Raw genomic sequence first — 288,358 nt, 5'->3', positions numbered from 1 at the left:
GCAACAGAAGGAATAGAAATGTTAACCTCTGTAGTATCTTCTTTTAGTGCCATGATAAGGTAGAAAGACACTAAAAGAAGAGACACCTAACTTTGACCCCTTGCAAGACAATTAGAAAGGTCCTACCTGCAGAGGTTCAGGTTGGCTGTGAGATACTTCATCTCCAGTGGCTAGAAGAGATGGTGCATTCTGTGGAAAGATGTCACGAACTCTACTACTTCTCTTGTTCTAAAATCAGTATCAGTAACATCAGTGATACTGATACTTGTGATCCTATTGAATAACATTACTGTTAGTGCTATGAAGCTCTTGGATACAATGTCCTGCATATACTGGTGGTATATGACTCTGCATATAAAATGTATGTCCATTTTGAGCTATTGAGTTATAATAATTTAAGGTATAATGAATTCATTCTGTGCTTGTTTTTAGCTTTCCTGGTTTTATAGGTCTGCTTTCACAAATGAAGTAGTTAACGGCTTAAAAATATTTTTCTCTATTGTGGTGTGGATAGAGGAGTAGTAATTGTTTTTGTCATATTAACTACAAAGGATGTTATACCTGAATTGGCTCAATATAAATGAAGGCTATGGAATTCAGCAAAAGGGACCCCAATGATTTCATAGCACTGGCTGTTACTGAAAAGCAGCTTTCAGTGTTTTTCAGAAATGAAACATTTCAATCAATGCTGTGACATTATGTATTTGCAAAAACTGCTGTTAATCATGACTTCCACACATAAGTGTTTGTAACATGGTCCTCTTGGATTGCAGCATGTGTGCCCCTATAACTTTCACTGTTTTCCAAGGGCAGGTTATTTTATTTTTTTTATATCTGGCCAGAAGGAGATGCCCATGATGCCATACCTCTTTCTGACACATGTTTCATACAGCAAATCTATAATTCCAGTTAAGTGAGAGCTCACTAGTAAGGCATAAATATGTACAGTCTGGAACTGTATTTTGCATTTCTCCCTGAGAAACATGCCACTCAATAAACCCTGGTTCTTTTGAACAGTGCTGGTATGTTTGGAGGCTCATGGACTCTCTACATGTCTGTATCTCTGAATGGCTGTCTCCCCTTAATCTGAATCTAAGAGTCTGCAATCAGGAGCCTCTGACTCAGGAATGGGGAAGCTTTTTCAGCCAAGGGCCACATCCCCCCTTGGGTAATCTTCCAGGGGGCATCCAAAGAGGGCACAGAGCAGGGCCAGTGGGGTGTGTGGCCTGGGCAGAGTCCTGAAGGCCAAACAGAGAGGCTAGAGGACCTCATTCAACCCTTGGGCTTGAAATTCCCCACCCCTGTTCTGTCCCAAACAAAAGTCAGCCACCAACATACCTATACATTCTTATTAACAGGCATAACTGATACGATGAAGCATAGGAAGGCTGCCTTATACTGAATCAGACCCATGGGTTAGGGTTGCCAGATCTCCGGTTTTCAGCCGGAGTCTCCAGCAAAAGGGGGCCGTCTCCGGTCTCCGGCCATACTTTAGTTAAACAGGTGGATCTCCGGCTTTTCAGCGGCCCCCTGAGGCACGCATGCGTGATTGACACATGCATACATTGGGCTGTGGCTGGCCGCCTTCCCGCCCTTTCTCAGTGAAGCAGGGACTGCAGAGACAGGAGGACTTGAGCCGCCGTAGTCATTCCTGTGCTTGAGCGAGGCCCAGCACGTCTAGCCGCCGCCCCTGCAGGGACCCCCTGAGCAGCAGCCCCTGCCCGCTGGCGAATGGCACACAGCCACAGCTGCAGCAGCAGCCCTGCCGCCCACACAACCACAGGTGAGGGTGCTGGAGTGGAGCCTGCAGCCACCTGGCCGAGCAAGGGCAGCCTCCTGGCCCACGTCTGCCACGATGTGGGTGTCTTCAGCCGCCGCCCCTGCATGGACCCCCCCCAGCAGCAGCCCCTGTGGGAGCTGTTGCTAGAAGACAGCATCTGAGCAGCCTGGCAGCCTCAGCAGGAGCCGTGAAGAGGCGGTGTCAGTGGAGGCCAGGCTGGGCCGGCTTCTTCTTAGCCCCGGCGTGGAGCCAGTTCCCCTGCTCCAGAAAGGATGGCCGGCCGCTTCACCCCTGATGCTGTGGGCGCTGCTGGGTGGAGCAGCCGCGGTGGGGCTCAGCAGTCTCTGTCTGGGGGGCCCCATCGTGGCTGCTGCTGGCCAGCAGCGCCCACAGCATGAGGGGTGAAGCGGCCAGCCGTCCTTTCCGAAGCAGGGGAACCGGCTCTGGGGCTAAGAAGGGCCCAGCCCGGCCTCCACTGCCACCGCCTCTTCACGGCTCCTGCTGAGGCTGCCAGGCTACTTGGGCGCCGTCTCGGGAGCGGTTGCTAGGAGCAGTAATGGGTTGTGTACATAGTCACAAACCAGCCTCCTTTTTAATGCTGAGAGTGTAAACAGTTGTGCTTTAGAATCGTCAGTATCAGTAATTGCCATAAGGACAGGAAGTGCAAAATGAGGAAAGCCCGACCCTGGAGATGGATGTTTGCAACTTTCTGAGTATCGCAGAAATCTTTCTCAGACTGGATGGAAGGTAAACCCTTAGCGATGCAGCTCAGCCCCCAGCCTAGTCTAGTGCTCAGAGGTAGACTGCCTTTGATGAGTGTTGCTGGATTGGACCAAGGGCCCACATCTTGCTCCTGAGAGCAGTCAGTCAGATGTCTCCAGAAAGCCCACAAATCAGGGATGAAAGCAAAATCCTCCTTACTTATAACTCCTTATTGCAAATCTCTATTATTAATTATTACATTTATATCCCACCCTTCCTCCAAAGAGCTCTTCTTCCCCATTTTCTCCTTACATCAACCTTGTGAGGTAGGTTAGGTCTCATCCCTTCCATTATATGTGTGAGTGTGAGACACGCATGTGCATGTGTGTTTGTGGGTAATATGAATAATTGTTTTTGTATATAACCTAGAGAATTCTAATGAATATCTGAGATTATATCCTTTTTCTGTGTGTGGGGTCCTCTGCAATTACTTGCTTGTGAAAGACAGGAGCACGTGCGTGTATCTATTTTTTAAAAATTATTTTCTTAACCTCCTCAGGACCAGGGTTGAGCCCTAGCTCAAATTAAACCCTGCACCTCTCTCCTGTAACACGACGCCTTTAAAAAATTAATGTTGAACTATGTATGTGCATTCTCGTGGCGGGCGATATTCAAGCAGACGTTTCCACAGCGGGAGATAACCTGAGCCCTTTGTGCTGCTTGAGAGTTGTCCAAAACTCTGAATAATTCCACTGTTAGGCTGCAACTTGGGTGATGGGTCTGGTAGTTCTGGTTAAGGGTGGTGTGGGTGTCATACTTTCAGGGTGGTGCCTTGTTAAAGGTTAGCCTCCTACCTCTTCTGAGCTTGAGGAGGAGTGGAAAGGCAATGGCATTGAGGTTGTCTGTTGGCCTTGTGTTAGCTCTGCCACAGATACTTCCTCTATGGAATGTTTATTCTTGTTGGAGCAGTCATTTCCCACGAAAACCCCTGAGAAATATACACATTTCATAGATTGGAAGACAGTGGAACCGAGGGCATTGTGTGCACTCTGCTGTCCTGATTTTAAACAACAAACACTGTCCTTAATTTGCCTGTGAGGAACATGTTGAGGAATACTGCCTTTTTTTTTTTTTGTTAGTGTGCAGACAGGTGCTAAAATGTTCTATTTTGCAGCCTATTTTGCATTCTTAGCTATTAAACCTCCCGAGAGGGTTGTGTGGCTGCATCGTGATGTAAATTTGCACACAGAGACAAAAAAATAACACCACACCTCCAGACACGGCTTTCATCACTGTATCTCCTTTGCCAGGTTGTAAATGTGCTTGGCTGTGCATCAGTTCTGTAATAACTACAGTCAGCTCACAACTCTCATCAGGCCTACAGATAATTGAGGGCAATGGGAGTTTGGGGTCCAGCAACATCTGGAGGAACACAGGTTCCCCCATCCTCACCGTAGAGCCAATCTGAGCCCAAGGGCTGCATTCCTTTCTGGGCAGTCTTCTGAGGGCCATGTCCCAGTAGTGAACGTGGCCACTGGCCAGAGGCAATGAATTTTACCTTCTGTGTTGTTGTTATGTGCCTTCGAGTCGATTACGACTTATGGCGACCCTATGAATCAGCGACCTCCAAGAGCATCTGTCATGAACCACCCTGTCCAGATCTTGTAAGTTCAGGTCTGTGGCTTCCTTTATGGAATCAATCCATCTCTTGTATGACCTTCCTTTTTTTCTATGCCCTTCTGTTTTTCCCAGCATTACTGTCTTTTCTAGTGAATCATGTCTTCTCATTACATGCCCAAAGTATGATAACCTCAGTTTCATCATTTTAGCTTCTAGTGATAGTTCTGGTTTAATTTGTTTAACATGGCTGCAACCATATCTGCTCAGAAGTAAGTCCTATTGAGTTCTATGGGGCTTAGTTCCTTAATAAGCATGTTTACAGTTGCTGCCTTCAGGGGCATCCATCTGTGCTCCCATCTAACATCTCTGCAACACTAAGCTCCTTTCTTCCAATAATGGCCTGGCCTGAGGGCACGTAAACCCTTCTTGCCAGAAGCAAGTAAGCTAGATTAAATGTTCCCTAAAGGTGTTGAACTGTGACCTGGCAGACCAGGGTTTGAATCTCCACACAGCCATGAAGCTCACTGGGTGACCTTGGGCCAGTCACTGCCTCTCAGACTCAGAGGAAGGCAATAGTAAACCACCTCTGTCTGAATACTGCTTACCATGGAGACCCTATCTGGGATCAACTTGAAGGCAGTCCATTTCCATTTTGCATCACCCTAAGCTTGTGAGAAAGAATGACCTTGTCACTTCAGATGGACCTAGGAACACCCTATTTTAGGTAAGATTTCTATTTTAATCTCCAGAGAATTTTTTTTTTAATGGTATGCTCCAAGCAACTGTGGTTGATTCAATGTATCATGTTTAATGATGTCACTAGGGCCCGCCCCGTGATGTCACTAGGGCCCACCCCGTGATGTCACTAGGGCCCGCCCCGTGACGTCACTAGGGCCCGCCCCCATTTTCTCAGGTTTTTGGATGGTTCTGACCTGGCAACCCTACCATGGGTGCATCTAGCTCAGTATTGTCTACACTGACTGGCATCAGCTCTCCAGGGTTTCAGTCTGAAGTGTTTCCCAACCCTACTTGGAGATGCAACCTTCTGGATGTAAGACAGATGTTCCACCACTGAGATATGGCCCTTTCCCTAATGAAAAATCTCTACCCAGAATATTTGCTGCAAAGTACTAAAAATGTGTTACTCTTAGCTGTTAGGCTCATTATATGTAAAATACAGCTGAACTGACTGTTTTACTTTAAAAACATAATAGTGATCATATAAAAAGCTGAATTTGATAGGCACTCTTCCACTGAAATAAATAGGTCAGGATCCATGTGTGCACAGAATAACCCTGTATGAATTTGAACACATATGGATCTCTGGCATGGGGTGACATTTTCTGGCTTACTCTCAAGAAGTATAAATAAACATTTTTCTATGTAATTAGTAGTTTTCCTAGTAATATGCACCGGATCACCTTTTTGATAATTTCTATGTACATAATTTGATTGGCCCAAGCGTACTAAGACATAGTTTGCTTCTTTGGTTTTCCATTGTGTAGGACGCATATAGGCATATTTTAGGAAACTAGCCCTTGTATCATGACTACAGTAAATTCACCCTCCTCACCATAAATCTTTCTTCACAGGGTAGATAATAGTTGAAGATGGATGGTGTGTAGCAGCAAAGAGACTGAGCTACAGATTAAGAAATCCCTGGTTTGGATCTGAATTGGTTTCTTACCTCAGTCATGAACTCATTAGGCAGCACAGCAGCCACACTTAAATTCCCCTCCCTTTTTATGTAGCCCTAATCTTTGCAACATGGGGATAAGAATGCTAAATTGCCTTGCAGGGTTGTTGTAAAGATTATGAGAAGATAATGTACATGAAGTACTTGGAAAACTCCTGAAAGCACTGTGCCATGGATTTCTAGCTAAATAATTTGATCCTATTCTTTATTTCTGATTTCCTAGATAGTATCTGATCACTTTCTATTCCCTGCTGCGTAAGCAAGAGAATCCACTTCAGAATAATGATATGTTTTTATAAAAGGCAGAAACAAATAGTACTCCTATGCATAGTTTTGGAGATGTGGGATTTCTCTATTTAGAAAAAGGAAGAAAGCCAACTAGCTTTAGAAAGATGTTTAAAAAGCTTAACAATGCCTAAGTAATTCTTACAATTCTATCTAGATTTTTCCACCAGAGTATATTGACTGAAAGAAAATTTGGAAGAGAGAACAAGAGGGAGAGAAAGAAATGTACCTGTATACTTTTACATACTGGGTAAAGCTAAAGAAGAAGAACAAAGCAATCATAATGCCAAAATACAATTTAAATAACATCCCAGAAGCATATAAAGTTCAAATAAGGAACAGGTTTGAGGCTTTAAACTTAGTTGACAGAGAACCAGAAGAACTATGGAATGAAGTCAGAGACGTTATCAGGGAAGAATGCAAAAAGACAATACCTCTAGTTAATAAGAGAGAAAGACCTCAATGGGTGACTGACGAAACTCTTCAAATGGTTAAAGAGAGAAGGAAAGCAGCAAGAGGAGACAGAAACACAGTCAGAACCTTAAATGCAACAATACAGCGACTAATACGTAGGGACAAAGAGAACTATTACAATAGTTACCGTATAGAAATAGAAGAGGACAACAAAAAGGGTAGAACAAGAGCCCTGTTCTAAAAGATTAGAGAAATGAAAGGGAAATTTAAACCAAGAGTAGGGATGTTGAATAATCAACAGGGGAACACACTGACTGACCAAGATGAAATGAAAGGAAGATGGAAGCAATACACTGAAGAACTCTATAAAAGAGATGCCAGAATGACAGATTCATTCATGGAGGAACCATATGATGAAGAACCAGAAATGTTAGAATGTGAGGTAAAAGCTGTTCTTAAAATACTTGGAAGAAACAAATCACCAGGAATAGATGGCACACCAATAGGGTTGCTACAAGCTACTGAGACTGAATCCGTCCACATTTTGACAAAAATCTGTCAAAAAATATGGAAAACTAAACAATGGCCCACAGACTGGAAGCGTTCCATATACATCCCAGTTCCAAAGAAAGGGGATCCCAGGGAATGCAGGAATTATCGAACTATTGCCTTAATATCCCATGCAAGTAAAGTAATGCTCAAGATTCTACAACAAAGGCTCTTACCATATATGGAGCGAGAAACGCCAGACGTCTAAGCTGGATTTAGAAAGGGAAGAGGCACCAGAGGTCATATTGCAAACATACGTTGGATAATGGAACGGAGCAAGGAATCTCAGAAGAAAAACACCTTGTGCTTTATAGATTACAGCAAAGCCTTTGACTGTGTAGATCATGAAAAACTATGGAATGCTTTAAAAGAAATGGGGGTGCCACAGCATCTGATTGTCTTGATGAGCAGCCTATACTCTGCACAAGAGGCTACTGTAAGGACAGAAGATGGAGAAACCGATTGGTTCCCCATCGGAAAGGGTGTGAGAAAAGGGTGTATTTTATCACCCTACTTGTTTATTCTGTATACAGATCATACGGAAAGCAAGATTGGACCAAGAATGAAGGAGGTGTGAAAACTGGAGGGAGAAACATCAATAATTTAAGATATGCAGACGATACCATACTACTAGCAGAAACCGGTAATGATTTGAAACGAATGCTGATGAAAGTTAAAGAGGAAAGCCCAAAAAGAGGACTACAACTGAACGTCAAAAAGACTAAAGTAATGACAACAGAAGATTTATGTAACTTTACAGTTGACAATGAGGACATTGAACTTGTCAAAGATTATCAGTACCTTGGCACAGTCATTAACCAAAATGGAGACAATAGTCAAGAAATCAGATGAAGGCTAGAACTGGGGAGCGCAGCTGTGAGAGAACTAGAAAAGGTCCTCAAATGTAAAGATGTATCACTGAACACTAAAGTCAGGATCATTCAGACCATGGTATTTCCGATCTCTATGTATGGATGTGAAAGTTGGACAGTAAAAAAAGTGGATAAGAGAAAAATCAACTCATTTGAAATGTGGTGTTGGAGGAGAGCTTTGCGGACACCATGGACTGTGAAAAAGACAAATAATTGGGTGTTAGAACAAATTAAAGCAGAACTATCACTAGAAGCGAAAATGATGAAACTGAGGTTATCATACTTTGGACACATCATGAGAAGACATGATTCATTAGAAAAGATAATAATGCTGGGAAAAACAGAAGGGAGTAGAAAAAGAGGAAGGCCAAACAAGAGATGCATTGATTCCATAAAGGAAGCCACAGACCTGAACTTACAAGATCTGAACAGGGTGGTTCATGACAGATGCTCTTGGAGGTCACTGATTCATAGGGCCGCCATAAGTCATAGTCGACTTGGAGGCACATAACAACAACAACAACATGAAGTGTAACCAGTAGGATTTAAATTACATGTGGCTGAAAATAGACATTTTAAACAAACAACAAATTGCTTTCTTTTGGATAACATTTATGAGCATTTATCTGCCACCTGACTTGTAGGAGACTTTTGGTCAGAAGATGCTGATAAAATCATTACCTCACTACAGAAGTTTATATGCATAATAATCCTCAATTTGTGACACATGATGTAAAACAAAATCCCTATAGTTTCTGCAAACTGCTTAAAGTTATTCACAGCTCTTAGAATCTCTTTGTACACATTTTCATTTTACTAATATGATACTTACACTTTAAAAAAAATGGAATGGTAAGTTTCCTTTGAAATTCCACGGTGGAGAAAAACCACCACCTCCACAGGCTGTTCCAACTGGAGCTGGAATCTACTGGATGCTCTAACATAGTTGCCAAACACTTTGTTGAAAGTAGCCTCATTGAGGCATTATGCTAAACCACAATTGGACGAGAATCAGCCACAGCTCACAGCCTCCCCCCCCCCTGCTGCTGCAAGGTTTCACTTCCGTTTTTTTCTTAGCTGTAGCTTATCATGTTATCCAAAGCAATAAGTTGTGGTTGATGTTAAGTATGCTTTCTTTGAAACAAGTTAACTTCCAATCATGGTTTAGCATGATTTCTAAATAAGGCCAATGTCAGTCATAAAAACATAAGAAGAGTCTGTTTGATCAGGCCAATGGCCTGTCTAGTCCAGCATCTTGTTCTCACCAGATGCCTACAGGAAATCTGCAAGCAGGACCTAAGCACAAGAGCACTCTCCCCTTTTGTGGTTTCTAGCAACTGGGATTTGGAAGCATACTGCCCCCAACCATGGAGACAAAACATAGTCAGATGTTTTGTTTGGAGTAGTGACCACTTAGAACATTTACTGGATTTTGTGGACTGTGTAGCCAAACTTTGACACTTACCTGTTCTGGCTCATGAAAGTGAGCCATGGCAAGCTGGTTCAAATTTGGAGGGAAACTGGGTTGTCACCTGTTCTCAGTGAGACACTAATTAGACCTCTGCAGAAACAAAAAAATATTTGCCAACCTGGGCTGCGTATAGACTAGTTGTTGGAGAATTAAGTATTTCTCCATTGGGATCTTTTGCTGGAGGTCCTTGAATAAAAATTCTGAAGACACAGGCTTGCAGCAAAAAGGTAAGCCTTTATTGGACGACAAGTGTACACTTGGTCAGTCTCCCTCCTAGTGAGTGGAGAACTGCACTATGGCACTGGTTGCCTGGGGTTTTTATACATTTCAGGACAAAGACTTTAGCATCTACCAATCAGGATTTAACACATCAGAATGACATAGGCATTACAGTATTACACCAGCATTTTGCATAGGCATTGCATAGGTACTGTACTTCTCTGCATCGTGTTCCAGTGAATTTGGTGTTCTAATGAATTTGGCAATGTTCAGTACTTCACATGAAAGTACATTTTCACAGTGAGCTAAGCATTTTAGTTAATGCAATCCTTTCTACGTCTTGGAGAATACAGAGATGTTCAGTGTTTGTTCAGTGTTATCAATTGTTCAGAGTACAAGTAGTTCCAAACAAAACCAGCATGGTCAGGGGAGATAGCTCCAAAAAGAAAAAGATCTGGCTTCCTACTAAACTATTAAAATGTTATGAATCTTTATAGCTTTATAAAAGAATATATTTTGCTTATTGTTTATATATATTGAATTCCCCATTAGCTATACATGTGTGTATATATAAAATTCCCCATCATAGTCTTCAGTCTCTTCATTCTGGCTGCAGTCTTTCTTGATCAATTTCAGTCTGCAAGATTATCTGTATCTAAGACTGATGGGGGAAACCGCTTGTTATTTCTCCTAGACCTTTTCATGGCCTTTGAAATGTGAACACTGCGATGTTAATACATCATCTGGAAAAATCTAGATGGCATCTTTGGACAATCTTTTGATTTAATTCTTCTCAGGACTTAATCTCAAGATTTAGCCAGAGGTTTGGTCCAATGAATGCCTGTTTCATATCATAAGAATTACAGTGAAGTATTGGAAATATTAAAGATTGCATTTCAGAGAAGTAGTAAATTTTGAAAGCATTTGTTGTAGTGATGGAAAAACTCTCAGTTTGGATTGGGACCAGCAATTTTGAGTGAAAATGGAGAATATGCAGGAGGAAAGTGCCAGTCCCATTCTAAGACACATATCCCTTTCTCCCCTGCCTCCTGTAGTAGTATTGCTGTCATGAGCCTAGCGGAACGGGGGTGGAATGGCGAGACTGCAGAGGAGGAGGACTTTGAATGGGATGAAAGTTCCAATGTTGGGCTGACTGACCAACAGGACTCTGAGAACTCTCTCACCATGGACAGTGACAGCTCCACCCCTATAGCTCCTGTTACCCATGAGGAGGCCCAACCTAGTCAGGTAGCTGCCACTCTGTCCGATGAATCTCCTCTGCCCGTGCCTGCTTTGCTGCTGCTCCAGTGCAGCCTCCCTCCCTCTGACGGAGAGGGACCTGCGGATGCAGAGCAGCTGCCCTCACCACACACATGGAGGCGGTTGCGGCAGCAAGTTCAACGTGCCCCAATGACCCCTCTGAGGAGGAGCGCCCAGGTGCGCACACGTTCTCTACAGTGACAGTTCATGCAAGTAGGGTGCCTGCTCAACCTTTCTTAAGCTGGGTGAGAGGGCATGTCTAGTTGCTGCGACGTCTTAGTGCAGTAAAGTCATGTCTAGTCTCCTAGTAGTGATGCTGAATTCTGTGTAACCTGTAAGGTGATTCATCAAGTGCTCTGAACGGAAACCTTCTATTAAAACTACTAAAGAAAAGCACAGTTCCTTGTTTGTGTCTGTCTTCAGGGTATTCGGGCAGAACAATTACAGGTGGCAAGAAGGAAGAGATACTTTCCTCGTTCCATCTCTGCTGCAACTATGTAACAGCAGCAGCAGCCAGGAAGATAAGTGCGTGGGTGGGAGAAGTGGAAGATTTTTTCTGTAGCTTGTATTAAAATGCATGCCAGAGAAGAACCCAAAAGACATAACACAAGCTAGGCCAAATGTCCCCTCCCCGCTTTTGCGAGATCATTCATCCTCTATGAAAGGAGGGATAGTTAGATATTTTAATATTTTTTGGAGGTCTGTCTTTAATATATGCTATTTTCATAAACGTTTATATCTTATGAGAATAATTGTACATTTTAATCCTTGTCTGTCTTACGTGATGAGTTTTATATAACCAAAAATGCTCATCTTGCTTTCATTCTATACAAATTGAAGTATTCGCATAAAGCTTTAAACCAGGGATTGTGATTAGCTAGATTCCTTTCAGTGATGCTAATATTCTTATCCATCATCTCAGATTATGTCCCAGGAATATTGGACATCAGCTTGTGGGGAAGCCCATACTTTCTGTTGATAGGGGTTTTTGTTGTTGTTCATATCGTCATAGTGTTTGATGATTACGCCACTACCATTGGTTTTTAAACTGCAGTGAAATTAATATTGGCTACAAATTCATAATGTGCTGGTTATCTCACCCTTCAATTTATTCTGGAGGCCAGACTGAGTTGCTACTAATATAATCAGTTCCTCCGTTGCTTCATCCTTTTCTACTGCTTTCTTCCTTTATAGTTTTTATATACTTTTTTTTGGCCATGATTATGATGATTCTGAATACAATGAAATCCCTTTCATTTAAATCTTTAGATGGCAGGGAATCACACTATGATGAAAAAGGTAGCACTGCCTCCAGACAATTTGAGATAATTTGTGGAAGTGAATCTGCAACTTTGATTTATAGCTGTTTTCTGTTCCATGGATCAAATGAATTATAGCCCAAACTATTTAAAACCTCATTCCTCAGAGTATGGCAATAGGCAACTGAATAGATTTTGTACCAATTTGGCAAGTTTCTAATCCTGTACAACATATTTTGGCTGGAAAGACTATGATTTAATTACTAACAATTTTGCTGTCCTATGTAGTCAGCCCCTAATTTGCTCATGTATCTAGCCTAAATTAAAGCCAGCAAAATAGCTATTTTCTTAAGATTGTTTCCCTATCCCTGAGGCACACAAACTAAAAGCACAACAACAGTGAAAGTATTAACCACACTTGATGGTAGGTCAGTCTTTAACCATTCCAATGAAAAAAATTGCTATGTCAGTACTAAAGATGCTGATCTGTAGATCTCAATGAATGGGCTAGCTGGTATGGGAGAAAGTGATTTCTCGGGTAATCAGGTCTCAAGTTGTTTAGGGCCTTGTTTGTCAACCACATCACCTTGAAACTGGCCTAGTAATAACAGCCGCAAGATATCTTTGTGGTGGCACAGGAAAGAGACTTACAAAACTTGCAAGACACTGTGAAGCTTGGGTGGGCTACGAACTTGCATGAACAATCTCTGTTCAAGATCTTTGGAAGAAAGTTCAATGGTGACTGTATATACCAGATTCCCACCAGTTACTGGAGTACAGCACAGTTATTTGCCTTAAATGAATAGGTGAAACCATGGGCTAAACTGATTGCCTTTAGTGGCCTGGAAAGGAATTTTAAATTTCAGCTTGAACTAGCTAGAATCTGATGGTTTTCTTAATGTTTGTTTGTTTTGCCTTCCTCATTTTGGAATTTACGCTTGGGAACATTTTTATTTATTTATTTATTTGTTGTTTGCTTATTATTTGATTTATATCCCACCTTTCCTCCCAGCAGGAGCCCAGGGTGGCAAACAAAAGCACCAAAAACACTTTAAAACATCATAAAAACAAAACATCTTTAAAAACATGTTTTTAAAAGCTTTCAAGACATCTTTTTTTTAAAAAAAGGTTAAAAACATACTGTTTTTTTAAAAAAATATTTAAAAACATATTAAAAAGCAATTCCAACACAGATGCAAACTGGGATAAGGTTTCAACTTAAAAGGCTTGTTGAAAGAGGAAGGTCTTCAACAGATGCCGAAAAGATAACAGAGATGGCGCCTGTCTAATATTTAAGGGGAGGGAATTCCACAGGGTAGGTGCCGCCACACTAAAGGTCCATTTCCTATATTGTGCGTAACAGACCTCCTGATAAGACGGTATCTGCAGGAGGCCCTCACCTGCAGAGCACAGTGTTTGACTGGGTATATAAGGGGTAAGACAGTCTTTCAGGTATCCTGGTCCCGAGCTGTATAGGGCTTTGTTCACCAAGACTAGAATCTTGAACTTGGCCAGGTAGCAAATGGGCAGCCAGTGTAATTATTTCAGCAGCAGGGTGACATGTTGGTGATACCCTGCCCGTGAGTAGTCTCGCTGCCGCATTTTGCACCAGCTGCAGCTTCCGGACCAACCTCAAGGGGAGCCCCACATAGAGCGCATTATAGTAATCCAGCCTGGAGGTTATCAGTGTGTGGATAACAATGGTCAGACTATCCCGGTTGAGAAACGGCCGCAGCTGTCTTACCAGCCAAAGCTGGTAAAAGGCACTCCTAGCCATGGAGGTCACCTGGGCCCCTAGCGACAAAGATGGATCCAGGAGCACCCCCAGACTACAAACCTGCTCTTTCAGAGGGAGTACGACCCCATCCAAAGCAGGCAACTGACCAATTATCTGAACTCGGGAACCACCAACCCACAGCACCTCTATCTTGCTAGGATTCAGACTCAGTTTATTGGCCCTCATCTAGCCCACCACCACATTTTGTTGTTTTTGAATGTAGTTACTTTGGATCAGGTTGATTTTGTCATTGTAGTTACTTTTAATGTCACAACTCTAAAGCAGGGGTGTGGCATCCCATGTGTTGCTAGACTACAACTTCCATCATCCCTAACCAGTGTTGTTTTTGGTAAACTCATGCCTTGATAAAAGTGCTGTGGGTGCCAGTACAAAATGGTTGCCAGTGGCAGCCAAAAAAGAGGTCTTTGTACTCAGTACAAGTGAGTTTTATTAAAAAAAAAAAAACAGCCCTGTCCCTAGCCATTGGGCATGTTGGCTGAAGCTTATGGGAGTTGGAATTGAACAGCGGCTGGAAGGTCACAGATTTCCTAACCCTGTTCTAAAATGACAGTAAAGGAACACCAAGGATGAGGATATGCAAAAGGAGAATGCTGGACTTCTGGAAGGGAGATCTGTGCAAAGGGTGTTTTTTGTCTATAACTCCTGAACCACTCAGTATTTTGTTTGTAAAAGGATAACTTCATTGAATACCAGGATTATTATTTTTTTGAAGGATGTTTGTTCTCCCACTCTTCACCTTCAGGTGCTAGATCACTCAATTTCCATTTGTTTGTTTGTTTGCTTAAAAAGAAGAACAGACTTGTTCTCAGGGCCAAGCACCAAGACTCCTTCCCCTCTATTATTTATGAACAAATTGTCATGTTACAGCTGCAGGATTGGGACTAATGCAACCAGTAGTGTAGTGACAAATTCAGAAGTGCAGGGTCTCTTCATAATAGTCAAAGCCATGCCCTTTCCAATCTTTTTTTTTTGCTGCTGGGTTGAGAATGAGATCCTTGTTAATGCCTTCTCCCACAACAAGACATCCCTAGGAGCCAATAAGCATGAAAGAGGAGAGTGTTAGCTACTGAGAAGAGTCTTCTCAATGGCTAACTCACCTCCTTTCACTCTGATTGGCTCCAATCAGTAGAAAAGGACAAGCTGGCATGTTAGAAAACTCAGTGGCTGACACCCCCCTTTTCCATGCTGATTGGCTCACAGGATGCTGGAGACATAAGGACCCTGCTCCCAAAAAAGTAACAGGTCTAAGACCCGCTGAATCCCTGGGCGACTACAGGCCTGTGCAAGGGAAGCCATTGCCATTTGGTCCAAAATGTACATCTATTTGTATGTTTTTGATAGTCACCTAGATCCAAATCTGATACACTATTCACTGCACCACTTTGTGATAACCTTTAGAATGTAGTGAAATTATTAGAAAATTAATACATGCAAATTTTTATTTCCAGAGAGGTTTTCATTTATTTAATGTGTTTCTTAACATTCCTTTTTATGCTTGTGTATGAGAAGCAAGGGCAGTCATTCTTAAAAGAGTGTTGAAATATTTCTTGATTGATTCACATCATTATAAATCTTAAATTGGAAGTATGCATTTCTTCCAGCAGAAGGGATACCTGATTTTTGCCAGTCTCCTCTGCCTACTGCAGTTCCCCATGCCATATCTCATACTGTTCTGGGGAGTCCTCTAAATCTTAGGAACAGTTTTTGAGAGAGCTGTAGTGATTTTTTTTGCCCTATTTTACATGAGTGGAAGTTTTTCCATTAGTACAAATCTACCATTGAATAGAACCCAAAATTCCTAACATATTTTTATTTCATTTTTATTCATCTGTTACATTTTTATCCTGCCCTTCCTCCCAAAGGAACTCAGTGTGGCATCCCAAAGGAGCCTAGTTTTGAAACTATGTTTTTGTTAATGTCAATGGATTTATGCAGAAATGATGCCTTTGTTGATGTCAGGTGGCTATGTGCAGGCTAATCAACCTGGTTTCATGGACCTGGCTGCATGATCAGAGTCAGAGGAGGATGACCTAGCGGAGTCCAGCACTACTATACCAGGCTCCCTAGACTGAATCCAAGACGAGTGGTCAGGAGTCTGCAGAACTTGAGCTCAAATCCTTTCCCCGAGCTCAATTTGCTTGAGAAGTCAAGTATCTTCTGCTCTACCATGCTAGCCCAATGGGTCAGGTAATATGCCAGGCTGAACACCACAGAAAAGAGAAACACTCACCTTCAGATCAGCAAATTGGCCCTTGTAAGGATTCACATTCCTCAGGTAATGTGTGTGTGGGGTGGTGGTGCTTAAGACTGGATTCTGGAACTCAGAAGGCCTCAATCTTCCTCTAGCCTTTGTTGGAGCAAGTTGCTCACCTGCAGCTTTCCATGGTGCTGCAGTCACGGCTCTGCCTTTCCTCATGAGTTCCTGCTGTGGGCAGGTCAGAACAACAGAATTTAATAGGGTTTCTAAAATGGTAATCCTATGCACATTTATCTGGCAATATGCTCTGTTGAATGCAGCAAGAAGAAGTACCTACATGCACAGTAAATATGCACAGGATTTGACTGCACAACTCTATTTGTAATTCTATCCAAAGCACCAACAACCTGATAAATTATATTCTTCTAGGTGCCTGTCTCTCTTCATTTCAGCTTCATGAATAAGCTAGCTGGGGAAAAGAAAGTGGTACATCATAAAGCAAGTACCACCCACGCTTTCTAAAAAACAAAAAGAAAAGAAAGAGTGGTTAATGCCATTTGGGATAAAAACAACAGACCTCAGATTTATGGCATAGCTATTTCCGGATCTTTACAATTGCTTCTAGATGCTATAATTCTAGTTACATGTTATGCACACAATTCAGCATGGTGTAGACCAGAGGTAGGGAACCTTTGTCAGCCTGATGGCTGCATTTCTGTGTGGGCAAACTCTGAGGGCAGCTTTCCAGAGGTGGACATGGCCAGAGGCAAAATTGGGTGAAGCAAGAATTGATATTCGTACTTTTGTTCAGTAGCACACAGACATTGCATCCAAATTGCACCCATTTGTCATTTAAAACATAGAACAGGGGGGTTTTTTGCTGAATGTTCTCCTGCAATCACCACCACCACCATAGAAATTGCCACTTAAATCTAAAAAAATCCATCTAATTACCACTATCCAGGGTTCAATAGAGAAAAAAGCATCATCCAGCCACAACTCCTCCATTCCCGCCACCACAAATCAGAAGGGTTTGTTTTCTACTCACTCACCCACCTGCACAAGAAATCCATCAAAATCTTAATGCTTTCGGTTGCTTCAGTTTGCTATTTATTGTTGTTGTTAGAATTTATTTTAGTGAAGTTCTCTGCTGTTTTGCTTGCTTTGGAAGGAGCATTTGGGGGGAGCATCGCCTCTGATGATTGCTGAACTCTTCTGATCTCCTTGAAAACTCTTGAGCACAGGCAATAATTGGTGAGTGCTCTGGAAGTGACGGGGAAAGTTCAGGAAAGGAGGAAGATTGGCAAGAAATGCTGTAGTAGTAGTATATGCCTACTCGTTCATAGCCACACAAAGGCTGGCCAATTGTAGCTGAAGACGCCCAATTTCACAGAAAGGGCAGGGCTCCTCATAAAGTGTTGTTTAAAGTAGTGCAATGCTTCTCTGTTTTATTGGACTTGCTCATACACAGGAGCAAGATGGGGGAACTAGAACAGTACAGGCAGAGTGCGGGACAGTGGAACAGATATACGGCCATGATAGACTGTGATTTCTCCCTTCCTCCATGTCTACATAGAGTCCTTGAATGTCGAATGTTAGTTCACCTAAACTTATAGGTTATCAACAGCAGTCATCTAGTGTAGGGAGAGAACAGAGGAGACCCCACGTAAGAATCCTTGAGTCTTGGGAGGTACCAGAAATTTTCTGTTTGGGAGTCAGACTTCAGACAGCAGAACGGTCTTTATAATTTATGCTATTTATTCATATCTTGCACACTACAACTAATAAAATGCATTCTAGATGGCCTTAGCTGTCATTGCAGAAACAGAAATATATATATGTCAGCATGAAAGAAGTTGCTGGATATCCATTTAACATCAAAGTGTAAGACTCTGAAGGCACATCTTAATTAAAACAAGTTACAATAGATGAAAGACTGAGTTAAATTCTTAGAGAGCTCTAGTGGCAAGACTGGTTTAACAGTCAGCTGCTGTGACAGAAGCTCTGTGAGGGAAACAGGCATTTTAATTCCTGTTAATTCTAAATTATTATATTTTGATTTTAGACTGTACAATTTTGTGTACAGTTTTGTGTTATTTTTATTGTATTTTTAATGTTCACCGCCCAGAGAGCTGTTGCTAGTCGGGCGGTATATAAGCTTAATTAAATAAATAAATAAATAAATGTATTGTTTTTCCTTTTAATTGTACTAAATATGAATTGTATATTATATATATTGATTTTTATGTTGTGAACCACCCAGAGAGCTTCGGCTATGGGGCGGTATAGAAATTTAATAACTAATAATAATCTTCTAGCAACTCTCAGCACCCTTCACTAACTACACTTCCCAGGATTCTTTGAGAGAAGCCACGACTGTCCAAAGTGAAATAAAGACCTGGTGTGGATGTGACCAGGGACAGCTTTGGTTTAAATTTGGATGGGAGGCTACATGTGCTGCTGTAGAATAAAAAGGTGGGGGAAACACTGAAAAGCAATGATACTGTTCACAATGTTTTCCTTTTGGAAAGGAAAGAGGCTTCCCCTCTACTCAGTGCCCACCCACCCAATCCCCTCCCCCCCTCCTCCCCTTCCTGTCCCTGCCCAGAGTCAGTGTTGGACTACGACCTGGGAGACCAGGGTTCGAATCCCCACACAGCTATGAAGCTCACTGGGTGACCTTGGGCCAGTCACTGCCTCTCAGCCTCAGAGGAAGGAAATGGTAAAACCACCTCTGAATACCATTTACCATGAAAACCCTATTCATAGGGTCACCATAAGTCGGGATCGATTTGAAGGCAGCCCATTTCCATTTTCAAACATGATTGCACAGAAATAAATCCCATTGAACTCAAAAAGTATGCAGTTGATCAAACCCACCCTCCCTTCTCCTCCCTCCGTCTTGCCCCTTCCCTCCACCACTTACCATATGCTCAGAGGCACATGTTACCAAATTCTTCCAAGCTACACAGCAAGTGGATTGGACTGTGAAAGACCAACCCAAATTGTGTTTGCATTTTGACAAATTTGTAGGGCAGTACAATATCTCAGAGAGGAGGTCAGGTCTCCTGCTCCCCTGGTGCATTCACAATAGCTGCCCAATTTCCCTGCTTTTTAAACTTTGATAGAAATATCTGTGGGCTGTAGGTACATTCTTAACCCGCAAGGTTTTTTTTTGCCTATTAGTGAATTTCTCTGCTTTTTAACCCGGGAGGTAAGAAATGGGATCCTGTGCAAGTTTGCTGAGAATAGATTGATCATTTGCATGCTTATTGAGTTCAGTGGGATATACTCCCCTGCAATCATGCTTAGGGTAGGTGAAACTGACCACAGGGGATGGGGAGGGGAGGAGGAGGAGGGAGCAGAGGAAGAGCAGAGGGGAGGAGGGGGATGGGAGCAGGAAGGAGGGGGAGGAGAGAAGGACAGTCTTGATCATTTGCATGTTTATTGAGTTCAGTGGGATTTACTCCCATGCAATCATGGTTAGGATAGGTAAAACTGACCAGGGGGGAGGTAGGTTTTTTGCCCATTAGTGAATTGAATTGCATTTGCCATTTCGCTGTCCATTCACCCAGTTAGGAGAAATCCTTTTGGAGCTCCTCGCAATACCTTTTTGTTTTAACCACCAATTTGGTATAATTAGCAAGCTTGGCTTCCTCACTGCTCAACTCCAGATCATTTATGAACAAGTTTAAAAGCACAGGTCCCAATACAGATCATCCAGTGTCTACATTCCTTCACTGGGAGAATTGTCCATTTATTCCTCCTCTCTGCTTCCTATTTCTAAATTAATGATCTCTAAGAGAGCCTCTCCTCTTATTCCAGGACTGCTAAGCTTACTCAGGAGTCTTCAGTAAGGTACTTTGTAGAAAGCTTTTTGAAAGTCCAAGTACACTGTCTCAGCCAGATCACCTGTATCTTTGAGAGTGTCAGCAAGAACATAGAATTCCGATAGGCTGGTGAGACAAGACTTACCCTTGCGGAAGGCACATTGGTTCTGCTTCAGCAAGACTTGTTCTTTTATATGCTTGCTTATTTTATCTTTAACAATACTTGCTATCAGTTTTCTGGTACAGACGTTAAGGTACTTGGTCTCCAGGTATGTATATTTGTATTGTCCAACAAAGTGCTGCACAATAACTTGTCTGGCAGCAACCAGAAGCAAAGTGATCAGTTTTTTATGTAGACAATCCTTTTGGTTTCCATGGAATCTAAATTAGATTACTGCAATGCACTCTACGTGGGGCTGCCTTTGAAGACGGTGCGGAAAGTGTATTTTTACAGTATTTTATTACTATGTTGTATTCTGGATGTTGTTTGGTTCTCGTATTGTTTGTGTGTTTTTGTTTTTTTGAGTTATTATATTTATTGTATTTATATATTGTGCCTGCTTTTACCTTTTATGTACACCGCCCAGAGAGCCTTCGGGCTTAGGGCGGTATATAAATAAAATAAAATAAATAAATAAAATAAATAAATTCTGGTTCACTTGCACTGGCTGCCTTTATGTTTCCGAGCTCGATTCAAGGTGCTGGTTTTGACCTATAAAGCCTTACACAGCGTGGGACCACAATACCTGATGGAACGCCTCTCCCAGTACGAACCCACCCGTACACTACGTTCAAGATCAAAGGCCCTCCTCTGGGTGCCTACTCCAAGGGAAGCTCGGAGAATGGCAACAAGGGAGAGGGCTTTCTCAGTGGTGGCCCCCAAATTATGGAATGATGTTGCTGATGAGGTGTGCCTGGCGCCAACACTGTTATCTTTTCGGCACCAGATCAAGACTTTCCTCTTCTCCCAGTCATTTTAGCATGTGTTTTATATTGTTTTAAATTTTTAAATTGTGTTTTAAATTGTTTTTTAAAAGATGTATTTTAAATTGTATTTGTTTTTAGTTACTGTAAACCGCCCAGAGAGCTTCGGCTATGGGGCGGTATACAAATATAATTAATTAATTAATTAATTAATAACAGAGTAAAGCTAACTGAAGAGAACCAACAGCAATTTGTTGTGTTATACTACTTATTTCATTAAAAACACTATTCTAAAACTGAGTCACCACATCACATGCCCATCACATGTGAAATACATACCAACAGAATTACAACCCTTCCAGCAGAGTGGGGATACCTGTGGATTTATCTTATTAAGTTTCTGTGGGGTCAAATGACACCTGTATAGCATTTTTATGGTATTTTCACAAATTTTTGCGGAGACTGACATCATAAGCTTTTTAGTCCACATATTGCACCAATCACCATGATCAATCCCAATCTCAAATCCCCGTAGGTATTTCAGTGAAACAAGATTAGATGCGTAAGTCACACTAAGTATTTTATACAGTATAGTTTTTTTCTTGTGTATCAGTTTTTTCTTGTGATCAGTTGTTCAAATGGATTTAAAGCATATGCAGCTTGAGTGAGAATGGGAGTTGTGGAAATAAAGTGTGTCACTTGATGCAGCTGAAGCTATTGAGGCTTTTCCACAACAAATTTGGCTGTCAGTTGTTCCCGTCAGAGGAGCTTAACTTCACACAGGTCCTGCATCCTGAATAGCGCAGCCACTTTCCACCTATTAAATGCTAAATGTCTGTCTTGGTAATGTTTGTATTTCTTTTGCCAAAGTTTGTGTTCCATCTTGTTCTCATTTGGACATGACTTCCATTTTCTGAAGGAAGCTTTCTTACCTCTAATAGCTTCTTTATTTATTTATTCATTATTATTTATTTATTAGATTTATATCCCATCCTTCCTCCCAGTAGGAGCTCAGGGAGACAAACAAAATAACTAAAAACACTCTAAAACATCATAAAAACAGACTTTAAAATATATTATAACAAAATATCTTAAAACAAAACATCTTTAAAAACATTTTTAAAAAGCTTTAAAAACATCTTAAAAAACAAATTCCAACACAGATGCAGACTGGGATAGGTCTCTATTTAAAAGGCTTGTTGAAAGAAGAAGGTCTTCAGTAGGCGCTGAAAAGATAAGAGAGATGGTGCCTGTCTAATATTTAAAGGGAGGGAATTCCAAAGTGTAGGTGCCACAACACTAAAGGTCTGCTTCCTTATTTGACTCTGCTTGTTAGCTATGCTGGCATCCTCTTGGCCCTGGTGGTACCTTTCCTGATCTGCAGTTTACATTCCACCTGAGCTTCTGTTATTGTGGTTTTGAACAACCCTGATTCTCTTCACTTTCCCTTTCAACTTCCTTTTTACCAGTCCCCCCCCCCATTCTGGGGAAGTTTCCCTCTTCTGAAGTCAGATGTGACTGTATTGGATTTTGGCAATTGTTGATAGCACTATAGCCAGTGTGCCCAGTCAGTTCAAGATCACTTACGTCTTGCACCAGGTCCTGGATGCCACTTAAGATAAAGTCCACAACTGCCACCTCTCTGGTTGATTTCATTACCAACTGTTCTAGGGCACAGTCATTATGTTGTAACTGAAGCACACTTGTACACAGTCTATATGAGAATAATTGACCACCCATTACTACAGTACTTCCTCCTTTGGATTGCTCATTAATTTTATTCTCCATCTCAATATCACCCTGGATATTTTGTTCAAGAGGACAAACATATGATCCCAGTACTAAATGACTCTTAGGGCTTGGTATCACCACCAACACTGATTCTGTGGAGGAGACTGCGCCTTTTGGGATTTCCAGTTTAAGACTTAAAGAAGCTCAGAAAATTACATTAAAATTGCTTTAAAATTCAGGAAGATTGTGATAGCTTTTCATCATACAATTTGCACATGGGATCCATTACATGAGCAGAAAACACACATGTACCATATCAGTTATGAAGGGTACATGCAGAATTCCAGTAGGGACGCAATTCTTTCCCAGTCACTGCTTAGGACTATACTGAACAGAGGAAAGATGTGAATGATGTATAATGAATGCAGTATACATGTACTTGATCTCTAGTGCTTTAGTGCAAAATACAAACTCTATGGAAGAAGGCTTGTTTCTGTTTGTTTTCAAAATATTCTTAAAAGAACATATTCAAGTGTAGTTACACATGTGTAGCAAAGAAAGGAGAAAACATGAATGGTTAGCATAGCCATCTTGTGATTTGTTTGTTTGCTAGAACTTTTCTCTACTTCTATTTTTCTTTGTCAGGAGAAGAGTCACCTGTTTAATTTCTGTATGTTGTGCAGTTGCTAATAAAGCATAGGAGTTCTGTCAGACAAAGATGGTAACACTAGGCATATGTCTAACATTTGCAAGGCCCCCCCCCCAAAAAAACAGGTTTGAAATAAATGGTTATTTTAAGGTTACATGGTTGATATCAACAGCTTCTAGCTTCAATGGATTATGACTAATGCTATATGGGCCATTGATCCTTTTATTCCAAGACCCCTGAAGTGAGGCAGAACGACATGAAACCAAGAGAGAAGGATACACATTGACCAATGCAATGTTTCATGCTGTGAGGGCATCTGGTGGTAGTGATGAGGCTCAAACCACATCTGGCTGTGCTACTCTTTGACAAAGACATGGCAGAGTTTAGAACAGGGTTACAGGACTGAAATCAACGAGAAGACTGCTTTTTTTAAAAACAACAACACAATTTTTAGTAACTCAAGAAGACTGTATCACTACATTAATCATGGGAATGCATTATTATTGTTGTTGTCGCACAGTGTTTTCTAAGATAATTCTTTCTCAACCTTCTCCCTGCACCACAACAGATCCCACTTCTCTACAGTAAACCTCCTTCATTTTCGCCACCCTGTAACACTCTCCTGTCTTCGTTCTATACATGAGCATAGGTCTGTAGCCCCATCTCAGTTGCCTCCCTCTTTTCCATTTCCACAGTACTCTCTGATGGTGGGAAAGGATTTTGAACTCTTGTGGGGAGCACAGGAATGTAGGAAACTGCCTTATACCATGTGGGGATGGGCAAATCCATCCATTTTGTTTTCTCTCCGTTTCTCAGTTTTCCACTCTTAAGTTCACTTCCCTACTTTTCCACATCAGTTTGTGATATTTTAAAAAGTCCTCAAGAACATTCATCATCAGAACATATTACTGCAAATTTCTCCTAATGTACACATTTTTGTATGCAGTTTTGTCTAATATAAACATTTTTGCAAAGCAATTTTCCAAAATATAATGTATTTTGTATACTATTTTCTCTAATATGTACATTTTAATGCACATTTTACCCTGCTATATTCATTTTTATACCTATTACTTGGCTGGAGAATTGCACTGCAACATTCATATATGCAAATTTTGATGGATGGCTGTGTTTTGGTGCATGTATTGTTTTGAAAAGTGTGAATTAGGTAAGTTCATCTTTCAATTGAATTGAAATTCTCCCCATCCCTAATACCAAGTCAGAATATTGGCCTATAGATAGCTTAGTATTGTCTACTGTGACTGGCAGTAGCGTCCAAGGGTTTCAGACAAAGGTCTCTCTTGAGAAGTTGTACTTGGGACCTTCTGTATGCAAATATGCATAAACAGTTAGGGAGAAAGGGGCTTTAGGTTGTCCAGGCATGTTTTAAAAGAAGCTATGAAGTGTTTATTTACTAATTTATTTTCAATGTAGGGACTGATCTGTGGAGGAATTGCAGTCTCACCAAAGCAAAAGAGAGAACCCTTAAATCTGCTAGGATTAATCACATCACATATTTATTAAAAGCTCCAAATATCAGTAGGGACAATCTTAATCTATTCACATCAGCCCTGTAGCTAGCCTTCCTCATTAGGTGGGACAGCCACATTTCTAGGTGGGGCATGGGGGGGAGAGGCGCATAGGGACAGCCAACCCCCCCACTTGTGATGGCCAGGCCAGGAGAAGGGAAAGGCAAATGACCTTCCTTGTTACTCCTTCTCCATCCAGAGAGTGTGTTGACTTACATGAATGAAGTTCAATCTGTTCACTCTTTTTTGAGAGATTCCCAGGAATATCAGACTCAAAAGCTTGACTTTGCTCATAGCTACAGTCCCCTTTCACCTGTGATATGTCCTTGTGTTCTGATTCTTAATGAACAGAACTACTTTGGTAAAGACAGTGAACTCCTGAATTTGGCTTTGATGCTGCATTAGGTATCTCAGTTTTAGATTCCACCTGAAAAACAAACTTGCCCATACTACAGGTTTAAAGAAGGACAAGAGAAAATAAATACTATAGGGTGCGTTTATTAATACCTCCTTGAGTGTCCCTCCTTCTAGTCTTGTTCCTGGTCTTTAGATTTTTCTTCCTGTTGAACAGTCAAGGGAAAACTTTTTAATTGGCTGCTATATAACGGACGAACTAAGCAATTGTAAACTAGTTGTGGAAAGCAATTGGAATCTTTTTTACTGGTTGCTGGTTTGATTTTTCTGTCCAGAAATCCTGAAAAGGCCTCATGCTGAGCTGCACATATTGGGAAAATCAGAAATTAGGCCTGAGTTACAGCTTAGGTGTCCAGCCAGCCAGCTAGCTAACAGTAGTTTACACAGCAGTGTTTCTATTCCTCTATGACTGTTTTCATTCTTTGCCATCAAATAATCAATAAAAAGAAGAAATAGCCACTATGTTTGTGAGTATAGTGAGTGTTTTAAAAGAGTAAAGGGTAGCCATCTTTCCAGATCACTTTAACGTATCTCTTTATTTCACCCTTTAGCAATAAGCATCCAGTCATGCTCTACTCATTATAATAACTGCAGAATAAACAAACTCTTCTTACTGCAGGCAAGCAAACATGTTTCTTTTTGGCTGGCTCGGTAGACAGCAGAAATGAAAATGAAAATCAGAGCAAAGGAATATCAAAGGGATAGAGTTTGACTCTAGCCTATAATACAAAGTTCTAATATTTAACTCTTCAAGGGTCATGTTACTATGCTAGCTGTTTTTTTCAGGATCACTTAAGTAATTATAGGGTGATTGTGATCATGAAAAATCCACCCTCAGTCAGGGAAAGTCTTGAGTGAGCAGACTTTGGGGAAGGGGCTCTTCCTGATGAGACTTTTGTTGCACACTCATCCTGCCTTATTTACTGAATTTTTCTGAGGGTCCTATTCTTAAATTGCTCCTGTTCTTAAAACAAGCTATCATTCTTTGAATGGACGTTGTCATTGTCTGCCATGTCACAAATTAAAAAGAAGAAAATTTCCCCAAAAAATCCAGGGGGGAGGCAAAGTACAGCTCTAGGGGGGGCATTCCCCCCCGCTACAGGCCTGATTCACATTCACAACAAGCAAGAAGGACAATACATACAAATGTCCTGACCATATCTGCACATTTGAAGTATATACCATTATAATATTTTTCACATACCACACAAGGCTTCATTGTTTAGGAACATATTTTCAGTGCAAGCATTCAGCACAAGCCTTCAGTATGTGAAGAAATAATAGAAGGAGAAAGTAGCTGTTTTCATATTGTTTCCAACCTTGTAGGCTGAGTGCATGAAAGAGGAGCAGGGTTATGCCCGCTGCTCTCACTTCTGACACCAGGCATTCATCAGTCACATGATGGCTTTGATGCTTTCAGATGGGTTGTGTTTTCATGTTGATTACGGATTCCAAGAGCGAGGCTATATGTGCCTTTTCATACATTCTATATTGCAGGAGATCTGCAGCTTTTTAAAAATCAGCCTATGTGGAAGAGGTGGCATAGATGTATTTATCAACCACCTTTATTATTTTGGGCAGTGTGTAGTGTTTTTACTATGCAACTAGTTTTCATTTTAAATTTCTCATAAAGAACAGTGGCAATTCACGGTGGGAATCATGCTGTTAGTACTGAATATTAGTCTTAATATGCTCCTTCCTTCTCTTTGTTGATTTTAGTGAATATACTGGAGATTTATGGATGCTGCTGGAAAATCAAAGTGTTCCCCCTTTACTTCTTAATATACTTTGATTTTTATATTAGGGTTGTGTTGTTGTTTTTTTAAAAAAAACAATTTGATGGACATGGCCCAAGTATGACAGCTGTGGGACTATACAGGTACCATTAGTATTTCCAGATCTGACTGGGGGGGGGGGGCAGAGACACCATGCATTTTAATGAATATAGATCCTACACAGATGTTAATTGCAAATCTACTTTTCAGTGATTAAACTGAAATTAGAAAACGTGACCTCTCTCTTAGCAGGAGGCAGATCTGGATGCAAACTCTCTCATTATTTGCTTAGCTAGGAGGACATCTGTTTGCTTTATGTATATAATTAATGTTGCCAGAGAGTGTGTGGCTGCACAATCTCTGTGCATACCAGTGGGCAGATATGCTTGATAAATAGAGGTTCTTTAATGTCACTAGATTCTGAGAAAAGCTGGTGTCTGGCACAGAATAAGAGGGAGCCAACTAATGAAAAATGACCCAAAATAAGACTTCTCATCTTAAACATTTCAGCTGGATTCTTTCCATTTGTATCGATGTGATGGGATATCGTATTCTGTTATCCCAAGGAAATGAATAGGAGATTGCTATCTGTTGTTTGTGGTAGCTGCTTTTCTAGTCCATTTTCAGCTTAAAGACAGATGTTTTCTATCCAAGATAGTCCCTGTATTTTTTTTCTAAAACTTGCCCATCACCTATTGCAATAGGATATTGCTGAGGACTGCTACTACACCAACACTTGCAAGCTATTCTGCATCTGATGGTCTGTGATAGGTTGCCATTTTCTGTGCAGGTCCTTTGTTCAGTGTGCTTCCCACACACTATAGTGTCTCTATTCCCTTCCATTTGTATGGACAGTAGTGTGTAGCTATACCTTACCATGTCACTGTGTTGCATAGCATGATAGTAAAACAACCAACATCCGGGAAGTGCTTTAGAAAATGAGTTAATGGTGTCAGCCTGTTAAAATACGTAACACACTTGAAATAATTGTGTAGGATGGTTAAAACACTTCTGCATTCTTTTTTGTCATATAATTGATCTGGCATGGGTACCTGCTTTTGACATGTAGACACCAATAAAAGTAAAAAAGTGATATTATGGCTCACCTACTACAGTCATATTTGTGCCCACTTGTGCTACAAAGTTCTTCACACAGCATGTAGTTAAACTATGACATTTGTTCCCCTAGGAGGCAGTGATGGCTATCAACTTAGATAGCTTTAAAAGAGGATTTGACAAATTCATGAAGGACAAGGCTGTCAGTGGTTAGTAGACATGATGGTTGTGCTTTGCCTCCATGGATCCTTTGCAGATCCATATTACTCCAGCGCTGTGCTCTATAGAGCAGCTGTTCCATAATTTTTGAGTGAAAAACTTTTACGTGCAGGTGAATTAATTGTTCCTTTGTCAAATTAAAATTTGACCACACCCTTAATTGTTCAGTAAATATTTCTCTAGCTGACTCCCCATGTACTCCGAAGGGTCCAAGTGATCCCTAGATATTTAAACTGCTTAGCTTGAGCACCTATATTGTATCTGATCTTTCCCAACAACCATAATGTGTGTTTTACCATAATTGATAGTTAATAATTTGGATTTACAGTAAACTTAAAAAAACCTTATTATCCACCTTAAACCCACTGGAGCATAGGACAGAAATAACCAAAGAAACAATACAGACGTATAAGGGAGGAAGTCCTCTCGTCCCTAGAGTTTGTAAGTTTTGAACAAAATACCAGCCTTTGCTATACAGTGTAGAAAAGGGAAAGTAATAATAATACTGCCGTGATTTTTTCAAAATTCCTCTAGGCTAATGAAGATGAAGGCAGAAGGCAAACTAATGCTTGAAGTTGAGGAAAATAGCAAAGATCAAAAGTGACCTGTAATTAGCTTGAAGAGTCACAAGAATCAGGAACATAACTGCAAATAATGCATGTTGCAACCAGTTTTGTTATATGCTGTCTGGAAGAACATAAAGAAATACATGCACTGTATATACTATATATAACATTTCCTTTTTAAAAGTCATTAGTGAAGTGCTAATACTATCAATTGTGTTGAGTAATCTGAGGAATTGAGGCCTTTTGGAAGTAAAGATTTAGGCTATTTGTGCTCTACCCTTATATCCATGCACTTATTTGCCTCCACAATGCTGTTCTTTTTTTGTTTCTTATGCAGTGAGTTACTATAAGCTCTGTAAGCAGGTTCATGGATATTATTTTATAGCTATCAAATAGTGTACTTCCTACTGGTCTTATATTTGACAATGGCTCAGAAGGGTCCATGGTCTCAGGGGGTCTTAGACCCCTTCTGTTTTTGGAAACAGGGTCTCAGCAGAGTCCCAATGTCTCCAGCATCCTGTGAGCCAATCAGCATGAAATAGGAGAGTGTTAGCCACTGAGAAGAGTCTTCTAGCATGCTTCCTTGCGCTTTCCTGTTGATTAGAGCCAATCAGAGTGAAAGGAAGTGAGTCACCCACTGAGAAGACTCTTCACAGTAGCTAACACTCTCCCCTTTCATGCTTATTGGCTCCTAGGGATGTCTGTTGTTATGGGAGAAGCTCATTCTCAATCCAGCAGCAAAAAAGGGGGAGTGGGCATGGCTGTGACTAACATGAAGGGACCCTGCACTTCTGATTTTGCCACTACACTATTGCTCAGAAGTGATTGCCTAATGAATGGCAATAGATATGGGACAAGATGATATTTTTGTTTTAGGACTCATAACAAAACATTTTGTGATTGAAAGCTATATTTAAACTTTTCCACCCATAGATCATAATCAGTATCTCAGCGACTGGAGGACATTTCCAAATTTCACAAATGAAAATAGGGACTCTCCTGTATATAAGTGGTCGGGGCTAGTGGTCAAATCTAGCTGTTCAGAAATGTAATCCGGTGATCACTGGCAGGGCCAGCACAATTCATACTCAAAATCTGTCACAAGTAGAAGGCATGCAAGTAGCTGGCTCCAGTTCACAAAATCACAAGCAAGCAACACACTAAATAGCAAGGCAAATATATGTTGTCCACATGCTTGCACTATACTATGACCTGGTTCACACGAGTAACTTTGCTCCTCCCTAGACCTTTTTGCTCCCATACTGCACTAAGCTACGCCAGGGTTTGGTTTAGTGTATTATCTGAATGCAGACTCATGGCTAAACTCTCTTACTAACCCCAGGCTGTACGTGCAAACCAAAATTTCCAATGGGCTTTTGAATTCCTGATGAAATAGTGACTGTCTGGAGGCATGCTTGGTTCACCCTTTTCAGTTTGTGAGGATAATAATCTATTTTCTTAGTTGCTCACTTGTGTGAGTGACTGTCTGGAGGCACGCTTGGCTCACCCTTTTCAGTTTGTGAGGATAATAATCTATTTTCTTAGTTACTCACAACTGCAGGGGAGGGGGTGAACACCTTCCACAGAGATGCAGGGAGCACCTTTTCCTAACAGCCAATTGACATATTTAAGGAACAGAGAGTTTGCTATTGCAAAATGCCACTCAGGTTTCAAAGCAATCATGTCCTGCCTTCCATTCCCCAGCCTTGCATAATTTAAGCCACATTCACACCATATATTTATTCCACTATTATTCCACTTTAAACAGCCATGGCTTCTCCCAAAGTAATCTGGGAAGTGTAGTTCATGAAGGGTGCTGAGAGTTGTTAGGAGATTCCTGTTCTTAGAGAGCTACAATCCTCAGAGTAGTGTAACAGTGAGTCCCTCTTCCCAGAGAAGTAGAATTGTAGCTCTATGAGGGAAATAGGGGTCTCCTAACTACATTCAGCACCTTTCACAAACAACCCTTCCCAGGATTCTTTGGGGGAAGCCATAACTGATTAATAGTGGAACAATAGTGGAATAAATGTATGCTGTGAATGTGGCCTTAGCTAACAGCTGTGTAACTTCCTTTCCTTTTGCAGTTAGCCATTTCCTATACCATTCTCTTCTGTGGAAAAGCAAGCAAAAGCAAAACTTTCCAGTGGTAAAAGCAACTGATTTGCACTTAGCACTGAGGCTTTTAGGAGCAAAGTTCAGAGGAGAACATAAGAACATAAGAAGAGCCTGCTGGATCAGGCCAGTGGCCCATCTAGTCCAGCATCCTGTTCTCACAGTGGCCAACCAGGTGCCTGGGGGAAGCCTGCAAGCAGGACCCGAGTGCAAGAACACTCTCCCCTCCTGAGGCTTCCGGCAACTGGTTTTCAGAAGCATGCTGCCTCTGACTAGGGTGGCAGAGCACAGCCATCATGGCTAGTAGCCATTGATAGCCCTGTCCTCCATGAATTTGTCTAATCTTCTTTTAAAGCCGTCCAAGCTGGTGGCCATTACTGCATCTTGTGGGAGCAAATTCCATAGTTTAACTATGCGCTGAGTAAAGAAGTACTTCCTTTTGTCTGTCCTGAATCTTCCAACATTCAGCTTCTTTGAATGTCCACGAGTTCTAGTATTATGAGAGAGGGAGAAGAACTTTTCTCTATCCACTTTCTCAATGCCATGCATAATTTTATACACTTCTATCATGTCTCCTCTGACCCGCCTTTTCTCTAAACTAAAAAGCCCCAAATGCTGCAACCTTTCCTCGTAAGGGAGTCGCTCCATCCCCTTGATCATTCTGGTTGCCCTCTTCTGAACCTTTTCCAACTCTATAATATCCTTTTTGAGATGAGGCGACCAGAACTGTACACAGTATTCCAAATGCAGCCGCACCATAGATTTATACAATGGCATTATGATATCGGCTGTTTTATTTTCAATACCTTTCCTAATTATGGCTAGCATGGAATTTGCCTTTTTCACAGCTGCCGCACACTGGGTCGACATTTTCATCGTGCTGTCCACTACAACCCTGAGGTCTCTCTCCTGGTCAGTCACCGCCAGTTCAGACCCCATGAGCGTATATGTGAAATTCAGATTTTTTGCTCCAATATGCATAATTTTACACTTGTTTATATTGAATTGCATTTGCCATTTTTCTGCCCATTCACTCAGTTTGGAGAGGTCTTTTTGGAGCTCTTCGCAATCCCTTTTTGTTTTAACAACCCTGAACAATTTAGTGTAATCAGCAAACTTGGCCACTTCACTGCTCACTCCTAATTCTAGGTCATTAATGAACAAGTTGAAAAGTACAGGTCCCAATACCGATCCTTGAGGGACTCCACTTTCTACAGCCCTCCATTGGGAGAACTGTCCGTTTATTCCTACTCTCTGCTTTCTGCTTCTTAACCAATTTCTTATCCACAAGAGGACCTCTCCTCTTATTCCATGACTGCTAAGCTTCCTCAGAAGCCTTTGGTGAGGTACCTTGTCAAACGCTTTTTGAAAGTCTAAGTACACTATGTCCACTGGATCACCTCTATCTATATGCTTGTTGACACTCTCAAAGAATTCTAATAGGTTACTGAGACAGGACTTTCCCTTGCAGAAGCCATGCTGGCTCTGCTTCAGCAAGGCTTGTTCTTCTATGTACTTAGTTAATCTAGCTTTAATAATACTTTCTACCAGTTTTCCAGGGACAGAAGTTAAGCTAACTGGCCTGTAATTTCCGGGATCCCCTCTGGATCCCTTTTTGAAGATTGGCGTTACATTGGCCACTTTCCAGTCCTCAGGCACGGAGGAGGACCCAAGGGACAAGTTACATATTTTAGTTAGCAGATCAGCAATTTCACCTTTGAGTTCTTTGAGAACTCTCGGGTGGATGCCATCCGGGCCCGGTGATTTGTCAGTTTTTATATTGTCCATTAAGCTTAGAACTTCCTCTCTCGTTACCACTATTTGTCTCAGTTCCTCAGAATCCCTTCCTGCAAATGTTAGTTCAGGTTCAGGGATCTGCCCTATATCTTCCACTGTGAAGACAGATGCAAAGAATTCATTTAGCTTCTCTGCAATCTCCTTATCGTTCTTTAGTACACCTTTGACTCCCTTATCATCCAAGGGTCCAATTGTCTCCCTAGATGGTCTCCTGCTTTGAATGTATTTATAGAATTTTTTGTTGTTGGTTTTTATGTTCTTAGCAATGTGCTCCTCAAATTCTTTTTTAGCATCCCTTATTGTCTTCTTGCATTTCTTTTGCCAGAGTTTGTGTTCTTTTTTATTTTCTTCATTTGGACAAGACTTCCATTTTTTGAAGGAAGACTTTTTGCCTCTAAGAGCTTCCTTGACTTTGCCCGTTAACCATGCTGGCATCTTCTTGGCCCTGGCGGTACCTTTTCTGGTCTGCGGTATGCACTCCAGTTGAGCTTCTAATATAGTGTTTTTAAACAACTTCCAAGCATTTTCGAGTGATGTGACCCTCTGGACTTTGTTTTTCAGCTTTCTTTTTACCAATCCCCTCATTTTTGTGAAGTTTCCTCTTTTGAAGTCAAATGTGACCGTGTTGGATTTTCTTGGCAATTGGCCAGTTACATGTATGTTTAATTTAATAGCACTGTGGTCACTGCTCCCAATCGGTTCAACAACACTTACATCTCGCACCAGGTCCTGGTCCCCACTGAGGATTAAGTCCAGGGTTGCCGTCCCTCTGGTCGGTTCCATGACCAACTGGTCTAGGGAATAGTCATTTAGAATATCTAGAAACTTTGCTTCTTTGTCATGACTGGAACACATATGCAGCCAGTCTATGTCCGGGTAGTTGAAGTCACCCATTACTACCGCATTTCCTAGTTTGGATGCTTCCTCAATTTCATATCTCATCTCCAGGTCTCCCTGAGCATTTTGATCAGGGGGACGATAGATCGTTCCCAGTATTAAGTCCCTCCTGGGGCATGGTATCACCACCCACAACGATTCTGTGGAGGAGTCTGCCTCTTTTGGGGTTTCGAGCTTGCTGGATTCAATGCCTTCTTTCACGTATAGAGCGACTCCGCCACCAATACGTCCTTCCCTGTCCTTCCGATATAGTTTATATCCAGGGATAACCGTATCCCACTGGTTTTCTCCATTCCACCAGGTCTCCGTTATGCTCAGTATATCGATGCTCTCCTCTAAGACCAAGCACTCCAGTTCTCCCATCTTGGTTCGCAGGCTCCTAGCATTAGCGTACAGGCACTTGTAAGCAGTGTCTCTCTTCAAGTGTCTTTGGCACTTGTGGTTAGGCCTGTGGTAATTTTGCTCTTCTGAATTTATATCCTGTGCCCCTGCTCTCACAATGCCTACTTCTAGGCCTACCCCTTTTAAAATTTCATCATTTCTTTGGTTTTTATCCCAGGGGGGAGGTTTATTCCGAACCAGACCTTTCTCAGCTCCTGTCGGGTTTCCCCCCTCAGTCAGTTTAAAAGCTGCTCTGCCACCTTTTTAATTTTAAGTGCCAGCAGTCTGGTTCCATTCTGGTTCAAGTGGGGCCCGTCCCTTTTGTACAGGCCCGGCTTGTCCCAAAAAGTTCCCCAGTGCCTAACAAATCCAAACCCTTCCACCCGACACCATCGTCTCATCCATGCATTGAGACTGCGAAGCTGGGCCTGTCTGGCTGGTCCTGCGCGTGGAACCGGTAGCATTTCAGAGAAAGCCACCTTGGAGGCTAGCATCTGCATTTATGAGAATATGTTTTCGTCAGTTTCTTTATTTTAACATGCGTGGGAACTTACAGCTGATAATGATCACATACATTGGTAGTTTGATGGTTTCCTTCACTATAAAGTGAAAGAAACCAAGATTGTAAAGGCTTATATAAAAACCAGATTTCAGCAAGTGAGGATGTAATGGGGCAGCCTGGATAACAGCTTAAAATATGCATAAAATATGCTGAAATCATTTACATCTGCCTACATTTGCGTAAGATTTGCTTAGAATATGCTTAAGATTTGCTGAAATAGCCTATAAAGGCTGCTTTTTGCATAAGAGCCAAAAAGTAAGAAAAGTAATTTAAAACTCCCTCCCTTTCCCCCCCCTCTGTTTTCTGACTGAAGCTGTAATCTTCCTATGAAAACAAGTGGAACAGACATAGAGATAGGATGTCTGGGCAGACAGCCAATGTGTTATGTTAACTGTCAACATGAAGTAAGAGGAAGCTCATTATATAGTGTGGCTGATACTTGCAGATGGGGTGTAGTTGTCCAGGGTCTCAGAGGGTCTTCTTACTTTTTTTGGAAGCAGGATCCTAGCAAGGTCCCTATGTCTCCAGCATTCTATAAGCCAATTAGCATGAAAGGGGAGTATATTAGCCACTGAGAAGAGTCTTCTAACATGCTTCCTTGTTCATTCCTGCTGATTGGAGCCAATCAGAGTGAAAGTAGGTGAATCAGCTCTCCTTTTTCATGCTTATTGGCTCCTAGGGATGTCTGTTGTTGAAGAAGGCATTAACAAGGATCTCATTCTCAATCTCGCAGCAAAAAAGGGGGGGGAGGGAGTGTGGCTGTAGCTAACACGAAGGGACCCAGCACTTCTGAATTTGCCACTACACTACTGCTTGCAGACAGGGCAAAGCAGACTTTCCAGGGAGTTGGGAATAGAAGACTCATTAGGAGCATCTGGTTAACAACCTGATGGAGAGCCTGAAAAGGTTGCATAGAGAGAAGGCAGAAAGAGACAGCAAGGAAGCAGCTAGTGGTACTTATAACAGGCTGTAGCAAGATAAGACCATGGGAACATGCCTTCCCTTAGATAAGAAAGTGTATAAAAAGTCAGGTTGTATAGTACTCAGAACCCCTCAGCTCTGCTGGAGTGGGGCAGGGGTCGAAGATGTCCATCCATGACATCTGATGGGTGATGTATCATGTCATGTGTTTCCATGTATTTGTAACTTTGGCTCTGTGATATGACTTAGAGTTTAACTCAGTCCTTCACCTATTGTACCTTTTAAAACTAAGAGGTGCCTTCAGAGTCTTTTACTTTGATATTAAATGGATATCCAGCAACTTGTTTCAAGCTGATATACTGTATATTTCTATTTTTCTGTTTCTGCAATGATGGCTAAGGCCACCTAGAATGCATTTTATTAGTTGTGGCATGCAAGATATGAATAAATAGCATATATTATAAAGACTGTTCTGCTGTCTGAAGTCTGACTCCCAAATAGAAAATTTCTGGTATGTCCCAAGACTCAAGGATTCTTGAGTGGGGCCTCCTCGATCTGCCTACATTAGATGACTGCTGTTGATAACCTGTGAGCTTAGGTGAACTACCATTCGACATACAAGGATTCTATGTAGACATGAGGGAAGGGAGAAAGCAAGAACCCTCTCCCTATGCATTCACTGCCAAGGGGGCTGTCCTTGCTGATATCAAGCCTATCCTGGAGCTTTTGCTTATATAGACATATACAGTGAAACATACATCCCAACTGTTACTTGAAGGATGGCACTTTCCCTGGGACTACACTCAGGGCTGGATTAAGCTGAGGAGTGCCCTTAGGTTGATTGGTGTTTGGGGGACCCTTCTCCTCTTAGGCAATATTTTTCTCAAACCCCTTAGGGAAACCTTGGCCACCATCTTGATTGATGGGAAACTGCAAAAAACAGTGGAGAAAAAGGTAAGTGAAGCGGGGGGATGGCGGGCAGTTCGGAAGCTCTTGTCCCGTGATCTGCGGCTCCTGTCCTGCTTCCGCGGATCACGGAAGGAGAGTGGAGGGCCCTCTGTAGCTCCAGGGGCCCTCGGGGCAGTGCCCCACCTGGCCGCCCTTTAGAACCGGCCCTGCCTATACATACAGTATGCACGCCACAAACCGTGAAGATTAAAAACAGCGATCAATACTAAACATTGGCGCAGCGCTCAGGCACAGTAAAATTACGGAAAGTAAAATGTTTGATGGACCGTTTTTATTTGGCTGGTGTGCATTATGTCTTTTAAGCCATCCTTTTAGAATGTTATGAATGCGATTGCAAAGTGCAAACATTTTCTTTTTGTACATAATGAAAAATCTATATTACTTTTTTTTTTAAGCTTATGTACAGGTCCCCAAGAGCTCCAGGCCCCTAGGCTTCAGCCTACTAAGCCTAATGGATAATCTGGCCCTGACTACACTCAGAAAGTGGTGGGTGCCTCTGCTAATCTGAGACAGCTGGAGTTAAATGAAATATGTGAAATGGGTGTTTTACATTTGGCATTATCTACAAACGAATTTAATTTAAATCCATTTGGTGGCATTGTTTCCTTTTCCATTAAGACAAGCTCCATGACTATAACTCTTCTTGATCAAATGTTTGCAACTCAGGGAAAATTAAGATCAAGGTGTAAATAAGTTCTTTTTGAGATTTTATTTCAAGATAGTAAAATTAAGGATTTACTTGCTATTTTCTCGGCAGCCCAAATACAAGGTATGCACTTCCTGGGAGCAAGTCACATAAATGTCAACGGGAATTGTGTCTAAATAAGTGTGCTCAGAACAGCAGGTTTAAATCCTTATCCCACTCTACACAGAAGTGAGACGTTTCAATAGGCTTTGCATATTGTGTCTTGCACCCTTAATCTTAAATTGATCATTCTAGGTGGAACTTTTCTCCCTTATAAAATATTGGGCAGGTGTAATTCAAAGGTTTTTTTTTTTTAAAAAGACCATGATCCATCTGACAGTTGCAGCACAAGCCTAAGCATCTTTACTCACAAATAAGTTCCATTGATTTAAAAAGGAGTTAATTTCTAGGCAATTCTTGTGTCTAGAAAGTTAATAAATTTCAGAAGAAAAAAATTATGATATAGTCTGTTAGTCAATCTTGCAAAGGAGAACCTTGCTAATTACAGTTTATCCACAGATGGCTTGGAAGAGATTCTGGTGTGAATCTCAAAAAGAATGGCTAGAGTATTTTCATACCAAGTCCTTACCTGCTTATGTGTAATGAAACTCTCCCTTTAATTAAAAAAAGCTAACTTTTCTACAGCCTTTAGAGCTGTGCAGTAAATATTGCAGTACAGAAATGTAGCTCATCCTTATATGTATTATGGATTGTAAAGCCCTGTATCTTTGTAGTTCCGTGATGTTTTTGAACAAGAAATGCCTTCTATTAGAAATTAAAACACTTTTAATTATAAGAACTTCACGAGAGGAAAACTTGCCATTTTGTAGATAAAGAGAAACATTCTAACTCTTTAATTTGTTTTTTTCCTCTTGGTATATTCTAATGTATACCATGAATTGTGCTATTGAGCAGTCTTTCCCAACGGTGGATGTCCAACCTGTCCTGGATGGGGTTGCACTCCCCCTGAAGGAGCAGGTTTGTAGCTTAGGAGTTCTCCTAGAACCATCTCTGTCACTCCTCGGTGGCACGGAGTGCCTTCTACCAACTTCAGTTGGTGGCCCAGCTACGCCCCTATCTGGACAGGGATAACCTGGCTTCAGTTGTTCATGCTCTGGTAACCTCCAAGTTAGATTACTGCAATGCACTCTACGTGGGGCTGCCTTTGAAGACGGTTCGGAAGCTGCAGCTTGTGCAAAATGCAGCGGCCAGATTGGTAACAGGGGCCAGATGGTTTGAACATATAAAACTGATTCTGGCCTGCTTGCATTGGTTGCCTGTATGTTTCCAAGCTCGATTCAAAGTGCTGGTTTTAACGAACCCACCCGTACACTACGCTCAACATCAAAGTCCCTCCTCCAGATGCCTACTCCAAGGGAAGCTGGGAGTCTGGCAACAAGGGAGAGGGCTTTCTCAGTGGTGGCCCCCAAATTATGGAATGATCTGCCTGATGAGGTGCACCGGTGCCAACACTGTTATCTTTTTGGCACCAGGTCAAGACTTTCCTCTTCTCCCAGGCATTTTAGCATGTGTTTTTAAATTGTTTTTTTTAATGTGTTTTTAAATTTGTATATTTGTATATTTGTTTTTAATGTTTTTAATTGTTGTAAACCGCCCAGACAGCTGCGGCTATGGGGCAGTATACAAATGTAATTAAATTAATTAATTAATTAATCAATCAATTAATAATAATAATAATAATAATAAACAATAACCTGGTGCCCTGAAGATGTTTTACCTGCAACTCCTATCAGCTTTAGCCAGCACAGCATCAGAGTGTAACGTGGCAATATACTACTTTGCAGCAAAATTGGCATTGCATCTCTGTTGCTGGAAGAATCAATACAAAAAATCAAGAACTGCACATACAGAATTTTTAAAAAGATTGCTGTCTAATGGTTGCAAAAAAAATGAGATTTTTGTTCCACTGGTAATATTTGCGAATTTATCCTTAATTCATCTGAAAAAATGTCAAAGACTGTCAAAAACTCAATATGGTGTCTTGCCAGGTATTTGCACACTAGTACAATGCTAGGCAGCGTAATCACACATCTGATTTTTGTATATTCTGCTCTATATTCTTTGCAAGCTATTTCTTCAGCTATTTGGATGAAGAAGCACACGTCACATATACTGAAATCTCCTCTGTGTATTTATTGAAGAAAAAAAGCATTCCTTTTTTAAGCTTACAGGAATAGGTCTGTGATAAATTGGAGGATGTGTGGTTATCATGGTTACTTGAGATGGGTATAGATAAGGGCTGCTGGCTGATTGGATTTCAGCTAGCATGATCCTTTCTAAAATCTCCTACCCATTTGGAAACCCAGATTGTTAGAACATATTTTTTTCTACTGTGATTCTATCTGACAGATGGATGAAGGTGGTTTTTCTGGTGACCAAATGTGTGGTCTTAATTATAAAATATTACTAATATATCTCCCAAAAGAAGATAATTCTCTTAATGATTCACTTTAGAAGGGTGATTCTACGTAGACGTTTCCCCAAGTCTCAGTTGTGTCCATAAGATGCATTCAAAGCCTGCGATTCACACAGCACCCCCCTCTGACATGCCTTTTGAAAGTAACAGCTTCACATGCACAAGGAAAGTGAATGGCAAACAATTGAATCCAGAATTTATTTCACAGTCTGCATGGGGAAAGTGGGGTGACTGCATAATTATTGTGTGTGTGTGTGACTTCCCATAGTAAAACACTAAAACCATCTAAAATAAACAATCAAAACCAATACATTACACCAAAAATGTAGGAGAGCAGCAACAATAAATACCTGTACGGGGTGGGTGTGTGTATGCATGCATGCACCTCTAACATAAAACAAATAATGGACCAAGTGCCTGAATAAACAAGGACATTTTCAGCTCACATTTAAATGTGTCAACCAAGGGAGGCAGACTGAATATCCCCTGGAAGGGGGTTCTATAAACTTTGGGCTCTGGCCATACCCATTACCGGAATGCAGAATCCAACAGGTAATGCAGACTTCACCAGGAAGAAAACACATTATATCTTCTTTCCTTAGGATTACTTCTCACATTCCCAGTGATTCCCTGAGCAACAAACCAGGATCGCAGAAAATGTCCTATGCCAGCACATCCTAAAATTTGGACCCCCAACTTGAAATTTCTTGGGCCTCTCTTAAAGATATGTCTTAAGACCCAGAGACATCAAAAAATGTGCAGCATAACCCCATGCATCCTCAAAAGTGCAACACTGCTCACAGTGGGGCTAAAGCATTGAGACACTTATGAAGATGTTTAGAAGTTCACATTTTCCAATCTGGTTTAGAATTGCAGCCTGAATTTAGTTCTGCTGATGTTCATCTGAATTTCAATAATTCCAAAAAAATTGGTTCATCCACTTCAGAGGAATGGTAGTAACTGACCTTTTCACAAAGTTTGCTGGTGGCTTCTTCCCAAACATATACACACCAATTCTCATTTCCCACAGTGTTGTTTAGGCAGCACGGATGCAATATTTCCTTTTAGATCAATAACCAATTCCAAGTCCAAAACAACTGAATTTATTACATGGAAGTACAACAAAATGGTGTAACATTAACAAGAGGCTTCAGCCACGTTCAGTTTGTTGTGAGTTCCCCTCCCATTTTCTAATCAGCATAATTAAAAATGTGTACACCACCTATGTTGCTTGTGATTATGAGAGCTTGGAAGAGATCTTCTCAGAACAAGAAGGTGGGAGTCTGGAGGATTTGAGTATGAGTGTGCCCTAGACACCAAACTAAAAGCTGGATCTCCTATTCTCACTGGAATTTGGCTATCTATATTTTTAGTAATTATTATTTACTATATTTTTATCCCACCCTTCCTCTAATGTGCTTAGTGTAGCATATATAGTTTTGTCCTCTCTCTCTCCTCTCTGTTCCTCTGTCCCATTTAGTTCTTTCAACAACCCTGTGAGGGAGGTTAGGCTTAGAGATACAGTTAATTACTGGCCCAAAGTTTCCTGGTGAACTTCATGTCCGATTGGGAATCTGAACTGAGATCTTCCTATTCCTTCCAACGTTTTAGCCACTACACCACACTGGCTGTTCACTAATGGGAGTAGGAAACAACTCCATAACTTGTGAAACCATTCATTAAGAGTTCATCTGTTATATTCCTGTGGTCTGCTTTATTATGATGATTATTTATTTACCAGATTTATTAGTTGCCTATCACGCAAAGGTCTCCAAGCAACTTACAACATTGTTAAAAATCAAAATAAATATATCACATCATGAAACAAAATAATAAAATAACAACCCCCCACATAGCCACAGAAAGCTTTGGCAGCACATTAACGCAAACAACATCAATCTTAGTCTATCAAATGCCTGGGGGGAAAAGACAAGTTTTTACCTGGTGCCAAAAAGATGTCAATGAAGGTGCCAGGTGGACCTTTAGTTTCATGTTAGGAAGACACAGAAATCCTGTTTCAATTATGTTGCACATTCTTACAGCATTGTAGTTGTAATGATGGCCATTTTTGGTTCTGTGTTGAAGTAGAGCTCAATAGCAAAACCTGTTCAGCTTCTCAAAAAGGCATATGCAAACTTTTGTTTTTGCCTCTGGATCCTAAGAGAAGGTAACTTAAAGAAGTATGTGAAAAGAAAGTTTTCTGCCCCATCCTCATCCCTTGCAGCTACCTGCATTCCCAGGAAAGCCTTTGCAGAAAGGCAGGGAGGCCTTCCTAGACAAAGTTAGATGGAGTGTGGGGAAGCTGCTGGGAGGAGGAGAGAGGAAACATTTATTCTATGAACTTCCATTAAAAATCCAAGCCTATTTTTGTGGGGGAGGGGGAGGATTCCACAAGGTGGAAGACCAAGAGGTCTTTTGTATCTTTAAAAGTTGTGCAGGGGGAAGGGAGAATTCCACCTTTTGGTTTTTTCCTATTACAGTGTCGCAAGAACACCTGCACTTGGCTGACTTTCTCTTCTAAAGATACAGGATCAGTCTCAGGCCCTGAACCTGGCAACCCTAGCCCAGAGAGGTTTAGCTAAGGACACCAAATCAGAGATGAGATCTGCTGCCACAATCCCACTGCAGCATATCTGTTTATTATCTGAACAGGGCTAGATGTACTTTTCTGATGCAAAAAAATTACCACTTTCAGCAGCTGTTACTAATAACGGTAGCAATGAATGGAATTGGGACATTCTTCAAAAATGAGACCATCCCTGAAAGGATGCATCCTATTCTAGGAACAAACAAATCAGTCAAAAGGCCTGTATTGTTTGGGCAGCATTGTCATTGATTTTGCCCCACTCATGCCCAGGGCCACTAAGAGCTGGCACTGGGCCTGGGGCAAGAGACATGATTGGGGCCCCCTCCCTAAATCTTCTTACAAACCAAATGTTACTATTTTCTTTTTAAATCTTTTTAAGAGGTTCAGTGGTTCCACAGTAATGTCCCCAAAGTTAGCCAAATTATTGCTTTCAGATATTTCACTTCTTCACACAAGTCTTTTGTGATATCAGCATGGTATTCTTCAGTGAATGACCTGCATGTTTCTTCAGTCTGGTTTTCAGAGAAATCAAAATTTCTCATCTAAAACTCCACAGCTTCATAATGAATTTTAAGGCTGGAAATTAGATTGTTGACAATCACATTAAAAATCTATCTTGAATGGATCTTCTGGATTTCTCTTCCAGGGTTTCATCATGAAATATGCCAATTTCCTCTGGTATACTAAGTGTACAGGCAAATTAATTCACAGTCTTCAATAATGAGATATGAAACCAATCTATCCTTACCCTGATTAGTGCTAGGGCTAGTGCATCTCTGTTCTTCTACTTCAGCAGAATCCTCATTAGCTTTTTCTTCTTCCAATAATGAGCAACTAATGACTGGCTTTTACTACATGATGATTTTGAAACAAAGCCCAGGCTGAATAAACTTGCCTGAATTTTTTATTTGCTTTTAAATATTTCTTAATTTTCTGTTCAGGCTTGTATTTGTGCTCCATAATGTTAGTTTCACCCTAAAACAATGTCAAAACGAACGTAAATTTGTTCCAACGTATTCTAGTCACAGACCAAATAATAAGTGTTGACATGCACTCCCATGTATTAGCTTTCTCTTTATCTGACATTGTGGTATACTGTTCCTTGAAGAGAACTGTAGGAAATGATTGTTGAGCAAATGTGAATTGGGGCCTAGTAGTTCTGTAAACTGGGGCCTACTACCGGGGTGTAGTAGTTCTGATCTCAATTTGTATTGAGACTCTCAGAGTGTATGTTGTGCTTTGCCATGGCTGAATCACATTAATAAATGTTGATGCTTAGAGAAGGCTTGGATATGCTGAGATTTAGCAACAGACATTATAGCCATTCACTGGTCTGTTGAAATAACATTTATTTTGTAGTGAGGAGACAAACCATGAGACCAGATTTGGATGTAATGCTAAGTCAAACTGGTTTAGCTCTGGGTATCATGGTGGCAGCAGGATTGGGAGAGGAATGAAGCAGCCACAATGTTTTCTGTATTGGAATTGCTTTTTAATATATATTTTTTAAAATATGTTTTTAAATGTTTTGGTTTAATATGTTTTGAAAGATTTTATTTAAAAGATATGTTTTAAAGATGATGTTTAAAGATAATTTGTTTGAAAGATGTTTTGGAGTGTTTTTAGTATTTTTGTTTGCCGCTCTGGGCTCCTTCTGGGAGGAACAGCAGGATATAAATTTAATAAATAAAACACACACACACTTGTTTAGACTTAGCCATGGTTTGGCTTAGAGTATTGTCTGAACCAGAAGAAATCTCTGTCTCTTCAGTATAGGTATTCATTCCATATTGAGGCGAGGGGTTGCTGTCCTACACTGTTGTGACAGATACCTGAAGACAGAAAAGATCTGCACCTTTAAGAAATTTTATCACTAGCGAGACACCCTGCCACATTATGGAGAAGGCAAAGTGCCTATTTACTGGACTGTTCCAGAGCCAGTGTGGTGAGAGCCAGGGCCTGATGAACTGCATCCCAGAGTATTGAAGGAACTTGCGGATGTACTCTCGGAACCTCTTGCCATCATCTTTGAGAAATCCTGGAGAACGGGAGAGGTGCTGGAGGATTGGAGACGGGCAAACGTCGTCCCACTCTTTAAAAAGGGTAAAAAAGAAGATCCGGGGAATTACAGGCCGGTCAGTCTGACTTCAATACCGGGAAAGATATTAGAACGGATAATAAAAGAGTCCATTGGCAACTATCTAGATGACAATGCTGTGATTAGTAGGAGCCAGCATGGGTTTGTCAAGAAAAAATCCTGTCAAATTAATCTCATCTCTTTTTTTGATCGGGTCACTAGCTTAGTAGATGGTGGAAATGCTGTAGACGTCATCTATCTAGATTTCAGCAAAGCGTTTGACAAAGTCCCCCACGACCTTTTGGTTAGCAAACTGGTCAAATGCGGACTACATGGAAATACTGTCAGGTGAATTCACAACTGGTTGGAAAACCGTACTCAAAGAGTGGTCGTCGGTGGCTCTGCTTCGGACTGGAAGGAGGTTTCGAGTGGAGTGCCACAGGGTTCTGTCCTGGGGCCGATACTCTTCAACATTTTTATCAATGACTTAGATGATGGGGTGGAGGGAAGCCTTATGAAGTTTGCGGATGATACGAAACTGGGAGGGATAGCTAACACAATGGAAAACAGGAATAAAATCCAAAGGGACCTGGATAGACTAGAAAATTGGGCTGAAATTAATAAAATGACATTCAGTAAAGACAAATGCAGGATTCTGCATTTAGGCCACAGAAACAAAATGCACGGGTACAGGATGGGAAATACCCGGCTTAGCAGTAGTGCGTGTGAGAAGGACCTTGGAATTGTAGTGGATCGCAAGTTGAACATGACCCAGCAGTGTGATGCTGCGGCAAAAAAGGCAAACGTAGTTTTGGGCTGCATAAACAGAGCTATAGTTTCCAGGTCGAGGGAAGTAATAGTCCCACTATATTCTGCATTAGTCAGGCCTCATCTGGAATACTGCGTTCAGTTCTGGGCACCTCATTTTAAGAAAGATATAGACAAGTTGGAGCGGGTTCAGAAGAGGGCGACGAGGATGATAGCCGGTATGGAGAACAAGTCTTATGAGGAAAGGTTGAAGGAACTTGGCATGTTCAGTCTGGTGAAGAGAAGGCTGAGGGGTGACATGATTGCACTCTTTAAGTACCTGAAGGGCTGTCACATAGAGGAGGGTACAGATTTGTTCTCTGCTGCCCCAGAGGGTAGGACTAGGTCTAATGGTTTTAAGTTGCAGGAGCGTAGATTCAGATTGGACATTAGAAGGAACTTCTTGACAGTAAGGGCAGTTCGGCAATGGAACCGACTGCCTAGGGAGGTGGTGGGATCCCCTTCGCTGGATGTCTTCAAGCAGAGGCTGGACAGCTATCTGCAGGAGATGCTCTAGCTGTGGATTTCCTGCTGTGAGCAGGGGGTTGGACTCGATGGCCTGCAAGGCCCCTTCCCACTCTATGATTCTATGATTCTACTGGTTAAGGTGTTGGACTATGACCTGGGAGACCAGGGTTTGAATCCCCACACAGCCGTGAAGCTCACTGGGTGACCTTGGGCCAGTCACTCCCTCTCAGCCTCAGAGGAAGGCAATGGTAAAACCATCTCTGAATTCCACTTACCGTGAAAACCCTGTTCATAGGGTCGCCCATAAGTCGGAATCGACTTGAAGGCAGTCTATTTCATTTTTTTCCCCAGAAGCCAAAAGTCTGGATGCTAAAATCCATCTCGGTTAGCAGTAGAGAAATGGCCCCCAAGTGTATGTGATACTCAAGACATGCTATCTCGTGCCACCTCCCCTTTTGTTGGTCTTCCTCAAGCCATCAATAATCCATTCCCCTGAAAAATAAGGATTTTTAAAACTAGTTTTGGCTTTGTGTGAACATGGAGACCCATGCAAACTGGGATTTTAGCTTGTTCAGTTTCAGCTAATTAGATGGCATTTTTGTGTTTATTGTTGCACGCCTCCCCACTCTCCAAGTGGTGAGATTTCCGGGGTCCTTGCACTCATCCAGGGTTTGGTTTCCTTTGGGAAGAAGGTCAGTGGAGACTGCGGTGTCTTTATAAAATATGGTTTATTTATTTACACACATTCCAACCTGAGCTTAGGATGGAGGGGTTCAAGGCATCAGCAGTCCAATATCCAGCTTTTCCATCTGGGTTGCACGAGGTATCCTAAAGCCATGGTGCAGAGGGATAGCCTCTCTGCCTGCCTGCAGCCCCAGCCATTCTCTAGACAATCCCCTACACACACTCCAAGCACAAACTTCTGCTAGCTGCGGGGGGGGGGGGGGAGGCTCTCCTGAAGAGTTTCAATGACAAAAGGATCTTCCTGGCCCATTTCACCAGTTGCTGGGCAACTGATAGACCCATTATCCTACCTGGCCACTCTATTTTTTTAACAAAAGAAATTCATCTGGCCAGCAGAGCCAGCCCTAAGGCACAGAATTCACAGGAACCATCCATTCCAACCCCCATGCTCATAACATTATTTTAATATGTACTCTGCTTATTTCTCTGCTATCACTTTCTTTTTCATTTTTAAATAAAATATTTCTAATTTGGATGCTGGAGATTGGCTGCTTTCTTTGAAACACCCTAAAGAGTATATCTCATAAGCCCAGCCATTTTACTCTACAGTGTTTAGGCTAAAAGAACTTTTGAGAGAATGAGCTGAATCTATCTGCCAGTGGTGTTTGGGGAGTCAGTTGGTAGTACATTTGGCTACAACAAAGTTTGAAGCAAAAGCAAACAGAGGGAGAACTCGTCCCTGTACTATTCCTCACTATGCCTAAAGCAAATGACATCTGCATCTTTTGACTCATTTCTATAGCCAGAGGTTAAAATACAGAGTACCTGTTCAATTCAGTGTTCACCATATTCATGAATGATATTAAGTGCATGATGAGAATATTGCATTATTATCTGTGTAAGGAGCAGATAGCTGAGCTTAGCTGATGCCCATATTGCAACACAGACATAACCCGTAGATTCGGAATCTGGAATTTTGATCCAAAAGAGTGGCTCAAAGCTGATATAACCACTGTGGCCCTCTCTTGGAGAATGCCCCAAAACATATTTTCTATTGAAAACAGGACATTGATGTAATGAAGGAACTGTGAGATGTAAAGAAGTAAGCACTCCAGGGCATATTGTGCCAGGCTCAGCTAAATTTCCATACACCAGAGTTTGTACTGGATACTGCCCATTGGTCTGCAGCATTCAGCACTGTTCTTCGACTACTAAGCAATTGCCTTCTGCTGCATAATCTTGGGAAAGGCATTATTCATTTTTCTGTACTGTAAGTTGTTTACTGCTATATACAAGTGTCCTAGATTCTGCTGCACAGGTGTTCACAGTTGTTGATTTCTAATAATCTTGATTGTTTGTAATCAAGAATCTTTATAGGGACATAAGAAACTGCTTATATTGAAACAGACCATTGGTCCATCTAGCGCAGTATTTTCAACACAGACTGGCAGCAGCTGTCTTGGGTTTCAGATAGATTTTCCCAGCCCTATTTGGAGATCCCAGGGATTGAAACTGAAACCTTCTGCATGCAAAGCATGTGCTCTAACACTGAGCCTTGGCCCTTCCCCAGCATACTATCTATCTCTGGTTTTTGTTCACTATATCTCACCTTGTGCATAGCCATTTTACTGACTTCTCTCCCCTCTGCTTCTGTGGTTGAGAAGTTCCTCCAAGGGGAGGCAATTAATTATTTACTACCATGAATCCTTAATCTCAGTTTTTTCACACTGTAAATTGATCTGACAGTTGGGTGTTTATAAATACAGTGAGGCAGTTTCCAATTTAATTTATTTCTTGGCTTGTACCTGCTTATTAGAACCGCTGAAGAAAATGGGTGCTGTCTAGCCTGGCTGTAATATTGGTTCAGACCAATTGGTTCAGGCTTTATGAGAAATAATTTTGGCTGCTGTCCTGCTGCATTTGGGTCCAGTTCAGGTCAGTTAAACTTACACACATCCAACTGCATCCAGAATCACAACTCTTCCACTTTTGTTCTAATAAAACAGTACTTAGCATACGTAGAGTACTGCAGAGTGTTCAAAGCACTTCACATTCACTATTTCATTTATCAGTGCCACCACCCTGTTAGTTAGGTCGGTGGGTTGTATTAAGTCCCACTCAAAAAAGACCCATTGAACACAGTGAACCTAATAAAGTTAGCCATGTCTAGTAACCTCAATATGTCTACTCTGAGTAGGACTAGCAATGAATATCACCCTGTATAACTATCCCAGTATTGCAGGTGGAGATGGGGATCTAAGAGAGAGTGACTTCCTAAAAGCCACTTAATATGAGTGGCTGCAAAGAAGAGATTTGAATTAGGGACTTCTAGATCCTTGGCTCAGTCTCATACAGCACAGTTCTAAGCATGTTTACTTGGAAGTAACTCTCAATGGGATTTATTTTCAATTAAGTGTGTACAGGATTGCATACTAGTCAGAGTACATTTTGAATTTTGAGAGAATATTGAGGGTACCAGTCACAAAATGGGTGCCATGGGGGCATGGCATAACACAAAATGGCTGCCACATGGGTATAGTCATTGCTAATTTTCCACCCCCACCCCCGCAAAACATCATTCTTCCCATGGGAAGTCAGCTATGTCCTGCTGGTCCTGACTGGAGATGCAACTGTTAAAGGCACAAGAACCCTGTTTTTCCTAACACCAACCCTAAAACAAAGTGTAGGCTGCCATCCTGTACCCACTTACCTGGGAGTAAGCCCCAGTAAACACAAATATTTTCTTCTGAGTAGACATGTATGCTATTGGACTATAACTATACAGTGAATTCTTAATGAGCTCATGGACATCAGCTCCTGCACAACAGGAGACATGCCTAAGCCTCTTTACAAACTTTTCACAATTTGCATTTGTCATTTGGGGAGGGAATTCTTTAACATCCACCCATACTTATTGTATAGTAGTGTTTGCAGAAAATACCTTCTAAGGAATACCTAATCTCAGACAAACCCACCACAGGAAAGATGCATCTTGATTACTAAGGAAAATGGAGGGGCAAACCTCAGAGATTCCAAGGGCTACTTGAAAATAAAGCTGTGAAAACACTAGTAAATTACAGCAAAGCATTTCCATTGGCCACACCTGGAGAGGGAACAGGTTAATCTGCTGATTAGCTGCAAAATCTCAAGTGAATATAAAAAAACACACTCAGTCTGATCCCACTAGGTTTTACAGTAACAAGGAGCTGGGTTTGACTAGTGTCCTGTGCCCCCATTTTCAGAAAAGAGAGGTGGAGACGCAGAACAGTGAGTGTGTATTTACCCTAAGACAGAAGCAGAAAAAGTGCACTAAAGGATAGGGGAAAACAGCAGCTCTTTTAAGACCCCAGGGCTTCCTGTTGCCTTGTGTCCAAACAACTCACTTATCAGTCACAGCTCTGACTTCACTCATTGGCTAAACACACTAACAGGAGAGAGCAGCCAGGCTGGCTCACTTCACAGAAATCACTTAGAAAGGTGCCTACATTTTGCTTCATAACTTTCTAGGAGGGCTAGAGATTTACTTTTTATTTATTTATTTAAAGAAAGCTCAGGATCTGGGGCATCTGCCTGGGGTATCAATGAAAGCAATCAAGGATGCTGTGGTGTCTGTGGGTGCCAGGTTGGCAACCCCACTATAGCTTATAGGTCACCAACATGGGACCCACAGGTGCACATTCACCTGGAGAAGCTTTGCCCACCTGCAGGGTCACTCCTTCTACCCCTCCCCCTGTTAGACTTGAAAGAAGCCTTCTAGTGAACACAATAGAAGGCTTTTTTCAAGCCTCATTGTTTTGTTTGGGTGAGTGATCTTGCTGGAGATTACACCTGGAGAGGGAGCATTAACTCTTGCCTCCCCAGCTGCCCTCCAGGAAAAGCACACCCGCCCACCCCAGTTAGATCTGCAAGAAAGCAAAAATACTTTTTTCAAGCATAGTTGCCAATGGGAGGGGGAAAGTGAGTATATGTGCGTGCCAGTTTTTCTGTCTTGCAAATGTGCCCAATGGGCCCCCAAAAGTTGACAGCCCTTGTTGTTGCTCAAAAAGCACAAATGCAGTAATGAGCTGTGCAGACATTTTTCTGTCAGTCATAGAATCATTGAGCTGGAAGGGATCTCGGAAGTCATCAGTGCAGGATCTGCAATGCAGAATGCAAATACAGCATCCCTGATAGATGACCGTCCAACCTTTGCTTAAATAACTCTAGGGAAGGAGAGCTCACTGTACCCCCTGAGGCAGTTTGTTCCACTGGCAAACAGCTCATACTGTTAGGAAGTTTCTCCTAATGTTTACCTGAAATCTGCTTCTCTGCAACTTACTTACTTATTGATTAGATTGATAACCCACCCTTCCTCCCAGTAGGACCCCCTTGTTCTAGTCCCCACCTCTGAAGTATTTTCCATTTTCTGCATGACAGACCTTCAAATTTTTGAAGCCAGCTGTCATGTATCAGTGTAACCTGCTCTTCTTTAAGCTAAAGATGCCCAGCTCTTCCAACCAATCCTCACAGGACTTCATTTTCACACCTGACGGATTGGTGGCTGTGATATAGTGGCCTCTGAGAACTATCTTCAGACTGGCGTTGTCATTTTTGTGTCTTTGGCTATTCCAGCTGAGTGATTAATAAGTCACTGGAGAAATTCACTATCAGTGTGTGAGGAAGGCGCCTTCATATTTTCATAGTTTATAATGGAAAGGAAATAGTAGCAAAAAAGGAAATGCTATAAGTCTCATGGAACAAACATGGAAAAAACTTTGTTAATTAGGCAGAAATTTAAAAAAAGTTAAAGAGAACCCCCCTCACCCAGTTAAGATGAAGAGAAACGTTGATACATCTCAGGGATCTTATCTGCCCCTCCTCGTTCCGCCCTTTCCTCTCTTCTTTTCTTCGACTGTCCCACAGAGAGGAGACACCTTTATCTCTGCTCTTGCCTTCCTGAGCCATGCGGGCGACTCCCAAACCTGGGTGTTCCGCCTTCAACTTAGTTACAGCTAGGTATGCCTTTCCTATCTACTATGTATTTCTATAAATAAAGTAGCTTTTCTTATTTTACTAAGTCTTAAGTTTCAGTGATCTCAATGCAGGGTAAAAGCCTGCTTCTTAGGTAAACGCGCGCACACTGGCACACACACAGCTCAGACTGTTGACAATCTCTGCCTAACATTTATACAAAATTACACAAGAAGCTGCCAGCATAGGCTTCCAGTATTAAAACGATTAAGGTTAAGCCAAAAGAAGAAGAAGAAAAGGCAAGCTCCCCATTCAGTAGGAGTGGCCCATTTTGGCAGCTGTTACTGAAGGCGTGGGGACTCCAGATGTTGGCACTCCAGATGTTGGACCAACTCCCATCAGCCGCAACCTGCCTCAGCCAGCATGGCCAATGGCCTGGGATGATGTGAGGGAGAATCCAACAACTTCTGGAGGGCCAAAGGTTCCTCAACTCTGCTATGGCAATAGCTCTTTGATTAAATGTCTAAATGAGTACCTGCATAACATTGCAGGAACATAACAGTAATATTCTGTAATTTATATACACTTCTCATTCCAGAGCTGTATCATTCAGATGCAAACATCAGCTCTCCCCAAATGCCACCCTTCTGTAGGAATCTTTTATTTACAGACACATTTTGGACCCCACCCTCCAGGCACCCTGTTGGATCTGTTGCAAGATTACAATTTTCATGTCACCCAGGCCAGCCATACATGCTATCAGGATGATTAAGGAGTGAGAGGAGGATGGATTTTAATTGCGTGCTTATAGGTGAAAAGGAGAGCCAGTGTGGTGTAGTGGTTAAGGTGTTGAACTATGACCTGGGAAACTAGGGTTTGAATCCCCACACAGCCAGGAAGCTCACTGGGTGACCTTGGATGAGTCACTGCCTCTCAGCCTCAGAGGAAGGCAATGGTAAACCCCCTCTGAATACCACTTACCATGAGAGCCCTATTCATAGGGTCGCCCATAAGTCAGAATCAGCTTGAAGGCAGTCCATCTCATTTTCCATAGGTGAAAAGGGTTTCTAAAAAGTCAAGGTGGCAGTAGGCAGTTGAAGAGTATTGGATATGATCATGTAGCAGAGGGATTCTCTTATTTTAAGTTCTTATTTTGAGTTCTGCTCCGTGTCAACATGAGTGAAGTAGTTTGAGGTTGCAGGGTCTTGAGTGTTCTGTCTAAAATTGAACTAAAATGTATTGTGGTGGGGGGTAGTACTCCAGAAAAGTACTAAAGGAGGAAAGACATAACAGCAGTAAGAAATAAAGACAGGAAGCTACATATCTTTGCAGTGGCGCGATCTGAGTGACTGACTGACTGACAGGAGAATCTCCCAGGGGAGCCTCCTTTGTGAGAGCTCGTCGCTTTCCAAAGCGGACCAGGATAATTATAGCTCGCTCTCTGCTGCAGTTTCCAAGCCGCTTAAAGCAGGAGTGCAGCAGAGCGCCCATTTCCCTCGTGCGATCCAGGAGCCAGGAAATCGACCAAAGACCGGCTACCAAGAGGTGGGGAGGACAAGTAATAGCCACATCGAGTATTTATCCCCAATCGGCAGGGCTGGGATTTGAAGCTCCCATGTACTAAGCTTGTTATGCAGGCGGGAAAAGGCGACTCCGATTGGACGCAGTTGCAGGACCTAAGGCGAGGGAGAGAGGGAGGGCAGGACAGAAAGAGGGTGGAGAGGAAGAGGAGTTGGGCTCGCAGCGGCAGCAATGAAATGTAAACACTGGCGGGGGAGACCCAGTGAAAAAGGCGCCTCATCTTTTCTGGGCAGGGAGCCGCGTGCGGGGGCTCTCGAGATGTGCCGTGCGGGTGCTTAGCTCTCTCCGGAGAGCCTGGATGAATCCGACAAGGGCCTGCCGAGGAAGCGAGACTCGCCCGCCCTTTCTTCCTCGGATGGGTTTTAACCCTGGGGACTAGCGGGATGCCCTAGCCGGCTCGGCCACTGCGGCTCCTCCGTTGGCTTTGGCGCTTGCCCTTCCAAACGGGGCGATGGAAACGAATATGAAGAAGTTCACGGTGCGCAGGTTCTTCTCCGTGTATCTCCGCAAGAAGTCTCGCTCGAAGAGCTCGAGTCTCAGTAGATTTGAGGTAAAAACGGGCATGATAATAACTTCACGGGCGTCATCTGACAGATATTGGAGGTGGCTCCTCAAGTTCCAAAAGATAGCTTTTCTTTCTTTCTTTCTTTCTTTCTTTCTTTCTTTCTTTCTTTCTTTCTTTCTTTCTTAGTAATGTTTATTGCTGGAAAATTTGCTAATTACGTTGCTGATGCAAGAGTTTTGGAACATGAGGAAAAATCCAATTTAGCTTTTGAAAAATTATTATTATTAGCTTCACTTTCCAGAAAATGGGGGTAGGGGGGTTAGAATAAAAAAAACAATTTTCCTCAATTTTACAACTATTTCCCTAAAAGTCTATTGTTCGTTGAGTTTATTTTATTCCACCCTTCCTCCAAGGAACTTAGGGGCACACATGGTTCTCCCACCCTGTTATCCCCACAACAACCTTGCAAGGTAGGGTAGGCTGTGAGGTGGCAAATGGCCCAAGCTCACCCAGTTAACTTCATGGGTGAGTGGAGAGTTGAACCTAGGACTCCCCAATCCTAGTTCCAGACTTTAACCACTACATCATATTATTTCCATGCTGCAGCAGTTTTAACCTACCTGCAGATCTCTATTCTTGAAGACTTGTTATTTGTGCAGGGTAAGGCGAAGACAGAACTATTATTCAGGCTGAAATAAAGGCAACTTCTGTACAATTTGGGAGTTCTCTGAATTGATGTTACTGACTCAGTCCAATGTCAGGCATCATCTGGACCATTCTGGATTATGTCATTTTTTGAGGCCAATGATGCAGTTGTTCTTGTTGCAACTATTATGATAAGCTGATACAAAACACTGTGAAGGTTTCTAAGAATCATCCTCACATAAATTAGCATAAAGAGCATGAAAATTTGCACTACAAACACTTGCACATATATACGCCTTACTGAGTAAATATTCAAAGTATTCATGGGATTGCAGCTGGACATGTCGATGCATACATACTCAGAAGTAAGCCCCACTGAGTTGAATGCAACTCCCAGGTAAGTGTATATTAAATAGGATTGCAGCCTCGGACAGGTTTCCTGTTCTGCTGTTTTGGTTCCCCCCTCCTGATCTCAACTACTGCAGATGAGTCAGTCTAAGGGACTGTGTAAGATTCTAAGAAGATGGTCCTTGCTTGTGACGGTATTGTGTAAAAATGATTTTTCCTTGCTTGGTCTATACATGCTGGCTGCCTTGGTAAGCATCTGCATTCAGCCCATGCACCACTGACATTTTTCTCTGAGAAGAAAGTATGTTTCCAAAAGGTGTCAAATGTCAAGAGAAGTGGGAAAAATGTTTTAAGGACAACTAAGAGATGAACACAGAGTTTCTGTATGTAGGTACTGTACAGTTCAGATTTCTCCATATCTTCTTCCTTGGTGCTGCTTTCCGGTCCTCACAAAACGCTATGATATTTCTGCATTGTAATTGTTGCAGATTATATGCAGCAGTCACAGAGTTGCTTGATTTCCCCTCCCTACTCTTACACATTGGGGTGACACATAGTGCCCTCAGTGTCATTAACTCTTCATGAGGATGAGAGGAAAAGCAGACACATTCAAAACTATTGCAAGCAGCTGAATTAAATCTATACAGAACGTTGTTAAGGTTAAGGCAGAAAAAGTCCCTTCCCCCGTTAGTGGCCAATGCTGAACAGCACGATCCTGAACTATCATTTAAATAATTGAAAACTATTTTCTGAACAAGCAGAATGTGCATCTTTTAATATTTGCTGATCTTGACAATACTGACATACTTCATACTTGAAAATGTAAAAGCTGCCTTAGTGAAACCCAGGGCCATTCACAACTTTCTTATCTGTCAAGGGGTACACAAACCTCTTTGTCCAGACCGAGATGCTGAATGCAATTGCTGCTAAGTGAAGGCCAACACAGTTTTCAGAAGTTGATGTCTTCTGAGAAGGCCTATTGTGTGGATTCAGAACAAGCTTAATGGCAATTGATCATATATTTTAGCACCAAGTAGAATTCAATAGATGATTTATTGATTAAAAATTGCAAGAGTTTCTTCTACTCAGCTATGTTCCTTAAGAATGCATTGTTACAACACTCATTGTTTGATCACATAAATACTTGATTCCTTACCCTCCTCTTCCACGCTGGGGTGGCTCCAGTGCCCTTAAATATTATTTATAGAAATGTGGGGTATAAACATTGGAAATATAATAAATGTGTTTAACAGTGCAATCCTTTGCAAGTTTCCTTAGAAAAAAGTTCCACCATGTTAGCTCTGCTCCCTCCCTGTTAGTTTTCCGGAGACTTCTGAAAATGATCTTGTTCCTGAGAGCCTTTGGGAGGGACTGAAGGTAGAGCCTGACACTGATTTTATGCCTTCTACATTAAATTTTACCTTTGTAGCCCCTTTAGTACCAAGCTGTCTCTCTCTCTCTCTCTCTCTCTCTCTCTCTCTTTCTCTCTCTGTGTGTATATATAATTTTATGTATTTTAATTTATTTTAATGTGTTTGTGATTTTACTGTTTACAATTTTATTATGTACATGTTTGATTTTATTTTTGTAAGCCGATCTGAGTGCCCTGTTATAGGGTAGAAGGGCAGGATAGAAATATTTTAAATAAAATAAATAAATAAATAAAATGTTCAAGTTATAAATAAATGTTCAGGAAGATACGTTGTGGTTGTGGATAAGTGTGATTACATGGTTTAGTCAATAGGTGGCACTGCACTTAACTGCATTTGCCCATAAGATCATTCGCCATGCATGCGGACTGGAAAGTGGTCAATGTAATACCAATTTTTAATTACAGACCAGTTAGTTTAGTGTCTGTTCTGGGAAAACTGGTGGAAAACATTGTTAAAGATAGAATTACCAAAGCATATAGAACAAAAAGGATTTGTGAAGATGTCCAAAAGAATATCTCCAAATTGGGTGAATGGGCAGTAAACTGGAAAATGCAATTCAGTGTAAGCAAGTGTAAATGATGCACACTGGGGCAAAAAATAAAATTTCACATATATGTTCATGGGATCTGCATTGGCAGTGACTGACCAGGAAAGAGACCTTGGAATCATAGCGGATACCTAAGTGAAGATGTTGAATCAGTTTGCAGCTGCTGTGAAAAAGATGAATACCATCCATGCTAGGGGTCATTAGGAAAGGGAGTTACAATAAAACTACCACAATCATAATGCTGTTAGACAAATATATAGTGTTACCACACTTGGAATACTGTGTATAGTTTTGGTTGCCTCATCTCAAGGATGTTGTAAAGATGGAAAGGGTTCAGAAAAGAGCAACCAAAATGATAAAGGGGTGGAGCAACTCCTCTATGAGGAAAAGTTGAAGCATTTGGGGCCTTGTAGTTTAGAAAAAAGGTGAGTAAGAAGGGACATGATAGAAATGTAAAATTATGCATGGTGTGGAGAAAGATTGACAAACATTTTTCTCCCTCTTACATAATATTTATAGAGAGATATATTTGCAGCAGAATGCAGAAATAACGGTCTGTTAAGAATAAAGAAAATAAGGTTTATTACTACAAACGGGTAAAGTCATATATGCTGAAGCAGCCATGTGGCCTGCACTCAGGAAAACATTACTAACTAACTGAGTACAAAGCTGGAATAGAAGGGAAGAAGGGGAGGTACAAAGCCTGAAGAATAACAAACAGTTTAGAGGAGGAATCAGCAGAGGAAAGAATCAGTTGCCTTTCTGTCTATCACCCCCTACTGGTTCAGGTCACTTGTAACATGCGTTGGTGCTTTACTCCCTCCCAACAACTAGCAATTTCGCCTTTGAATACCAGTTGCAGGGAATCATAGGTGGGAAGAGTGCTGCAAGCACTCAGGTTCTGCTTGCAGGCTTCCCAAAGGCATCTGGTGAGAACAGAGAGCTATAGTGGAAGAGCCTTTGGCCTGATCGAGCAGGAGTCTTCATATCTTATTTGGGCAGAGTTGGGAGTTCCCCCTTGCTGTTCTGTTCTTGTTTAGGAGAGACAATGAAGTTCTTGTCTAGCTTCCTGAATGGCGTGTTCTGTAAGCCTTCTGTGGCATGACATCAGAAGTCAAGTTTTAAACCTACAGATTCCAAACAGGGCAAAGATAATGGCACAGTTCCATGCACTAGCAGCCTTCAACTTGAATGATCCTGCAGCATGGGCTAAATTGAAAGAAAGATGTGCTTGCTTTTGCCTAGCCACAAAGCTCCACAAGGAGAAAAGAATAATGCAAGTAAGTTCACTCCTTTATGCTGTAGGGAAAGAAGCAATTTTTATAAATACCTTTGATGAAGAGGGCCACAAGCACAACAATGAGAGTGCTCTGTCCAAGTTTGATGCCCATTTCATCCATGAGAGGAATGTGGTTTATGAAAGTCCTGCTTCTATCAAAGTGCTCAGAAGCCTGGAGAAACTATTGGGTCAGTTGAATGAACTTGCATGAACTGGCTTCATGTTGTGAGTTTGCTGATATAAAAGAGGGACACCTTACAGAATGATTGGTGCTTGGGATTCTAGATAAAGGGCTTTCCAAAAGAATGCAGTTCATAAGATAACTTAATCCTTCACAAAGGCATAGAGATGCCAAGGCAGTCTGAGTTGATCAAAACCCAGAACAGGAAGCAAAGACAACCTGGGAATGACTTGGAAGATGACCTCTTCTCCACAAAACAATAGAAGCAGTGGCAGCAGCCATTTTGAAACAGTCAAATTATTCCTCTTGTCTCCACAAAAGCATCACAAAAGGGAGCCTGAAAACAACAGTCCATCCATTAAATATTCGCTCTGCCAGGTGGAGAATTGTACCCTTTCCGACAGCATGCACAAGATGAGGAAAATTCCGAATATTAGAAAAGTTTACCTGACTAATGAAGCACAGTGCATGAAATGTCCAAAAATAGGTCATTTTGCTACCATATGTCATACTGGAATGATGCAAGGAGTGACTACAGCATTGGACATCCAATTTTTCTTAGTATAGTAGGGCCCCGCTCATACAGCGGGTTATGTTCCAGACCCCTGCCTAAAAGCAAAACCCACCGAAAAGCAGAACTCCGTCAATAAAATGGCGCCTGACGCCTGAAAAATGCCATAAAAGTGGAACAAGCGCCGTATGAGTGGGTTCTTACTCTAATTTTAGCCACCGTATTAGCAGAACATCAAAAAGCAGGCCGCCAAAAAGTGGGGCCCCATTGTATCTATATTTTGTATTTTGTAAAGACACTTATCCTCCATGGAGAATAAACTTTATAATTTGTGATGGACACGGACACAGACACAGACACACACAGAGCTAAGCAGTGTGTGTTCACCATGTATGTGATATGAGCTAATAACCTGGATAATTTTCTCAGCTGTGGAATAGCTGTCCGGATGGGGCTACTGAAAACAGTCGGAGAAATGGGAGTGTTTGGAGACACTGGTCTATTAAAAGATGATCCTATGGACTTTAAGTCCTGATACCAAATCATACAGCATACAATCCCCTACAGATTCCATATTCCCTTGCTCCACAATGTGGAAATGAGGTGGAAAGGATGATGGAAGATGACACAGGGAAATCATTGAACCTACTTCATCATGTGCACCAGTGGTCCCATTCATCAAGAAACAGGGGTAAATGTGCATCTCTGTAGATCTTAAAAAGCTTAACTAAGTTGTGGTCAGAGAAAAATATGTGCTCACGTTAGAGAACCTTCTTCTGAAAGTGACGGGAGTCAAAGTATTGTCCAGACTGGATGTTTCAAGCAGTTTCCGACAAATATCTTTGACAACCCAGAGCATTATATTGGCTACATTTAACACACCAGTGGGAGATTTGGTTTTAATGCTTGCCCCATGGAATCACATGTGCCCCGTGTGAATTTTTTCAGAGGAAGTTAACAGAGACATAAAAGGAGTATTTGGCTATTGCAAAGCTGTTCTGCTGGCAGAAGTTCTGTGCATGCCACAGAACTTCCTCTTCCTCACCTGGTTCCTCCATCCCCCAATGCACCCTCAAAATCAGCTCCAGAGAGTTGGGGGACCTCCAAGCAGAGTTGGGGTGCATGAGGGAAGGAGAGGAAATGGAATGAAACCCAACTGGTGCAGCATTGGATGCAACCCATTGTCTTCATGGACTACATCCCAATAATTGGCAGTAGAAGACCTTGGTCAAGCTCAAGCCTTCATAGCAGGGTGAGGAATTGAAAAACAGCCCTGAACTCTGAAAAACATAGGTGTTATTCTTCCACTTCAGTTACTCAGGAGGAATAAAAGAAACAGCACTTTCAAAATTCATGTTGGGACAGCTCAGAGTGCTTAGAAGCAGCCTTTGGCTTTAGTATCTGCTGTTTTCCCTGGACTCTACCTCATATCCTGGTTCACTTGTGAAAGTGTGGAGAAGGGGTGAAACTGACAAACTGGTGCCAAGCCTTTACAAGCCAAGACAGCAATTCTACCAGGGCAAAATTTGGAGAGGGGTGGGCTTGCCTTCTAATGGCTTAGAGATTTCAGGACTGGAGATGGGCTTTTGCAGGGGGGGGAGTGGATCCAAAGTTCTTTTCTGTCCCAAGTTTCAGCCACTCAGCATAAGGCTGGTATAATGCATAGGCTTTACACAGATTAAATCTGGCATTTACAATTCATTGTTTGTAATGTGAACAGAAACTATCATTCCGATTCTCTGTTACACCATAATTTTACAGTAAAACTTACTGATTATTATTTGGATCCCACCCTGTTTGATTTCTGCAGAGTCTTAATGGTTATGTCAATGCAACATTTAACAAGGCTCTAAAATAAAACTGAACTAAAATAAAGTTCAGTTAAACTAGCAATGAACACAGAGTTACTTCATGGCTATTACAATGAAGACAGAGCTATCCCACACTTGGTTTCAGAACAAAAACTTGCTTTCTACTCATCTGCACTCTGTTGCATTAACCACATGGCTGTTGCTGCAGACGTTTCAATGGTCTGGTGACCAGATCTACATAAATATTCATTTATTTCAGCATGAGAGAACTGGTCCCTACCTAAGGTGGCCGCTATAAGAGCAAAGCAAAAGCAAAATAGGACAGTTAGAAAATGAAAAGAAAGCCAAATATTTATGACTAGAGAGACGCCCATGCAGCATTGTGGTCTAATCCAAACATCGCATCCAGTGTATCCTCAAGAAACCGTCCAGTGGAGCTTTTCCGTATTGTCAGGGGTCTGTTGACATCAACTCCAGGAAATGGAATTTTAGACCCTTCAGAGGCCCACTGTGAATTGTTTGCAAGGCACTGTAAGGGTAGACAAGGTGCTTGCAATGATGCGGCCAGCAATGTGTCCTCTCGACCCTTGCCCTTCTTGGCTTATTAAAGCTTGCCAAGGGAGTTTGACCGAATGGATCCAGGGTATGGTCAATGCATCATTGCAGGAGGGAGTGGTTCCAGCCGCCTTGAAAGAGACGGTGATCCGACCACTCCTGAAAAAGCCCACCCTGGACCCATTGGTTTCTGACAAATACCGATCGGTCGCAAATACCCCCTTTTTAGGGAAGGTGATTGAGAGGGTTGTGGCGCAGCAGTTGCAAGTATTCTTGGATGAAACAGATTATCTTGACCCATTCCAATCTGGGTTCAGGCCTGGTTATGGGACTGAATCAGCCTTGGTTGCCCTGATGATGACCTTTATCAGGAGAAGGACAGGGGGAGTGCGACCCTGTTATTCTTACTTGATCTCTCAGTGACTTTTGATACCATTGACCATGGTATCCTTCTGGGCTGACTTGGTGAGCTGGGTATTGAAGGCACTGTTTTACAGTGGTTCCGATCCTATCTCCAGGGTCACTCTCAGAGAATAGCATTCGGTGACTGTCTTTCGCCCTCTGGCAGTTGTGCTGTGGGGTGCCACAGGGTACCATCTTGTCCCCCATGCTGTTTAACATCAATATGAAGCCCTTGGGAGCAGTCATCAGGAGCTTTGGGGCAAGGTGTCAGCAGTATGCTGATGATACCCAGCTCTGTTTCTCCATAACACCTGAATCGGGAGAGGCCGTGCAAGCCCTTGACCGCTGCCTGGACTCGGTGGTGGACTGGATGAGGGCCAATAAACTGAGTCTGAATCCTAGCATGACAGAGGCGCTATGGGTTAATGATACTGAGTTTGGATTATTGGTCAGTTCCCTGCTTTGGATGGGGTTGTACTCCCTCTGAAAGAGGAGGTCTGTAGTCTGGGGGTGCTCCTGGATCCATCTTTGTTGCTAGAGGCCCAGGTAACCTCAGTGGCTAGGAGTGCCTTTTATCAGCTTCGGCTGGTAAGACAGCTGCAGCCATTTCTGGACTGGGATAGCCTGACCATTTTGTCCACGCACTGGTAAGCTCCAGGCTGGATTACTGTAATGCGCACTATGTGGGGCCTGCCCTTGAGGTTGGTCCAGAAGCTGCAGCTGGTGCAAAATGTGGTGGAGAGACTGCTCACTGAGGCAGGGTATCGCCAACATGTCACAGCTGCTAAAAGAATTGCACTAGCTACCTATTAGGTACCAGGCTAAGTTCAAGGTTCTAGTTTTGGTGTACAAAGCCCTATACAGCTCGGGACCAGGATACCTGAAAGACTGTCTTATTCCTTATATACCCAGTCGATCACTGCGCTCTGCAGGTGAGAGCCTCCTGCAGATACCATCTTCTCAGGAGGTCCGTTCTGCACAACATAGGAAACGGACCTTTAGTGTGGTGGCACTTACCCTGTGGAATTCCCTCCCCTTAAATATTAGACAAGTGCCATCTCTGTTATCTTTTCGGTGCCTATTGAAGTCCTTCCTCTTTCAACAAGCCTTTTAAGTTGAGACCTTATCCCAGTCTGCATCTGTGTTGGAATGGCTTTTTAATATGTTTTAAAATCCTTTTAAAAAACATACGTTTTTAACCTTTTTTGAGATGTCTTGAAAGCTTTTAAAAATGTTTTTAAAGATGTTTTCTTTTAATGTTTTTTAAAGTCTGTTTTTATGATGTTTTGATGTGTTTTTAGCTCTTTTGTTTCCCACCCTGGTTCCTGCTGCGAGGAAGGGTGTGATATAAGTCAAATAATAAATAAATAAATAAATAAACAAACAAACACTAAGCCTCAAAATGCATCTAACAGCAAATCCATGAAAAATTTGCAAGCCAGGAAATTAAAATTCCCTTTAATTTTAATAAGAACACTGCCCATGTACTTTGATACTCAAATCGTTCATTAGGGTGTCTAAAAAATCATTTGGACGCATCTTTTCATAATGTACATCTTGCTATTGCAAATTTACTGCTTTTGTTTTAATTTCCCCATTTCTTCCATGGCCAATGAGTTGATCACATAAATTACACTACCATAGATTTATAATCTGTTTATATAAGTGGAATGCAGAATTGACTTAACCTGATTGTGTACATCCAATTCTGTTTGCATTTCTATAAAGGTTCTAGCCAGATCAGTATTCATAGAATTTGTTCATTGGTTTTTCCTCAATATGTATGTACGAATTACCCTGTTTAGAATAAAATTTCTCTCCAGACTGATATAAACATCATCTGAACAAATCTTATGTACTAAAAGTGCAAAGTCATCACACACAAAAATCCCCTCCAAACCATAGGTCAAGCACCTATCACACCTGCTCAAGCTTCCAATTAAAATAACTCTCAGTCTGCAGTAAATGGCAATCCAGCCATTTCAAATATAAGTGAGGATCTATCTAAATGCAGAGCTTGGAAGTAATTAGTTACAAAAAACGAATTACTTGTAATTCATTACTTTTTTGAGGAGCGAGTGGGTAATTCCTTTACATTTTGATTGTAACAGAATGAGGAGTAATAATAATAATAATAATAATAATAAAATTTAATTTATGTGTCGCCTATCTGGCCAGTGGCCACTCTAGGCGACGTACATACAATAAATACAACAAAATAGAATACAAAAATACAGTGTAACATTATAAATTATGCTAACAAACAATATATGGTAGGCAGTATTTAAATCATAAGGACATTAAACCTCCCCAGAAGTCCCAAAAGCCTGTTGGAAAAGCCAGGTCTTTAAGGCCTTGCGGAACATATTCAGGGAAGAGATGTGCCGAAGATCTTGTGGGAGGGAGTTCCAGAGGGTGGGGGCCGCCACTGAGAAGGCCCTCTCTCTAATTCCCGCCAATCTAGCTGCTTTGGTTGGTGGGATTGAGAGAAGGCCTTGAGTGGCCGATCTTGTCAGGCGGCATAATTGGTGGCGTTGTAGGCGCTCCTTTTGATAAACTGGGCCGAGACCAGTAATTGTAATGTTTCCAGTATTACTTTTGGGTATTACTTGGGGATGAGCGGGGGAAGTCTTCTGCTCCTCTGATTTGTGGATGAAAATCATGTGCCTCAAACTGGGCTTCTGTACAGCATCGGTCTTCCCTCGTGCTCTGTGGGTGGGTACAGTGGTGTCACTAGCAGGAGTGCCGGGGGGTGTGGACCTCCGGCGCGCGCCCTCCCAGGGGCATGGATGAGGTGGCTAGGCGCACGCACTCGAGGCCAGCCACCCTGTCTATGCCCCTGGGAGGGCGCGCACTGGAGGGGCACCCAGCCGCAGAAGGCCTGGGAACGCCGGCGTGCCTCTCTCGGCCCGCTGACGCTGCTCCCGCTCCCGCTCTCATCGGTCCGCCCGCCTCAGAGGAGGAATCGGCGCAGCCTTGCCGGGCAACGGCGTGGGGTGGGGTGGCTCTGGGTGTCACCCCCCTCATGGTGACACCTGGGTGCGAGCCGCACCCTGGTAGCGACGCCCCTGGGTGGGTAGGAGGCGACAAGGGGGAAGGTGGCGAGCAAGATGGGGTGGAGTGGAGAAAACAATTGTTTAAAAAAATGGATGGTAATGTAGAAGAATGGAGTGGAGGGAGAAAGGAGCTTGGGTAAAGGAGGAGAAGGAGGCAGCAGCAGAATGGAGATAAAGAACTGTGGAGGTGAAAGATGACAACATGTTTGTGTGTGTGTTTCTAAGAGTGGGGGGCGGGTTGCACTTGTTTTGACATGCAAAGATCTGAGTAGTGGCCTCTGCCTTCCTTCCTGACTCCCTTATCAGCAAAGAGACCACCACTGCTATCTTATGAATAAAAAGAATTATTGTACTACTTCTGTGTGTGTGTGTTTATTTTTAATGTTGTTTTAGGAGACTTAGGTGTGCAGCAGCCAAGGCCAGCACCTTGTAGGCACTCTAGTTTTTTTTAAAAGTAACTTAAGTGTAATTGTAGTGATTACTTTTGAGTAAAGGTGAAGTAATCATTCCTTTCAGAACAATTGTAATTGTAATGGTAATTTATTCCTTTTGGGGGCCATGTAACAGTAATTGTAATTTATTCCTTTTTAAAAGTAATCTTCCAAGCTCAGTCTAAGTGTTAGATGATTTTGGAACACAGAAGCTAAGGATAGCTAAGGATAGCTAATATTTTCCCAGCCACCACTTCAGTGCTTCAAACTCCCTTAGGATTCCAAATGCATTCCATGTGGGGTGTAAACAGGCTGGGGAGCAATTTGGAGAAGAAAACCAGCAGGCAGAGTCAGGGTTAAGAGTCCCCAGCACATTCTGTGCTCCAAACCACTGCCTTCCAAAGTGGCTTTTCCCTTTAAAAATATGGGTCATACGGATTTTGTTACACACAGTTGTGCAAAAAGTTTAGTAAGGCAAGGAGAGAGAGAAAAAAAAATAAGACACTGTGAAGGGTAACTTCACTCAGAATATATCTTGGAGCCCTTGGAGCCCTATTTGGGCATTCGCTGGCTACATGTGATACAAATCGTATGCAGGACAGCAGGGGCATTCTGCCAAGCCCCACCTCTTCTGGTGTGTCATATTAGTCTTCTTTACAGATCTCCATGAGTTGGGAAGTGAATTTTTGTACTCATGGAAGCTGCCTGAGCAACTCAGCATTCCCTAAGCTTCAAATGTTCTTTGCCATGAGTCACTGAGGGGGAGGAGTACTACTATCCAAAGAACCATTAGATGAGTGATGCATATTATTATACACTGAACCTTTTAGATGGGCTTATGATAATGGACTGCCTTCAAGTCGATCCTCACCTATGGTGACCCTTTGAATAGGGTTTTCATGGTAAACAGTATTTAGAGGTGGTTTCACCTTTGCCTTCTTCTGAGGCTGGGAGGCAGTGACTGGCCCAAGGTCACCCAATGAGCTTCGTGTCTGTGTGGGGATTCAAACCCTGGTCTCCCAGGTCATAGTCCAACACTCTAATCACTACACCACATTAGCTCTCATTGGAAGGGCTTAGGTGAGCTATAAACTGAATGCTGCTAGATGGGCAAGAGGAATACAAGAGGTTATTTTGGCTCCTCCAACCCCAACAGATACATTCATATGAGGTGAATCTGACAGAAGATGTGTTAATTCTGCATCCACTGTCATTCTTCACCTGGTTCTTCCAAATCTTACACTTCTAGGAACCTTGGCTGGCCCTGCCATTAGAGAGAGTGAGGCAGCTGCCTTAGTCAGCAGATGCTGGGAGGTAAGGAGTGGCAGCAAGGTGTTGGAGGACAGAGCTGTGTGTGCCACATGGTCTGCCCTGCATCTCCTAAGCTAGCCTGCTGCTCTCAGGTGGAGTGGAGGAGGGTGACCCACTGCCATGGTTGAAGACAGTTTCAACTGCCTGCCTGGTTATCTTTTGTAAGGGAAATGGGAGTAGCAAGTGGGGGAAGGCACCATCTTGCCCTTCCCCGCAGCCAGCAAAGCGTGTTTGGCTGCCCTGCCAGGAGCTTAGGCATACCAGATATGAGATGATACAGACTCTGATAACTGTATAGAAGGGACAGTTTTAGCAGATGCAATGTTTCTTTTTGGGGGAAAGCTGAACTGGCCAAAATATTCTATCCTATTCTTAAATGTACATGTGTTCTACCCTCACTTTAACTATAAGCAATGTTATACTTATTATTGATTAAGATGATGTGCAGTTTTTTCAAATAGCATGTACATGTTAATTGTAATCTCCTAGCTTTTCATATATTTTTGATGTGACCTTCAGCACTAAACAAACTAACTGTCTGAATTTTAAATGTGGCTGTGGGAATGGACATAGGAGCCTGCCTTATCCTGAGTCAGATCATTGGTCTGTCTAGCTCAGTATTGCACATCTAGCCCAGAATTTTCTGACTGACAGTGGCTCTCCATGGGTTCAGAAAGGGTTCCCCCCAGCCCTACATGGAGATGCTGGGGGTTGATCCTGGGGCCTTCTGTTTGCAAAGCATTTGCTGTACCACTGAGCGATAGCTCTTTCCAGGGAGGAGGATAAGGACAGCATCTGGCGCTCTCCAGTGCAAATATGTTTACTCACATTGCCTAAACTAGTTTAAGCTCTGGTGCTCTCCGCAACACTTCCACCCAAATTTTCTCCTTATGTTGACAATGCCTTACTGGCATAAGTGTTTTGTCTGTAGCATGTACCACCGGAAAAATAGTGGTGGAACACCAACATACATTCACTATGCTGGCATATCTTCTCCCTTTGCCACCACAGAGGTATTTAAGTGGCTAGGTGATAAAGAGGACAGAGCTGTTTTATCTTAGTCATGTAGAACTTTCAGCAAATGTAGCTTGTATTCACGAATTGGTAAAAAGACCTTGCAGTTTAAGAATGTACCTATAGCCAACAGATATTTCTATCAAACTTTAAAAAGCAGGGAAATTAGGCAGCTATAGTGAATGCACCAGGGGAGCAGGAGACCTGACCTCCTCTCAGATATTGTATTGCCCTACAAATTTGTAAAAATGCAAACAATTTGGGTTGGTCTTTCACAGTCCAATCCACTTGCTGTGTAGCTTGGCAGAATTTGGAAACGTACCTCTGAGCATATGGTGAGTGGTGGCAATGCCTGCAATCAATTCAAATAACAGAAACAAGATGTGCTGTGCTGATCTTGTTTTAGGAGGGAGGAAGCAATAATATTAAGACAATTGAAATAGTTCAGATAGTCAATTTACATATGTTTGATTTACTTTGCAATTTTATTGATGTTTCCTATAGTAAATTATTTTCTTTTGCTTCTGTTTCTGTGAATATGTGTAGTACAACAACACTTTGCATAATTTACCTTAAAAAAATCTCCAAAAACAATTGTAGAATAGCAGCACTGAACTGACATGGGGAAGTGGAGGGAGGGCAGAAGGGAGGGCATGGAGAAGGGGGAGGAGGGAGAGCGGGGGGGGAGGGGGAGAAGGGACCAGGACAGATGGAGAGGGGAGGAGGAGGGCAGGTTTGATCATTTGCATGCTTATTAAGTTCAATGGGATTTACTCCCATGCAATCTTGCTTAGGATAGGTGAAACTGACCTAGAGGAGGGGCAGGGAGGGTGTCAGGGCGTCAGACGACCAGGTGCCAGGTTAGGGGTATGAGGATTCAGAAACGGAGGAGGAGGGGCCCAGTTCGTTAGAGCAGACTGGAGAAGGAGAGGAAATTCCAGAGATAGCGTTGCATAGCAACGGAGACCTTGACGGTCTCACAGAACTGGAGTCTTCCCTCGAAGTTCCCACGCTGCCTCCTGAGCCAGAGAAAAGCGGCGAGAGATTGCAAGACAGTTTGAGGCTTGACCCCCCCTCTCTCCCATACCAGAGTCGGAGACTTCAGAAGAGGAGGGGCCCGTGCTTCCCCCGTCGCCACGTACGCAAAGACAGTTGAAAAGACAGGAGAGGAAGGGGGGCAGGAGGGTGGTGACCGAGGGTCCGGTAAGGAGGAGTGAAAGGCTTCGCACCCGTTTGCCCCCCTCTTAAGAGACAGGCGGGAAAGCGGTCCCTTGCTCTGTCAACTTTCTTCCACGTCTCAGGATCTATAACTCTGTGTTGCTTCATGAGAAGGCGCAGTCTCTGTTTGGATATTACCTTAATAAAAACTGAATTGCTTTCAACCACAAGCCTGGTTCCTGAGTCCCATCCTGGGCCTGACAGAGGGTGAGGAGGAGGGGAGGAAGAGTAGGGGGAGGGAGGGAGGGAGGGAGGGAGGGGGAGGGGAGAGGGGAAAGGACAGGTTCGGGAAAGGCAGATTTGATCATTTCCATACTTATTGAGGTCAATGGAATTTACTGTTCAGTCATGGTTAGGATAGGTGAATGAGCATGGGGGAGTAGGAGTAAAGGGAGGGACAGAGGGCTGGAGTGGGGAGAGGAGCAGAAAGGGAGGAGGAGGGAAGAGGAGAGAGGGAGGGGAGAGGGAGAAGATGAGGGGGAAAGGGGATGGGAAGGGGTGAAGGGTAGGAAGGGGGAAGGAAGGGGGAGGGCAAATTTGATCATTTGCTTGCTTATTGAGTTCAGTGGGATGCAACCATGCAATCATGCTCAGGATAGGTGAAACTGACCTGGAGGAGGGGCAGGGAGGAAGGGGAGGGGGAGGAAGGGGAAGGGTTGGGAGGGGAGGAATCTGGGTGGGTGGGCTGAGGGAAAGCCCGTTCCTTTCCAAAAGGAAAACATTGTGAACAGTATCATTCCCCACCTTTTTTTTTCTACAGCAGGCGCATGTAGTCTCCCACCCAAATTTAAATCAAAGTTGTCCCTGTCATGAACAATTAACTGCACAATTATATAAAAAGAGGTAGAATTCATAAATGAAATGGTATCTGAATGTAGCTCTTTAAAACACTCAGACAATTTTCATATTTCAAGTCCGATGCCTTTTTAAATTAATCACTTTTTCCTTTTGCAATGGAACAGTCCATATTCCCTGTTGCATTATAATACTGAGTCACTTTGCATAAACTTTGCTGTTGCTGCCAACTAAGAGAGGGAAGGGGAAAGTTGTTGGTATGGTTACAACACAGATAAGGTGTAACAGACCTAATGGATTGCTTCTTGAATAAAAATAAATGAAGAGTTTACTGGACAAATTGGCCCAAATAAATGGGAAAAAAATGGGGCATATAACCCATGAGCATCTAAAATAAAATGTAAATTTGATTTAAAATTTGACACACCCCCATGTATATAAAAATGCATAGTTCAGCAGAATTGAAATATCTCATCTTCTGTGGGTTGCTGTGGCTGCAGAGGCTTTGTTGATGTTGAAGGCCAGATCATGCATGCAGAGAAATCTCTTGTGCTGACATAACATTCACACACCACATTGGCACAGCATACTTCTTATATTTACAGCACAGCTACAAGTCTGATGAAGCCTCTCAAGTTTTCCCAGAAGCTTATTGGACTCTGGTAAGCCCCACATTTATGTCTTGGAGCTGCAGACAGAACAGCATATCAGTAGTGCATGCAGGTTATTCTCAGAATCCAGTGTCATATACATTGATCTTATGTCCTGATCAGAGGTGACTTTTAACAAACTCTACCTGCTAGTCTTAAATGATGGGAGAGCTCATCATACATAGGATTGCCATATTGCCCGGTTTGCCGGGTTTTACTGGGATTATACCCAGCTACCTGCCGCTTAACCCGAATTAGGTGGCCCGGATTTTCTGGGCGGGTGCCGAGGCAAGAGAGGAGCTACTGTGCCTTTAAATCTGTATCAGCCCAATTTGCTGATAATGTGAAAAGCACATTAGAGTTCTGTTTGCCTCTAATCAGTTTGTGTTTGGGCTGAAGCTGGGAGAGGTGTGCAATTGACAAGAAACAATGAAACTAACAAAAAAAAACCATCCCCTTCTCCCTTAGATTTAGCAATACTCTGGAGGGTGTGAACATCCTTTCCTGTGTGTGCGTGCATGTGTGTGCACTGAGCTCTGTGCCGTGGTAGACCGCAGCCCCCAACCGAGCAACCAGGGATGTGTGACTCACCTCCAGAGCAAAGCAGCAGCAGTAGCAGCAGCCTTTGCTTTAAAGTGTCTGCAGCTTCCACCCACTTTCCTCCTCCTCTGGCCTGCCCAGCAAGTTGGAGGTATGGTTTCCCTTCTTCTCTTCTCCCCCCCCCCGCCTGATTCGAGCTCCTCGCTCTTTGCAGGAGGCTGCTGGTGGTTATAAAGTCTCTCTTTGTGGCTTGGGTGAAGGCAGCCTTTGGAACCATGGGGGGGGGGGAACTGGCCAGCTCAGACCTGTAAATGGATCACCTGTTGTCTCCAGGTCTTGCTTTCTTTGAAATTGGGTGTATGTGTGTGTGTTTTCAAAGTTGAGAGCCAGTGTGGCATAGTGGTTAGAGCAGCCTTTCCCAACCAGTGTGCCTCCAGATGTTGTTGGACCACAACTCCCATCAGCCTCAGCCAGGATTGCCAATGTTGACAATGACCTGGGAAACTAGGGTTTGAAACCCTACTCAGCCATGAAGCTTGCTGGGTAATTCTGGGCCAGTCGCTGCCCTTGTGCCTAACCTGTCGCATGGTTGTTGTGGCGATTAATTGAGAAGGGCTAGAACTGTGTACTCCACCTTGACCTCCTTGGAGAAAATGTGGTGTATTTTAATGTTAATGCTAATGCTAATAATAATATAAGACTTTCCCAAGGAAGAGCTTCCTCATCAGAAAACAAAAACACACTTTGTTTGTTTTTGTTTTGAGTGCCCTGTTGTCTGTATCTTGGTTAAGCTGTGTATCCAACCTTGATGTGCTTATGGAAGGGGTGTGCAAGTAGTGCCCCCCCCAAGTGTGAAGGTTTGGACAAACACTGTGTTATAGAAAACCAAAGTCTGTGTGAAAGTACATATTTGGAAATGGCATTGGTGCGATCCTAAGCACATTTACTAAATGATGTCATATAGAACTTGGACTTCACAAAATATTGTATGGTCATGCCCATAAACACCTATGCAACCTTGTGTCTGGGGACCTAGAGCAGATAACACATGATTAAGAATCACTTTCCATAACTGTAAAGAGGTATGTCCACATTTGTGCATCCCAGGCACCTAAATGAGGGGCGAGAGCAGCATAGGAACATACGCAGATTGCACCAAGGGTTCCCAAACTTTTCTTGAAAACGTACACTTTTATTGTTTTTATTACATTTGTAAGCTGTCCTGAGCTCTGTTTTTAACAGGGGAAGGGCTGGATATAAATCTTCTTAATACATAAATAAATATTCCCATAGTGTTGGAAACTGGAGCCTAGGCATTTAAGGTTGAAAATGTACATTTAAAAAAAAAAGATTTCTCACATATTCCTTCAGTTTTTGTTGGCAATTACTAGGCAAAAAAACACACACCTGGATAATGCAACTATTAAATGCTTCATTTGCATAATTGGCAAATCATTTGCATAATATGCAAATTAGCATACCCAGATTTGTGGGACTGGAATATGGCAACCCTAATCATACAGGAGGCCCTAAGGAGCCACCCTTTCAAAAGTGCCTGACAAACTGTTGGTGCTCAGAAAATGTTACAATGGTAGCAATTGTGGATTTAAAATTTCTGATTTTCACTGCTAAAAACAGATTACAATCTAGGTTACACTGGCTCTGCAATCCAGCAGACTCTGCATCTATTATCTTGTGAGCACTAGAAGGAAAATGAAGCAAGTAGTTGAAGCCAGTTTAAATTTAAGAACAATAGCTAAAGCAGTGTCATTTCCTCCTTTTGCAAGATAAATGGTTAAGGGCAACACAGGGGTCACAATATACCTTGAGTTCAGGAAGGATTTTGAGATAGGTTCATATTGCACAATTCCTTTTAGTTATTTAGACTATGTGTTAGAGACCCAAGCATTCGTAAAGGAGTACAAGTCAGTGGAAAGCAGCTTGTAAAAGAGTGGAGCAGTACCATATTGCAATCTGGTATAATGCCATACTGGGATCTGATGTCACGTGAGGTCTGAGTTTGGTTCAGCCAACATTTTTATTGGGTCAGTTTTTTTTAATTTTGCATGAGGGAGGACATGCCCCAGCTTGTTTTACGAGAAGGAGACACATTTGGGATGACTCACAGGTGTCTTGGGATGTCAGGAAACAGCAACTGGGAACAAAAAGTAACTCTATGCCAGCTGGCTCTACAATAATGGAAGCAGTCAGGCACATGCCAGCACGTGAAGCAAACTTAACTGAAGACTTAAGGACTATTTAACATGCCAACATTCTGTCATACTCTAGTGTGACCAAGAAACAACTGAAGATGTTGTTTGCAAACAGGAGCAGGTTTAATTCTCTTTTTTTTTTTTTTTTTTCCCAATAATTTTTATTCAGATTTTCATAAAACATACAAGACAAAATCATAAAACATTCAAAGACAAAAAACAAAATCAAAAATAGTTAAACAAAAAAAAAAAGAAAAAAAAAAACAAAAATAAAAAATAAAGAGTAAAATATTGACTTCCCATTTGTCAAAGATCAAATCAGTTATAAGTCTATAATATATAACAATCCTGTCTCTTAAGTCATATTATAAAATCACTTTCCTCCAGTAGTTATCTTACTTAATCATCAAATCTCATAAACATTACTTTATTCTTTCCACAAAAAGTCAAAGAGAGGTTTCAATTCTTTAAGAAATATATCTATCAATTTTTTTTCCAGATAAGCATATCGATTAATCCATCTCATTACTAATTATGATAATCTTATTGTCATAACCATAGTCAAAATAAACATTTCAATTAATCCATCACATCAGAATCTGTTAGGTTCAATAATTTCAGTAGCCATTGTTCTATTATCTCTATTAGTTCCATTTTCCATCTTCCATCTTCAGTAGTCTTGTTAAGTCCAGTAATTTCAATATCCAATCTTCCATTATCAGTATTCCATAATAATCTTGCTGTCAAAGCCATAGTCATATAGTAAGAGTCTGATGGGGATTACCTCTATCCCAAATATTTTCTTGCCATCCATTCTGAATAGGTTGCTGAAATACTGCTGTAAAATCATATCTCTGTTCTTTTTTTCAAAATACACTGGGTCATCTCTTAAAAGTTTTTCCATTGTCACATGGCTGCAGATAATTCCATAGATTTTCTCTATATTGGGCTCCATCACATCATTCCAGTCCAGAAGATTATCCATGCCATTGATAACTTTATCTCTAGAATCTTCATTCATTTCTTCAGAGATAACATTGAGTTCCAAACAATAGATTTTATTTCTAAAGTCCATAGACTCCAAATCTTGTTCCTGTTCCACGTTGGTTCCAATCTCCGGGATCTCCTCTCTCACAGGGACCCCTATTCCAGTCTCCAGGGTCGCCTCTCTCACAGGGACCCCTGTTCCAATCTCCGGGGTCTCCTCTCTCACAGGGACCCCTTCCAGGGTCACCTCTCTCACAGGGACCCTTATATCTTTAATCTCCTGCTTCATTTTACTCAATTCAATTTTCATTATCTCAATCTCATCCATTATTTTCTGAAACATAGTTATTTCCAGATTTTCAGCCACTTTCTTAATTGCCATTTTAAAAGAAAAATATAGGAAAACCACTTCTTATTTCAGCAACAATTGGGTTAATACTCCAAACTTGGTGACATCACAGTATAAACAGAGCAGACAGCCTTATCTCTCCAATAGTTAAGTAAACAAAATGCAGTTCCCAGGATCGAAACAATTAATGGCAATCGTCAAGAAACAGATTCGTCAAAATAAAATAGACCAAAAAGAGAGTAGTCTCAAAACAGTATAATATTTTTCAAAATAAAAATCTGGAATAGAAATCCCTCTTCTGTGTATATCTTTAGAATGCAAATCCAGGACAGCTTTTTGCAACAAAAACAGAGATAAGCTATTAATTAGTGCGTAGCAGAGAGAAGTTATGGCTCCCCAGTGAGATGTCAAAAACTGATCAATCTGGCAAATCTCTTTTAAACAGCAACAATTTAAGTCAAGTAAAAGAAAAATATAGAAAGAAGGGTGCTTGCCTGTTAATGCGTTCTCTCTTAGAAGATAAGGTGAACGTTCGCTTTATCAGATAGAGCTTGCTGTTAAAAATCCGTCCCACCTCCGTCGGCTGGACCTCGTCCCATAAATTAATGAGATCTGGTCGTCCCAACAAAAATAGGCTTTGAGGTTAATCTCTTCGTTTCTCCCTACCCGGGAGAAGTTTAATCAGTCAAAAAAAAAAGAAAAAACTGACTGATATATCTGAATAAGCTTCTTTTGAGGCAGGAGCCCGTCTCAAAAGCAGGCACAGGCTAAGTCACCCTTCCCGGAAGTCCGAGCAGGTTTAATTCTCAATTACGAGAGTCAGTGGAGTGTCTAGGAGCAGGCAGCAGATTAAAGCCACACTGTACTGATGTGCACCCCTTTACTTTCTTCCATACAACTGCATGGTTGGCATTAATTTGTAAGGGAAAAAGTAAAGTGCTACACTGGAGGATTCTGTTATGATGCGACTTAGCTAATCAAAAGTGGATATCTCGGTTGGTTGGAAACACAGTTTACATCAAGATTTCCTACTCAAAAAGCAGATGCAATAGTTGCCTCCTTAGGGTTTTGCTGCAGATGGAGGGGAAGAAGACAGCTATAGACGTTGGGCTAGCAAAGAAGAGTGGGTGGGTAGGCAGTGTGGTAGTGGTGGGGTGCTTTCGTCTTCTTTTTTCCTGTTTCAGTTGCAAATCTAAAACCCTCTCAAAATAATAGACAGAACCTAAAGGAAGTTTGTATTTTGTATTTAGAGAGGCAGCCTAAGCATCTCTGTCATTGCCAAATGTAGGGCAGGCGAGGCTAAGCTTTGGCCCCCTCAGATGTTGCTGGACTACAACTTTCATCATCCAAGACCATTTACTATGCTGGCTGGGGCTGATGAGAGCTGGAATCCGACATAACTGGACGACCACAAGTTCCCCACCCTGATGTAGACCATTTTCAGTGGCTCTAAATATATTTTTTCAATTATCAGTATAACACAGGTTTCTAAGAGACAGAAAAATGATGCCTGATTCAATTTGCTAATAGCTATAAAACAAGCTTTGAAAATGTTTCATGTAGCCACTCTGAATTCATCATAAGTAAAGATGAAAACAGGAAATCATATAGGCCTTTCCTCCTATCAGCACCAGCAATTCTCACCTACTCTGGTACAATACTGTATACAAGGACATTTTGATAGCTACTGGTGAGCTTGCTTAGGGATCTGAAAGAAGGATCCATCCATTTTACTCTCTGTGCCTCCAGGGAAGCTTGCAAGACGAAATAGATAGCCTGGTCTTTGCTGCTCCATAGTGCCACCCCAATAATGGTAGGATGAGATATTGCAGTTTGCCAGCCCAGCTGGATCAGTCGATCCTGCTGGCCGTACATAATTATTACCTCAAGCTTAGCTCCCCAGTCTGAGCAACTTGTCATATAGAGTAGCTATTGTATAGAAACCAGTTGTTTCACTTCTCCTTAGAAGCATGACTGCCTGCCTCTCCTGGGCCATATAACCAGCCTCTGGCCCTTTGGACCTAAAGGGCTTGACTTATGCCTGTCCTAGGCCATACTGTTTGCTCTGACTAGGGATGGATGGATCAGTCTATTTCCAACATGTGTCAATTTTTCATGAACTCATAAGTCTGCAGTCAAGTGCATATACTGGGGTACAAGAAGCATAAAAATGCATGTAACATACAAAATGCATTATACTAGGAAAAATGCTCTGGAAATATATGTATTTTAGGCAAAATTGTACACAAACGTGTATATTAGGAGAGAAATGCTGGCAAATTTTAAAGGGAACTTTTTCAAAAGAAAATTTGAAAACTGATATGGAAACATGGAGAATCATACTTTGGACACATAATGAAAAGACATGATTTGCTAAGAAAGACAATAATGCTGGGGAAAATAGGGAGGTTAGCATGGTCCAAATGTAGTGGCAGGAGTGCCAGATTGGCTCTGCCTGTGAGATTGCACTGACCTCATAGCCACCTCCCCCTCTACCTCCCGGTAAACAGCAGCAATGCAACCAGAGGTCTGATGAGTGGCAGCACTCCACCATGCCATCTGCCACTAGTAGCTGTAGAGAGAATGAGTACACTGTTAATTCTCCAATTTCTGCTGCTAAGGATTCTGATAAGTTACCATTACTATGCCACTATAAATTGAACTTATGTTTGTATATGTAGATTAAGCAATTCTCCTTACCAGAGTAATTTAGTGATAGAACTGTGCCATTATTAGCTGTGTTCATCATATTATTGTGCAATGGTATGAATTCTTTCTCCTTTAAAAAAAATAGAAATAAATACATGGAGATTGGATTAGGTGATATCCTGAATACTAATGTGGCAGTACTGAGCTGGCAAAGCTGAATAAAGCGATACTCCCAGTTTATATTATTTTGACCTCCCCCCCGCTTGGTGTCTTCTTGCTGTGGGTTGGATATACAAACATAAGAGCCCTGCTGGATCAGACCAAAGGCCTATCTAGTTCAGTATCCTGTTTCCCACAGTGACCAGCTAGATGTCGATGGGAAGGTGACAAATAAGACATGAAGGCAATTGCACTCATAGTTGGGAGTGAGGGTAAGCATTTGTTTTGTAGGAGTAAGTGAAAAAAGACTGCTCAGATGGCATAATTTGTATTATTTGTGTATAATTTTCAGAGTCCAATCCGTTGAGTGAAATTTATATCCCAAACTTCTGTATCAGTATTTTTCAGCACAAAAGGTCCATCCTACAGCATCTTAATAGTGCTGGGCCAAACTGTGTTTGTAAACACTATTAGACCACATCCATGCTAGTTTTGCTGAAACCACCTTAGATTTGGTAAATAGAAACTGTGCCTTAGAGCTGTGAACATAGTTCACTACAGAACTGCTAAATAGCTGACTATGTACAGTTTTGTACAAAATCTACATTTTTCCAGCATTTTGGAGAACTGTGACGTGAAACATGTTTGCCCCAGAATAGATGTTCACTGACAGTAATTTGCTGTCAGCATTGCTACTCTTGTCATTGGGAGTATTGGATTTTGTATCTGCAGTAGGTTCCAGATCTGTGCTAGCAAGTTATCAAAAGCAAACTGAAGCCACAGTAGCCATGCTATGCCCCTTGAAATTATTTATGATGACTTATTGCGTGTTCTTCAGGCAAACAGTAAAGGGGGAGTGATTGTGGGTGTTTCCTAGGGATGAGTAGAACTTTTATTTTGAGCAGCAAGGAATCAAATTTTAAAACATTGAGAAAATGGCACAGGTCTCTGGCTATTGATAATCAGCCTGAGAATTTAGCATTTAGTGTAATTGCATCAGAGGGGATAGTGTGCTCTTTGACATTACCTTTCCGTTGTGTTTTAAGAATTCTTTAACTGCTCTGAAATGAATTCCTTTTTTAAAAAAATAGCTGAACTCTATTCTGGTCAATATATTTGTTCTCTTAAAGATAAGGATAGAATTTAGCTGTTTATTAATGTTTAACTGCTGGTATATCTATTTTATTGAAGCATTTTGTTTAGCAGGAGCAGATACAAAACTACAATAAATGCAGAGGTCCAAATAAGCCACATTTCCCATCTCTGTCACTAAAAAGGCAGATGTTGACAGTCATGGAAGGATACATGCAACAAAGAATACACATTTCCAGCTGTTGTAGTTGTATGGGGTAAATCCATAGAAGAACATGGAAGAAACATATCATTAATCAAGTGAAGTAGAAAAATCAGGTTAAAGAGAACAGGACTTTAAAAAAATAAGGTCACTGCAGCATATCTTATTCCAGATCAAGACTCATTTTTCCCCAATAAAGGAAGGGATTATTTAAGACAGGGGGGGGGGCTCTCTATAGGACACACCTCCCCAGGCTCCACATTTCCCAGCCCTGCTATGTCTCCTCCTTGAGTGCTTTGCCTGGCTGGAATGTGTCCTTGAACTGTGGTAATACCTCTTGCTTGCTCCATCCACTTTTTGCCTCTGGCCCTGCTCACAACTGCCATGTGACCCTCAGAAAGTTGCCCACAAGGGAACCTGAAAAAGGTTCTCCATCCCTGATTTAACATGAAATCCTTATTGCCTTGAAGTCAGTGGCACATTCATTTTGATAGTTGCTGATTTATTTGTTACAGTCTGTAATGTATTGTCAGTTATTTGCACATTTCTGTCTTTTGATTTCCAATTGATTGCTTTTTTTCAATACCAGTGGGGTTGGTGAAAATCTAGATATAGATGATGCTTCAAAAATAACAATTTTTCTCTTTCTCATTGTAACTAGCGTGTCTGTTTTAGTTGGCCCTTTTTAAAACGATGCAGTGGGGAAAGGCTCACATGAATGGAGGCTCAATTACTAGCAATGTCAAAATAATTTCAGCTTGAAACCCAAATTTCACATAATATCAATGGATTCTTCAGGATACTTTTCAGATGCTTCCTCTCAGTACATTCTTCACCACAGTTAAGGACTGTGGTAGCAACCTGCTCTCCAAATAACATTTTTAATGGGAGGTTTTTGGCTGTTTTATATTAGAGGAATATTCTAAATACTGTTTTTTTATGCAGAGTGCAAGGAAATTCCATATTCATCAACATGTCGATCAGGGTGATAATAGGCAGGATTTTGCATAAATGTCACAATACAAATGTCTGTGGGGAGGCTACATTATAAAATTCAAGAATTCTGTATCAGTGCAACCAAGATTCTGATTCTCACACCCTTATTGAAATCCCTACTCTGGCTTCTTGTCCATTCCCATATTCAGCACAAAGCCCTCATCCTTGTTCAAAACCCTACATGGACCCCCCTCATTTGTCTCACTCTTATATCCCAATATATCCCTGCCTGTGATGTTCATTCCTTCAGTTCCACCAACCCCTCATCTGAAGCCCTTTGCTCTCTTATGCCTGGAATTTTGTCTCAGAACAGCTACATGATACCGCCTCTCTCCCCCCCCTTCACCCATCCTCAAAAACTACCTCTTTCATGAAGCCTTTTATCTCTTAGTCCTCCTCTCCAATGGAAACAAACGCCTAAGGAACTGTAAGTGGAACTTCTTATTTACTTCACCCTTTACTGCTTGAACAAGAAACAAAGAAATACTGGCAACATATCAACCATCTGGCATATATAACATAAAACATACCAAATAAGAAATCTGACTAGGCAAACTAATGTATTCATTCATGCTTTAAGCATTAACGTTTTTAGTTGCTGTATTATATTATTTGGAATTGGTTCTTAATTGATTTTTTAAAAGTCATTTTAATGCGATATTTTTGTTTTGATAAAGAGTTCTTATTTTCTTACCTGCCAGGGTTATGTAGAATTGGATGGAAATATGGGACAGAGATGTATTAATAAAATAAAATGAATTAATGAATGAAAGAAAGAAATTCATTTCTGGAGAGCAGGGAAAGGAGTTGTTCTCTTACCTTAATGCCATTTATCTCTGCCTGACAGTTAAGTGGTAATGGATGTCACAGGGCCTGAGATGCATGAAATAAAGCACAATGTCCACAACCCCACTTTAGAGGTCACATTACAATTGATTTTGTATTCCCTTGCTTTTTCAAAACAATTGTGGGAATTCATTTTGTTGAGGGGAGATATCACATTGCATTATGGTCTACATCTTTCCTTTCCACTTGAACACAGAGCTGTGAGCCAGCCAGAGCCCATACTTGGAACCCATCATGTTGTCCTGATAATAATATACAAACTTTGATTCTGATATCTCAGTTTTCAAGGAAGTCAGAAGATCCCACTGAGTTGTATTTTGCATTCTGGTGTATCCATTGAAAATGGGTTCAGGGGTTAGGTGGCACTTTTCAGTGAGGCAAAAGCATTTGAGGGCATGGAGCAGAACCAGTGAGGGGGCATGACTTGGGTAAAAAAAAGAGGCATGGAGGGCCACAATCAACCCTAGGATTCAGGATCCCCAGTATTGGTGTGTTGGAGTGGAGCCTGAGGGTACTTGTAGTTGTGCTGGCTTCAGTGTGCCTCCACCTCCGTTTTCTGAATGTGGAGACACATGATGCTAGTCAAACTCCACCCCCTTTTACTCCAACACCTCGGAAGCTCCAATGCACTATACTTTGAAATCAGTTTCACACTGACTTCAAAGATTATTGGCTATCAACCCTGTTGCCACTCTAGGTGTGTCCAATGAAAACACTTTGCTGGAGTCTCAGGCAGACACAGTGATTGGCCCAACACTTTGCTGTGGGCGGTCCCGCTCAGCAGCGGCGAAGGTAGATGCGTCCAGCTGTGGACAGAGTTGTTTCAAAATGCAGCCAGAGAAAATGTTTTTGCTGCTTTTGAAGCAACTAATGTGTCTGCAGCCTTTGTTACCTATTACTGCTTTGAATAGTATTACTGACCCTGCTTTAAGATCCTCCGTGGCGCAGTGGTAAGCGGCGGTAACGCAGCTGAAGCTCTGCTCATGGCCAGAGTTCGATTCCAATGAAAGGAGGAAGTCGAATCGCTGGTAAAAGGGGTCGAGGTCCACTCAGCCTTCCATCCATCCGTGGTCGGTAAAATGAGTACCTGGCATATGCTGAGGGGTAAAGAAAGGCCAAGGATGGAACTGGCAATCCCACCCCATATATACAGTCTGCCTAGTAAAGGTCGCAAGACGTCACCCTAAGAGTCGGAAACGACTCGCACTATAAGTGCAGGGACACCTTTACCTTTACTGACCCTGCTTTGAAAAACTACCTGTGCCACTCACTGATTTTTGAATACCTTCAGATATAGAGATTAAAGTACAAATCCTAAAATCATGATTTCTTTTCTTTTCTGAGAAAGGCTCCACTTAAAGTTCAAATACACAGCTATATTTACAGCAGGCATTAACAGTTTTTTGTATCTCTCTCAGCCACATGATTTCTATCTCATTGAAGTCTGTATAAGCCTTTAACATCACAGAATTCTATAGGAGGCCTCAGTATTATTTACTTTATTTTATCAGGGGTTACATGCAGCCGTAGGCAAGCTGCATAGTCCAAAGGAGCCCAGTTGCCCCCAGCTGGCAGTTGCGGACAAGGCAGGGGCTGGCTTGTGCAGCTGTGGCAAGCTGAGCAGGCCCTAGCCAGCTGGGAGGACTAACCTCAGAGGGAGGCAGTGGTAAATCCCCTCTGAATACCGCTTACCATGAAAACCCTATTCATAGGGTAGCCATAAATCAGGATCGACTTGAAGGCAGTCCATTTCCATTTTTCATTATTATCATAATTTCATTCTTCAGAATCATGGTTCCAGAAATGACACTTACAGGCAAATGCATCATAATCTCCTTTGCTTTTCAGCTGCAGGTGTCCCTCTCCAACCTAGTTTGCAGTACAATGGTTAATTTAAACACACATGATGCTCACCAGCATATAATCTGGTCAAATAAGGTTAAACTGCAAAAGGCCATGAAAAGGGAACACAAGGCTTAAATTGTGTCCTTAATCCCACTTGCTGCTGTGCCTACCAAAGCCATTTTTAGTATGTTGCACAAATGTATTTCAGTCTATGTCAAAGCATTTTGACAGTAGTTTATGCCTGGCTGCAATGTTTAATCAATTAACTAAAAAAGGTGTCCCTAATTAATCAGCATGATTTAAACGATTTTAAACTTGCCTTCATGAGACAGCTTATGTGACTCTAAAACACATGAAAATACAGTTGAAACGAAACAAAAACTCCAAACAAACCAGCAGTAGTTAAAGATTTTTTCAGTCAAATGCAGACTCAAATAATAATAATAAAAGACCGGCAGTGGCGCATTCATATATATTTCCCTGAGATGATGTTCCAAAGATGTGGGGCTACCACTGAAAGAGTCCTATCCCTAGTACCCCCTCTCTGCCCCCAGCCTAATAGCTCTTGCTGGCAGGCTAAAGTTCAGGACCTCCGATGCTGATCTTAATGCTTGGTCAGGCTCATTCAGGTGTGTAAGTGGCCCTTCAGATAATGTGGTCCCAAACCATTTGCAGCTTTAAATGCCAATGCCAGCACCTTAAATTGGGCCCAGAAAAATAGGTAGCCAAGGCAACAGAAACAGGATAGGTATAATGTGCTCTGAGCACCTAATTCCCTAAAGCATTCTAGCTGCTGCACCCTATACCAATTGCAGTTGTGCAATATAAGCATTGTGCTGTCCTCTTAAAGGCGAGGTTAAGGAATTAACAGACCCCAGGCTGATGTGGGTTGAAACAGGCCACAAACTTTATTGATTACAATAAAGCAATTGGGGTTTATTTTATTTATTTATTATCATTATTTTTACCCCGCCCTTTTTCCAAAACTGGAACTCATGGCAGTTTCCAGATAAAAGCACACATATAATTAAAAACATACAAAAGTCTAGATTAAAATCAAATTAAACAATTTACAGTATTAAAACCATTCATACATACAGTTAAAATAATTCAAACTCAGTTTAAAATAATACAGTTAGGCAACAGCAATGCAGCACCCTTCAAGACCTGTCCTTAACAGCTTTCAGTTCCAAAGGCTTGCCAACGGAAGGACTGCAAGGAGGGGGCCATTCTTGCTTCCCTAGGAAGGGAGTTCCAAAGCCTTGGGGCAGCCACCGAAAAGGCCCTATCTCGCGTCCCCACTAGTCGTGCTTGTGAGGATGTAGGTATTGCAAGAAGGGCCTCTCCTGAGGATCTCAGGGCCCAGGCAGGCTCATATAGGGAGATACGGTCTGAGAGATAGCCTGGACCTAAGCCATATAGGGCTTTATAGGTCATCACCAGCACTTTGAATTGTGTCCGGAAACAGAGTGGCAACCAGTGGAACTTTTGTAACAGGGGAGTCGTATGGTCCCTGTAACCAGCCCCAGTTAACATTCTGTCTGCAGCATGTTGCACCAACTGAAGTTTCCGAACAGTCTTTAGAGGTAGCCCCACATAGAGCGTGTTACAGTAATCTAAACGGGATGTAACTAAGGCATGTGTCACCGTGGCCAAATCAGATGGCTCAAGGAACGGGCGCAGTTGGCGCACTAATCTTAATTGTGCAAAAGCACTCCTGGCCACCGCAGAAACCTGGGCCTCCAAATTTAAAGCTGAGTCCAGGAGCACACCCAAACTGTGAACCTGTGTCTTCAGGGGGAGTGTAACCCCATCCAGCACAGGCTGAATCCCTATTCCCTGATTTGCCTTTCGACTGACCAGGAGCACCTCTGTCTTGTCTGGATTAAGCTTCAATTTGTTCGCCCTCATCCAGTCCACCACTGATGACAGACACTGGTTTAAAACCAAGACAGCTTCCTTGGAGTTAGGTGGAAAGGAGAAGTAGAGTTGGGTGTCATCAGCATACTGATGGCACCGAACCCCAAACCCCCGGATAACCTCTCCCAGTGGTTTCATGTAGATGTTAAATAGCATGGGGGACAAAACTGAACCCTGAGGGAACCCACAGGCCAACGGCCAAGGAGTCAAACAGGAATCCCCCAGCACCACTTTCTGGGTTCGTCCCTCCAGGAAGGAACGGAGCCACTGTAAAACAGTGCCCCCAAGTCCCATCCCAGCAAGGTGACCCAGAAGGATACCATGGTCAATGGTATCGAAAGCCGCTGAGAGGTCCAGCAGAACCAACAGGGACACACTCCCCCTGTCCAGTTCTCTGCGTAGGTCGTCCACCAAGGTGACCAAAGCCATCTCTGTCCCATTGGAAAAAGGGCGGGTAAAAATAAAGAGTAATAGTAATAATAATAATAACCAGGCCTGAAACCAGACTGAAATGGATCTAGATACTCTGTTTCATCCAGGAATCCCTGGAGCTGGGAGGCCACCACACGCTCTATTACCTTGCCCAAGGGTTGGTATGGTATTGGATCCAGAATTGACATCCCCCTCAAAGAACACACCTGCGGTTTGACAACTGCTTCAGAATGCCTACTGAGGAAACCAGGGCTATCATAAAATGGATCCAGTGTGGTGCTATCCAGGCATCTGGCTTCTGCCTGCTGGCAACTGCAGTTATGCAGCTTTAGATCCAGCCTGCCAAGTTAAGGCCATACTGTTGTGAGAAACAACGGTTCTGAAGAGACCCACAACAAGATTTTTAGTGAAGCAGCATTAAAAGGTTTATTATACGTTCTTGCAAGAGCGGGTGTCCACCACAAGGTAGGCACACTCAAGTGACATCGGTACAGTTCTTTTATCCTATAGCCCGACGCTTCATTCCCTCCCCTGTTTCCTCATTGTTCGAGTACTCAAGGGTTTACAACCTATCCATGCCGCCTATACATGTCACAGGAAGTCCCGCCTCTGTTTACATCTCCCATTACTCATATTCTAGATCCCCTATACTCATATTTACTTTTATCCATATTTGGTATATTTCCTCCTCCCTTGGTATCCCCCTCCTTACATTATTCAAAGAAAAAACCCCTTCTATGTTTGTCAAGCAAAAATCCCCTTCTATGTTAGTCAAGCGAAGCAGAATCTAACCACAAACTGTCTAAGTTGCACCTGTTTCCTGCTACTTGTGTCTATTTTTGCTTGCCTTTTAGTTTTGTTACCCACTGTCTTACTTCTCTATGCCTGTCCTACTTAACTGAGTTCTTATGAAATTCTTTTTCTAGCAACTTTTAACTACAATCTACACACAGCCATACCATGTAAAAGCGTTCTGTAAAAGCAACACATTTTGTATATATCACAATCCCTCCTCTTTTTATTTTATACATTTCTGTTGCTTTTTCATGAAGTTTTCATACTCCTGGCGATTTCTCCAGTCTGGATAGCATGGTTTCACACTGCATTTCTTGGAAAGATAAATGGTCTTCCTCGTTTTCTCCTAAGAGCAACATATTTTCGTTATAAGGAGGTGGTTTTAAAGGCATTTGTTTAGACACAGCTGTCTCTATTAGCCTTTGTGCTAATCCCCGTACACATGGTATGATGCAACATCCTACAGCAGTTAATGCTCCTGCTACTACTATCTGTGATGTGAATATTGATAGTACCATTCCTGTCTATTTTCCAAACCAGGAGTCCAACCACCCTGTGAGTGAGTCATCTATGCCTGCATTCTCAGCCAATTCTTCTGCCAGAGTGGTGAGACCTTTTAGTGCCTTGGTAATGGTTCCATCAGGAGCTGTATTGTTAGGGATAAATGTACAGCAACTTCCCCCCAACATTACGCATACTCCTCCTTTTTCTGCCAGGATCATATCTAATATCATTCTGTTTTCCCAAGCCATTCTGCTTGTCGCATCCAATTGTTCTGCAATTCCCTTTACAGCATCTCTTGTATAATTAATGAAACGCTGTTGGTTGTAATATATGTAATTGATCCAATCCACATTTTTATTAATGGTTGCCCACCAGAATAAGGCTGACTCAAATCCTGCTGCAATTTGATTTCTAGCTTTAAATTCATTAGGTACTCCTCTTGGTACCCCGGTAGAATCTATATAAATTCTGTCATCGAAAGAAGAGCTTATTGTATCTCTTTTTACTCTTCCATTCTTAATCTCTTTTTGTTCAAATGCAAGGGTGAATGGTATTGCCAATTGTGCGATAGCGCATATCCCCCTCCAATCTTTAGGAAGAGTAGTTCTTAGTATTTTTCCTCCACAATACCACCATAAGTCTGCTCTGGCTACCGTTAGGCGAGAGTAATTGCCTGCAGTGTCTCCTGTTACATTGAGAGTTTGGACACAAGTATCCAACATCCCCATGGATTGATTAGATCCCCCATCCTGCCTTGAGAGGCAAGAAGAGTAGTTCCTAGCGACCATGCAGAATGTGGGTGGTGTTTTTATGTCCTTGGCCTTTAAGGCTGGAAACAGGAGGGATATTTTTCGACTTGTCTCATTTTTCCAGGCATCCTCACTCTGGTATAATGCCATTAAGCAACTCATTTCAATGGGGTGGGTATCCCATCCCATTGGAAGAGGAGCTATTTGTGCTATCGGTCTTCCTGCTGCACACGCATAACAGTTGCTTTTGTTTAAGCTTTTTACTGTATATTTAATCCATTCCACCCAAGCGTTTATTTCTCCATATCCAGTTTCTATCTCAAAAGTTTGTGTTAAGTCTTTTACTTCTATGACTCTCACCTTTTTTGGATCAACCTGTGGTGGGTTAAATGGTTTTACCTGAGGCATTTTCGACCCCTTCCCTTGTTTCTCTGGGTGGGGTGATGGGAGTGTTATTACCTGGAAACAACATTCTAGACGATCTATTCCAGACAATGAGATTCCCATTCCATATTTAGCTCCATTAATACCAATTTTACGATTGTTCCCGGTAAAGTCTTCCGTCCAAGAAGTTTGTTTAATAACCATAGTTATTGGGTTACATTTCTTTAATGTACATGAACTGCTTGATACTCCTTTAGATATAGAGATCATATTTTTGATTCTGGAAGGAGAGGTTGCAGTCCATCCACCTGATTTGGTTGTCCACAGAACATTTCTCCAATACGGACAAGATGTGCCTATGCACATATATTTGTCATTATTTCTAATTTGTCTTTGATAATTTAGATTCCCACAATCAAAAAGGGTGCATACATCAAATTGTACTGTTTGTGGGTTGTTTTGTTCCCAAACTTGGATTTTAAATTTCACCGTTCCTGACCAATCAGGTTCCTTTCCACCTGTTTGTGGCCAAAGTGGAGTTCCTATGCTGTGAACTCTAAGACATAGGATTTGGTATATGCTTAACCACATCCATTTCTTCATTTCTGCGCCTGTGTTTTCTTATCAAGTGTTTGTTCCTCTGAGGGCGGTTCCTTTTAGGAGAGACGCTTACAGCAAAAGAGATATAGGAAAACGATTAACAGTCAAATGATTACTATTATCACAATTCCGGTCCAAATTGCTTCAAAGCCCGTTGGGACTATGGTAACATTATGCATGGTAACATTATGCATGCTTTTCAATCTGTATTTTACTAGTAGGGTGCCATTCGATAACCTCTGGGAATATGGGGAACTCGCCTGGAGGTATTCTGTCAGGTGTGGGTTCAATTTGGAGAGATATTTTTGCTATAACTCCTGGTTTTATTTGCCCAGAATTTTTTGTATGTTACTTTTATTAATTGACTCCCCACTTCCCTGTTAGTTAAGGGTTTGGCTTCTAATACAATGGGAGTCCCTCCTCCCATTTGCTATCCAATCTTATTTCCTAAAGGGGGTCCAAGAACTTTTTTTGCAAATCTTCTGTAAAATCCCACTCTTTTTCACACTGATTGCACCTCAAATTGTTTCGATGTTCCCTTATTCCCAGTTCTCCAGTACTTTGCCAACCCCAACCTTTTTGGTTCCACTTGAAGTTGTATATAGGGAAAACTAGGTTTTGTTCTATATGACGTGTGATCCAATATCCTTGATCCTTTTCCCCCCACAAAACTATTAGCTGTTTCTTTGAACAGTATTCTGCTTGATATGTTTTGAACCATATGTGTTAACATAGAATCCTAAGCCAAATCTCTTCCCATTCCCAGCCTGAAGCCCATGAATCTAACTATGGTATTAGTAAATTCTCAAATCTTTCCTTATCTGTTTATCTCATTCTTCCTTCCTACCACTTGTTCCACTGTGGCTACCATTATTTTTGTCTCTTGTTTCTGCTTTTCCTCCTCTCTTTTTACAAAGACTTTCTGGGCCTCCCTTAATAATTCTTCGGTTGGTTTTTCACTCCACCCTTCTATCTTCTGAATTTTCTTTTGTATATCTGGCCAAGCCTTAGTTACAAACTGTACTTTCAGAAGACCCTGTGCAACCGGGTCTTCTGGATTCATACCTGAATATTTTCTCATCTGATCTTTTAGTCTCTGTAAGAATGCTGAAGGAGTTTCTTCTTTCTCCTGTTGTATTTCAAATGCTTTATTAAAGTTTTGTGACCTAGGGGCAGCTTCTTTAATTCCCCTTTGTATCAGGTCTCTCAGGTCTCTCATGTTCGCTCTGTGGGCTTCCTGATTATTGTTCCACCTAGGGTCTAAATTGGGGAATTTTTGTTCAGGTGTCTCCACTCCTACCCCAGGAGGGTGTTCTCTTTCCCATACTCTCATAGCGGCTCTTCTAATCATAGCCCTTTCTTCTCCTGAGAATAAGATGTTCATGATAGACATCATTTCTCCCCAGGTGTAGAAGTTTGGCCCCAAAAATTGGTCCAGTTGTTCTGCTAATCCCATGGGATCTTCTATAAGGGATTTCATCTCTTTCTTGAAGGTTCTGACTTCGGTGCTGGTGAGTGGGGCATTTATATATCCAATCTCATTATTTCCCATGGGAACCTCCCTGAGGGGAAATAATTTAGCTTTTGGTTCTCTTAATAGTGTGGCAAAAGGAAAATTAACAATGTCTTTCAAACATTGTTCACCCTCCTTTCTTAATCTAGGAAGGGGTATGGGGGATATTGATCCTGAAGGGGTTTGGGAAGGAGGGGAAGTTTCAAGGGGACTTGAGGGGGAAGGGAGAAGTACTGGGTCTGAAGGGGATTGGGAAAGGGGGGAAGTTTCAGAGGGTACATGAGGGTATAGACTGGGAGTTGGTGAGGGGGCAGAGGGAACCATAGGAGAACTGGGGGAGGTTCTAGGTTCATCCAGTTCATTCAGATCAATTAGATCTATTCTAGGTACTTCCCTTGGTTGTCTCGGTTGTCTATTTGTTGTATAGGGAGGAGGTGGGAGATATTCCATAGGATCCCAGGGGGGATTTTCAGTTTTCTATGTTTCCCTTGTTTTTCTCACCTGAGGTTCAGCCTGTTCCCTGGTCTTATTGTGGTCCTTTGTGATTCTTAAGGGATAACAGTTCCCATCAAGATTTCCAATCCAACATGATGCATAGTCTGACTCCTCTTGTGAAAATGGTTCTTTATTATTCACAAAGACATTCAAATGTTGACAAAGCCAATGCTCAAAGGCCCCGAATTTAGGCCAGAATATTGCCGGGGGCTGTAAGGGCTGGCTTGGCCATTCAAAACAACAATACCTAATCATCTTTTTCTTATCCTTATCTTTTGTGCAAGGTAAGTCGTCCCATACCCTCAACATTATTCCTAATGGGCTTTCGGGAGGTATATTGATAGCCTCCTTACTTGGGACTGGGCTCTCAGGAGGGACTTTCTTAGAATCCTTATTTCCCATTTTATTTGTTAATCAGACCTTTTTTTTCCCCCCACTCTTTCTCTTTCGCTTCGTCCTTCTCCAGCCGTATTCCTCGCGGAATAAACGGAACCGTGAATCCGGACTCCACACTCGCTTCGTGTTGAAAACATGTCTCAATCACTCTCATACAGATCTGATATTCAGACACACGTGTTACATTTAGTAAAAAGACTTGAACCTTCCTCTTCCCGTCTCACACACAAGAAGACAAGGTCCAATTCGGGACTTTTAACCCTCACTCCTCCTGTCTCACAAGACAGTAAGGGCCAGTCCTCTGTCACTTACAGACTCTCACTCTGAAGGACAGTTTCCTATATAGACTCTTACTCTATATAGGAGTTTCAAGGGGGGATTCCAACCCTCCTTACCCAAGGTCAGGGAGACTCTAACTCCTCACACCTTGTTTTCCAAGGTCAGGGATACTCTAACTCCTCACACCTTGTTTTCCAAGGTCAGGGAGACTCTAACTCCTCACACCTTGTTTTTCCGACCACCAAGATAATACTCACACCCTTCCCAGTGGTTTTCTTACCTTGGTCCGTGCACAGAGTTGCCTGGTCAATTTTACGCGTATCTAGGCGGCGTGCCTACCGTTCCAAGAGAGTCTTTACTTCCAAGGGACTCATACCCAAGGAATTCTCTTCTGGTTCACAAAATCTTGTTTATTAAATTGGGTCCTGGGACTTTTTGTCAGTTGAAGGACCGGACCGTCCCCTTTACTACCTGGGGCCGTTGGAAAGGTCAACGAGACATGTCTTCCCACAGTAGAACTGGGACTAGTGGTCCTTTCAAAGACTGGATCCCGGACGAGCCCCCATCTGTAAAAAACAACGGTTCTGAAGAGACCCACAACAAGATTTTTAGTGAAGCAGCATTAAAAGGTTTATTATACGTTCTTGCAAGAGCGGGTGTCCACCACAAGGTAGGCACACTCAAGTGACATTGGTACAGTTCTTTTATCCTATAGCCCGACACTTCATTCCCTCCCCTGTTTCCTCATTGGTCGAGTACTCGAGGGTTTACAACCTATCCGTGCCGCCTATTCATGTCACAGGAAGTCCCGCCTCTGTTTACATCTCCCATTACTCATATTCTAGATCCCCTATACTCATATTTACTTTTATCCATATTTGGTATATTTCCTCCTCCCTTGGTATCCCCCTCCTTACGTTATTCAAAGAAAAAACCCCTTCTATGTTTGTCAAGCAAAAATCCCCTTCTATGTTAGTCAAGCGAAGCAGAATCTAACCACAAACTGTCTAAGTTGCACCTGTTTCCTGCTACTTATGTCTATTTTTGCTTGCCTTTTAGTTTCATTACCCACTGTCTTACTTCTCTATGCCTGTCCTACTTAACTGAGTTCTTATGAAATTCTTTTTCTAGCAACTTTTAACTACAATCTACACACAGCCATACCATGTAAAAGCGTTCTGTAAAAGCAACACATTTTGTATATATCACACTCTGAAAGCCATTCCTGGACTCCTCAAGGGGGTCACCCTTGTTAATTATTCTGCCCAATGCCATTTCCGCCCAGACAACAGCTGTGACAAAATATAAGTGATGCCTAACAATTCAGGCTATTCACTGAGAGAAAGGCAAATCCATGGAGGGGGATTCCTTTCTGGCCCTGTCAACTAGCAACCTCATACAGCTTCAGTGACAGCTGTAACTTGAGGGTGGGTGTGTTGGGTGAAGTCTGTGAGGGAGGGATAAACTGGTGCCACTCATCCATGAGATCCCATGAGATCCCATCGTGAAATCCCATGAGATCTCATGAGATTCAGCAGGATTCACCCCTCCCTTACTTGGGCCAGCCATGCAAATCCCACAACTGGGTCCATGCATGCAACCACACCTGGAACTTCTTCAAGGGCAGCCACACAGAAAGCACATTACAGTGATCTAACCTGTACATGTATTTTTAACCTCTGTAAAAACTGTAGATGTCAAGCACTATCTTAAAAGAGGCATTCTCTCTTCTCGCACAGTAAGGAATGCCTCTTCTAAAATGATTGCTACTATGACATAAGTGGAGTTTACTTCCATGTAAGCATGTTTTAGGATTAGGTTGTTGGAGGTCCTTTTTAAATCTGAAAAGAAATATACACAGTTGGCTTTGAATTCGGCAGATTGCACAGGCTTCCATGTTATAATGTTTTATATATTCAAGGGTTTTTTTTGGGGGGGGGAGGATTTCAGAGGGAAAAAAATCAACCTTGATTCATAAACACCACTTTTCAAATAACATATAAGTAAGAATATGGTCCACTGTCAATGAATTGTCATCTTGTTCCGTCATACACATGAGCACTATTTTTATAAAAGAGCTTCATATAATAGGAAAAGTCAGATGAAAGCATGAATGATTAACTATGCAAGCTATGTCTGTTCAGAAGTAAATCCCATTGAGTTCAATGGGGCTTACACCCAAGTAAGTGATTATAGGCTTGCTGTCTTAAATTGGCTAGGAACAGATTTCACTAGGACTCCCTTCAGCGTGATAACAAAGAGCAAGATCTTTACTGGATTCTTTCCTGGGACAAATTTCAGTTTGATTTTGGTGAAAACTGCATATAAGTAATTGTAGGCATGATGTGGCCTTGACTGCCCACTGGAGGGGATTTGCATTCATTTTTTATGAGCCTTCTTAAGGCCACTGTTCTCCAATTTCTGATTTTGCCATTATGTAATGACAACATTTAATACATACTTGTCAGAGTGGCTGAGGAAGGTCAGTTCAATTGTGGCTACAACTGTTTAGTAGGCCCTAGAAAGGGTGCCCTGCAGACTAGATTGTTTCATACAAAGAAGCCAGCAGCTTTTAAATTTATTTACTGGTACTTGGGGAGCTGGTTGCCCTTTCTTTCTCCTTTTGAAGTCTTCACAGACTATACTGTGATTCTGATGTCATGCTGCTCCTGTTGATTGATACCGATAGGACATAATTCGTGTTAACAGGAAAACATTAAAAGGCATTTTAGGGGCGTCAGACTCATGCAGTACAAAGATCTGGTTTTGGTGGCATTATCAGTGAGCATCCAAAAACTAGGCAGGATTACAAATCTTCACAATGAACACTGGGCAACCATCAAATAAAAGCAGGCCTGGGTTAATATCCTCCTACATATGTGTAGCTCAGCTTACCCATTATCCTGACATCATTACCATCATAAGTGTTTCCCCACCCTTGTTAGTGGCAGCCAGTGGTAGGAGGTAGAGAAATGCACATCATAATGACATCAGGATATATTGTACGTTTGTGTTATGAAGGGGGCAACTTCACAAGTGGCAGTAATTTTCTGCAGAAAATTGTGTCTTTTGTAATGAGCAGTTCTATATTTAATTTTTTTTAAATTATATACTCTGTTCATTTATGTCCCACATAATAAAGAAGCGGAGCAGTGCATGGATTACATTTGTAAGGAAAATATTGGTAAATTGCATTATAAGATTTCAGTTTTTATTACACTCCAATTATATACCTGATAGAATGACTTCATAGTTTATACAGCAATTCTCCTTACGCTTTTGATGCCTCAGGCAGTGTCAATTTGTTATACTAGAAGAGATCCAGCTGCTGATTAAGACTGTTGAATTACTTCACTTCCATAGAGTTGAATAGACAGGTTCCATTGCTATTTTGATCAAAGCAAACATCGCAACAATTCTAGGAGTGGCTTCATAGCATAATTGCCATTATGCTAATAATGTTCATTGATACAACTTACACAATGGACTTGGAAGTGCAATCACTCTGTATTATTTACAATAAGCAGGCATAGTTGGTTCTATTGAAATTAGGCCTTCTAGCCTTGGTGCTAGCAATATTGCATTCGTTTCTACCAGAGCTTGGAAGTAACTCGTTAAAAATAACGAGTTACTTGTAATTCGTTTCTTTTTTACCTAACGAGTGGGTAATTCCATTACCTTTTGCAAGTAATAGAACGACTAGTAATTTCACTACTTTTCAGCTGCTACTTTAACGTTTTAGCGTTAGGTTTTGACGTTACTTGGGGGTGAGAGCAATTGGAAGAGTTCAGCTCCTGTGACTGGTGGACATAAGACATGTGCCTCACACACTTCTGCGCAGCCTCAATCTTCCCTCGTGCTCTGTGTTAGGAGACACGAGGCAGGGGGCCGTGGAGCGCCAGAGAGAAAAAATGGATGGTGGAGAAGAAGGCAGCAGCAGCAGCAGAAAGCAGGTGAAGAGCTGTGGAGGGAAGTGATGATGGTGTGTGTGTGTACCCCCTCACACCTCCTGCCGTCCCCCTGTGCGTCCTGTTTTCCCCACCGCGTGTCCTGCCTGCTGCCATCGATCACCGCCATCGCCTATTCCCCCTGCTGCTGATCGCTTCCACCGCCCCCCCACGCCCCCCCTCAGAGGGTCTTCCCCCTCTGAGTTTTACCTGAAAAGTTCTCTCTCTCTCTCTCTCTCTCTCTCTCTCTCTCTCTCTCTCTCTCTCTCTCTCTCTCTCTCTCTCTCTCTCACACACACACACACACACACACACACACACACACACACACACACACACACACACACACACGTGGAAGTCTTCTGCTCCTGAAGAGCTGTGGAGGTAAGCAAAGATTGTGTGTGTGTGTCCCCTGCGTCTCCTGCCGGCCCCGCTCGTCACCTCCCTCGTGCTTCCCACACCTCCTGCCATCCCCCTGCGCGTCCTGCTTTCCCCACCGTGTGTCCTACTGCCCATCGCCTATCCCTCCCTGCTGCCGATTGCTGCCCCCCCCACGGTCTTTCCCCCGACTTTTACCTGAAAAGCTCTCTCTCTCTCACTCACACACACACACACTCACTCACACATGCACGCACACACAAGCACAAGTCTTCTGCTCCTGAAGAGTTGTGAAGGTGACAGTGGTGTTTGTGTGTGTGTGTGTGCGTGTGCGTGCGCCCCATGTGTGTCCTGCCACCCCCCCGCTTGTCACCCCCTCATGCTTCCTGCACCTCCTGCCGTCCCCCTCGTGTGTCCTGCTGTCCCCTGCACAGCTTGCTGGTCCCTATTGCCGATCACCGCCGCTGCCCATCCCCCAATGGTAGTGACGGCCAGGGAATGGATTACAGTACTTTGTTTTTAGTATATTTAACAGAGCTTGGAAAAGTTACTTTTTCAAACTACAGCTCCCAGCAGCCCCAGCCAGCATGGCCACTGGATTGGGCTGATGGGAGTTGTAGTTCAAAAAAGTAACTTTTCCAAGCTCTGATATTTAAGAGCAGGAACCATGTAAAGGCTGTGTAAATAAGGGTGAAGAAATCTCGCTAGAGAGAGGCACGTTGTGGGACAATCTGATTGGCTGTTTGGTTCAGAGTGCAGCCAAGTTTTTTGGCTACTGGCAGTCATAAACTCAGTGGGCTGGTGCACGGCTTTATAGCTGCCCTTTTGATCTTCCTTCCTTGATTTACCTTTCTCTTGTCTTCCCTGAGAGCATAAGAGACAGGCGCTTGGGAGACAGGGTAATATGTTCCTGTTACTCTGCAGGTGCTTGCCACTCTCCCTCCCCCGCTTATTGTTGGCTGCACATAAACTCCTGTCATTCCTAGTATTTATCATATGTACAACCTTCCAGACGACAGCTTTCCTGTATTAGGCACACATACACCTGCATTTTATTCCTAGTTTAGCAAAGCCCTGAGCTCCAGTTATTGGGGCTCATGAAGCTTATGCCAGTGCAGTGAAGTGTTAGTTGGAACTGAAAGGCCTAAGTTAGACCAACATCTCACCAATGGCATTTGGCGTATTTGTTGCCAGACCTGAGCCTCGACTATTTCCACTCCTTTTTCAAAACAACATTCACAGAAATAGACCTTACATACACACACACACACACACACACACATCTCACCAGGAGAAAAAAGACTGTATACAATTGCATAATTCTCAGATAGGTCTGTTAAAGCACTTGCCTGCACCAATAAATATTACCTTTTTGATGGAATTAGGGGGAAAGATTAGAAGAATAACTCATATCTCAATAGAGAAGCATGAGAGACACAACCCCCCTCCCCTGCATCCCCCACAAAGGTATTATCTCCTTTATTATTTGGGACTGGCTCCATTTCATCCATGTTTTCCTGCTCTATATTTTCTTCAAGACCATCTCTTCCTTGGACTTTGTGTGTGCATCTGGCCTACCACCAAAGGGACAAGTGGACCTTTGATCTATTGTGGATGATTAAACTATCCAGACTGACAGCTTAACATGCCTCAGTGGGGCCTTACTAAATTAGTTGTGTCTGTCTTGCCAAAGCTGCTTCAACAAATGCCTTCTGACAGTTATTGGCACTTGGTACCCTTCCCCTTCTTTTAATATACAGCTAGGACTGCCATTCTCCTAGATTCCAGAGTATCTGTGCTCATGTTTCATATAGACTGATCTAGTACTGCTGGAGTTACTCTCTCTCTCTCTCTCTCTCTCTCTCTCTCTCTCTCTCTCTCTCACTCACTCACTCACACACACACACACACACGAGACTTGTGCTTAAGTGCTTTTTCTCTCATGCTGGCCCTTTAAAACCAAATTCCTAAGCATTCATTTGCATTAGATCTCTTTGGTTCCTTCTCATCTGAAGACAAATCTCAAAGGCTGCTTAATTAGACCAGATTAGATTTCAAAACGTCTTTAAAGTCTCTAACATCAATTTCTACCTTCACCTATCCCTCTTCATGGTGGCATCTGTATTAGATTGATTTTCCTGCTTCACCTTTCCCTAGACACCATCTACCCAGTTACTAAGCCATATCTGGTGAGATATAGAGAGAGCCCCCCCCCCCATGGTGAACCTACACAATCTTTTATTTTAATTTCAAGTACTTAAAAAAAATTCTGCTCTTCAGCCAAACAGGCTCTCAGGGGGGCCTTAAATAAAAAATCTCTCTCTCTCTCTCTCTCTCACACACACACACAGAGAGAGAGAGAGAGAGAGAGTGAGTGAGAGAGCCACTTAGCATTCCATAACAGCATGCTCAGTACTCATTTGGGCTGTTGTGGAAGTCATCCCCTTTCTGTTTTTTCTCTCACTTTTTTTTTAATATTCTGCAACACTTGGGATTCCCTCTTGCCCACTAATACTCATTATGTGTGGGGTGATACCATGGCTACATAAGCAACACTTCTAGCCTTAGCTTCAGAAATAGAGGGAATGACACTCTGACCAGTTTAAGTGGCTAAAGTGTTTAAATCTGATTGGAAACTGTATTCTGTTCAATTTAACACAAGGTGGCTATTAAGCATGACATAAAAGCTGCAATCCCAAGCATACTTACTTGGGAGTAGTTCCCATAGGAGTCAATAGGATTTACTTCTGGGAGTATAGGATCAGTCCGTAAGACTCTCCCTGTAGACACCATACATGTAAGCACATGGCTTTTCCCCAAGAATCTTGGGAACTGTAGTTTACCCCTCACAGAGCTACAATTCCCAGCACCCTTAACAGGATTTGATATTAGTTCTGATTGTCTATGGGGCTATCATAGGGTATGTGTTTTTTGCCTTTCTATGACAAAAACTCCAGCTTCAGTGGAGTTTATGTGATCTAATCATTTGAATTTGGCTAATGAACGCTTTATTCTTTCATCAGAACTTTAGCAATAGTACTAAAATAATAAGAAAAAAGAAAAAGAGAAAAAATGCTTTACATACATCATTCAGCTGTATTGCTAATTATAGATAGAGATATAAAGGATAAATAGCATTTTGTCAAAGTATTTTTGTCTATATTTTATACCTCCTCCTTGGTTTTCCAAGCTTGGCATGGAATGTTTCTCATACAGAATTAATTTGAAATGCTACATATTTATTATCATAATCATCATCTTCAAAATAAAAAATAAATGTACTACCTTCAAGTCGATTCTGACTTATGGCGGCCCTATTAACAGGGTTTTCATGAGGCTGAGAGGCAGTGACTGGCCCAAGGTCACCCAGTGAGCTTCATGGCTATGTGGGGATTCGAACCCTTCTACTACCCCCTATGTGTGTGTGTTTAGTTTTAATATTATTTTAGGCTACTTTGATGTGCAGCAGCCAAGACCAGCACCTTGTAGGAGTTTTTTTAAAAAAGTAACTGAAATGTAATTGTAGTGATTACTTTTGAGAAAAAGTAAAGTAATCAGTTACTTTCAGAGCAATTGTAATTGTAACAGTAATTACTACTTTTTGGGGCCAAGTAATTGTAACTGTAATTTATTACTTTTTAAAAGTAATCTTCCAAGCTTTGGTTTCTACTCTTTGTTGTTGTTATGTGCATTCAAGTCGATCACGATTTATGGCGACCCTATGAATTGGCGATCTCCAACAGCATCTGTTGTGAACCACCCTGTTCAGATCTTGTAAGTTCAGGTCTGTGGCTTCCTTTATGGAATCAATCCATCTCTTGTTTGGCCTTCCTCTTTTTCTACCTCCTTCTGTTTTTCCCAGCATTATTGTCTTTTGTAGTGAATCACGTCTTCTCATTAAGTGTTCAAAGTATGATAATCACAGTTTCATCATTTTAGCTTCTAATGGTAGTTCTGATTTAATTTGTTCTAACATCCAATTATTTGTCTTTTTCGCAGTCCATGGTATCCACAAAGCTGTCCTCCAACAAATGCGTTGATTTTTCTCTTATCCGCTTTTTTCACTGTCCAACTTTCACATCCATACATAGAGATTGGGAATACCATGGTCTGAATGATCCTGAATTTAGTGTTCAGTGATATATCTTTGCATCTGAGGACCTTTTCTAGTTCTCTCACAGCTGCCCTCCCCAGTCTTAGCCTTCTTCTGATTTCTTGACTATTGTCTCCATTTTGGTTAATGACTATGCCAAGGTATTGATAATCCTTGACAAGTTCAATGTTCTCATTGTCAACTTTAAAGTTGCATAAATCTTCTGCTGTCATTACTTTAGGCTTTTTGACCTTCAGCTGCAGTCCTGCTTTTGTGCTTTCCTCTTTAACTTTCATCAGCATTCATTTCAAATCATTACTGGTTTCTGCTAGTAGTATGATATCTTATTTATTTATTTATTTATTTATTGTATTTATATACTGCCCCATAGCCGAAGCTCTCTGGGTGGTTTACAGTAACTAAAAACATTAAAACAAATATACAAATTTAAAAACACATCTTTTAAAAACAATTTAAAACAATTTAAAAATTTAAAACAATGTATCGTCTGCATATATTAAATTATTGATATTTCTCCCTCCAATTTTCACACCTCCTTCATCTTGGTCCAATCCTGCTTTCCATTTTGTTGTTGTTATACAATAAGTATTGTAATAGTTCTCTTTGTCCCTACGTACTAGTCGCTGTATTGTTGCATTTAGGGTTCTGACGTGTTTCTATCTCCTTTTGCTTTTGCTTTCCTTCTCTCTGTCAACTAAGTTTAAAGCCTCAAACCTGTTCCTTATTTGATCTTTATATTCTTCTGGGATGTTATTTAAATTGTGTTTTGGCATTATGATTGCTTTGTGGTTCCTCTTGAGTTTTACTGTGATTTTTGATGCGACCAGTTCATGATCTGTACCGCAGTCTGCTCCTGGTCTTGTTTTCGCAGAAAGTATGAAACTTCTCCATCTTCTGCTACCAATTATATAATCAATTTGATTCTTACATTGACCATTTGGTGATGTCCACATGTACAGTTGTTTTTTCAGTTGCTCAAAACATGTATTCGCAAGAAACAAATTATTGGCTTCACAGAATTCAATAAGTCTTTCTCCTGCTTCGTTTCTGTCTCCTAAACCCCATTTCCCCACAATTCCTAGTTCTCTGTTCCCTACTTTCTCATTCCAGTCCCCCATGATTATCAGCACATCCTGTTTTGGTGTGTGATCAATTTCTTCCTGTACTTCTGTGTAAAATCTCTCCAATTCCTCTTCTTCTGCATTTGCTGTTGGAGCATAGACTTGGATGATGGTTATTTTAATAGGTTTCCCATTAAATCTCATTGATATCACTCACTCAGACCTTGCGTTGTAGCTCCTAATTGCTTTTGCTACATGACTTTTCACTATCAAAGGAACCCCATTTCTTCTTAATTTCTCATTTCCTGCATAAAATATTTTGTAGTTGCCTGATTGAAAATGTCCCATTCCCATCCATTTTAATTCACTCATGCCAAGTATTGTAATGTTGATACGTTCCATTTCTTGATTGACAATTTCTAACTTTCCCTGGTTCATGCATCTCACATTCCATGTTCCTGTTGTGTGCGTCGTACAACTCTGGACTCTCCTTTCGCATCCGTGCACATCAGCCCTTGGGCTTCGTTTTGGCTTTGACCCAGCTGCATCATTAGTCACAGTGCTGCTCGTACTTGTCCTTTGTTCTTCCCTAGTAGCTCGGTGAGTGCCTTCTGACCTGGGGGTCTCATCTTCCAGCACTATCTCGTGTTGCATTATGGATACTCTTCATAGGGTTTTCGTGGTAAGAGATATTCAGAGGTGGTTTACCATTGCCTTCCTCTGAGTCTGGATGCATCTTAGTCTGGTGTCTCAGCTTTGACCAATCTGCCTTGGGTGCCCCTGCTAGGAGTCTAGCCTCTTGGTCTAGACTCCTGATGGCATTGCTCTTAGCTTCTTCAACACTGTCAAACCCCCTCACCATGTTAAGGTGTGCATTCTAGAGAGGGTTCTACCCTTAAATGTATGCAAAATGTGTTCATATTAAGTAGTATGCATTTAAAACAAGAAACAAGAAGGATGACAATTATTTGTAGTGCTAAACTCCCATAAAATGGATGCAGCCCATACCTTTTTTGGGGGGGGTAGGTAGATTTTGCGCTTTATATGTGCTGGTAATTCCCTCACAAATGAGAATCTATTATTGTTGTTGAAAATTATTATTATTGAAAACATGATTCTGATTCACAAAATGGGGTATAGTTCCTGAGACAAGAAGAATTTACAGAGTTTTCACATGTGCTGAATACCCCTAGGAAAATGACAAATTCCAGATGGGTAGCTGTGTTAATCTTTTGTTACAGAAAAACAACAACAAGGACTCTTGTGGCACCTTAAAAGCTAAAGAGATTAACTGTGGCATAAACTGTGGGATTCAAGCATAACCTTTCTTGTGGGAAACGCCTTTGTAATAAATCACTTAGTCCTTAAAATGCCATGAAACTCTACTAGGAAGATGGGGTAGAAAGGGAATTTCTGATTGAAAAAGTGCTGTGAATCAGTATGATTAACTCATCATCAATATGTATATACTCCTAAAATTTTAACTAGACAATGAATTAAACTTTCATATTGTTTTGATAACATAATGTAGAGCTACCTAATGTTCTTTGAGTGCAATCCTAACTCCTAGTTGGCAGCAGTAGGTCTTAATGGAGTGGCAGAGCTGCTACCTCATACAGGACCCTGTCATTTGCACTGGCCTGGTGGAGGGGGGCCAGCAAAAGACTGCATGTTTGTTGCACCACCTCCAGGCTCCTCGCCACATCTTGCCTGTAGATGGACCAGTTTAGGTATATCCTTGACCCTTTCTGCCATGAAAGTCCCTTGTTTTGCAGGTTTACGCTGTCTACTGCCTGCAGGGAAACCACCAACAGTAGCTTCTGTCCACCCATGCTTTCAGGAATTAGAGGAGGGGCCACCACGGTGACTGAGCCTCCCTGCTGGCAGTCTGATATTGCTGGGCAAAACTGAGGGAAGGAATGCCTCTGCTTCATTCTACTCCCCCCCCCAGTGTGGTGGATTGGGGGTTTGGATTGCTCTGCCCGTCTGTCAAACTTTTATACTGCATTTTCCACTAATATATTGTGCCCAAATATATTCACAGAAAATAGACAATTTAAATACAATAATAATACAATAACTATAACATCCAATTAAAATTATAATACCACTACAATATATGACTGACAAACAAACAGTTCATTTAAAGTTTGAGTAGAAACATAACAATAGGTGGGGATGGACGGATCAATGTGTTTTTGATCTATGTCAGTTTTTCATGTGCTCATTCAAAGTCTGTTCTGTGCTGTTTGTGTGAAATTTGAAAAATCTGCATGAAAAGTAGTATTTTAAATATGTATTTTTAAGAAAACTTTTTTCACAAAAAACAATTCTAAGCATGTTTTCCCTCAAAGTACGTATTTTAAAAATATTTTATCTTAAAATACACATTTTGGCACTGTTTTGAGCTAAGAAGTGGTGTTTCTTTGTGAGAGTTCATTGTCACAGTAGACAACCAGCTGTTCTAAATTCGTTTCAGTTGTTAGTAAAGGACATTCTATCTCCTGCTATTTTCTCCTATTGTTCAGTTCCTTGCACGCTCTGCTGTACTAGTTATAGCTTGTTCCCAGGAAACTTCCTACCGCTGTATAAGTTGATGACTTGAAAGGAATTTGAGTTTTTTTAATGCAGATTTGCACAGTGTGGTTATAAAATACTAAGTGAAGCAACTCAGGGTCAAGTCCCAGGTATGGAAGAAGCAGGAGTCTGATCCACATTTACATGGTGATGCACAGAGAGGCAGATGGATTATCACCTTCCACAAATGTGGAAATGTTGCAATATGGAGTACTGTTATTGAGGATTCCAGCCACTCCATTCCCACTCCCATTTTTCAAACCGCCACACTTAGTATCCCATGGCCCACTGGGCTGTTGTGGTGTTTCCCTCCTCCTTAAAGTCCCCCCCTCCATTCTTGGAAGCAGTTGACTTGGCCACAGTGAAACATGCATTGGGGACATTGAGGCTTGATTACTGTAATACACTTTACATGGGACTGCCTTTCAAAATGGTTAGAAATTGCACTTGCTTCAACACGAGGCAGCCAGAATGTTAACTAGATCATGTTGTGAGGATCATATCACCCCTGTGCTTTATCGACTCCACTGGCTCCCAATTTGTTTCTGGGTCCAATTCAAAGTGCTGGTTTTGACCTTTAAAGCCCTAAATGGCCTTGGATCGATTTACCTGAGGGACCGGCGCTGCTTATGCCCATATGTACCTGCCTGTGTTTTAAGATCAGCTGCCTCTGGTCTCCACTGTCTGGAATTAAAGATGTCAGACAGGCAGGCACGGGGGAGAGAGCTTTTTCAGCTGTGGCTCCCAAGCTCTAGATTAGAACAGCCTACCCCAAGAAGCCTGCTCTACTCCTTCCTGCATGGCATTCTGGAGACTTTTGAAAACCATCCTGTTCCAAAGAGCCTTTGGGAGGGACTGAAGGCTGAGTTTGAAACTGATTTTATTCCCCCCCCCCTTTTTTTTAGTATTATATCTTTAAATGTACATGTACTGCCTTCAAGTCGATTCTGACTTACGGACCCTATGACTAGGGTTTTCATGAGGCTGAGAGGCAGTGACTGGCCCAAGGTCACCCAGTGAGCTTCATGGCTATGTAGGGATTTGAACCCTGGTCTCCCAGGTCATAGTCCAACAACTTAACCACTACACCACACTGGCTCTCCTATTACATCTTTAGTCCCCTTTTAATATCACTCCCTTAGATTTCTTAACTGTATTTTATGTATCTTTATCTATTTTAATGTTTTTTGTGTTTTTATTGTGTATGACTTTATTGTAAGGTCCCCTGAGTGCCCTGTTTTAGGTTAAAAGGGTGGGATAGAAATATTTTAAATAAATAAATAATAAAACTTTACAGAACAGCAGTGGACATAGGCTTCCATTGTGGGATAAACTTATGTAGTAGTATTTCCTGATAAATTTTAGTTATGGGCTTTTAGAAACCAGGATTGTTTTTATTCAAATATGTCACAATTTAATTTGTTTAATTCCACTGAATTTGCTGGTACAGATAGCACCAAATGGTCTGCAAAAAATGGTTGAACACCTACTTATACTTGAACATTTGGTTATAGTTGGTATAGGAGCAGAAATAAATCAACACAAAATCCAGCTATAATAGATCAGGCAAATAATAGCCCTGGTCAGGCTACAAGCTGGAAACAAATGCTTAATAAAATATGACATTCAATATTAAGCATTCTATAAGATGATTAATTTTTCATGTGTTTCCTAACTCACTTGTTTTTCTTCCCTGTCTGAGGGAATTGGCTTACTTCTTTAACACAGTTCAAAACCTTTAAGCATGCTTTTGTTTCCTTTTCCTTTTGTGGGTTTCAAAGAAGCAGAATTGTCTTCACGTTTCTGGCAGAAATATGCAAGCAACTTGCTTTTATTGTTATTTTTCCTTAAAACACTTGGTTTATTTAAATGAGAGTTTTATGACTCCATTGTATGATTTAAAAGGTCACATCCACACCATTGATGTAAAGCACATGGCTTCCCTCAAAGAATCCGGAAACTAGTCTACCCTTCACAGTTTCCAGCACCTTTAACAAACTACATTGCTGGAACAGGTAGGATTGGGGTTTAAGGGTTCCAACAGAGTGAGATTAAACATCCAATGAGCCATTCAGGCCTATCAGAGCCATTGCAACTAGCACAACCCTTTGTCAGTCTTAAGTGGAAGTAAGGAGGGTTTGCCAGGCACAAAGGCTAGGGGAGCTCAGCTCTGTCTTTCTTTTCAAATATAGGATGCTGAGGCAGCTTAAACTATGCAAGCTATTGCTTGTGTTGTTGCAACTACCATAACAAGCAGGATCAGGATTTCCATCTCTGTAAAAGACAGAAGGTGAGTGAGTACGCCAGTCTTTCTTCTTTGCTAGGAATTTCATACAATTGAAGGTATTTCAGAATTTCAACAACAACATTTTATTGCAGTCAACTAACCATTAAGAATACACAACTGGATAAATACATAATAATAAAATCAGAAGAGCAAAGGTGAGGATTTAAGAGCTAGCAATCATTGAATGTCAAAGAGATATTACATTCAGAGATATTGTTACTTGTTCAGTAATAAATTGTTTGGAACCCTTAAGGAAAATGCTCAAAAGAATCTCTAAGGATCAACTGGGAAACTGCCTCATAAGGGGGTAGATTATATGTTCTCTGACCTCTTGATAAAAATTTACAGAAACAAAACCACATGGGAAACTGTTTCAAGTTCCAGGTGATCACTGTTTCAAGTTCCTTAATAGGAACTTAGCAAATCTGCCCTCTAACATTTTTGAAGGTAAAATGTTAAAATGTGCCAGCAAAACAGCTCTTCTATACTTAAAGGTAAAGGTATCCCTGCACTTAGGGTTGCCAGGTCTCCGGTTTTCTGCCGGAGTTTCAGGGAAAAGGGGGCCGCCTCCGGCCATAGTTGCCTTGAAGACCTTGATCTCCGGCTTTGGAGTGTCTGCCTGAGCCACAGATGCGTGATTGACGGCGGCCATTCCTCCTACCCTCTGCCTGAGCGATGTATGTGTGATTGACGGCGGCCGCTCCTCCCACCCACAGGCAGTCTGTGCCTGCAGTGTTCAGCGCGGCCGCTAGAGCACATCATAGTTTTGAATGAGGCGGCCGTTGGGAGGCAGGAGCTTGTCATTTTGAAGGAGACGGCAGTTGGGGCTAGAGGCAGGTAGGCTGCTGGCTTGGGCAGAGAGAGAGAGAGAGAGAGAGAGAGAGAGAGAGAGAGAGAGTGTCAGTGGAGTTTGTGGTGCAGCAGAGACACCCACCTTACTTGCAGGGCAGCTGTGTGGGTGCACTGGCAGGAGTTTCTGAGTGGCTCTGATGGTGTGGCCATGCAACCCTGACCTCACTGCACCCTGTCACATTCCAGTCCCATCAAGGTATGGTGCAGCATAACACCAGCTGCTGCAGTGTGTATTCCTATTTAAGTTTCCTCCCTGTAATGCATCCAGGAGAATGTGTAGAGTATGAATAAATACCCGTATTTATTGGAACAATAACATATCAAGAGAAGAGGTGACCACACAAATGCTATAGACCTAGGCTCTGTCTGCACATAATGCTAAGTCAGCTTATGGCTTACAATGAATCAGCAAGAGTGCTGATGCACATTTAGACAATTTGGCTGCTTCATTCCTTTTTGCAGCCCTGCTGCCACCATGCTACCAGGAGGAGCTAAAAGGAATTTGAAAGGAATACCATGAAAAAAACAGACTAGGCTAGACTGCAACTAGATTCTGTTAACTGATGTCTTTCAGTCTAATTTTAATTTGTGAGATGGTCTCTTTCATACTTATAATTATGTGTGAAGCAGCTTCATTTCTGCAGGAGATGCTTATTTGAACCAGGCAAACTCAAGAGGGTGAGCATGATACTGCTCAGCTATGTTTGAGTTTCAGCTTTTTTCTTTAAGTAGTTAATCTCTTCCAGATGGTCAGAAAATGTTGAAAAGCTATTTGATTAAAGTCAAGGTTCTCAGTCCTCTTGATTGATGAGTAGCTGCTTTTTGATTCCTTAGATTCCCTAGTGGATACCTGCCTGATGTTAGCCCTCTTCAGACATTTACCTTTTATGTTAAATCAACACGTGATGTATCTCTGGAAAACCTGGGTTCTACACCATATACCATGTATATAGATGGTGGTAGTGCTGCTGCTGTGACTCACCTGAGCCCAGGCTGTAATCCATGCCCTAGTATAAATCTCCACTGAGCCTTAAATTCACTGGGTATCCATAGAAAAGCCCTCATCTCTCTGCCTCAGCATGCATCTTTTAATGGGGGAGTGAGTATAAACAATGCAAAGTGTGGAATTCCCGCTTCAAATGCTATGGGTCTTACAAACTTTAAAATCGCCAGGACTGCCATCTCAACCAGATGAAGTGCAGGTAGAGGAGAAACATGTACAACCAAAGGTATGTTGGATGATTACTTCCAACTGATTGATTACCTAGTAGGACATGCCACTTTTCTATTTAAAATTACTTTGCTTGTTATGCTGGGTGATCAGCTACAGTAAAACTAAGGGGGGAACTCCTCTAGCTGCACACATGCTCCCTCTACACACACAGGGGCACACACTGTGGGAAGATTGCTGGTCAAAAGTAGAAGAATCTTGGCTTTTTTTGAGTTTCGGGTACTCATAGTTAAAAGTGAAAAAGATGAGCTTACACTGCACTGCATTGCTTAAAAAGTAATATTAAGTAGTGATTAAACCAGACAATTGAGAATGGAATTTAAACCTAGGCCTCTAAAATTTGAAACAAGTCAGAATATACTGTGTAGTTTATTCCCAACTGCAGTATGTAAATACTCATTTACATAAGTATGGTACAAGGAAGGACTCCTAGCAACCGCAAATAGTGGCAAATTCAAAAGTGCAGGGTCTCTTCATAATAGTGATTCCATGCCCTCTCACAGCTATGCCCACTTTCCACCTTCTCTCATCTTCCTTGTTCTCCTTGTCATCTCCAAGTCCGCACTTCACTACAATAGATGTCACTTGGAGCTAATAATGTTAGCCATTGAGAAGAGTCTTCTCAGGGCCTGGCTCACTTTCTTTCACTCTGTTGGCTCCAATCATCATAAAAGGACAATGACTCGACTCAGTGGGTAATGTGCCCCCCTTTCATGCTGATTGACACATATATAGGAATCTGGCTGGGACCCTGGTCCCAAAAAAGTAAGGGGTCTATGACCCCCCCCAACCCTGGATGACTACATCTCTGGTTAGAAGTAGAAAGAAAATAAAGTGTCTTTTTGTACAACATACAATCAAGTTAAGGAATTCAGGGCTGGATGGCCACTAATTTGGATGGTTTTAAAAAAAAAGATGCATCTATGAAGGATTATGTATATCAAGCACATGATAGCTAAATGGAATCTACATTCAGAGGCTGTATACTTCTGGTTGGCTCATCCTGATTTGCTTATGGGCATTTGAAGTAATTTGTTTGGCTGCTGTTGAAGACAGAGTAGTTATGTTCTGATGTAATGCTAAACCATGGTGGCATATTGTGTGAATGAACAGCTATAGGTCACATACTCTCTTGTCCCATGCAATCAGAAGCGACATATTTGGGAGATATTTGGGAGATATTTGTTGTTGTTAGGTGCCTCCAAGTCGACTGCGACTTATGGCGACCCTACGAATCAGTGACCTCCAGTAGCATCTGTCATGAACCACCCTGTTCAGATCTTGTAAGTCCAGGTCTGTGGCTTCCTTTATGGAATCAATCCATCTCTTCTTTGGCCTTCCTCTTTTTCTACTTCCTTCTGTTTTTTCCCAGCATTATTATATTTTCTAGTGAATCCTGTCTTCTCATTATGTGTCCAAAGTATGATAACCTCAGTTTCATCATTTTAGCTTCTAGTGATAGTTCTGGTTTAATTTGTTCTGACACCCAATTATTTGTCTGTTTTGCAGACCATGGTATCCGCAAAGCTCTCCTCCAACACCACATTTCAAATAAGTTGATTTTTCTCAGGGGGGGGAGGGCAGAGAGGTGCCGGGGCTGAAGCGGCCCAGAGATCACCAAGGTTGCCTGGCCCAGAAGGCCCTGGCATCGAGGCTGGGTGGGGCGGCTTCGGGGGGAAACGGAGGCAGGCGCTGTGCACAGTGCACATGCTTATTGCTTAGGAGGAGGCGCTGTGATGTTCCTATATTAATGTATATATGGTAAGTGTTGTTGTTTTAGAAGATACATGGTAAGTGGAGTGAAAGAGGAGGGCGAGTGAAGGGGCAGTAGAATGCGAGATGATTGGCTGAGTGTTTAAAATGGCTGAATGTATAAAAGGAAGAGTGAGAGTGGAATCGGGGGGGAGAAGAGAAAGAGTGGATTGCTTGGTGGGGTTTGAGAGAGTTGTTTGCCAGGAGAGTGGAGAAGGAGGGAGGTGGAGTTTGGATTAGTATTGAGTAAAACCATATGCTTATGTGTCATAAGAAGAAATCTTGTTAATCTTGTTAGCTTTGTTATCTGTAATAAATACTTAATTTGGTTTACCAAAGGCCTGATCCTTGGCTGGGGTTTCACAGACCAGAAGGGAGGGTAAGGTAATGACCAAGGCTGAAGGGGAACTGTAACAAATGGTGGCAGCGGTGAAGAGAATAACAATACCAGTATTCAGAGTCTCTGGGAATACTAGTATTGGGATGTTACTGGTGGTTGCCTAGCAGGGGGATCTGTTGAGATCTGTGCTAGAGCGGATAGGTAAACCATAAGAGAGTGCGGTCCGGACTGGTGGAGTCCCTGGTGGTGCCTAGAGACAGGCAGTAACCACGAGCAGGTAGGAACCTGACAGGGAGAGCCAGGGAAGGACGCCTCACATGTGGTGGCAGTAGCGGTGGGATACGAACAAAGGAGACTACGTCACACGTGGTGTCAGTAGCGGTGGGATACGAACAACAGAGAATCCAGATACAGTGGTGTGGCAAACAGAAATAACAAAACAAGATTTCTTGTGAGAGTGACTGGCAAAGAGTGTGTGGCAAAGAGTGAGTGAATTCAAACACCATGGCTGAATATATAAAAATGAAAAGAGAGGAGCTGGTGGAGAAGTGCATAACATTCAATTTACCTCACGAGGGTAAAGGGGTAGATGAATTGAGGGTAGCACTTATAGGATTTGCTACTGCCCAGCAAAAACAACCTGTCAGAGAGGAAACCCCAGAAGGGTGCTCAAGTAATCCTGACTATATAGAGTATTTAAGAGAGAAGTTAAGATGGGAACGTGAGGAAAAAGATAAGGACAGAGAGATTGCAATGGTGAAAGTGAGAATGGAGGTGGAGGAGAAGGAAAAGCAACGTGTGTTGGAAACTGAGAAGTTGAAGATGGAAGCTGAGAGAATGAGATTGGGGTTTGAGGAGAGGGAGAAGCAACGAGCAGTGGATGCCGAATTACAAGTAGAAAAGTTAAAATTTGAAAGAGAAGTTTCATTCTGATGAAACAAGAAAGGACAGATGGAGCAAAAATAAAAATTACTCCAAAGGACTTTGCTGTCTATGAGCCTGGTCAAGATCCTCAAATTTACCTCAGCACCTCTGAAAAAGCAGCTCAGTTGTGGGGGCTACCTGAAGATAAATACATGCAGTATTTATCAAATCTGATTAAAGGGGAATTGGCTGAGGTATACCAATATTTCCCCTCAGACAGGCCCGTCACCTATGCTGAATTCAAAGAAGCAGTGTTTAAAAGATTCAGACTGGGGCCTGATTATTTTAGAAAGCTTTTCAGAAATTGCCAGATACAGACAGGGAGGTCTTTTGTGGAACTGGGAGCAAAGTTGATGGATATATTTGGAAAGTGGATGAGTAGTGCCAAAGCTCAGTCAGTGGAAGAGGTGAAAAGCCTCATGATACTGGATCAATTATACCATCAGTTACCACCAGAAATAAGGCTCCTGGTCAAAGACCGGTTCCCTACATCTGTGCAGGAGGCCGCAGAGATGGCGGATCACTTCGCCTCCAATAGAACTGGCTGGGTGGGGAAAACATCAAGAGAGTTTAAACCTAGACCATATAGTGCTGGCAGAAGGGATATGGTACCACAGCGAGTGAGTCCTCCATTAAAATCTGAAGGGCACAGGACACCCCAGAGTGGATCTGTGTACCCTAAAAGTGAGGAGAAATTATGCTATAAATGTGGTAGACCAGGGCACCTACGTTTTCAATGTGAGGTTGCCAACCCCAGTAGTAATCCTGCTCAGACAAGGGCAGTGAAAACAGAGCCCAAGGCTTTAGAAACAGCGAAAAAGGTTCAGTTCTGCCAGATAAACTGGACAGAAGTAACAGACCTTGATTCAAGTCTGAGAGAGGAAGTGAATGTACAAGGGGCAAATTATTGGGCATTGCTTGATACTGGTGCCGCTCAGACATTACTGAGGCCAGATTTAATAAAATCTGAGGTAATATTACCTCAGGAAACTGTGACTATCCAAGGAGTGAGGGGTCAACCAGAAAGTTTGCCTGTGGCCCTGGTGGATATGACTTGGAGAGGCCGAGAGGGCCGATATAAAGTAGGCATTAATGCCCAGCAACAAGAACCAGTAATACTGGGAAGGGATGTAATGGGCGCCCAAGGAAAGATCTATGTAGTGACCAGACAGCAAATTGGCAGAGAAAAAGAAGCCATATTAAGGGGGGCTGAAACAAACAGTGTGGAATCTGTTAACCAGCCTCAGGTCACCAAAGCAACCACTAGCAGGCCTGGTGAAGGAGACAGACTGTATCAAGTGGTCTCTGGGGAAGAAGCAGATCAATTCAGGGAAGAGCTGCATAAAGATATAAGTTTGAAGCAGATAAAGGAACAAGCCCTGACCCAACAGATTCCTTTCACTGACAAACTGAGGAATCAAGTTGTGTGTGAGAATGGGATTTTATATAGACTGTGGATGCCTGCTGAGAGAAAGGATGAATGTGAACCAGAGAAGCAACTGATAGTACCTAGCAAATACAGAACCAGATTTAATGAAGTTTTGAAGGGCATGATGGGATGCTTCTTGTTTGCATACAGAGAAGTCCCTCAAGAGTCAACAGGCTTCTCACCCTTTGAACTCATGTTCACTAGAAAAGTGAGGGGACCTTTGGAACTATTAAAAAATTCATGGGAAGGAACTCTGGGAGAGTACAAAACTTCTGTAGTAGATTTTGTATTGGAATTCCGCAATAAATTAACATCAATGATGGAAGTAGTGAAAGAGAATTTGAGTCATGCACAGGAGAAGCAAAGTTACTGGTATGACAGAACAGCCAGAGAACGTGTGTATGATGTGGGAGATATGGTTATGGCGTTCATACCCAGGAAACATGACAAATTACAGGCTAACTGGGAAGGACCATATACCATCAGAGAAAGGCTTGACACAGTGACATATGTAATCACCACAGACCAATTAAACAAAAGCAAAGTGGTTCATGTAAATATGTTAAAGCCTTACCATACCAGGGGTGCAAAGGTGTTGCAAGTTACCTTATTCCCTGAGGGAAGTGGGCCTGAACTTCCAGATTTGGTACAGGAAAGCAAAGACAAAGGAGGGGTAGATCAAGTGGAATGGTCAGAGGAGGTGAAGGAGGAAGTAAAAGAGGAGATTCTGAGAGTTTTGAAAACCTATAGGAATCTCTTTAGCAACAAACCTGGCCGAACCAGTATAGTTATACATTCCATTGATACTGGAGATCATGCCCCAATCAGATCTGTTCCGTACCGTGTGAATGGGAAAGTTTTGAATGAGATCAAAAAGGAGGTGGAAGATATGCTGGAATTAGGAGTGATCAGGGAATCCATCAGTCCCTGGGCCTCAAGTATTGTCCTGGTTCCGAAAAAAGATGGAACGACCAGGTTTTGCATTGATTATCGGCTAATCAATAAAATTACTGTCCCAGATGCGTATCCTATGCCTAGGGTAGACGCAATGTTAGAGTTATTGGGGGCAGCAACCATTATCTCTACACTAGATCTCTGTAAAGGATTTTGGCAAATGGAACTAGACGAGCAATCCAGAGCCAAAACTGCCTTCAGTACACCAGATGGGTTATATGAGTTTGTGACCTTACCCATGGGACTAAGGAACTCACCAAGTTCATTTCAGAGGCTAATCAATACTGTGTTGCGAGGCATGTCAGATTTTGCAGTGGCCTATATCGATGACGTGGCCATTTTTAGTAAGTCGGTGCCTGAGCATGTCCAACACCTGACAACAGTATTGGAGGCCTTAAGAAAAGCAGGCCTCACAATAAAAGCTAAGAAATGCCAGTTTGGACTAAAGGAAGTAATCTATTTAGGACATAAGGTGGGGAGTGGGAAAATCCCCCCCTTATGGAGCAAGGTGGAGGCAATACAAGCGTGGCCGATCCCCTTAACCAAAAAACAGGTAAGGGCATTTCTGGGTGTGGCTGGATTTTATAGGAAGTTTGTGAGAAATTTTGGGGAAATAGCAACCCCCTTGCATGAATTAACAAAGAAGAAGTGTTCTGAGCGTGTGGTATGGACGGATGAATGTCAGAAGGCTTTTGATCTACTGAAGCAAGCCTTGTGCCAAGGACCCATATTAATAGCACCAGACTATGAGAAACCATTCATCGTGGCTACAGATGCGTTGGACCTGGCGCTGGGAGTCGTCTTGCTACAGGAGAGAGAAGGCACCAGACATCCAGTGGTGTATCTGAGTCGCAAGCTGACGCCGAGGGAGAAAAACTATTCGTCGGTCCAGAAGGAGTGCCTAGCGGTCATGTGGGGACTGAACAAGTTGCGCCCATATGTGTGGGGATGAAGATTCACAGTGACTACGGATCATCGGGCCTTGTTATGGTTGCAGACTATGAAAAACCATAACACTATGCTGCAGAGGTGGTCCTGGGCCCTACAGGACTATCAAGTGGACTTCCAGTTCATAAAAGGCAAGGACAATGTACTGGCCGATGGACTTTCCAGGCAAGTGGCTGGGAGTGCAGTGACGTGACCAGACAGAGGAACAAAGAAAGACATTTTCCCCATAGAGACTTTTATTTGTTAATGCGATGTATAAATCCTGGAACAGGAATAATACTCTGTTGTTTAAGGGGGGGGAAATGTGATGTTCCTATATTAATGTATATATGGTAAGTGTTGTTGTTTTAGAAGATACATGGTAAGTGGAGTGAAAGAGGAGGGGGAGTGAATGGGCAGTAGAATGCGAGATGATTGGCTGAATGTATAAAAGGAAGAGTGAGAGTGGAATCAGGGGGGGAGAAGAGAAAGAGTGGATTGCTTGGTGGGGTTTGAGAGAGTTGTTTGCCAGGAGAGAGTGGAGAAGGAGGGAGGTGGAGTTCGGATTAGTATTGAGTAAAACCATATGCTTATGTGCCTTAAGAAGAAATCTTGTTAATCTTGTTAGCTTTGTTATCTGTAATAAATACTTAATTTGGTTTACCAAAGGCCTGATCCTTGGCTGGGGTTTCACAGACCAGAAGGGAGGGTAAGGTAATGACCAAGGCTGAAGGGGAACTGTAACAAATGGTGGCAGCGGTGAAGAGAATAACAATACCAGTATTCAGAGTCTCTGGGAATACTAGTATTGGGACGTTACTGGTGGTTGCCTAGCAGGGGGATCTGTTGAGATCTGTGCTAGAGCGGATAGGTAAACCATAAGAGGGTGCGGTCCGGACTGGTGGAGTCCCTGGTGGTGCCTAGAGACAGGCAGTAACCACGAGCAGGTAGGAACCTGACAGGGAGAACCAGGGAAGGACGCCTCACAGGCACTCTCTTCCTTTATTTTTATTTTTATTTTTGTTCTTTTTCTTTTTCTAGTCCTCCCCTCTCTCCTGCTGCCTGTCGGTCCTATATAAGGCCTCATAAAGTAGAAAGGCAATTGCTGCCTACACTCACCCTGCTTGTATGGCCATAATATTAGGGGACACCCACTGCAGTAGCCAGCCGACACATAAAGTTGCAGTGCCTTATGGATAACTTTGTGGATGATCCCCAGTCAAGTCTTAGCAACAGCACAATGCTGACAGGCAGTTGCCAACTGCTTGCCTAGAATGCCCTCCCTTGTCCTTAACATGGCTGCAACCATATCTACTCAGAAGTAAGTCCTATTGAGTTCTATGGGGCTTAGTTCCTTAATAAGCATGTTTACAGTTGCTGCCTTCAGGGTCATCCATCTGTGCTCCCATCTAACATCTCTGCAACACTAAGCTCCTTTCTTCCAATAATGGCCTGGCCTGAGAGCACGTAAACCCTTCTTGCCAGAAGCAAGTAAGCTAGATTAAATGTTCCCTAAAGGTGTTGAACTGTGACCTGGCAGACCAGGGTTTGAATCCCCACACAGCCATGAAGCTCACTGGGTGACCTTGGGCCAGAGTCACTGCCTCTCAGACTCAGAGGAAGGCAATAGTAAACCACCTCTGTCTGAATACTGCTTACCATGAAGACCTTATCTGGGATCAACTTGAAGGCAGTCAATTTCCATTTTGCACCACCCTAAGCTTGTGAGAAAGAATGACCTTGTCACTTCAGATGGACCTAGGAACACCCTATTTTAGGTAAGATTTCTATTTTAATCTCCAATCAGAGAATTATTTTTTGAATGGTATGCTCCAAGCAACTGTGGTTGATACAATGTATCATGTTTAATGATGTCACTAGGGCCCGCCCCGTGATGTCACTAGGGCCCGCCCCGTGACGTCACTAGGGCCCGCCCCGTGACGTCACTAGGGCCCGCCCCGTGACGTCACTAGGGCCCGCCCCCATTTTCTCAGGTTTTTGGATGGCTCCGACCTGGCAACCCTAGTTTGGCCGGCTTGGGTTGCGTAGCAACCTATGTGCGCCTGACAAATAGTCTTAAATAGGACGAATAGAGATAGAAAAAGAACACTACCGCAGTCCTCATCCTTACTTCCGGTCACAAATTGAACGGGGTCACCAGTCCGCCTTCAACTGTGAAGTATATAGGGTTTTAACGAAGAGATGCCAAGAGCGACTTCACTCTGAATCGAAACAGAATCATACTAAAAACGACTGTAAATTTTTACCTGAAGTTTAGGATGTACGGCACTCTTTTTCAGGAGCCAGGGTGCCGGGCGGAGGTGTCCTCATTCTTATATAATTTGTATTCCAGCTTCCTATTTCGGTGCGACCACTGAGATGTGAGACGAAGTCCGTCTTCGTCATTGTTTTGCCACTCAAATGGCAGCTTTCAAATGAGAGCAGAACTTGAAGCCTTGTGAACACCTTGAGGGGGAGGCTTGCTGGTTGCTGGTGGATGAAGCTTATTTATTTATTTATTATGTTTATACCCCGCCTTTCTTTTTCATGATAGAAACCAAAGGCGGCTTACATATGGTTCCCAGGAGGTCTCCCATCCAGGCACTGACCAGACCTGAGCTGGCCTGATGTGCCTTCAGATCATAGCCTGGGACCATAATATAATTCAACATTATTTTTACATTACAAGATGGTCCCAGATTTGTTGTTTAACCTGTTGCTTTATTGCAAGTTGGGAAGGACTTTGCCATCATCACTTTGGCTAAGCCCTGCCCTATGGCATGTGGCACGGCCTCTGAAATACTTTACTATTCCTACTGGTTGCTTGTGTGCAAGCCCGACGGGAAGTGTCTTGTTCATTGTTGGAGCATATCAGCAACAAACCAACTTTAATCAGGGCTTCCCTGCCACAGTTTGATGCGCAGAAACACTAACACTAAAAGCTCAGATTCTTTGAGAATATGCAGAGTGCCCCTGCAGGTTAATACATTCACCACCCCACCCAAATTATCTAAAAGCAATGTATCTGAACACCTGCAACCCTACTCTTTCTTTGTAAATTGACCCAGCTTCCTATTTTAACCATGGACACAGTTCCTCTGGGCATGTGTAGAATGCCTCTCTGCCATCTTGTTTTTCTTTTCTTAAATAAACACATCCAATAGAAAATAATTTCCCTCCTCCTCTGATTTATATATTTCTGTTCTGAAATGTGATGTTCCTGTATTGGTGTATATATGGTAAGTGCTGTTTGAATAGAAGATACATGGAGTGAAAGAGGAGGGGGGAGTGAATGGGCAGTAGAATGCTGGATGATTGGCTGAGGGTAGAGAAGGGCGGAGAGTATAAATGGAAGGATAACACCACAAGTATTCAGAGCAAACCAGAATACGCCCTTCCCTGGCTTCACAAGGTACAATTCAGTAATTGAACAATGCAGGGCAACCAGCTGTGGAGAGAGAGTCGCTGTCTCTAACAGTATTTTTATTTTCTACGCCTAACAGCCGTCTTTGTCTTCCGACCAGTCTATGAAGATCCAGGTGTGGAGAATATATTTTCCCCGTTATTCCTGCCCAGGTTAAATGATGATGGCTGGGTGAATGGTGCACCAGGCTGTGCTGGTGCACCAGGAGCTGCACGAAAGGTAAATACTCCTGGGCTGTTGCCTGTAATGTTGAAATTAGCGGTAAAACCGAACTGGAATATAGATCCAGAATTAGGAACGGTTGCAGAAGCTGAAGACCCAGAGCCAAACACAGGCACTGAACTTCCTGGTTTGTCTGACTGTCTTGCTGCTGTAGCTGCACGGCCATACATGGTTTTTCCAGGATAAAATGGAGAATTCCCCAGTTGGCTTGTCTTGAAAACGGATGTGTTACCAAGTGAAGGGGACAGCGCTCCAAAGGCAGACAGATTGTTGTCATCATCGTGCTGAGAGGAAGAATCTTTCATTTCCTTTCCAAGTGAAAGTCCAGAATTACTAATTGAAAATGCAGATGTGGAGGGTTGACAAAATGGTGGTGGGGAATCCAAGATGTTGTAATTAAGATGAGTCTGATGCAGAGAGGGTCTTGTTAAAATATCTGTGAAATTTAAACCAGATCTACTTGGTGAAGGCTCATCTAAAGGAATTTGTGCAGGTTCTGGAGTAATTCGTCCATCAGTCTCAAGGGTATCGTCAGCAGCAGCATCTGCAAAGGCAGGATGATAGTTTACGCTCTCTAAGCTTTGTTCACTTGGGGTTGCTTCATTTTGTGTGAAATACCTCTGAAGCCAAGTTGGAATCATACTCTTAACAGATTCCTTCATGATATTTATAATCCCCTGCTGCTTGTTCCTTGGGTAAAGCTTAGCCACGTAGTATCGCCGTGTCCGGGTCTTCCCGCCGCCGCCGTTTCCATAGCTGTCGCTGCTGCCTCCTCCCGCAGCTCCGCGGCGTTCCCCCGAAACCATATTGGGACCTTTCCAAACCTCCCTCCCGCCTAGGGTTGCCAGGTCTCCAGCATTCTGCCGGAGACTCAGGGAAAAGAGGGCCGTCTCCGGCCTCCGGCTATAGTTCATTTAAAAAGGTGGCTCTCCGGCTTTTTATTGGCCCCCTCAGCCACGCATGCATGATTGACCACGCATACGTTGGGCTGTGGCTGGCCGACTTCCGCTCTTTATCATTCAGGCAGGCAGGCAGGACTTGAGCAGCCGCCACAGTGAGGGATCCCTCCAGCAGCAGCCCCTGCCCGCTCCCGCCACACCGGCACCCACAGAACATACAGGTGAGGCGCGTGAGGGTGATCTGATGGCCCATGGGTGGGTGGAGGCGAGCGGTGGCAGCAGAGGCTAGGCTGGGCCAGCCTGGCTCAGCCTGGCTCCCTCAGTCCCTCTTAGCCCCGGAGCCAGTTCCCCTGGGGCTCAGGCTGCGTGCTGCAGTCTCTGGTTGGGGGGGGCCATTGCGGCCGCTGCCGTGGGTGGAGGCGAGTGGTGGCAGTGAAGCCCAGGCTGGGCCAGCTCCCTCTTAGCCCCGGCCCGGTCCGGAACCAGAGCCAGTTCCCCTGGGGCTCAGGCTGCAGTCTCTGGTTGGGGGGGCATCACGGCCGCTGCCGTGCCCAGCATCTCAAGACGGGGCCCACGCAGCCTGCCTGGCAGCCTCAGCAGGAGCCGTGGAGGGCAGGCCGGGCCGGCTCCTTCTTAGTCCAGCCGGTTCTCCTGCTCCGGAAAGGATGGCCGGCCGCTTCACCCCTCCTGCTGTTGGCGCCGCTGGGGGGGGCATCGCGGCCGCTGCTGCCCAGCAGCACCCACAGCAGGAGGGGCGAAGCCGGCGGCCGCCCTTTCCGGAGCAGGGGAACCGGCTCTGGGGCTAAAAAGGAGCCGGCCCGGCCTGCCCTCCATGGCTCCTGCTGAGGCTGACAAGCCGCGTCGGACCCGTCTCCTAGCAACCGCTGCCAAGACGGGGCCGATGTGGCCTGCAGGCTCAGCAGGAGGCTCTGGAAAGGACGGCCGCCGGCTTCACCCCTCCTGCTGTGGGCGCCGCTGGGGGGGCCCATCACGGCCGCTGCCGCCCAGCAGCGCCCACAGCAAGAGGGGTGAAGCCGGCGGCCGTCCTTTCCGGAGCAGGGGAACCGGCTCTGGGGCTAAAAAGGAGCCAGCCCGGCCTGCCCTCCACGGCTCCTGCTGAGGCTGACAAGCCGCGTCGGACCCGTCTCCTAGCAACCGCTGCCGAGACGGGGCCGATGCAGCCTGCAGGCTCAGCAGGAGGCTCCGGAACGGACGGCCGCCGGCTTCACCCCTCCTGCTGTTGGCGCCGCTGGGGGGGCATCGCGGCCGCTGCCGCCCAGCAGCACCCACAGCAGGAGGGGCGAAGCCGGCGGCCGTCCTTTCCAGAGCAGGGGAACCGGCTCTGGGGCTAAAAAGGAGCCGGCCCGGCCTGCCCTCCACGGCTCCTGCTGAGGCTGACAAGCCGCGTCGGACCCGTCTCCTAGCAACCGCTGCCGAGACGGGGCCGATGCGGCCTGCAGGCTCAGCAGGAGGCTCCGGAACGGACGGCCGCCGGCTTCACCCCTCCTGCTGTTGGCGCCGCAGGGGGGGCCCATCACGGCCACTGCCGCCCAGCAGCACCCACAGCAGGAGGGGTGAAGCCGGCGGCCGTCCTTTCCGGAGCAGGGGAACCAGCTCTGGGGCTAAAAAGGAGCCTGCCCGGCCTGCCCTCCATGGCTCCTGCTGAGGCTGACAAGCCGCATCGGACCCGTCTCCTAGCAACCGCTGCCAAGACGGTGCCAACGCGGCCTGCAGGCTCAGCAGAAGGCTCCAGAAAGGACGGCCGCCGGCTTCACCCCTCCTGCTGTGGGTGCCGCTGGGCGACAGCGGCCGCGATGGGGCTCTGGGGGAGTTTTGTGATGCTTTAATTATGAAAGCTAATTCTAGTTAATTTTTGACAATCCATCCTTCTCTCTCAGGCCACAGTCCATCCCATTCAGGGTGGTCCCTGGACCCCTGACCATCAGTAAAGGCTTTTCAGGAGTTCTAAGCCAATCAGAGAGGAGGAGTTGGAAAAAATTGTCCACACTTTCCCTCAGAGTATCTATGGAACCAAGCCACAATTGCTAAGGAGGAAACATATAGGAATATACACCTTAGAGGAAGGCAGACTCCACTTAGTGGTTGCACCTGTCTGTCTGTCTTCCTATCTATCTGTATTGCTATCAACATACTTGTGGAACTTTGAACACATTTAGAATATTTGCCATCTGGATGGAATGTTGGCCACACTAAATGCTGAACTACTAGAAAATTGGATAGTCCTGTACAATTTCCATTTTCAAAACGTTCATGTGGTTTATGTAATGTAGAAACATCTATAATCAGTCAAGGAAAATTATCTTCTTTGGTGGCACTGATGTAAATAAAAATAAGAGGTGGTTGAGAAAAGTGAGTATCTATTTTCTTTACTTGCCTTTACTTGCCTGGTTAAAAAGTTTGTGCCTGAGTTCAGAACATCTGATCTTCCTCTGGATGAGAAATGGGTGCAGTTGCTAAAGAGCATCAGATCAAGAATTCTGGTGAAGGTTGTCAGTGCAGTGTTTGCCATCCCAGTAAGCAATGCTTTCGTGGAGAGAGTGTTTTCACTAATGGGCAACGTATGGACTGACAACAGGAACCGTATGTTACCTTCCCTTGTTAAAGCAGAGCTTTGTGTCAAATTAAACTTTGGCATGAACTGTGCTGATTTTTTTAAATATGTGAAGGAAGAACAAAGGTTGCTTAAAGCTTGTGTTTCAAATGAGAAGTACAAATTCTAAACTCAGCCTGTTTAGTTATTTAACACCAGTTCCTACAGTGAAAGCACCTTGTTCATTCTTTCTGTTTTTCTTTTATAAAGAGTAATACTGTTTATAATGTTTATAATGGTTGAAAACATCCCTTGGATGTCATCCACTTCTCTTTTGTAAGAGAGATAAATGTCTAAAACCAGCTGCAATTTCATTGCTTCAGTGGGTCTCTACTCTAGTTGGGACTAGCAATTGGATTATGATTAGCAGATTGATTGGTGATGTAACCTGCCTTTGTTCTCTTAAAGATAGTGTTTGTTAATAAAAAAATTGTTTGTAACCTGGTGCTATTGGTTTTATTTCTGTCACATTTTTACCTTTACCTTAATACTAGAGGTAATTGTATAATTGTATAATTGTGATTGCCAACTGCTTGCCTAGAATGCCCTCCCTTGTCCTTAACATGGCTGCAACCATATCTACTCAGAAGTAAGTCCTATTTAGTTCAGATCTTGTAAGTTCAGGTCTGTGGCTTCCTTTATGGAATCAATCCATCTCTTGTTTGGCCTTCCTCTTTTTCTACTCCCTTCTGTTTTTCCCAGCATTCTTGTCTTTTCTAGTGAATCATGTCTTCTCATGATGTGTCCAAAGTATGATAACCTCAGTTTCATCATTTTAGCTTCTAGTGATAGTTCTGGTTTAATTTGTTCGGACACCCAATTATTTGTCTGTTTTGCCTAGAATGTCCTCCCTTGTCCTTAACATGGCTGCAACCGTATCTACTCAGAAGTAAGTCCTATTGAGTTCTATGGGGCTTAGTTCCTTAATAAGCATGTTTACAGTTGCTGCCTTCAGGGGCATCTATCTGTGCTCCCATCTAACATCTCTGCAACACTAAACTCCTTTCTTCCAATAATGGCCAAGTCTGAGGGCACGTAAACCCTTCTTGCCAGAAGCAAGTAAACTAGAAGGCATCAGAACTGCACCTCCCAAGAAATGTCCCTAATGTCCTAGTAAGAGTTCTACCCAGAAGTTGAAGGGTTACGCTGACCCTTTGGTATGTGTTGCTGTGATTGGTATGGTATTGCATTTAGGGAAGCATCACTGTCTTTTTTCATTTTCTGTTTGCATTTCATGTACCTTTGACCCTCCTCCCTTACATCCATAGAAGCAACAACAGTGGTTCCATGTGGTCAACTAAACCCCTAAAACCCATTGATGATGTGCCTTGTTGGTTGCATGATGGTTTGTTTTTTGCCCACTAATGGTAAAAGAGAATTCACATATTTGAAAGTGTGGCTGCAGTTGTTGTTCCCAAGCTGCTGCCTGTGAAGGTAGACCAAACCATGGGTGTTTTCTCTCTGTCAATTATTACTCGCTGGAATTGGATTGGCTGTCCAAGTGAGTTTATAGCACCCCACAGAGTAGACAGAAAGGGTAGAGAATCTTCTTTCTCTTACACATATCTCAGACCTCCGTGCCTGAGGACTGGAAAGTGGCAAATGTAACGCCAATCTTCAAAAAGGGATCCAGAGGGGATCCCGGAAATTACAGGCCAGTTAGCTTAACTTCTGTCCCTGGAAAACTGGTAGAAAGTATTATTAAAGCTAGATTAACTAAGCACATAGAAGAACAAGCCTTGCTGAAGCAGAGCCAGCATGGCTTCTGCAAGGGAAAGTCCTGTCTCAGTAACCTATTAGAATTCTTTGAGAGTGTCAACAAGCATATAGATAGAGGTGATCCAGTGGACATAGTGCACTTAGACTTTCAAAAAGCGTTTGACAAGGTACCTCACCAAAGGCTTCTGAGGAAGCTTAGCAGTCATGGAATAAGAGGAGAGGTCCTCTTGTGGATAAGGAATTGGTTGAGAAGCAGAAAGCAGAGAGTAGGAATAAACGGACAGTTCTCCCAATGGAGGGCAGTAGAAAGTGGAGTCCCTCAAGGATCGGTATTGGGACCTGTACTTTTCAACTTGTTCATTAATGACCTAGAATTAGGAGTGAGCAGTGAAGTGGCCAAGTTTGCTGATTACACTAAATTGTTCAGGGTTGTTAAAACAAAAAGGGATTGCGAAGAGCTCCAAAAAGACCTCTCCAACCTGAGTGAATGGGCAGAAAAATGGCAAATGCAATTCAATATAAACAAGTGTAAAATTATGCATATTGGAGCAAAAAATCTTAATTTCACATATACGCTCATGGGGTCTGAACTGGCGGTGACCGACCAGGAGAGAGACCTCAGGGTTGTAGTGGACAGCACGATGAAAATGTCGACCCAGTGTGCGGCAGCTGTGAAAAAGGCAAATTCCATGCTAGCGATAATTAGGAAAGGTATTGAAAATAAAACAGCCGATATCATAATGCCGTTGTATAAATCTATGGTGCGGCCGCATTTGGAATACTGTGTACAGTTCTGGTCGCCTCATCTCAAAAAGGATATTATAGAGTTGGAAAAGGTTCAGAAGAGGGCAACCAGAATGATCAAGGGGATGGAGCGACTCCCTTACGAGGAAAGGTTGCAGCATTTGGGGCTTTTTAGTTTAGAGAAAAGGCGGGTCAGAGGAGACATGATAGAAGTGTATAAAATTATGCATGGCATTGAGAAAGTGGATAGAGAAAAGTTCTTCTCCCTCTCTCATAATACTAGAACTCGTGGACATTCAAAGAAGCTGAATGTTGGAAGATTCAGGACAGACAAAAGGAAGTACTTCTTTACTCAGTGCATAGTTAAACTATGGAATTTGCTCCCACAAGATGCAGTAATGGCCACCAGCTTGGATGGCTTTAAAAGAAGATTAGACAAATTCATGGAGGACAGGGCTATCAATGGCTACTAGCTGTGATGGCTGTGCTCTGCCACTCTAGTCAGAGGCAGCATGCTTCTGAAAACCAGTTGCTGGAAGCCTCAGGAGGGGAGAGTGTTCTTGCACTCGGGTCCTGCTTGCGGGCTTCCCCCAGGCACCTGGTTGGCCACTGTGAGAACAGGATGCTGGACTAGATGGGCCACTGGCCTGATCCAGCAGGCTCTTCTTATGTTCTTATGACCTCTTTCTGAAGTGAAGGGTCAAATCTGTAAAGAAGTTTGGAGCAGCCACATTAAAAGATAAGGCCAGGGCATTCCATGCAGGGGGTTGTCAACCCTGCTTGGATATGGATGTCTTTGCAGAGGATCCCTAGTCAAGCATTACTAACAGCACAATCCAAACTATATCTACTCAGAAGTAAGTCCTGTTGAGTTCTATGGGGCTTAGTTCCTTAATAAGCATGTTTATAGTTGCTGCCTTCAGCAGCATCCATCTGTGCTCCCATCTAACATCTCTGCAACACTAAGCTCCTTTCTTTCTATAATGGCTTGGCCTGAGGGCACGTAAACCCTTCTTGCCAGAAGCAAGGAAGCTAGATTAAATGTTCCCTAAAGGTGTTGAACTGTGACCTGGGAGACCAGGGTTCGAATCCCCACACAGCCATGAAGCTCACTGGGTGACCTTGGGCCAGTCACTGCCTCTCAGACTCAGAGGAAGGCAATAGTAAACCACCTCTGTCTGAATACTGCTTACCATGAAGATCCTATCTGGGATCAACTTGAAGGCAGTCCATTTCCATTTTGCATCACCCTAAGCTTGTGAGAAAGAATGACCTTGTCACTTCAGATGGACCTAGGAACACCCTATTTTAGGTAAGATTTCTATTTTAATCTCCAGAGAATTTTTTTTGAATGGCATGCTCCAAGCAACTATGGTTGATACAATGTATCATGCTTAATGATGTCACTAGGGCCCGCCCCGTGATGTCACTAGGGCCCGCCCCGTGATGTCACTAGGGCCCGCCCTGTGATGTCACTAGGGCCCGCCCCGTGATGTCACTAGGGCCCGCCCCGTGATGTCACTAGGGCCCGCCCCGTGATGTCACTAGGGCCCGCCCCGTGATGTCACTAGGGCCCGCCCTGTGATGTCACTAGGGCCCGCCCCATTTTCTCAGGTTTTTGGATGGCTCTGACCTGGCAACCCTACCCGCACTTATAGTGCGAGTCATTTCCGACTCTTAGGGTGATGTCTTGCGACGTTTACTAGGCAGACCGTATATATGGGTGGGATTGCCAGTTCCTTCCCCGGCCTTTCTTTACCCCCCAGCATATGCCAGGTACTCATTTTACTGACCACGGATGGATGGAAGGCTAAGTGGACGTCGACCCCTTTTACCGGAGATTCAACTTCTTCCTTCCGTTGGAATCGAACTCCGGCCGTGAGCAGAGCTTTGGCTGCATTACCGCCGCTTACCACTCTGTGCCACTGAGGATCTTCTATACTTAGGTATTGTTAAAAAGTGTAAGTATGTGGCATACATTGATTAGAGGCAGACCAAGTTGGGCCCAATGAGCATGGTGAACAGGGCCGGTTCTAAAGGGTGGCCAGGTTGGGCACTGGCCCGAGGGCCCTGGTAGCTACAGGAGCTCCTGAGGGGCCCTCCGCTCCCCTTCCGCCATCCGCGCCCCACACCACACCACACACCCCACTTACCTGTCAGCCGGCTTTTTAGCATTGCCCTTAATGAAGATGGCGGCCGCAGCTTCCCTAAGGTACTGAAGCCGCTGCCGACATCTTAGTTGATGGCAGAGATTTCCATGCGTAGCACACACGTGTGCCATCAACAAAGATGGCGGCGGAGGCTTCATTCCCCTTAGGGAAACAGCGGCTGCCATCTTCATTAAGGGCAATGGTAAAGACTAGACAGGTAGGGGGCTCGTGGGGGAGCTGCGCATGCGCACGTATGCACACATACACACGCACACCCACCCACCCACCGGGGGGCCAGGGCAAGCTGATGCCGAAGAGCCCCCGCATGTCTGGAGCCAGCCCTGATGGTGAACAAGGCCCATTTGCTAAGGCATGTAGCTGTTGGTCATCCATATCTTGTATTGTCTGTTTAACAATGGTTTTAGCCTGTGCTGGGTCCAAGAACAAGAGATAAGAAGGGGACAAGCCAACAGTACTCATTTTACCAATTAAGGCAACATTCACACTCACACTGTACATTTATTCCACTTTAAACAGTCATGGTTTTCCCCAAAGAATTCTGGGAAGTGTAGTTTGTTAAGGGTGCTGGAAGTTATTAGGAAAGCCATATTCCCCTCACAGAGCTACAATTCCCAGATTTCTGTGGGAAGAGGAGCTGACGCTTAAACCACTCAGGGAACTGTAGCTCTGTGAGGAGAATAGGGGTCTCCTAGCAACTCTCAGCACCCTTCACAAACTAAACTTCCCAGGATAATAAATGTAGAGGGTAAATGTGGGCTAGCTCTCTTTTCCAAGTAGACATAAAAGAATGAAATAGCACCTGATACACCAGAGACATTGGAGAAGCAGAAGAACAAATTCTAAGCCAATAATTAATAGAATATGTCCATGTGGAGCTGCTTAATAAATTGAGTCTAGCTTCCAAACTGAGGGCAGCATTAGGAACACATTTGGGTGTACCCAGTGTAGCCCTAAGATAGAAGAATTGAGTTCCTTCTAGAGAAAATTTAAGCCCAGGGAACCAGATTGAAGCCTCATATAGAATCTGGCTGACAACTTTTGCTTTGCACATTTGTAAGGCCACTGGAACAAATTTGCCTCTTTTTGTATAGAAAAACCTGTGGATTGGTTTAACCATGTGCTCAGCCTTTCTTTTGCTAATTTTGCCTGCACAGTCCACTTGGAAGAGTAAAAAAAACCAAATCCCAAGATGCTTGCAAGAGTCCACTTGTTTTAACCTGTATTCATTCATGGACCAGGAATATTTTTGGAAAACACAATTACCTTTGTTTTTGCATAATTTATCGTTAGATATTCTTGCCTACAGTAATCTGTGAATCCTGTGAGCAGTCATCTTAGACCTAACTAGGTTTGCAAAATTAAAACTACATTGTCTGCATATTGTTGTTGTTGTAATATGCCTCCAAGTCTATTATGACTTATGGTGACCCTATGAATCAGTGACCTCCAACAGCATCTATCGTGAACCACCCTGTTCAGATCTTCTAAGTTCAGGTCTGTGACTTCCTTTATGGAATCAATTCATCTCTTGTTTGGTCTTCCTCTTTTTCTACTCCCTTCTGTTTTTCCCAGCATTATTGTCTTTTCTAGTGAATTATGTCTTCTTATTATGTGTCCAAAGTATGATAACCTCAGTTTCATCATTTTAGCTTCTAGTGTCTGCATATAATAGGATATATACTTTGGAGGAATTTAATTTAGGAAGATGAGCCACTATGGAGCTCAAATTAATGGGCAGGTCAGAACTGTATAAATTAAATAAGGTGGGGGCTAAGATGTAACTTTGCGTAACTCCAACTGTGGAAGACACTACCTCAGATAAATAACCACTGGTACTGAATTGTACCTGAGCCAGTGTATTTTGATATAAACGTTGGATCAGGAACAGCAATCTGCTGGCCAAGGTTGACTGCTTCAGTTTACTCCATAATCTGACTTGTGAGATCAGATCAAAAGCTGATTTTAAATCTATAAAGGCTGCAAACGGCTTGCCTTTTTTGGTTCAGTGTATTTCTCTACTAAATGCGACAATACTCAACAGTGATCTAGACTAGAGTGATCTTTCCCCAATGATCTACAGTGATCTTCCCCCAGAATATTATGGCTACTAATCCAAGTTTTAAGTTTAGCATAATTTTTTCCTGTAAAGGATAATAAACTTATAGGATGACAATTATTGGTGTCCTCTGTGGGGCCTTTCTTGTAAATCGGTATTATAATGGCTTTCAGCCAGTTTGAAGGGATTTTATGCGATATGGTAATAAGCAAAAAGAGGGAGGCCAACAAAAGGGCCCACCAATTACTAGTTTATTTTAACAGTTCTGGAGGGATACCATCTGGGCCTGGACTTTTCCCAAGTTTGAACTGCTGTATTAATTCTTTGACCTCTTGTATTGTGACTGGAGGCCAATTGGGAGTATCAGGAGGAGAATGGATTGAGGAAATTTTTTGACTGTTATTAAAGATAGCTGTAAAATGACTCTCCAAACGCTAGCTGGTATGTGGCACTCAACCCCTCCTGAGTTTTATTTATTTATTTATTATTTTATTTACATCCTGCCCTTCCTCCCAGCAGGAGCCCAGGGCGGCAAACAAAGTATGATAAAGCACTAAAAACACATTAAAACATAATAAAAACAGACTTTAAAATACATTAAGCCAAAACAACTTTAAAGCTTTTTAAAAAAATGTTTTTAAAGACATCTTTAAAAAAAGGGTTAAAAAACATTGTTTTTAAAAAAATTTTTTTTAAGAAAACATATTAAAAAGCAATTCCAACACAGATGCAGACTGGGATAGGTCTCAACTTAAAAGGCTTGTTGAAAGAGGAAAGTCTTCAAAAGGTGCCAAAAAGATAATAGAGATGGTGCCTGTCTAATATTTAAGGGGAGGGAATTCCACAGGGTAGGTGCCGCCACACTAAAGGTCCGTTTCCTATGTTGTGCAGAATGGACCTCCTGATAAGGAGGCCCTCACCTGCAGAGTGCAGTGATCGACTGGGCATATAAGGGGAAGACTGTCTTTCAGGTATCCTGGTCCCGAGCTGTATAGGGCTTTGTACACCAAAACTAGAACCTTGAACTTGGCCCGGTAGCAAATGGGCAGCCAGTGCAATTCTTTCAGCAGTGGGGTGACATGTTGGCGATACAGTGACCCAGTGAGCAGTCTCGCCGCCACATTTTGAACCAGCTGCAACTTGTGGACCAACCTCAAGGGCAGCCCCACATAGAGTGCATTACAATAATCCAGCCTGGAGGTTACCAGTGTGTGGACAACAGTGGCCAGGCTATCCTGGCCCAGAAACAGCTGCAGCTGTCTTACCAGCCAAAGCGGGAGTTATGGACTAAAACATCTATATGCCAAAACATTGTGGAATTCTGGAAATAGGAGGCCGATATCAACTGCTGCCATGAATTTCAAGTAGCTTCCAGCTTGTTGCGTCTTAAAAGGATCTTATACTTTTTTCAAGCTTGTAATAGGAGGGAGACAGACAGCGTTCATTATTTTTATGATAATTTAGATAAAGATGGTGTAATTCACCCCTCACATTTGCACACTCTCTATCAAACCAACCCTTAGCATGGCCCAGTGGCTGTTTCAAAATACATATTTTAGGTTGTAGTTTTAAACATATTTTAGACACCAAGCTTTCAAACCATGGTATACCACATTCTGCAGCAGAGTCAGCAATGATTTGTCTATACAATTTTGGGGTGAATCAATAAACTCAAGAAAAGCATCCTCTGTTGCATTGTACCACTTGATTCTTTTATTATCATCTCTAACAGTATAAGCATATTGAGATGACAAATATTGTGAATTTAATCTAAATTCCTTTGGTAAAGTCAAAGTCAGCTGGGATTTCAGAATTAAGAGGAGCTGGGAACCTTTGGCCCTCCAGATGTTGCTGAATGACATTTTCCATCAACTCCAGCCAGCATGGGCAACAGTCAGGACTGATAGGAGTTGTAGTCCAACAACATATTCTGGGCCAAAGGTTCCCCACTCCTGGCTTAGGGTGTATACAGCTCATGGTCAACCATAGTGGATAATTAATATGAGCTTTTGACATTTGAGTATATCTTCTGCCACATCATTAGCTAGTTCAGGGGTTCTCAGACTTTCTATCCGTGGGGCCCACTTGAGATGGCTGAAAATTACTGAAGCCTGCCAGGCACAAAATCGTGGCAGATACAAGCAGAGTTTGGCATAATCAGCTGGCCATTGCTAACATCACGTTCTACTGATATCTAATCCATCTTTGGAAATTGCAAAATTCTTTGCCACATCACTTTCCTTGTGGTGAGGGGTTCCATAACACAGTTCCTCAAACCAAGTACAGGAATTTGTTCTGGAGGTATTGGTATTCAGACATGCCATTTTAGGCAGAATTTGCTGATCCAGAAGCTCTAGTAGGCCTATGCTGTATTAGGCTGCATTAATAGAAATATAGTTTCCAAATCGCGTAAAGTACTAGTTCTCCTCTATTTGGCACCTCATCTTGGGTACTGTGTCCAGTTGTGGACACTGCACTTTAAGAAGGATACAGACAAACTGGAACAGATTCAGAGGAGGACAACAAGGATGATTAGGGGACTGGAACCAAAGCCCTATGAGGAAAGACTGAAAGAACTGGGCATGTTTAGCCCTGAGAAGACTGAGGGGAGATATGATAGCACTGTTGAAAGGTTGTCACATAGAGGAGGGCCAGGATCTCTTCTTGATCATCCCAGAGTGCAGGACACTTAATAATGGGCTCAAGATACAGGAAGCTAGATTTCAGCTGAACATCAGGAAAAACTTCCTAACTGTTAGAGCAGTATGAAAATGGAACCTAGGGAGGTGGTGTGATCTCCAACACTGTAGGCATTCAGAAGGCAGCTGGACAGCCACCTGTCAGGTATGCTTTAAGTTGGATTCCTGCATTGAGTAGAGTTGGACTCAAAGGACTTATAGGCCCCTTCCAACTCTCCTGTGATTCTATGATTTTTTTTATTTCCCCCTTCCCATCCCCACATGTCTTTCAAAGTATTTTTAGCTATCTCCTGTAATTTCTTATCCCATTCTCCATTCACACTCAGCTTGTACCTTATTCCTTCTTCTCCCCCAAATCCCTGCCAGTTTATTTCATCTCTCCTTCCTGGTCCTTTTACATTCAGTTCTTCCTCTGGTAACAACTTTCCTCATTTATCCCCTTCCTGTCTATATCGAGTTTGTTAACTAATAATGATAATGAATATTAATCTTTTATCTCTCTTTTTAATTTCCTTCAATACCTCCTGTGTTGATCCAACCAAAAGGCTATGGCATGGTTAAGGGGTACAGCAGGCAAGTGAGGAGGCACTGGGCAGGCTGTGGCATTGAGGCCCATATGAGAGTGGCCCAAGGCCCACTAGTGGGTCCCACTACAGTTTGAGAAACACTTGTAAAACAAATGTAAAAATAAATGATTCCATTGAGTGATACACAGAATCTATTTGACCCCATTATCATCTACTTCAATGGTTTTCAACTTGGGGGCTTGAAGTAATCCAGAGGGGGCCACAAACAGTAAAGAAATCAATTACTTATTATTATTTTTAAAAAAGTCTGCACTCCCTGAATGCTGTCTGCTCCCCACTGCTGCTGCAGATGACACCTTCCCCTTCCTCCAAACGAGAGGGGAGGACTTTTGCTGAAGTGCCAGAGCATCTTTCAGGCATGCTGAGGGCAGGCATCTGCCTATAAAACACGTGGCAGATGCCAAAGGAGGCTGAAGGCAGAGCTACCAGGAAGAAGGGGGGATTACTATCACCGATTCCCATCTCCTCGCACTGCCACTGCTGACAATGCCCTTACTCAGAACAAGAGGAGAGGGCTTTTCTTGAAGCAACAAGAAGCAAGCCTGCAAGGAAAGGCTGCTTTCCCCCTTCCTTCCTGGCAGCCAGCCTGCCTGCCTTTCTTGGCTCCTGATTCACTGCCATCTCCTTTTAAAAATTATTCTTACTCGCAAGGCCGCCCAGATCTTGCCTTCAGCCCAGACTGAGCCAAGGAGCAGTGAGGAAGCTCAGGACTTGCTTGCCCCCCATCTCTGAGGCTAGGTGTGTATGTGCCAGCTTCCCCCCTTTCTTCCACCTACAATGTGTCCCCCCAATCTCTCTCTCCAAGATGCTGTGGCAGTGGAAGACTTTCCCCTTCCCACGTGCCCAAATGCATGCATGCCTGCAGATGCTTGCAGGAGGGGCAGGTGTGTTTCTGTGTGTGTGTGTGTGCGCGCACGCATGCGCTGATCTATCTTCTGCTCCACTTTCATTCCCCAAGTGCACGCTAACCAAGTCATCAGTTCTGATGATCATCCCAAGGCCTAAAAGCACCAACCCCCTTCCTCAATCTATCCACCCTTTTGTCTTCACCCTTTAGCATCCCCAGCACTACCACATTGCTGCTTCTTTATTTATTATTATTATTATTATTATTTTTAAAAAGCTCAGCAGATTGGCTGAGGCTACTGCAGCTAAAATGCATTTATTTATTTAATTATTATTGCATTTATATCTAACCTTTTCTCCAAGTTGCTGAAGGTGGTGCACATAGTACCCCCCTTTCCATTTTATCCTTACACCAACCCTGTGAGATAGGTCACGCTGAGAGACTGTGTCTGTCCTGCCTAGAGTCTGAGACCCGAGACGGAGGTGAGGTTTGGTCTAATTTTTATTAGTGAGATGGTTACATCCAAAGCAGTGAGCTTCATAAACCTGCCTACTCTGACTCACTACTTTCCCTAACTAGCCTACCTAAACAGTCTCTGCAGCATGTGGGGAGAGTTGGCTGAGCACTAGAGCCTGGGTGGGGCTGCTTAAGTAGGGAAGGTCTTCTCACGTAAACGACTGCTCCTCCGAAGTTCTACCCTCTGAAAGTCTCTCTTCTTGTTCCTTCTCGCGCGGGGTGAGGGGGAGGGAGACTCCGACGGCCCATCTGACAGCGGGGCTGTGCCAGGTGCTGGTGTGACCTGGTGCAGGAAGCTGGTTGGTGGGGAAGCATTTGAACTATCAGGTGGGGATTCCTGTGTAGGTGGAGTTTGTGCATGCAAAGGGTTGCTTCCCAATGGTTCAGGCAGGGAACTCGCAGACGGGGCTGGACCTGCCTTGATAGGGGTGCTGGCTGAGGAAGTCTGCGGCCTGGCAGACTCCTCCCCCCTTCAACACCCCCAGGGACCTCATCCTCATCTGACTCCTCTCCCTGATCTAACTCCCCTTGCATCTGGTGTGCAACAGTGTCTGGTCCAAAGTCACCCAGTGGGTTTCATGGCTGGATGGGGATTTGAACCTGCATCTTAGTCCAACACTGTAACCTACAGGTGTTGGGAGACAGGACTGTACATCTTCAGACTGTCGGGGAGGGGGGGGAGGATCCCAATTTGATTGGACCTTTGCTTTATGAAAAGAAAGCAACACCTCCCTGTCTGCAGGGAGCTTTTTATGGAAAGGGATATTTGGAGATGTGATTTTGCCATGCACCATTTTTTCACTTAACAGAGGCTAAAATTAGGAAGAGTGGGATAGAAATTAAATAATAAATAAATAAATAAATAAATAAAATTACAGTTAGCTTGGGGATGGGGTCAAGAAATGTTTTGAGCTTATAAAGGGGGTCCCATATTCATAAACGTTGGGAGCTACTGATCTATTTAAATGGTCCCTGGGCATGTTATTAAACCGCTATTTACTATTCATCTTCAGGTACAATGCTTTAATTTCTTATTATAATAATGTAGTTTTTTCCCTATTCGCAAAATTCTGGACGTACATAGAAAAATGTTTTCTCTTTTGAAATTCTAGTTAATACACATTTAAGTTTAGTCTTTGTTGGTCGCAACATATCATTGTGTTACATCAACCGCTACTGAGCCTAGGGCACCTTCGTTTAATCAAGGCAACAGTCTTTAAGCTTCATCAGCACTTCTAAAATGCATTATATCACATTCTATGTTGGGTCAGAGCAGTGGAACAGAGGCATTACTCAGCAAATGTTTGCTGAAACTGTGAGACATAACTGCAGATTTAGCACAAATGTGGCCATTTAATAAGACAGTTTCATCAAAGATGGTTGTACTATCTGGTAGATAGTAGACAAATACACACTGTGGGAAGTTTAAATTGATTTGTTAACCAGTGTCCAGCCCCGTTGAAGCAGAGCCCATGGGTGAATCAGGAGAACACAGATCTGGTGAGCTGTCCGGGGAAGAGGAGAGGAGAGGCAACAAATATGCAGGCAGGATTCAGTATGGAACAGGAATCCCAAAGACAAAGGCAGTCAGAGATGCAGGTCTCCTAGAATCCTTGACAGTGCCAAGGAAGCAAATCACTTGTTCAAGCAAGGGCAGTCTCAGGTGGGTCTTTTGTGCTCTGTGGCCTTGACTACCCTTCTCAGACACGACCTTGCTGAGGAGTGTAGAGCCTTAAAAGGAGAGCCCTCTGGCTTGGAACCTAGTACTCTGTCCCCTGTCTGGGGGTGTATCACCAGTTCTGTCTGTGTTGGTGAACCAGATTGGCAGAGTGTGAGGCCCTTTGGGATAAAGATGGCAGCCCCTTGATGGAACCTTGATGGCTTTGGGGCTGCAGGCTCAAGGTTTTCAGGCAGTAGAGCCCTGGGCTCAGATGGTCCCTGGTTGTAGCAACCATGGGCACCTCACCCTTTCTATCTGTGATTAGGTTGCTACTGTATGTTGTGATCACGACACTTATTGGGTCATTAAACAGATTTAAATACTTTGCTTAGGAAAACAATGTTTGTTAAGCCTTGTTCTGAAAGTTAACTATTGTCTTTATGACTGGATGCAGACATATTTTTTTCAGTATATCATAATTCCTAGCAAGTCTCACAACATTGCTTAACAATAATGCTTCCTCACCCTGGACTCTTCACTCTGAAAAGTTGTTTTCTTTCCAAACATTTGTTGTGCTGAAATTCATAATGTCTCTGTTCGAGCAAAAAGTGGAATAGGTTCCATGAAACAATGTATGTTAGTAATATATGTGCCTTCCAAAACTAGGGCTGTCACATGTAGTTGATTGAGTAGATTAATTAATTTATTCTGATCAATGAAAGAAGTGCCCTTGCAAAGAGGTGCAACATATTCTCTTTAAAAACAAACAGAAGAAGCATTCCTCCTTCACTCTCACAAAGGAGAGACTGCCTCTTCTCAGATGATATATACTGAGATGGAACCTACTGCACATGCATCCATCTTCTATAACAACAGCAGGGAATCTGTGGTTGTCCAGATGTTTCTGAACTACAAACTTCTATCATCCCAGCCCCCTGACCATGCTGGTTTGGGCTGTTGAGAGCTGAAGTCCAACAATATCTGGAGGGCCACAGGCTCCCCAATCCTGGTCTCAAAACAAGAATGTATTTTCTTCATAACTGTTGTTTTATTCACATGTAAATGTATGCAGACTTAATTAATTAATTAATTAAAATTCACATGATTAATTAGCTTGTTTAATGTGCTACCTGAAAGATATTGATTTCAGAAAACTTGCATAGGTTTCTCCTCCACCTGATGGTACCACTATCAGGTACCCATTTCCTTTCTAAATGAACTGGGATGTTGGGAGATAGACAAAGGAGTGTGTTTCTGATCATTCTCCTGGACCTCTCAGTGACTTTCAGTACCATTGGCCACGGTATCCCAATCCTTCTTGATCACCTGGCAAGGTTAGGTGTTGTCTGATTTTGGAACGTCAGAAAGTTTCTTTAGGCATAATCACAAGGAGTTTCATTTCGAGGAATCCCACAAAGATATCGGCATTGTTAAAGGTGCATTAAATAGTCATTTGTTTCTGATTAAATCTCCAGAAATAGTGGAATGTGTGCCTACTGTACAGGGCTGGTGCCAAAGGGCAGCCAGGTCGAGCCCTGGCCGAGGGCCCCTGTGGCCCAGAGGGCCCCCCTTAGGGTGTGGGGGTAGCACTCCCATTCCATGATCCTCAGCAGGGTCCACTCCTGACCCTGCCACAGATCGCAGAGATGGAGCTCCCAGCTCCCCCTACAGACCGTGTGGGCCCGCAGCACCCACCTGCTCCACCTACCTCTCCTCCCTTTCTGTGAATGCCCTGCCCACTGCGTGTGCAGCTGCCATCAACCAAGATGACAGTAGAGGCTTCTCTAAGGGGCTGATGCCCCTACCACCATCTTGATTGATGGCAGGCATGTGTACACACGCAGCATAGTGTGCATGCGTGCCATCAACAAAGATGGCGGCAGGGGTATCAGCCCCTTAAAGAAGCCTCTGCTGCCATCTTGACTGATGGCAGCAACCTGTGCAGAAAGAGAGAAGAGGTAGGTGGAGCGGTCCTGAACGGTCTGTGGGGGGGGGCTGGGAGCAGGGGGCATGGGCAGGCTGGCGCCCCAGGGCCCAGTCACGCCTGGCACCAGCCCTATGTGGAACATATGCTTCCTCACTCCAAAAGTACACAACGAATCAGACTGGAACTGGCTGTCATAAATTACAATAGGACCTAACCTCACCTAAATAAAACATTTGGCCTATTAACATAAACATTTTAAAAGTTCCTTTCCACTGAGTTTCCCATATAGAGTTTATTGTACCTATATACTCATTATAATTCACTACCTACATATATTTAAGGGTTTTGATTTAGTTTTTACTCACAGGGCCCCTTCAGTGCCCCTTCTGCAAAAGTAGATGTTCATCTGCCTCATCAAGAATAAAGAAGAGATTGCAACTTTGTCTCATTTGCTCTCTGAGTCACTTCACAGCTGTGAACTGGTCCTTCAGAGTTCTTTGTCATTGTGCAAACATCAAGCCTTGGTCCATGTGCCAGATCAAAAGAGGGAAATAATTCTCATGGAATATGAAGAACAATTGCTTGAGAAGTCTGATTTATTTCAGAGGCCAATATATGTCATCATTGAGCAGCAGGTGTTTTTATAAATGTAATCTGTTAAATGGCATTTTCTTTCTGTAAATGGATCTCTGGGCTGCTTGATTCACTGATTTGATCTGTCAAGAAAGGTGAGACAGTCTTTTTAATTTGTGGCTTCTTCCTCATTTCTTGCTGCAAACTGACTTATATTTTTAATTCCCCAGAAATGCAAGCAAGATTTCTGGCAGAACACTTATTTTTTGCAACATGAGCATGTTCAAGTTGTGAACTGAAAATTATTTTTCCTAGCAAAATCATTTTCTAGTAATTCAAACAGTCTGTAGAATTTTGTACTAGAAATTACAATGCCTTTAAATTCATACAGACATGCAAAATATCTAGGGGCAGCATCTTTGGTATTAAGCATGTTTTGTGAAAATACTAACCAGCTGATCCTATCTGCTGCTGCTGCTCTGGTACAGGACAGAAGCTGGCAATACCTAAAGTAGCATCCATCCTGTGTGAGGCAGATTTTGTCCACCTGCTTCTAGAAACCTTGTGGGGGGTCATTTTCAGGTCCTTTCAGATGCAACACAAGGTGCTATTGGCTGCTCTGTCCCCACACTGTTCCCACCTCATGAAAATCTCATATATTAGCTGTGTTTAGATTATCATATCTCATCTTGTTAATCTGAGATGTTCATAACCCTTTTGTTTGTGCATGTAGTAGCCCCTTCACTTTACCTTCACATCAGCCGCAATTAAATCACGAAGCCTCTAATAAAGCATAGCTGAACAGGGGACCTATGGTGACCAGCTCTGAAACAAGCCAAGATAGTAGATTTGAAGTTAGCTTAATATCTTGGTTTTTCAGAAGCTACTTAACCATAGTTTTCTGGTCCAGAATCTATGGTTAACAAGAGACTTCCTGGTTTAATTACAGCTCATGTGAAGGAAGGAGTGATAGAGTTCCATTCACAAGCAAAAGGCTCATGCATATCTCAGTTTCATAAGCTGATGTGATAATCCAAACTGGCTCAATGTTTAGTTATTCTCCAAGAAACAGAGAAGTGGGAGGTAAAATGAATGTATTGAAGAACAAAAAATGCTTTAACATTTGAAAATGTGCCTGTAATTTAATACAAACTTTGTAATGCAGTCTTGTGATTGGAAATAAAATAACTGACAAGAAACCTTAAAATGTCCAGCATATATTTAAGGATATATTTAATAGGTTAACTTAGAAAGGTATTTCATTTTTGCATCTCTCAGATGTTCCTGTATGTATTACATTGGAGTGTTTGATTAGTTTGGAGCCTGGATTGTGAGGCATTAAAGTTATTTCTATTTCTGTTATCGGGGTGAGGGAAAGAAAGAGGGCATTTCTTTTTTCCACAGGGTACCATTGCAAAAGGACTAGTCACTTAGGTTAATTATAACCTCCAAATGCAAAAGGTACTTTTCAAAAGGTATTTATTTGTAAATTGTAGAGCAATGCATTTAGTAATAAATGCAGTTAGCAAATGGGAAATGTGTGTGATAGATGCCACACGCACATTACTATTTATTTTGGTATCATAACAAAGCCCTGTCTTCTCTTTTTTCTGATCTAGGTCAGCAAAGGAAGCAGAACTGTAGCCACAGACACCAGGGGAAGTGTGTGTGGGGGAGAGAAAATACTATACAAGAGCTGATTCTGTTATTTTCAAAGGAGCATAAGGAAGGCATCAAATCTTTGAAACTATAGACACCATTGACTGTACTCCTGGCAACCATAGAAAAAGGATCTTCTTTAGTATTGTATTTCAGAAGGAAATTAGATGTTATGGGGACACAATGTGCCATAACTGAGGTGATACCGATTTCCTGTAAAGTGAGGTTGAGGAAGGAGGGCAGATTAAGTGCAGCATTGAGGAGAGGTGATAAACCACTGTTTATATATTTTACCTCGAAAACTGATTCTCCTGAACTGTTTGAAAACATTATTATTATTATTATTATTATTATTATTATTATTATTATTATTATTATTATTATTATTATTATTATTATTATTATTATTACCCCGCCCTTTTCCCAAAGCTGGAACTCAGGGCGACTTACAAATAAAAACTAATACATATAGTAAAAACATATGAAAACCTGCATTTAAAATTGAATTAAACTATGTACGACATTAAAACATTTAAACATACACTTAAAATGGTTAATAATAAGATACCTGCTGGATCAGGTCAAGGCCCATCTAGCCCAGCATCCTGTTCTCACAGTGGCCAAGTAGATGCCTTATGGGAAGCCCACAAACAGGATCTGGTATTCAGAAACATACAGTACTGCCTCTGACAGTGGTTAGTAGAAATTGATAGCCTTATCTTCAGTGAAATTGTCTAATCCTCTTTTAAAGCCAGCCAAGATGATGGCCATCGCTACCTCTTGTGGAAGCAAATTCCATAGTTTAACTATGCACTGTTTGAAGATTTTTTTCTACTCCAGTTTTTATTCCAGTGGTGATAGAGCCCCATTGTGGGGGGAATGCATGGGCAATAGAAGAGGTTGGCAATCCCATCCTGCTCACCCATGATAGACTCTAAATGTCCCCCTCCCCTTGTGTTAAAGGACAGTGGTATCAGCCCAAGTCTGGCATGAGAGCTGAACAGTTTGTAATTTTAGATAGATTAGTTGAGTGTTATCAGTGGCACTATATGAACTGCAGAGCCTTCAGATTGGGAACGTGTACAAATATGTTGAGTTTTACTGTCATTTGTCAAAGCTTCATGTTCTGAGAAATCTCAAGCAGCTACGTACTGTGCTGTTCGCACAAGGGACTTTTAGGGCAAGATGATATATCAAAATACCTCAGTACAAGGAATACTGTAAAAAAATTGGTTTATCCTGTTTAAAGACTTGATTTTATTCTCTATAATTTGTTTCTTTTCTGGTAGTTCTGAAATTTTGTGTGGGTCAAGGTAGCTACTTAAGAGTTATTTTTGTTGTTGTTAATCAGTTGCCTTAAGATTGATAGACATTGTTCCTGAAAAGAAGGAGTGAGCAGGGACTATCTTAAGGGTGTCCTGGGGAATAAACTGGGGGGGAAAGGCAAGTGGAGGGTTGCTCTAGTTGAATGCATCAGCATCTAGAGGCCCTTGGACAAAATGTGGCCCCTTAAAGGGGGCCGTTTCCTTTCTTCTCCCAACTGTTGGCCTAGATGTTGTTGAACTACAACTGACCACTGGCTATGCTGCCTGGGGTGGATGGAATTTGGAGTCTAACAACATTTGGAGGGCCACAAGTAATCCACCCTTGGCTTAGAAGCTAAAGAGATAAAGAAAGTGGCAACAAGGGAGAAAAGGGAAAAAGAGGACTGCACAACATAGAAAAAGAGTTAAGCCTCAAAATGATACTAGAAAATAGAGAGAACTTTAATAAAATAGTAAATTGCTCACCGTAAACCTTCCTCAGGATACAAGCTGGACTGGTGCCAAAGGACAGCCAGGTTGGGCCCTGGCAGAGGGCCCCTGTGGCCCAGAGGGCCTCCTGAAGGGCCCCTCCTTAGGGTGTGGGGGTAGCGCACCCCTTCCAGGATCCTCTGCATGGTTGACTCCTGACCCTGCTGCAGATTGCAGAGATGGAGCTCCCAGCCCCCCTTACAGACCGTGCAGGCCCACAACCCCTGCGCGCTCCACCTACCTCTTCTCCCTTTCTGTGAGTGTGCTGTGCGTGCAGCTGCCATCAACCAAGATGGCAGCAGAGGCTTCTCTAAGAGGCTAATACCTCTACCGCCATCTTGATTGATGGCAGGCATGTGTGCGCACGCAGTGTAGGGTGCATGCGTGCCATCAACAAAGATGGCAGCAGGAGTATCAGTCCCTTAGAGAAGCCTCCACCACCATCTTGGTTGATGGCAGCGACCTGCACACACAGCGCGCATGGCATTCACAGAAAGAGAGAAGAGGTAGGTGGAGCAGTCCCACATGGTCTGTAGGGGAGGGCTGGGAGCAGGGGTCCCGGGGCAGGCTGGCGCCCAAGGGCCCAGTCATGCCTGGCACCGGGTTTAGGTACACAAATTCACTTTTGGGGTTTATTCCAGCAGTAGGGCAACATCTCTCAAGCAACAGGGACACCATAGCTTGGAGACAGGCACAGACTCACCACACCTCAGTCTCTTCTCACAGTGGCCCTCCAGGAAAACTAGATGCTACTCTGTACTCTAGTCAGATGGGCCAGAGAAGGAAGTTATATCTGTCTCCCTGGAAATCCTATTTTGTTTTGTTTTTACCTTAAATACAGATTAATCTAAAGACCACTAATGTTAAGCAGATTTTTCCCACCCTGCAGTCCTGACAGACCTGTAGCTTGCCAATTGAATGTTGCATTTCTTCTTTGCTTAAATACTCAGGAAACACAAGTCTAGCAACTTCATATTTACCAAAGAGGTGATAGACAGCTCTGGATGATTAAAAGGGGATAATTATTGCCCTACTTGTACTTCATCTTGTTGATTAGCTGCAGCAGACAGTGACACCCAGTTCTTTAAGTCTGTCAGTGTGGCATACATTTGACATTTCCCCCTCTTCTTGTGCTGTCATCAACAAACCTTAAATAATAAACACCTGCCTTTGCTATAATTAAAAGTATGAGTTATTTTCTTCATTCGCTCATAATGGTATTCCATGTAAGATTTTCTCTTATAAAGTAGTAAGAATGTAGAGGAGTGGTCAGCAGCTAGATTGGTCAGATGATCGGTTCTGAGGAGCAAGCAAGGGTAAATGGCCAAGGCCTTTCCTTCTGCCTCCTTCCTAACTTGCTGGTCCACAGAATGCACATGGACAAGTGATCAACCACGGGCCAGTGTGAAGGATTGGTGGTAGCTGGCACAAATCTCCACACTGCACTGAGGTGCCCGACCAGATGTAAACATGGGCAGGCCAGAAGTGGCAGTGTGTAGTGACAATGAGTTGCCGGGGATGTTCTCACCTCCCCCATCGACAGATACAAGGGGAAGGCGGCTGGGGAAGGAAGAGCAGCACTGCAGTATATAAAGGGGTTGGAACAATACTTGCCTTTGTCACACAGTGTGGTGAGCAGGAGAGACGTATTTTCAGGACAGGAAGACTACAAGGAACAAAGCATTGCTGTTACAGAGAGTCAGGAGACAAAACTGGAACACGGAGAGGAGAAACTGGGGGGAAGTCTGGGGATAAGGAGGGTGCTGAGTCCCAGCCTTCCCACTTAAAGGAGCAAGGGATTCGATAAGGATCTTTCAAAGACCTGAAAGAGATTTGGGGCCCTAAGGATATTTTAGGACTGCCCCTCTCTCCTGCTCTCCTCAGTTACACTGAGGAAGACTCTATAGCCAGATATAGCCACAGGCTGTCAGTTGCCTATCATAAAAAAAAATGTACTGCCTTCAAGTCGATTTCGATTTATGGTGACCCTTGAATAGGGTTTTCATGAGGCTAAGAGGCAGTGACTGGCCCAAGGTCACCCAATGAGTTTCATGGCTGTGTGGGGATTCGAACCGTGGTCTCCCAGGTCATAGTCCAACACCTTAACCACTATGCCTATACGTCGCTATTCCAGAAAATGTAATTTGCTTGTCACTGGACTAGGAATAAGATGATGCTGGAAAGAAAAAGCAAAGGGCTGCTGACATTGTGCATTTGACAGAATACACTTATAACAGTTTTTTCTGTCTCTCCTACTTTTCTGATAAGTTCTCCTTCCCCTCCTTCTCCTCCATCTTCAGAACCAACTATTTATTCTCTCTTGGCATGTTCTTCTGTTGTTGAGCTTGACAGATCCTCATTTACCCACCACAGAGAGTGCTTTATTTAGATGATGCTTTACTGTAATATATTTCTTACTGTAACAAAAGAGCTAAAGATACTAAATGCATTCCTTCACTGAAATCAAATCCCCACAATGAGACTTAGCACAAAGAGCTTCAAGTTGAGGCACAGTAGCTGATTATTGGCTGATTTAATTGGCAAAGACAGTAGTGCTCTTTGTGTGTAAATGGACATGAACAACATTGATCACAAGAGGTCTTATGTTTGGGAGAAAATTTGTTCATTTAAATCAGTTTCCTGATTCACTGGCCTTTGTGCTGTGGTAGTTTGGACTTGAAGCAGTTTGGCTAAGGCTCTTACCACCAAAGATTTCGTTGTGGTGTGAGTCAGTTATTTCTGAGTTACATTCTCACACAGCAAAAAAGACTGTATCTTACATACAGCTGAGAAAGTGCTCCACTTTCCAGCTTGGCATCCGACTGCTAAGCATGATTGCTCACGCAGCTAAAGACCAATGTGGCTGTTCTTCTCCTCATGTAATTAGATTCACATAAGAGAGACTAGGGATGTGCTTGCTAGCTCCCCCCTCCATTATGTTCCCATTACCTGGCTCTGCTGCCCTCCCCACATTGGAGAGCAAATGTTTGCAGCAAGAAGGATCTTGGAATTGTCGTTGATCAAAAGCTGAATATGAACCAGCAGTGTGATGTGGCTGCAAAAAAGGCAAATGCTGTTTTAGGCTGCATTAACAGAAGTACAGTTTCCAAATCACGTGAAATACTAGTTCCTCTCTATTTGGCACTGGTTAGGCCTCATCTTTGTCACACACAAAGGAGGGCCAAGATCTCTTTGTTCGGTATTATAAAAATACCAGAGAGAAATAGGAACTCAAGAGTCACCTCTTGAGGCGCACCAGTGTGCCGCGGCGCACCATTTGACAATCATTGCCTTAGAGCCTCAAATATTATAGCCTTAGCAAGATTATCTTTGTCTTCCCAAATGCTTGATTCTTGATCATTCCCTTCTGGTTTAGGATTTTCAATACAGCACAGAATTTTATCCGCTGCTAGGATTATTCTGATTCTACTTTTCCACTGGTCAAAGTTAACAGCAGATAGTTCAGGCATTCTTCTTGAAAAACCTCTGTTGCTTTGCTGATACATTCTTCCTGGTCTGAGAAGAGCCTTTGTTATGCTAACAACTCAAGGAAGTAACAGCAGCAAAAAAATAGTCTCTTTTAAAACTAGTGCCTGATATAGAGCAGGGGGAAACATACGCAAAAAATACTTAAAATAAAACCGGGGGAAAAACTGGTTTAATTCTCAACTATTTTTGGGCAACATAACCTGTTCGGTATTATAAAAATACCAGAGAGAAATAGGAACTAATTTGGTTGGTCCTATTTCTTAGCAGAGATACAAGCAGCAGAGTGAGAATGTAACCAGCCCCACCTTTCTCTATATAAATAACAACAGACACAGTCTTCTTAGGTAAAAGATAAAAACATTTACTCACGACCTCCTCATATGTTAGAAACATAGGCTGTAGCTTAGATGAAAGAAAAGAGAAGGTATTCAGTCCATTTTAGTGTTTGGTATATTGATGCTCTCAGCAAAGAGCATCATTTGCCATGCGGCCTCTCTTAATGGTGGATAGATCAGCAATGGACAATATGCAAGAAATCCCCCAGGACAAAGAAGGAGGAAACCAGGTAACTAACCCCACCCACTAGGAGTTACATCATGGTAAAACAGGTACATGGGATATTCCCCAAATATCCCTTAAAGTGAACATGCAGCATTTGCCTATTCCAGCACTCTTCTCAGTCATCCCAGAGTGCAGGACACGGAATATTGGGCTCAAGTTACAGGAAGCCAGATTTCAACTGAACATCAGGCAAAAAATCCTAACTCTTAGAGCGGTACGACAATGGAACCAATAACTTAGGGAGGTGGTGGGCCTTCCAACACTGGAGGCATTTAAGAGGCAGCTGGACAGCCACCTGTGGGGTATGCTTTAAGTTGGAGTCCTGCATTGAACAGAGGGTTGGACTCGATGGCCTTATAGACCCCTTCCAACTCTACTATGCTGTGATTCTAAGCCTGTTGTACTGATAGAAGTTCTCACACAATTTAGAACATTGATCATGCAAGATTATAAATAAGCAGGGGACCCCACCCCTCAGTTTGCCTTCCAGTGTGTGGAGGACAGTCGGGCCAAGTGTGCCCCCTCTCTCCCCCTCATCATGTGAGGAGAAGAATGCTTGAATAGGGCCAAGTCTCAGTGACTTCAGATAAGCATGCTTAGGACAATAGCTATGGTGTTACCTTAAAGAAAAAGTTTCAATGCCATTAATCCAGCTTTATCTGTGATGGATTGAATTTACTTTTACTGGGTGATTCAGTAACTCGTTTACTCTGAACTCTGAAAAAATAAATTCAGAACACCAGGCTTACTTATCAGCCATTTCATTCCACTGACTCTGAAGAAGGAATTAAGTCCTTCAAGAAGTCCAAAATACCTCCTGTACTATCAGGCAGCTGGAAAAGGTCCATGGAGCTGTCCAACATAGCTGTGGTGCAGTAGCATTTTTATGACGGAAAGGAGCGGGTTGCAAAGCAGCATATTTATACAAGCAGTGAAGCAAAACGTCTTAAAGAGATAAAACTAATTTTGGGTCCCAGGGGAAAAAGCTCAAATGTTTCCTAACTTGAAGCAGCAGCACAAGGAATGGTGTGGAGAATCACCTCTGAATACTGTTGACCTGCATATTTGTAAGAATTTATAAATCTGGGTGTGAAATGGAGAGAAATGGGTTAGAGCTGATTCAGCGTGGTGGTTGAGAGAATGACCTTAAGCCTCCAACTCCTTGGTTCAAATCAAAAACTGTGGAGGGCCTGTCCTACCATTAAGCAGAGTGAGGCTCTTGCGCTTGGGTGCACTGGTTGGCTTACTGTATGTGCCATGTGGCAGGGGTGTATGTGCTAACTTCTTTGCCTCAGGGAGCAAAATGTCTTGGGCTAGCCCAGTTACTGCCATCTTCTTCCTAAATATGTATTTACAAAACGCTTACCTTGCCTACCTTACAGAAACTCAGGCCATCTTGCAATATATAATTTAGCAATATATAATTTAAAATCATGCACATAAAGCATTTCTATTTTTGTGACCAAGCAGAAGCTGTAAAATTGGCAGCCACTATATCATATCTCCCACAATGCTGTGGGAGGTAAAATATGGTGGCCACCAAGTGGTAATTGGAGTAAAGCAGCTGCTTGGCTCCTGGCACATTACAGCACTGCTGGTGACACTGCTGGTGAGCCCACTCACTCATAGTAATGGATGTCCTCTATGATTTATGCTGAGTACATGGAATGCATGTCTTCATTTAATTTCTTTGCTAAAGTCATCATTATTATTGTTGCAAGGTTTCAATTCACATCTCCCTTTAAAAGACATTTGAGTGGCTAACATTTAAGAAATGGGTACTCTGATACAATATAAATATACTGTTTATTTCATGAATAATGATAGCCAAATGGTAAATTAGGCACAAGATGTAATTAATTTGAGAATGTAATTAATTGATATAATTCATTTGGAGAATGTATCACATTCATCTATCTTTTACTGATACAAACTTCACAGAACCGTCAAGAAGAGGAGTGGGTGGAATCTTTCACACTATGACACTCAAAAAATTCTATGTCTGATTTTTGAAATTCAGTTTCACAATTCTTCTGCATTTTGTTTACTTTGATCAATAAAGTAAAAAGAAAATCTGCTAATTGAGGGTTCATTTTGCACGATATGTTGCAGCAGCTTGTAATGCAGTATTATAAATTCAAATTTCTGTAGTGGCCCCCGAACTGTGGAACAGCCTCCCCGAAGAAGTACGCCTGGCGCCGACGCTTCTATCTTTTCGGCGCCAGGTTAAGACCTGGCTATGCTCCCAGGCATTTTAATGCGTTTAATGTTACAATTTTAAATCTCTTTGTTTACTGTTTATTTATTGTGATATTTTGTATTTCTGTATTTTAATCTTTTGTACACCGCCCAGAGAGCTACTCGCTATGGGCGGTTTAAAAATGAAACAAATAAAAAATAAAATAATAAAATATCTTTGCCTTGACAGAACTACGAGGTTAAGGCAATTGAGCTAAATGGTTCTACAAAGAACAGCTACGTAAATCAACTGAGTTACATAAACATGCTGAAAATATATGTAGTCTTCTGGAATATTCACTCCTATAAACACTCACACTGCCTGAGCAATAGGGTTTATCTGTTTGTTGCAAGTGTGGTTCTAGGCTTTTGCAAAATCGCCTTCTCTCTAAGCCTGTGTATAACTTGAGAGTGGAAGCTTCTTGTCTTGTGATCTCCAATGCCTGATGATTATTCCACTCCACTAGAATTCAGGTCACAGCCCCCCTGCCTAGATAGGAGTTGAAAGAGACAGTTTTTCAGCTTCTGCTTTGTCACAAAAAGAAAACAGTTGAGCTTTTTCAGTGGCTTGCCGAGAAGCTTTCTTGAGGGGCTGTTGTTGTTTGGAAGGACTGGTGCTATTTTAGGAACTTGCACTGCTTATGTGCATGTCTGCTCCTCCTTCAGTCAACCTTTACATTTGTAAGTAAAGGGATATTACCAGAACAAAACTCACAAACCTCCAGGACTCCATCTTCATGAGGAACCTGGCATTTTAAAATTTCAACTTGCTTGTGCCACAATGATGTATAGACGGGGGGGGGGAACCACCCTGGTAGGAACTGTAACATCCTCTTGAGGTTTACCAGGTGGTGCTAAATGGGTATACCTTCCCCCCATTTTGCACTCTGTAAAAACTAGGGCAAGGGGCTGATGCTGCTCAGAAGCAAAGCAGCCTCCAGCCATCTTCAGTTCCCCAGATTGCCTCTGGGCAGGCCCTTCGGCTCCACCACTTGTCCCACTGTGCTGGATGCTGTTACTGGGGCTGCTTGGACTGATGCAGTCTCATTTCCCCTCTCCTCCTTTCCATCTCTAGGCAGGAAAACAGAAGCTCTTGCTTCTGATTCTAAAATTTTCCCATGACATTGGAATTCTGGGACCTGTATTTTGTTTAAACTACAGCTAATGAGAACAATTTCGGCCCAGTCTATCTGAAAGAGCACCTCCAGCATCATCAATGTTGCCGCCCAAAAAGATCAGCCTCAAAAGACCTCTCCGTCCCACCAGTTAAAACAGCTAGACTGATGAGAACTAGGGAGAGGGCTTTTTCAATCGTGGCACTCACTCTATGGAACTCCCTCCCAAATGACATCCGCCATGCCCCCTCCATGATGAGATTCCGCTGGACCCTGAAAACCTGGCTCTTCAGGCAGGCCTTTGGGGTGGGTTAGATTTTAGTGTTATTGTTGGAATTTTAAGGTTCTAATGTGAACTATATGTTTTTATGTTGTGTGTCGCCCAGAGTGGCTGGACAACCAGCCAGATGGGCGACTAATAAATTTAATAAATAAATGAATAAATAAATAAACAAGTGACAATCAAACCATCACGAAAAAAGAGGAAATGCATCACTTTTTAAAAGTCTAAAGACTTTTGGCATAAAAATTGCATATGCTAATTTATATGTGCAGGTGTACATTTAGAAATAATTACTATAATTTAAATAGACATACAGTACATCCCGCCACTGAGGGAAAGACTTCATCAGGTGGCCTGTGTGTCTGCTAGTCTGCTGTCCAGGTGCTAATTCTGGATGGGTAACTTCAAGGCCCTGCACTCCCTTATCTTTGAATTGAACTTAAACCAGACAGCTTTTCAAACTGAGCATGCCTTGAAATAGAAGACTGTCCTCTATAAAACAGGACACATAGTCACACTAGCTCCCAACACCTTTCTGCTGTGCCTAGTCCTGGAATGGCTGCCTCTCTCTACCTAATGGTAGCACTGGCCCTGGTTGAGGGAGGAATGTTTCAGCAAGAACTTGCTAGTATAAGTGAGTAAACTGGCCCAACTCAACAATGCACTAGCTTACAATAATTTTAGCATATAACTGCATTGCTGGGACTTGGCAGAGAAATGAGTGAAGGCAACACATGGTTGGTGTTACCCTGCTCACTTTCCATTAGGCCTTGCTCACTGAAAGTGACACAATTATGTCATCAGATTAGCCAGGCTGAAAAGATTCCCAGCTTTACCCCCTGCTGCCTTTTACTACTCACAGTACTAAAATACTTTTTAAAAAACTTACATTCCTCATGAGCACCAATGTATTTTTGTTTTGTTTTCAATTGTGGCAAGATGACAGATAAGTAATGGACACATTACATACTTATGGTCCATCTTGATTGCTGGTGCTTCTCTGTTGATTAATTCAGGAATTTGTGAAGTGTGAATGTATCACAATGGTCTTACTACAATATAATTTGAGAATTCAGAGAATTTCAGTATGGGGTTATACATTATGATGAGATGCAGCCCTTGGGTGGTCCAGTGGAGCTTTTCCGTATTGTCAGAGGTCCGTTGACATCAGCTCAAGGAAATGGAGTTTTACTTTATTTAATTTACAGTCATAGACCCAATCAAGCATATAGTATAGAAACATTACTATACATACTGTGCATACAAATACATGGTTAAGGTGAAAGTTAAAATTAGATAAAATCATCAGCGTTGGAGATGTTGAACTTGTCTTTTTTGCAAAGATTGGGCTATATAAAAAAATTTAGCAACTAGTTCAGTTGTGGTTTTATCTTTATCAGACAAGAGGTAAAGAACTATCCAGGAAATTGAGTTTTAGACCCTTCGGAGGCCCACTGTGAATTGTTTGCAAGGCACTTTGAGGGCAAAGTTGCTCGCCTCCGTAGCAGTCTTGATGCCCCCTCCACATCTACTGTAGTCCCCAGTGAGGTGTCCAGTGCAACGTCTGCTGCAACTTCTTGGGATTGGTTTCAGTTGATGCAGCCTGATGACGTAGACAAGGTGCTTGCGATGATGCGGCCAGCAATGTGTCGTCTTGACCCTTGCCCTTCTTGGCTTATTAAAGCTTGCCGAGGGGGTTTGACTGAATGGATCCAGAGTGTGGTCAAGGCATCATTGCGGGAGGGAGTGATTCCAGCCACCCTGAAGGAGGCAGTGATCCAACCGCTCCTGAAAAAGGTAGCTCCCTGTTTGTACTCCCTCTGAAAGAGCAGGTCTGTAGTTTGGGGTGCTCCTGGTGACGGGGAATTTTATATATACATACATGTATAGTTAATGGGGAATTCAATATACATAAATAATAAGCAAAATATCTTATTTTATAAAGCTATAAAGGTTCATAACATTTTAATAGCTTAGTAGGAAGCCAGATCTTTTTCTCTTTGGAGCTGTCTCCCTGCCTATGCTGGTCATTTGGAACTACTTGTACTCAAAACAATTGATCACACTGTGCTGAATATCTCGGTACCTCTAAGACATAGAAAGAATTGCAGAATAGTTAAGATGCTTAGCTCACTGTGAAAATGTACTTTCATGTGAAGTACTGAACACTGCCAAATTCATTAGAACACCAAATTCACTAGAACATGATGCAGAGAAGTACAGTGCAATACCTATGCAAAATGCCTGTGTAATACTATCATGTCTATGTCATCCTGATGTGTTAAAGTACAAAGTACCTATGCAAAATGCCTGTGTAATACTGTCATGTCTATGTCATTCTGATGTGTTAAATCCTGATTGGTAGATGCTAAAGCCTTTGTCCTGAAATGTATAAAAACCCCAGGCAAACAGTGCCAAGTTGCACTTCTCCACTCACTAGGAGGGAGACTGACCAAGTGTACACTTGTCAACCAATAAAGGCTTACCTTTTTGCTGCAAGCCTGTGTCTTCAAAATTTTATTTAAGGACCCCCAACAAAGAAACCACAGGAGAAATACAAAATTCTCCAACACTGGATCCATCTTTGTCGCTAGAGACCCAGGTGACCTCAGTAGCTAGGAGTGCCCGGTTTCTGGACCGGGATAGCCTGACCACTGTTGTCCACGCACTGGTAACCTCTAGGTTGGATTACTGTAATGCGCTCTATGTGGGGCTGCCCTTGAGGTTGGTCCGGAAGCTGCAGCTGGTGCAAAATGCGGCAGCGAGTCTGCTCACTGGGACAGGGTATCGCCAACATGTCACTCTGCTGCTGAAAGAATTACACTGGCTGCCTATTTGCTACCGGGCCAAGTTCAAGGTTCTAGTTTTGGTGTACAAAGCCCTATACAGCTTGAGACCAGGATACCTGAAAGACTGTCTTATCCTTTATATACCCAGTCGATCACTGAGCTCAGCAGGTGAGGGCCACCTGCAGATACCATCTTCTCAGGAGGTCCGTTCTGCACAGCATAGGAAATGGACCTTTAGTGTGGTGGCACTTACCCTGTGGAATTCCCTCCCCTTAAATATTAGACAGGCACCATCTCTGTTATCTTTTTGGTGTCTGTTGAAGACCTTCCTCTTTGAACAAGCCTTTTAAGTTGAGACCTTATCCCAGTCTGCATCTGTGTTGGAATTGCTTTTTAATATGTTTTTAAATCTTTTTTTAAACAATATGTTTTTAACCTTTTTTTAAGATGTCTTGCAAAGCTTTTTAAAAAATGTTTTTAAAGATGTTTTGTTTTAATGTATTTTGAAGTCTGTTTTTATGATGTCTTAATGTGTTTTTAGTGCTTTTGTTTGCCACCCTGGGCTCCTGCTGGGAGGAAAGGCGGGATTCCTGCATTGAGCAGGGGCTTGGACTCGATTTATTTATTTTATTTATTTAATTTAATTTATATACCGCCCTAAGCCCGAAGGCTCTCTGGGCAGTGTACATAAAAGGTAAAAGCAGGCACAATATATAAATACAATAAATATAATAACTCAAAAAAACAAAAACACACAAACAATACGAGAACCAAACAACATCCAGAATACAACATAGTAATAAAATACTGTAAAAATACACTTTAAAATGCCTGGGAGTATAAAAAGGTTTTCACCTGGCGCCGAAAAGATAGCAGCGTCGGCGCCAGGCTCACCTCATCGGGGACACCATTCCACAGTTCGGGAGCTACAACCGAAAAGGCCCTATTTCTAGTCACCATCCTCCGAGCTTCTTGATGGGATGGTACTCGGAGGAGGGCCTTAGATGTTGAGCGCAGTGTACGGGTAGTTTCATATTGGGAGAGGCGCTCCACCAGGTACTGCGGTCCCATGCCGTGTAAGGCTTTATAGGTCAAAACCAGCACTTTGAATTTAGCCCGGAAACAAATAGGAAGCCAGTGCAGACGGGCCAAAACAGGTGTTATATGAGCAGACCTTCTGGTCCGCGTCAACAATCTGGCCGCTGCATTCTGGACTAACTGTAGTTTCCGAACTATCTTCAAGGGCAGCCCAACGTACAGCGCATTGCAGTAGTCCAATCTAGAAGTTACCAGAGCATGAACGACTGAGGCGAGGTCGTCACTGTCCAGATAGGGACGTAGCTGGGGTACCAATCGGAGATGGTAGAAAGCATTCCGTGCCACTGAGGCTACCTGAGCCTCAAGAGACAGGGAAGGGTCGAAAAGAACTCCCAAGCTACGAACCTGTTCTTTCAAGGGGAGTGTAACCCCATCCAGAACAGGGTGAACATCCACCATCTGGGCAGAGAAGGCACTCACTAACAGCGTCTCGGTCTTGTCTGGATTAAGTTTCAGTCTGTTAGCTCCCATCCAATCCATTATCGCGGCCAGGCAATGGTTTAGTACGTTAACAGCCTCACCTGAGGAAGATGCAAAGGAGAAATAGAGTTGCATGTCATCAGTGTACTGGTGACAACGCACTCCAAAACTCCTGATGACCGCACCCAGCGGCTTCATATAGATGTTGAAAAGCATGGGGGACAGTACCGATCCCTGTGGGACTCCACAATGGAGAGTCCAGGGTGTCGAGCAGTGTTCCTCAAGCACTACCTTCTGTTGACGACCCACCAAGTAGGAGCGGAGCCACTGCCAAGCAATACCTCCAACTCCCAACTCCGTGAGCCTTCCCAGAAGGATACCATGGTCGATGGTATCAAAAGCAGCTGAGAGATCAAGGAGAATCAACAGGGTCACACTCCCCCTGTCCCTCTCCCGACAAAGGTCATCATACAGGGCGACCAAGGCTGTTTCGGTACCAAACCCAGGCCTAAAACCGGATTGAAACGGATCAAGATAATCAGTGTCATCCAAGAGTCCCTGGAGCTGGCCGGCCACCACCCGTTCCAGAACCTTGCCAGAAGGCCTTGTAGGCCCCTTCCAACCCTACTATTATATGATTCTATGATAGAAATCAAATAATAAACAAACAAACAAACAAACAAACAAATAAATAGGCTCCAAGATGAAGGGCTTGATTAACCCATAGCTTTATGCCAGGTGCAGGAAAATCCTAATATGCACACACACACAAAATGCCAGTAAGTTACATTATACAAATTGATATTCCAACAGGAACACTGGAGATCTTGAAAAGGACTTCAAAGGTCATTTAGTCCAACACACTGCTAATGCATTTCTGCATCCTTGATAGATGACCATTCAGGCTCTACTTTAAAACCTTTAACAAAGGAAAGTCTGCTACCTTCCAAGCAGTCTGTTCCACTATTAAACAGTTCATAATGCCAAGAAGTTCTTCCAAATATTTAGTCTAAATATCTTTTTGTTGTTGTAATTTAAACCCATATAATCAGGTCCTATCCTCTGGAGCAACAGAAAATAAATATCGCTATCCCAAATGCATCACTATACTATGAGGCATTTCAAATCAGGCAGATTGTACCCATGATCTGGGGATGACACTAAAAATCACTGGATAGTGATGGAGGAGGTAGATCTAAAAGTAATCCCACTAAGAAGCAATTCCTTTTTTAACAGCAAATGTACAATGGGAAAGCTGGGCAGACAACCCACATTTACAGTGCAGTCTACATGTTTGAAGGAAGTGGAAACCCTGCCTTACTCCTGGCACATCCCCTCTAACACTGATAGCTTACCACTCACCATGGGGGGTGCGGAGAAGGACACCGAGCACACTTGTTGGGGTGGAAACAGAAAGAGCTGTATAGGCTGAGAGGCTTTTTCCTGAGGTGAGCACCCTTTACTGCAAAACAATAACAATCTAAACTCCAGGAAATAAAACTAATGTGGCTACACCTGCATCAAGTAATCAATTTCATTACAAACCTAGAGATTAAAAAGCAGGCAGCTAGACAAATGACACGCTTTGAGATGCTACTGCTGGAAGCTGAATACAGGTATAAGGGCCTGGTCACCAGAATCTACAACATCTTATTGGATCACCAGACAGGTACTTTAGATGCCCTTAAGGAAATATGGGGAAAGGACCTTGGGGAGACAAATGACTGTTATGATCGGGTGTCTATTTGGAACAGAAGGTTCCTCAGAGGGGTATCAGCAAATGATGCTGTGGATGTAAAAGGGAGGACGCCAGCTTCTCTACATTTTATGTATATGTAGTCCTGCTGCATCTGCAAATGCCAGCAGAAAATGGTGTGTCCTTGTTTTCCTGATGACCTGTGTAATTTGTAAATCTCTTTGTATAAAGAGACAGCTGTAGACATCTCATTTTTCTTTCTGGAGCGCGTGTAATATTTTCTCTCTGTTGCATACTTATGGGCTGGGTTTCCTCCCTGTCCCCTTTTCAAACTGAATGCATTAGATATGAACATGTATTATGTCTATGGACAGACACTGTGAGGACCATGTGCTCGAAGAATACTATAGCATAAAATTTACCTATTCTTTCCCTCCTGTTTCCTTTACTAGATTAGGAAATATGTGTTGGACTGGCTGGTTGAGCCCGACAGCTTTGTTTTAGTTTACAAGTTCTCTAGGCAGATAGGTAGAAGCAAGTTAGGCTCTGGTGTCTCAGGCTTAATATGTTCAGCAGAAGAAATGAAAAGATTGTGCAGAAAAGGAAAGGATACTAATAGTTTTCCAAATACAATTCTTGATCTCCCGTGGAAAAAAAAATCAAGGTGATAGTAGTTAGAATAAGTGATATAGTTTGTTTTATCCATGCTAATAAACCTGCTTTGGTTTGTTTCTCTCTTATTCACAGGAAGAAGGTATTGTGAAGGAGATAGACATCAGTCATCATGTAAAAGAAGGTTTTGAAAAAGCAGACCCATCACAGTTTGAGCTGCTGAAAGTGTTAGGGCAAGGCTCCTATGGAAAGGTAAGATTTTGCAATGTGTAATCTGCTATAATGGAATCTGGAATCAGCACAATTAAAAAAAACAACTTGATCATTAGCTCATACTCTCTAAGAGCTGCTTGGGATATTGCAAAGGAGAAACAAGAAAGGAAAGTTGCAGAATGTGCTTCCTCTCACTAACACTTCTAGGCCTCTTCCAAAGCGGGAAGATGCATATTCTGATCCTGCACTGGAAGGAGAGGTATGGGCATATGCTCATCTCCCTCCTTTCTTAATGATACAGTTTATACATTTACCTTAAATCTGAAAGTACTATGAGTGTTCAATGCTTTTGTCATTAGGCCACTTTGGCCAAAACAAATGCTACCACTGATGCATGCTGCCATTAGAGCAGTAGCATCCTCACATCACCTCTTTCACTCTTCCTTGGCAGTATATTGTAAGGGAAAATGTATAATGTTATCTAGCAACCCAAACTTTATCTTCGGCTAGATTAGCTATTCATACCCGGCTCAATGATATTGACTTCCAAATGGCAAACATGAAGGCTACAACAGTTTGTTCGCCCATATATTTCAAATTTCAATTTAAGCCTTTAATTCAGGCCCCTTATTTAGATTATCTTGTTAACCCTAATTTACGTTTGACTTTTACTAGGGCAAGATTTAACTCATTACAATCTGCCTTATTGTTGGGTAGGTATAAGGCAATCCCCTACGAACAACGTTTTTGCCCTTGTGGAAGTGGAAAAATTGAAACTCTTGCGCATACTATCCTCGACTGTTCTCTCTATGACTTTCTACGATCTAAATTCATAGCCAATATAATAGAAAATTGCTCTCTGATGCCGACTGATAAATTGATTTACCATCTTATCTCGGGTTCTAACAGAGAAATAACTATGAATGTGGCCAAATTCTTATACGCTGCTCAACGTTTATGCTCAAATGCCTTTGATATGTAATTTCCTGATCTTTTCCTGATCAAATGTATATGTTGTTCTTATTTGATAATTTCTGTACATATTTATTTTACTATACTCTCAGTATACGGGTCTCCGACCGCAAGTAAATAAATACTAAAAAATAAATACTAAGTATAATGTATTGTTGTTGCATTGCCAGTTTCCTTGGCTTGTACAAGGGACAGGGAAATTCACAACATGGTGACATGTCATGGATTTTGCATAACTAAAATGCCATAAGGGGAGAGACTGGAGATGCATCAACATTTACATGTAGTTCTGGCCTTAGTTGAATGCCTATATAAGTTTTTATAGAATGCATTGAAGAAAGTTGTGAGAGAATTAACAATTTGTGAGAGAATTAACAATTTAACCAGAAACTCATAATTGCTGTTAGAAAGATGAAAACCTCACAACATCTCCATCCATTATGGTTGTGAGTAAAATTTTGATTTGTTCTATTTTGACTAAAATTTTGACTGTTCTATTTAGACAGGCTTTTAACTAATGTAGTTAGTTTTAACTTATGTTTATTTAATTTATTTTTAAATTGTTTAAAATGAATATTATATTTATTAATCATTTCTGGTTTTTAATGTAAGCCACCCTGAGTTCCTCGGAAAAAGGGCGGGGTATAAACTTTTTAAATAAAATAAATTAAATAAATAAATGAGGAAGGGTGGCCGAAGATAATGCTGAAGCTGCAACCCAGGTCCCAATTTATAGCCTAGGAAAGGACCAGAGAAAGTTCCCTTTCTGGTCTGCTCCCAGGCCATACACTGAAAGCTGACCAAAGCCACTGATTGAGTCTGCCAGGTCAAGGCTGGCCTGTGCCATGATACAGCAGCACTGCCCAACCATGGAGTCTGATTGGCTCCCTCCCCACATGACATGTGACCAGCGCCGTGTGGTCTTGCTATGAAAATAGAGCCAAGTCTTGGCTGGGATCCTGAGAACTGCATGTGCATAATCTACATAGGTACATCTAATTTTCTCCGTAGTCTACCTTTCAAATCCTATCTTTCTTTAAAAATAAGTAATATTTGCTCTTCAGCCACACCAGTTTTCTATATGATCTCAAATAAGTTCCTACCATTTTCAAAGCCAGTGCATCGTATATATTTTTTAAAGTGCCTCCACAAAAGAGATCCTTTTTTTAGTTGATGGAGTTAAAAGAAATTATTTTGCAGATGATGGTTCTCTTTAAAAACAATAAGCTATAGTGGTGTTTTGAAATAGAGCACATTTTCATTTGTTGTATTTTTCTGTGGTTTTATTTTCATGTTCTTTTAGCACATGGTGTTCCCTGTTTGACTCATCTGTTTTGAGGGGAATACAATCAAATGCAATATTGCCCAATATAACAGGAAACGGCTGACAAATGACTAGTAACTAACAGTGCAGTCCTAACCATGTCTACTCAGAAATAAGTCCTACTGAATCCAATAGTACTTACTCCCAGGTCAAGTGAGGTTAGGATTGAAGCCTTAAGTTGATAACTTCGTTTTCTATAGATAAGGGCTGACAAGGCTAAGCAAGACCACAAGACATACAGTTTGTTTTTCTTCCCCAATACATCCATAAAAATAGCATTTTTCACCTGAAAGAATAGCCATTTTTTATTAAGTGAACTAAGGTTGAACACAAATAACATTTTGATGCATTTTAAAAATTTGCCAATGTTTTCTAAAGACATGGGTTAGAAATAAGACGAGTAAACTCCATCTAAAATTAGGCACTTAAAAAAATGGGAGAGAGTTTAGTGTGTCTTTAACTCTCTATGGTATGACTGCATTTGGAATACTGTGTACAGTTCTAATACTTTCCCTTAAAAATATATTGTAGAGTTGGAAAAGTTTCAGAAAAGGCAACCAAAATGTTCAAGGGAATGGAGCAACTCCCCTCTGAGGAAAGGTTACAGTATTTGGGGCTTTTTAGTTTAGACAGAGTAAGAGGTACCATGATGATAGAAATGTATAAAATTGTGGTGCCCTGGGAAATGTGACGGCTTCCTCCCTCTCTCATAACATTGGAACTCATGGACATCCAATGAAGCTGAATGTTGGAAGATTCAGGACAGACAAAAGAAAGTACTACTTCACACAGCGCATAGTTTAAACTATGGTATTCACTCCTGCGGGAGGCAGTGATGGCCACCAACTTGGATGGCTTTAAAAGAGGATTAGATAAATATATGGAAGATAAGGCTATCAATGGCTACTAGCCATGATGGCTCTGCTCTGCCTCCACAGTCAGAGGCAACATGCTCCTGAGTACCAGTTGTTAGAAACCACAGGAGAGGAGAGTGTTGTCATGTCCAGGTCCTGCTTGTGGATTTCCAATAGGCATCTAGTTGGTCACTGTGAGAATAGGATGCTGGACTAGATGGGCCATTGGCCTGATCCACCAGGCTTTTCTTATGCTCGTAATATAAATGAAATTAAGGCTGCAATCCAAAGTCCTTTTGCACTGGGCTGGGGTTTGAGGGCTTGGATTAGGAGGAGGTGTCCCTCCAGTCAGCCCTGCTGGCCTTCGCTGGCCTCTGCCCATGCAGTGATGCCAATGGCACTCTACTCTCTGTTCAACTTGCCAGATATGTGGTAACCCACAGAAAGCCCCAAAACAGGGCATTCCAGAAGTGGGGAGGGACAAACCTTGCTTGGGGTCTACTGGATCCTGGGTCAACCACACTTGCTGGCACAGTGATTTGCCTGTTCCCCCATCCCCCATCTTTGCCCTGGTCAGCATGAAGGATGGGGCTGTGGATGTGGCAGTGGTAGTATTGCTGTATCATGCTGCTATTGCTGCCAGACTGGGGCTTGGGTTATCCTGTTAGGCTGCAATACTGTGCATACTTACATGGAAGTAAGTGTCATTGAACTCAGTTAGGGTTACTTCTGAGTAGACATATATAAATACATAGGAAAGACCACAACTGACCTACGCACACGCTTCAGGAACCACAAGTCGGCAATTTTGACAAAAAAAAGTGGAGCAACCAGTTGCAAAGCATTTTAACATCGAGGGTCACAGCCTGTTGGACTTTTCCATTACAGCGATAGAGATGCCAGCAGATCCAGCAGCATTGACTAAAAGGGAGAACTTTTGGATTTACTCTCTGACACATTGGCACCACATGGCCTGAACCTGGAGGACAGTACCACCACTACTTAGCTTCTGCAAATGAAGCCCCTCTGAGCATTCCATCCTCAAAGCTCTATAACTGCCACCTTGGTAACAGCATTTGTATGTTAGCAGCTGATGAAGGCGGAAGCTGAAACGTTTTGTTAATACAATAAAAACCTCTGTTTGGTTAATCACAATTACGTATAGGGATCCAGAGCAAGCTTGAGTGAAATTCTGTTTGTTGCTTTCAAAACACACACACACACACAAACACACACACACACACACACACAGAGAGAGAGAGAGAGAGAGAGAGAGAGAGGATTGTTGTGCTGTAAAAAGTATTTTAATTTGGTTGGATTGTTCCAAGCTCTGCTAAACCCTTTTGATACTAAACAAAATAGTACAGCTGGGGCCAAAATAAGTCTTTTACATTTATGTTTTATGCATGGTAGCAAATACAGTAGTTCTATTAGAGCAAGGTTTTCTGTTTGGGTAACAGAACTTCCCCTCTTTCTTCTCTTCCTGTGCCTCCCCTGCACCCTCCCCAAATCTGCTCTGGAGGGTTGGGAGAAAACCCAAAGCAGATAATTATGATGAATTAAATATATATCCTATCCTTCCTCCCAGGAGCACAGGGTGGTAAACAAGTGATAAAGCAATAAAAAACACAGTAAAAACATCTTAAAAACAAAACTTCATAAAAACATCGTAAAAATAATTCCAATACAGATGCAGACTGGGATAAAGGTATCTACTGCAAAGGCTTATAGAAAGAGGAAAGTCTTCAGTAGGCACCAAAAATGGAAGGGGCATGGGAGATGCAGAGGGAATGGAGAGGAAGGGGAAGTTCTGTTGCACGTCCCGAAGTCCTGGTACTAATGTAACTAATTGGTTGGATACCATCCTGTATTTGTATTCTGCTGCACTTCTTATTCTTGCTCTGCTTATGATAGGAGGTGAGCAGAGCAGGGAAGGAAATAGAGAAAGTACATAAACCCATCTGGTTTCTGTAGGAAAACAGAATTCCAGTGAAAGCTTTAGAGTTGTGACAGCTAGAGATAGTGCAGTGAAATTAGCATTTGACCAGGACATTTAGCATAAAAAGCTGAAAACGTCGAAGTATGCTCTTTGATAGCCATACTGAAAGTTCCAGAAAATCCAGTTTGGTAAAAAGCCACCATATTGGAATATGGTGGATCTAGCTGAAATCACCCATCTTTTTTTAAACTGGCAAGATATATCTGGAACAAATTGGTTGAATTGAATGTTATTGCATTAAGAATGGTCAGAACTGTTGGTCAGTGAAGCATGCTGTGAGACTCACAGACAGGGTGTTTTTAGCAAAGAGAGTGAAACCTGAAGCAGAAGGGTTAAGCTCAATCTCAAGATTTGGATAGGATTTTAAAACCTTGAATTTTGGGGAACTTGCTGTATGTTTATCATTGCTATCGAAGAGACATACCGAGTAATTTTCAGCTTTTTAGTCTAAATCTCCAGGTCAGGCACTGATTTTACTACCTTAATGACTTTGAAAACAAAAGTACACATTATTGTTATTACAAATGTGGTTTTTATTTCAAGTGTCTATGATGAACAGTAAAGTGAAATCAGTACAGTTTTGCTCCTAAGTGTAGTATAGCTCCAGTCTCAGTATGTTCTATGTTGAGAGACAATTTTACTATACCACAGTTTGACTACAGCCTACATTTTACTGCAGCGATACATTCTCTGTTACTCATTGTCCAGAAAGTTGTCTGGTTCTGTCTCGGCTCACTTATTAGAAGCTAGCTCTCGTTAGCAGCTATCTCAAGGTCACGGAAATCATTTCCACTATTAGGAGAAGATCCCTTTATGCATGTGGGGCCACACCTTTAACCCCACCTCAAAGGTTGGGTGCTGTTGGCCCCACTCCAGATGTCTACATCTAGAAGAGAAACCAACATGTGGGGACCTCTATGATGAAGGATTTATTTACTTTCTGGAACAGCTTTACCTAGCTGGAGCTGTTCAGATGTTATTGGACTACCACACCCAACAGCCTCAGCCAGCATAGCCAATGGTGTGGATGATGGGAGTTGTAATCCATCAACATTTGAAGGGCATCAGTTCAGAAAAAACTATTCTGGAATAATGATAATGGAGAAGAGGGGAAGTTACATATTGAAATTTAACCGGAAGCCTGTCAACATTACCTTCCATTACACAATTGCTACAAAAACAGTTCAGTCAAACATACATTAATTTATTGCTTTTCATGCTTTTTTCCTGCAGGTATTTCTAGTGAGGAAAGTTAAAGGATCTGATGCTGGGCAGCTCTATGCAATGAAGGTACTTAAGAAAGCAACTCTGAAAGGTGAGAAGTAAAATTGGGCTCAAAGTGTATGTACAATATAGCCTATAATTAATAGGCAACATATTTTGCTGCATTTAAAGTTGCTGTACATATTCCTATGTCGTAAAGCAACACATCGTTCTAGAGACTATATTATAATATCTCACATAGATTTCATATAGATCTCTGATTTCTCTAAATCAAAAGGTAGCTAATGGATAAAGCAAGCTAGCCATATAGCTTTCTGCTTATTGTGTATGACAAATAGAGATGGAAATTCAAATACTTGGCAGGTGTTTTGAAATCTTCCCTTCCATCTCCCTTTACGGTCTCCTCTTATAATTTAAACATGCACAAATATTTTTCTTCTATGCATTGCATATCAGAGACTTTTAAAGAATATTGCATTCCAATCCATCCCTGCTCCTTTTTCTTTAAGCTGGGAGCAAGAATGAGCGGAACCATCCTTGTTTTTCTTTTAATCACACCTAAAAATGTTCATCAAGCATCTTGTTTAACTTATTTTCCTTCACTTATGTCAATTATTAAAAAGCATGACACTAATGTTAGGGCTGCCACAGGAGGCTGTGATGGCAAACAACTTGGATGGCTTTAAAAGAGGATTAGACAAGTACATGGAATATAAGGCTATCAATGGCTACTAGCCATATGGCTATGCTCTGCCTCCACGGTTGGAGGCAGTATACTTCCAAATACCCATTGTTGGAAACCGCAGGAGGGGACAGTGCTTGTGTTCAGGTCCTGCTTGCAGGCTTCCCATAGGCATCTCGTTAGCCACTGTGAGTACTGGATGCTGGACTAAATGGGCCATTGGCCTGATCCAGCAGGGGCTCCTTTTTTGTTCTTATGATTGTGTTGCATCTTTTTATAAGCAGATGTAAAAGCTCATAATTATTCATTCCCTAACCCCTAAAACAAGGATAGTCAACATGGTGCCCTCCACATGCTGTTGCTACAAGTTCCTGCATTGAGTGGAGGGGCTGGACTCAATGGCCTTATAGGTCCCTTTCAACTCAACTATTTTATGATTCTGTGATCACCTCTGACCACTGGGCATGCTGGCTAGGGATCAGAGTTGTAGTCCAACAACATCAGTAGGGCACTACATTGACTACATGGCCTAAAAGAATGCACAAATTGGCCAACAAATGTCAGTATCCCAAAGATCAATATCCTCTGCCCCAGCCATAAATTGTAGGTTGAAGTCATTTGAGGGTACTAAATTTCAGGCTCGGCTATGAAAAATAATAATAATTGCCTCTTCTTTTCTTTGTCAAAAGGAATGAGCGTCTCTGACTGTTATACCAGTTGTGGCCTCCAATACCTGAAGATATACTTGCATTATGTATTAATAATGGCCAAACAGCATAGCCAAAAAAAAATCACATACTGACTCTGATGGGGTGAAATTGAATAGTGAAGAAAAATAGAGTGGTGCTCTGTCTGCTGTAGATACCATAACTCAGTCTGAGTCAGAAAGATAATATTGTTTGCTCTTACAGAAAATAAAATGCTGTTCAGTTTCCCATTTTATTCTTGTTAATAGCTGAGGTTCAGAGAGAGGTCATTGAGTCAAATGACTTGTTTTATCTTTTCTCACCAGAGAGCATGTGAACCAAGAAATAATTTCCTTGTTGCTAAATATGCATGAATCATTTCCCCCACCATTATAAGGCTTATTTATAGCACTAGTGAGATTAGTTTAGTATGCAAGTGTGTGGTAGTGTATTTCTTCTGAATGCATACATAGAAATAAATGTTTCAACAGCAGAAACCATCTCTGGGATTGGTAACATCGGGTGAAGCTGTGATCCTAAGACCATGTGGCCTGTGTGTTATGGTCATTAAGCTACTTTAAAATGCCAAACATCAGATCTTAGTTATCACATGAAAAACTATTTCTCTGGAGTGATTCAGAATGTGAATGTGAATTCAGAATGTGATTAGTTATCACATGAAAAGCCATTTCACCTTGCCAGTACAGTTTTCTTTCTTGAGCTGACAAGCACACAATCTGCACTTTCAGTCTCCAGAGCCATGATGTCTACTGAGAAGCCATTGCCTAGTTGGTGATGGGAGAGTACCTTTAGAGCCTGGTGGGTTCAGGGGCTTGCAGGCAATTAGGCAGAAGAGGAGAACACAAGGTGGGAGTCTAGAATGGCAGATGAGGTTATCAGGACTCTGTACTGTGGAGATGGAGGTCAGCAGCAATATAGCTTAGATACTGCTGCCATACTGGTGAGATGTCTGAATGGAGTCTGCAATATTGCTTTTCTTGATAGGATGGTGATAGCATTGTTTCTGAGATAGGCATTTCAGCAGCACTGATTGACTCTGGTACTGGCCCGGTGGCAAAGTGCTGAGTGGTTTCTGGGAAATTGTTGGTGTTCAGGGATGTTGACAGGTATTGGCAGACATTTCTTGGGTGGGGGCAATGGTTTGAATACATCATCTATAGAAATCTCCATAGGAGATGCTTGTTCAGCAGTTGCTCCCAAAGAGGACCTGTACCAGTCTCAGCTACTTTGTTACATCCTCCTCTCATTGAGGCTTTTGTTAGCAAGTCACCGTGCCCTAATGGTTTGCCATGTGATAACAGTGGCCATGCACTTCGACATGGCAGCTCTTATATATAAACCAGCTTTATGTTTACTTAACTTGATAATATGTTGCCTTTCATTCAGTGAATCTGAAGACAGATGAAATATTAAAAAGGAAGTGCAGCAACAACACTAGGAGTGCATTCACCTCTCTTTTTATATGAACATCTGTCTCTAGAGTACCAGTATATCAGGCACTGATATATCATATCCCTTCCTGCTTGCTCTAATGCCCTGTTACCAGCTCCTCCATCTAGGAAACAAAGTGCCCTCCTGCCAACAGGGACTCAGCGGATGCCCTCAGTATTAACTTTTAGATATTTGCTGAAAACTGTTCTATGCTGCATACAGTTAAAGATGTGTGTGTGGGGACACTTCTTTTTTGTCACAGTTAGTTGCTGATCTGTGATTTTGGTTAATTGTTGAATTTGTTGTTGTACACCATTTTGATATTTTTAATGAAATTGCTGTATATAAGTTGTGGTTTTTAAAATGAGCAACATGGAATCTCTCTTTATAAATATATTGTGATTTTCAAGATTTGTCACTGCCAGTGTTGAGTTGACAACTGTCAAGAAAAAAGGATTGCAGTGTTCATTGGGTGGATCATTAAGAAGTTAGCAGCACAATAGCGTTCAGTGCTGAAAATGCCACAGTTCCTACCTAAGTGACAGCTGTCATTTGAGGGAAAAGAGTAAGGTGTGCAGCACTTAAACCTGGAACTTTCCAGTAACGCTATTAGAATACACTGTGATTCATATGAAAATGGAAATGGACTGCCTTCAAGTTGATCCCGACTTATGGTGACCCTATGAATAGGGTTTTCATGGTAAAAGGTATTCAGAGGTGGTTTTACCATTGCCTTCCTCTGAGGCTGAGAGGCAGTGACTGGCCCAAGGTCACCCAGTGAGCTTCATGGTTGTGTAAGGATTCGAACCCTGGTCTCCCAGGTCGTAGTCCAGCACCTTAACCACTACACCACACTGGCCCTTGTAATTCATATAGAGGAAAACAATTTTACTGCTGTGTGCTGAGAAGCATGCCTAAGTGGTATCAACCCCTTCTTTCTCCCATGTGATAGATGCTGCTAAACAAAGAAGATGAGTCAGAAGACTGGAAAATGTTTATCTTTTACAGCAAAGTACTGGGGAACTCATTGTGTTTTCTCAGGTTGTTTAGCTATCCTGTGATTCTAGGTTTTCTTTGTTTCTATTGCCTCTAAAGGTCCCAGTAATATCATCAGTCAAAGCAAACAAATAGGTGAATCATACAGGAATCATACAGGAATGTTCAATGCAGTATGCCTCTGAATACCAGTTTCTGGGAATCACAAGTGGGGAGAGTGCTGTTACATTCAGGTTGTGCTTGCAAGCTTCACATAGGCATCTGGCTGGTCACTGTGAGAGCTGGATGCTGGGCTAGATGAGCCTTTGGCATTATCCCGCAGGCTCTTCTGATATCACTACACCACACTTCACCCTGTCTTTGCCTGTCTGTCTGTCTCTGTATCTGTCTTTCTCTCTTTCTCTCTCTATCTCACACACACACACATGCAAGCACACTATAATAATCTGGATTATATTTCAACCTGATTGTGTTAGAGAACTAGTGTGGTTGTTGAGTGGTGAGAGCATGCCATTAATTAGTGCTGTGCTGAAATCCATCCTCCAGTTTATTAATACTTTTTTCCCTTTCCAAACAAAAGAGGCTTCAATTTTTTTGCCTCATTCTCAAGGCACTTAAGAATTCCCTTACCATTTGGTGGGTGTGGGGGTTTAAACTGACCTTATCTTTGTGATAAGGTCAGCTGGCTGGCCATGCTTCCAGATCTGTAAGAGCCCCATGGGAGGAGTCACCTTAAATTGATGCACTGGCACTCAGAAAGGCTGCAGAGTGCAGACCATTGATGAGATTATTTGGAGAGTGAAAGAAAGGACACTTGCAAACACCTCAAAATTAAGGTAAACACAACAAAACCCCTGCACCTAACCCATGAGAATTGCTCCCAAATGTTCTCTCCCCTTTGAAAATTTTTGAATGCATTTTTTTCTCATTAATTGATAGAGAACAGTAGGAAAAAGCAGGGCTGCCAAGAGATGGGTACTGGGGGTACACATGTACTGGGTCCCATATCTAACAGGGACCCCGGACTGTCACCTTTCATTTTTACAAAAGAGTAAGTCCCTGGTCCTCTTAGAAATGACTTTATGAACCAAAATGTGAGGTTCTGCCACCCCCTCTATTTCTGTTAGGTGAGCCAGCCTGGCTGCTCCTGCCTGTCAGTCTGTCAGTATTTTTAGCCAGTGAGTGAAGTCACAGCTATGATTGATGAGTGAGTTGTGCAGACACCAGGAATCCCTGTGGTCCTAAAGAGCTGCTGTTTCCCCTTCCCCTGAATGTTTCTTTCTGACTTGTGACTCCTTGTAATCACTGTTTGAGATCAGGTACTCCTTATAAGTTATTTTCTGAAAATTCTCTTACATAGTAAGTGTGGGTGGATGTTAAAAAATCCCATGGCATACACACCTACTCAGAAGTAAGTCTCTTTGTGTTTAATGGAGCTTAAGAGGGTGTGGGATTGTAGCCTAGGCTTTCTTGTGAGGAAGGGGCAGGAAAGGGTTCATGATGAAAGGGTATGTTCAGCACACTAACCAGGGAGTAAGGTCACTTAAATACAATCTAAACACACAATAATCATGCCAGATCAGTTGAAGCCTGGAGGTTTACTAATTTGGGGGGTGGGGGTGGGGAGAACAAAACATGCCCCTTTACAAAGATTAATCGCTTTAGCAAAATGTAATGTCTATGATACAGGCACAAAGCCCCCTTTTGCAGTAATTTTATACCTCATTTTATATCTTCAGACAGCCATGTGAGGTAGGTTCAGATTTATTTATTATTATTATTTGATTTATATCCCGCCCTTCCTCCCAGCAGGAGCCCAGCAGATACGAACTGGTAACTGGTCTAAGGCAGGATGTGAGCAAAACAATGATGAGTTGAAGTGAGTTTAAAATGTGCAATTGTACCTGTTCAGAGTACCATTTTTGTTTGCTACATTCTACTCCTGATTATTTTTATAGTGATCAAAGCATGGGTGTGGGATGGCTGTTTTCCTGGCTTTGTGTGTATGCATGTGAACCTTCTGGACAGACTCCATCTACCCAGGATGGCTACTGGATCTTTCTAGGGAGGAAGTAGGCTTCTTGCTCTCACTAAGCCTTGCTTGAACAACAAAATCTAACTGAAGTTTGGTGTGTTCTGTATCCTTGGTTATTCTTTGGTTCTGATGTATAGTTTTCCTCTCAGTCCTGTTCCCTGGCTTGCCCTCCAGTCTTGACTTCTGGCTTGTCCCACAGCTCCTGGTTCCTTGCTCGTAGCTCACCTCCGACGTCTGCCCATAGCCAGGGCCAGCTCCAGGTTTCTGGGGGTCCTCAGGCACAGGGTATCAGTGGACCCTTGTAGGGCTGCCAGGTTAGAAGCATCTCAAACCCTGAGATTTCAAGGGTGGGTCCTAGTGATATCACGGCGGCAAGTTGTAGTGATGTCATGGGGTGGGCCATAATGATGTCATAGGGGCAGGCCTGAGTGATGTCATTAACCATGATACATTAAGCATCAACCACAGTTGCTTGGAGTATAAAATTCAAACAAAAACATTTCTCTGATTGGAAATTAAGATAGAAATCTTAGCTAAAAGATGAAGCCTGGGTAGTGAACATTTAGTCTAGCCTACTTGCTTCTGGCAAGAAGGGTTTAAGTGTTCTCAGGCCAGTCACCAGAAGGCCATTGTAGGAAGAAAGGAGCCTTTGAGATATTAGATGGGAGCTGTCAGGAATAAAGATGGATGCCCCTGAAGGCTGCAATTCTAAACACACTTACTAAATCCATAGAACTCAATAGGACTTACTTCTGAGTAGGTATGGTTTGGTTTGTGCTGTTGGTAAAGTTTAACTAAGGATCCTCTGCAAAGATTTTTATTTATTTATTTATTTATTTTCATTTCTAGACCGCCCATAGCTAATAGCTCTCTGGGCGGTGTACAAAACGAGGTTAAAATACAATATAGAATAAAATCAGTAACAGAAAGGAACACATTAAACTAAAACATTAAACATAAAACATTTGACATTAAAATGCCTGGGAGTACAGCCAGGTCTTAACCTGGCACCTAAAAGAAAGAACCGTAGGCACCAGACGTATTTCCTCCGGTAAGCTGTTCCATAATTCGGGGGCCACCACAGAAAAGGCCCTAGTTCTAGTAACAGTCCTCTGGGCATCCTGGTGAGTTGGTACCCGGAGGAGGGCCTTAGATACTGAATGAAGTGAGCGGGTAGGTTCATAGCGGGAGAGGCGTTCCACAAGGTATTGCGGTCCCACACCGTGTAAGGCTTTATAGGTCAACACCAGCACCTTGAATCGAGCTCGGAAACAAATGGGTAGCCAGTGCAAGCGAGCCAGGACAGGTGTTATATGTGCAGACCGATTGGTCCTTGTCAACAGCCTGGCTGCCACATTTTGCACTAGCTGAAGTTTCCGAACAGTCTTCAAGGGCAGCCCTACGTAGAGCGCATTACAGTAATCCAATCTAGAAGTTACCAGAGCGTGGACAACAGATATCCATATCCAAGCAGGGTTGGCAACACCCTGCCCCTACCTTTGAACATGGCTGCTCCAAACTTCTTTACAGATTAGACCCTTCACTTCAGAAAGAGGTTTGAGAAATGAGTAAGAGTAAGAAGATTCTCTCCCTTTTCCTGTCTACCCTGTGGGCTGCTATAAACTCACTTTGACAGCCAACCCAATTCCAGTGAGTAATAATTGACAGAGAGAAAACACACATGGTTTGGTCTACCTTCACAGATAGCAGCTTGGGAACAACAATTGAAGCCGCACTTCCCAGTATGTGAATTCTCTTTTACCACTATTGGGCAAGAAACAAACTGTCATGCAACCAACAAGATGCATAATAAGGGGGTTTAATGGGGTTGAGTTGAGTGCATGGAACCACTGTTGTTGCTTCTATGGATGTAAGAGAGTGATGTTGAAGGTAAATGAAATGAAAATAGAAAAAGAAAAAGGCAGTGTTGATTTCCTAAATGCAATACCACACCAACTACAACAAAATTCCTGTGAGTAAGGCAGAAAACTCAGAATCCCCCAACCAGTCAGGATTCTTAAACAAAAACCAAAACTAAAAAAATCCTGGCAGCCAATCAGCCAAGGTCACAGAAATTCCCATGTAGCGCAACCTGACTCAGGGCTGCAATTAGTGCAGAATGCTGTGGCACAATTGCTGACATGAGTGAGACCCTCTCAGCACATAATATCTCTGCTCTGAAATCTGCACTGGTTGCCAATTTGCTACAAGGCCAACTTCAAGGTATGCTTTCCATGTTATGGGTGCCACATAGTACTTGTTCTGTTCTTGTAAGAAATCAGTCGTTAGTGTGGCTGCACCTACAGGTTGGAACTCCCTGCCTATTAATATTAGGCAGACACCTTCATTGTACTCTTTTCAGCACCTGATAAAAACATTTTTGTTCAGGCAGGCCTATCCAGGCAGGTAGAACCTACTGTGTTTTTAATCTGTTTTTAACTCATTGTTGGTTTTATTATTATGAATGTTTTTAAATACCTGTCTTTAACTTTTTTTGTCAATAGTTTTATTGTTTTAATTCCTTCTGTAAACCACTTTGAGGTTTTTTACAATAAATAAATGTTGTAAATAGAATGCATAAATGTTGTAAATGTTGTAAATAGAATGCATAAATAAATTTTGGAGTCACTGTGGCCCTTGGGTCTCTTTCCACTTTTAGGAACGAAGGAATCTGCCTTATACCAACTCAGGCCATTTGATACCATCTAGCTTAGTACTGATGACATGGACTAGCATTGGCTCTCCAGGATTCCAAGCAATGGTCTTTTCCAGAGATTGAATTTTGGACTTTTGCATGCAAAGCATATGCCCTGCCACTGAGCTACAGCCCTTCCTGTTTAAAAAAAGTATCTTTTAAAATTGTTATTTTCAATTCACTAAGAATGCACATCATACCTAGGGCAGATCCACACCATTCATTTAAATGGTTGAAGCACATTGAACACACATTTAAAGCACATGAATCCCACCACAGAATCATGGGAACTGTAGTTTGTTAAGGGTGATGGGAACAATAACTGTGAGGGGGAAACTGCACTTCCAAGGATTCTTTAAGGGAAGTCATGCGTTTTAAATGCAAGGTGGATGTGCTTTAAACATATTGTGTGGATCTACTTCATAAACCTTGCCTGCATGTAAATCATTTTAATTATTTTTTTTAAACGGAAATGAGCTATAAAGTTTACTGGGTGACCATGGGCTACCCACCATCTCTCAGCCTAATCTGCCCCTCAGGATGAAAATAACAGAGGGGAACCATGAACACCCGAAAGAAGAAGGGCACACTTAAAGGGTAGAGGAAGTAATACTGTACAACCATAGTGTGAAATCAAATACTTATCAGGACATAGTATGAAGAAATATTTATATAAGCATGCCTGTCAAAGATGTTTATTATTTACACAACCTGTAAAGATATTTGTAGTGTAATCCTATGATTGTTTACTCAGAAGTAAGTACCAATGTATTCAATGGGGCTTACTCAAACAGGGAAGCATGCACAGAACTGCAGCCCCAAGTGCTAAGGAACTTCATTCACCCAACCCAAAATTCAGAATCATGACACTTTAAGCTGTTTTGCAACTGTTTATACTTGTTTTTATGGTTATTGGATTTTAAATGGATTTACTTCTTGTTGTGAGCTGCCTTGGTTTCTAGTCACCAACCCTACCTCATGGGGCTGTTGGGAAGACTCCATATATACACACACACACTGGAGATGTAAAAATACATAGACCCATATAATAGTTTATTGTCAAAACCAGTTGGTCATTGCAGAACATTTTTTAAAGAATAAAATAAAATCAGTATTACTTTCCTACATAATAAAAGCAGTGATACCTATGTAAGCCCTGCCTAATTGCTTTAAAAATAGGATTGGAGGGGGGAGAGAAAAGTAAGTCCTATTGAATTCAATGGGGTTTTACTCTGGGTATGTGGGATTACCATTGCAGCTTTACTCGGATTTACTTTAATTGGATAAAAGCTTCATACTGGGAAGGTTTTCAAAACACCGCCCTCTTCAACAGCCCAGGAAAATTTAAACTTGTTTAAGTCCTGAACATAAGAGAAAACATTACTTTTGATACTGCTGAAAGATATATACTTACTCAATTTATGAGATTTTCAGATAAGTGGGTCTAGGTACTGCCCGGAGGCCAAGAAATCCCTTGTCAATCACAACTGTGACTTCACTTATTGGCTACAAACCTGAAAGGGAGGGTTAGAGCAGCCAGCTAAGAGATCATTTCACAGAAGTTGCCGAGGGGTGGCTGACGTTTTGTTGTATATCTTGCGAACCAGACCACCTAGAAACTTAATTTTTTAAATAACGAAAGCTGAGAGTCTGGACATTAAGGTGACTCACCCGGAGACCCAAAGAGGAGCCCAAAAATCCAGAGTCTCCTGGCAAAAACCAGAGACCTGGCAACCATAGGCCCTGTCCCCCTCCCATTCCTCCTCAAACCACATTCCTCCTCCCTTGCAGCCTCACCCCTTTCAAAGAAAAGAAATCTTCACCAATATTGCAACCCCCTCTTGAAAAATAAAAATACAAAATTTTGAAATAAAAATACAAAAAAATTAATTTATTGGGATAAATTTACCTATTTTATAGACATCAGCTCCTCAGAATTTATTGTGGTTTATCATGTTAATAATAAGCAGATTATATGAATGGTAAATAATTTTCATTTGTCGCTGTTTCTCTTGACTTCTCTACTTTAACGTTTTCACAGACAAAAAAAGTGTGTGAAGGGGGGTTGAATCCATTGTTTCCTGTCATTTGCAAAGATATTTGAAAAAAAGAACTTCAAATAGAAATTTCAGTTCTCCACCAGGGTTTTCTTCTTCCATAGGAAGCTGCCTTATACAGTACTGAGTCAGACCATTGGTCCATCTAGATCAGTACTGTCTACACTGACTGGCAGCAGCTCTCCAGAGTGTAAAGCAGGAGTCTGTCCCAGAAGGTCCCTCAGGTTCAGTCTCTGATGGCATCTCTCCTGCCTGGGAGAGTGGGGAGTGAACCCGAGGGACCTTCTGCATGCAAGGCAGATGCTGCAATCTCAATTGCAGACTCAGCTATGCTGAGATATTAGAAGGCACTCTAGAATTAATCTTAGAAACCCCTATTGTCATGTGGCACTGTTATATCAGAGCACCAGGGCAAGCCAAGGACAGAACAGTAGATGAAAGGCTGACCTGACTTAAACAAATACTATTTTCAAAAAGTTAAAGTTCCATTTCTCAAAAAAAAAAAAAAAAAAGCATTCACAGTAATTCAGCTACAATGCACCTATATGTTAAGAAGTGTGTATAGTATACAGAAATGATACTAAAAGATAGTTCCACATCACACGGCTTGCATGCAGAGAAAATAAAACCTTCAGATACTATAGACCTATATAAACACAGATGCAACACAATACTCCAGCATGCCTCAGTCCATCAGAAACCCTAATCAAAATGCCTAATAAGAGGAATCACCTTTGATGTGTAGTGCAGAATCTCCACACTGGTGGAGATTTAAAGCTGTTAGTACTACTAATATAGCACTTTGTATGAAGGACTGAAAAAAGGGGCCTTTTTAGGGACAAATTACTAGTCTCTGAATGTGCCGTGTTACCATCAGGCATTACAAACGTATGAGTTTCCTAGTTAAAGAGACACGTGGTCACTAGGACCTTCTGTCAGACCTGGTTTCAAATCCCTGCTCAGCTATGAAGCTCCCTGAGGTGTACTTGGGCAAGTAACTTGTCACTCAGTCTAACCTACTTCACAGGGGGTTTGAGAGGATAAAATGGGGGTGGGAAGAATAATCTTTGAGCTCCTTATAGAAAAAGCAGCATATAAGTGAAAATAATTCTAGGCCCTTTCCGGCTACAACCGGGGGGGGGGTGGGGGGGAGGCAGGGGGGGGAAGAGAGGGAAGTCATATACAGACGCTCCAGTACAGACCTGAACAATAGAAGCTTGCCTGTAAAACAAGAGGCAAGGTTTTAACACGTGTGCACTTACACACTGCCACTATCAGATCAGTGGGGCAAAGGGAACGAGGGGGTGGGAAGGCAATAGTTGTTATGTAATTAAAGCTGCAATCCAATGCACACTTACCTGGGTGTAAGCCCCATTGAACCCAACGGAGCTTACTTCTGATTGCAGCCTAAGAAAACCAGGAAAGCCTTCTTACCTTCCTTCCAAGTCCCACAGCCCACTCTTAGGCTGCAAGTCTAACTACATTTGTCTGGGAGGAAGCCCTTCTGAATTCAACAGGACTTTCTTTTGAACAGAGATTGGAGTAGACATGGTTTTTCAGCATTTCCTCCCCTCAGCATTGTCTCGCTTCTGCCACTGGAGTCCAGTAAGCTCCACCCCTCCTCCTGCGCCTTGAATTCAGGGGAGGCAGGGGAACTCCTTAACAACTGGGCGGCTGCTTGTCTTCACACAGCAGCAGCGCAGGTGAGCAGGACATATTCTGTTGCTGTGGAGCTGCCCAGGGCTGCCCAGCACTGCTGTCTGCTGCTTCCCTCCTCCACTGCTGGACTGTGCTTATCCCAGAGGGTCTCCTGGGGCTTTATGTGAGATCCTGGGCCCTCGGGCCAGTGCCCATCCTGGCCGTGTGCTAGTACTGAGTCTGCCCATAGCCCACCCCTGACAGTGGAGATATTTCAGGGTCAAATCCCTCCTCAGCTATAAAACCCACTGGGTGACCCTGGGTCAATCATGAACTTTCTGTCTTGTCCTGCTCAGTCGCAAATTCCACCACCGCGGGGGGGGGGGGGCAGTTGCTCAGGTGAGACGGCAAGAAGGAAGGCTGGAAGTTTGTGCCAACATGAAATGGTAAAATCAGGACCCTGGACAGGGCTAAAGGTGCTTATCTGGAGTCTGGCAGCTTCAGAAGCACAGCTAGCAGAGAAAGACGTTACCTCAGTCCTAGCCTGGAGCAACAGCTATGCTCTGGCCAAGTGAGTCATTCCAAAAACTCTGGCCCTCAGGGACTGCATTTGGCCATCATAAAGGGGCAGTGCATATTTTTATGCAGCTATTGGCCTTTTCTAAGGGGTGAAGTTTAGAGTTGTAGTGAGAATGCTCCTCAGCAGCACCATTGTTAGGGGGTGGCCCAGGAGGCCTGAGCCTCAGTTCTTTTGGCTTAGGCCCTGGAATATCTAGTCTTTCCCTCCTTTTCTTTTTTTTTCTTTTTTGTATTTTGATTACAGGCAACTTTCTCTCTTACAGTATACTTGAATTTACATACAGTATATGCACTTGCAAATACAAATTTGTGTCATGGTCCTGTGCCCCAAGTCTTTTAAGGACCCTGAGCTTCATGCTCCTTGGAGGAGTCTAAGATCCACTGCTCAGAGCCTGACAGTAACAGTACTTCCCTAGAGGTCTAGTTAACTGGGTGCAGGGGAGTGAGTCTGACTCCTCAGTGCTGTTGCTACTTGAGGACAGCATCTTCAAAGGTTCTCACTTTAGGATCATGACTAGTCTAACCCATCTGAGTGGGTTCTTTTGACATTAGGATGTTAATTAGTTGGTGTTTTTATTGGGATGTTTCATGGGAAGCTGGACAATGGCAAGAGCGCAAGTGGCAAAAGATGTTCTGTGAGGGTGATAGGGTACAAGTAATACATCATAACTGTGCCTACTGTGTGGTGGTGTGGGCAGAGAAGAAGGCCCACTTGTCTGCCTCCATCACATCCTCAAGTAGCCGTCCAGTGGAGCTTTTCCATATTGTCAGGGGTCTGTTAACATCAACTCCAGGAAATGAAGTTTTAGACCCTTTGGAGGCCCTTTCTAGGGAAGGGGATTGAGAGGATTGTGGTGCAGCAATTGCAAATATTATTGGATGAAACATATTATCTTGACCCATTCTGAACTGGGTTCAGGTCTGGTTTTGGGGCTGAATTGGTCTTGGTCACCCTGGTGGATGACCTTTATCGGTAGAAGGACAGGGGAATGCGACCCTGTTATTCTTACTTGATCTCTCAGTGGCTTTTGATACCATTAACCATCTTTCTGAACCAACTTGGTGAGATGGGTATCGGAGGCACTGTTTTACTGTGGTTCCCATCCTATCTCCAGGGTCATTTTCAGATAATAGTAATTGTCTTTCATCCCCCTTCCAGTTATACTGTGGGGTGCTGCAGCATACTGTCTCGTCCCTGATGCTCTTTAACATCTATATGAAGCCATATCGTATCAAATCAGGAGATTTGGGGTGAGGTGTCAGCAGCATGCTGATGATACCCAGCTCCATTTCTCTGTGACATCCGAATCAGGAGAGGCCGTGCAAGCCCTGGACCGGTGCCTGGACTCAGTGGTTGGCTGGATGAGGGCCAATAAACTGAGTCTAAATCCCAGCAAGACGGAGGTGCTATGGGTTCCTGAATTTGGATAATTGGTCAGTTACCTGCTGTGGATGGGGTCATATTCCCTCTGAAAGAGCAGGTTTGGATCCATCTTTGTTGTTAGAGGTGCAGATGACCTCGGTGATTAGGAGTGCCTTTTATCAGCCTTGGCTGATAAGACAGCTGTGGCTGTTTCTAGACGAGGATAGCTTGACAACTGTTGTCCATGCACTGGTAACCTCCAGGCTGGATTACTGTAAAGCTCTTTATGTAGGGCTGCCCTTGAGGTTGGTCTGGAAACTGCAGCTGATGCAAAATGTGGCAGTGTGACAGCTCACTGGGGCAGAGATTGCCAACATGTCACCGCGCTGCAGAAAGAATTGCACTGGCTGTCCATTAGCTACTGGGCCAAGTTCCAGGTTCTAGCCTTATACAGCTTGGAACCAGGATACCTGAAAGATCGTCTTGTCCCTTATATACCCAGTCGATCACTGCAGACTGCAGGTGAGGGCCTCCTGCAGATACCATCTTATCAGGAGGTCCTTTCTGCACAAGATAGGAAGCAGACCTTTATTGTAGTGGCACCTACCCTTTGGAATTCCCTCCTCTTAAATATTAGACAGGCACCATATCTCTTATCTTTTCAGTGTCTGCTGAAGACCTTCCTCTTTCAACAAGCCTTTTAAGTAGAGACCTTATCCCAGTTTGCATCTGTGTTGGAACTTTTTAAGATGTTTTTAAAGCTTTTTAAAAAGATGTTTTGTTTTTAATATATTTTAAAGTCTGTTTTTAAATATGTTCTAGAGTATTTTTAGTGTTTTGTTTGCCACCCTGAGCTCCTACTGGGACGAAGGGCAGAATACAAATTCAATTTATTACTATTGCTATTATTATTATATGTTAAATAAATAAATAAGATGGAAGGACTATGTAAAGAACAAATTGTCCAGGGCCAACTAATCCATATTTATGCAATTTATATTGTGTATGCACTCTCAGAAACAACAAAACTAATGGTGTGTTGCTCTGTGGGAAAATCAAGAACTTGCTGACTCACAGGAGAACAGATGATATAATTAGTCTGTGATTCTGTAGTCTTGAGCAAACTGGAATCCTTACTCCAGTCATAAACAAGGATTGATGGAGCGGAGAAAATCCATTCTTTCACGACTCTGTACTTGTACTGATAGAAAGTACAGTGGCCAGTTAAATAATCAATCTGCATTAAATGACTTTAAGAATGTGCATGCCCCCATGGATGGGGACGGGGACAGGACGACAGAAGGTAGATCAGGATCATCTACTAGTTGATCTGGGGGTGATTTTTCATTGATTAGCAAGAGTCTCTGATTTCCAATAGTTTATTAAAAGCAATAACAAAAGGCACACACACACACAAATTAGCTTGAGGAAACAAAGAATCATAGAAGAGTAGAGTTGGAAGAGGCTTATAAGGCCATCAAGTCTGCATCCTTCTTGAAGTGCGGAGACCAGAACTGGATGCAGTATTCTCAGAAAGATTGGGGGAAGTGGATTTGTTTGTGAAAGGGCTGTGGAATCATTTCTAGTCCTGAAAACCAATTCCCGGGCTCACCATGTGCTCAGTGACATCCTGGTCCTTAATTTTAAATGTCCAGAAGCCCACTGTTGTCATCATTTTATAATAATAATAATATTTATTTATTTATTTATTTCGGTCGTTGACCAGCAGATGTCATCATTTTGAATCTGGCTCTTGTTGATGGGCCTCAAGGGTCTAGTAAAAAGCAAAGATCCTTCAAGCTTGAAGTCTGCCTACCTCTTTTTAAGCCAAAGCTTCTCAGAAATTGAAATGTCCTAAAATTGTGGTTTCAATTGTGCACATTTTTGGAGATTTTATTTTTAAAGCTTTTCATTCATTCATTCTTAATAATCTGGTGTAATGCTAACTATGCAAGTGCTGCTAAATATTCTCTTTTCAGTGAAAAATGGCAGGCAATAATGTAATCAAGGCAATGGTTTGGTCTTTGCTTGAATCTGTTGCCACTCTATTCTGATTGCTTTCATGCTGAACAATCCCATTACTCCCACTGGGATAGTTTAGCAGGGATTTTCAATCGGAAACCATCAGAATTCCTGTCAGGCAGCACCATGTCATTTTTGGCACCAAAGGGCAGTAGTTATGACAACTTAATTAAAGGTTTAAGCAAGTATTCTGAATTGCCCACTCCCACCAGTGCTAAGCGGATCTGTAAATCAGTCAAGAGATAAGCATAATATTACCGTGTCAGAAGCTGAGTGGAAATGCCTAAGTTCTTGTTAGCACAAAACTCAAGGGCTCTTGGCTAGGGTATTGTAGCTTTGTCTAATCGCAGTTATTTGGCCATTTTCTCCTTCCCTGGTCTCCTGCTTCCTCTGCTGTGTTGAGAAAAACAGTTATTTTTAGTCTTCAGGAACCCTTTTTATGAGTGACATGGCTGTAGACCATATTGCCATGTTGGCTGATTTCCAATGTAAAACCATATTAATTAGTGTGATTCAGTACCAAATATTGTGTGTGTGTGTGTGAGAGAGAGAGAGAGAGAGAGAGTGCATGCCCATATTTAGATGAGAAAGATGTTACAGATATTAGAGAAAAATTGTTTGATTTTGATCCCAGAAGTCTGCTTAATGTATCACCTCGCTTAATTTAAAAGGAACGTTGCAAATTCTTGCTCCCTTAACAATTTGTCTGGTAATCTTTCCTTCACAATCTGCCTATTATCTCAAATATATTAAAAGAAAAAAATGTGAATATGGCTTGAAATCATCTTGATTCTGTCAAATTCATTCACTGTATTTGCATCATGCTGTAACTTATTGTAAGCCGCTTTAGGCTCCTACTGGAGCACAAAATAGCCTGGCACCGGCACTGGTGGCAGCCCCTAAGTTGTGGAACTCCCTCCCTACAGAAGTGCATCTAGCACAGTGTACAATGTTCAGTGAATGCTAAAGACACACCTGTTTACCCTGGCCTTTGACAAGAGATATATATTTGGGGGGATGTAGTGATTTTTAGGTTGTTTTATTTTTTTTTAATGATGTACTTTAAAACTGTTGTAACCTGCCCTGGGACCTCTGAGTGAAGGGTGGATAATACATTTAAACAAACAAACAAACAAATGTGAAGTGCAGCAGCAGAGGAATTCAAGTGGCACATATTACTGCTCAAAAGAAGACAATCTTGCCATATACATGGGAAATGGGGTCCAAACAAACTTAAAAGTTAAACCTGTACTAGAGCACAGGTGGTCTAGGGCCACATTCACACTGTACATTTATTCCACTATTATTCCATTTTAAACAGTCATGGTTTCCCCCAAAGAATTCTGGGAAGTGTAGTTTGTGAAGGATACTGAGAGTTGTTAGGAAAGCCATAGTCCCCTTACAGGCCAGCAATTCCCATTGTTCTCTGGGGAAAAGGACTGACTATTAAACTACTTGGGGAATTGTAGCTGTGTGAGGAGAATAGGGGTCTCCTAGCAACTCTCAGCACCCTTCGCAAACTACACTTCCCAGGATTCTTTGGGGGAAGCCATGACTGGTTAAAGTGGAATAATAGTGGAATAAATGTACAGTGTGAATGTGGCCACTAGATATGTTCAATGCATAGCCAGTGATAACCAGCAGGAGATGCTAGAGCAGGGATGGGGAACCTGTGGCTCTCCAGTTGTCATTGAGACTCCAATACCCTTCAGCCCAGGCAACATGCCTGATGGTCAGGGATGATGGGAGTTGTGGTCCAGATACATCTGGAAGGGCCACAGGTTCCCCATCCCTGCTCTAGAGAGAGATTCCCTGATGGTTTTCATCAGATGCCTTGCAAAGGCACAATTGCTTCTAAGAGTTTTGTCATGCTTCAAATGTAGGTTTTCTTTATACTGCTCAGCTGGTATGGACTGTTACTGTACTCTTCTACTTTTCATGTTACTCAGTGCTTTTTTGGTGAAAATGTGAGGTGCCAGTACTCATATATTGATAAAAGTGTTGTGAGTGCCAGCCCAAACTGGCTGCCATGTGCAGCAAAAAAAAAGAGGTGCCAATACTCTATATCAGTGAGGATTATCACAAGAAAAGCCCTGATGTTACTATAGTTTTCAGGTTTTTATTGTGTTTTGTAAAACTGTTGTTTAGCTGCCTTGAGAATCCAGTGAATCACTATTTTAATAAATAAATAAAATTATCCATCATGGGCTATAACCAACTTGACTGGGTAATGACCAGTTTTAATCAGTAGATCAATCAAATAAGTCATCAACTGATTAATTAATGACAGTCAATTTTAATCAGCATATTAGTTATTTCTTGCTATATTTTTAAAAATACATATATAATGGATTACCACCAAAATGCCAATGTCCGCATTGTGTCTGTTTTGATTTTGGCTGGAGTTATTGCAGTGTGAGGTGGGCAAAGGTTGAATAATTTATTGAGGCTGCAACTCTCCGCACTCACACTTGGGAGTAAGTGTGTCTCACACTTTTGGGTAACCTTGCATAGGATTGTGTTGTAAATATTTATTTATTTATATTTATTTATAAATATAATATATTTATATATTTATATATTTATTCATAACTAGTGTGATCCTGCATTAGGTTATGACTATGAAATCCCTATTGATATCAGTATGACTTACTCACTTGTGGTCAGGAATAAGCCAAAGCTTGGACTAATTTGTGCATTTTGATTATCTATGCTAAGCACATATACTGATTTGTTTGTTACATTTATATCTTATCCTTCCTTCAAGGATCTCACTGGGACAGTGAGGTAAGATATGAAAGTAAGTTGATCACCACACATAGAGTCATATAGCTAAATGTGACATTTCTGCTAATGTGCCACGATAAAAGGCCAGCAAAACACCTCCAATGATAGTGATGTTTTTTGGTAGTTTCTTGTATTTGCTGGAGATGACACTATGTATGGTGGGTTAAAAACTGCCCTCATGTGCTTAGGAAAATGTTAAACCACTGCAGATAGTATGGTAGATAAGGGTTTAAGTCCACCCAAATTCTCCTCAAGAGACATATATATTATTGGGATAATATAATATAATCTAATGGCTAGAATCTTGCAAATTAAGCTGAAATGCAGTTAGGCACTGCTGCTATACATCTTCTGTGTCATTTCTTAAAATTAGTTTGAACCAATGGGCATTTCCTAATTACTCTCATGGCCTCTGCTCACTTGATCCATCATAATCATTACTGTTGCCTCAGCAAAAGAAAATAAGATTTGTCTCCTCTGCCCTAGCCTCTGACTTTTCTTCTTACTCACTGTTTTCATTTGGAAAGTGCATTGTTTTTATCAAAACTATCCAGGAAGTAGTTTTCAGAGAGTCATCCTTACCAGTAACATTAGATCAGCAAAAATATTCAAATGACCTTAGGAGTGATTTGCAGTTGGTACCTGCTGCTGTAATTATTTATTGTTACACCTTCCCCACTTTCCAGAGTGAGAGGTTCCAGGGACCATGCTATAACTTTTAGTTTAATTTGGATGAGGGAGCATTGGAGATTTAAGAGCAAAGCAAAAGTTTGTTCATCAATTACAGAATTAAGATTCTAAAGTTTTCTTGTACTTCTTAAGCAGTTAGATGTCTGGCCTAAAGCTTAAAGCTCTTTGTGACATCTCTGCAGTGTAGGCAAAAGATCAGAGACTCAGAAGACTATAAGTGTGAAGGTCAAAGAAAGGGTGAGTGTGGGGGAAGGGCCATTGCTCAGTGATAGAGCATCTACAGAGCTTGGAAAAGTTACTTTTTGGAACTACAACTCCCATCAGCCCAATCCAGTGGCCAAGCTGGCTGGGGCTGATGGGAGTTGTAGTTTAAAAAAGTAACTTTTCCAAGCTCTGCCCTTGCATGCATAAGGTCTCAAGTTCAATCCCCAGCATCTCTAGGAAGGGCTGGGAGGGAATCCTGCACTAAACCCTGGAGATCAGCTGCCAGCCAGGGTAGACAATACTGAGCTAGATGTACCAAGGGTCTGATTCAGTATAAGGCAGCTCCCTATGTTCCTAAGTGTGGCTCTGTAATACTTGCTTTATTTTCAAATATACAATAAGCAGGACATAATGGCAGCAAACAGATTACTCAAATTAAGTTACCCATTTACCTGGAAGTAAGACCCACTGAACACAGGGGAATTCTCTTCTGTGCAGCCCTCCAAAATTACAACACAATTCCAGCTAGTAATTCTTGGCTGTTGCTCTGTCTGTATTTAAAGTGTGTGTGCGTGTGTGATATTTCCAGCTATTAGGGGGCCATCTCCTGTCAGTAGCTTCCACTGGTGATATGTCAAACAACCATCCTAGACCATTAGCAAACAATTAGTCTAACAAAGGGATGGTCACTCAGAAGCCTGACTCTATGTATCTTTGAGAAATATTTTTATTCTTTTACTGCCACTGCTATTCTAGGTGTATCTAGTGAGAAAAATCAAGGTGTAAACTCCCTGTTTATCAAGAAAGGCAGAATCTACGACTTGGCACACAAAAGAAAGGTTATGCACCTACCTGCAGGAGAGAATTGTGTGAGCATGAAGACATTTGCTTACTGTTTTCACGGGAGCAGTTCACACAGTTCAATTTTTTTTTAAGTGACTTGTTTGTTCAGCAGTGGGAACTGCTACCATGAAAGCAGCTAACAAAGCTCCAGCTGTATGCACAGCACAGTACATGCCTGCCTTTGATTCCTTCTCTTGTTCCAATAAAGGATAGCATCATGCATACAAAAACCAAGTGAGTTGTTCACAGTTACACTTCAGTACAACAGCAGATCTAACAGTACAACATAGGTCTCTTGAAACTTAGGGCTTCCTGATGTTTTTGTTGCTCCCTTTTTACAGTTCGAGATCGTGTACGATCAAAAATGGAAAGAGACATTTTGGCAGAAGTGAATCATCCTTTCATTGTAAAACTTCATTACGGTAAGATTTCTCTAAAAATTAATTCATATTCATCTATGGATATTTTCTACTGGATACATCATACCTTGCTATTCAAATTCATTATCTGTGGGTGGTTTCTATTGCCTATTCAAATAGAGATTATGGGGGGTATCCAATGCCCTTCATTCCATAAGCACAAGGATTTACACTTGTGCAATGGAACTCCCGCCCATGCATGTCTTGCACCCTCCTTGCATCTGCTCCAGAGGAATGGGAGAAAACCCAGAACAGATTTAGGGGGTGTGCAGGGGAAGGAGAGGGGGTTAATTCCATTGCACAAGCAATGGGTTGGTCCATTGCACAATTTGGGTTGGTCTTTCATAGTCCAATCCACTTTGTGTGTAGCTTGGAAAAATTTGGTAACATGTGCCACAAGGTTTTTTTGGAAGTGGATTGGACTGTGAAAGACCAACTCAAATTGTGTTTGCATTTTGACAAATTTGTAGGGCAGTACAATGTCTCAGAGAGGAGGTCAGCTCTCCTGCTTCCCTGGTGCATTCACTATAGCTGCCCAATTTCCCTGCTTTTTAAAGTTTGGTAGAAATATCTGTTGGCTAAAGGTATGCTCTTAAACTGCAAGGTTTTTTGCCTGTTAGTGAATTTCTCTGCTTTTTAATCTGGGAGGTAAGAAATAGGATCCTGTGCAAGTTTGCTGAGAATGGATTGATCATTTGCATGCTTATTGAGTTCAGTGGGATTTAGTCCTGTGCAACCCTGTTTAGGATAGGTGAAACTGACCTAGGGGAGGAGGAGAAGGGGGAGGAAGGAGGGAGTGCTGGAGTGAGCAGGAGAGGAGGAAGAAAGAAGAGGGGAGGGGAGGGGAGGAAGAAGGGAGGAGGAGGGGAGGGGAAGGAGAGTGAGGGAAGGAGAGGAGGGGGGAGGAAAAAGAGTTCAATGGGATTTACTCCCATGCAATCATGGTTAGCATAGGTAAATCTGACAATGGGGGAGGAGGAGAAAGGGGGAGGGGAGAGAAGAGGGAAGGAAGAAAGGAGGGAAGGGGAAGGGGATTAGAAGGGGAGGGAGGGTTTAATAGTTTGTATACTTTTTGAGTTCATTGGGATTTACTCCTTTATAATCATGCTTAGGATAGGTGAATGACCTGGGGGAGGGGGAGGGGGAGAAAAGGGGAGGGGGAGGGAAGAGGGAGGGGAGGAGATTGGGTGGGCAGGCACTGGGCAGAGGGAAAGCCCATCTCCTTTCCAAAAGGAAAACATTGTGAACAGTATCATTCTTTTTCAGGGTTTCCCCCACCTTTTTATTCGACAGCAGGCACATGTAGTCTCCCACCCAAATTTAAACCAAGCTGTCCCTGGCCACACCCACACCAGACCTTTATTTCACTTTAGACAGTCATGGCTTTCCCCAAAGAATCCTGGGAAGTGTAGTTTGTGAAAGGTGCTGAGAGTTGCTAGGAAATGCCCTATTCCCCTCATGGAGCTACAATCCCCAGAAGAGGGGCTGACTGTTAAACCACTCTGGCCACTGGAGCTCTGTCAGGGGAATAGAAGTGTCTAAAGTGAAATCAAAGTCTGGCATGGGTGTGGCCCCCTGATTAGGCAAGCCCAGCAGTTGTGAGTCTGGTTTTTAGAACGCTGACAGTTGGTTCTTACTGAGCATGCCCAATGCTATAATAAACTTCAGTGTTAAATTTCTTAAATTAATTAAAAATAGCCATGCATTTTGTTAACTTTTAAACTGCAGAAGATGAAGGTCAGAGTATGGGACAAAGTCAGTAATAGGATTACAGGTACTCTATGAACATGGCTGATTTTTAATTAATTTCAACAAATTATGAGAACTCTGACAGAAAAAAGTCCAACAGGGCTCTGGATTTTTTCCCTCTTGTTTTACATTTTGAACTCTTGATTCTCTCTGACTGTTTCGTGTTTCGCCATGAAAACTTAGAGGGTTGTTAAGCAAGCGTTTCTGAGTTCAGGACTATAAGTATTGTACAGTTTTGTTTTGAAATGAGCTTATGGGAAGAATCAGAATGGCATGGGGGTATTTTCAATTTAACAATTGTGGAATGTGAAAAATCCATGCTGGCTATAGTATACAGCCACTCTTGTGGCTGTATAATGAAGTAGAAACCAACTTGCCATCTGCAATATTCTGTCCTCATTGACAAGATTTTTTAAAACATCATGTGTTTTTTCCATGATGGAACTCAAGGCAGCACACATAGAGTTCCCAGGTGGTCTCCTATTCACACACGATCTAGAGCCGGACGTGCTTAGTTTCAGCAACACTGCTGCATCATGTACCTTCGGGCCATGCCCTGGTTGAAAAAGCCTATATCTATGATGATAACATATGGACATTTCAGATGAACCATCAACCATGATAGCTGCTGTTATGCAAAAAAAAGGGGAACCACCCAATAGCACTAGAGGTGAACAGTCTGAAATATTGTTATGATTTAAAAAAAAGAAATTAGTCCCTCCTTCCCACAAAACCCCTTCATGTTTTCATTGAACATATACATGGTGCAGAGCAGGATTTTGACATCTAGCCATGTCCCCAATATCTAAGTGTTCAGTTGCAGACATGATAGGGAGCCCCCACGCACATGTTCATGTATAAGGCCCTTTGACATGCGTTCAACTAATCACTCGGATATCATGGAGAGAGAGGCACAGCAGTTTTGGGAGTGTAGCTGACTGGTGTGATCTCACTACCTCTTGCACATTCAGTGAATGTGTATGGGGTTTTGTGAAAGGGTCCATTATACCATTTATATAGGGTAAGTTTAAGCTCCCCAAATAAGGTTTAAGTAGGTGTTGTCTGCCCATTCTGCTCCATGAGCAAGTCAAGTTATGAACTGGATTTGTATGGCCTTCATCTCATGTCTTATGTGACAGCCCCTTAAAGTTCAATGCATCTTCAGCATTGCAAAGGAATGGTAGTGGGATAGCAGATGAATATATGACAGGGAGATATTCAAAAATGATAAGTAAGAATTTCATATTGGCAAGAAAATGTAAAAAATATTAGCAAGGGTGCTAATTTATATAAACCAGGAGTAGCCAGGATGGTGCCCTCCAGATGTAATTGGACTACAACTCCCAGAATTCATAACTGTTGACAATGCTGGCTGGTGATGATGGGAATTAGAGTCCAGCAATACCTGGAGAGCACCATGTTGGCTACTCCTGATGTATATTAATGCAATGTTATTGTTTTTAAATTATATTACCATTTCATCAAATTCTTCACATTTTGACAGGGCTTATATGCCCAGATAAGTTGGTTTATTTGAGAGTGTTCCACAATTTTTGGAGATGCTACCCTAATGCTTGTAACACTCTGGCTTTCTAATGGGGACAAAAAGAAAAGGACAGCACCATAATTCCCAAAGAAGAAGTAAAACTCAAACTGATGCCTGAAGCATTTATAGGTCCAAACGTGTCCATCACATTTTGACCAAATGTGTTCCTTGGGGTGATAAGTCCCACTGTTTGAAAAGATGCTTTCTCAGAGTTCTAATCCACATGATATATTGCTCAAAAAAGCAACGTTTGGAGAACTTGTATTTGTCACCCCTGAGGAAGAAGCCATTTTGTAGACACATATTGGACTGTTTATTTGAACCAATAAACTGCCCTTCAGGCTTGCCTTTCTTTTTGCTTCTTTTTCTCATATAGGGCCCATCCTTTACCTCATATAGGTTAACAATAGTTGATTATGAATTATAATCATTTTTGTGGAGTCCTTTGTTAATTAATATTCAGCATATCCAAACATCCTGCCATCTTTTTCTTCTGTAGCATTTCAAACAGAAGGAAAGCTGTATCTAATACTAGATTTTCTACGAGGTGGAGACCTTTTCACCAGACTTTCCAAAGAGGTAAGACCAATACATTTATGTCTTCTGTTGGAAAACCAAAGTAATTGTATAATGGTGGATGTGTGTCTCTTCTTGGCAGAATTCATCTTTGTGGTTTCTGATATACTTATGAACCACAAACCTGAAATTGCATGCTTGCATAAATCACGTTGAAAGAAATCAATAATATTTTTTTTACTTTTTTTTTTTTTTGTTCAATCAATTCATTAATGGGAAGGCAATTTTTGTCTTTCCTCTCCATGCTCTTGAGGAGGCGTAAAATAAAACAAGAGAAAATAAAATCACAATCAAATTTAAAATAAAACACTGACAACTTCTTAAAACATCACAAGCACAAAATACTAATTTCAGATAATTTCAGATACTAATATTTGTTTAGTGAGACTTTTACCCCATTTCTCTACACCAGCAATTTACAATCCCATTTCCCACAATGGGCTGTTTTGTTGTCTGTGCACCCTGAGAGGGCAAGAGTAGAGAATCAAGGCTCTTTTGTTGTAAACCTCCCAGAAAGCTTTGGCTATGGGGCGGTATACAAATGCAATAAATAAATAAATATTTCTAAAAAAACAACATCAAAAATCATAACAATCCAATAAACAACAGCAGAGCAAAGTAATATTATTAATAAAAATGATCAGGGAGACTTTAAAAAACTTTAAAAGAAGGCAACTCAATTCTTGCCTAGTGAGAGGTCTTCACCTGGCAGTGAAAGGCAATAAATGAACGATCAAGGTGAATCACTGGAGAAGGTTCCATAATCTGTAACAAAAAGACTAGAAATGCAAGTCACAAAGGAATATCATCCATCCCCTCAGTATCAAAACCAGCTTCTCTTTCATTCCTCCTTGCGTATATTCCATTCATTTGGCAGTAGAGGGAGGCATGAACAGTTTTGGCATCCTCACAGCCACTTGTAGGCTCACCTCAACATTTATTCCACATAGCTGGATACTGCTGCACTAATTAATTATCTGATTACTGGCCATTTGGTGGACTTTTGTTACATATATAAATGATCATAACCTCCAGCCCCTCTATCCTGATAAGTATTAATTTATATGGAAATATTTGTGGCTTTATTTTTCCTTGTCTTGCTACCACCACCTGGTCCAAGACAAACCTTTCTTTAACATTGCCACTCTAAAACTGTCCCCCACCAACACCTTGTATCTCTGCATCCTTGTCTTGTTTTTTCTTTGTTATCACATATGTGAGATGCATGATTCTATTCACTCTGCTTCTGTTGTTTGGTAAGGCCTTGCCAATGACCCTATTTATTGTATGCTTATCCTGTTCTTTGCTTTGCTTTGTGTATACTCGTTGTACAAACTCCTGAAACTTAAATTATATTGATTGCTCATTAATTAGCGCTCATTGTCCTGATTAGTGCCAAGGCTACATATAAAAACAAGGAGAGGTCCCTCTCTTATTTTATTTATCTATTATTTATTTATTAGATTTTAATTAATTATTAGATTTATGTCCCGCCCTTCCTCCCAGTAGGAGCCCACGGTGGCAAACAAAAGCTCTAAAAGCACTCTAAAATATCATAAAAACAGACTTTAAAGTATATTACAACAAAAATCTTTAAAAACAAAACATCTTTAAAAATATCATTTTTTAAAAGCTTTAAAAATGTCTGAAAAAGCAAATTCCAACACAGACTTGTTGAAAGAGGAAGGTTTTCAGTAGGCACCGAAAAGATAACAGAGATGGGGCCATCTTTAAGGAGATGGAATTCCAAAGGATAGGTTCCACTACTCTAAAGGTCCGCTTCCTATGTTGTGTGGAATGACCTCCTGATAAGATGGTAACTGCAGGAAGCCCTCACATTCAGAGCATAGTGATTGACTGGGTATATGAGAGGTAAGACAATCTTTCAGGTATCTTTGTACTACAGACCATCATGGCTGTATCAGTATAATAATCTAAGATGAAATGATGCCAAAATAATCTTTTCCAGCAGACTTGAAGAATAGTAGCTGGACACACAAACAATATATATACATTTGCCCAGCCCTCTTATGAGTACCACTGTCCCACAGAGTAATGTGAACTGGGTAAACAGAGATGGAGGCAGCATGGAATTCCCATAATTTCAGCAGCTGTTTAGAGGGAGTTTTTTTCCCATAGTCTACAGGCTGAGGCACTTCCACATGGAACTTAGTGGACTCAGTGCTGCTCATGCATTCAATCTTTGTGCAGCATCGAAATGACACCATCCTCATCAAAATGAAATCCCATATCCTCACCACCACCGCTATTTAATCTGGATTTACTATTGTTTAATCCCCCCCCCATTTTCCATGGAAATAATAAATTGGGTTAAGTGGGAAAATAATATGGGATGATATTTTGATGAGAACATCATTGTGTGGATACTTTGAAAAACTTGCATTCATGAATAGCACCAATCCCCATAAACTGCGGTGTGGAAGCAGCCTTTAACAATATGCACTAAGTTCCTTGTGAACCACCTCTGCACAATTCAAAGTGCTTAAATTTTTATTAGACAGACTCACACAAGTGTGATCCTCTTATTGTGAATGCAGCTGGCACATAGGGTCATGTTGCTTTACATAATTTATATTTAGAGCTTATCTGAATAGCCCTGGGTCAAAAGTACTATAATCTCCCCATACACTTTAGGATAGGGTGGGATAATAATAAAGCTGAACTCCCTGAATCCCATGTGAAAGGGAAAGGCATCCCTCCTATCTGTCCAGGGTGCTGTGATTCTCCTCTGTGGTATAAACAGATGGGAAAGGAACCATCTTCCTGCCTCTCCACAGAACAGAGGCAAATGGAAGCACCCTGGTGCACATTGCCAAAACCATAGAGAGTCGCTAATAATGTCAGTCTAGGTGAGGGTTGAGAAGACAACAGTTGACAACAACACAGGAAGCTGCCTTATACTGAGTCAAACGACTGGTCCATCTTGACTCAGTGTTGACTAGCAGTGGCTCTCCAGGATTTTACACCTGGCGTCTCTCCCAGCCCTACCAGGAGATATGAGGGATTGAAACTGGGACCTTCAGCATGTGCAGCAAATGTTCTATCGCTGAGCCACAACCTGCAGCATCAAGAGTACATTCCCTGCTTTCCCCACATGTCAGTCTTGGGGGCAAAGCAGAGCTTGGAAAAGTTACTTTTTTGAACTACAACTCCCATCAGCCCAATCCAATGGCCATGCTGGCTGGGGCTGATGGGAGTTGTAGTTCAAAAAAGTAACTTTTCCAAGCTCTGCAAAGCACAGTATGTTGGAAAGGAATACCAGTCAGTTGAGAGTGTGAGTGGCTATCAAAGCACCATCTGCTGAGCAATAGAGCAGCTGGAGGGAGGAGTAAAGTCTGCTGCTAACCGGTTGCTGGCTGGCAGCACCAGTGTAGTTCTCTTGATATCTTAGAGCTGAACATCCTTCAGTCACAGCCATTTATTTGTTCTACACACACATTTATTTGTGTTTCATTTTACACTTTAAATACACCTTGGCTTGTGCCACAGAGGAAAATTCTGCTTGTTCCCCCCCCCCACCGAAATGGGAATATTCAAACTTCAAAAACAATAGATAATGACAGCAATATTTTTTTTTGCCTTAGCATTGACTGTTGGCAGAAAAGCATTTATTTTGGCAGGAAAACATTAATTGCTCAACTGAGCAGATCAGGAGATTATTCAGATTTTACAAACTGGATTTTCAGCTCCAAATATTTATATATTTTAGATAGCATTTTAGTCCTAATTAATTTCTATCTTTGGGTGATACCCAACTTAGACGAGACCCACTGAAATCAGTAGGGAAATTATTTATGTCCATTGATTTCAGTTGGTCTTCTCTGAGTATGACTAATGTTGGATATCATCCTTTGCATCTCTACTTATACATGCCAATGTTGTGCCTCTCCTCCTTTCACTCCTTCCCTTGTTTGCTGGTTGCACTTCATTATTTCTGTATCTTTCAGGGCTGATTTCCTTGGGTAGATGGCCAAAAACCCTTTCCCCATGCAGGTGATCCATGAAATGGGAACATAGGAAACTGTGTTATACTGAGTCAGACCACTGGTCCATCCAGCTCAGTATTGTGTACACTGACTGGTAGTGGCCCTCCAGGGTTTCAGAAAGGGGTCGCTCTTAGTCCTACCTGGAGATGCTGAGGATTGAACCTGGGACCTTCTGCGTGCAAAGCAGGTGCTCTGCCACTGAGCTACAGCCGAGGACATCTCAGTATTGTCCATACTAAGTGGCAATGGCTCTCCAGGGTTTCAGGCAGGGGTCTTTTCCAGCCTTACCTGGAGATGCTGGGGATTGAATCTGGGACCGTCCGCATGCACAGCAGGTGCTGTAACACTGGGCTGTGGCCCTTTCCCTCCAAGAGTATCTCAGTGCCTATATACCGAAAGCTAATATGTTTCACCAAGCTGAGCAGTTGCCTGCATGCATTTTCAGCAATAGCCAAAGGGAGTCAGAAACATGTAAATCCACTCCTACTGAATGTTACTTTGATGGGAAAGATGAATATAACATGATGACCTGAGCCCCACCCACCAAGGCAATGTGAATGGAAATACATCAGATTGTCATAATCCGCCACTAAAAATGCAATGTTCTTTCTCTTGCCTACCCATGCAGCTTTTTAGAATCTGCTGTCTGGATAAGCTGCAATGTCTGCTCAATTCTAAACTCTGCCTGAAGAGCTGTGCCAACAACAAGTGACCATAGTCAAAGCCTCAGAGCAGATGGGCTTTTAAAGTCTCTCCCAGGGAGCAATTCCTTTGGCCGTGTGGCTGAATTGCCTGTCAGATCTCTTCCTGTGTCTTTCAATAAGCTCTGCAAGTGAGGTCATGAAAGCCTTCCTACTATTATCCCCTGGACACAGAAAGAAAGCCTTTGGATTTCTATAAGGAATCATAGTTAGAGCTATTGAGAAACAGAAGATTAAGCATGAAAAAAGTATTCTCTCTCTCTCTCTCTCTCTCTCTCTCTCTCTCTCTGTGTGTGTGTGTGTGTGTGTATACATACTGTATATATAGAGGGGGTCAGGGTCTTATTGGTTGTTCCCTTCAAGGATTTAGCCATTTTTACTTAGGTAATGAGGAAAACAACTTGGTGGTATAAGGACAATTAATCATAAAACTGAGAAACAGAACATTTATGCATGCCCTTGAATCACAGAAATAAATTTTATTTTAAAAAGTAAATATGGCTCCTTTGGGAATTGTAGCAAAAGCAATTTCAAAAAGATTTTATTTTGGTAGATTTGTCTTATAATTAAAACAACAACAAAAACACTCTTGAGGAAGAGAAGCAAATATTAGCCCAGGTCATATGCAATGCTAGACTATGGAACAAATGTTGATTATTTATTTATTTGATTTATATCTATATATTTATACATTTTTTAAAAAGCTTTAAAAGCATTTTTAAAAGCTTTAAAATACATTAAAAAGGTTTAAAATTATATTAAAAAACAATTCCAGCACACATGCAGACTGCGATAAGGTCTCTACTTAAAAGGCTTGTTGAAAGAAGAAGGTCTTCAGTAGGCACCGAAAAGATAACAGAGATGGGGCCTGTCTAATATTTAAGGGGAGAGAATTCCAAAGGGTAGGCGCCACTACACTAAAGGTCTGCTTCCTATGTTGTGCAGAACATACCTCCTGATAAGATGGTATCTGCAGGAGGCCCTCATCTGCAGAGCACAGTGATCGACTGGGTATATAAGGGACAAGATGGTTTTTCAGGTAACCTGGTCCCAAGATGTATAGGGCTTTATACACCAAAACTAGAACCTTGAACTTTGCCTGGCAGCTAATAGGTAGCCAGTGCAATTCTTTCAGGAGCAGAGTGGCATGTTGGTGATAACCTGCTTCAGTGAGCAGTCTCGCTGCTGCATTTTGCACCAGCTGCAGATTCCGGACCAACCTCAAGGGTAGCCCCACATAAAGCATATTACAGTAATCCAATCTGGAAGTTACCAGTGCATGGACAACAGTGATCAGGCTATTCCTGTCCAGGTATGGCTGCAGCTGTATTTCCATCCAAATCTGGTGAAAGGCACTCCCAGCCACAGAAGTCACCTTGGCGTCTAGTGACAAAGATGGATCCAGGAGCACCCCCAGACCATGGACCTGCTCTTTCACAGGGAGTACAACTCCATCTAAAGCAGGCAACTGACCAATTATCCAAACTCGGGAACCACCAACCCACAGCATCTCCATGTTGCTAACACTGAGAGTCAGTTTATTGGCCCTCAACCAGCCCACCCAGAGTCCAGGCACTGGTCCAGAGCTTGTACGGCATCTCCTGATTCAGATGTTACAGAGAAATAGAGCTGGGTATCATCAGCGTACTGCTGACACCTTGCCCCAAATCTCCTGATGACCACTCCCAAGCTCTTCATATTGATGTTAAACAGCATGGGGGACAAGATGGTACCCTGCGGCACCCCACAACACAACTGCCAGGAGGCTGAAAGACAATCACCCAATGCTATTCTCTGAAAACAACCCTGGAGATAGGATTGGAGCCACTGTAAAACACTACCTCCAATACCCATCTCACCAAATCAGCCCAGAAGGATACCATGGTCAATGGTATCAAAAGCCACCCAGAGATCAAGTAAGACTAACAGGGTCACACTCCCCCATCCTTCTCCTGAAAAAGGTCATCCATCAGGGCGACCGAGGCTGATTCAGTCCCATAACCAGGCCTGAACCCAGACTGGGATGGGTCAAGATAATCTGTTTCATCCAAAAGTACTTGCAATTGCTGTGCCACAACCCTCTCAATCACCTTCCCTAAGAAGGGGGTATTTGCAACCAGGCAGTGGTTGTTGTAAATGAATGGGTCCAGGGTGGGCTTCTTCAGGAGAGTTGAATCACCTCCTTTTTCAGGGTAGCTGGAACCACTCCCTCCCACAATGATGCAGTGACCACACCCTGCATACACTTGGCAAGCTTTAATAAGCCAAAGAAGGGCAAGGGTCAAGAGGACATGTTGCTGGCCGCATCATCATCAAGCACCTTGTCCACATCATCAGGCTGCATCAACTGAAACCGTTCCCAACAAGTTGCAACAAACATTGCACTGGACACCTCACTGGGGACTACAGTAGATGTGGATGAGGTATCAAGATTGCTATGGAGGTGAGCAGCTTTAACCTCAAAGTGCCTTGCAAACAATTCACCTTCAGAGTGGGCCTTTGAAGCATCTAAAACTCCATTTCCTGGAGTGGATGTCAACAGACCCCTGACAATACGGAAAAGCTCCACTGGACAGCTACTTGAGGATGCGATGGAGGCAGACAAGTGGGCCTTCTTCGCCACCGTCACTGCTGCACAGTAGGCACGGTTATGGTGTTTTCCTCATGCCTGATCAGCCTCACAGCACGTCTTTTGCCACTTGCACTCTGGCTGTCGTCTAGCCTGTTTCATTGCCTTTAGCTCACTGGTGTACCAGGGTGCAAACCAGGCTCCACAATTCCAGAGAGGGTGCTCGGGGGCAACTGTGTCAAGAACCTGATGTTCCACAGCGTGACAAAGGCTTCAACAGGGTCACCTGCTCTGTCCACTGGGAACTCCCCCAGGGCATTCAGGAATCCAGTGGATTCCATTAGTTTCTGGGGGTGGACCATCTTAATCTGTCCATCAGTCCTGCAGGGGAGGATTGGAGCCAGAAGTCTAAACTTCACCAGGAAGTGGTCTGACCATAACAATTGGGTGACATCCACCACCCTCCCATCTCCAGACCACCCGTTCCTCCATCTGGAGCAAAAACCAAGTTGAGGGTGTGCCCTGCCCTATGCATCGGGCCAGGGCTGGTGCCAGGCATGCTGGGGCTCCTGGGCACCAGCTTGCCCCAGGCCCCATGCACACACACACACACATGCTCATGTGCACCACCTACCTGTCTCTCCTGTCTTTTGCGGCTGTGCACACTGGGCTGCCATTAACCAATATGGTGGCACGCGCATCCTTGCCATCAACCGCGAGACAGCTCCAAGACAGAGTGGTTGTAGTTTATGGTTTGTCTGGAGCTAGCCAAACCACAAGCCTAAGTTTTGAGAAGACACTAAGCCAAACCATAACTTATCTCACAGCAGCAGGACTGGAAGAGAAGCAAAGTAGCTGCCATGTTTGTGCTAAGCCATGGTTTTGCTTAGCATTATGTGGAGACCAGGTCACTGTGTTTTGAATGGTCACAAAACTTGGTTCATTTTCTGGGATATTTTACAGATCGTTATAGAGTTTGCCATCATTTTTTCAGCTGCAAACACTGTGACGCAACATGCTGGGGAGGGCTGATAACATCACCCCTATTTTTATTTTCTAAGGTTTTCCCATTCTAAGATGTTAGTGATAAACCTATTTTGTAAAATTTGTGTTTCAGTCCTGTTCACACTTCTGAGTAGACATGTATAGGATTGCACTTAGAAAAGAAAGGCAATCCAATGGATTTATGGTAGACTTGAACTTTTAGATGTAAGAAACAGCGCAGCACCCCAAATTTAATATATATGATAAGTATCTCTTGAATTGATTTACTTGAATCTAGCTTCCAGCCTGTGGATTTTGAAGGGATGAATTGTCAACCTGTTTTTCATTTAGCTTATAATGTACTGTTAGTTGGTTTTTTGGGGGGACCAATATATTGCCATGGTATCCTAGTAAAAAATCCATATAAATAAATCCATTCTTGTGTATTAAAAATACTGTTTTTTCTGTTTCTCCCTAGGTTATGTTTACAGAAGAAGATGTAAAATTCTACTTAGCTGAGCTGGCCTTGGCTTTAGATCATCTCCATGGTCTTGGTATTATTTACAGGGATTTGAAACCAGAAAAGTAAGTTAGTGTAGAAATACATGTAGGAAGATTTTATATGGGGTTACTTTGTTTTGGTCACAAACTGCCTGTGAGACCCTGCATCAATTTTCTCATGAAATTTATGTCTCTTGGAACAATACAGCCCCATTTATCTGAATGGTTTGGAGAACATCCTGAAAGTTCAGAAGAGGTAACAGTGGGGAGCAGGGGAAAGGTAACAGAGCCAACTTGCTCAGATGGGGTAAAAACAGTACAAAACTGTATTAAATAGTCAACTTCAAATAACAAATGAGTATTTAAGGTGCATCAAGACTTTGTTGTTTTTGTAGCAACAGAATAATATGGCTACATCCTATGGACGTTTTGACAAAATAGTTTGGCATAAGAGGGCAAGGGTGCCCAGGCTTACCTGCTGGATAAAAACCAGGTCCAGCCAGTCTGCTGAAAAATTATAAAATGATGGGAAAGCAAACAGAAACAGTAGAAACTGAGGGCCCTTTCCAGTGAATAGAAATCATTGTGAATGCACAATATAAAGAATGTCTAGAGGGGTCTAAGGGCCTTTCTTATTATCATTTTGTTGTATGTTAAATGTAAATATATTTAATTTGTTGTACATTAACTGCACATCTTCCCTTGAGACTGACTGCTGTTACAGGGATATTTTGGGCAGCATTCAAACTGCTATATTTTTCTATGAGAGAAAGTATTGGTCTTACTCGTTCAATATTGTGTCCATGGCAGATTAATTTGTGGATGAGCAATATCTCATGTTGGATATTCTTTATAGTATAATTAATGATGAACAACATAACTGTGCAAGGCCTGCCCATATCAAACCTTCTTGTATTATGCCTGTATCTGTTTGAAGTGATCAGTGGACTCACTTACAGGATGAACAACAAAGGAACTGGGGTCTAGCTAGGGGCATAGAAACATAAGAAACTGCCTTGCACTGAGTCAGATCATGGTCCATTTTAGTCATTATTGTCTATACTGACTAGCAGCGACTCTCCAGGGTTTCAGACTGGTGTCTCTCCCAGCCCTACTGGAGATGTCAGGAATTGAACCTGGGACCTTCTGCAGGCAAAGCTGGTGCTCTACCAGTGAGCTATGGCACTTTCCCATGGAATTCTGGAAACTGGAGACACACTTTAGATTGTGGATCTGGGTACCACACCCTGCCTGAAGCCCATCAGTCCCAAAGATGGCTGGAAATTATCCTGATTGGTCATACCTTGCACCTTGTAACAAGGACATAAATGGAAGGAAGCCAGGGGAATCAAGGCTGGCATTGGATATCAGAAATGGAAGCCAGTGACACAAGTCTTTACGTACATGAGAGAATGGGTAGGGGAGTAGTTCGCCAGCCAACATGGCATCTACGCACACACACTTGAGAGTCCGACCACCAGTAGTGTAGTGGCAAATTCAGAAGTGCAGGGTGTCTTCATGATAGTCACAGCCACACCCCTTGTAAGATTAGACAATAATCTGGCCAGATTTGACTACTGCTTTCTGCTTCTCTATCCTTGTTAATGCCTCCTCCCACAACAGACATCCCTTGGAGCTAATCAGCATGGAAGGGGAGTGTGTTAGCTACTGAAAAGAATCTTCTCAGTGGCTGTCTCACCTCCTTTCACTCTGATTGGCTCCAATGAGCAGGAAAGGACAGGAAAGCATGTCTCTTCTCAGTGGACACTCCCCTTTCATGCTGATTGGCTCATAGGATGCTGGAGACATAGGGACCCTGCTGGGACTTGGCTCCCCAAAAAGTAAGGGGTCTAAGACCCTCTGAGACCTTAGACAACTACACCCTTGCCAATCACAATCTTTATGGAGAAATAGTAAACAGGTCAGTTCTGAGAGAGGAATTCAGATAGGTTACCCCAGCTTGTAAACAGCTTGTAGTTTAAAACTACATTCCAGCAAGCTATCTTTGCCTCTCCATCTGTTCCTGGGGAATGAGCCTAATTCAGGAGAACATGGAGCCTAGGTTGGCCTGCTACTACAGCCATTCACTCAAAGGGGAAAAGCTTTCCTGGCTGAGGATGGGGATGCAACCCATGGGCCTTACATCTGTCCTTGATTGAAAAGTTTATACTCTTTCCCAGCCTCCACAGCTGGTATAGCACAGTGGGTAGGAGAGCCTGGCTGGGAGTCCAGAGTCTGTGAGTTCAAATCCCTGCTCGAGTCTCCTGGGTGTCAAGGACCAGCTAAAGATCACCCCCACAGTGAGTGGCTCAGGGGTTATGTGCCCTGCCACCTGTGCAGCTGTGGGCAAGCTGCATAGTCCCAAGGAGCCCAGTTGCCCCCCAGCTGGCAGTTGCTGACAAGGAAGGGGCTGGCTTCTGCAACTGTGGCAAGCTGAGCAGACCCTAGGCAGCTGGGGAGGACTAACCTCAGAGGGAGGCAATGGTAAGCCCCCTCTGAATACCACTTACCATGAAAACCCTATTCATAGGGTAGCCATAAGCTGGGATCGACTTGAAGGCAGTCCATTTCCATTTCCCTGCCGCACTTCTTGATGTCCCTGCTTTTGCCAGGGCCATGCCAGTCTATTGCTGGTAAATATGTTCTGTTTTTCAAGAAAAGCTGTTTGCCATTTGGCTAGTAACATCCCCAGTGACAATCTTCCTCTGTCTTTCAGAAAGGCTTAGCAGGGGCATTCAGTCCAGAAAAACAAATGGCAATGTAGGTTCAGTTTCTCTTTTCCCCATGGAAGACTTGGGTGTTATATCTCTTTCCTCCTCGGAGTTAGATACAGATAAGGGGATTGTTGAATGGCATTGCTGTCTTAAAGGAAGGTTGTTGAGAAGCAAGTATTGAGTGGTATACCACTGTCATGTGCAGAAGCAAGCTTTGTCAGAAAGGCAACAGAGAAGTAGTAGTTTAATAATAGTAGTGGCAACTGTCAGTATTAATTATTCATTTATTCTCTATGTCAGTCTGTTCCCAGCCCACAAATGTTCTACAGAAGATCACTTCCTATCAAATTATATTTCAGTGCAAAAAACAATGATGTGGGAGCAAGAGTTATTGTTGCAGCTTTCAAAAGATGTTGTTTTTAAAAATAATAATCTTGGATAGGGGGAATCACACAAATTTCTTCTTTGTGAATAAGAAGGAATGTGAAGAATGGGCTCAGCTGACAGGGGGAGGAGGAGACAGAAATGAAGAGCTGCCTGATACACTTTCCCTACAAGCCTACACCCCTGAAGCCTATCTGTTAGACCAGGTGTGGGGAACTTCTTCAGCCCTCAGGACTCTCTCCAGGCACATCCCTCACGGGCCCTCCTCCCCACTCACCTCTAGTGCTTTCACCTGGCTTGAATGTATCTTTAAGCCTTGATAATGCTTCTTGCATTTTAAAAAAGTATGATTTAAAACAATAACAACGTTTGCAGTTGCCCTTGAAAGTAAATTATAGTGGTGGAAATTAGGGAAGTTATTTCTTCTCATCAACATTACACAAAACTCAGGTTTGTTTCACCACAGAAGCATTTATAGTACCTCACAGCCATCACACATTATGTGTGCAGACCCATCATTCTGAGCCAGGAACTTTTTGGTGATGGCCCCACAATTGTGGAATATTATCCCATGCAATGTTAGACTGTCCCCATTCCTGAATATTTTCCAACAGGCCTTTAAAACCTTTTTGTTTTTACCTTGCCTTATAGAAACTAATTGGGGCTGGGGATCTCATTATGTGGCCTGGTTTCAGAGACTGCATTGATCTGTATTTTTGATGCTGGATTGATAGTTTTAATAATAAGGGATTGTTTTGTTTTCAAATGCTGCCTATTGTATTTATTGTTGTGTTTTATGTGGACTCCCTCACCAAAGACATCTGAGTAAGCTTTGCGGTCATGAGGTAAGAGGAGAGGTCCTCTTCTGGATCAGTCACTGGTTAAGATACAGGAAGCAGAGAGTAGGAATAAATCAGGTGTGGGGAACCTTTGGCCCTCCAGATGTTGATGAGTTACAGTTTCCATCAGCCCCAGCAAGCATGGCCAATGGCCAGCAATGATGGGAGTTGTAGTTCAGCAATTTTTGAGAGCTGGGCTGGAAGGAACAAGGAGTGAAGGGGTACGGCCAGCAGCAGGGAGTGGAACAGATGAATCTAGAAGGTTACACATGATTGGGGTCCCTTGTATTAAAACTAAATAACCCATTTGTTGTTAGTCTACAACAGTTTTTAGTTTTGTTCCCTTGTGCAAGGAACAACACACTCCGAAAGGAAGGATGTAGAAAGTGGATTCCCCAGGGATTGGTACTGGGACCTGGACTTACTAACTTGTTCATAAATGATCTAAAGATAGGGATGAGAGGTGAGGTGGCCAAGTTTGATAATGATACCAAATTGACCAGGGTGGGTAAAATAAAAAGGGATTGCAAAGAGTGCCAAAAGATGGTCTCCAAACTGAATGAAATGGATAAAATGGAAAATGATAAATGCAATTCAGTGTAAACAAATGTAAAGTGATGTATTTGAGGGGGGAAATAATAATCTTAGTTTCACATATACACTCATGGGGTCTGAACTGGTGGTAATTGACCAGGAAAGATATTTTGAGGTCATAGTGGAAAATTCAATGAAGATGATGTTTGCAGAACTACAAAAGAAAAATAGGAATTACCCCTAAGGGGATGGGGGAAATTTAAAAGTGAGGATTGAGTGTGTTCCCTGGCCATGCAATCCTGACTGGTGGGAGGTGGGGTCAGCATGGAAAGCTGGCTTGGGGCATGAATGGAATGGAGTATCATGGACTAGGGCATAGCTGACTGATTGGGACGGTGAATAGGAGCACTCCAGATTGCAACATTTTGTTGTAGGTCCCACTTGAATATTTTGATCAGTGAGGGAAATCATCTGTGGGAGAAGATTTCTGTATTGGAATTGTTTTTTAAGATGTTTTTAAGATGTATTGTTTTTAAGATGTTTTTAGTGCTTTGTCATCTGTTTACCACCTTAGAATCCCTCTGAGTGTAAAGGCGGGATATAAATTAAATAAACAAATAAAATAATTTCTGCATGCATGGCTGATCCAGATGGAATGTATGTGCATCTGTATCTCAGTGTTCAACTGGGGGGTTCCATTCAACTGATTTAGATGTGTCTTTTGATGCAGTAGGGATGCACATCCTTTTATGGGGTAGTAAGTTGTTGCATACAACTTGAGTTGAATCACAGGGTAGAAACACACTTGCTGTTCTGCCAATGCATCGCCACCTCTCTCTTCTGAAAAGAGGGGCACACAACACTAGTCAAATCCTGGCGCTTTTTACTGTAAAACCTGGTGGGAGTAGTTCAAGTGCTTTTTTTTAATTATTCAGCTTCAAAGAGATTTCACAACTGATTGGCAGATCAACCTGTTCTGTTTCCAGGTGTGGCTGGTGGAAACGCTTTGTTCTGGCGGCTAATGTGTTTACAACCACAGTTGTGTGACACTCATTACTGGAAAATTGTTCCCCAAATTATATGTAATATGTTAATTCCTAAAAATAGAGCTATGAAAAACTTTTCAAACAGGAAACAGTGCCTAACAACATGTTGTACTGAAATGGTTTATTAATCTAACGGCACAATTCTAAGCATGTCTGCTCAGAAGAAAGCCTACATCATTGAGTTTAGTGGGGCCTACTCCTTGGTAAGCATGAAAGGAATTGCAGCCATAGTTTCCTATGGGCAGTTACCTATATTAATATCTGAGGAAGACACAGGAATGAATTCTCAAGGGAGTTAATGCGTACTAATCGAGAATTAGCTCTCAGTCTTACTCCAGTCTCTGGGATGTTTTAACAACTTGATCAAAATATTAACATGGGCTTTTACATCTGACAGAAATGGGTAAAGACCCAAAAGGCACTGAAATTAAAAAGAAAAGTTTAAGTTGCTTTTTAAAAAAAGAATAAAAATGGAACAGAAAATACACATACAAGTTTATGTACCATTGAAAAAAATTAACTGCACAGGAAATACACAACAAGATGATATGCTATGTATTCTGTCTGCCTTGTAAGCTTTATTGTGGGATAGTATAATGTTATTTCCACTATACAGATGGGGGTCTGAGCCTGAGACATGGTGGCTTGTCCAGAACAATCTATGAGTCTAAGCCAGAAGTCTCAGTCCCAGATCCAAGTCTGGCCTTCTAGTCATTGAACTGCATTTGTTCATTCTGAGATCTTTACAATGCCTAAATATACATTGGGATTTAATGAAGGATTGTGGTTTTCTTCACATTGAATTGCTTCAAGTTCTGTGTACCAATGATACATACTCTGGTTTTGTTTAATGTATTTTCCATATGTCCCAAATGTTTATTTGTATTGGCTTCCAGCATTCTTCTAGATGAAGCAGGACACATTAAAATCACAGGTGGGTAGCATTTCCTCCCCTGCAGCAGCTCCATCTCTTTTGTATTGTGCCTTTCATTTCATATCCTCCTGATGGAGAATAGGATACTAAGACATACATTAATGTGAGTGCACTGCCTGGCTTTTCACTGGCTTCCTGTTCTCCTTTGGCAGGATTGAAAGTTTAGCTTTAATCTATAAAGCCTTAATTATAGCCCACCTTCTCTATGTGCCATTGTGATGAAAAATAATGAATGCTGCTCTAATGTTCGTATGTTCTGTTGTTTTAATCAAGGTTTTAAATTTTGTACATTGTATATTTTACTTTTCCTTCATAAGCCATTTTGAGATGCATGCAAAGAGCAGGATATAAATTCTTTAAATTGAACAAACAATCTCTTAGATGCAACAAGAGTGCCATCTTAATAATAGCTCTTTGCATGAGGTTCAGACAGCAGATGGCATCTTGGGGGTTACCTCTCAGTTGCGGAACTTCTCCCCACTGCAGACTCATCAAAAGCCTGATTGCGTGCATTGCAATGCTTCTCTACAACCAATTTAACTTGATGGCTGTATCAGCTAATGCTGGGCCTCCAGGGCCACTAACTGAGTGCAACACTCAAAACTCACTCTGAGAGCTTTTAAGAAATGTATAAAGTTTACATTTTAGCCTCTAAGATTTATATGCAGTTTCTGGTTTTTAATTCTCTTTCGTTTGTACATTGCTTTGAGCTTGGATCTTCTGGGAAGGTAATTTTTATAAACAAACTAGAGCTAGATCGGGGTCTTTGTCTCTTATCCTTCATTTAAAGCACAAACCCATATGTGTTTATTTGGAAATAAATCCCATTGAGTGGGATTTACTAGTCCTGCTCAGAGATGACCCACTGACGTTAATAGATAGAACTACCTTAGGTTCATTAATTTCAGTGTGTCTACTCTGACTCTAAGTAAGACTTAGTTGAATACAACCCATTGTGTTCAATTGTGCTCATTTCCTAGTTAATAAGAACATAAGTAGAGCCTGCTGGATCAGACCAATGGCTTATCTAGTCCAGCACCCTACTCTCACAGTGGTCAACCAAATAAATGCCTATGGGAAGCCCACAAGCAGGACATGAGTGCAAGAGCACTTTCCCTTCCTGCAGTTTCCAGCAACTGATATTCAGAAGCATACTGCCTCTGACAGTAGAGATAGAACATAGCCATCATGGTGTTTAGGGGCACTTTCAGACAACCTATTTATTTACCATACATCCTGATTTCTTAGCAGGGAAGTTAGATGACATTGGCTGTGTAATGAGCATTCATTCTGATTTGTTTGCGGAAAGGTTACATGACATTAAGTCAAAGCAAGTGTTGTCCCACAGTTTCCAATGTATTTTGCCATTACTTTCCTTGTTGCAAAAAGTCAGATCTTTTGGGAAAGCAGGTTTGTTGCACAATCTGAATTTGCTGGTATGTGATTGAATCCCATCCCAAAAGAGCAATAGTCTGGAAGTGCCCTAGGAATGGATTGCAGCCTTAGGCCCCTATACACACTTACCTAGGAGGAATAAGTCTGATTGAACTCAATGGAAACTTCTGTACTCAATAGACAAGTACAGGCTCACATTTCTAGTTTCCTAAGCGCCATGCATATTATAGCATATAGGGTGACTATAAGTGTCCTTATATCCCATATTCAATTTCTTTTTATCCTCCTTTATTTAGATTTTGGCCTGAGCAAGGAAGCCATTGACCATGACAAGAGAGCTTACTCATTCTGCGGGACAATAGAGTATATGGCCCCAGAGGTGGTCAATCGTCGAGGACACACCCAAAGCGCAGACTGGTGGTCCTTTGGTGTCCTAATGGTAATGAGAGAATCCTTGTTAGGGATTAACTGCTTTGGGCTGGTGGACTCTTTGGCAGTGGCTGTGACACTTTCTATCATACTGTTATTAATCTGCTTCTAAGAAGTACACTAATGAACTCATGATTTCTTGACAATTTGCCTAATATCAGCAATGGGGAACAAATTATCTTTTATATTTGTAATCACTATGAAGCAGGTTTATTCTGAGCATTTCTGTCATGAAGAGACTGCTGTACTGACAAGTTTTCCCACTGCAACCACCTCAGTTGAGGCTGTCTCCACTTCCACATCTTTGTGATCTCAAGCTTCTTAACATCTGATCCAGTCCCAAGTAGGAGAGAGAAAAGAGTTCCACTTTAGCTGCAGCTTCAGTTCATTAGAGAAGCACAGCCTCATAATCCATAACATGCTGTTGCTAGGAAACTGGAGCGCCTTGGTGTACAGTCAACTGAATTAATACTAAAAGAGAGGTCAAGAAAGTGGGAAATTAAGTAGCCTTTACTTGGTCTCCTCAGGATTATGAAGTGGCTGTTCAGTTACTCTGAAATTGGAACTTCTGGCAGCATATCTGTAGGGGGACAAAAACAGGGCTGCTGAATCTCCTCCATGATTATGCAGACAAGTACGGAAGACACCAACAGGGATGGCCCAAGGCTTTTTGTTGCCTGAGACAAAGGACAAGATGGCACCTCCCTAGCACCATCATTCCATGTAAGAAGCTGACCAGACTGGCAGTTGAAACTTACTTCAACAGTGCCAATGGGACAGCATCCTCCACCATACCTGAGGGCAGCAAGCTAGCTTGGGGGTCACAGGGCTCGCCATGGGACTCATATAGCTCTACCCTCCGAACAGAGGGAAACATCCAGAAGTCTCAGAAAGAATGAGGGACAGCAGCAGCAGCCCCCCCTCCCCAACACACACAGCATCATACACCTGAGGCAGCTGCTTAATGATAAGACTAGCCCTGGACACCAAGGAGAAGTTGAGGCAGAGCTAATAAAGGGCAATCTGGTGCTAGCTGAAACTCCCCAAATGTGACTGCATCTGTATTGAATTCTACTCCACCTGCAGTGATTATAAGAGATGACCTTTGTCGGACACATATTCAAGATCATGCCTTTTTATACAGGTTTATTTAACCCAGAATAACAACTTTCCCCAAATTCAGTGTTCACCATCACCCACAGGACCAATTCACGCATTTCCCCTCCCCACTACTTTTTTAAAAAAGATGGGAGAGTCATTATGAGACATCATAATGAAATTTTAGTGACAATGAGGGTGCCTGTTCTGCTCGCTTGTATGCAAGTCACAAAAGACCTTGTTGAAAGGAAGTGACCTTGGAAAGTGTCAGACAGTATGTTGCAGCAAATGAAATAAACTGTAGCCATCAATTTTAGATTATTTTAGATTATCTGGACATGGGGAAAGTACTAAAAAGAAAACAAAATGTATTATATGTTTAATTTATAGACTATTCTCCTCACCCTAAGAGGGCTTTATATGCCGTATTTGTTACCTTTAAATGACATAGTTTTAACACTCCTAAAGGAAAGAATGTATATTCTCTTGTGCATGGAAAGATGATCTCAGGTGGGGTAGCTAGCTCTACCTAGCGGGGTTGAAGGCACAAAGAGCGCTGTTCAATTTTTCAGGGACTTCCTACTGTCTGTAGCTACTTGCTGGTCAGCTTTGGTTCAGGCCTGTATTCCTTCATTTTCGTGTTGTCCCTTCCTAGTGTATTTGTTTCTTTCCCTATCTGGGTACTAGTGTTTTTCTTTCCCATTTGAGTTGGGTTTTTTTTTATTTAAAAAGTCTGTTTTTCCCTACTCCCCCGCTGGGAGGAAACTGCAGCATTTTGCGAAGAGTGGCTACATTATACACCTCGGGCCCTTTCATATCTCACTGGTCTTCAGGGGGTGCTCCTAGATCTATCTTTGTTGCTAGAGGCCAAGGTGACCTCCGTGGCTAGGAGTGCCTTTCACCAGCTTCGGATAATTAAGACAGCTGTGGCCATATCTGGACAGGAATAGCCTGACCACTGTTGTCCAGGTACTGGTAACCTCCAGATTGGATTACTGTAATGCGCTCTATGCGGGGCTACCCTTGAAGTTGGTCCGGAATCTGTAGCTGGTGCAAAATGCAGCAGCGAGACTGCTCATTGGGGCAGGTTATTACCAACATGCCACTCTGCTCCTGAAAGAATTGCACTGGCTACCTATTAGCTACTAAGCTAAATTCAAGTTCTAGTTTTGGTGTATAAAGCCCTATACAGCTTGGGACCAGGATACCTGATGTGGAAGGAAAGACTTTCCAGACCGATAGATTGTGCTCCAAAGGACAGAGTTTATTGATCAATAATAAACAGACAAACCAGTGGCGCCAGTGGGAGAGCCAGTTCTCATGAACTACAGTCTGCCAGCGCCAGGTAATACACAAACTTTTATAATGATACATACCTCACAAATACATTAGACTTTGTGACCCCTTAATGCCAATCCCTACCCTGGTACCCTCCCTTGAAGATGGCCTCTGGGCACATGCAGATCTCAGTTGTCCATGTGCCAACCAGAAAAAGAGGAAGGGCTTTGTGAGTTCTTGACCCTTATTGTGACATTCCACAAGGCACAACAAAAGATGAGTAGAAACAGTTCTGAAAAGTTTCAAACCAAACCAAGATTATAATTATAATATGCAACTTCTCTGCAAAACATACATTCTTTGTATTCTAGTTCCTCTTCTAGTACAATGTTACCCTGACATTGAATTTCGGGAAACACGCCAAGCGCAAACCACTCTTTCTACACAGATACAAAACAGCATCCAAAGGCCTACATTTCCTCCTTTATGCAGAGAAGTATGCTTCCTCTTTATACGAAACACTGCAACCAAACTGATACATATATTATTTTAACACAGCACTTGCATTGTTGAATATAAAATAAAGGCATATAATATTTAGAAAGCCAAAATCAGAAATCAATTTCCACACTGAAAAACCGTCTTATCCCTTATATACCCTGTTGATCATTGCACTCTGCAGGTGAGGGCCTCCTGCAGATACCATCTTATCAGGAGGTCCGTTCCACACAGCATAGGAAGTGGACCTTTAGTATAGTGGTGCCTACCCTGTGGAATTCCATCCCCTTAAATATTAGACAGGTGCCATCTCTGTTATCTTTTCGGCACCTACTGAAGACCTTCCTCTTTCAACAAGCCTTTTAAGTAGAGACCTTATCCCAGTCTGCATCTGTGTTGGAATTGCTTTTTAATATATTTTTAAACCTTTTAAAAGCTTTTTAAAAAATGTGTTAAAGATGTTTTGTTTTAATATGTTTTTAATGGTTGTTGTGTTTTAATATATTTTGAAATCTGTTTTTATGATGTTTTAAAGTGTTTTTAGTTCTTTTGTTTGCCACCCTGGGTTCCTACTAGGAGAAATCAAAGAAAGAAAGAAATAATAATAAAATCAAGGAATTTCTTGGAGGGGCCGTGTTTGGCAGAATTTATCTCCCAACAGATATTGGGGTAATTGAAGTCTCCCATTACTACTCCAGAAGGATTATTCTCTGGCATCCATCTCTGAAAATTGTGACGGCTTTTCTATTACAAGTTGGAGCCACAACAAAGTGTTGCAGTGTAGAGTGCTCTTGTTCAGCAAAAGAGCTATGCTGTTTTCCAGGACTCTCTATTCCATTCCCCTTTTCTCTCTCCCCCCTCCACATTTTCCATCCTTCCCCCACAACAATCAGCATTCCATAGTCAGTGAGCATGCTCATCCTCACTGGGCTGTTTTGAGGAGGCTCACCCTTTGGTGTCTTTTTTCCCCTTCTAAATAATTTTTCTACTTCTACAAACCTCTAGGTTCCCTCAAGCCTACTGATGCCTCCCTCTTGTGGTTGGGTGATACTGTTCTGAGTACATAAGGAATGGCACTGAGAATCAGTTTGCTATTAATGTACAGGATTACATATTTGTTGTTGTTGTTGTTATTATTATTATTTATTACATTTGTATACCGAAGCTCTGGGCGGTTTACAACAATTAAAAACGTTAACAACAAATATACAAATTTAAAAACACTTTAAAAAAAAATTAAAAAAGTACTGTAATCATGGTGACTTCCAGACAGCTTGTTTACTTAGCATTTGTCTGTGGAAAGTTTCCAGGGAGGTTATGTGTCATCCATTATGTACTGAGCATTAATTCTGGTTTATTTGCAGGGAGGTTATTTGACCTCGTGTCAAGCAATAGTCACCCCACACTTTCCACTGCATTTCCCCATCACTTTCCTCACTGCCAAAACTCCCATGGGGGGGGGAGGAGTGGGTGTCTTGCACAACAGTGCCACACAACCTGAATTTGCAGGTATGCAATTGCATCTAACCTGTGAAACAGCAACAATCTGGATGTGGCCCATGTTGCATACAACAATTATATCTTAAAACACATCCTATAGGGGCCCCATTAAACTCAATGGGATTTACTTCAACAGCCTGTATTAAGCATGAGCTAACCTTTCCAGGCAAGGTTAAGGAAGCAATCCCATACACACTTACCTGGAAATGAGCCTCAGAAAACTCAGTGGGAGTTTTTTCTTTGTACACTTGCTTAAATTTACCAAGTAGCACAATGCTAATCCATAGCATTAGGCTCATACGGATGTCATAGTGCTATTTCATGTTGTTTCTTCTCAAATATACCTATCAGCATATAGGGAAGACTTTTTATTTTATTTACAACAATAGCTTGTGCAGGAACCGCTAGAATGGTCTCTCTTTAAACTTATGCCAACTAATTATGATACAGATACTCGGATCTTGTGTGCTTGATGGAAACTCCAACTTCAGCATTCTGTAGCCATTTTGTGACAAACTTCAATATTTATTTATTTTAAAATGATTAAATCTTTAAAACATTCATCAAAGTGATGGTTTTCTAGAAATCAGCCTACACTGAGAGATGTAGTAGAAGCTGTCATATTATGGTGAAAGATGGAACCGCACCTCCTTTTAAGACAGACATTTTGTTTCCTGGAATATCTTTTGCAAAAAGTCTTGTGTGGGTTAAAACACCAACTTGTCACCTTTCTTGCTTCATCTGTTCAATATAGTACCAAGCACTTTTCTTTTCTCTTTTGTAATCCACTGTAATTCATTTTCTTTCAAAACGTGTGTGTTGCTTCCTTGAAAAACTTAGAAGCCTGTCACTCTTTAAATTCAGGTTTCACCTCTTGTTCTTGCCTATGACAGCCATACAGTGGTAAACTGTGTTTAATTTAAACCAGAGCTGAGGAAATCTTGGCCCTCCAGGTGTTGTTGGACTAGAACTCCCATTATCACTGTTGCATGCTGGAGCTGATGGGAGTTGGTGTCTTACAACATCTGGAGGGTCACAAGTTCCCTAGCCCTTGCAGAAGCTTTCAATCTCCTCTCTGGCATAGAACAGAGGAGAAGAAAGAACATGAGATAACTAGCATAGGCCTTGTGCAAACCCATTTAGGAAGCATGTGTAGGAAAACATTGTTTCCCATTATGTCTGAATTGGGCAATTGTATTTTAGTATCAACAGATGCTACGTTGGATTCAGACTATTTGCTGTACTGAGTGACATTTTGAGCTCATTTCTGTTCATTTGAATAAGGACAAAATAACCATTCCTTTGAAACCCATGTGATGCTTTTTGCATTTTGAATTTTGTATGGCTTTTTAAAAAAGCTATTTAGTCTGTCAAAGTAAATGTAGACCAAGTATTCCTTGAGGGTTATATTTTCACTTTTATTACTTGCAGTTACCCAAATGTCACTGAAAGATATACTGTGAACTGTTTAAATTAGATTTAGTATCTATTTATAATTTGTTTTAATCAAAGCAGAGCAGATGTTAGCATGGTACTGCTCATGCTTGGAGTTGCATCTTGTAAACTAGGTAACTAAAAGAATTGGGAGGGTGGAAGGAAAGCAAACAATGGAGGAAAATGACTTGGGGGTTAAGGCAGCCTTTCCCAACTAGTGGGCCACCAGGTGTTGCTGGACCACAACTACCATCAGCCTCAGCCAGCATTGCCAATGGTCAGGAAAGATGGGAATTGTGGTCCAACAACATCTGGTGGCCCACTAGTTGGGAAAGGCTGGGTTAAGGGCTCTGCTTACAGAGTTTGGTGACATACCTACTTTTATTGCTCTTGACCATTGTGACCATTGATTACGGCTTGGATGGAGGGATTTTCCTTGACATATGAACGTAAGAGCCCATCTAGCCCAGCATCCTGCTCTCACACTGCCCAACCAGATGCCCATGGGAAGTCTGCAAGCAGGATTTGAGTGCAACAGCACTCTCCCCACTTGTGATTCCCACCAGCTGGCATTCAAAGGCATACCGCTTCCAGCAGTGGAAGTAGAATATAGCCATCATGGCTAGTAATTATTGATAGCCGTATCCTCCATGAATTTATCTAATCTGCATTTAAAGCCATCCAAGTTATTAACTTTGTTGATAATAATGAGATTGGACTACTTGCATCCTACTGTATTAATCATTTTGAGAAATAAGATTGGGTCAAAAATGCTATTCATTGTTAAGGAGAGCAACTCATACAAGAACTCAAAAAATATTTACAGAACCAGACAAATGGCTCCTTCAGCCCTGGATTCTGTTTCAGGTAGTGGATAGATTTGGATGCTTCAAGAGAACACTTCATTTGATTTTTTTCTTCTCCCAGTGTGCAACAATTTACAATATTAGTCCTGATGTTAAGCATTTGAGTGGATTTCCTAAGCTCCCCACCTAATAGCTCCTGATATTCGTATTTTCCCTGAGTACTTAAAACTCAGTTAACACAATACGTGAAATAATAACTGCCACTATGTTAATTGAGTTTTAAGAATTCAGCAAGAGTTCTCCAAATCACTTGTTTTCAGGGTTGCAATGTGGCTTATTCATTTCTTTCCTTCCAATTCATTTTTTTAAACACTTTGTGAGAGAAATAGGCGGTATAGACATTATTTGCTTTGCCAGGCTAATTTCACCAGGCACATTACTGAGAATTTCTGTTGCGCATGGCCCATTGAAAAGAATGGATTTCCCTACATGGCTGTGCTCTTGTGGCAGTTCCTGTTCATTTCAGTGGAACGTGTGCAGAAGCTGTTCCCATTGGATTATGTAGCATGTCTTTTGGTCTCTACTGTATGCTACTAGTTCTAAATCATTATAAGAACATAAGAAGAGCCCTCCTGATTCATGCCAAAAATCCATCTAACCCAGAATCCTGTTTCCAACAATGGCCATAAATGGAAGTCCACAAACTGGGGAGGCAACAGTTCTCTCCCTCTGTTCATATGGGTGCCTGCATGTTTAAGTGAAGTGCTCATTTGGACTGAGAGTGAACAGAACAGTAAACATTATTAGAAAGGCGTCAGAATACATGCATTCGTGATTAGTAGCATAATGGAGCAGGAACAGAGGAGTGCAGCTCAGGTACATTTTTTCATAATGGGATCAGAGATGTCAACTGCTGGAACAGTATTTGCAAGTAGTGTAAACTCGGGAGTGGTGGTGGTTGAAGGACAGGTCTGATAGGGTAGGCTTAAGCAGTGACTAGCCCAAGATGACCCAGTGAACTTCATAGTTAATCAGGGCTGTGAACCCAAGTCTACCCAGCTGAAGTCCAACATGTTACCACTACACTGCTGCTTGTAATGCTTATGCACTTAGGTCCTTGTTCAGTTAGCTATGCTGTTCTTTGTTTACAGTTTGAAATGTTGACGGGGTCATTGCCATTCCAGGGGAAAGACAGAAAGGAGACAATGGCTCTCATTCTCAAGTGAGTAGTAAACTTCAACTTATTTGCCAACTTAAAACTTGTATTCTTTTGCTCAGAATAAGCTAAGGCCCTATATGCACTACACATTTAGTGGTATCATATCACTTTAAACAGTCATGGCTTCCCCCAAAGAATCCTGAGAACTATAGTTTGTTAAGGGTACTGACAGGATTCTTTGGGAGAAGCCATGATTGTTTAAAGAGCTATGATATTGCTTTAAATGTAGAGTGCAAATGTCTAGTGCATCCTTCAAAATTCACACTTCTCTGAATTTTGCAATGCCGTTCTCCAACCCAGTAAGGTGTACAAAAATACATATAGTAAGATAAAGTGTTCATAAAAAATGCATATATTTATGAAAATAATGCATTATATTAGGAAAAACTGCATAACGTGTGTATATTAAGGAGAAATTTGCACTAAAATGCTGATGAATTTTCATGAAGACTTTTTTTTAAAAAAATGGACACAGGTGTGGAAATCTGGAGAACTCAACTTCAGATTGGAAAAATGTGAAACTGAGAGAAACTAAATGAACAGATTCATCCATCCCTACTTGGCTGTATTAGACATGTAGGAGAAATGCACAGAGAATTTCAGATGCATATCCTACATAGGGACATAAGAAGCAGTCTTATACTGAGTCAGACCATTGGTTCACCTAGCTCAGTATTGCATACACTGATTGGCAGCAGCTCTTCAGGATTTCAGATAGGGTCTCTCCCAGCCCTTCCTGAAGATGCCAGGGATTGAATCTAGAACCTTCTCCATACAAAGCAGATGCTCCGCCACTGAGCTACAGCCCTTTCTCCATATGACCTAGTAGCTATTGTTGTTGTTGTTGTTTTTGTTATATGCCTTCAAGTCGATTGCAACTTACGGTAACCCTATGAATCTTTTTTGGATATATTCATAGGGTTTTCATGGTAAGAGGTATTCAGTGGTGATTTACCATTGCCTTCCTCTAAGCCTATGGCACCTGGTATTCCCAGGCAGTCTCCCATCCAAGTACTAACCAGACCTGACCTTGCTTAGCTTCCAAAATCAGATGAGATCGCACTTGTTCAGGGTAGTATGGCCGTAGGCCTAGTAGCTATAGGATAACTAAAATCAATAGCTGGAAATTTTACATCAGTAAACTGCAGTCTTATCGAATCCAGGATCCATCTTTAATCCCAACCTGCAACTTGGGATCCAATTTAAATGATTGATTGTGCATGCCCATCTTTCTTTTTTCCCACTAGGGTGACCAGATGCAAAGACAGATAAGGGGAGTGCAGACTTCATGTAGCAATTGTGAGGAAGAATAACGTAAACCCTGTAAAGACTTTGTGGAAAGAACTAAATAAATTTTCAGTAATGTTGGTATTGCAGAGCAGTCTGTATTTAATGTGTCTTGAACCCTATATATTTTGCCATATGTATTTTTCTGCACATCTGTATTTATTTCCACTTCTAAATATGTGTGATCAAAAGTTTCAAAGGTTTTTTTCTTCCTATATTGTCAAATATTCTGTTCTTTCAGAGCCAAGCTAGGAATGCCACAATTTTTGAGCATAGAAGCTCAGAGTTTGTTGCGAGCTCTTTTCAAGAGGAATCCATCCAACAGATTAGGTATGGGAATTCATTTCGGTTCTGTTCTACATAATGGCAGTGATACATTTCAGTCAAATGTTAATCGATAGTTTGTTTTCCTTGGCAGTTAATTTTCATTTGTTCTCATGTATATGGTGCAGTTAAACAATGTGCTGGGAAGAGTGGCAAGGTAATCAAGCTTTAATTAAAGATGCATTTTTGGCTTTTAAAATGGATTACACAGATTGATGGAGAATAGGCTTAATAATGGCAGTTAGTCATGATAGCTAAATGTAGTCTACGCATACAGAGGCAGATGCTGTTTATTTTATAGGAGTCTTTCTAAACTGCCAACGCATTGAAAAAATATAATAGCAGTGTACAATATAAGCATAAAAACTTCACAGCATTATAGAACTATAAAATACAGAACAAATGACCAATGCTAAATCAAATTAATTCTCTAAAATGATCCGCAAAACAGAAATATTTTCAGCAGGTGATGAAATAACAGAATTATGGGTGCCTGCCTGATTCCCATGGGAATAGAGTTCCAAAGTACTGGTGTCACTGTGCTAATTTCCTTAGTTTACAGAGACTCTAAACGAATCTGAAATAACTGTGGGACTGTCAGGATCTGGCAAATGTATAAGGGACAAGCTGGTCCTTCAGGTAACCTGGTCCTCAGCTCTTTATGGCTTTATACACTAACAGCAATATCCTGAATGTAGTTTAGTAATGTACTGGCAGCCAGTGTAGAGCTTTCAGCACCAAAGTAATATGCAGATACAGAACAGTTCCAGCTAAAAGCCCAGCCACAGCATTCTGCACTAGCTGCCGTTTCTGAACAAACCTCAAGGGTAGCCACAATCACAGTGCATTGCAGCAGTCCAAATTAGATATTGCCAAGGCCTGCTCCACTGTGGCCAAACTATCCCAGTCCAGGAGTAGCTGTAGATAGTATACCGGCCAAAGATGGAAAAACGCAATCTTAGCCACCGAGAACACCTGTGCTTCCAGTGGCACTGATGGATCTAAGAGTACTCCCAAGCTACAAAACTGTTCCTTCTTGGGGCAATCAAGCTCTCTCACACTTTAATGGCCTGCTTGGAAGCCACTGTAGGAAGAAGAATGTTGGACTAGATGGATCTTGATCTGATCACAGAATTATAGAGTTGAAAGTGACCATGGAAGTTTGTCTAGTATAATCCCCTGCTCAATGTAAGATCTGCAGTTCAGGATGCAACTACAGCACCAGTGACGGGTGGCCTCTTCTTAAATATCTCCAACAAAGAAGGGCCTACCTCCTCCTGAGGAAGCTTGTTCCATTGTAAAACAGTTCTTGTCGTGAACAAGTTTCTCCAAAATTGCACTGTATCTGCTTGTCTATAATTTGTTTATTTATTTATTTTATTTATTTAAAATATTTCAATCCCACCCTTCTACCCTATAATAGGGCATAATAAAATTGTACACAATAAAAAACACAAAAATGTTAACGTAAATTAAAATACATAAAATAAAATTAAAATACATAAAATGCAATATATATAACTTCATTTGCAATCCATCTAGCAGCTTAATTGATGAATGTTGGGCTTTGAACTGCAAGCACTAGGGCTGGTGTGGGGAACCTCCAGATGTCACTGAACTACAATTTCCACCCATTGGCCCTCTGGAGCAGCAGAGAACAACTCTACCCCATCTTCTGCATGGCAGCCCTTATAGTTAAAGACCACTGTCATATCTCCCCTCTTAACCTGTTCCTTGCTGGACTTGGTTTCCAGATGTTTTTGGTCACCCTCCTCTGGACATGCTCTAGCAATTAGAGTCTAGTTCATCACTTTCCTTAAAATGTGGCACCCAGAACTGGACATTCAGATGTAGTTTGGTACTCCAGATGCAGTCTGATTAGCACAGAATAAAGTGAAACTATTATGTTTCATCATTTGGACACTGCTAGGTCCAGCAAGGCCATTTCTTCAGTTCTGTTGCACCAGGATCAGGAGCGGCCGCAGGGGTAAGACGATACCACTGATATCCTCCCACAGCAGCGTTACGGCCACTTACCAGAGCAAGGCTGAGCAGCAGCGATGTTGGAGCCGCATGAGTGCACCAGCAGAGTCAATCTGGCATTCCCAACAGTGTGCCCAAAGAGCCCCAATCTTGCCACCACCCTGCCCCATCGTGGGTAAGTGACAGTGATGCCACTTTCAGGACAGCGGTGATACAGCATAACTGCACCAGCTGCTCCAGGCCAGGAAAAATGAAACATGAATTTTGCAAGCATAGATATTTGCTCCTAACTCCTACTGGTAGGTTCCCTTCACCAACATTGTAAGTCCCGTCTGCACTATACATTTAAAGCAATATCAGAGCACTTTAAACAGCCATGGCTTCCCCCAAAGAACCCTGAGAACTGTGGTTTGTTAAAGGTGTTGAGAAATGTTAGGAGACCCCATTCCCTTTGTAGAACTCAGAGCTTGGAAGTAACTAGTTACAAGTAACGAATTACTTGTAATTCATTACTTTTTTGAGTAACGAGTGGGTAATTCCTTTACATTTTGATTGTAATAGAACTAGGAGTAATTTTACTACTTTTGTAGAGTAATTGTAACGTTTCCAGAATTACTTTGGGGCATTACTTTGGGGGGGGAGCAGGGGAAGTCTTCTGCTCCTCTGATTTGTGGATGAAAATAATGTGCCTCAAACTGGGCTTCTGTGCAGTGTCGCTCTTTCCTCATGCTCTGTGGATGGGTAGGAGGTGACGAGGGAGGAGGCGGAGAGTGAGACGGGGTGAAGTGGAGAAAACAATTATTTAAAAAAACAGATAGTGGTGGTGAAGAATGGAGTGGAGGGAAAAAGGATCTGGAGGTCAAGAACATGGATAAAGAAGGAGAAGGAGGCAGCAGCAGAATGGAGATAAAGAACTGTGGAGGTGAAAGATGACAATGCATGTGTGTGTGCGTGTGTGTGTGTGTTTGCACATGGCACACAAAGTGGCCTCCACCACCCTCTCTGGTTACTGTGCTGCATTTGCAGTATTTTAACTTTTTTGCATCTTGGGAAAATGTTCGCTTGAGTGAGTGTCCCTTAGTAGGTGGCAGGGCAGGGTCTGGGAGGAGGTTAAGAGAGAGAGATTACGCTGGCTGGCTGAGTGGAGGGGGTTGCACTTTGTCTGATGTGCAAAGATCTGAGTAGTGGCCTCAGCCTCCCTCCCCATCACCCTTACCAGCGGAGAGACCACCATTGGTATCTTATGAATACAAATAATTATTCTACTACCTCTGTGTGTGTGTGCTTATTTTTAATGTTGTTTTAGGCTACTTAGATGTGCAGCAGCCAAGGCCAACACCTTGTAGGCGTTTTTTTAAGTAACTGAAATGTAATTGTAGTGATTACTTTCGAGGAAAAGTAAAGTAATCAGTTACTTTCAGAGCAATTGTAATTGCAACGGTAATTATTACTTTTTGGGCCATGTAACTGTAACTGTAATTTATTACTTTTTAAAAGTAATCTTCCAAGCTCTGGTAGAACTACAGTTCACAATCAATGCCTCTCTGCAGAAAACTCTAGAGATTGTAGCTCTTGGAGGAGAACAAGGGTCTCCTAACAACTCTCAGTACCTTTAACAAACTACAGTTCCCAGGATACTTTGGGGAAAGCCATGACCGTTCAAAGTGGTATGATACTGCTCTAAATGTATAGCACAGATGGAGCCATACGTCTGAAGAGGCAAAAAAACTCTCACAGCCCAACATTCTGTCCCACATGAGACTTGGCTTGCTCTGTGATCAATGGCTGTTGTGAGGTAAACGTCCAGTCTCAGGTTTTGATTGCTAAATATAAAATCCCATGTTCAGAGTTTCCTAGGTATCAGTATGTCATGAACTAAGGATGGGCAAACCTATTTCTGGTCCATAACACTTTTGCATGTTTTTACCCAGAATACCATTCCACTTACAAATTAAACTGCAATTAAAAAACCCTTTCCAAATATGTGTCTTAAGTGGTATTTTAATATGTATTTAAATGTTTCTTTTGATAGATTAAACTATGGAAAACTGCTTCCCAAGATTGGGAGAAAAAGCTTCTTGCCCCAGCTGTTTAGAGAGATACTTACTGGCACCTCCCTTTCATACTTTTCTAGCAATTCAGAGTGATTTGGATGCTATGTATGTGCCAAAAACCAGCTTTGAATGAATGAATGAATGAATGAATGAATGAATCTTTATTTTTACCCGGCCCTTTTCCCAAAACTGGAACTCAGGGCGGCTTACAAACAAAAACTACACATAGGTTAAAAAAAATACAAAAATATACAATTAAAATAGAATTAAACTATTCATGACATTAAAACCATGAAACACACACTTAAGATACTAAGACAATTTAAAACATTAAGAATAGGACCATAGAACAATACAACAGACCTTATGAAGCCCTATCTTTTAACATGGCCTGGAGGTGCCTTTTCTATTTGGAGATGCATTGACCTGGATTGCATGTCACAGTAAGCCAAACCTTTGCTTAGCATGAATGTGCAAGCATGTGTGCTCCTGGAGAGGAGCTCACAGCCACTTTGTTCAAACTGAGGGGTTACACTCTTCAGACTGATAATGTGCCTGTACAGAAATATAAAATAGCAAGATGGTTAGTGGTTGCACATTACACAGGCTACTAAAATCCATGTTCCCTTGACCATAAGTGTAAACAGCTCCTTTTACATAGATATAGGTGGAGAGATTGCTTTATATAGAGTCGGAGTAGATGCCAGGGAACCAGATAAAATTACGGGGGAGACCTAAACACACCAGGGGGGAAGCTCACATGAAAATGACTGGGGTTTGGACTAATATGAGGGTTCAAATTAGTGTATTCATTAACATCCCATCTTTCTAGATAAAATGCATTTGATGTGACTTACAGTGAACAACACAATAAAAACACAATAATGAAATAATACAATGAAAGCAACATCAGAACAACAAATTGCAACAGACTAAAATAATCATCTAAAGAGACAACTTTTCTAAAAGGAGGCAGTGATGGTGTCAGGCATATCTCTAGGCAAGCCATGTCATGATCTGGGTTGAAAAGCCACTTCCCTTGGTGCTTGCCACTCCTCCGACAGTAGGGGAGAAACAGACGAGTGCCTCAGGAGTAGAATGAAGTTCTTGGGAGATGTTTAGGGGAGGAGTTTCAGCTCCAGGGGTTCTGGATGAGACTGATTATCTAGATCCATTTCAGTCTGGCTTTAGGTTATGGGATGGAGACAGCTTTGGTCATCTTGCTGGATGACCAAACCAGGAACTGGACAGAGAAAGTGTGTCCCTGTTGGTTCTGCTGGACCTCTCAGTGGCTTTCAATACCATCAACCATGGTATCCTTCTGGGCCACTTTGTTGGGATGGGACTTGGGGGCATTGTTTTACAGTGCCTCCATTCCTTTCTGGAGGGGTGAGCCCAGAAGGTGGTACTGAGGGATTCCTGTTTGACTCCTTGGCTGTGGAGTCCCTCAGGGTTCCATCCTGTACTCCATGTTCTTTAACATATACATGAAATCACTGGGAGGGGTTGTCCAGAGTTTGGGGATCTGGTACCATCGGTATGCTGATGACACCCTTATTTTTCCTTTCCACCCAAATCCAAGGAAGCTGTTTTGGTTCTAAACCAGTGGCTATTGTCACTAACAGATTGGATGAGGGCAAACAAATTGAAGCCTAATCCAGACAAGACAGAGATGCTCCTGATCAGCCAAAACACAGATCAGGGAATGGGTATTCAGCTGGTGCTGGATTGGGTTACACTCCCCCTGAAGACACAGGTTTGCAGTTTGGGTATAACTCCTGCACTCAGACCTGAGTCCGGATGCTCAGGTTTCAGCGGTGGCCAGGAGTGTATTTGTATAGTTAAAACTAGTGCACTCAGAGCTTGGAATAGTTACTTTTTTGAACTACAACTCCCATCAGCCCAATCCAGTGGCCATGCTGGCTGGGGCTGATGGGGGTTGTAGTTCAAAAAAGTAACTTTTCCAAGCTCTGCTCATTCCTGGAGATGTCTGATATGGCCATGGTGACACCTGCCTTAGTCACATCCTGTTTGGATTACTTTAATGCATTCTATGTGGGGTTTTCTTTGAATAATGTTTGGAAACATCAGCTGGTCCAAATAGCTGTAGCCAGACTGGTAACTGGGGCTGATTACAGGGAGCATACAACTCCCTTGTTACAACAACTCCACTTGCTACCAGTTTGGTTCTGAGCACAATTCAAAGTGCTGGTTATGACCCATAAAGCCCTATACAGCTTGGGTCCAGGCTATCTGAAGAATCGCATCTTCCCATATGAGCCTGTTTAAGCTCTTTAAGATATTTGATGGAGGCCCTTCTCTTGGTCCCACCACCCTCACAGGCATATCTGATGGTAACACAGGAGAGGGCTTTCCCAAGGCTCTGGAACTCCCTTTTGGAGAGGTTAGACTGGCTCCCTTCTTTCTGTCTGTCCACCAGCAGGTGACAACTTTTATATTCTGACAGGCTTTTGGGAACCGGCTGCAAGGGCTTTAATAGTGTGCTGTTCTATTTATCTTTATAACTGGCCTTTTTAATGGATATGTTTGTCATAGATTTAATTTTATAGATAGTTTAATTACATTTTAACAGTAATTTTTTGTATGTTTTTATCTATATTTTTAATCTGTATTTGTTTTAATTTTTGTAAGCTGTCAAAGTTTTGGGGGGAAAGCTGGGAATGAATGAATGAATGAATGAAGTCACTGTAATGAAAAAGAACTATGTATACAGTGCCCTTTTGCAGAGAGGTGTTGCTCTATTGAACCCAAGAAATCTACATACACTTTGACTTAATATCTTTACATGTTAACATTTGAGGGGGTAGCAGAAGAGGAAGCTTTGGTGCGTACCAACCTCTGGAGGCACTGAGGGGTATTGCAAGGGGGTTGGCAAAGAAGTGGAGTGCCTGGGGGTGTCTGGGAGTTCCATGGTGGTGGTGTGTGCTTGGGAATGCCTGTGTGTGTGTGTGTGTGTGTGTGTGTGTGTTTCTGCTGTTTGCAAAAACTTTAAACAGAAAAAAGAAAAAAATACTACAGGGAAAAGAAAAAGTGAACCTTTATCTTTTGTAAGATAGGCGGAGCTTGGAAACGTTACTTTTTTTGAACTACAACTCCCATCAGCCCAACAGTGGCCATGCTGGCTGGGGCTGATGGGAGTTGTAGTTCAAAAAAAGTAACTTTTCCAAGCTCTGATGATAGGTTGCAGAAATACAAAATGCCAAATCACCTTGTTGACTCAGGAGTTCACTGACAGCAGCATCCCAGTGGATTTTGGCATCCTACTAGATTTTAGAAAACCAGACCCATGACAGTATGAGTGCAGATAGATATGAACATTTGCTACTGTGTCTAAGCTTCATTACCAACTTTTTGACTTAGATTCAAAATAAACATGCAAAGCTAAACCAAGTACATAATTTGATTCAGTCAGAGCCAAAAAGGAAGTCTAGAGAGGAAAAGGAAAGATGGCTTTCCTCCAGTTTGCATCCTTAGCTGCTCAACTGCTCAAGGTGGCATGATGAAGGCTGCCTATATAGAACATTTGATCCCACACCCACTAGTCCCTCCAGTAGCATTCTGACAGACAGTTGTTAACAGGATTCTTGGCAGCCTAATTTCATTACCATCTGGCTCAGCGAGCTATAGATCTTGCATTTCCTAATGGTCTATAGCTGAGGAGGAGGAAAACTCACAGATTTTGTTTTTCTTTGCTGCAGCTGCTACAAATACTAATATAAAGGGGGAGAATATATATCTTAAAGATAAAAGTTAATGTTTTCTGATGCATTTATCTCAGCTGCTACATGCCGTGAAGGGAAGCACAAGTTGGATGCAAGCCTGAAAAAGCTGATTCTGAAGTGAGGAGGTCTTCCTCCGCAATGAGGCTGGCGTTTAATTAATGGTCCTACTGAGCAATCTTTAATACTATCCATAATCATAGGCTATGCCTCCCTTCTTTCTTCCCCTAGGGATGTTTATGAAATTAGTCAAATAGATACATGTAGGAAATATTCTACTAGAATTTAAGGCCCATGTGGATTTTTCCCCAAGAAAGAGTGGTATGATATAGGTATAGGTTATTTATATACTGCTTTTTGGCCCAAAGGCCCCCGAAGTGGTGAACAGCATTAATACATACTACAACAGAAATATACAACAAAAGTACCATACATACAGTCACAGGAATCATAGGAATCCCTGGTCTGAATCTCACCTTTCCCATTAACTTACTATATGGCCTTAGGCAAGCCACTGTCTCTCAGCGCTCTCTCAGCTGACAATATGGAGAATATTATTGATTTACTTTACAGGGGTGTTACAATGTTTGCAACTAGATAATGTATGTGAATTGCTTTCAGTACTTAAAAGTGCTATGCAAACACTGCTGCTGCTGTTATCATCATCATCATCATAGTTCTATACTAGCAAATGCATCTATCTGCTAAACATCCCCCAGGGCTGCCTCTGTGTATAGTTCCCTTCCAGTGGTCCTTTGGATTCATTGCAAAGTGTGTGAACTTTGATCACACCAGCAATTAAAGAGGACATTGTTCCCTTGCACGAGCACTTGTTCACTGGGGCTTTAACCCATAAGTCTCTAACCCTCGTACAGTGTGAGACATAGCACTGCACTATAATTTTACATATATCCATTTAGACATGTTGTAAAGTAAAATTGGGGTTGGATTTTGGCACACAACATTCAGAAGTGAACTAACAATGATAAATAAAGAAGGGTTCATGATGTAGATGAACTGTCTGCTTTGAATTACTGCATAGGCAACTTACTCTTCACAATAATATTTGGGGGTTTTGGCCAACCAACGTGACTTTTTGCCTGCCCACTACGGTAACTACAGAAAACCATTTGTGCTAATTAACACTGTGTCCTTTTCAAGTCGGTCTATAGAATTTTAACTAATAGTCTTTTCAGGAATTATTTTGATTAGATGTCCCTGTTTAACACTAAACGAGTGGAAAACAAACACTAACTTAAAGCTAGAGCAATTCTTTGTAACAAAGGTGCCAATTACATTAGTGGGAAACAAGAGCGGGGCAGAGAAGATACTGTCCCTTTTATTAAAAAAAAACCTTTGATGTACATTACCACAACTACAACTTAAAATAAATACTGTGTGCTATTCATGTTGGTGACAGCCCCTTGGGACATGCATTGTTTCACAGTTCCTCTGACTCCAACTTATATAATTTATACTCCCCATTGTTGTAAGGTTATGATGGCTGCTTTTAAAAAAAACAAAACCCACCACAGGTCTCTGACTGAATATAACAAGTAGAGGGTTTTTTTCCTATCTTTGTTTTATATATGATGTAATTGTAAGCCTTTATTTATTTATACATACATACATTTCTACACCACTAAATCAAGAAAAAAATCTTCTCAAAGCAGTAACGTGGTTGTTGGAAGCTTGGAATTATTCCCCCCACACACATACACACAAAAAGGAGAATTTGTCTTTTTCTCTTCGGTGGTATCAAGGAAAGCAGTCTGCACATATGCCATTTAATTTTGATGACCAATTTCTCATGAATATGGTGGAATCTATGCAAGAAAAACACACCCAGTTGTGACTGAAGTGGTTGTTTGAACCCTCTGTGGCTTGTGTGCTCAAGGTGTTCAAAGATGTCTAAAAAATAAAGCTGCGCACCAAAGTTTCTGCTGCTTAATTTAGTGCGTAATGCAGAAATTGCAATACGCTGAACTTAGCATTGATCTACTCAACCCAGGTCCTCACTTGACTTGGCTTTAGTCTAGATCATTTCCTCTCCTCCACCCCCAGCTCCAAAGCAATACTAAACACTGGCAATTGCCTGTGTGAGGTAAACAAATGAATTTGTCCTTGGCAATTGAAATATGGCAAAGTTGTCCATGGCTGCCCCCTTCAGAGAAGAGACAAGCAGGGTGTAGTCATCCAGGATCTTGGGGGGTCTTAGGCCCCTTACTTTTTTCAGAGCAGGGTCCCAGCAGGGTCCCTATATCTCCAGTATCCTATGAGCCAATCAACATGAAAGGGGAGTGTGTTAGTTGCTAAGAAGGGTCTTCTAACATGCTTTCTTGTTCTTTCCTGCTGATTGGAGCCAATCTGAGTGAAAAGATATAAGCCAGTGAGAAGACTCTATTCAGTAGCTAACACTCTCCACTTTCATGCTTATTGGGTTCTAGGGATGTCGGTTGTTTTGGGAGAAGACATTAACAAGGATCTCATTCTGAACCCAGCAGAAGAAAAAAGGATGGGAGGGGGTGTGGCTGTGACTATCATGAAGGGACCCTGCACTTCTGCATTTGCCATTACAGTACTGGAGACAAGATAGTGTACAGCCAAACTGATGGTGTAGGGTTCCTGCTCAGGCTTTTTCAACCCAGATTTCCAATGACCTTCATGACAGAAAGTGATTCTGGGCCCTCTGGGGAGGAAAAATTGATTCCATACTCTTTAAATACCAGCGCTCTGAGGTACCATCATAGTTTGGTAGGATGATGGAGTTTCTCATAGGAGGTAGATGGGAAGGAATTAATCTGATGTTAGCGTCTGTGGCTGATGCCATTTCTGCAATAGTTGTTTTAACGTGTTGAATTTTAAGATATGTATTTATTCCAATATGTATAATCCTGTCTTTATACCTGGGTATATTCAATGCGACATACAAAGGGATGTGCCCACCGCTACAGTTCTGTTTGTGCAATAGGCTTCTGCTTGTGGAGCAAAACTTCTCCTTTCTCTCCTGCTGCCTTCCTGCCTCCCACCGGATGCCCTCAAATTCTCCTCCAGAAGGTTGGGGCCATGCAGGTGGGGGAGAGGTAGGTGAACCCCTGTTGCACGAGTGGAGTTCTGCCTGCAGACCATTGAACACAACCTGAAGTTTTAAAAATACATCAAAATAAGCTAAATCAAATCATAAAACAACAGCAATAACAAACAGCAGTAAAATAGCAACTATAGAACACACCAGCAAATAGCATTAATAAAAGACATCATCTGCAGGCTCTAAGGCAAAAACAAAAACAGCTTACTGGAATTTACGTAAGTGCACACATAAAGGGGGTGCAAAGAAGCGGCCAAACAAAACTGCTTTGAAAGGCTCTCTTATAATTATGAAACCACAACCAAAAAGCTGCCTCTCTTGTTTCCACCAGCCATAACTCTTGCGGGGAGGGAGGAGCAATGGGAAGGTTGACAATATTAGAAATGCTGCTCATTTCACACCGTCTGTGTCTCTCATTGCTTTGGCAGGTGCTGGCCTCGATGGAGTTGAGGAAATAAAGCGACATCCTTTTTTTGCTACTATAGACTGGAATGTAAGTAATTCATGTGAGCTGCTGATTGTCCTGTCCGCTTAGCTAGACAGGCAGCCCAGTCCAGCATTTTTCCAGGTGCAGCACAACCCACTGTCTACTGTAATAAAAAGGTGGGGGAAACCCTAAAAATAATGATATTGTTGTGCACCTCCCCAGATTTCCAGGGTCCCTGCGCTCATCCAGGTTTTGGTTTCCTTTAGGAAGAAGGTCAGCGGAGACTATGGTGTCTTTATGAAATATGGTTTATTTATTTACACACATTCCAACCTGAGTTTAGGATGGAGGGGTTCAAAGCATCAGAAGTCCAATATCCAGCTTTTCCATCTGGGTTGCAGGAGGCATCCTAAAGCCATGGTGCAGAGGGATAGCCTCTCTGCCTGCCTGCAGCCCCAGCCATTGTCTCCACAACTAAAAACACAAACCTCTTCTAGGCTCCAGGAGCGGGAGAAGGCTCTTCTGAAGAGTTTCAATGACAAAACGATATTCCTGGCCCATTCAGCAGTTGCAGGGCAACTGATAGACCCATTATCCTACCTGGCCACTCTATTTGTTTAACAAAAGAGAGACTCATCTGACCAGCAGAGTGAGTTCCTCATTCCAAGGCACAGGATTCCAAATCAGTGGTTGGATGGGGACCCACAGGGATCATCCATTCCAACCCCAAACTCATAACACTATTGTTAACAATGTTTTCCTTTTGGAAAGGAAATCCACCAAATTTCCTCCCCTCACTCCTTCCCCCTTCCTCTTCCCCTTCCCCCTCCCCCTACCCTTTGTCTCTTCCTCCTCTCCCCTCCCCCTTTCCCTCTCCTCCTCCCTCCCTGCCCCTCCTCCATGTCAGTTTTACCTATCCTAAGCATGATTGCACAGGAGTAAATCCCACTGAACTCAATAAGCATGCAAATGATCAAACCTGCCCTCTCCTCCTCCCTCCTATCCCCTCCCATGTTCCAAACTACACAGGACTGTGAAAGACCAACCCAAATTGTGTTTGGACTTTTACAAATTTGTAGGGCAGTACAATATCTCAGAGAGGAGGCCAGGTCTCCTGCTCCCCTGGAGCATTCACTATAGCTGCCCAATTTCCCTGCTTTTTAAAGTTTGATAGAAATATCTGTTGGCTGTAGGTACATTCTTAAACCTCAAGGTTTTTTTGCCTATTAGTTAATATAAGTACTAGGAAAAATACCTTTTTGCCATATTTCATTTTCAGGTGTGTTATAAACAGCTCGATGCATTTTTTCCAGCTCTTTGCCATAGACCTGTTTCCCATATATAATGCCTACTTGCAGTCAAACAGCTTTTAAAACAGGGCTGGGGAACCTGCTGCCATCATCCCTGACCATTGACCAAGCTGCTTGGGGCTAATGGGAGGTTCGTTTATTGATTCGTTTATTGATTTACGGTCATAGTCCCGCAAGGAAAACAGAGAGAATACAGTGTAGAATATAAGACAAAAGAACAGTATACAATGTATTATATACAATTTGTAGTGCTTAAATACAGGAAAGCTCAGATCTGACTGTACCATTATGAAGGGGTAGTGATAAAAGTACGCATCTGCTGAGTCACATATACAAATTTAGCTACTTGGATAGATATTTCTTTGTCAGATCCAGAGAGCAGGTGGATAATAATAGCTTCAGGCGATTTATAACGTAATTTCACCAATATTGGGTTCAAGAATTACATACGAATCCGAAGGTACAATGGGCAATAAAGAAAAATATGCTGAAGGGTTTCAATGCTAGCACCACAGGGGCAAACACGCATTTCGTATGGTACCCCCCTAAACCTCCCTTCCATTACCGCAGAATTTAAAGAATTAAACCTGGCTTTGGAGAAAGCCAGGCGTAAATTAGGGATTGTGAGGAAATCTAGGTATGAGTTGGGTTTTCCGAATGTAAAGTGTAGCTTCAAGTGCAAAGGGGAGCATATACTAGAAGCCCTACTAATTGAGGTCTGATAATCAATGTCTTTGATTCTAGAGCGAATAGTAGCAAAGGCATCGCTAGGGGATTGCGATGCCAGATATGCCCTAGAGAGACCCATTTGTGACAATTTCAATTCCAGTTTGTTGTTCCAACTGGAAATCCAATTGTCTTTCCAGAGTAGAGTTATTAATCCGGAAGCGGTATTGGTCGATATTTTAACCCAGAAATTAACAGTTGTTAACCAAGCCTGGCATTCCATCGAGGTAAGTCCACATTCCAGTCTAAGTGCCGCTGAAGGGACACACCTAGGCACTCCTAGCAAGCGGCGTAAAAAAAGGGAGAGAACAGCTTCGACTGGTGCATCTATTGAGTGTATCCAAAGTGGAACTCCGAATAGAATTTGAGGGATAATTTTGTTCTTAAATATCTGGATAATAGCCGGAATATATTGTCCTCCTTTATAATAGAAATAACGAAGCAAGTTCTTAATAGAGAATCTAGCACTCACTATCACCGATCTTTTATGGGAGGTCCAATTCAGCGAAGAATGGAATGTAATACCGAGATACTTATATTGAGAAACTTGTTCGATTGAATGACCGTTGATTGTCCAAACTGGGGTGGTAATTCGTTTGGAAAAAACTAAGATTTTAGTTTTATCGAAATTTATTGACAAATGGTTCTCCAGGCAGTAAGCCATGAACACCCGTAGGATACGTTTAAGACCCACCTTCAATAATGAAAGTAGCACCGCATCGTCCACGTAGAGCAATAAGGGGCAACTTAGATCCGCAAGCTTGGGAGAGTGGTGGTTGTGGGAAAGGCAACGTTCATTCAGGTCATTGATGAATAAGTTAAAAAGGAGGGGGGCTAATATACAGCCCTGTCTCACTCCTGTGAACGTGGGAATAGATTTAGTTAACCCACCATCCTTTCCACAGCGTACCTGAAGAGATGTGTGTTGATGCAAGGGAGGTTAATGGGAGGTGAAGTCCAACAACATTGGGAGGTCCACAGTTCTCCCATCCCTGCTTTAAAACCATGTAAAACTGTTGTGTTTTTGTTCTTTAAATTCATGCCTGCATAAGACATAATTTCCACTGGATTGTGTGTGTATATTGTTTGCACACAGGGGTGCAATTCCGCAAAGAGCTACTCTACAAAAAAAAACCCTGCCAGGAGTGCCAGATTGGTTCCTGCCAGTGTATTTGCATTTTTACCACACCGACATCCCCACCACTTCACCCCTCTTATTTTCCTTCCTGGTAAGCAGAAGGAAGGGCGGGATATAAATCTAAATAAAAAAAATTTTTTTTAAATAATCAGTGACTCAGCTGTCAAGTGGTCAAGCGAATGCTGCCACCCCACCACGTCATCCACTACTGACTGTCACCCAGCCTCAACTGCACTAAAATCCTGGATACCTTAATTATTTTCTGTGGGGCAGTAATCACTCCTCCACCAAGAAAGGCCAAGGTAAAAGGTTTAAAAACAAACTGAGAAGCTAGACCAGGGGTAGCCAAGGTAGTACCCCCTAGATTTCTTTGGACTACGACTTCATTATCCCTGGACACTGGCCATGCTGTTTGAGGCTGCTCTGGTCTAGACAATGCATGTTTACTCTAACCTTCTCTTTCTCTAATTGGCTAGATCTGCTTGCATACATGTCAGTCACTGCTATGATTCATTCATTGACTAAAACACTAAAACAGTGTTTCCCAACCAGTATGCCTCCAGATGTTGTTGGACCACAACTCCCATCTTCCTGACCATTGGCAATGCTGGCTGAGGCTGATGGGAGTTGTGGTCCAACAACATCTGGAGGCACACTGGTTGGGAAAGGCTGCACTAAAAGGTGAGAGCTACCTAGTTTCTCATTAAAAAAATAAGGAGAATAGTGCCTTAAAGTTTTGCCTTATGTTTCAGATTATACAAATCCTAGAGATTTACTTTTTTTAAAAAAATGAAAGCTACAGATCTGGGGATTGTGGCTGATCAGAAGGGGGGTGGAGACTTAGAAGTACATTTAATTGAAATCTGAGAGGTTCCTTTCCACATAATGAGCACATCGTTCAGATAATGTTTTTCTGGATTCCACCAAATATTATTATGAGCAGAGTCCTAATGTTCATATTTCAGCCTGGTTATTTATGGTTGTTCATCCTAGCTGTTGTTTGGCAATGCCTCTATTTGGGGGGGGGGGGTGTGTGACTTGAATGTAGCTTTTTAAAACCCAGTAGTAGCAGATGGGCTGTTTGACTTTATGGTTTTCAGAATATGAACCAGCATGAATTCTGAATGGAAGTTTGTCCTTTATGTCTTATAATGATGCTTCCAGCTGCTAAAAAGGCCTTTGTGGCTAGAGGAGGATTAGACGAGGAATGGAGCTAATACAGGTGCTTTGTTCTGATTGCTCTCATTGCAGGAAAAGAGCAGCAATGAGCTCAATTTCATTCCATGACCACATGCTTCATAGTCTTTCTTATACCACTTGCAGCATTCATAATACATCAATACCATAGAGCCATGGTACGAATGCTGATAAATTTTATTTAAGGAAAAGAAAAACTTCCTTGCATTCGCTGCTGGATATGACCAAAAGTATTCACACTGCTTTTCATTAAATACTAATAAGAAAAGTAATGTCTGTTTAATTACTTATGCCACGTTACTTTTATAACATTTTCTCTTCACACTTGATGGGGAAACATTGTTTCTAAACAACATAATCAAAATAAAAATACCACATTACAGTTCTCATTACTAATTATAAGTAGGTGTTTTAAGGCTGCCAACTGATTAAATGGTTTGTATTTAAAAAGCAAAACATTTAATAAAAATAGTAATTAAATATTACAGTATTTCAGTACAGGTTGTATTTTGAAAATGTTTATGGTACGTCTCCAGATGTTCAGTATTTTGCAGGAGGGATTGAAGTATCCATGATGGGAAATTTAGGTCTGCACAATTAAACTGGATAAAAGTGCTCTGTTGCCCTAATGCAACAAATCTACTGGATTTTTGTTGTTAGGAAAATGATAGGAAAATGAATTTAAAAGTGTGGAATGAATGAATGATTACAGGAAGATATATAAATATACCACAGGCTAATCAGGATGAATGCCCATTTGTCACATAACATCCCCACAAGCAAATCAGAATGAATTCTCATTAAAGACCAGGCACAGTCTAACCTCCACGTAATCTTTGTGCAAGTAAATCAGGATAAATGCTCAAATAAACAGGTTGTGGAGGAGCCACTATACTCACATTATGTCAGAAATGGATATGCTTCCACTTCATATCCAATGTGTGTTCAGTTTGAAAGGAGAGGGAGAAAATGCATAACCAGATAATATGAAAATGGCAGACATGCCCTTAGCGTTCTTGGAAATTCTGCCATTGCCCACCAATCAGGGATGATACCAAGCAGCATTGGAGCCAACCTATGCAGGCCAAGCTGTATCTGTGTCTGTCATACCCCAATGGACAAGAAGCACAGAGAAAGAGACAGTAGGCACAGCCAAGGCAGTCCTGTGTCTTTTAAAAGAGAGATAAACACATTCAGGAGATCACTGATTCAAATCCCTTCATGAGCAAACCATTTTACCTACCCCTTCAACCTGCAGTGGAAGAAAAACATACACCCAGGCATCAAGGAATGAAACTTAGTGTTGCAGTTAGCAAAGAAGGCACAAATATGCTCACCACAATCCTATACTTTTCTATTCAGTTCATTCCCAGGGGAGTGAGCGTAGGATCACAGCCTCAGAAAAATAGTTGCTTATTTGGAAAAATCAGCTTAAGTATATTCAGTTTAATCCTGCAATATTTTGTGGGAAGAAGAAGTACGGTGTATATGTGGAGCTCAACAATCACAAAGATTTCCCCATTCAAATCTATGGGAATGCTCATTGTTCATTGTTCCATGCGTTGGAGTGAATGAGGAAGCTAAATGTTCAGGACTTCTATGTATTGGAGAAACTTGTCTAGGTGAAAAACACAGCAGCATGTATTCAGCAAAAAGGCATTGCCACTGAACATTGCTCACACCTACTCAAATCCCATTAAAATGTAGTGCCATGTCTGGCTGTTTCTCTCCCACCTTCCCTATCCTCACCTAAGCCCAGCTTGGCCTGTTGATAGACCCTTAGTAATTCACAATGCTCTGTTTTTGCCAGATCCGGCCAAGATGTGTCTGCTTTGCAGCATCTCTTTTCTTGCTTGGAACTTTAGGAATAAAGTGACAGTTTGGGAGATGCCCACTTAAAAAAAGATGTGCTGAAGTTGCCCCTTGTATTGTGTGGTGGACACTGTACAACAGCTTTATTAGTTGTCCTCATCCATCCACTGCATATGGACAAGGAGAGGCTGAAGACTCATAGTGTTGAGAGATGCAGTGAATGAATTCATCTGAACCTTGAAGAAAGCCACCTGCTGCCATACCTTCCAATTGCAAAGACTTCAGAGGAGAAGGGTGTTTTTTTTACTGAGTTCTGCTGCCTAAGAAATGTATTCATCAAAGTTCAACTGAACTTAAAAACAGAAATGAGCTATGTGTGCTTATTAACATAGAAATGGAAAAGTGATTCACAGATCTACCCTTTTTTGGCATCTCCTGACAGTATCGCTTTGTCAGTGTAATAGTTCAGATTAGATAATGTTTAAGAAGATAATTCATCCCTGTGTCTACTTGCTGCATTGTGTGTGCAGTTTCCTTGAACTATGTATAGTTCAAGGAAATCATTGCTTCATCACTCTGCGAAGCAGCATTTTCACATTGCTGTGCGTCATTGGCTGGAGCGCTGTCTTTCTATTTCTGGAAGGTATCTGACTGGAGATCAACTTGGTTTTTCATAAAAATAATTAGCCTTGTGCAGTCTGGAACTGAGTATTGGGAGGAGGGATAAGATTGTGCCTGCTACCCCTGCCCCCAACCCCTACATACTCATTGGAACCTGTGCACCTGAGCCCCATGGACAGGCATTGGTTCTGGATTCATTGACAGTACCCTAAAAACTTGGAATGTACAAATTACTCATTCAGTGAACTATTTGAACAAGGGTGTAGTTGTGTAGCTCCCTGCAAACATATTCCCATTAATGCAGTGAGGTTGAGGGCAGGGTCAGTGGGTGAAATCTTGTCTCCCTCCCATGCATTCATTTCTACTCTGTTTGAACAGCTGCAAAGGGCTCTTCAGTGCAGGAAATGACTACATAATACTTAATTCAATTAAATGAGTGTCCTTGTTGATGACTGCCAGATGCATATACAAAGTGTTTACATCTGTCTCACTTATTTTTCTACCTATTTTTAAAATGGAAATTGTGTTACATCAATTATTCATATCTTCACAAAGAATGATGCTGATGCTCAGCATGTGACTCATGGGCACTTCCTTATTCTCCTCCATAGTATGTTATATGATCCCAGAAAAACAAGTAGCTATTTATTTATTTCCCACCCTTCACCCAAAGGTCCCAGGGCAGATTACAACAACAATTTTGAATACAACATTAAAAACAACTTAAAAACAACCTAAACTCCCAAAATAGGGTGGGTCCTAAAAATACATGTCTCAGGTATCAAAGGCAGGGTAAAGAGGTGTGTCTTCAGCATTTGCCTAAAACTGTACAGTGAAGTTGCTAGATGCACCTCTGCAGGGAGGAAGTGTCTTACCAGGAGGCAAAGGTTCTTGTGGATTCAGAGGCAATGAACACACAGGCAGGTTGAAGTCACACTTTTATTATGTAGCAGGCAAAAGGATACAAGAAAGCAAACTCTACTGGCCTTACTTTCTCTGTTTGGTTGTCGGGAACTCCAAGTGAACGACAACAGAGAGACCCCAGCTGACAACCAGTATTCAACACCTCACTTGTCTCAGGTCTCCGTCGAAGTTCACTTGGGCAAAATCTTGGGGATTTATATACCTAACTACTTTTGAGAAAACAAAGGGTAAGCTTGCTTGGAGTCCTTAGCAGAGATATTGGCCACACATACTATTATTTATTTTTTTGTTACATTTATACCTCTCCTTTCTTTCACCATGGAACCCAAGGAGGCACACATGTGGTTCCCAGGGATTCTCACATCCAGGCACTGACCAGACCCAGACCTGTTTAGCTTCAGCAAGATGGTGGCCTCATGTGCCTTCAGACCATAGTCTGGCACCTAACTAACAACAAGAAGCAAACCTCTGCGTAAGGAAATAGAGAGTTTGAGAAAGCAACATTGCAAATGGCATCAGAGTCAAGGTGACCTCACCTGTGCCTTTGCCTTTCTCCAGCATGTAGGCTGTGGACACACATGTTGCTTCAAAAGCAGCAAGAATGATTTTCTGGCTGCATTTTGAAGCGACTCTGCCCTTGGCTGGACACATCTCCCTTTCCTGCTGCTGACATCAGATCCATCAGGACTGCCCACAGCAAAGTGTTGGGCCAATCACTGTCTCTGCCTGAGCCTGCAGTAAAGCATTTCCATTGGCCACACTTGGAGTGGCAACAGATCTACCAATCAGTTGTGAAATCTGACTGAAGCTGGATTTTTAAAAATGCACTGGAACTTATCCAACCAGGTTTAGGGGGAAAAGGGACGTAGTTTGACTAGCAACATATGTCCCATTTTCAGAAAACAGAGTTGGAAGACACACTGGAATTGGAACTGGAACTGGCACAATAGTGAGTGTGTCTCTACCCATAGTCCTCACTGGTGAAGTTGACAATCTGCATGGTGCTGTGCAAAGAGATATCCATATGTTAGTTTTCTCTCTGTGCAAAGCATCAGTGCTTTGGACCCTTATCTCATTTTTCCTCACAACAACTTTGTGAGGTAAATCAGTATCATTCCCATTCAACTGATGAGAAACTGAGTATCAGAGAGACAACACTTTGAATCAGTTATTAAATTGGATTTGAACAAAGGTTGTACAGGTTCGAGTTCAACACTATCCATTGGGCAATGCAAATTTCCTTCTATGTGCTTACATTTATTCTCTTAATTATTAATATTTTATCATTTCTGTTGCACAATTCACTAAGGAAAGCACTTTATAGATCTTGTCTCATCTATCATTCCAACAGCTCAGTGATTTTATTATGTTGAGAGATAAGGGGGTCTCATAGCAGAATTTACTTATTTATTTAGATAGAGGAGGACCTTTCCAGAAGCATCTCTCAGAGCAATATATTGCCTAGCTGATAACTTTTTGTGTACTCGCTGTAATGTGTTGCATGTATTATTAATTTTGGGGGTTGAATGGGGTTGTTTTTTATTGTTATAAATGTGTTTTTATATATGTTGAAACCATTCCTGGGACCTTCTGGTAATTGACGGGTAAGAAATACAATTAATAATAATTAGACTTATGCACTGTAGCAAAATTTACTTATTTATTTGTTTAGATGTAGTAATTCCTACCCCAGAGATCAGGACAACTTATATTTATGAGATTACATTTGGAGAAGATGATAGATAAATTAATAAATCAAGTTATTACATTGGGTTACATCAGTTATGTATGGGCCTGGTCCACACAATTATTGTTGGGTTGGGGCTTATATTTCATTTTAAGGATAAAATATTGTTGGGATACACTTAGTTCAATTGTGTGGAAAGGCCTTTCAACCCTGCAATAGGCATTGTTCCATAATATAGTATGACTTTGGATAAATTACTCAGATAAAAAGGCCATCTGTTCTTCTCCAAACAATTTCTTATGTATATATAATTAAACTAGTACTTGGATTTGTGTGATGCTGCTAAACAAGGAGGAAAGATAATTTAAAGATCTCAATATTTCAGTGGTGATCTCAGCTTTCACTAGGGTTAGCACTGAACTTAATTTCCCAAACAATGAGTTTATTACAATGCAATCCCATGCATGTATACTCAAAAAAATAAGACACTTTGTGTTCGATGGGGCTTATTCCTAGATGAGTGCACATAGGATTGTGGCCTAAAACACTTTCCAGAGTCTTTGTTCTTTTATGCAGCTTGTTGACCATTCTTTAACCCATCATTGGTTTTTGTGGTTCTTTTGCAGAAGCTGTACAGGGAAGAAATCAAGCCACCTTTTAAACCTGCAGTGGGACGGCCAGAGGACACCTTTCATTTTGACCCTGAATTTACCTCACGGACACCAACAGGTAACTAGCAATAGTGGCAAGGAAAACAAAAAAGACACATATCAATAAATTCACCATTATTTTTTCATTTGCAATTATTTGTTTGATTTCATTCATGAATTGCTTCCCATAAAACAAGGCTGGGGAACCTTCAGCCCTCCAGATGTTGCTAAACTACAACTCCCATCATCCATGATAACTGGCTATGATAGCAGGACCTGATAGGAACTGGAGTATACCAACATCTGAAGGGCCATAGGTTCCCCAGTCCTTCCATAAATTATCCCAGAGTGATATCACAGTAAAAACATCTATAATAGAAATTATTAAAAACAATTCTATATGTAAAAACAATTTAAAACAATGTTGTGTAAAAAAATCAGTTTTAAATCCCTTTAAAGATATACTGGGATGAAGTCAATAGTCCTGAGGGATCTTCATGCAAACCATGAAACCTAACACTGACACAGAATGTCTAAATGTGCTTCAAAAACAGCCTTCCTCCTTGTATTTCAGCGCTCAGAAAGATCCCTCTCTCTTAATAGAATAAAAATAACTTTCTCTGGGTATTATGGCCAGATTACCCTGAGGGAAAAGGAGCCCCATCCAGATACTTTCATACAGTTTTTACTTCATTCTTTATCCCCTAAACTTTTCAGGCCTTCTAAGAGCCCAGGAATCAATTCTGTAGTTGTACTGTGCTTGTATGTGGGCCTGTAGCCTAACTCTATAACTTTCTTAGTCTGAATACCCACTACATTGGGGTTATCAGCATGGCACCTGTGGGCACCATTGTGCCTGCCAGACATCTTATGGTCCCTATGAAAGATCTCAGTAAATATCCCCTCAAAAATCTACAATAGACTGTTTGCTCTTCCTGCTCAGTTCCTATTGGCACTGGCTCAGCCTCTTCTACACTGAACCTGCCCTTTTAAAATAGGCCTACATTTCATCCTCCCTTCTGTTCTGAACAAAGAAGTGCAAATAATTTCTCTCTTTAAGCGAGCATGGCAATGGCTGATATAGGTGCCTTTTCCTCATTTGGGGGGTGGCATGGAGGAAGTATGTCTGTACCATTGTGTGGTCCTGTCTCTTTTTCTGCTCTTTTAGATGTAGCAGCCATTATGCCATGCCCTCATGGCATCCGTTTTGAGTTACACCACACCCCACAGTCCCTATTTTGTGTTATGCCGTGTCCCCATGGAAGCCATTTTGTGACTGGCACCCATGTCACTTTCTCAACATTTTAAATGTGTCCACTGATCCCAAAAGTCTGGCAACTCCTGCATTACATATACAACAGTGCCACAATTTCCTATAGTTTTGTTGGTCTGCACTTTGCTGGAAATATTAGAGCTCTAAGAAAAATCTCATACAGCACCGTCCTGTTTTTTCCCTTCGAGAATTGCAGCAAGGGGAGTGTGTGTGTGATGGGGAGGGAGGGAAAGGAGAGAGGTGTGCTTTGACTCATCTTGTTCAAATCTTCTGTTTCCTCCCTGTATAAGATTCTGACATAACAGTTCTTCTGTTATGTCCCAAGCTGAAAAAAACCATCACATTAGTTAATTCAGTAGCAAGTTCCCAAATTGCTATAGCTAGTCATTGCTCTTATCACCTGAGGTAATTTCTAAGTTCTAGAGATCAAGTCAGTGTGTGATTTTACATTTCTCTGGCAGTATGGGAGCTGCTGCAGCACAGCTCCTTTCTATCCCATCAGCGTTATGTGAAAAGACTCAGATCACATGGAAAGAGTCCATGCTGCAATACTTCCCCACACCAGTTCAATTCTGGGAGGAACTACAGTATGGGCAAGAATTCCAACACAGCTGAACCCATTCAGAAATCCAGGGAAACAGAAGAATGGCAAAGCCCTTGCATGACTGGATGACAAAGACTGCAATCTCCCAATCTAGTTGTATGTCTATCTAGATAACTAGATAACAGCAGAAAGAAAGTTTAGTACCTTGGAGAGCTATTGGCATGTGCTCATCTTGCAGTACATTGCTCCTGATTCTAAAGATCATTTTGTACCTTGGCTGCAGGTCTCACTGTTACCACTGCCACTCTGAGAAATATAGGCACAGCTTTATGTTCAAGCAAAAGTGAAATGGGAGGAGTTTGCATACAGGGGAGGCCCTATCATCAGACAGAGTGAGGTAGCTGCCTAAGGCAGGAGATGTTCAATGGTGAGGAGTGCTGTGTGTGCCACATGACCAGCCCTGCACCCTGCTGCCAGTCGTCATCTTTTTAACGTGGAATGGGAAGAGACATCATTTTGTCCTTTGCCTCATGCAACAAAATGTCTTGGTACAGGCCTGCTTGCATATCACCATGATGAAATTAGTGTGAGTGGTCCTTGTGTGGGAATTGTTTCTTTACAGCGTTGGCTAGGTGATGTATTGTAGCACTGGGCTTTACTGAAGGAAATACTGTACTTTTTTATATACTGGCTTTGGAATCTCCAGCTGTCCTGTTCCTTGAATCATATCTCACTTTCTCTACAGATTCTCCAGGTGTCCCTCCAAGTGCCAACGCTCATCATCTCTTCAGAGGATTCAGCTTTGTTGCATCCAACTTAGTGCAGGAGCCTGCACAGCCAGAGCTGCACAAAATCACAGTTCATCCCATTGTCCAGGTAAGAATGAACATGAAGATATATATTCCATATATATAGTCTCACCAAAGTTCTCTAAGTGGTAAGAATTCCAGGGGTACAAAGTGCATCTGACTGGTTTCCTTTAGAAGGAAGGATGTCATGGGAGGCTTATGGCATTTTGTCATATTTGAATTTATTTACAAATATCCAGGGTGAGCACAGCTGGCACGTAGGAATTTTAAGCATCAGCTGAAGGCACACTATTTTGCGCAGACATTTGCTGGACATTAGTGTTGAACCTATTGTTTAGTATTGTATACTTTTTTTGGTAACTACAGTGAGAGTTCTATTGATAGAAATCTGGTAGTAAACCCATAACATGACACTTGCATGCAACGTTTTCATTGCTTGTAATACCACATCAGGTAAGTGTAGAAAGTTTTCTTTCTTATTTACTGGGGCCTGTATTTTTACCTGAAATGCAGTGGTGCTTGCCTCCCTTCAGTGTGATCTTTTCTTGAAGTATATATATATATATATGAAATATGGGTTTGTGGGGGTTAAGATAGATTTCTAGGGGTCCCCAGCCTATAATATTGTGCTTGCAAAAGATACAGTTTGAGTTGGAGAAACCTGCTCCACTGGTCAAACAAGTTCCTTTGATAAATTAATTGCTGGCATGGCAAGGCTCTTTGTTCTCTGGATTGATCAATCTGCATATGTAAGAATGTAGTCTAGAGAATCGCTGCTGCCATAAGAAATCTTGGAGGAGAGTGCTCCTCCCCCCCCCCCAAGGAAGTAGTTTCTGTGTCAGTTAAAGGGCTGATTCACACAGAGATTGAACTTCAGATTAAAGGTTTATTTATTTATTTATTTATTAAATTTATATACCGCCCCATAGCCGAAGCTCCCTGGGTGGTTCACAACAGACAATATCGAAATACAATAAAACACATATTTAAAACAATTCAAACAACATTAAAAATGGGCTTCCTTAAAAAAGATTTTAAATTTAAAATGTTTATAACACATATTAAAAACATATTAAAACACTTATTAAAATGCCTGGGAGAAGAGGAAGGTTTTAACCTGGCGCCGAAAAGATAGTAATGTTGGCGCCAGGCGTACCTCATCAGGAAGACTATTCCACAATTCGGGGGCCACCACTGAGAAGGCCCTTTTTCTTTTTTTTTTGCATTTAAAGGCAAATCTACCTGATTTGCACTTTCTTTCTTTCTTTTAATTAATTTTTATTCAAATTTTCAAAACCAAAACAATACAAAAAGAAAAAAACACAAATCAATAACTAATACAATAAAAAAGAGAAAAAAATATAGAAATATTGACTTTCGATTTGTCATAGTTCAGCTATAAATCTATAATATATAACAAACCTATCTCTTAATAGATTATAAAATCACCTTCCTCCAGTGGTTATCTTAATTGGTTTCAAATCTCATTAACATCATATCATTTTAATCTTTCACAAAAAGTCAAAGAGAAGTTTCCAATCCTTGAGATATATGTCAATCAATTCTTTTTTTTTTCTAAATAAACATGTCAATTAATCCAACTCATGAAGTCTACTGAGTCCAGTAATTTCAAATCGCTCTTCTGTCTTTATCCGTATTAGGTCCATCTTCCATCTTCCATCTCCACGCATCCAAAAATCTTGCTGTCATAGTCATATAATAAAAGTCTGATAGGAATTTCCTCCATCACAGATATTTTCTTGCCATCAAATCCGAACGTATCACTGAAGTATTGCTGCAAAGCCGCATCTCTGTTCCTCTTTTCCACATGATACACTAGTACATCTCTTGAAGATTTTTCCATTGACACAAAACAGGGATTAATTCTGTTAACTTTCTCCATTTCAAGTTTCATCAAATCCTTCCAGTCCAGGAATTTTTTTGAACCGATAATATCTTTATCTCCAATCTTTTCAATTCTTTCAAGGACAGCGCTGAGTTCCAAACTATAATATTTGTCTCCAGGATCCGTCAGAGCCAGGAAATCCAAATCTTTTTTCATGTCCATATTTAATCCAATCTCCAAAGTTTGAACCTTGGCTTTAATTTCTCTTTCATCTTTTTTTGGTTTTCCAGATCTATCTTTATTCTCCTTTCTCATAGAATCCTGAATTTCTTTCAGCTCCTGTCTCATTTCGTGAAATTCAATTTTCCACGCTTGTCTATTATTTCTCAGTTCTTGTTTTAGAAGGCCCTTTTTCTTGTCGCCACCCTCCGAGCTTCCCTTTGAGTAGGCACCCAGAGGAGGGTCTTCAATGTTGAGCGTAGTGTACGGGTAGGTTCATATCGGGAGATGCGTTCCACCAGATATTGTGGTCCCGCGCCGTGTAAGGCTTTATAGGTTAAAACCAGCACCTTGAACCGGGCCCGGAAACATATAGGCAGCCAATGCAAGCGGGCCAGAATCGGTGTTATATGTTTGGACCGCCTGGTCCCTGTTATCAGTCTGGCCACTGCATTTTGCACGAGCTGCAGTTTCTGAACCGTCTTCAAAGGCAGCCCCACATAGAGCGCATTGCAGTAATCTAATTTAGAGGTAAAGATGCAGCTTTTGGCATCGCGATAGATTTGTAAGGTTCACACTTCCCACCTTCCAGTCCGCTGTTTTCCATTCTCACAATTGCCGTTCCTCTGGAAAGGTTTAATATCGCTGTTTCCTTGTGGCTCCACCCCCATATTTACATGTTTAGTCCCTCCAGAGTATCCACATTGCTAATGATGAAGGGGAGGGTTTTTTTGCTAGTTTCATTGTTTCTTGTCAATTGCATGTAGCTAGTGGGGGGTGCAATAGACAAAAACTTTTGCCTGCCAGTTTCATTTCCTCCTGTAATATTTATAGTAAAACCCCTGTTGCTGCTGGAGAGCAGCAGAGGTGCCACTGCGGCGACTTCCCTGCCTGGCTTTCAGTAGGAGCCCAGCAACCACAGCCTCTGCTTCAGTGAGTACTGCCAGGCCATGCAGGCAGCAGCAATAGCTATAGCTAGCAGTTACTCAGGCATCACCGTTGAGCCTCAGTCTGCCTGCCAGGCACCTGCCAGGCACCTGCCACTGTCTCCTTAGACCATGGCAGTTGCCGCCAAGAGGCTGAACTGGAAGTTGCTGAGGAGGAAAGCCCTGCCAGGTCCGCCCAATAGAGTGCAGCAAGACACTGGTGCTGTATCTGGCTGAGGTGGAAAAGCAGGACAAGCACCTGTGGCAATATTTATATTTCCAAGTAGGTATGAAATGCAATTTTTAGGGAGACAGTGTGTGTGCGGGCATGCCTTCTGTCACACTGGGGGAAAGAGGGGGGAAAGGAAGGCTAGAGTGACCAGAAGTGGCTTGTTAAGCTGATGGAAACAAAAATGAAATTCATAGAGAGTTTAGTGGGCAGAGAAAGGGGAGTACCCAGCAAAAAAATCAGAACAAAGCACCTACATGCAGGACTTTTTTCCTTCACTTTTCACATTTTCAGGGGTTTTGGTTTAATACAGATTTAATGGGGAAAGCAGCAACATACCATCACCTTGCCTGCAACATCATGTGAACCCTGCGAATTAAACAGGGATGCAAGTAGCCCTAGTCTCACATTATATCACAGTGTGAACCAGCCCTCAGAGTTAATCTGAGTGGAAGCTGGAGACACAGAGGCCTGCTTGCTGTGTCTGAACCCCAAAGGTATGGGTTCAGCAAGATCTGATAGACTGTTAATGCTGAGAACCCCTCCATCTTATGCTCAGGTTTTATATATGTGTAAATAAAGCCATATGTTTTATAAGATATGCAGTTCGCCCTTTTGGATTTACTCTCTGGACACATTGGCACCACATGGCCTGAACCTGGAGGGCAGTACCACCACCACTTAGCTTCTGCAAATGAAGCCCCTCTGAGCATTCCATCCTCAAAGCTCTATAATTGCCACCTTGGTAACAGCATTTGTATGTTAGCAGCTGATGAAGGCGGAAGCTGAAATGTTTTGTTAATACAATAAAAACCTCTGTCTGGTTAATCACAATTACGTTCATATATATTTTTAGGTGATTAACAGAATCCTTATAGGGATCCAGAGCAAGCTTGAGTGTAGTTCTGTTTGTTGCTTTCAAAACTGTCTTATATATATATTTTAATATATTTTGAAGTCTGTTTTTATGATGCTTTGGAGTATTTTTAGTGTTTTTGTTTGCCACCTTGGGCTCCTACTGGGAGGAAGGGCGGGATATAAATTTAATATATAAATAAACACTACTTGATATTAGAAGGTAGCCGGCACAGATATGTCTCCTTCCCTTAAAGATAATATTCCCACATGTTCCAACTAAAGGTCACAGAATTCTATCCTTGAGCACTTACCGCAGGACATCTCATAACCTGTCCTATCTCACAAGGAAGGTGAGAGTGTATGTCCCTGCACAACACCTCCATTCTTTTAATTCAGTTCTGTTAGAGAGTAGGGCAATAGATTTGAGAAGAGGACTGTAGGATGATTTGGAGATTAAGATTAAATGGTGACATGGGACTCAGTTAGTTTAAGGACCACCTACTCCTGCATGAACATTTGTATGTTATCTGGTGATGAAGGTGGAAGCTGAAACGTTTTGTTAATACAATAAAAACTTCTGTTTGGTTAATCACAATTATGTTCATATATATATATTAGGTGATTAATGGAATCCTTATAGGGATCCAGAGCAAGCTTGAGTGAAGTTCTGTTTGTTGCTTTCTAAACTTGTTCCAAGGAAACTAAACCCTGGGTGAATGCATGAATCCCTTGAAGTCTCACATTAGAGATTAGGGTGTGTGCAACAATATAATGCCACTTTCATCAGCCAAATTTTGGAGAATTATTAAATACTAGAAAAAATGACAGGCAGCAGTTATATGGAAGGAGGGCTTCAGTATTGCAAGGACCCCTGGAAAAGTTAGTGCTTCTCTATGTGCTCTGCACATATTGGATGCCCCTGCAGGCCAGCCACTCAGCATCAAGAATGAGAACCAGGTTTTTACCTCGTAGCAGTAATGTCTCCAAGTGTAGCACCATTCGCCACCATAGGAATATATGGAAGAAAGAAAAGGGGAGTTTTCAAGGATGTTTTTGAGGTAGGAGCTAAATGTGTTCCTCCTGGCCATTAAAAATTAAGCCTGCTTCTATTTATTTTGTTAGTTATAAAAACATGTCTATACTTGTCTTTCAACTATGAAAAAAGCCCCCATTAAAAAGAGCATTCAAATCACAATAAAACAGATAAAACCATTAACTAGAAAAAAAGTTAAAATGCATTAAAAGCCTGGCAGAACAAAAATGTCTTAACTGCCTGCCTTAAGGACCAGAGGGTAGGGACCAATCTAATCTCTCCAGGCAGAGAGTTCCACCATCAGGGCACTGCCCCCCATCCCAACCAATTGCACCTGCAAAACAGAGCCTCCAAAAATGACTGCAGCTGATCCATAGGTTCATGGAGGACAGGTGATCCTTCAGATGTCTTCAGAGCCCTGCCCTGGCTTCTCTTTCTTAAAGTATAATAAAATGTTGGGAAATTCCCCAAGTAGCAGTTATGGGTAATCTAAGCTGGGACTCTTCCAGACGTAAACCGTGATGTCTCTTTCAGTCTTAATGCCTTGCAAATGGGACGTTTCTATTAAAAGATCCAGAGAGCAATGTATTCTTAAAATAAATACTGATATATTCTTATTTTTTAAAATGTCACAGCTTCATGTATAATCTAATCCCATTTATGTTTATTTAGAATAGAGGCAAAGAATCTGTGGCCCTCCAGGTGTTGTTGGACACGGATGGTCAGGGATGATGAGAGTTGTAGTTCAGCAACACCTGGAGGGCCACACAGGTTCCCCATCCCTAATTTAGAAGAAAGTCCCACTGATTTGTGCAAAGGATTCCAGCCTTAAATGAACTGGTGCGACATCACATCTGGTTCTGCTGAGGCTATATGAGGAACAATTGTCAGTGCTGCACAGTCTTCTGATGGATGCTGCCATAAGGTCTGCCTTCTTATTGCTATCGTTTTGTTTTCCTCTGTAGCAGTTACATGGGAACAATATTCACTTTACAGATGGATACGAAATCAAGGAAGACATTGGTGTTGGCTCTTATTCAGTATGCAAGAGGTGTGAGCATAAATCCACAGAAGCAGAGTTTGCAGTGAAGGTAAGAAATCACCTTGTCATCTGCCAAGTTCAGTTGGTGCCAATAAAATCCTGCTTGATGAAAGAAGACTATCCAAGGCACAAAAAGTACAAAGATATTCATTGTAAACAATGGAACATGTACACATTTTGAGCTTACTCACTCATTCTCAGGGAAACTTTTTATCAGAGTCATCTGTAAAGCAGAGAAAAATCATATATTTCCCTTTTCACAACCACCAAATAATGTTTCAGTGATTTGTACCTTCAAACATTTTTATATTATTTTTCCCCATTTCTGTGTATCTTTGCAATTCTTGCATCTATGGATTTTTATCCTTTTCATGTGTGTTGCTGAGTCTTGTCCTTCTTACTGCTACATTTTGTTGATGCAGAAGTGGACAACTTGCTTACCATTGAGTGCCTCTGTTGAAATATATCATGGAAAGCCATAACTAATTTACATTTGCATGCATCTAAGGTTGTTTGCATATTGTTTTCCCTCCATAGTTTATTTAGTGTTCTTCAACATTATTTGAAGGACTGCCTGCATTGGTACTAACCTGCCTAGACCATAAAATTGGTCACAAAGGTGCTGCTCATAGGCCCTCCATCAAGTTGATCAGATTGGCAAGCACAAGAGAGAGAACCTTTTCAGTGGTGGCCCCATATCTGTGGAATTCCTTCCCTATCTGTTTTGAAATAGGCCTCAAAATCACTTTTCATTTAATCTGCTTTTTGCTGAAGATGTTTGGTTGAATTTTTAATTCCTGCTGTTCTCTGCTTTAAATCATGTTAAATTTATTTATTGCATTTATGTACTGCCCCATAGCCGAAGCTCTCTGGGCCATTTACAAATTGTTTAGTGTGTTTTATTTTGACTGGATTAGGGTGTTATTGTGCTGATGCTGCATTTTAAAAATTTACATTTTTATTTTAAGAAATCATATTTAATAAAATGTATACATGTATATTCATATATGGTGCCACATGTAAAATTCATCTTTTGAAATGGAGGAGGCTTTCAAAAGCAACATGTAGTAGGGTATAGGGAGGATAGTGGTCAAAAGTTAAAAGGGGAGGGGAATCCACTGGGCATGGCCAAACCCATAGGGTTGCCTAAAGTATCTTTCTGGATCTCAGCCTTAGTTACCTGGTGGAGAGGGAAGGGAATGTTCTAGATACCAAAGTCTCCTTGGGCATGTGGTACTAGTTGCCCAGTTTTTTGGGCTCCCAACTCTTCTTTCATTTGTTTCCAGTCCTTTGATCATCCAGCATTTCTGCCATTGCATTTCCTCACATAGCTCTGTGAGCATGAGATGCTATGGGTGAAACCACATCTGGGAGTATTCTAACAAGAGTCAATGGACCCAACCTGTGAGCCACCTGACATTTGGCTCTGATATATGAATTTGAATCAGTCCATACAGTGTTGGGCATTAATGGTTCAAGATGCAAAACAAAAATATCTCATTAATAGGCTAATGAAACTGCATTTCTTTGAGTGCACACACAAAAAGCTGAGATGCTTCAAACCTAATAGAATGCTGTGCTGAACTTAAAATGCCAGAGTGATTAAGTGAAGGCAGTAAAAAAGGCTTTCTAATATTGCACTGGTGCAGCAGTTACTATTCCTTTTCCTAAGTACTTACTTGCTTGTGCCTTTGCTAAAGAAGCCCGTCAGATTGGCATTTAATAATGGAAGTTCTGATTCCTTTTTTTAAAAAAGCAATGTCATATACAAAATATTTTTGCAGAGAATCTGCTGCCTCTCTGTTACATGCTAAAGAATACCTAGGGATGTAAGGAGGCAACGACTTCCATCCTGTCCTGTGTTCATTGCAATCAGTGCTGTTTCCTTTCCACTACAATTTGGCTTCTGTTTTCAGTGGAAGGGAAACATCAACAAATTGCAGAAAATAATGTAATTATTTACATAAGATTTTCACACTGAAAAACATTTGTGGATAATGTTTTTGCGTGATTTCTGTTCCTAACTCCTGACAAACACACAGGTTGTGGCAATTTCTGCTCCCATTTCCATTTTTTACAGAGTTCTCCTATGCCCCTAAGAATACTTCAGTATTAGAAGCAGGGGGAAAACCCATGTGAGATCTTTAAAATTAGCGGGATGGAAAGGATTTGTCTGATAAATTGGGGACTAAATTGGGGGCCATTCCTTGTGTTAGAAGTATTTAGATAGTGGTGATAAAAAGCACCTGGCCATAGAGTTGGAGGGGGACATGAAGACCATCTAGTTCAACCCCCTGCTCGATGAAGGAAATCCGAGGCTAGAGTATCTCCAATATGAGGTTGTTTAACTGCTGCTTGAAAACCTTCAGTGAGGGATGTAGCCCAACATGCCTAGATAATTAATTTCATTGTTCAATTGCTCTTACTGTTAAGATGTTACTCTTAATGTTCATCTGAAATGTATCCTCCTGTAATTTAAGCCCATTAGATCTAACCCTGTTCTCTGGGGCAGCAGACAACAAATCTTTGCCCTTTTCTCCTTAACAGCCTTTCACCTATCTGAAGAGGGAATGTCAATTCCCAGTTTTCTCTTCACCATTTATTAAGGCAATAGGGTTCCATAATCAAACATGCAACAAAATAAAGGAAAATGCAGAATTTCACAGCTTTCCTGGCAGAATGGCTCTTCTGCTGTTTCTTCTGCGTCCTCCCTTTTTGCCACTACCTAATTCAGAAGATGGGATGTGCTGTTTCATTGCATCTGATCTGCTCAGTATACTCAGGGTGCTTTGGGATGGGGTGTCCTCATACTTTCACATTTTTCACAATATCTCCACAATGTTGTTGGCATCAAAATGCAAGGCGCTGCAGCCTACACTGGTCCTCTACTATTCACCCAGCAGACTGGGACTAGTTTTACTCTGGCTGCAAATGTGTTCCCACTTACCCAGGAAGGCCTCACTGAATTCAGTAGGACTTACTTCTGAATAGATGTAAAGGATTGCACGGCATATCTTCTTTTAATCATTCTTTGTAGCAGCATGAGGCAGTCCTCTACTGAATCTTTCCCACACCTTCCTGCACACACCATACCATCTTCAGAGTGTTCCATTGCCAGAGAGAGCTCCACTTGTTGGAAGGCTGTATGCATTTAGCAGTATGCATAGAGGACTGGCTAGATTGTCCCCGAACCCCAAAGTACTCAGCTTGTCTGCAAATGTGGCAATGGTAAATGTGCAGTGATTGTCAACACAGATCTGTTTTAATTAAGCTGCTGCAATTGCAGTGTAATTATAATTAGGTCAGAGAGCACAAGAAAGTCAGGTCAGACAGTTTGAATCCACTCAATATTTACAATAATGTTTGGGCTGTTTGACTCAGTTCAGATGACAAAACAGACTGCAGCAGTTGAGGCACTGCTTGTACAAAGTTATTCTTATACATAGCTGTTTTGCATGGGTGCTGTAGGTTATCACATGAAAAAACCTTACATGTTACCAGCGTGTGAACCATGTACAATCAGTGATAAGGGGGAAGATTGAATGTGCTAGTCCCCTGCTATTTACACAGCTGCCAGGGGACCAGCATGGGCTGTGCAATTAGCGCCCCAGTCTTTTTGTGTGCCCCCATGTCAATCCAAATAAAAGAAATTTCATATTATCATACATTCAGTGACATAATTACATATGCAGTTCTCACAGGTGATAATCTACATACAGAACTAATCCTTTTGTCTACATGGAAATGCTTTCTTTCCTAGCTCTGCTACCTGAGATCATTTCCTGCAGTCACCAGGGATCCAATCTGGGCACATCTTTTACTGCTGATTACTTGGTGCCCCTCCAAATAAAGCAATTTGAACTTCTATATAATAAATAATGCATAAATGCAGAGGCAATACCTGCGGGTCACCAATAGATTGGTGTTTCAGTTAGGCAGTTGCAGCAGGCCTCTTAATGGTTACTGCTCCTGCTTCATTTATTATCTAAGGAAAAAGGAGCACAGAGCCACATCCCACAGTTTCTTATGGCCATTGGATTGCAATAGTTGCCATGGGCATGAACCACCCAAAGTTAAGCACTTGTCTCACTGATGTCATGAGGAAAGTTACACAGATTCTTCAGACTTTATTTTTCTACTCCTAATAACCAGTGCTGGATTTAAAGACATGAGAGTTTTGTACTAAGCCATATTATATTCTCCCACAATTTTGCCTTGTAAATTATGCTGTGGGGTCTTTGTCTGCACATACAACATACATTACAGATCCCAGAGAGGTAGCCCAGTTAGTCTGTTTCAGCAAATCAACGAGCCACGTAGCACATTCAGTTAACAAATGTATGCAGTACAAACTTTTGTGGACTAGAGTCCACTTCCTCAGCTGCGTCAAGTGTTACCCTAAGTTGGCAGGTCTATATACACATTGGTGTATCATTTTTCTCTCTCTACACTTGTTTAAATGTAGCAGGGGTGAGAAAATCCTTTCAGCTCAAGGGCAACTTTGCCTTCTGGGCAACCTTTCGGGGGCCACAGCCAGTGAGAGCAGAGGCAAGTGAGCAGAGCAATGATTGTAAATTATACCTGTGTACAGTAGGCTAGTTTCTACCCACCTTTGCACACCTATTTCTATCCTCCATCCAGACAAGGCATACTTGAACTCCATCCAGTTCAAGGATACATTCCAACCAGATTTAAAAAAATTGAGGTGTGAAGCAGGGACAGTAAGAGGGTATGGTCTGGGGAGAGTCCCAAAGGCCAGATAGGGTGGCCTGCAGGGCCATATTTGACCCCAGGGTCCAAGGTTTCCAACCTCTGCTTTATAGTATACTTGCCAAATTAGGATAATGCTCGATGCATGTGATGAAGTGGACTCTAGTCTACGAAAGCTTATAATGTAATACACCTGTTAGTAAGATGGTGTTTAAACATTACAGAGACAGTCATATTGACATACAGGACTGATTCTCATGTTACAGCAGGCTGCTTATTTTCTGCCCTGCCCTGTCCTGCAAATGGCGTACTTCTGTGAATAATGTATAACTGGTGAAATATCACAAATGCTGTAATCTTAACAATTCCTGGCTCACCTGCTACAATACTCATGCAAGTAGATCACTCATATGAAACAAATTATAGCCATAGTAATGCATGAATCCAGTTCACTGAATTGACCTACAGAGAAGTACACATCCTTCCTTCTCTTGTACATTCCAAAACTATAACCTACTGTCATAAAGATAATGTATTTCTCCTGCTCTTTATATGTACATGCGACAGTAATTTTATGTTTCCCAGCAACTGAGAAAATGGCTGTTTGTGGTAAGGAAAAAGCAATGAGTCTGATTTGATAAGAAGGCTCAGTTTGAGTGTGAAACTGTTCTGTTCCTGGTCTCATGACTGAAGTGTATGAAGTAATATGAAAGCAATGGTGGATTGGGAGGGGGGACAAACTGGGCAACTGCCTGGGCCCCACACTTTAGGGAGCCCCAAAATCTTGTACAAAATCCCTCCTGCCTCTTTTATTGTCAGTCTGCCTTGTCTTTAACTCAGCAGCATTGCAGGGAAGCAAGTCTCACTCTACAAAAAGACAGTCAGAGGTCTTTTTGTTTATGACTTGTACTCATGCATTTAGAGTGTAGTGGTGATATAATGTATTAAGTAATATTCTCCACACCAGTTGTAATAAAAATTGACCCCAATAAATGTATTATGATACATTTACCCATACTTTCATTGCAGCTTCATTGCATGGGTAGAACTAAGTGAAATTGTACACCTGACTTGCTTTCATATCTTTAAGGAGCCCAAAATGATCCTCTTGCATAGGGCCCTCAAAACCCTAGGGCTACCACTGATTAAAGGGAGTGCCTTCGAGCATGCACGAAGTCTCTCTGCTGCCACTGAGTAGTTGCAAGCAAGTCTCATCCTCCTTACCCTGAAACATTTAAGTTTAGAAGGAAAGGGCTTCAGCTCAGAGGTTTCGACTTCTGACAGATTTCAGCTTATGAGGTTGTCATGGCAGAAATTCTGCACCAGCTGTGGAGAGTTTTAAAAGATCCTATACTTGAAAAGAGGTCATGCTGTATCTCCTACAGAGTTGCTCACAGATTATATTGCACTATATGGGATCTCAGTTTAGCATAAATGTTAATTTAGCTCAACTGATGGATGTTTTGCAAGTTGGCTAATTAAAGGGCTCAGTGTTCAAATACTCAGAGTGCTAAATAGCCATGCAATTGAAGGTTAATGTTATGAACACTGAGTCAATAAATAGTGGAAGTGACTGAGCCCATATTGCCTGTAGAGATCATGGCACACTCTGTACTGATGGACATGCTAATATATATATATCACTAGTTAAGTTTGTTGCTCCTTTCTTTTTAAAATAGTCATGATTCAAATGTTATGGAAGATTCAGCCATGGTGTGAATGAATTGCTGAAACTAATCAAGCCTAACTGCAGAAAAAAGAGGAAAAAAGATTCCCTTCAAACAATTATAGCTATGATATCTCTCCACTGAGACAAAAACTGAATTATACCATGTTCTTTTAAAATAATGTTAGCAATACTGTAGTAATTTTCTTACCGCAGTGGTAATTTCAGGGGGAGAAAGCAAATTACAAACAGAAGTGACACACCAAGAAGACTTATTTTTAGGAGATGTATTTAAATGGAAGCCCATGGATTTCCCAGCAGCAAAGACCTCTGGTATTCTTTCTCAGTATTGACTTAATCTTACAGATGAATTAATTTTAGACAAAACTGTCACTTTAAAATCCTTACATGATATGGCTGTTAACACTTCCCCTGCACTCCCCCTTTATATTTATCCTATACATAGTTAATGAATCTGCTCTCTCTTGAAGAATGACTTGAATCTGAATGATCCATAAACATTTATGAATGTATTATTTCCACAACTACCTGGAATGCTTTTCACTTAAGACAGTATAGTGTGTCATGGTGGCATTCAGTGGCCTGCTACCATCTCAAACTTACACCCTACAAAAATAGGGTTGGATCCAAAAAGACCTTGTCACAATCCAAAGACACTTGTACTCATACAGTCACACATACCTGTAATTTCTGCTGACTCTCCTTTTCATTTGCAGCCCCAGTGCCCCATCCTGTACCAGTTGGCTAGGGGGTGGAGTGTACAGTGGACTGCAGTAGAGAGGAGATCATGAGTGGAGTTCACTTTTTGGTTTATTGGATGCAAGCCACTGCATCCTAACACATTTTTTAATTTAATAACATTTATATACCACTCAATTGTAACAAAACCTCTAAGTGGCTTACAAGAAATAATAAAATTATCAATAATAACAGCTAAAAGCAAGTATTTAAAACATTTAACAAACAGTTGAAATCAGCAGTCAACTAAAAAAAAGATTAAAACACTTCAACATCTACATGTCTAGATAGGCTTGCCTAAACAGAAATGTTTTAAGCAGTTTTTGAAAAGAGTACATTGAAGGTGCCTGCCTGATGTCAATAAGCAGGGAGTTCTAAAGTGTAAATGCTGCCACACTAAAAGAATGGTTTCTTACAAGAGCAGAATGAGTATTGTGTGGCACCTGCAACAGTGCCAATTCCACAGATCGAAGCAGTTTAAGAGGGTACCTATGGGGGAAGGTGATTCTGCAGGTAAACTGCTCCCAAGCTATTAGGGACTTTATTTACAAATAGTAACACCTTGAACTTGGCCTGGTAACATATCAGAGACCAGTGCAGATATCTGAGCAGGGATGTTATATGCTGACAGGGTCTAATTCCTGTCAGCACCATGCTGCAGCATCCTGCACTAACTGCAGCTTCCAGGACAAGTGCAAGAGAAGCTCCACACAGAGTGCATTGCAGTAATCCAGTCTTGACTTCCTCAGTGCCAGAATTACTACAATCAGCAGTTTTTGTATGTTGTACAAGATAGATTATTTTAAGCAATGTCAATATAAAACTGCCTCTTCTTTCTCTAAGCTTCATCTGTATAATTAGCATCTAGTTGTTGTCGGTAGCTAGAAAGATTCCCCCACCCCCACCCCCATCCCATTTGCTGTTTCATAGTCCTTCCCCTTAACCATTTCATTGATGCATCTCATAACTGCCCTGTATGTGTCCATGTCTTTGAAGCTTTTCTTTTGCGTAAGCACACAGATGAGACTTATGGGTGTTGGCTATACCTCCACTTAGATACAACCCCTACTTTATTGCTGTGTTTACCCCCCTCTTCTAGATAATTGATAAAAGCAAAAGGGACCCCTCTGAAGAAATTGAGATTCTTCTGAGATATGGACAGCACCCAAACATCATCACCCTCAAAGATGTAAGTTGTCTCTCAAGTCACCAAAGTAATCTGCAGAAAAATAAGATATTCTGCTTATAGAAAGTGGTGTAAGGCCAATTCCAACTACATTTTGTGCATGTATGACTCACTGTACCTTGAGTTTAGTTAAATGTGTTCATATATTTACCGGGAAATGACATTTTTACTACCAACTCAGTTATGCTGGATTCCAGGGAGGAACCATAAATATATGCTTAAATAAATAAAATTGAGAGCTCTGATGTACCAGAGCTTTGATGTTCATGTAGAGCTTCCATGTACAAGAGTTTTCCCCTTTCATACAGATGAAGCTGCCTCCAGTCTTGCAGTGAATGCAGATGACCACACTCTTGAGGAGCTCCATACGTTTTTTTTAAATTTAAATTTGTATCACGCACACATTCACTCACACACACACTACAGTTCCTCTCCTCCACCACACTGGGTTCACAATGGCATCACCAGGCATATAAGTCATTAAACATTTGTTGCTCAGTATCAGGTTCACCCTGTCTATAGCTTCATGTCAGGGCTGGGGCATGAGCAGCAGTCCAAAGTGACTAGGGATGTGATCCGTTGGCCGGTGCCGATTCAAATTTCTGTCGACCTAACAGGCTGGCATCAATTTGAGTTTATTCTGTATCTGCTAGCCACTGCTTTTACCGATCCAGGGTTTATTTTTGCTTGGAAATATTGGAAAGGAAATGTCAATATTTTGAAGGAAATATTGATATTTTAAAAGGAAATATTGATAAATGATCAAACTTACAATTGATGTTTTAGAAGCTGATTCTGGTTTTTTTTTAAAGTCTGTTTTCAAAGATAGCCACAGAAATTCACTACATTAAAATCCGATCCTCAGTGATTGAGAACAATTGAGTTAATGGAAAATTTGTTACCAAATCAGAATTGGGCAGAATTCTAACACATCCCTATTGAGGTTCAAAGAATAATCAAGGATACAGAAACACTCCAAAGGCCAGGAAGACCTTGTTACTTGAGAAAGACTGGAACAGGAAGCCCTTTGTACTCTTTTCTACACAAAAGGATTCAGCGGCCAGCCTGGACGGATGGAGTCAGTCCAGAGGTTCTTCATGGAAAAGGTTGCCATCTGCGGTTCCATATTTCATCATATGGGGCAACTGTATACAGAACTAGAACTTCCTGACAATCTCAAAAGGATCCTGTCTTATGCTGTCCCACAGCATGTTATTCAATTGGGTTTGATTTTATTAAATTTATTAATGAAGATTCTGAGGCTCCAATAACCCTGGTGAAGTAGTAGTAGTGCTGCTGCTGCTGCTGCTGCTGCTGCTGCTGCTGCTGCTGCTGCTGCTGCTGCTGCTGCTGCTGCTGCTGCTGCTGCTGCTGCTGCTGCTGCTGCTGCTGCTGCTGTTACATTTATTACCTGAACTTCACTAGCAAGTCCCAGGGCGGGTTACACCAGTTTAGAATTCAGTATTAAAAACAGTTAAAACTAATTACATTCCCAGGAAAAGGGTGGGTCCTGAAAACACACATCTCACATGTGAAAGGCCAGGGTAAAGAGAATAAAGAGGTACACAAGTAAATGGAATATTCCATAGTTGAATCAAAGTCATATCCACACCATACATTTGAAGTATTCATACCACTTTAACAGTCATGGTTTCCTGCAAAGAATCCTGGGAACTGTAGTTTGTTAAGGGTGCTAAGAGTTATTAGAAGGCTGTTCGTTAACTGTAGTTAAGAAACTACAGTTCCTATGATTCTTTGGAGGGGAAGGCATGAACTGGGAGAGGCCATGCAAGCCCTGGATCGCTGCCTGGACTCAGTGGTGGGCTGGATGAGAGCCAATAAACTCAGTCTGAATCCTAGCAAGAAGGAGGCACTGTGGGTTCGTGGTTCCCAAATTCTGATAATTGGTCAATTGCCTGCTTGGGATGGGGTTTTACTCCCTCTGAAACAGCAGGTCCACAGTCTGGGGGTGCTCCTGGATCCATCTTTGTCGCTAGAGGCCCAGGTGACCTCAGTGGCTAGGAGTGCCTTATACCAGCTTCAGCTGGTAAATTAAATTTCTTTTTAAAATGTGTTTTTAAATTTGTATATTTGTTTTTAATGTTTTTAATTGTTGTAAACTGCCCAGAGAGCTTCGGCTATGGGGCGGTATACAAATGCAATAAATAAATACATAAATAAGACAGCTGCAGTCATTTCTGTACCAGAATATCCTGACCACTGTTGTTCATGCACTGGAAACCTCCAGGCGGGATTACTGTAATGTTCTTTGTGTGGGGCTGCCCTTGAGGTTGGTCTGGAAGCTGCAGTTGGTGCAAAATGTGGCTGCATGACTGCTCACTGGGGCAGGCATTGCCAACATGTCATCCTGCTGCTGAAAGAATTGCACTGGCTGCCCATTAGCTACCGGGCCAAGTTCAAGGTTCTAGTTTTGGTGTACAAAGCCCTATACAGCTTGGGACCAGGATACCTGGAAGATTGTCTTACCCCTTATGTACGCCGTTGATCACTATGCTGTGCAGGTGAGGGCCTCCTTATCAGGAGATCTGTTCCGTATAGGGTTGCCAGGTTCTTGGCCTGAGACTGATCCTGTATCTTTAGGAGAAGAGAAAGTCAGCCAAGTGCAGGTGTTCTTGCAACTCTGTAATGGGAAAAACCACAAGGTGGAATTCTCCCTTTTCCCTGCACAACTTTTAAAGATACAGAAGACCTCTTGGTTGCCAGGCCCGGCCTCCAGGAGGTCTTCTGTATATTTAAAAGTTGTGCAGGGAAAAGGGAGAATTCCACCTTGTGGTTTTTCCCATTACAGAGTTGCAAGAACACCTGCACTTGGCTGACTTTCTCTTCTCCTAAAGATACAGGATCAGTCTCAGAGCATGGACCTGGCAACCCTAGTTCCGTACAACATAGGAAGTGAACCTTTAGTACTATGGCACCTACCCTTTGGAATTCCCTCCCCTTAAATATTCGATATCTATTTGACGCCTACTGTAGACCTTCCTCTTTCAACAAGCTTCTTAAGTAGAGACCTTATCCCAATCTGCATCTGTGCTGGAATTGCTTTGTAAGATGTTTTTAATGCTTTTTTAAAAAAAGATGTTTTAAAAGACATTTTGTTTTAATATATTTTAAAGTCTGTTTTTAACATGTTTTAGAGTGCTTTTAGTGTTTTGCTTGCTGCACTGGGCTCCATCTTGGAGGAAAGGTGGGAAATAAATAAATAAATGTTCTTTAAATGTATGGTATGGATGTGACCTAAGTCTTCAACACTTGTGGAACTCCCCGTTGCTTTGGCTAAATTCTATAGAAAGAATAAAAAATGTAGATTGGAATCTGTCATCAGTAAAAATATTTTGGATAATTCAAAATATGTGTTTGCCTATTTTCTAATTAAGTTTGCATTATAGAGAGACAGATAGATAAGAGAGAGAGAATTAATTAACAAAACATTAACCAAAAAAGTATGAGTGGAACCTCCTCCACTGTTTCTAATTCATCAACATTAGCTTCTATTTTCTTTTGGTAATAGCTTGTGCTAAGATAATGCCAGAGTAGCATAAATGGTTGGAGCCTTATGAATCAAGCACCTGGTTTCTCTGATATACAGGTCTATGATGATGGGAAATACGTATACCTTGTAATGGAGCTGATGCGAGGAGGAGAACTCTTAGACCGAATACTTCGACAGAAGTGCTTCTCAGAACGAGAGGCCAGTGCTGTTCTTTGTACCATTACCAAGACAGTAGACTATTTGCATTTCCAGGGAGTACGTACCATTTCCTCTGTATCTAACTAATTCTCTAAAAATGTTGTCTTCATTTTACTTCTTATAAATATTGAATAGTAATGGGCACTACCTACAGTGGATTCCCAATTTCACATAAACTTGGAGGTTATTTATTTAATCCTGAAAAAACAGATGTCTAGAATAGGTAATAGCATGGCATGGCAGAAATCTCATATTTGCATGATGGTTTCCATACCAAAGATTTAATTCTTATTGCCTTCCTTAAACCCATAGGCTGTAATAGACTTTATAACATTATTTATTTATTTATTTGTTACTTGAATTTATATGCCACTTTTCCATATAAATATGCTCAAGGTGGCTTACAATAACACAAAAATGCAAATGACATCAATAGCAATCAATTCAAAAACATAACGTTTCAAATCATTTCAAAACATTCCAACAATAACTCCAGTTGATTACCTAAACATTATCACATTTAAAGTCATCATAAAAACATAATAAAACAAGCTATCAATCACTTAAAAATATCAAATTAATAAATATAACATTTCAATAATAATCACATAACATTCCAATACAAAAGCATAAGAAAGCATTTTTTGTCACTCTAGCATTGATAAGAACATAAGAACATAAGAAGAGCCTGCTGGATCAGGCCAGTAGCCCATCTAGTCCAGCATCCTGTTCTCACAGTGGCCAACCAGGTGCCTGGGGGAAGCCCGCAAGCAGGACCCGAGTGCAAGAACACTCTCCCCTCCTGAGGCTTCCGGCAACTGGTTTTCAGAAGCATGCTGCCTCTGACTAGGGTGGCAGAGCACAGCCATCATGGCTAGTAGCCATTGATAGCCCTGTCCTCCATGAATTTGTCTAATCTTCTTTTAAAGCCATCCAAGCTGGTGGCCATTACTGCATCTTGTGGGAGCAAATTCCATAGTTTAACTATGCGCTGAGTAAAGAAGTACTTCCTTTTGTCTGTCCTGAATCTTCCAACATTCAGCTTCTTTGAATGTCCACGAGTTCTAGTATTATGAGAGAGGGAGAAGAACTTTTCTCTATCCACTTTCTCAATGCCATGCATAATTTTATACACTTCTATCATGTCTCCTCTGACCCGCCTTTTCTCTAAATTAAAAAGCCCCAAATGCTGCAACCTTTCCTCGTAAGGGAGTCGCTCCATCCCCTTGATCATTCTGGTTGCCCTCTTCTGAACCTTTTCCAACTCTATAATATCCTTTTTGAGATGAGGCGACCAGAACTGTACACAGTATTCCAAATGGGGCCGCACCATAGATTTATACAACGGCATTATGATATCGGCTGTTTTATTTTCAATACCTTTCCTAATTATTGCTAGCATGGAATTTGCCTTTTTCACAGCTGCCGCACACTGGGTCGACATTTTCATCGTGCTGTCCACTACAACCCCGAGGTCTCTCTCCTGGTCGGTCACCGCCAGTTCAGACCCCATGAGCGTATATGTGAAATTAAGATTTTTTGCTCCAATATGCATAATTTTACACTTGTTTATATTGAATTGCATTTGCCATTTTTCTGCCCATTCACTCAGTTTGGAGAGGTCTTTTTGGAGCTCTTCGCAATCCCTTTTTGTTTTAACAACCCTGAACAATTTAGTGTCGTCAGCAAACTTGGCCACTTCACTGCTCACTCCTAATTCTAGGTCATTAATGAACAAGTTGAAAAGTACAGGTCCCAATACCGATTCTTGAGGGACTCCACTTTCTACAGCCCTCCATTGGGAGAACTGTCCGTTTATTCCTACTCTCTGCTTTCTGCTTCTTAACCAATTCCTTATCCACAAGAGGACCTCTCCTCTTATTCCATGACTGCTAAGCTTCCTCAGAAGCCTTTGGTGAGGTACCTTGTCAAACGCTTTTTGAAAGTCTAAGTACACTATGTCCACTGGATCACCTCTATCTATATGCTTGTTGACACTCTCAAAGAATTCTAATAGGTTACTGAGACAGGACTTTCCCTTGCAGAAGCCATGCTGGCTCTGCTTCAGCAAGGCTTGTTCTTCTATGTGCTTAGTTAATCTAGCTTTAATAATACTTTCTACCAGTTTTCCAGGGACAGAAGTTAAGCTAACTGGCCTGTAATTTCCGGGATCCCCTCTGGATCCCTTTTTGAAGATTGGCGTTACATTGGCCACTTTCCAGTCCTCAGACACGGAGGAGGACCCAAGGGACAAGTTACATATTTTAGTTAGCAGATCAGCAATTTCACCTTTGAGTTCTTTGAGAACTCTCGGGTGGATGCCATCCGGGCCCGGTGATTTGTCAGTTTTTATATTGTCCATTAAGCTTAGAACTTCCTCTCTCGTTACCACTATTTGTCTTAGTTCCTCAGAATCCCTTCCTGCAAATGTTAGTTCAGGTTCAGGGATCTGCCCTATATCTTCCACTGTGAAGACAGATGCAAAGAATTTATTTAGCTTCTCTGCAATCTCCTTATCGTTCTTTAGTACACCTTTGACTCCCTTATCATCCAAGGGTCCAATTGTCTCCGTAGATGGTCTCCTGCTTTGAATGTATTTATAGAATTTTTTGTTGTTGGTCTTTATGTTCTTAGCAATGTGCTCCTCAAATTCTTTTTTAGCATCCCTTATTGTCTTCTTGCATTTCTTTTGCCAGAGTTTGTGTTCTTTTTTATTTTCTTCATTCGGACAAGACTTCCATTTTCTGAAGGAAGACTTTTTGCCTCTAAGAGCTTCCTTGACTTTGCTCGTTAACCATGCTGGCATCTTCTTGGCCCTGGCGGTACCTTTTCTGATCTGCGGTATGCACTCCAGTTGAGCTTCTAATATAGTGTTTTTAAACAACTTCCAAGCATTTTTGAGTGATGTGACCCTCTGGACTTTGTTTTTCAGCTTTCTTTTTACCAATCCCCTCATTTTTGTGAAGTTTCCTCTTTTGAAGTCAAATGTGACCGTGTTGGATTTTCTTGGCAATTGGCCAGTTACATGTATGTTTAATTTAATAGCACTGTGGTCACTGCTCCCAATCGGTTCAACAACACTTACATCTCGCACCAGGTCCCGGTCCCCACTGAGGATTAAGTCCAGGGTTGCCGTCCCTCTGGTCGGTTCCATGACCAACTGGTCTAGGGAATAGTCATTTAGAATATCTAGAAACTTTGCTTCTTTGTCATGACTGGAACACATATACAGCCAGTCTATGGCCGGGTAGTTGAAGTCACCCATTACTACCACATTTCCTAGTTTGGATGCTTCCTCAATTTCATATCTCATCTCCAGGTCTCCCTGAGCATTTTGATCAGGGGGACGATAGATCGTTCCCAGTATTAAGTCCCTCCTGGGGCACGGTATCACCACCCACAACGATTCTGTGGAGGAGTCTGCCTCTTTTGGGGTTTCGAGCTTGCTGGATTCAATGCCTTCTTTCACGTATAGAGCGACTCCGCCACCAATACGTCCTTCCCTGTCCTTCCGATATAGTTGATATCCAGGGATAACCGTATCCCACTGGTTTTCTCCATTCCACCAGGTCTCGGCTATGCTCACTATATGATGATAGTGATGATAGAGTCTCCACTGATGGCTGCTGTTGTTATATGAAGACTCCATGTTCAAAGGCAGACTAACTCGGGGCACCAGTGGCTGGGGAGAACCCACAGTGGGAGAAGGCTACTGCTTGTAGGCTCCCCCAAAAAGCAGCCAGACGGACACTGCAGAAAGGCAAGACACTAGACAAGGCAGCGCCTTGGTTGAGTCCCTGACATAACAGAGCACCCAGGGCTCACACAAACACTCCCTGGAATGTCTGACGTGGCGGCGGCAGCACCCCCCAGCATCCCCACTCCGTCACTTGGTGCCCCACCCGTCTGCACAGGCTCCATAACATGGCGACTAGGCAGGTGGGTGGACTGGCAACCTTGTGTGCAGCATGGCAGGCAGCAGGCAGCTCCTTGCCCCAGGCATTGTGCTGGACTCCTCCAGGCGCCTCTCCTCACCCTCTCCACCATGCTGGGGGAGGCAGTCACGGTAGCGTTGGCTGCTAGCTTCAAGCCTTCCAGCGGCAGCTCTTTCAAGCTGAGGTTACTGTGGATAAACACCAGATAGTATCGGCAATTTGGGGCTAACCTCTCCCTTCTAATCTCTGGACTGATCTGTGGACTAGCCTCAGTTCTTTAGATTTTGGGATGCATATCTTTAGCCCTAGAGAGCCAGTTTGGTGTAATGGTTAAGGTGTTGGACTATGACCTGGGAGACCAGGGTTCTAATCCCCAGACAGCCATGAAGCTCACTGGGTGACCTTGGGCCAGTCACTGCCTCAGAGGAAGGCAATGGTAAACCACCTCTGAATACTGCTTACCATGAAAACCCTGTTCATAGGATCACCCATAAGTCGAAATCGAGTTGAAGGCAGTCCATTTCATTTTTTCATCTTTAGCCCTATGGAAAAGAAGAGGCAGGCAGCAAAGTATAGTTGATTATGTCTGCTCTGTCAGCTGATCTGAAGTAAAATGGTCCTTTAAAATCAAATCTGTGCATATTCTGTGCACCTTGACTTGAGAAGGGGGGTTTGTTGCTGCTGTCCTTAGGCAGCAAAATATGTTGGGCCAGCCCTGATTATTATTACAGCAAAATCCTGCTTCTGAGTTTATTTATTTATTTATTAAACTTATATACCGCCCGACTAGCAATAGCTCTCTGGGCGGTGAACAACAAAAAATACAATAAAATTACACAGTAATACAACAGAGCATATAAAAAGTACAAAATCTAAAATCAGATTAGAACACATTTAAAATTAAAATTAAATTAACTTAAATTAAAATGCCTCGGAGAAGAGGAAGGTTTTAACTTGGCACCGGAAAGATAATAATGTCGGCGCCAAGTGCACCTCCTCGGGGAGACTATTCCACAGTTCGGGGGCCACCACTGAGAAGGCCCTAGATCTTGTCACCACCCTCCGGGCCTCCCTATGAGTCGGAACCTGGAGGAGGGCCTTCGTAGTAGACCGTAGTGTACGGGCGGGTTCATATCGGGAGAGGCGATCCAACAGGTATTGTGGCCCCGCGCCGTATAAGGCTTTATAGGTTAATACCAACACTTTGAATCTGGCCCGGAAGCATATTGGAAGCCAGTGCAGGCGAGCCAGAACAGGTGTTATATGCTCGGACCACTTGGTCCTTGTTAGCAATCTGGCCACCGCATTTTGCACTAGCTGAAGCTTCCGAACTGTCTTCAAAGGTAGCCCTACATAGAGCGCGTTGCAGTAGTCCAGACGCGAGGTTACCAGAGCATGTACCACTGATGTGAGGTCCTCCTTACTCAAATAGGGACATAGTTGGGCTACCAACCGAAGTTGGTAGAACGCATTCCGTGCCACCGAGGCTACATGAGCCTCAAGTGAGAGGGAAGAGTCTAAAACGACTCCCAAACTATGAACCTGCTCCTTTAGGGGGAGTGTAACCCCATCCAGAACAGCATATATATCCACCATCCAATCAGAGAAACCATCCACCAACAGCATCTTGGTCTTGTCAGGATTGAGCCTCAGTTTGTTAGTTCTCATCCAGTCCATTGTTGCGGCCAGGCAACGGTTCAGCACATCAACAGCCTCACCTGAAGAAGATGAAAAGAAGTAGAGTTGCGTGTCATCAGCATACTGATGACAACGCACTCCAAAACTCCTGATGACCGTGCCTAACGGCTTCATGTAGATGTTAAAAAGCATGGGAGACAAAACCGAACCCTGCAGGACCCCACATTGGAGAACCCACGGTGTCGAGCAATGTTCCCCAAGCACTACCTTCTGGAGACGGCCCGCCAAGTAGGAGCGGAACCACTGCCAAGCAGTGCCTCCAACTCCCAACTCCGTGAGCCTCTCCAGAAGGATACCATGGTCGATGGTATCAAAAGCCGCTGAGAGATCAAGGAGAATCAACAGTTACACTCCCTCTGTCTCTCTCCCGACATAGGTCATCGTACAGGGCGATCAAGGCTGTCTCAGTGCCAAAACCAGGCCTGAAACCCGATTGAAATGGATCTAGATAATCGGTTTCATCCAATAGGGCCAATAGAGTTTCCCCCAATCAGTGTTTCAGTTCTAAAGTAAACATAGAGTATTGGTGAATATTATTTAGTGGAAATTCTTAACATTTTGGAAGACCAGAGGCAAATATTTTTTTTAAAAAATCATCAAATTCCTTTGGCTTATGACCAGAATGCATCCTTACTTCCATTATCACTTGATATTTGCATTATCACATGGCAGCAAGTGTCCAAAGCAAACTTCCAATGGTAAATCTCAAGAATTTCCAGTTATCAACACAAAGAAAGCTTGACCTTTACCATTACAGCAACAATTTCACTTTATATAATAACAATTTTAACCTTCTTTCCAGGTGGTTCACCGAGATCTGAAGCCTAGCAATATTCTGTACATGGATGAGTCAGGTAATCCAGACTCCATCAGGATCTGTGATTTTGGATTTGCCAAACAACTGAGAGCTGAGAATGGTCTGTTAATGACACCATGTTATACAGCCAACTTTGTAGCACCTGAGGTATGTAGAACAAGCCCTGTTACAGCAATTGTAACATGATGTCCCATCTTTACATTATGGGTGGAGAGGCAAAACAGCCTTGATGGGCCTCTGAAAGGCTTTTAATATTGTAATCCATGCTAGTTCCTTGGACTATCCTGCCCTCTGATGATTTCATTCCTTTTTGCCAGATTAGTCTCAGAAAGTGAAAATTGGAGAGGTATGCTCAGACCCATGGGAGTTGGCATTTGGCATTCCAAGGGACTCAGTGCCTTGCAAACAAGGTTCTAAAATGCAAGGGGTGTGTGGAGGGGTGTAAATCAGATGGATGAAGTTTCAGGGGGAAATGAGCTGTCAGAGGAAGTATTAAACACTTGCTTCCCTTTGGTGCTTTTCCACTTCCAGCACTCCCTTTGTAAGAAATATCACAGCTAGTGTGGCACACTGTTTTTAAAATGTTTTCCTCTCTAATCCTGTCCTGAAAGTTCACTTCCAACTTCCCAAATTCCACTGCTATGGAAACACTTATCCAGTTAAATGGAACGTTAGTACTACAAAATTTGAATGGAAAGTGAAACAACATGTTTGCTTACATGAACCTTTTTTTAATATGAAATCCATTAATTTTTTAACATTAGATGTAGTAATTACATCATGAAATGTCATGGATGGTTAAGGATATCTGAGAGGAGGAGTTAGCCTGCCATCTAGTGGGAGCAATTGCAGGAAAACAAACCAAAGGCTCTTAATCTCATGTCAGTGTGTAAATTTCATCATGTATGAGCCTTAATTTTTTTCCAACTTTCATCCCAGTCTAGGTGGACTTTATTTGTGGTCTTATGGAATACTGGGCAAGACATCATAGGTCTAGTGCCAGATAGCACTCACTATACCTTTAAACAGCCAAAATTAGTCTTCTAGCATAGGTAGAATTTAATGTGCTGTGTATTCATCAAACATGCAGCTACATGCTGTGTTGGATTTCCAGTCTTTAAGAGTCTCACTAGATAATAATCCTTCTAGCTACATGATCAAGACTACTGCCAGAATTTATTTATTTATTTATTTTATTTATTTATTAAATTTATATACCGCCCGACTAGCAATAGCTCTCTGGGCGGTGAACATAAAATAGCATAAAAATACAATGAATCATGTTACTGCTTTGTTTCAAAATCCATTCTAAATTTAAATATAGCCATACCCATTTGTTTCCTAACTATTAAAGGGTTTGCTGATTAATGCATACAATTTTTGAAAAACAATATTCGAATATCACATGTATCAGCATGTTATAGTTGATTATGTGTTGAAAGGCCTTGTTTTGCTTGGAAAAATATGGGAATGAATACAACAGAGTGGCAAAATGAGACACTTTGTCATGTGTGACAGTTCAAATATTATTTATTTATTTGTTTATTCAGCTTATTCATTGCTTCCTACCTGAAGGTCTCCAAGCGACTTATAACGTAATTAAAAGCCAAAATAATATAGATAAAACAAAAACATAAAATTAAACTATAACCACCTCCATACAGCCACAGAAAGCTTTGGCAGCACACTAATCCTGGCTGCCAAAGCAAAAAAACAAACAAAACCCTCACACACTCTCCAGCAGATAAGCAATAAAATAAAACACAAACATAAACACAAGGTAGGTAGATTGCCACCACCCCTTAATCTGATTAACCACTGAGTCAGGGAAACCCAGAGCCCAGAAATAGTTCTGCCAGGGATTCCAGAAAACAAGAGCCAAACGGGCATTCCTCATCCCGGAGCCCCAGGCAATTCCAAAACATAGTAGTCAGTGGCTAAGGTACAAGATTCAGAGCAAAATTTCCCCTCCTGCAAAGAACACCCACATGTAAATAAGAAGTAGCTTTATTTGAATAAAATATAAGTGCACAATTAATATCAGCAAAACATTCCTTGAAACCCACACCCAAAACAGGGGCTTGAGTAAACTACAAACAGAGAGTTCAGACACAAACCAAAATAACAAAACTAACTAACCTGTTCTACTTACTGAAGAGGTAGTTGTTGCAAAGTCTCACCTCTCCCCAGAGAGGCATAGCATGGGTAGTGAAAGGCAGTGGAACCTCACTCAGGTAACCACCAGTCAAGAAGGAACGCAGGGGAACAAAAGCTATAGGTTTCACCCCCTATACTTAAGGAAAAAGCCCTTGTTACAGACCATACCAATTTAGCCAATCGGGGCTTTCTCATGAGGTAATGCTTCTGGGGGCTTCTCCAGTCTTCGCTCCTAACAGGTCCCCTCCTCCCCTCTGTTCTCAGGCCAGTTTGACCTTGGTACCAGGCTCTCATCAGATAACCAGGTGTATTCTCACAGGCCCCCTAATTAACTGCAGCTGGGAAACGAAACTAGGATTTCCCCCACTCACTCAGAGGCTCCACTTCTGAACAAGATGAAATCCCCACAATACTTTGCATCAGAGCCGTGTTACATTCAACCATTCTGAACCATTCTAACAAGTTCTTGACAGATCTCATTGTCCCTAATTCTCTCAAAAGCCTACTGGGATAACTGGTTCAGGTAGGTTTTGTTGATGGGCTCTTGTTGGGTCCATATCAGGTGTTTAGGAGTCCTAGTAAGGAGGAATATGGGTAATGCCACCCCAATTTCAGTGTGATCGTGGGTAGAGGGAGGTATAGCCATGGGGAGGTGGTGAGCTACTACAGAAGAAGAAGGCAAGGTTATCTGTGCCTTGTTCCTTGCTCTCACTCCTCTCATGGACGGGTTCCTCGTTGCTCATCTGCTGTGCCCACTGGTCTGTGTGTGTTGTTCTTTAATGCCAGATCAGTACACAATAAGACCACACTCATCCACAGTTTGATTGTGGATAGGGTTGCCATATTCCAGTCCCACAAATCCTGGCAGCTAATTTACTAATTATGCAAATTATTTGCTAATTATGCAAATTAAGCATATTAATAGTTGCATTATCAAGTTGTTTTGTTTTTGTACCTAGTAATTACAAACTAAACCTGAAGGAAGATGTGAGAAATCTTTTTTTTAAATGTACATTTCCAGCCTTAAATGCCTAGGCTCTAGTTTCCAACACTATAGAATATTTATTTATGTATTAAGAAGATTTATATCTTGCCCTTCCACTGTTAAAAACAGAGCTCAGGGCAGCTTAAAATGTACTGCCTTCAAGTGGAACCCAACTTATGGCGACCCTATGAATAGGGTTTTCATGGTAAGCGGTATTCAGAGGGGGTTTACCATTGCCTTCCTCTGAGGCTGAGAGGCAGTGACTGGCCCAAGGTCACCCAGTGAGCTTCATGGCTGTGTGGGGATTTGAACCCTAGTCTCCCAGGTTGTAGTCCAATACTCTAACCACTACGCCACACTGGCTGTCTCAGGGCAGCTTACAAATGTAATAAAAACAATAAAAGTGTAACAATAAAAGTGTAGAAGTGTAACAATAAAAGTTAGCATGTGTTTTAAATTGTTTTTATATTGTTTTAAATTTTAAAATTGTGTTTTAAATTGTTTTTAAAATATGTGTTTTAAATTGTATATTTGTTTTAATGTTTTTGATTGCTGTAAACCGCCCAGAGAGCTTCGGCTATGGGGCGGTATACAAGTGCAATAAATAAATAAATAAACTTTTTACAAAAAGTTTGGGAACCCCTAGTGTAAGGCATCTGCCTATGTTCCTATGCTGCTCTCACCCCTCAGTTAGGTGCCTGGGATGCATGCATGTGGGCATTCCTCTTTACAGTTATGGAAAGTGATTCTTAATAATCACTTAATAATCCGTGGTGCAGAGTGGTAAGCGGCGGTAACGCAGCCGAAGCTCTGCTCACGGCCGGAGTTCAATTCCAACGAAAGGAGGAAGTTGAATCTCCAGTAAAAGGGGTCAAGGTCCACTCAGCCTTCCATCTATCCATGGTCGGTAAAATGAGTACCCGGCATATGCTGGGGGGTAAAGAAAGGCCGGGGAAGAAACTGGCAATCCCACCCCATATATACGGTCTGCCTAGTAAACATCGCAAGACGTCACCCTAAGAGTCGGAAGGTGCGGGGACACCTTTACCTTTTTATTGCTCTAGGTCTCCAGACACAAGGTTGCATAGGTGTTTATGGACGTGATCGTAAAATATTTTGTGAAGTTCAAGTTGTATATGATATCATTTAGTAAATGTGCTTAGGATCGCACCAATTGCATTTCCAAATATGCACTTTCACACAGACTTTGGTTTTCCATAACAGTGTTTGTCCAAGCCTTCATACTTTGGGGGGGGGGCACTACTTGCACACCTTTTCCATAAGCACATCAAGCTTGGACACACCTTAACCAAGACACAGACAACAGGGCACTCAAAACAAAAAACAAAGTGTGTTTTTGTTTTCTGAGGAGGAAGCTCTTTCTTGGGAAATAATAATTAGTAATTAGTAATTAATAATTAATAGTTAATAGTTAATAGCAGCAGCATTTAAATCCCACCTTTCTCCAGGGAGCTCAAGGTGGACTACACAGTTCTATTCCTTCTCATTTAATCGTCACAACAACCCTGTGAGATTGGTTAGGCAGAAGGGTAGCGATTGGCCCAGGATTACCCAGCAAGCGTCATGCCTGAGTAGGGAGTCAAACCCTAGTTGCCCAGGTCTTTTTCCACCACTCTAACCACTATGCCACACTGGCTCTCAACTTTGAAACCCCCCCCCCAATTTCAAAGAAAGCAAGACCTGCAGACAACAGGTGATCCATTTACAGGTCTGAGCTGGCCAAGTCCTCTCCCCCTCCCCCACGCTGCCTTCACCCAAGACACAAAGAGAGACTTTATTACCACCACCAGCCTCCTGGGAAGAGCAAGGTGCTTGAACCAGGCGGAGGGGAAGCTGCAGATACTTTAAAGCAAAGGAGCAGGAAGATGACTGGAGGTGACTCCCCCATCCCCGGTTGCTTGGTTGAGGGCTGCGGTCTGCCAAGGCATGGAGCTCACTGCATACGTGCACACACACACACAGAGTGTCAGGAGAAGGGGCGCATTGAATGGGCAGCTGCACCAGAGAAATGCTGCTGCTGCTCCTGCTGCATATAACGACAACAACAATGAATGCACATCACACCTAATGCAGATCCACACCATTCATTTCATATGAAGGACTACTACCTGAGACCCATAATGTTACACCTTACTACACATTGCTTTCATTGCCTGCTCTTCATTTATTATTATTTTATTATTTTACTTACTAAATTTATATTCCACCCTTCCTCCTAGAAGGAACCCATGACGGCAAACAACAAATGATAAAACACTAAAAACATATTTTTAAAAAATATTTTAAAACATTTTAATTCCAGTACAGATGCCTCTACTTAACAGGCTTGTTGAAAGAGGAAGGTCTTCAGTAGCTGCTGAAAAGACAACAGAGATGGCAGTACTCTGCAATAGCCAATTCTGAAATGGCTTCTATAGTAGGGGGTGTCAGACATTATGGAGAATGACAGGAAAAATCAGTACACTGCTGTTTTGTGTCCATGCACACACATTTACATACATCACTGTGTGCACTAGACAAGATTTATTTAAACATGTTTACTCTGCTCTTCTGCCACAAAAGGCTCCCAGAGAAGCTTACTGATCAACAAAGTCCCTGCCCTCAGGTTTATAATTTAAGTAAACAGATATGACAGAAAAGGGGAATGGACTAGGAGGGAGAAGGAAATAAGCAACCTCAAGTACTAGTTGATAGTTACAAGTTCTTCTTATGACCAACTGCAATGGAAATGGTTCAAGGTATGGGAATTCAGGCAAGCCCTGGGTCTCTTGCACTGGTCCCCTCATCTCCTTGTCCATTCTTCCTTTTTTTTAACCACTTTTTTAAAAAAATGCACCCACCATCGTCATTTGTCCAGAGGCCAGTTTGTGCCAAGTCTTTTAAGTACCTAGCAATGCTCCAAGGAGATGGTGGCGGTGGGGAGCCAAAAATTGCTTATCTCTTGAGTAACACCGATGAAGTGGCCCTCTTCCCATCCTGTGCTGCAGACTTATGGATACATTTCCCCATTTCCAAACACACACACACTTCAGAAACTAAACTTCTACAGACCTAGGGGAGGAATTAAAATATGAAGACCTCCAGCGCATGGGAATACACAATTTTTAAAAAAAAGATCCACACACAGCAACTTTCCAAAAGGCAAAACAGAAGCAATGGATTTATTCAGGGATAGATACACACACACACACACAAAAATAGGGACAGTAAGAGGGTATGGAATGTGACTGGGACTCTGTCCGCCCCTGACCAAAATCCAGCCTTCCCCTTACCTCCTGGTGCAGGCAGAATCACAGGGGCAGGAGGTACAAGAAGTATTTTCCCCAGCAGATCAGGGACGCAAAACACCAGTTCAGGCGCATCATCTGCTGCCAGGCTTCACCTCAAACAGGAATTCCCATTCACACTCCAGAGCCCCCTGAGGTGATTGAGGAGAGCAGGAGAGGGGGATCCTTTCCAGCGGGAGGGAAATGGAGGAAGGTGGGTGGGTAGGCAGCTAAGCTGGTGCGCCCATGCCACGTCCCTCTGGCTTTCGCGATCCCAACAAGGATGCACAGCTGGGCAGCCAGTCTAGAAAACCAGAGATCCAGGGACATGGAAAGTCAGAGGTCTGATAACCTTATGAGCCTACAATCCCTGCCTCTCCCTTCCCTGGCGCAATCTTGGGGAGGGGGGTAACTGTATGCAGGCACAGTAGTTCCCTCTCTGCGGCTCGGTGCCTGCCCAGAAAATCCGGGCCACCTAATGGGCTAAGCGGGTGCCGGGTAGCAGGGCTATAATCCGGGCAAAACCTGGCTAACCAGGCAATATGGCAACCCTAATCATGGATGAATTTGCCAGTTTGGTGTGTATTGCTGAGACTTGGGTGAGTGAGCTGGGAGGAGTTTATCTGACCCACCTTTGGCCACCTGGATACCCTGTGCAACACAAGAACAGGCTGCAGGGACAGGGGAGAAGTTGCTGTGGTCTACAGAACTTCCATCTCTGTCACCAGGAAACCACTCTGTCTGAGCTGGCTGTGAGGGCCTGCACCTGGTGTCGGGCCAAGGAGACAGTAAACAAGGATTTCTGCTGGTGTACCATCCACCCTGCTGCCCGGCAGCTTCTCTGACTGAGCTGGCGGAGACCGTCACAACTGTGGCTTTATTTATTTATTTTATTTATTTATTGCATTTGTATACTGCCCCATAGCCGAAGCTCTCTTGGAGGAGTCCAGAACAATAGTCCTGGGTGATTTCAGTGTTCATACTGAGGCTGCCTCTAGTGTTCTGGTTCAGGAATTCATGGCCTCCATGACGACCATGGGGTTGTCTCAAGTTGTCACCGGCCTGACACATAGGGCAGGGCACACCCTCGACTTGGTTTTTGCTCCAGATGGAGGAAGGAGTGGTCTGGAGATGGGGAGTGTGGATGTCATCCCATTGTCATGGTCAGACCACTTCCTGGTGAAGTTTAGACTTATGGCTTTGATCCTCCCCTGCAGGGGTGGTGGACAGATTAAGATGGTCCACCCCTGGAGACTAATGGAATCCATAGGATTCCTGAATGCCCTGGGAGAGTTCCCAGTAGATAGAGCAGGTGACCCTGTTGAAGCCCTTGTCACACTGTGGAATAGTGAGGCACCTTGGGTGAGTTGGGTTCTTGACACAGTTGCCGCCAAGCGCCCTCTCCAGCATTGTGGATCCCGGTTTGCACCTTGGTACAAGGGCAGTGAGCTAAGGGCAATGAAACAGGCTGGACGATGCCTAGAGCGCAAGTGGCAAAAGACGTGCTGTGAGGCTGATCGGGCACAAGTAAAATATCATAACTGTGCCTACTGTGTGGTGGTAAGGGTGACAAAGAAGGCCCACTTCTCTGCCACCCTCACATCCCCAAGTAGCAGTCCAGTGGAGCTTTTCCGTATTGTCATGGGTCTGTTGACATCATCTCCAGGAAATGTAGTTTTAAACCCTTCGGAGGCCCACTGTGAATTGTTTGCAAGGCACTTTGAGAGTAAAGTTACTTGCCTCCGTAGCAATCTTGATGCCCCATTCACATCTGTTGTAGTCCCCAGTGAGGTGTCCAATGCAACATCTGCTACAGCGTCTTGGGAATTACTTCAGTTAATGCAGTCTGATGATGTGGACAAGGTGCTTGCGACGATGTGGCCAGCAACATTTCCTCTCAACCCTTGCCCTTCTTGGATTATTAAAGCTTGCCGAGGGGATTTGACCGAGTGGATCCAGGGAGTGGTCAACATATCGTTGCAGGAGGGAGTGGTTCCAGCCACCCTGAAAGAGGTGCTCCTGAAAAAGCCCACCCTGGACCCATTGGTTGGTGACAACTACTGCCCGGTCACAAATACTTCCTTCTTAGGGAAGGTGACTGAGAGGGTTGTGGTGCAGCAAGTGCAAGGTTTGCTGTAGAAACCCTATCCAAGTGCTTGGAATCGGTGAGTGGCTGGATGAGAAGGAATAAGCTGAAGCTGAACCCTGACAAAACTGAGGTACTGTTCGTGGGAGACAAGGGAAGGTTAGGGGATTTGGACCTGGTGCTCAATGGCGTACAATTGCCCCTGAAAGACCAGGTCTGTAGCCTGGGGGTCATTCTTGACTCCCAGCTGTCCATGGAAGCTCAGGTTTCGGCTGTGAGCTGGGCAGCGCTGTATCAACTCCATCTGATACGGTGGCTATGCCCCTACCTTCCCAATCATCTGCTCCCATCGGTGGTACATGCCCTGGTCTCCTCTCGCCTAGACTATTGTAATGCGCTCTATGTGGGGCTACCCTTGAAAACAGTCCGGAAGTTGCAACTGGTACAGAACGCGGCGGCGCACCTGATTAAAGGCAGCCGCCAGCAAGATCATATCACTCCAGTGCTAAAAGAGTTGCACTGGTTACCAGTTGCTTATCAGGCCTAATTCAAGGTGTTGGTTTTGACCTTTAAATCCCTATACAGTTTTGGCCCAGTCTATCTAAAGGAGCGCCTCCAGCATCATACCACCCAACAAGATCATCCTCAAAAGACCTTCTCTCCATCCCATCAGCCAAAACAGCCAAACTGGTGAGGACTAGAGAGAGGGCTTTTTCAGTTGTGGCCACCACCCTGTGGAACTCCCTCCCAAATGATCTCCGCCATGCCCCTTCCATGATGAGTTTCCGCCAGGGCTTGAAGACCTGGCTCTTCAGGCAGGCTTTTGGGGTTGGCTAGATTTTATCTTCATTGTTTTTAGATTTTTAATGTCTAGGTATTGTATGCCTATTTTGTACGTCGCCCAGAGTGGCTAGACAGCCAGCCAGATGGGCGACTAATAAATTCAATAAATAAATAAATAAATAAATAAAATAAGTACTCTTTGATTAAACAGATTATCTTGACCCATTCCAGCCTGGGTTCAGGCCTGGTCATGAGACTGAATCGGCCTTGGTCACCCTGATGGATGACCTTTATGAGGAAGACAGGGGAATGTGTTATTCTTACTTGATCTCTATGCAGCTTTTGATACCATTGACCATGCCGACTTGGTGAGATGGGTATTGGAGGCACTGTTTTACAGTGGTTCCAATCCTATCTCCAGGGTTACTTTCAGATAATAGAATTGGGCAATTGTCTTTCGGCCTCCTGGCAGTTGTACTGTGGGGTGCTGCAGGGTACCATTTTGTCCCCCATGCTGCTTAACATCAATATAAAACCCTTGTGAGCAGTCATCAGGAGATTTGGGACGAGGTGTCAACAGTATGCTGATGATACCCAGCTCTATTTCCCTGTAACAACTGAATTGGGACAAGCTGTGCAAGCCCTGGACCGCTGCCTGGACTCAGAGGTGGGCTGGATGAGAGCCAGTAAACTGAGTCTGAATCCTAGCAAGACAGAGACTCTGTGGGTTCAGTTCCCAAGTTCAGATAATTGGTCAGTTTGGCTGGGGTCGTACTCCGTCTGAAAGAGCAGGTCCGTAGTCTGGGGGTGCTCCTGGATACATCTTTGTCGCTAGAGGCTCAGGTGACCTCAGTGGCTAGGACTGCCCTTTACCAGCTTCAGCTGGTAAGACAGCTGTGGCTGTTTCTGGACCAGGATAGCCTGACCACTGTTGTCCATGCACTGGTAACCTCCAGGCTGGATTACTGTAATGCGCTCTGTGTGGGGCTATCCATGAGGTTGGTCTGGAATCTGCAGCTGGTGCAAAATGCGGTGGCGAGACTGCTTACCTGGGCAGGGTATCGCCAACATGCCACTCTGCTACTGAAAGAAGTGCAATGGCTACCTATTAGCTACCGGGCTAAGTTCAAGGTTCTAGTTTGGTGTACAAAGCCCTATACAGCTTGGGATCAGGATACCTGAAAGACAGTCTTATCCCTTATACACCCAGTCAATCACTGCGCTCTGCAGATGAGGGCCTGTTACAGATACCGTCTTATCAGGAGGTCCATTCCTCACAACATAGAAAATGGACCTTTAGTGTAGTGGCACCTACCCTTTGGAATTCCCTCCCCTTAAATGTTAGACAGGCTCCATCTCTGTATCTTTTTGGTGCCTTCTGAAGACCTTCCTCTTTCAACAAGCCTTTTAAATAGAGACTTTATCTCTGTCTGCGTCTGTGTTGGAATTGCTTTTTAATATATTTTTAAACCTTTTTAAATAAAGATTTTTTAAAGCTTTTTTTAAAATGTTTTTAAATACGTTTTATTTTAATATATTTTAATGTCTGTTTTTATGACATTTTAAAGTGTTTTTAGTGTTTTTTTTTGCTGCCCTGGGCTCCTACTGGGAGGAAGGGCGGGATATAAATCTAATAAGCAAACAAACTTTTTCCTTCTGCTTCTGTTTTTCCTTTCTGCAGGTCCTGAAACGGCAAGGCTATGATGCAGCCTGTGATATCTGGAGCTTAGGGATTCTGTTGTACACCATGTTAGCAGGGTAGGTGCAGGGGTTTCCTAGTATCTATCACTTGAAGTCTTCCCCAAAGGCTACTGAGATGGCAGTCAAGTTTCTCCCTGTAGAGATCCTGCTTTATTACACAGGTATCACTACTCTGATGTACTCTTCTTCCCTGTTATTTATTCTAAAGAACAGCAATCAAAGTGGGACTATACACACAAACTCTGCAGAATACATAAAATGTCATTCTTGCAAATAACAGTTGTATGAATGGCTTTTTAAAAATTAAGTTGCAGTTATGGGGCCCCTAATCCAAACTGGGAGTTTTTTTCCTAATGTAAATAACAGATGTGGAGGCTCAGTTCAGATCAGGACTACAACTGGGGCAAATGAGGTATTGTTCTGCTTTCCTTTTGCTTTAAATATAAAAGCTGACACTTCCCTGACTCTTACATTCCATTGTGCTAGCTGTCCATTGTTTTTGTGTTGCTAAGTGATCAGCTCCATGCTATTTTTTTAAACCAAAATGTCCTCCATTTGCAATTAAAATGCATAAAAGAGGGCATTTCTGGGGTAGGCATCTCTGTTATTTCTCTGCATCGTGTTCTGATAGTTTGAAAGAGCTATAATGTATTTGCGTTCATGAAAATGAGCTGCATCATCCCACAGTTTGTATTGCTATTTCCATTAATCATGTTACTCGTTTTCATCGGTCACAGTGTTATTTCTTCAGTGGGTGAGGCCTGAGTAAAAGTTTTACATAGTCCAAATGTGTTATTATGCTCTGATAACTCTGCATTGTGCAAAACATACCTTTAAAATATTACTTGTGGTTTAACAGATTCACTCCTTTTGCAAATGGACCAGATGATACCCCAGAGGAGATTCTGGCCAGAATTGGCAGTGGAAAATATGCGCTTACAGGAGGAAACTGGGATTCAATATCTGATGCTGCTAAGGTAAGTGGATAACATCATATTTTTATGTTGGCCTTCCGTAATCTCTAGGATTTCAATCCTGCTAAACCTACTTATCTGGGAGTAAGCCACATTGCATTCAGTAGGACTGATTTCTGTAAACATGGTTAGGATTCCACTATAAGTTGTGACAGTGTCTGTAAGGGCCAGTTTAAAAGTTATTTGAGTGACATGGCTGCAGCTGCCCTATGGTTGACCCCACATCGCTCCAGGTAAAAGTAGAAACTTCCAGCGGCATGGTTAGGTTGGGTTTAGGGACAGAAGGATCTGTCAGTTTCGGTTCTCTCAGTTTCTCATTTCCAATCTTAAATGCAATTCTCCGCATTTCTGTAGCAATTTGATCATTTTTCTAAAAACAAAATCAAAATGAAAATTCTTCATCATTTTAGTGTGAATGTCTCCTAATGAAAACATTTTTGTATGCAATTTTATACTAACATACACATTTTTTGCAAGCAAATTCTCCTAATGTAATGCATTTTTGTATGGTGTTTTCACTAATATATTCATTTTTATGCACACTTTCCCCTAACATATGCATTTTTATAAACATTGCTTCTTTGGAGAAGTGTATTGCAGAATTCAGATAAACATGAATGTTAAAGGATGGCTGTGTTTTGGTTCTCGTATTGTTTTGGAAAGTACACATTTGATAAATTCACCATTAAATGTGAACTGAATCTAATTTCTCCCTCATCCCTAGTCGAGCTGCATTGTTGTCGTGTTCCACATAAAAAATGCCTGCTTGATCTGGTGGGTGTCAAAAATGTGATACATTATCATGCAATCCACCCTAAACACATGGATGGAAGTTTTTAATGTTATCAGAGTGGTTTAGGAACATGCACAAGAGGACAGCAGCCACACTGCTTGGGTCACATTTAAACTGGGGCTAAAGTGCTAATGGTAGGTCCCCATTTCATCCGCAGCATCCTATAAGCTTTTTGGTCACATTGGATCTGAATATTTCAATGTAGTCCTATCTCCCTCTGGACTAGTAGTAAGGGCCAAGACAGGATTTTTACTTGGCATGGGAGCAGAATTAGATGACTGTCCTTCCATCTGACTCCTGACTGAATCATATAAGAACATAGAAACTGTCTTGACGAATTAGACAAATGTCTGCCCAATCCATGGATGGAGAACTGCGACTCTCAGATGTTGCTGGACCTACAGCTTGCATCATACCTGACCATTGGCTATACTGGCTGGGATGATGGGAACTGGAGTCCAACAGGCTCCCCATCTCTGACCTAATCTATTATTTTGCTCCCAGAAATGGCCAGCCTGATGCCTCTGTGAATTTACAAGTAGGATGTGGGTATGGATACTTGAGGAATCTGATCTTTGCAAATCTTTGTATGAACTACCCTGATTTACACCTCCTGAACTGACATACAGATTGAAACTTACAGTGCAAGCTGTGCATGTCTGCTCAGAAATAAGCCCCATTAAGTTCAGTGGGACTTACTCTCAAGTAGATAAGTGCTGGATTGAAGCCTTGGTTATCGACTGAAGTTTGCACTCCTTGAAAGTTCTGGCATATGTCTCAACTCAAAAAATGTATAGAAATTGTTTTTAAATGCATCCTTTAAGAGACAATGTGTATCCTCAGGGAAAATAAAGAAAACAAAATCACAATGTTTTTTCTTCTCTGCAATTCCTTTTTAATAGGATATTGTGTCAAAGATGCTTCATGTAGACCCCCATCAGCGCTTAACAGCAGCCCAAGTTCTGAGGCACCCATGGATAGTAAACAGGGAATATCTATCCCAGAATCAGCTCAGCCGGCAGGATGTTCACCTGGTAAAGGTAAGTCCAAATGCTGTTACTTTGTATACTTACATACAGAAATTGAGAGTGATGGCCTTAGGTGACTTTTTCATGATTAAACTGTTTTTTAAAGCTAGATTAACTAAGCACATAGAAGAACAAGCCTTGCTGAAGCAGAGCCAGCATGGCTTCTGCAAGGGAAAGTCCTGTCTCAGTAACCTATTAGAATTCTTTGAGAGTGTCAACAAGCATATAGATAGAGGTGATCCAGTGGACATAGTGTACTCAGACTTTCAAAAAGCGTTTGACAAGGTACCTCACCAAAGGCTTCTGAGGAAGCTTAGCAGTCATGGAATAAGAGGAGAGGTCCTCTTGTGGATAAGAAATTGGTTAAGAAGCAGAAAGCAGAGAGTAGGAATAAACGGACAGTTCTCCCAATGGAGGGCTGTAGAAAGTGGAGTCCCTCAAGGATCGGTATTGGGACCTGTACTTTTCAACTTGTTCATTAATGACCTAGAATTAGGAGTGAGCAGTGAAGTGGCCAAGTTTGCTGATGACACTAAATTGTTCAGGGTTGTTAAAACAAAAAGGGATTGCGAAGAGCTCCAAAAAGACCTCTCCAAACTGAGTGAATGGGCAGAAAAATGGCAAATGCAATTCAATATAAACAAGTGTAAAATTATGCATATTGGAGCAAAAAATCTTAATTTCACATATACGCTCATGGGGTCTGAACTGGCGGTGACCGACCAGGAGAGAGACCTCGGGGTTGTAGTGGACAGCACGATGAAAATGTCGACCCAGTGTGTGGCAGCTGTGAAAAAGGCAAATTCCATGCTAGCGATAATTAGGAAAGGTATTGAAAATAAAACAGCTGATATCATAATGCCATTGTATAAATCTATGGTGCGGCCACATTTGGAATACTGTGTACAGTTCTGGTCGCCTCATCTCAAAAAGGATATTATAGAGTTGGAAAAGGTTCAGAAGAGGGCAACGAGAATGATCAAGGGGATGGAGCGACTCCCTTACGAGGAAAGGTTGCAGCATTTGGGGCTTTTTAGTTTAGAGAAAAGGCGGGTCAGAGGAGACATGATAGAAGTGTATAAAATTATGTATGGCATTGAGAAAGTGGATAGAGAAAAGTTCTTCTCCCTCTCTCATAATACTAGAACTCGTGGACATTCAAAGAAGCTGAATGTTGGATGATTCAGGACAGACAAAAGGAAGTACTTCTTTACTCAGCGCATAGTTAAACTACGGAATTTGCTCCCACAAGATGCAGTAATGGCCACCAGCTTGGATGGCTTTAAAAGAAGATTAGACAAATTCATGGAGGACAGGGCTATCAATGGCTACTAGCCATGATGGCTGCCACCCTAGTCAGAGGCAGCATGCTTCTGAGAACCAGTTGCCGGAAGCCTCAGGAGGGGAGAGTGTTCTTGCACTCGGGTCCTGCTTGCGGGCTTCCCCCAGGCACCTGGTTGGCCACTGTGAGAACAGGATGCTGGACTAGATGGGCCACTGGCCTGATCCAGCAGGCTCTTCTTATGTTCTTATGTTCATACATCATCTGCCTGGTAGAAGGGAAGGGGGTGTACACACATGCATGTATGACTACATTTTCAAGATTGGATCAGGAGAAGAGGCCTAGGGAATTGTGGGATGTGGTGCAAAGACAAACCTACTAAAATTCTGCTTCCTCCCCTATGTATATACATGCACTCATGAACCAGCACACATCCACACTAGGCACTTTTCCTGCATGTAAACATCCTTCTTCCCATATGCAAGCATGCACATGATCATCCACAATGTGATTTATAGCTAATGACTTAGCTGGGTCCCACAGCCAGAAAACTAGCCTTGGAATTTGGTGAATATAGGTGGCTGCCTCAGAAAGCAAATGGGAGGCACCTCCTTCTCTGCCCTGTCTTGATGCAAATGCCTACTCTTCTTAGAACTGGAAGCGGGACTGGGAAGTGAAAGAAGGAATTGTTCTTAAATGCTGCATGGTCTCAATTTTTATTTTGCAGGGAGCAATGGCAGCCACCTACTTTGCTTTAAACCGGACACCTCAGGCACCAAGGCTGGAACCAGTATTGTCCTCCAACCTGGCCCAGCGGAGGGGGATGAAAAGACTGACCTCAACGAGGTTGTAGTGGTCCCAAAGAATGCCTGGTTAAAAAAGGAAAAACATATGTTGATCAGAGAGGCTGATCTATATTGCTAATTTTGCAGGACTTTGGACTATTGGCACATAAATTGCTACAATTAGCAGAACTCCAGCAGAAAGCAAAGTTATCCTTTGCTTTCAGATTCTTTTTTGTTGCTCTTTTTTATATGTATATTAATGCCAAGATCTGAGTTAGCAGTTACTCAAAGATGTTATTTGCCAATTTTTCAACTGCTGTATTGCTTCTTAGTTAAGTGTAAACTGCAAAGATCCTGTTCTCCTTTTCTCCAAATGCTATTTTTGGAATCTTTTAGATGCTCTGTAAGACCACTTTTTGTAAGCACTTTTCAATAGAAAAACAAGTAGTTTTGGGTTTAGAGGTTAATTCTACCAGCATTTGTGTTATGGTGCATTGTCATAGCTAGCAATTGATATAGCTACCATCATCAGCTGCAGCAAAGTTCATCTCCAAAGAGCTGAATGTGAAGAGACATGTGATGCTGTGAAATCAATGGCTACTCAGAGTGATATTTAACATGAAAAAAAAAGAACTGTTGTAGTAGTACTTGTTCTGCTTCTCAGAAAAGCCCTCTTCATACATTTGGTCCATGCAGAAATGAATGCATGGAGGGGAGATTGTAGTTGTACCCACTGGCCCCAATATCCACACATTCAAGGGCCTCATTTAAACTGAGGGACTATGCATATATTTTAATAATGAACAATCCATATCCTGAAAAGATTGATGGCATGGAACATGCCTACAGGAGCCTATGAGAACATAGATGTAAATGAAGGGGAGGTTGGTCCATTAGGGCACTGCCCCACTGACCTCAGCCTGCTCTCACCTGCCTGCCTTTTTACTTACATCATCCAGAGGGTGGCTCTGATTGTCAGCTTCCTCCTCCTTAGTCTCAGTGTTGCCCTTGTACAACTCAGCAGGGAAGAGGTTGGGGACAAAACTAGACTTAGTTGGCTCTGCCTGTCATTGGATCTGGCTCCACCTACTGTTGGCCTCCCTGCCTTCCACCCTACCAGTTCTAATGGGCACCAGGCACCACTGTGAACATGTGTAGGCTCTGTGCAAATAGAGGGTTTTATCCAATGGTAGTCCTACTCAGAATGTAGGCCCACTGAAGACAATTGACATTATTAACTTAGGTCCATTAATTTCAATGGGTCTACTCTAAGCAGAACTAAGTTGGATACCACCCAAAGCCTTTGAGTATACGGAGGTTAGTGTCAGGCCCAGGATGTGACTCAGGAACCAGACCAGCGGTTGTAGTTAATTCGTGTTTTATTAGGGTAATGTCCAAACAAAGACTGCGTTTTCTCATGAAGCAATACAGGGATACAGGTCCTGCAGCATTGGGAGAAAGTTGACAGAGCAAGGGACTTCTTCCCGCCTGTTCTTTAAGAAGGGGCCAAACGGGCGCGCAATCTTTAGCTCCTCCTTAACTGCCCCTCAGGTACTGCCCGCCTTCCCCCCTTCTCTCCTGTCTTTTCAGCTGTCTGCATGTGCGCGGTGAGGGGGGAAGCATCACCCCCTCCTCTTCTGAAGTTTCCGATTCCAGGATGGGGGATAGGGGAGGGGCTGATGGTAAACTGCCTCCCCGCTTTTCGGCTGTGAGCAGCCCTCCCTCTTCCCCCTCTTGCTCTGAGCCTGAAAGAGGGGGAGGCGTGAGAATGTCCAGGGAGGGCTCAGGCTCCCCGTTGCTAAGCGACCTTATCACTGGCAGTTCCTCTGTTTTGTCTTCGCTCCAAAGGGGGGAAGTTCCTCCCCCTTCCCTCTGCCATCCATCCGAATACTCTTCTCCCAACTCTCCGGGATCCAGCTCCCCGGGATTGGGACCCCAGCTCTGCCTTCCGACAGTTAGAGTGGGATAGCAGCCATGATCTCCCTTCGATGTGTGAATGAATGAATGCAAGAAGAATGCTTTCTAAAGACACTATACTATGTTACAAACTTTCCTACTTTTATCAAACTGATAAATCTTTTGTTCCCTTGTTCAATTTAAATTAACAGCTCATAATGCCAGACAATTATCTACAAGACAAAAATCACCTTGTCTGTGACAGGCAGAAGGGTAAGAAACTGTTGGAGAAATTTTAGTAAGCAAAATCTGCAATATTTTCAGATGTAAACAAAAATAGGCATAATGATGATGATGACTAAGTCTTTCGCAACATTTCCTTACTATATTGGCTTCTGTTGAGCATATAAAGTGATTGACAAAAATGGACACATTCCACCTCCTGCTGATATCAATGGCAAGCTTTCTGCTGGTCAATTAATCTGGATTGCACTCATTGACCACAGCCCAACACAAGCATGCTTAAGCCATTAGAAATCAGTGGGTTTATGAGCACTCAGTTCTGAGTTGTATTGAGGCCATTATTTTAAGCACCTGACTTTTGTTTTTATAATGGATTTTGACATCTTCCAAAGCTGTGCAGGAAAAACCAGCATGCTACTTTGTCTTTCATTTTCTCTTACAGGGGGGGGGGGAAATGTGAAGGCAGAATATTGTATCCTGTAGATTATATTTCTTTTGCTGAGAGATGAGGCCATTCTGATTCTAAACACAGTTTACGAGATCCATGTCAATTAAGCCTGCATGTGCAAGAGAACAAAAGATTGCATTCGCTATTGTAATGTTCGCCTTAGAGTTTGTTTCTGTGTGTGACAAAATGATGTGTTAATTTATTTTATTTTGTCCTTAATTTTTAAATTACTTTTAATGTTTCATTTTTATGTGCTGTGCACACAGGACTGCAGCAGAGCAGCTGTTCTTGAAGTATGACTTTTAGAATAAAATAATGCTGTGAATCTCCATAAAATGAAGGTTTTGGCTCAAGCGTGCCAGGAGATAGGATAGGTGTATTGTGGATATTAGAAACCTTGAATATGTGTACCTGCTTGTCTGTTGTCTTCACTTTTGCCTTTGCTTGCTCATTTAAACAGAAGAGCCCAATGCACCCAAAATCAACCAGAGCCCCAGCTGTATCCTACCAATGGAACAGCAATTTCACAATTGGCGGAAATCAACCTTGTTTACTTCTTGCACTTGCTGATATCATAACCCTACTCTACCAGAAGTATATTAGTCGGGTCCATAAGTGACTTCTGACTCTGTAAATATTACAGTGACTTCTGTAAATATTGTCCCATCTACTCATGGTTACTACAGGCGTTGTACCCCCATTGGTACAGTCAGTATGCTGATTCAAATCTGTGGTGGTAATGGCAGTTGGAGTACAAATAATGTGCATTAGATGCAATACACATGTTTAGAAATTATTGAAATAGTGTGTCCCTCCTTCACAGAATTACAGTGCTTGGGTGCATGATCCCAATGGAATATATGTGCCACAGATTAATTTTATAATCACTTGTAGTCCCTAGTCCAGATGGATTTAAATAAGGAATGTGTCTGATGTGCCTTTTCAGTCTTTTCCAAATCTGTATTTCATCTAATGCATGTTACTGGTACCCCTCACTTGCTGGGAAATGACAATAGCTCAATGGAAGAACACATGCTTTGCATGCAAAAGATGCCAGGTTCAGTCCCTGTCATTGCCAAGTAAGGCTGGGAAAGGCTCCTGTCTTCAACCCTGGAGCCACTGAGCTAGGTGGACCGGATAGTGGCCAGACTCAGTATAAAGCAGCTTCCTATGTTCCACTGCCGTTGCTACTATAGATGTGAATAAAGGTTGCTTATGTAATCACTTTGGAAAATGCCTTTCCTTGTAAACCAATGTATGTGTATGAAGTGAGAACTGCACAGAACTGCTTGTGTAATCACATAACACCATGGGGCTTCTTGCTCTTTGGGGCAACTGAATCCATATGTTCTCAGGTGCCCAATTATGCTAAAAAGGCTCCTAACATTACAAATGTTTTGAGTATAGATATGCAGCTGTGGTTTTTGTCTTTGAGTAATACAGTTTGCTACTTCCTTAGTACAGTGTCATAGCAAATTTATGTTTGCCGCCTTTTCCTGAGAAGGAAGAAACAATCATTGGCCTTACTTGTCTTGCACATGTATTGCAAATCATTGCTCAGTTTTTGAAGTCACTGGATGGGGCTAATGGCAGTTGCAGTCAAAATATTTGGAGGGCACCAAGTGGAGGAAATTTGGTATAATATCTTTTATCAAATTCTGCATCCAATTTAAAGCAAATTTGATTAAAGCAAACTTTATCAGTAGACCTGGTATACTGACACAAGCTTTCATGATCCTTTCTGATAAGCCAAACTGATTCTTGGTCACATCAGGCCTGCCAAATCAGAGGTCAAATATATTATGAAACATTTGGCAAAGGAAAAGAAATCCAGATATGCACTCCAAAAGCCTAGCCTATCAAGTGGACTTTCTGTTGAAGTGAGCACACTGTATAATGAAAGAGTTATGAAACTATTTATGTAAAAGTATGCAAATTTAGAATGAAGGTGGAACGTACCAAACAAAAACAAAAGCAAAACAACAGAATCAGGCTGATTTTAAATATACTGAGTAGCAACCTTAATTGCTATGTGATCCATGCTTTCCAGCTGCATTTTGTGACTCTTGCAGTGGGCTGGGTGAGTAAGGTAGAAGAGAGACAAATGCTGTTTTAGAGGACTAGTTCTGTTCCGAGATTCATGAAGGTAGAGCTGACTAATTCTTCAAATACCTCCATGTTCTGTATCAGGTACGGGGAACCTGTGGCCCTTCAGATGTTTTTGGGATTCAGGTCCCATCAGCCCCAGCCAGATTAGCCAATGATGGAGCTACAGTTCAGCAACATCTCCAGGGCCTCACGTTTCCCCATTCCTCCTCTACATATTGAGAAAGTATTGAATATGAAAAGCGGCATGTTAAGCTGCATTTTATATTTTAGTTCATGAAATGATAACTCATACTTGCCAGTGTTTGTCTTCCTAGTGTCAAATCATCCAGGAACAGAGCTCCTGTTCTGCTTTGGTGAGCACAGGCAGGTGCTGGATATAAGATTTATTTAATCCTGATTTTGACAGAGCAACATGGCCCATGGTCCTCTGAGTCTTACCGATATTTTCATGTTGAAATTGTAGGTCCTAACTTGTGCGTGCTTCAGGTACATTTGTGCTGTCCTTGTAACAAACATCCATGGCTCAGCAGGAAAAAACTGCTCTATAAAGGACATAACATGTCTTAGCTTGAAGTGAAAACTCATCTCCACATGCTGGCACCAGGACTCAACCCCATCCAATGGTCTCCTATACGTCCCCACCTCTTTAGTTGCACAGCTAAACTTTGTAAACAAACAAACAAAACCAACACTACGCTGATGCAGTTTCTCCCGTCCTAATTTTTAAAATGTATTAGCTTTTTTATTTCACTCAATTTCTGAAGATTCTAGGAGACATAAAATCAATCAATAAACGTTATTGTAAGTGTATAATAGCTGAGGCCACCTACATTCAAATCTACCATAACAACTCCATGAAACATTCAACAAAATAAAAATGATTTAGAAGAACTTTCAAGATGCTTGCACGAAAGGTATAACATGGAACTCAGGAACCAAAGGAATGAGGCCACAACAGAGAAGGGTGCCTTCCACTTATGCTGCACCCTATTTACTCTTTTGGCCCACAGAAGCCACAAAGGTTGGTGCAAGTGTATAATAGAAAGTAACGGGGGGAACAGAGGCTTCTTGCTTAGAAAGAGGAAGCCCTTGTGGCATGAGGGACTCCTTCCATCCACTTGTTAAAATCAAGGTTCTAACGGGGGGGGGGGGGTTAGCTGCTGGGTTGGCTTGCCATCTGGGTTCCCCCCCCCAACTGTACTGTGGAAAACAAGGCTGCCTGTTACTCTTAGCTGTAAAAAGGCTAAACAGAATTCACACACACACACACACAATCTCTCCCCCCCTTCTTCTTTTTTTAGTTTTAGTTGGTGGTCTTGGAGGTGAGACCAGGAGTAATGGTCAAGTATTGTTTTGACAAAAAACCCATAGAGAAGAGCCTGAACCATCATATGAGGAAGGTTCCCTCTCTAAAAGGCTGCTTTAAGTCAAATATTTATTTTCCTGCTGTGCTTTCTAAGGCTGTTTTTACAGCCATCTCCTGATGAAAATGTAAAACAAGCATGTAGGAACTTCTGACGTCTTCCCTAGATCCAGGTCTTCAGAACACCTTTCCCCAAAGATTTTGAAAAGCTGGTCAGGGATGAATGGACACATTGTGATTCAGGATCGGGCTTTTCCCATAAACACAAAAAAGGTTTTATCCTTCTATAGGAAACTAGGTCTCCATGCAAACTCATCTCACTGATGTCCCAGTGGCTGCCTTTGTTTCTGGGATCATTCCTCTTCAAAGATGGAGGCATGCTCATAAAATCAAGCTGCCTTTTATAAAGTCCATGAAACCTTGCTTTTAGCAATCAGAATGGCTCTTCTAACTCAGTTTTTGCTAGGGAATCTGTTTTTTTGGACAAGGAACATTTTGGCTTTTGAGAGGAAGATGACTTCTTAAAATAAGCCTCCCTCAGTCCACATCTTCTGGAATCTGCAGCTACTAATGAACCATTGGACCCCATTCATAAAGTGCCCCTGTTTCCTTACTCTGAAGATTGTTTTTTAGTATTCTGATTCCCGGGGGGGGGCATTCAAAACAATTCCTTCTTTTATTCACCATTCTCAAGAGCTACTTTTGTTCTCCTTATGCCTGAAAACATCTTACCCTAAAGTGAAGACCCTTTATGGTTCTCCAGAGAACAAGTAGTGCTAGGCTCTTGTTCCCTCATATGTGCTTGTTTTTAGGAAGGCAGTATTTGTTAAAAGGTTTCTAATTCTGCATTAAGAAGGTTGGGTGGGGAACCTTTTTCAATTCAAGGGCCACATTCCCTTTGGGGCAACGTTATGTGGACCACATGTGAGTGTTGGGTGGGGACAGAGGCAAAAGTGGGCAGAGCAGATAATGTAAATTTTATCTTTGTATCATGGGCTACGTTCTACACATATTTTCACACCTCACTATTCTCTGCCCAGACAAGCAAGAGGCATGATCAGAGCTGGACACGTTCTAGCCAGTGAGGGGTGTGAATTGGAAGAGTTCTGAGAGCCAGATAGAGAAGCCTGATGGGCCACATTCAGTCCCCAGGTTTGAGGTTCCCCACCCTGAAGTAGGTGGATCAGGCACTGCAGCATGATTGCCCGCCAGTCTGGTTGCTTACCAGGCCTTGGACCTGGTTAGACTAAGTAAGGGAAACAGCTCCTCAGCAACCTGTAACACTGGCTGCAACTTGAAAAGCCACCATCTCCTTTTATTAATAAAATCAGTACATTTACCTCAGTTGAAGCTTCTTTCATGCAAAAGGGATTACGGCCCTGTCTCTTGATCAGAGAGAGTGGCACAGCCCCACTTCAGTGATGCTATTGCGACAGGGCTGGGGAAGAGGGCCTTGGTGCCACTAAGCAGAATAAGCAGAAGAGTCCCTAAAAAGAGCAAGGCTGGCTTGCCTCATTTTGAAATAACCATTAAGTCCAGAGTATAAGATTACCAGACTGCATCTCTGTCTAGCCTTGTTCAAGGTGATGCGGTCACTGCCCTGGTATATCCCATCTCAAAATGTCCTCCTCCTGCGTGAGAACAGAACGTTGGTTTATCATGAACCTTCTGTTCAGACGGAGGCTATATGGGCCAGGTACTTTGGTCATTTTCCCATTAGCTGGAAGACTGGAATGTAGGAAATTGTCCTTTTTTCTGGGTTCCCTCCTTTTCCTATTTTAAACTTTTTTTTTCTTATTAGTTGCAGTTTGAAATTTAAAACTCTGGCTTGTTAGTTTGTATGAGGTTTTTTTTACTCACCTATGAAATGAAATGGACTGCTTTCAAATCGATTCTGACTTATGGTGACCCTTCATGGTAAGCGGTATTCAGAGGGGGGTTATCATTGCCTTCCTCTGAGGCTGAGAGGCAGTGACTGGCCCAAGGTCACCCAGTGAGCTTCATGGCTGTGTGGGGATTTGAACCCTGGTCTCCCATGTCGTAGTCCAACACCTTAATCGCTACATCACACTGGCTCTCACCTATAGTACTTCCAAAAAGAAGTGGGCAGCTTGTCCCATTGGAAACTAAAAGCTTCTGCAGGAAAGTGAGAGGAGGGCCCACCTCAAGATGCCGTCCTTGGTCTAAGCAGAAGGAATCTTCATAGTAAGATCACTGTTCTGTTCCCAGTTGCAGGATCATAGTTCATATGCAGTCGAAATCACTAAAGCCACTGTACTGGTAATATCAGGTGATCTAGAGGTCTGAGTGACAGGCACATTATCTTTACACTTCCCTGTTAAACAGACTATCCAATGCCTTAAAGATTCAAACCACCAAACAGGTGCAAAACCTGATCTGTAGGAAACAACTAAACACTTCTTTGAGTGTAAGGCAGAACTGAAAAACTTTTTTCTATCAGGAGCCACATTTCCTCAGGGGTAATCTATTGGGGCCACATGCCAGCAGTGGTTATGGGCAGAACCAAGAGTGACAGGGCATTCCATTTCTCTCTCTCTTTGCCACCCCTTTCCATTTTTCCCCTCATTCGTTCACTTTATATCTTACCCTTGCTCCGAACTCTTGCCACACTTATGAAATTATGGCACTGTAAAAAGTTTATTTTGTGGTTCGTGGTTACAGATTCATCTTTCTAGATTGCGGTGCAGCATTTTATTTACTAACTCCGCCTCCATGTTTGTGAACTGTTTGGTTTGAAATGTCCATGCTTCAACGTTTCGTGTTTGGAAGGGGCTGCAGTATACATTTATTATATGTACCAGAGTATTTTTTTTAAATAAAGTTGGTTTTATGAAGTGTAATACTTTTTATAGCACAATGATCATTTGGGACTTTGTACCTTGTTAGACACACCTGTAGTTGGGATGCTTCTTAATCCTGTTTTCTGTTCACTGTATCTACAGTTGCTGCTTTTACAGCTGCTGGCCTCAGCTGCTAGGTGAATGGTGTCAAATGTCTGAATTGATCTTCAGAAATCCACATGTCTGTGTTAAAGGATGCTAGCATAAAAAATGACTATGGGTTCAATGGGGCAAGAGTTTACTGTGACAGGCTCCTGGGAAGAAACCTCAATATTGGCCTTCATCTGTACGCCTCTATTTATAAATAAATAAAAAATAAACCTATCGCACTATAGTTCTTGATCTAACTTATTGTTCTATACTATGTACTTGTCACGTTTAGTAATTTGTTCTGAAGTCCTTCAAGTACACTCATTCATTTTCATTCATAATGTTATGAGCATGGGGGGGGGCTGGAATGGATGATTTCTGTGGGTCACCTTTCCAGCCTCTGATTTGGAATCCTATGCCTGGGAGGCTGGCTCTGCTAGCCAGATGAATCTCCTTTGTTAATCAAATAGAGTGGCTAGGTAGTTAATGGTCCTATTTAGTTGCCCCGGCAACTGGTGAAAGGGGCTAGGAAGATCCTTTTTGTCATTTTAAACTCTACTGGAGGAGAGTCTCCCCCCCACTCCTGGGCAGGGAGAAGTGTGTTTGGAACTGGAAGTGGGTGTACTGGAGAACTAGGGCGGCAGGCATGCGCAGAGGCTGGCTCCCTGCATCGTGGCGATAGGATGCCCCTGCACCTGGATGGAAAAGCTGGATATTAGACTGCTGATGCCTTGAACCCCTCCATCCTAAGCTCAGGTTGGAATGTGTGTACATAAATAAACCATATTTCATAAAGACACCGCAGTCTCCGCTGGCCTTCTTCCCAAAGGAAACCAAACCCTGGATGGGCGCAGGGACCCCCTGAAATCTCACCGCTCGGAGATTGGGGGAGGCGCGCAACAATAATTTCTTTCACTTTTACTCACTCATTAGCAGCACTAAGCCAATAACAAAGATCCCTATGCACATACCTGAGGTGGATGCAGATGCTTATCCAGGCACCATTAGACAAAAATATCTCTTTTGAAACACATTTCCATCTGGGACCACTAGTTACAAGCAACATGCACAACTACAGGAAGGCAGAGTGTAGATGATAACAATATTTCATATTGAACCTTCTCATAATGTTGACACTTTTGAATCTCATGATCTTTGGATATAGGTATTTTAAACAAAAAGGAACCCTACTCCTTCACCAACAACCCCCCCAGTCATATCCATACCATACTTTTAAAGCACATGGCTTCCTCCAAAGGATTCTGGAGACTGCATTCCCCCTCACAGAGTTTCTGGGAAGAGGGACTGATTGTTAAACCATTCTGAGAATTGTAGCTCTGTGAAGGGAATAGGGCTTTTCTAACAACTCTTAACACCTTGACCAAACTACAGGATGCTTTGCGGAAAGCCAGGAGTGTTTAAAGTGGTATGATACTGCTTTAAATATATAGTGCAGAAGGGGTCCATGACTGCTAAAGTGATATAAATGTATTTAAAATGTATGATACAGGTATGATCCAATTGGATAAAACAAAAGTTGTGGTCTTTGGTTATAACCCTCTTTTGCTGTTTATGGGAAGGGGTTGTTGTCCAGTTCTGGGAGTTGATAAAAAAAATCCAGGCTACTAAGATGACATCAGTGGCGTGTGGGAAGCTCTCCACATATGAAGATGTGGAAGTAAACAGATTTCTGGCCATTTTGAAAATCAGAGGGGGGGAATTCTCACACTTCCTATGGGCTGTGAAATAGGGATTGCAAGGAAATTGTTCAAAATAAGATTCTTAGGACCATCCTGGGAACCCCCACAAAGGCATTTCATCTCAGCAGAATTTCTGAGAACCAAGACTCTCAGGCCCATAGAAGCTAAGCTTCATTCTCTTCACAGGCTGCCCCTCCTGCCACACTTTCCCTGTATTCTCGCTCTCCTTGCCTGAGCTGGGGATGGTCCTCTTCTGGTGTAGAAAGAAACCTGGCAGTTCTCACTGTGAGCAGCTGTCTCTTTGCCCGTGATCCCAGTTATTTTGGAAAGGGCTTTAGTGTTTACAGTTTTCAGGTCAGTCATCTAGGGTACTTACTGTTTAATAATCCACCACATATTGACCTAAATGGTCTTTTTGTGTGTGTTTGTGAAGGAATTAGACCAAAGGTGATAATGAGCAAATTAGGTTAAAGGGTTATTTGTCTCTTTCAATCATGTAGTCAAAGAAACCGTCCCTGCAGTTATTCTGCGGTTTAGGTATATGGAGCCCCAAGCATTATTTTGTGTGGACATGTTCCAATTGTTCCCTTAAAAACCCCTATTAGTAACAGGAAGGATTTAGACATTCTCTTGAGGAAGAAAAGCTACAGGGTATTGAAATATGAATGAGCCAAGCCTAAACATGCTCATAAACTAGCTCATGTTTATATCCAAAGTTAGGAGAGAAACTGCCTTTTTCATTATCTCTTGCTTCCAAGCAAAGATAACAGGAGCCATCCAACTTGTTTGCCTGCTTTATAAGAGGCTAAAAGTCACGTTTTATTTTATTTATTTTATTTATTTATTTCATTTTTAAACCGCCCATAGTGAATAGCTCTCTGGGCGGTGAACAAAACAAGATTAAAATACAATACTACAATAAAATTACAATAAAATCAGCAACAAGTTAAACGAAAAAAAAAAATTAAATGAAACACATTGAACATTAAAATGCCTGGGAGTATAGCCAGGTCTTAACCTGGCGCCTAAAAGAAAGTACTGAAGGCGCCAGGCGTATCTCCACAGGTAGGCTGTTCCACAGTTCGGGGGCCACTACAGAAAAGGCCCTAGATCTAATAACAATCCTCCGGGCATCCTGATGAGTTGGTACCCGGAGGAGGGCTTTGGATATTGAACGAAGTGAACAGGTAGGTTCATAGCGGGAGAGGCGTTCCACAAGGTATTGTGGTCCCACACCGTGTAAGGCTTTATAGGTCAAAACCAGCACCTTGAATCTGGCTCGGAAACAAATAGGCAGCCAGTGCAGGCGGGCCAGGACAGGTGTTATATGCGCAGACCAGCGGGTCCTCGTTAACAACCTGGCTGCCGCATTTTGCACTAGCTGAAGTTTCCGAACGGTCTTCAAGGGCAGCCCTACGTAGAGCGCATTACAGTAGTCCAGTCTAGAGGTTACCAGAGCGTGAACAACTGAGGCGAGATCGTCACTGTCCAGATAGGGGCGTAGTTGGGCTACTAAACGAAGATGGTAAAACGCATTCCGTGCCACCGAGGCCACTTGAGCCTCAAGCGACAAGGAAGGGTCAAAAAGGACCCCCAAGCTACGAACCTGTTCCTTCAAGGGGAGTGTAACCCCATCTAGAACAGGATGAACATCCACCATCTGGGCAGGTAAAGAGCTCACCAACAGTGTCTCAGTCTTGTCTGGATTAAGTTTCAGTTTATTAGCTCTCATCCAGTCCATTATCGCGGTTAGGCAACGGTTCAGCACATCAACAGCCTCACCTGAAGAAGGTGAAAAGGAGAAGTAGAGTTGCGTGTCATCAGCGTACTGATGGCAACGCACTCCAAAACTCCTGATGACCGCACCCAGAGGCTGCATGTAGATGTTAAAGAGCATGGGGGACAAGACCGACCCCTGAGGGACTCCACAATGGAGAGTCCAGGGTGTCGAGCAATGTTCCCCAAGCACTACCTTCTGGCGACGATCCGCTAAGTAGGAGCAGAGCCACTGCCAAGCAGTGCCCCCAACTCCCAACTCCGCGAGCCTCCCCAGAAGGATACCATGGTCGATGGTATCAAACGCCGCTGAGAGATCAAGGAGAATCAACAGGGTCACACTCCCCCTGTCCCTCTCCCGACAAAGGTCATCATACAGGGCGACCAAGGCTGTTTCAGTGCCAAAACCAGGCCTAAAACCGGATTGAAACGGATCCAGATAATCGGTTTCATCCAAGAGCGCCTGGAGCTGGCCGGCGACCACCCGCTCCAGGACCTTGCCCCAAAAAGGGACATTCGCCACCAGTCTATAGTTGTTCAAAATATCTGGGTCCAAAGAAGGTTTCTTTAGAAGAGGTCTCACTACTGCCTCCTTGAGACTACCAGGGACTACTCCCTCTCTCAAGGAGGCGTTTATCACCTCTTTGGCCCAGCCGGTGGTTACAGCCCTGCTGGCCTTCACCAGCCAAGATGGGCAAGGATCAAGGGCAGACGTAGTCGCCCGCACCATTCCAAGCACCTTGTCCACTTCCTCGAGCTGC

At 42.3% G+C, this 288,358-nt stretch overlaps 1 protein-coding gene and 1 pseudogene across 3 annotated transcripts; one reads left to right on the top strand and one right to left on the bottom strand.

The window, feature by feature from the left end:
* Window positions 1-52,907: 52,907 nt before the first annotated feature.
* LOC133383506 (ribosomal protein S6 kinase alpha-2) lies at window positions 52,908-277,873 on the top strand. Of its 3 annotated transcripts, XM_061624359.1 has the most exons (21): window positions 52,908-53,280; window positions 152,684-152,800; window positions 159,144-159,225; window positions 180,205-180,285; window positions 184,077-184,156; window positions 192,893-192,999; window positions 199,329-199,366; window positions 201,058-201,200; window positions 208,956-209,026; window positions 210,552-210,640; window positions 221,928-221,992; window positions 231,968-232,070; window positions 234,554-234,684; window positions 240,694-240,819; window positions 249,005-249,094; window positions 252,699-252,857; window positions 259,236-259,397; window positions 270,230-270,306; window positions 271,109-271,226; window positions 272,919-273,056; window positions 275,054-277,873. In XM_061624359.1, exons 1-21 carry the CDS (start codon window positions 53,182-53,184, stop codon window positions 275,177-275,179), a joined length of 2,202 nt encoding a protein of 733 aa, XP_061480343.1. In that variant the 5' UTR covers window positions 52,908-53,181; the 3' UTR covers window positions 275,180-277,873. The 3 variants fall into 3 exon arrangements, with proteins under 3 accessions (XP_061480343.1, XP_061480344.1, XP_061480345.1); XM_061624360.1 differs by lacking the exon at window positions 249,005-249,094; XM_061624361.1 differs by lacking the exons at window positions 52,908-53,280; window positions 152,684-152,800; window positions 159,144-159,225 and adding an exon at window positions 164,763-164,829.
* Window positions 209,994-210,112, bottom strand: LOC133384646 (5S ribosomal RNA; annotated as a pseudogene).
* Window positions 277,874-288,358: the final 10,485 nt, after the last annotated feature.

The sequence above is a fragment of the Rhineura floridana genome, chromosome 4 (genome assembly GCF_030035675.1).
Source record: "Rhineura floridana isolate rRhiFlo1 chromosome 4, rRhiFlo1.hap2, whole genome shotgun sequence".
NCBI lineage: Eukaryota > Metazoa > Chordata > Lepidosauria > Squamata > Rhineuridae > Rhineura > Rhineura floridana.
The sequence above is the reverse complement of the archived record's forward strand: the minus strand, read 5'-3'. Positions and strand labels throughout refer to the sequence as shown.

Coding starts and splice junctions, on each gene's coding strand:
- LOC133383506 (XM_061624359.1), top strand. CDS start 53,182: ATGGAAACGAATATGAAGAAGTTCACGGTGCGCAGGTTCTTCTCCGTG. Junction 199,367..201,057: donor AGGACACATTAAAATCACAG/GTGGGTAGCATT, acceptor TCCTTTATTTAG/ATTTTGGCCTGAGCAAGGAA. Junction 209,027..210,551: donor ACAATGGCTCTCATTCTCAA/GTGAGTAGTAAA, acceptor CTGTTCTTTCAG/AGCCAAGCTAGGAATGCCAC.